The sequence below is a fragment of the Crassostrea angulata genome, chromosome 5 (assembly GCF_025612915.1).
Source record: "Crassostrea angulata isolate pt1a10 chromosome 5, ASM2561291v2, whole genome shotgun sequence".
Lineage (NCBI taxonomy): Eukaryota > Metazoa > Mollusca > Bivalvia > Ostreida > Ostreidae > Magallana > Magallana angulata.
The window spans coordinates 57394524-57676390 of NC_069115.1; the positions used below are offsets into that span (position 1 = coordinate 57394524).

At 33.4% G+C, this 281867-nt stretch overlaps 18 protein-coding genes, 2 long non-coding RNA genes, 4 other non-coding genes and 4 pseudogenes across 49 annotated transcripts; 20 read left to right on the top strand and 8 right to left on the bottom strand.

The window, feature by feature from the left end:
• Nucleotides 1-5739: 5739 nt before the first annotated feature.
• Nucleotides 5740-18044, top strand: LOC128186160 (alcohol dehydrogenase [acceptor]-like). Of its 2 annotated transcripts, XM_052855906.1 has the most exons (13): nt 5740-5819; nt 6383-6440; nt 7356-7480; nt 7846-8054; nt 8490-8679; nt 9275-9406; nt 9698-9819; nt 9919-10086; nt 10784-10922; nt 11535-11683; nt 12040-12232; nt 13514-13745; nt 14157-18044. In XM_052855906.1, coding segments are annotated over exons 2-13 (1827 nt in total). In that variant the 5' UTR covers nt 5740-5819; nt 6383-6438; the 3' UTR covers nt 14323-18044. The 2 variants fall into 2 exon arrangements, with proteins under 2 accessions (XP_052711866.1, XP_052711867.1); XM_052855907.1 differs by lacking the exon at nt 6383-6440 and having other exon boundaries at nt 5745-5819.
• Nucleotides 18045-18930: 886 nt separating this feature from the next.
• LOC128184816 (alcohol dehydrogenase [acceptor]-like) lies at nt 18931-95082 on the top strand. Of its 5 annotated transcripts, none has more exons than XM_052854417.1 (12): nt 18931-19045; nt 88291-88415; nt 88740-88948; nt 89401-89590; nt 90173-90304; nt 90674-90795; nt 90997-91164; nt 91828-91966; nt 92748-92896; nt 93134-93326; nt 93717-93948; nt 94195-95082. In XM_052854417.1, exons 2-12 carry the CDS (start codon nt 88292-88294, stop codon nt 94358-94360), a joined length of 1824 nt encoding a protein of 607 aa, XP_052710377.1. In that variant the 5' UTR covers nt 18931-19045; nt 88291; the 3' UTR covers nt 94361-95082. The 5 variants fall into 5 exon arrangements, with proteins under 5 accessions (XP_052710377.1, XP_052710375.1, XP_052710374.1 ...); XM_052854415.1 differs by lacking the exon at nt 18931-19045 and adding an exon at nt 73207-73252; XM_052854414.1 differs by lacking the exon at nt 18931-19045 and adding an exon at nt 85723-85791 and having other exon boundaries at nt 94195-95081.
• Nucleotides 28788-40512, top strand: LOC128184817 (L-sorbose 1-dehydrogenase-like). 3 transcript variants are annotated; one of them, XM_052854419.1, is made up of 12 exons: nt 28788-28865; nt 31004-31128; nt 31449-31657; nt 32117-32306; nt 33304-33420; nt 34129-34250; nt 34346-34513; nt 35191-35329; nt 36329-36477; nt 36710-36902; nt 37291-37522; nt 37769-40512. In XM_052854419.1, the coding sequence occupies exons 2-12, from the start codon at nt 31005-31007 to the stop codon at nt 37932-37934; spliced, it is 1809 nt and encodes a 602-aa protein (XP_052710379.1). In that variant the 5' UTR covers nt 28788-28865; nt 31004; the 3' UTR covers nt 37935-40512. The 3 variants fall into 3 exon arrangements, with proteins under 3 accessions (XP_052710379.1, XP_052710378.1, XP_052710380.1); XM_052854418.1 differs by having other exon boundaries at nt 28789-28865; nt 33289-33420; XM_052854420.1 differs by having other exon boundaries at nt 28789-28865; nt 33289-33420; nt 34129-34223.
• On the top strand, nt 42635-59198 carry LOC128184824 (alcohol dehydrogenase [acceptor]-like). The gene is made up of 11 exons (XM_052854427.1): nt 42635-42847; nt 43084-43292; nt 49681-49870; nt 50132-50263; nt 50398-50519; nt 51608-51775; nt 52408-52546; nt 52711-52859; nt 53619-53811; nt 58502-58735; nt 58852-59198. The coding sequence occupies exons 1-11, from the start codon at nt 42721-42723 to the stop codon at nt 59013-59015; spliced, it is 1827 nt and encodes a 608-aa protein (XP_052710387.1). The 5' UTR covers nt 42635-42720; the 3' UTR covers nt 59016-59198.
• On the top strand, nt 61921-64716 carry LOC128184822 (uncharacterized; annotated as a pseudogene).
• LOC128185526 (uncharacterized) lies at nt 65403-68384 on the top strand. Its single transcript, XM_052855104.1, has 7 exons — nt 65403-65646; nt 65952-66067; nt 66283-66448; nt 66582-66865; nt 67205-67400; nt 67665-68008; nt 68253-68384. The coding sequence occupies exons 1-7, from the start codon at nt 65403-65405 to the stop codon at nt 68382-68384; spliced, it is 1482 nt and encodes a 493-aa protein (XP_052711064.1).
• Nucleotides 75327-76745, top strand: LOC128185527 (ATP-dependent DNA helicase RecQ-like). Its single transcript, XM_052855105.1, has 2 exons — nt 75327-75809; nt 76373-76745. Exons 1-2 carry the CDS (start codon nt 75361-75363, stop codon nt 76743-76745), a joined length of 822 nt encoding a protein of 273 aa, XP_052711065.1. The 5' UTR covers nt 75327-75360.
• On the bottom strand, nt 78718-80229 carry LOC128184821 (uncharacterized; annotated as a pseudogene).
• On the bottom strand, nt 81921-83319 carry LOC128185528 (uncharacterized; annotated as a pseudogene).
• Nucleotides 95083-96454: 1372 nt separating the features above from the next.
• Nucleotides 96455-115149, top strand: LOC128184813 (L-sorbose 1-dehydrogenase-like). 3 transcript variants are annotated; one of them, XM_052854405.1, is made up of 12 exons: nt 96455-96540; nt 101483-101611; nt 101776-101984; nt 102446-102635; nt 102895-103026; nt 103164-103285; nt 106305-106472; nt 107049-107187; nt 107352-107500; nt 109380-109572; nt 113583-113824; nt 113938-115149. In XM_052854405.1, exons 2-12 carry the CDS (start codon nt 101485-101487, stop codon nt 114139-114141), a joined length of 1875 nt encoding a protein of 624 aa, XP_052710365.1. In that variant the 5' UTR covers nt 96455-96540; nt 101483-101484; the 3' UTR covers nt 114142-115149. The 3 variants fall into 3 exon arrangements, with proteins under 3 accessions (XP_052710365.1, XP_052710364.1, XP_052710366.1); XM_052854404.1 differs by lacking the exon at nt 96455-96540 and adding an exon at nt 98809-98908; XM_052854406.1 differs by lacking the exon at nt 96455-96540 and adding an exon at nt 98810-98908 and having other exon boundaries at nt 113583-113814.
• A 743-nt stretch (nt 115150-115892) lies between these two features.
• LOC128184823 (oxygen-dependent choline dehydrogenase-like) lies at nt 115893-117382 on the top strand (annotated as a pseudogene).
• A 4870-nt stretch (nt 117383-122252) lies between these two features.
• Nucleotides 122253-140086, top strand: LOC128184814 (alcohol dehydrogenase [acceptor]-like). Of its 2 annotated transcripts, XM_052854407.1 has the most exons (13): nt 122253-122490; nt 122596-122651; nt 123476-123604; nt 124708-124916; nt 125027-125216; nt 125656-125787; nt 125969-126090; nt 126218-126385; nt 135449-135587; nt 136016-136164; nt 138079-138271; nt 138394-138625; nt 138717-140086. In XM_052854407.1, the coding sequence occupies exons 2-13, from the start codon at nt 122624-122626 to the stop codon at nt 138880-138882; spliced, it is 1857 nt and encodes a 618-aa protein (XP_052710367.1). In that variant the 5' UTR covers nt 122253-122490; nt 122596-122623; the 3' UTR covers nt 138883-140086. The 2 variants fall into 2 exon arrangements, with proteins under 2 accessions (XP_052710367.1, XP_052710368.1); XM_052854408.1 differs by lacking the exon at nt 122596-122651 and having other exon boundaries at nt 122254-122490.
• Nucleotides 140087-143263: 3177 nt separating this feature from the next.
• LOC128184815 (alcohol dehydrogenase [acceptor]-like) lies at nt 143264-155778 on the top strand. Of its 3 annotated transcripts, XM_052854411.1 has the most exons (12): nt 143264-143442; nt 143616-143883; nt 148533-148741; nt 149086-149275; nt 149523-149654; nt 149795-149916; nt 150980-151147; nt 151630-151768; nt 151951-152099; nt 153411-153603; nt 155039-155270; nt 155412-155778. In XM_052854411.1, the coding sequence occupies exons 3-12, from the start codon at nt 148640-148642 to the stop codon at nt 155575-155577; spliced, it is 1593 nt and encodes a 530-aa protein (XP_052710371.1). In that variant the 5' UTR covers nt 143264-143442; nt 143616-143883; nt 148533-148639; the 3' UTR covers nt 155578-155778. The 3 variants fall into 3 exon arrangements, with proteins under 3 accessions (XP_052710371.1, XP_052710372.1, XP_052710369.1); XM_052854412.1 differs by lacking the exon at nt 143264-143442 and having other exon boundaries at nt 143535-143883; XM_052854409.1 differs by lacking the exons at nt 143264-143442; nt 143616-143883 and adding an exon at nt 147559-147685.
• Nucleotides 155779-171134: 15356 nt separating this feature from the next.
• LOC128184820 (glucose dehydrogenase [FAD, quinone]-like) lies at nt 171135-176015 on the top strand. The gene is made up of 10 exons (XM_052854426.1): nt 171135-171275; nt 171606-171795; nt 172385-172516; nt 172658-172779; nt 172872-173039; nt 173163-173301; nt 173442-173590; nt 174340-174532; nt 174899-175130; nt 175404-176015. Exons 1-10 carry the CDS (start codon nt 171258-171260, stop codon nt 175567-175569), a joined length of 1509 nt encoding a protein of 502 aa, XP_052710386.1. The 5' UTR covers nt 171135-171257; the 3' UTR covers nt 175570-176015.
• Nucleotides 176016-177241: 1226 nt separating this feature from the next.
• LOC128184819 (glucose dehydrogenase [FAD, quinone]-like) lies at nt 177242-182974 on the top strand. Of its 4 annotated transcripts, none has more exons than XM_052854423.1 (11): nt 177242-177399; nt 177686-177815; nt 178327-178535; nt 178745-178934; nt 179035-179163; nt 179464-179585; nt 180901-181068; nt 181776-181920; nt 182139-182287; nt 182466-182658; nt 182847-182974. In XM_052854423.1, exons 2-11 carry the CDS (start codon nt 177689-177691, stop codon nt 182972-182974), a joined length of 1560 nt encoding a protein of 519 aa, XP_052710383.1. In that variant the 5' UTR covers nt 177242-177399; nt 177686-177688. The 4 variants fall into 4 exon arrangements, with proteins under 4 accessions (XP_052710383.1, XP_052710382.1, XP_052710385.1 ...); XM_052854422.1 differs by having other exon boundaries at nt 177246-177399; nt 177664-177815; XM_052854425.1 differs by having other exon boundaries at nt 177246-177399; nt 177664-177815; nt 182533-182658; nt 182847-182969.
• Nucleotides 182975-197244: 14270 nt separating this feature from the next.
• On the top strand, nt 197245-204729 carry LOC128185873 (alcohol dehydrogenase [acceptor]-like). Of its 3 annotated transcripts, none has more exons than XM_052855550.1 (12): nt 197245-197402; nt 197689-197818; nt 198330-198538; nt 198748-198937; nt 199038-199166; nt 199467-199588; nt 200904-201071; nt 201779-201923; nt 202142-202290; nt 202469-202661; nt 202850-203081; nt 203463-204729. In XM_052855550.1, exons 2-12 carry the CDS (start codon nt 197692-197694, stop codon nt 203626-203628), a joined length of 1830 nt encoding a protein of 609 aa, XP_052711510.1. In that variant the 5' UTR covers nt 197245-197402; nt 197689-197691; the 3' UTR covers nt 203629-204729. The 3 variants fall into 3 exon arrangements, with proteins under 3 accessions (XP_052711510.1, XP_052711509.1, XP_052711508.1); XM_052855549.1 differs by having other exon boundaries at nt 197250-197402; nt 197667-197818; XM_052855548.1 differs by lacking the exon at nt 197245-197402 and having other exon boundaries at nt 197656-197818.
• A 2875-nt stretch (nt 204730-207604) lies between these two features.
• On the bottom strand, nt 207605-207676 carry Trnad-guc (transfer RNA aspartic acid (anticodon GUC)). The gene has a single exon. It is a non-coding gene; the product is annotated as a tRNA-Asp (tRNA).
• Nucleotides 207677-208604: 928 nt separating this feature from the next.
• Trnad-guc (transfer RNA aspartic acid (anticodon GUC)) lies at nt 208605-208676 on the bottom strand. The gene has a single exon. It is a non-coding gene; the product is annotated as a tRNA-Asp (tRNA).
• A 6321-nt stretch (nt 208677-214997) lies between these two features.
• LOC128186010 (uncharacterized) lies at nt 214998-215468 on the top strand. Its single transcript, XR_008243875.1, has 2 exons — nt 214998-215177; nt 215401-215468. It is a non-coding gene; the product is annotated as an uncharacterized LOC128186010 (long non-coding RNA).
• Nucleotides 215469-223201: 7733 nt separating this feature from the next.
• LOC128183019 (uncharacterized) lies at nt 223202-223672 on the top strand. The gene is made up of 2 exons (XR_008243514.1): nt 223202-223381; nt 223605-223672. It is a non-coding gene; the product is annotated as an uncharacterized LOC128183019 (long non-coding RNA).
• A 726-nt stretch (nt 223673-224398) lies between these two features.
• On the bottom strand, nt 224399-224470 carry Trnad-guc (transfer RNA aspartic acid (anticodon GUC)). The gene has a single exon. It is a non-coding gene; the product is annotated as a tRNA-Asp (tRNA).
• A 3909-nt stretch (nt 224471-228379) lies between these two features.
• LOC128184317 (uncharacterized) lies at nt 228380-230069 on the top strand. Its single transcript, XM_052853753.1, has 3 exons — nt 228380-228529; nt 228750-229023; nt 229182-230069. The coding sequence occupies exons 1-3, from the start codon at nt 228467-228469 to the stop codon at nt 229424-229426; spliced, it is 582 nt and encodes a 193-aa protein (XP_052709713.1). The 5' UTR covers nt 228380-228466; the 3' UTR covers nt 229427-230069.
• A 4663-nt stretch (nt 230070-234732) lies between these two features.
• LOC128182799 (uncharacterized) lies at nt 234733-235758 on the top strand. The gene is made up of 3 exons (XM_052851549.1): nt 234733-235080; nt 235251-235488; nt 235619-235758. Exons 1-3 carry the CDS (start codon nt 235027-235029, stop codon nt 235693-235695), a joined length of 369 nt encoding a protein of 122 aa, XP_052707509.1. The 5' UTR covers nt 234733-235026; the 3' UTR covers nt 235696-235758.
• Nucleotides 235759-238948: 3190 nt separating this feature from the next.
• On the top strand, nt 238949-239993 carry LOC128182798 (uncharacterized). The gene is made up of 2 exons (XM_052851548.1): nt 238949-239142; nt 239259-239993. The coding sequence occupies exons 1-2, from the start codon at nt 239092-239094 to the stop codon at nt 239634-239636; spliced, it is 429 nt and encodes a 142-aa protein (XP_052707508.1). The 5' UTR covers nt 238949-239091; the 3' UTR covers nt 239637-239993.
• Nucleotides 239994-242088: 2095 nt separating this feature from the next.
• On the bottom strand, nt 242089-242160 carry Trnad-guc (transfer RNA aspartic acid (anticodon GUC)). The gene has a single exon. It is a non-coding gene; the product is annotated as a tRNA-Asp (tRNA).
• Nucleotides 242161-243084: 924 nt separating this feature from the next.
• LOC128183489 (paired box protein Pax-6-like) lies at nt 243085-246175 on the bottom strand. Of its 2 annotated transcripts, XM_052852502.1 has the most exons (3): nt 245983-246175; nt 245816-245896; nt 243085-245631 (listed from the first exon to the last, which is right to left on the bottom strand). In XM_052852502.1, the coding sequence occupies exons 1-3, from the start codon at nt 246005-246007 to the stop codon at nt 244004-244006; spliced, it is 1734 nt and encodes a 577-aa protein (XP_052708462.1). In that variant the 5' UTR covers nt 246008-246175; the 3' UTR covers nt 243085-244003. The 2 variants fall into 2 exon arrangements, with proteins under 2 accessions (XP_052708462.1, XP_052708461.1); XM_052852501.1 differs by having other exon boundaries at nt 245816-246175.
• Nucleotides 246176-246632: 457 nt separating this feature from the next.
• Nucleotides 246633-258819, top strand: LOC128183490 (uncharacterized). 6 transcript variants are annotated; one of them, XM_052852503.1, is made up of 17 exons: nt 246646-246776; nt 246924-246950; nt 247689-247850; nt 248602-248700; nt 249182-249205; nt 250860-251030; nt 251594-251677; nt 252279-252411; nt 252817-252983; nt 253153-253224; nt 254628-254693; nt 255077-255186; nt 255429-255489; nt 256004-256051; nt 257091-257323; nt 257633-257741; nt 257869-258819. In XM_052852503.1, exons 1-17 carry the CDS (start codon nt 246693-246695, stop codon nt 257929-257931), a joined length of 1713 nt encoding a protein of 570 aa, XP_052708463.1. In that variant the 5' UTR covers nt 246646-246692; the 3' UTR covers nt 257932-258819. The 6 variants fall into 6 exon arrangements, with proteins under 6 accessions (XP_052708466.1, XP_052708463.1, XP_052708464.1 ...); XM_052852504.1 differs by lacking the exon at nt 256004-256051 and adding an exon at nt 256491-256520; XM_052852506.1 differs by lacking the exon at nt 246924-246950 and having other exon boundaries at nt 246633-246776.
• LOC128183488 (testis-expressed protein 11-like) lies at nt 258744-276992 on the bottom strand. Of its 3 annotated transcripts, none has more exons than XM_052852497.1 (29): nt 276889-276992; nt 276610-276746; nt 276365-276449; nt 275574-275653; nt 274811-274841; nt 274458-274507; nt 274162-274290; nt 273799-273879; nt 272939-273076; nt 272558-272653; nt 272341-272422; nt 272102-272183; nt 271805-271956; nt 270640-270725; nt 270027-270167; nt 269798-269900; nt 269594-269703; nt 269009-269145; nt 268725-268762; nt 267316-267402; nt 267036-267106; nt 266791-266913; nt 265312-265405; nt 263155-263304; nt 261809-261917; nt 261293-261407; nt 260250-260320; nt 260053-260149; nt 258744-259000 (listed from the first exon to the last, which is right to left on the bottom strand). In XM_052852497.1, the coding sequence occupies exons 1-29, from the start codon at nt 276920-276922 to the stop codon at nt 258920-258922; spliced, it is 2790 nt and encodes a 929-aa protein (XP_052708457.1). In that variant the 5' UTR covers nt 276923-276992; the 3' UTR covers nt 258744-258919. The 3 variants fall into 3 exon arrangements, with proteins under 3 accessions (XP_052708457.1, XP_052708458.1, XP_052708460.1); XM_052852498.1 differs by having other exon boundaries at nt 276832-276945; XM_052852500.1 differs by lacking the exons at nt 276365-276449; nt 276889-276992 and having other exon boundaries at nt 276610-276685.
• Between the last annotated feature and the right edge of the window lie 4875 nt (nt 276993-281867).

A 281867-nucleotide genomic window follows, 5' to 3' on the forward strand; every position in this document is an offset into this window, starting at 1 on the left:
TTAACTTACCCTTAGGATAAGATAGGAATTTTAAGGTATGAATCACATTTGCAGACAAGGCAAGAAGTTAAAAAATGTAAATATAAGCATTAAATTATGATTTTTTGAAGTATAAACTCTCATAACTGCAGCGGTGTGTGCAAACACATTTTCAAAACGCGCTTACGCGCGTTACACAATTTGTATGCACACATCGCTGCAGTTATGAGAGTGTATATTTCAAAAAATCATGATTCAATGCTATATTAAAACTATGATTGCTGTATTCAACGCTATTTTGCGATGTAAAAAAACGTACTAATAGTTTGTAAGTAGGATGAGTTGAGCAAAAGAAAACCTTTTGACAAATGCAGGCATGACAGCAATTTTTAGAGACAAAATTAAGAGCTATTAAAACATTTATGACGTTGACAACATAATTGATTCCCTCAGAACTTTCTCTAATGAATAAATGTTAACAATTTCAATGTATAAACATTAAAAACATTACCCTTTCGAGGGCCCTTTAAATCAACATCCGTTTTTATCAGCGTCTCTTCTTTTATAGTCTCCAATGCATTAGCCCACTACCAGACCACCCAGACCTAGCTGTGTTAATTATCTGCAAATAAAGTTGAGTAAAATAAAAAGTAATTATTCGTACCATGACAAAAATTATCAATTGATATCAACAAATTTTCCCAAAAACCGTACAGTTTGGGGTATTAGAAATAATATGCAATAAACATTTTCAAAGTTTTAAATAAACCTTTTTAAATGTCTTGAGTTTCGTAGCTCTACTCTTCATAGTCATAACATCAGTTGTTCAAGGTTCAAGTGAGCTTGGTTATTACATGATGCCAGTCGACTCTCCGCATGTCTGTTTGTCTGTACTTTTTCATATTTTTGACTTCTAAAGAACCCCTGGGACAAATTCACCTAAATTTGGTAAAAGGCATCTCTACGGGAGAAAATTTTGAACTGTTTAAATAAAGGAAAATTTAAGAAAAATCCCTAAAAATGTTACACTTTGATTGAGATTTTCTTAATTGTGAAAATGATACAAATTGCTTAACTCTTTTAAAAACGAAATACAGTTTATGAATGGCAGTGACACTAAACAGACACAGTTCAGTTCAGTTCTTAATTAACTTTAAGCTATATAGCTTATCTGTACAATGAATATAAACAATATACACGTACAGATAAGTTAACAGGAGAATGTAGCAGAAGTGTACATATGGTATCAACATCTAATTTGCATTAAGTAAATCTTGTCTTATTTTCAAACTAAAGTGAATAAATTTACCCAGATAACATAGTTCTTTTATATTTTCAACATTAAAAAGCATTAAGTTTTCATTCCCAATTTTTATAAATATTCCAGTTCGAATTTCCTCTATCAGTTTTCAAATTCCTACCCTTTTTTATTCAATTTAACAAAAAACTGAATGATGATAATACTAAAACATTTATAACATTAACTGGGTATATTAACCTTACTCCGCAGGTATAAAACTTACATGAAGTCAATGATCAAAATTTTGAGATATGGTGTCTTTTATCGTTTTTAAGCATTTTTCAATATTTCCATAGTGTGACGATTCTCTAAGCAAAAAATTCATAAAAAAACCCAACATAAAATATGCAAAATTATGTTGACTAACATATAAAATCTTAACTTTGAATATTACAGTACTACCAATAATTTTTCAGTGAAAAACGAAATCTGAAAATTTTAGCCTGAATTTCCTCTGCTTTGCTAAAAGTCCAACTTTGTTTGAGCCTAATTGCATAATGTAGTAAAAATATATAATGGTATGTCAATAAATATTCATTTCATAAATACTTAAGTGTTTGGAACAAATTTTACTCATGACATTGAACTTTATAACAATCCGAATTTGAGAACTCCAACCCTGAGTAAACAATATCTTTAAGACCACTGCATCAGATATGCAAATTTCTATACTGCTATATTAAAATAATAGACTCAAATTTTTGGGATTTAATACCGATAAATCGGAAGAGTAACGTCTTTTGTTTTATATATTTTAAACATCATTGGTACGTGAAGATTACCAATTTGTTTTTAATTTTTCTCAATCAAGCTTCGCTAATTAATAATCAACGAAAATTCATTAAAAAAAATCCGGAAATCATCTGATTTTTTTGGATTTTACAATCTTGCGCATGCGCATTACATTCACGCTAAATCAAGGGAGGCTCTTTATTTTATGTTTCCACAATATCACATTGGATAAACTCAGAAACGATAAAACAAATGCGTATAAATTTTCATTGGAAATTGTTTTGTGTTCATCAAAGAAAATACGGGAGATAACTCTTACACAGTGCATTTACAAAAAAAAAAAAATCCCGAGAGTTTCGAATGTCAACATGGTGTGTAAAAACGTTGTTGAAAAAATGTTGAATTCTGCAATTATAGAATTAAACTTTTCGAAGAAAGGTATTTACAGCTTCAACGTGGTTTGTTGAACATTTTGACTGTTATTTTCAATGCAACTTTATTTATGTTCTCCAAAATCGTTTTGGAGCGATTCTGCAATTTTCTGCTACATTATTAATATGGGACGCATTTTATCTGTGGTGAAGGCCTTTCCCGAGACACAGTTAGATTATTCCAACTCAGCAGAGTGTAGTGAAATTAATAGCATTATTGTAGGCTTAAAGCTTGGTTATACAAAATGTCAACAATATACGGTTTGCCGATGTATCTTTTTCATAAATGTCCGATATGCAATGCCAACCCGTGCACGCACGGGTCAAAGTCTAGTTTATACCAAAGCCTGTAAGCAGAGTGAAAATTCTAAATTCTTGTTAATACAATGACACCAATCAAATACTGGGGCTTGGACACGATTTGAGATTTTTAAAAAAAATCATTTATATGTATAAAATGGTTTGCTGGTGCATTTTAAATGATTGACCAAAATATTGAATGTTAAAGTCAAGTTACAGGCGAGATACAGAGGTAAGAATTATTGATTGTTATGTAAACAAAGGTCGAGTCTTATAGTTTACAAAAAATGTAATGTAGAGAATTGCCATTTCTTAGAAAAAATGACATGTAAAAACAATTTAAACTAATTCAATACGTTCATAAATACTATTATCAGCAAAAAAAAAGATACATTTGATTGAAACTTACACCAACATACGATATGTAAAAAATGACAATATTCGAGCTTTGTTTACAAAACAAAGAATTATGAACTCTGTATCTTGCTTATAACTTGATATTTGACTTTCAAATTTTGACATAACATTATAATCTTCTTTATTTATCAGTATAAACATTGCAAAGGGAAAATAAAATTTGAAAATTTTATGTCAAATCGTGTCCAAGTCCCTTGAATATTCAACATAAAGCTATATAGGGAATTTGTATAAAAATCTTCTCAAGAACTAAAGTGCTACACTCTATGACATTACACTGCAAGCATCTTCAGATAGATTCTGATTTTTTAAAACAATGACCTCAAGACCAATACTGGGTCCATAAGAGGGGCCCAAAGTTTAACATGGAAATATTTGTGGGAAATGTTTTAATCTTCTTCTCAAGAACTACAAAGCTACAGTTTGTGAAATTTCTATGCAAGCACCCTCAAATGGTGTAAATTCTTAATTGTTAAAACAATGGCCCTTGGACAAATACTTGGGCCCCAACATAGGTTCAAATTTCAACATAGATGTACACGTATATAAAATAGATAGTGTAGCTTCTAAATTACCCGGTATTAAAGCCATTGTTCAGGTGAGCGATGTGGTCCATGAGCATCTTGCTTTTAAGAAACATAGAGTTATATCATTTCTGTATTCTTTGTGGATTTGAGGAAAGGCCGGAAGTTTAGGGCAATCGTAAAAATTGGGACAGGTATATACTGCAGTTCCTCAACACCAACTATAACGTGTTCGATGCTTGGTAGGAATACAGTTATTATTTAAAATAACAAAGTAAGAACGATTCCATTTTGGTGTAAATTAATGAATTCCCAGAATTCTAAATTATCTTCAAACCTTTTTCGGGTACTCAAAAAATATAAGAATCCATGGTGTGAATCTGTAAAGAATATTTTAGATGATTGTGGATTGTCCTATTTATGGCATGAACATTCTATAAATATTCCTTGGTTAAAAATGAAAGTTCGCAACATATTAATAGATCATTTCAAACAATCATGGTACAGTTGTGTACAAAATTCACCAAATAGTATGAATTACAGACTGTTTAAAAATTCATTGGCTTTCGGAAAGTATGTTTTGAATTTGCCAACAGAACCATGGAAAAATGTTGTTTTCTTTTAGAACTGGTAATGCAAAATTACCTATTGAGACAGGAAGATACTTCAATATTTCAAGAGAGAATAGAATTTGTAAATTATGTTTTTGTAATGATTCCACTATTTTTTTAACTGCTCTGATATAACAACATCTTCCCAAGTCAAGGGTTTCCGATCCGCATCGCTTCTCATAAACAGTTTGTGAGAGGCGATGCAGATCAGAAACCCTTGACTTGGGAAGATGATATAACAGATGCTAAAAACATGTACTTACCAAAATGTTATATATCAACCCATATGTTTTAAAATTTGAAGCATTGTTTAATGTATCAAACAAAACCAACTTTAAGTTACCAAGATTTGTAAATTTATAAATAAAAGTATTGAGAGAGTTAGTTTTCTTGGTTAATGCACTAATCCTTCTTTACAAGGTACAATTTGTATATATTTTTTCTACACTGTAACCACAGTGTGACCACAACTTATTGAGTTCACTGTCATGTACTGCAGTCTGTAGGGAGGCAGATTTTACGCAAGGACCATAAGTATAGTTTTGGTGTTTGCATTTGCAAAATTAACTCAGTTAACAACATTTTCCCCTTTTATATGCACATAAAACCAAAGTAACAAAAATGTCTTTTTACCGGAAAGTTTGTGGAAAATGTTATCGGCGAAAGGTTATGTCAATTTCTAAGTGGATTTACTGCAGTGAACCATTGTTTACCCCAGTTTTTCTCCCATGGGAGAAACTTTTTTTTATCAGGGTCTGCTGTCAACAGAAGGTTACAATCCAGTCATATTTAAGACTGCAGTGATGCTCTGCGTAAAAAAGCTACAGCATTACTGAATGAAATAACAAGAACACGTGTAGAAGGTGTGTTGAAATTTATTCCCACTTGTGTCCAAGGTAAGGAACACTGTGTGGGTTTGGATACCTTGATCTTACTAACTTTAAATCACACTCGGGCATTACTTGGCGTTGATGGTATACAATATTTGGTCGTCCTTCTCCAAGTCTTTCCTTTTTTCTCTCAAATATTGTTCTACGTCACAGCCTCCAAGATTACTTATGCACTTTATGTAAATCATCAAGTAGTGCACGAACCGTGTCTATATTATCATGTTTATTTTCCTTCGCACTAATAAGTCTACTGTATGCAACACATACACACCTTTCCCTAGGTGCAGGCGTTCAATTCAGGACTTTGACAAGATTCACGTTTATTCTATGTGTACTCAATGCGTGTCATGAGCATTCATATGTAACATTTGTATAAATTAGCTTTGTTTGTAAATAGAAGAAAACACTTTCAGGGCTCAAAATAGCAAATCTCAAGACAAATTTAACCGTCTAACCCCTTTTTTAATACATAACAACATGCAAATGTAATATGTTTCGCTGTACGAATCTCTGCACACGAAGTATAACATATATATAAATAATACGTTGCAGGTTATCAACAAATACGTCGTCGTGCAGACACGAGGGGGACTGTTTTTCTCAATACTTTCAGGCAGCTAGTAGAAAAACAAAAGGTAAATTTTTTTTGTCTATTATTATCAGTTAAGTAAGATCAATAAATATGCTTTTGAAATATGCAATACTTATTATATGAAATAAACAACCTATTTATTGAAGTAAATCAATATATTGCCAAATACTTCTTGCATGGATAATTTACAAGAGGCGACCCTATGATGTATCTTAATGGAAGTATCATGCTGTTAATGTTGCGTGGTTGCAATCCTCGGATATGTTTGGCGGCAGCACTTATAACAGCTGTTGTATTTTTGTTCATATATTTATTATGAACGAGTCTGAAATAAATATGATATCTCGCGAACACATAGACAGATTTGAACCTTATCTTGTTATACATAAAGGTACACTTGCACACAAATTTGTTTATAAGTTTGAAAAAGTGTAATGACCCTTAAAGTAGTGCACCGTGTCCCTCTTGGAAAACCCGACCGTTTATTTTTCATCGTAATATTTTTGTGTCAATGTCCTACATCAGCTATTGTTTACAAACGCTTCAAGGTCTTACTAATAGTATATTGACTTTACTCAGCTGAATGACAAATTATCTGTTGTTTAGATACATAAGACTTGGACACAGATCTCTTCCTAGGACCGAGGACCAGGGGTAGATCTATGTGAGTTCCTCTCATTATACACCTGTGACGTTATACCATTTTTGTAAAGCTGTAAATGACTGTATCATATGTAATTATGTATTCTCACAAACTTTAATTTCAAGACATATTATAAGAATGCAGTTTTTTGCTTATAAAAATCGTGAGTCTTGCTCATCTTGCCGCCCTTGTACAGTAGTATATATTTGCTGGGCGTGGGGAGGGGAAAGGTTCGTTGTTATCATGTTCCTTGCATTAATATATAAACTTGGAGATCGTGAAGAGAAAAAAAGGCGCCGTGGATGAAAAGAATTAAATGTGTCGAAACCTTAATCGCTTGTTTCATACAGGAGGTGACGGTCTATTAACCATGTGTATAAGTTTATGGACCTACTTTATAACCAACAGGCCGACTTTTACTGCAAGAGGCACCGGACAAAATGTGACTAGAAATTTAAAAATAAAAATGAAAACCATATAAATTATTTGGACAATTTGATTAACACACATTCCAAAACTATACAAAATGATTTCAAAGTGATCTAGATTATGAACACCAAGTTATTTTGTTCCATCTGGCTAAGTTTATGTAAACTACACAGGCATTACACTGTATTCAAATTACGTAAATTATTCTAAAGATGATTGAATTAAAAACGATGAAGATTTGATAAAATTGACAAACCTTTTTAATTCATTGAAAAACTCAGTTCATTAATATGTTTGGTGCAGTATTTGCTTTAAAAGCCGAATTAATCTTCATATTCTGTTAGGTCAAAGATAGAATTTTCCGTCTTCATGCGATTATTATTAACAAAAGCGTAAAATCATACGAGTCTTACAAATATGTAGGTGGTCGACTCGTAGCAAAGTCGTTATATAGTCGTCATCTTGGTATCATTTAGCGCTTAGTTAGTTATTTTCTGTATTTTTCAGGATGGCCCAGTCATGGAGTTTGATCGTAGGCGTGATTGGTATATTGTTTTATTTCTACCATAATAAGAGCAAACAATCTGTAGAAGAGTCTATGGTTCTCAATGGAACATATGACTACATTATAGGTAACATATTATACTGTTTTCGTTAAGTACTAAATATTCTTATCTATAAGATATAAGTACTATAATGAAAATACTAAATGCAAAACGAGATAATGATTTGATAAAATTGTAGACATATAAGCATACACCCGAACATCATCGAGGACAAACACAGTCTTATATCGCCATGCCTCTAAAGGATGTTAAAAACAAATCGGGCGTAAAACATATCGACCTGCCAACACTGTTAAAGATATAAATATTGTAAAAAATATATGCCTAAAGAAAGAGAAAAACCTGAAATATTTCACCAACCACTTTTACAGAAAAATGTCCATTTGAAATAAAAAAAAAAAAAAAGATTGTTTCGTTCCTTTATTTAACAGTCGGAGCAGGATCAGCCGGATGTGTCCTTGCAAACCGACTTTCGGAAGATTTGACATCTACGGTGCTTATCGTAGAGGCCGGGGGTTCCGAAGAGGAAAATGAAGTGATGCACATTCCGGCTCTTCCTGGGTTACTACAGAACACAAAACAGGACTGGGCATTTAGAACTGTACCTCAAAAGAAATCATGCCAGGGATTAAAAGATCAGGTGAAATTCTTAACACCAAAAATGATACAGAAATATTTGTATCACTTTTTTATCACATGAAGTGGTCTTTCAGCTACCACATCAAAAGTGACAAAGTAATTGGGAAACGGGATTATATTTTTTCTAACCAAAATGGAAATTGCCTCTAGGATATATTTCAAATGTATAATACATGTGACGGGCTATGTTTTATAGCTATACATTCGGAACATAACTTATTTGAAATACAGAAATACACAAAAAAATAATAACACCCAATGAATATAATCGATGGTTAAAATCAAGAAAAAAAGTAATGGAAAATCACTGAAATATGCGATCATATGTGCACATTTTCTTGAGTAGATTGGTTGATGCTATTAACGAGATACCTATGAAAAGATTAGATTAAAATATTTAGGATCGCTTTTCGTAACTAATACAAATTCTTAATAGAGAAGCGCCTGGCCAAGAGGAAAGGTACTGGGTGGTTCTAGTTCTATCAACTATATGCACTACATTAGGGGGAATCGCTATGACTTTGATGGATGGGTCAAAGAGGGGTGTGAGGGATGGAGCTACAAAGACGTCCTACCCTACTTCATCAAATCGGAAGACAATCAGATTTCTAGGCTCAAGGATTCGGGTATATCTTTTTTCATTTCTTTTCAAAATAGATTTAAATTTATCGTAACATGTAAAATATCTTTTATTTCTTATTTTGTCGGAAAGTTTCGAAATTTTTTATTCAGTTTGATATTATACAGTTTCAATTATACTGTAAGCAATTTTTCCTCTCGCAAACCATCACACCTAAGCAGAGTCTAAATGTCTTGATCTGATATCAAAGGAAGTTTTTTCCACGCATCGGTGTTGCAAGAAATACAAATTAATGTTACAATGAAACAATTTTGAGGGTTTTAACAAAAATATTGAGGGTTTTAAAGTAACGCTTGTAAATCATTCAGAAAGTCTTAAGGACTATATCAATCAGTTATGAACCCTAACCTTAACCCTTAACAATCTTCAACTTTTAATTGACAAAAAAAAATGTTAAGGTAGCAACAAAAAATGGAAATATTCCCAACTTGCAATTAAATATTGTTTTCATGCAACTATAAAACTGTTAAACTATGAACAAATTCTGGCTTTAGTCTAGAAAAATTACATGACCAGAGGGCCTAGTTAACGAATTTAATAGTCAGAACCTATTGTTGTTATGCATGTTGTTTCCCTTTAAGCCTATCACGGAACAGGGGGTCCTCTTGTGGTCAGTGACGGCGTGTCATCGCCTATAAACGACAAAGTGTACAGACGAGGGATGGAGGAGCTGGGATACAAGACAGTGGACTGTAATGGGGAGTCTCAAACAGGTCTGTCAGGAAATTCAAATAAAAAGACTTCGGTCTGAATGACTTTCTTTACAAAATATCATAATTATACATTTTGTTTTAACGTTTTATACTTTATGATAATAACATCGTAACTACCTTTTTAAAAGTTCATGAAACATGAGAAATACTAGTAGATTAATTTATCTAACGGTTTTGGAGAAAAAAAACTTTGTATTTTACAAAATATCCAGAAGCACATTACCCCGACAGCTACCCATTTATTTGTGCTGATTAATTAATTTTCTTTAATATTTTCTATTATAAATGAAGGATTTTGCTTTGGTCAAGAAACGGTCAGAAACGGAGAGAGATGGAGTACGGCCAAAGCGTTTCTAAGACCTGCAATGAATCGTCCCAATCTCCACGTGTCTACAAACTCTCATGTTACAAAGGTATTATTTATATGATGTTGAATATTTGAAAATATTATTTTCTCACCATATACTCAAACACAAATAATTAGACTTACTTGATGTGATACATGATTTCAGATATTGATCGAAAAAGGAAAAGCAGTCGGTATATGGCTTGTAAAGGACAATGTAAAATATACCGTCAAAGCCCGTAAAGAGGTCATACTTTCTGCTGGTGCTGTAAACAGCCCTCAAATTCTGATGTTGTCAGGAATTGGACCAAAAGAGCACCTGTCTTCGTTAAAGGTCGGTCTGATATTGATGAAAACCTTCTATTGACCCGGCCTTCCGACCCTCCCCCCCCCCCCCAAAAAAAGGCAAAGAGTCAAAAAAAAAAAAAGAACAAAGAACAAACAAATCCAAATGAAAACCAAACCAAAAACAAAAAATATTACCATATTTACTTAAAACGTTCATTACCATAAGTTTTTTTGGATCTCCCTCACCATGCCTAGTTCAAGTACACAAAGTAAACTGAGTAAACTAGATCATAAATTTGAATGATGAACTCATTACTTTACTCTTGATAATGATGACCAGATAAAAAAAATGCAACTCTATTTTGTTTCTGTAGAAAAATATTAAGTTTTCGTGTAAATTACCAAAGAGATAATCGAAATAAACATGGTCTTTGATTCATTTTGCTAATAACTGATAAATTGTTGACTAAGGAAAAGTCATTCAACATGTATATTAAAATACTCAATCATTAATATCAATGGCAAAGAGCTCGTAAGTTGTCAGTTAGCTGCCTTGTCCAATTTTGTAATATATTTGGATAATAAAATATGTACAAAACAATCAAGTTGTCAGAACTTATGCCTAAAATCTTTTGTATTTTTTGAAATACAATAAGATATGTTAAAATCAAATTAATTGTTATCTAATGAATGATGTTTTGAACTGACAGCAAAAATAATTGCTTACATGGTTTTATCAACAGATTCCAGTCAAAGTTGATTTACCCGTAGGAAACAACTTGGAGGATCACTTGATGCTTTTCATGATATTTCGAGATAACACATCCTCGGGGTTCAACCCTTCTGATTGGGATGATTTGCAATATAAACTATTCAGATCAGGTATGTTAATTATTTGTTACATCCATAAACATGATTTCTTAAATTTCATACGGAAATTAATTGCAATTCAAAGCTCCATACATACCAAGAGGACTGAAATTAACACAATCCAGTTCTAACCAGTTTATCGATCGGTCTAAATCCTTAAAATCGAAGTAATAACCACGGACCGCAAGATGTGAGCATGATGATGTCAGAGTCAATTTCCAATATAAGACGACTTGGCTTTTTCCTTTATCTTACCACACTGATGTACATTAACACTTATATAGTTAGTTTTACTTACACTATAGACATCAGTTCATAAATTTGTTTTAAGAAAAATGTATATATGTATAAACAATAAATTGCTTTTGTTAATGAATTATGCGGGTTATGATGTAGCAGTTTCTCTACCTTCAAATTCAAGTGAAATCACAAAATTAAGCATATGATTGTTGAAGCATTCGTTCTTTATTTCTTTTTGTGTTCCTTATTTCTTTTTGTGTTCTTTATTTCTTTTTGTGTTATGGCAATACATTTTATGTTTATCTGGTACGTAATTTGATGCACAATTGTTTGCACTAAATAACAAGAAACAAAGGCAAAAGTTTTTTATTTTTCATCTGTAAGGTCCTTTTGGAAAAGTGCACTTGGAGGCTAGTGCATTTTTTGGTGATGACAAGAAAGTTCCTCCCTACTTTCAAGTTTTATTTTACACTATTCAAGCTCGCACAGAATATGCAAGGGAGTTTCAAGGAATGTATAACTATAATCCTCAGGTAGGTTTTCTTAATTATGAATCAATAATACTTTATCCGGTTCTGGTCCTCATGAACTGGCCCCGGGGCCATTAAAGTTAGAGGAGCTCACTTTTGATCTCGGTCTCACTTTTCCACTATATATTCCTTTTGTAAAAGTGAGATTGAGATCAAAAGTGAGCTCGTCTAACTTTTATGGCCCCGGGGCCAGATCTTTGAATTACAGGCAGAACTTTAGGCATTATGGAATTCTCTACGAATATTTAACCGCGTGTTTATTTCTGAAAATTGTTTGGTACTTACAAAGGGAAAACAAAATTAAAGTGGAACGCATCTCTACGGATACTTATGGTTTTGGTTTTACTTTTGTAATTTAGATAATAAAGGGGATGGCCAATTTCTATAAAAGTATATTAGAGAAAGATGAAGGAATGTTCCTGACATGCAATGGTCTTCTCCATCCTAAAAGTAGAGGAACAATTCGACTCCAGAGTGCAGACCCGTTTGATCCGCCTCTTATTGATCCAAACTATTTAGATCACCCGGATGATATAAAGGATTTCTTAAAAGGTGTCGTACTACTTTGATATTAAAATCAAGTTGATATAAAATACCCTTAACGCAAAAAATTGCATGGGAAAAAAGGATCTAGCCACATTTTTTGCCAAGAGTAATTATTGTTTCACATTAAAGGAAACATTTACATATATTCTGTATTTGTTTGATCCGCCCCTTATTGATCCCAACTATCTTGACCATCCAGACGATGTGAAGGATTTCTTAAAAGGTTATCGATTTACTTTGGTACAGAAATATTGAATAACGCTGTGCTATTCAGTCAACTGAAATATGACTGAAAGGTTACTGAAAGGTAACAGGATGGCAGTCAGCTTTATAGACCTGCCGATTGACATTCAGTTGACAAAGCTTCACCCTCTGATGCACTACGCTGAAATAAATATTTATAGTTTGAAATGTGGCAAAGAATTACAATTTGATTTAAAGAATTATGAAAAAGATGTAAAATCGCATAAAAAAGTATCATCTTTTCCTATCTTTGTGTACAGATTCTCGGTAACTTACCTGAATGTCCTTTATGTTTGTGCACCCCGTGTGTGTACAGATTCTCGGTAACTTACCTGAATGTCCTTTATGTTTGTGCACCCCGTGTGTGTACAGATTCTCGGTAACTTACCTGAATGTCCTCTATGTTAAACTTAACAATAAGCATAGGTAAACATTTCTGATCAAACATCTCTTTATGATAGTTGTTGTTGTTGTTGGCTCCCTCCTTTTCTCTTGCATCTATTTAATAGAAAACACAAAACAATTATTTAACAGAACCATAAAACTAACATTTTAAATCATGACATTGAGCATCATTTGATAAAGCGTATTTAGGCTTGTAAAAAATATAATTCATGGTTATTATATCTAGTAACAATAAAGTATTTAGAAGAAATGAAAAAAAATATGCTTAACTAAATTTTAAACATAAATCTTTTTAAGTAACTCATTTGTTATATTATGTAATTATTCAGAACACAAACCGGGATTAGAAATATCATTGAATTTTTTAAAAATGTTTTCTTATGAGTCTTTTTATTTGTTATAAAATTAACATCAATATGCTTTTCTTTGTATCAATATCAAATCAACACCATGCATGATGTGTTTCGTCCAAGAGAAAAAAATGAAAGGAGACGTGTTTCAGATTCCCGCTTTTACAACTTGCTTTTAAATCATATTTGTTTCCAATCTACGCATGTCACTTTTTGCTTTAAAACACTAAAAAGGTTTGTACATTTTCTTTTTACAGTGACGTAAATGTGCTTGTCAATACCTTTGCAGGGTTGAAAGAAATGCTACGATTAGCTAACACCACGGCGTTTAGATCTGTGGGTGCCTCGCCATCTGACCCTTACAAAGAGTACTATCCGCCCTGTAACTCCTTACCCTACCCTTCAGATGAGTACTTGACATGTAGACTAAGACATTATGTGTACACTATATACCACCCGACGTCAACGTGTAGGATGGGAAAAGATGGCGATGATACTGCTGTAGTCGATCTACAACTGAGGTATACTTTTTATGTAAACAATATTTTATTATGCATCACATAAACGGATGAAATAGCATGCATCGCCTGTATAAATCCTCCCTGGGGTGTTCTTGTCTTTGCATCTTTTATATGTGTTTTGAAGTTTATATTTATAATTCTTGATCATAAGATAAAAAAATGATTGCAATGATATATATATATATATATATATATATATATATATATATATATATATTTATATTAAACACCCAACCAATTGATATGGTACAACCATAGTAAATTTTTAGTGTTTTTGACTTTTTCCCAGTTTGATTAAAACGGTGATGCGAATTTGTTTTGAGTATCTTTTAAAGGATACAACATTTACAAGAATTTAAAATTTATTGATCTCGAAATTAATCTTTATAAGTTGTATGGTTACATTTACAGAGTTAAAGGTATCAGCAATCTCCGAGTAGTGGACGCTTCCGTCATGCGCCATGTCACTTCCGGAAATACCAACGCTCCTACCATTATGATAGCGGAAAAAGCGGCAGATATGATTCGAGGAATTGATAGTGTGAAAGATATCCGAAAAAAGACGGAGTTGTTGTAGAGCTTTGTACAGATATATTATTTTTATAGAGAATAATATGTTTTACGGTGCGACCGTTGGGGCGAGCGCAGCATGTGATCAAACAATGAATTATAATAAATTAATAAAATAAAATTAACTACGTGAAATTTGAATGCCAAAAAATAAAACATACCTATTTTTCAGTAAATTTTCATTATTCATAGTTTATAAGATTTGTTATAATTTATTTATTTATATGTAGAACAATAGTTTAATCTCAGATACAATGTTGTTAAATAATAAAGATTTTAATATATAAATATTCATTGCACTGCATCTCCTCTTTTAAGTGATTGTGATTATGATTGATTGATTGATTTCCCCCTTTTTTTTTGCAGTAGACATTTTTTCTTAAACTTATATATAAAACTTGACATATCATAGAGCTCCCCCCATGCGAAAATTTTTTTCATTTTTGTAAATTTATACATCGAAAATCGACTTACCATGGATTTGCCCCTCCACTTAAAAAAAAAATAATTAATGTTTCATTTCATTTTTAATTTACGCTTAAAAATATTTGCTTATCGTGTTAAAAGAATATGGTGTTGTCCCCCCCCCCCCCTCGCATGTAATAAATGGAAGTGAAAATAAAGAAACCATTGAACTGCTAAGAGCTGAAGGATTAGAATTTTCATGATTTATTGTTCTTTTTGCTTGCAAAGATTTTTTGGATGAGGCTGCCATCCACCCCCCCCCCCTTTAAAAAAAGGCGCTGCTACGTATAACGTTACGTTTCAGGAAATTACCGTAATTATAGTGAATAAAATATTTGTGAGCATTCATCCAAATTAGTGCAATTTACAACTGTTTCCTAGCTGTATCTGAAGAAATGTCCTTATTCGTCAGCTGTTCTTTATCTTAGCCTTTGCAAGATTTTAAGAGGATTTTGGTCATTTCAGCAGATTTACAATAACTTCAATTAGAGTAATTTCCCCTTATCAGTGCTTATTGTGACGTCAAAGCTGACGTTGGTTAAGTGTCGTCTTACTCTTTAAAACTCCCCTGAGAAATAAAAGTATGCGAAGTATACTGTTTTATTTACTTAAAAAGCATGATGTTCTTAAAATTACACATCTTATAAGCTTTTCAAAGGTTTTACTTTGATTCTCGGGAGAACGTGATGTTGGAACGTGAGGTTGGAAACCATTGGTACTATGAAATGTGGGTCAAAATTTACTGACTCCGAAAAAATATATCGGATCAATGTGTAAACGTTTGTGACGTCACACGATTATTTTTGATTGAAAGTGTACTGAGGTGAACTTTAGAGGTAACAATGACTGTATGTCGCTTACATCGTTATTGTTTTTACTGTCTAAATTTGTCTTGCTGATTCTCGTGAGAGTGTGAAGTGATAAAAATTGCCATGATTACAGGGAACTACTGGGACGATTAAAACGATGCATTACTGGTCCGATTTACTGACGCCAAAAAAATCCGTTGAATGAATGTGCAACTAGCCCGAATTTTCTATTCACACACGCCTTGCCGGTAGAGCTCGCTTCGCGCCGGCGCTGCGCGCCGGCGAGCTGCGCTCGCTATTAAATCCTTCTATAGATATGTATTTTTTGGTTCAACATATTCATAAGGTTATTTCAATACTTTAGTTTTCTCAAATTACTCGTTGTACAATTTATATTAAATGAAAAGCAAAACGATACCAAATTGTACATGTATAATGTTTTTTCTTTATATCTATATTATTATCTCCTTATAGAATCAAAAAGGCGAAATGTTATCAAATTATTATGCGTTTTATCATCTCCTTGTATTATCATGCGTATGATAATACTGCATGTACCCTTACTTGATTTATATTTTTACAATATTGATAAACGACTTTTGTCCGTTGTCTGTCGTCGTTAGCGTTGGCGGCGTTGTTGTTTTTGTTGACTTTCTAAATTTTCATCTTCTTCTCCAGAACCACTGGGCAGATTTCAACCAAATTTAACAGAAAGCGTCACTGGATAAAGCTTATTCAAGTTTGTTCAAATGAAGGGCCATGCCCTCTTTAAAGGGGAGATAATTTCGAATTATTGAAAATTTGTTCACTTGGTACTTTTAAAAAATCTTCTTCTCAAAAACTTATTGGCCAGAGAAGCTGTAACTTGTATGGAAGCATCCTCAGGTAGTGTAGATTTAAGTTTGTTCAAATCATGGTCCCCGGGGGTTGGGTGGGTCCACAAAGGGGTGGGGGTCAAGTTTTACATAGGAATATATAGAGTAAATCTTTAAAAATCTTCTTCTCAAAAACTTTTTGGCCAGGAAAGCCCAAGTTTGAGTGGAATCATCGTCAGGTAGTGTAGATTCAAGTTTGTTCAAATCATGGTCTGCAGGGGTAGGGCGGAGCCACAATGGGGGAATGGATTTTTACATCGGAATATATACAGAAAATCTTTAAAAATCTTCATCTCAAATCCGATAAGGCCAGGAAAGCTCAAATTTGGGTGGCAGCATCTTCAGATAGTATGGGTTCAAATTTGTTTAAATCATGGTCTCCGGGGGTAGGGTGAGGCCAACGTGGGGAATGAGTTTTTACATAGGATTATACAGAGAAAATCTTTAAAAATCTTCTTTTTTAAAACTATTCGGTCAGAAAAACTCAAACTTGTGTGGAGGCATCCTCAGGTAGTGTAAATTCAAGTTTGCTAAATCCTATCCCTGGGGGTAGGACGGGGCCGCAATGGCGGGATGAAATTTTACATAATAATATATAGAGAAAATCTTTAAAAATATTCTGGTAAAGTTTTTAGTCCAAAAAGCAGTAACTTGTGTGAAAGCACAGGTTGTGCAGATCAAAGTTTGATGAAACCATGATTCCCTAGAGAAAAGTGGGGCCACAAAATGGGGGGTGGGGTATATAGGAAAAGAGAAAAATCTTCTCACAGGTACAACAACAAAAGGGTCTTGGTATTTACCAAAAAAAATATGTGGATAAAAATTGGCAGATTTTAATTTTTTTAGCCAGATCTACCGTACTTAGTTGTCAAGACATTTTAATTTTGATAATGTAATGTTAATTTGATCAGAGTTAAGGCAATTGTTGCTCAGGTGAACGATTTGGCCCCTGGGTCTCTTGCTTTTACGCACGTTTGTAAGTAAGATGTATTGAAAGTTCAGGTGAGCAAGGATGCCTGTACAAAAAATAGTTCATGATTAATAGGTCAAATGCTTTAGGATATAATAGCAAGAGTTAATTGATCATGCACATAAAAATTCACTTTGATTTTCAATATTTTTTTTTAAAATGATATACATGTATATGTTTTAACGATTTCTATTTTTATAACTACTGTATTTATAGTGTTTTCAACAACCATTACATTTGTATAACTACTATACCTCAGCTGACCCTTCCTAACCCGCCTTTGTTGTTTTAATTTGTGATTGATTGACTTGTGTTTTGATAACGAGTAGATATTGATAACGCTAAAGTTAAGTTTGAGTTATACATTTATATTTACATTCAGTGTATATTTCCCCTTATGTTGGCATTGGAACTGTGCGACGTTCAATTTCCTATGAATGCACTTTGCTTATGCGCCATGAGCACAAATATAAACGTCATCATGTGTTTTGAGTATATTTATTTTTGTAAGATTAAATGAAACTTTCAATCTTACATGACCAATTTGATATGTACTTTTGAAAAATAATCATTAAATCATATCTACTCCTTAATAAAAAAGTTCTCTCTACACAGTTTCTCGCACTATATTTTCAGTCGTTGAAGCGAACTAAACAACATGTTAATATGGCTGTTCCATGTATGTTTCAAATCCCTGACTAAGAGCGTAAATAATGGCTTAATCAGACAATATGTTTTATTATATTTTCACGTTAGATACTGAAATCTGATTGGTTTAGACGCAGTTGATAATCCGTTCTATTACCCTCAGCGTTAGCAACACACTTAGCAACGGGTAACACAACGAATTTTTACATGCGCGTAAATCATGCGCGTACGGTTCGCCGTAGAATTCATGTCATTTCTATATAAAAGTAGTAAAAAAATCTCTAAAATTAAGACATTCAGTATAATAAAATAAATAGTGCCTGTTTGGGAGGGTAACAGTTGAAATTGACACCCATCGAAAACCATTGTAAACCGCCACTTCGCGTCGGTTGATAACGGTTTCTTCGGGGTGTCATTGGATCCTCCTTTTTTAGGAATTAATCACATGATATTGAAATTATTAAATTGATTTGCACTTCAATACACCTAACTAATGTACGTGTTACCATTGAAACATGTACATTTGTTATTTCTTCCGTCACTTTTTATGATATTTAATTAAAATATACATACTTGTCAATAAACAATAAAGTACAGTTCATATCGATAAAGGAGAAAAAAGATTTCTTCATTGATACATCATATGTTTATGCACCGGAAAACAAGCATCATAAGCCAATTCAGAATAGGACATGCTTACATCTTTTCTCCATTTAGACGTATTCGGGACACCGCTCAAGTTTTAACGTTATCATCCGTGTTTTTAAAAAATGTTTTTTTTACAATGCAGAAAGCCAATATATTTTTAATTATTGGTTGTGCAATGAAACCTGAATTGGTTGTGGGGCGTTTTAGAACAGACGATCTGGGACTTGATTCATCCCAATGAATGGACGTAGTTTGTATTTTAAGAAGGTATTTTTAATTATCGAAGTGGCGGAGCAGTACTTGGAACAAAGTAAAGTGAGTCATTTTTTTTTTATTTCTTCAAACACCGATAATGTAAGAATATTTTTCAGATTGTCACGTTTATTCTCGATCACGTTCTTGTTTTTGTTTTGAGCAACTAATGTACACCTTTTATTTATACGTGCGTATTGTCAAAGAGGAACATTAAAAAATATGACATACTTACGTTATCAGAACAAAGCATCAATATTAATTGTTACATGCCAGAACCATAAAAAATACATTTGCAAATAAAATATACGCCGTTTCAAGGTAAATCTTGTTAAATAGTCATTTAAAAAAAGGTGTCCCCAAAAAGTGTGCCACATTATTCACTAAAGGTTTATTCGCTAAAGGTTTATTAGCGTATGTTAAATGGTTACTTTTATATAGGTTACTGATGACATACAAAAGAGTCCACTAATACACTTTCATAAGTTTAATAATTAAACAAGACAGATATAACGCTTCACCATTTGATTTTAAACGGTAGCTCACACCCGAACAGAATTAACCCTATCCCGTTTTCCCTTGTTGCTTGTTTTTGGGTTTTTTCCCTTCTTCGTTATTTATTTAAAAAAAAAATAAAGAAGAAGGCTTGTTTTTTAATACGGTTTGAATATTAACTAATTTAAAACTGTTTAGTTCATTGACTTAAGGCTGCAAGTACATAAATTTTGTCAATCACTATTTTGACAATTTACCTTTCCTATCATTTATGCGAAGTTTTCAATCTCTTTAATTAATTTTTAATTCAAAGTCAGCATCAATTGTTACCTTGATGTTAAAATTGGGATTTTTCTGACATTTATTGAAAAAAAAAAACTTTGTGACAAAAACGATGAATTTTCATTGGTAATAAGGTAATACTGGTTCAATTTAAAAAAGAAATGATAATTTGAATGTTTACATGAATAGGTGACAGCAATTTTTAAGAACTGAATTAAATGAAATGAGAAAGCTTTTATGACGTTGGCAAAATAATTGATTTCTTAAAAAAATGTCCATTCTTTTGAAAAAACGTAATAACAATATCAATATATGAACACACGAAAACCATTTTCACGCCTAACGAAACAATAAACAAAATAAAAACGTCAGTCCCTTGTGTTGGCCTTTAAAGAACTATATATGTGATATAAGTTAAATAAGGCCCCAATAATTTGGCATTTTTTCAAGTGTTTCGGGTACAATAAAATCTTATGTTATTTTTTAGAAGAGTTGATATAAAATATATTTTTTACCTATTTATTCGATTTATTTGCACTCACTGGCAGTATATGACGTCAGAAGTCACGTTATTTCTATATTTCAATCGAAATCAGTAAAAATTGACATTTTTCTTATCTTTTTACGAATGGAAAATAGAGAGCGCATGCCTAAACAAGGAAATTTTTTTTGTCACTTATTAGTCCTGTTTAGATACATCTCTGATTAAAATATTTTGTTTGTTCACAAATGCGCTCTATGTTTTCTGAAAGAAAAACTGCATGAAAACAAGCTGTTTTATGCTAAAAATGCAAAAACGGCGGGAAAAGGTTGTTTTTACGATGTCATATATCTAAATTGTGGTCACTTGAATCAGTTTGTAAAAACATCGCATATATATCTGTACAAACAAAACAAAGAATTACAGTAAAATGACGATGTTCATTTTAGGGGGCCATTTGAGGCCCATATCAGATATAGTCCTTTCACGGTTCTTTTATTTTGGGTTTTTTTTTCTTTCGTCTCCGATGCTTTAGCCAACTACTAACATGCTGATCACACTTTCGCGACGCCATCTTGTTCACATGCCGATACACCGTTCGACATCATGTGACCATGAATATTTTAAATTGGGACCTTTACTGCAATGCTTTAAAATTTTTCTAGACAAAATTACATAATTTGTAAAAAGTTCTAACTTATATAGAACGACACTTGTTTAAATAGTTGCAAATGGATTTATTGTAATTTATTTTATCCATTTATGCGGTTTTTCGTATCAAATTGCACCAATGTGATGCGCATAATTTTTGTTTTATCACAAAAATACGAATAATTATCCTATATCGGTCTTCTCAGAGAACAAAAGGTATAATATACATTTTTTAAGAGGATATATCAAAATAAAAGCTTAAATTTATGCAATGGCTCGATTGGTTTGCAGAAGATGTATTTCACGGGTGTTAAGTGAGACCGTAAAAATGGGCAAGGTTCAATCGCAACTCCTCAGACCTGTACGACAAGCAAAAAAGCCCCGAATGATTTACAAGGCAATCATGACAGCCAGCTTGTTATAAGAAACTGTATATATTCATATGTTCAACTGTCTTTGTCTGTGGTAACATAAGGAATCAATTTTGAAGCCTATAAGCCAATAATTTCATAAAAAGCTGAGCGACACTAAATGGGCGTGTGTTATAGCAGAACCGAAACACGATATTGGCTGCGCCGCGTAGTAATACATACTAGCATGTGCTACATGTAAAAAATAATGGTTTTAAAATGTTGTTTTAAACTATAGTTATTGGAAATAATATAAATATTAGTAATAAGAAACCATTCTAATTTCTAGCTGCAATAATTTTTTTTTCGGGGGGGGGGGGGGAGGGGGGAGAGGGCTACTACTCCATAGGATCTCCGTAATGGTGCCAGTGCGGAAGTGATTGACTCCCGCAACGATATCGGTTCAAATCGTATGTAAATGACAAAAACATTTGCATTTCTTAAATTAAATACCTGAACTCAAATATTTTAGTTGCGTATGACATAAATTATTCCAAAAATATCAGGTATAGTCCATATATCGGTTATTTTTCGTTAATGTTAAAAACGCAAGTTGAATTGTCCGCCATGTTTACTGGCCTTGATCGGTTTTATTTTGAGACAGCCAATGAGAATGCAGGAGCTGATCTTGGATCGCATATAGGAATTCCCCTTTTTAAAAAATAATTAACGCGGTAAATATGAATTTTCCATTATATACCTTAAATGATGTTTGATTGATAGAACGAGGTAAGATCGCTTATTTACACTGACATTCACGTAATCAAGCCGTTCTGAATTCACAACTCCAAGCGAAAATCTCATAAAATCACGCAAGAGCTGTCATGGCTACTGAAAATGACGACTAGTATGCTGATGTGTTTTATCTGGTTTTGATTTTTTATACGATTAGTTTTTTCAACCTGAATTAAAAAATCATGTTATCGTAAGTAAGTCAATAATAAATACGATCTTTTCAGACCGAAGTCAGCCGCATGAAAAAATTAATTGTGCACCATTTCAGAGATCCTATGGAATAGTACTAGCCCTTTCCAGTAAACATCAGATATAAAAAAATCGGAGAGGGTTACATTATCGCAGCTAATTATTTCGGTCGGAGCGTGGTCAAGTCTATCATAAAGCCCTTCGGGCTTTTTTTTATATGACCGTGCCCCGACCAAAATTATCACCTCATAATACTAAAACAATGATTTCTTATTCCTTAAATAACTACAGAACATTTTTTTAACTGATGACTTAGACTGATGAGTTAGACTTCCCTGAATTCACTGATTCATCATAAAATATTTATCAGAAAATGCACATAAAGCTGTCTAGCTGATACTTAAATTGACTTCATTTTGTGTAAAATCCTACCAACTGTTGATGTTTATACATTCAATGGTTTTTTCCCCGAGCTCTGCCGGTGTAACGAAGAATGTTGACCCGGGTTGAAAATTGACCCGGGGTTCATTTTTCCACGTTGAATATTGAGACCAAAGTTGTTGAATAAAGACCCTAAACCGTTGAAAATTGACCTGCAACGTGGAATTTTGATCATGAAACCGGTTCAAAATTCAACAGCAAAGAAAGCACAAATTAACGAATCAATATTTATAACTTGAGTTTATTTAATTAAAAATTATCAGTTTTTACATATTTATTCTGTAGATTTACATGTTTACATCATTCAACTGGGGGGGGGGGGGTGTTAAATGACACTTAAATGATTATTTTTTGAATTTACAATTAATCCCTATAAATATATAACAACTATTTTATTCATAATAAACTTTTCGCATATAATGTCTGTTTTGAGTGATATCTATATATTTTATAAAAATACATGTTTTTAAAAAATATTTGTATTGTAACTTTTTAAATTATTTATATGTGTACACTTCTCCAGTGAATTTAAAAAAAGGAGTTTTTTTTCTGAATTGAATAATTTAACGTGTAACCATACACGTTAAATTATTCAATTCAGAAAAAAAACTCCTTTTTTAAATTCACTGGAGAAGTGTACACATATAAATAATCTAAAAAGTTACAATACGTCATATTGTTTAATTTTGGTTTACATTCACCCAATAAATTGAAACTTTGATATTGTTCATTGTTTATTTTCTGGGTGGGTGAAAATACAAAATTAACAGTATATCATGTTGAGATTTTTGTGTTTGCACCCACTCAGTTTGTTAAAATTTTGTATTCACACCCACCCAGCCAATAACAGTTTACAAAATGATGATACGCTAACATGTACTCTTTCGTGAACAATCCTGTAGTAACTATATATCTTGATAGCCGATATTTTTTAGTGTTTTATTTGTTCCGTTAGGATAACTTCTGATGTAATTCAAATCGCTAATTTTTCTAAGCATAAACAATTCTGCTTCATGGAATCTGTAGCAAGTTAGCAACCTAATTTTTGTCTCTTTAATTGTTTCTAAATTGCTTTGATCACAAATATTTAAAATAAATTTACTAACAGTAATTGTTTTCGTCAATAAATAGGTAAATTACATTTTTTGAATAGAAATATTTTGTACAAGATCATACAACAGTGTTGGAGTAGATGGTTGACTTTCTTATCACAGGCACCTACATTGTTAATTTAAACGTATTTTATTGAACGGAATGTTCAAATTATTAAATGGATTGGATTACAGATAAGCCTATGTTAACCCTTTCAAACATACAAAGTCAAAAAGAAATTATCTATGGGCATAAGAATATGTTATTACAAATTTAAAGAATATCATTGATATTATGTGTATAAAAGACAGGGGATACTTGAATTTTAAATAATTATCTGAACATTTACCATATATGATTGTAAGACATATTGTTGATAGACATGTTCGCTCACACCTACATTAACAAACCTATCACCTTCATTTATAATTGCAAATAAACAAACCTAAGAATGAGATTTTCATGATCAAGCCCATTTGAAAAGAACAGTAAATAAAAGGGAACTATATAATAAGTAAATATACATGTAAAATCCTTAAATAAGTTTAAGAAGTGTAACTTAAGAGAACCAAACACTCTTGGGAGCTCCAATATAATTAAAAACATGGGAAACAATTTTACAATTTTATTTATATGAAAAATCAGAACTACCATAAAGTATATAGATCATATGAAAAGGTACACTAATGCCAATAAGTTGTAAAAAGGTTCGCCTCTTTGTTGAGTGTATCTTGGACATCCAGGGGGAAAAAATCTCACTTTCCCTCAGATTCAGACTCACAGTATAAATATCGACTTTCATCAATTAAAAAACCCCTAGATAAGTAAGCTTTACTAGCTTAATTCCGTAATTGACGTAAAATAATATTTCCTTTTTCCTTACTGAAGTGTTTGTAAGCTCTGGGTATATTTTGTTTTTTTAAGTTTCGACTTTAAGATAGATAAAGTTGATGAATTTTTTTTTTCTGCATGAAGATTATTCCATAATTTACATGTAGACGGAACAAAGCTATTGTAATAAGTAGTCCAATATATTGGAAGACAGTAAACAAGAGGCCCATGGGCAACATCGCTCACCTGAGAAGTAATAGGTATGATAAAATTAGCCTAACAGAGACATAATTCAAACTATCTTGGCAATGTAGAATATTACATGTAGATCTTGTATAAGTACGAGTCCATTTTTTCCCCTGGATATTCTTATGTTTATAATCAAGTCCCTTTTCTAAAAGGATGATTTTATAGTCATACGTGTATCACCTGTTGACATTGCAGTTCTCAAAGAGATCCTAAACAATTGTTTCTATAAAGGATGTAAACCTACATCAAACTGTGAAACCCCTGTGTGGCCAAAGAATCGCCCAGGGGCCAAAGTCTAAATAATTTGAAGGAATAGGCAATACTGTAAACTAACATTTATTTGCAGCGACTATATTTCGCGATTTACTTCCAATAAATTGGTTCGCGACGACTAATATTCGCGACCAAGCCTTATCCAAACCCGTATTTTGTTATAACAACCATACGATAAACACTGGTTAGCGGCGAGAAATATTCGCGACGATGAAGCTCTCGCAAACCTCGCGAAAATTTCTAGCACGTAAGTAAAAGTTGGTTTACAGTATGTTGCATATAAGTAATTTAAAAACCATATATCATAGCATTTCATTTTTTGTGAATAATTAAATATTTTCATTTGTAAAATTGGAATCCAAATGTGGCCCAATCCTACTTCTCAAGATTTTGATTTAAAGAATTTAAATCTATATTATTTAAGGTTGTTTTCAGTAAATTTACAGCTTTTCTGGGCAAATGTAGTTTGGAAAAAGATATTTTAATCTTTTTCTGTTAATAGTCCTATCTAAATTTTTGTCATGATTTTCACAAATGTGTATGTACACAACATAAGGATGCTTTTTCTGGCTGATTAGTTTCCGAGAAGGAGATTTTAAAACTTAAAAGATTTACACAATGTATTCCTATGTTAACCTTCGACCCCCATTGTGGCCCCACCTTACCCCCGGGTACAATGATTTGAACGAACATAATATTACACTATCTGAGGATGCTTTCAATCAAATTTCAGCTTTTCTGGCCAAATGGTTTCTGAAAAGAAGATTTTTTAAAAATATCATCAAAATTTCAATAAATCCTAATTATCTCCCCTTGAAAGAGAGCACGGCCCTTCATTAAACGAACTTGAATCCCCTTATCCTAATGACGCTTTGTGCCAAGTTAAGTTGTTAATGGCAGAATGGTTCTGGGGATTATAAAGTCGAAAATGTAAAATGTTTACAAACAGACAGACGGACGGACGGACACCGTACAAAAAGCTCACTTGAGCTTTAAGCTCAGGTGAGCTAAAAGCTAATTCGACCAAAGATTATTTCAGTTGGAAAATATGATTGAAATAAATCTAACATATCTTGTGGTGCTAAACCATTTATAATCGTGTAGAATATAATTAGCTTATAATGTTTATCTCTTCGAGATTGTAAGGTTTCCAAATTAAGATCACTATATAAAACGATTTTAGAAGAATTAACTTTGATCCCTGTCACTGTCCTGGTTGCTTCAATTTGTACATGTTTAAGCAATTCGGAGTTTTTTGATACAGCTGCTCAACACAACATCGCCACATTCCAATCTAGGTCTGATAAAAGCCGAATTTTAACAAGTTTTTATCTATTAATTGTATTCTTGAGTAATCTTAATATATTCAACTTTTGCATGCCTTTACATATATATCATTAATATAACTAGATCAACTATCCTCCGACTGTATATATAGATGCAAACCTATTTTTTTAAATTGTTTAACATTTTTGCTGTAGAGGGTATATGTTTTTAATTTTGAGAAAATATATTACGTCAGTTGCCCGTGTTTCTAATTTAAAAGGTAAATATTGGAATTAAAAACTCAAAATAATAGAAATGAATTGCTTTGTTCAAAAAGAACTATGACTCTGCATATGCAGAAAATTGGTGCTTCAATAGAGTTAATCTGGCAAGTTTATGGAAAATTATTGTTAAGTCGTAAAAAAAATTAAACACATGTGTAAATATGTTTATGATGTATATATATATATATATATATATATATATATATATATATATATATATATATATATATATATATATATATATATATATATATAAAGGATAAAAAAAAACCACATGTACCTGAAGTTATATCTTAATATAAATACATATATACCCTTTACCCAATAAAACAGTATAGAGGTTAACAATTTTCAATTATTATAAAAATATACAACCTCAGGTGCCTGTCGAATTGAGCTCTGTTGAATTGCTTGAAAAGTAGCGATAAGTCCATCATTAAAAATATCTGTGTTTCACCTAACCCAACCCTAAATGTAGGTAGGTAGGTAGGTAGGTAGGTAGGTAGGTAGGTAGGTAGGTAGGTAGGCAGGTAGGTAGGTAGGTATTTTTTTTCCGGCAGGGCACAATATAAAATACATTATTATTTAAAAATAAATAAATAAATCAGTTTTTTTAATTGATTACGAAACTAAAAGAATATAACCAGTTATAAAACAAATTGTTATACTTGTACTGATGGAATGTAAAACAAATTTAATGTCAAATTCACAATTTGATATTGTTCATCTTAAATTTAAACATGTCTGATTCAATGACTACATGTGCATGAATACATTCATTATCATTTGTATGCTGATGTATATGTAAGCCTATATTTAAATATCATTTTAATGATCATGATGTATCTACTTTAAATTACCGATTCATTTTTTTCAAAATTTGGTTTATAAAATGTCTAAAAGTATATTAAAACAATAATTTGATAGACTTAAGGCAGTGTAATAAATGTATTTGTGAAGTCATATTTAATGATTCTGCAATAATACATTACAAAAATTCACTACACTTGCAGAAAATGTCAAAAATTATTTTTGCCCGACTCGCCTGTTTCATTCCGAAGCAAACGGTCTTCTTCTTAGCTTTATTTCCATAGTATTGTAATAATAAATGGATATTACATTTTCCGTCTCAAAATTAAATGATAAATCGGACATATCAACCTAAAAAGAAATCAGCCACGTCCGCATACGTATCGGAGTGTATGAAAATTTTAAAATTGAAACTTTCAAATATGTGCAAGATTGTACATTCAAACCGTGTAGAGTAAGTTGTTCAGATCAAAACTCTGAGGTTGGGGTCAATTCTCAACAGGATCAATTTTTAACGTGTCGTGGTCATCAGAGTTTAGAAAAATCTTTCTCATAACGTTGAAAAATGACCCCGGGTATAAATTTCACAATTTTGGTCTCAATTTTCAACGTTGAAAAATGACCCCCCCCCCCCGGGTCAATATTCAATACTCAACGTTGAAAAATGACCCCCGGGTCAATATTCTTCGTTACACCGGCAAAACCCGAGAAGTAAATGCATGTTTATAGGCAGGCAGATATTGCTATTTACGCAAGTGAGTATGCATATACGTATATATACGGTCTTGATGTCTGTTGTAGAACAATGACTTCAACTTATTATGTTCTATGGACACAAAAATATCATTTTCTTTTGACAGAAACTGTTGAATTATTATCAGTGAATGGCTATGCTGTTCAAAATTTGTTTTACCGCTGTGAACCCACCATTTTCTGTCTAATCTATGTATGTCGAGGAGTGCACGTACTGGTCTCACACATGTTACAATATGCAGGAATTTTTAAGTAGTGTTTTGATGGTGCATTTTAAATCATTGACACTGAGAGAAATGCATCATCTACCGTGCAATGAACCGAACTTTGAATTTATGAGTAGTTATTGCACATTCATGGCTTGTTGTTGCGTTTGTATAATCTGTGTATAAACACTGAGTTGAAACAATCAAACAAATAAAACCTTATTAAATAAATTTCAAAACGACTTCAACACCAAACTATATTTTATTTCAATCTCTAACACCTATTAAGTATGCGTTTCAGACCAATAGCGTCAAACAAATTTCTGCACAAAAAGCGTAACTTATGCTGAATGCGTTTCTATCAGGTATCAAAAAATAGGTCATCGTACAGAACTGTGTATTAAGATTAGGAGGCAGGAAATACTAATGTCTAAGGTAAACTTTTATATATTTTGTCTAAATTTCCTTCGATGAATGATCAAAGACTAAGTGCAGGCGTTCAATTTGACAATTCTGAATAAAGTTTGCCCGGTACATTTTCAAATTAAATGTGATGAATGCAACCGATCTTGATGTAAAAAATAAACCAAGAGATAATCAATAATTTTTCGCCGGTCAAAAGTTTACAAGAGTCATCCCCCAAAAAGGTATCATCCGTATTTCTTGCACGAATGCAATGTTCGAACAAGGTTGGGCAGCAGCTAGGATAATTCTGAACCATTTGTCATGTAATGATTAAAGGGTCTTAAAGGGATTTGGACACGATTTGACTTGAAATTTTCAAATTTTATTTTTCCATTTTCAATGTTTGTAATGACAAATATTGAAGTTTATAATGCTATGTCATTATTTGGAAGTCAAATATCAAGTTATAAGCAAGACACAGAGTTCACAATTCTTTGTTTTGTAAACAAAACTCGAATATTGTCAGTTTTACATATGTGTATTATTGGTGTAAGTTTCAATCAAATGTAACTTTCTTTGGTTGATAACAGTGTTTATGAAGATATAGAATTAGATTAAATTTGTTTTTTACATGACATTTTGTGTTAAAGTGATAATCATCTACATTACACTTTTTGTAAACAACTGTAAGACTCGAGCTTTGTTTACATAACAATCAATTCTTACTTCTATATCGCGCTTGTAGGTTGACTTTAACATTCAATATCTTTGTAAATCATTTAAAATGCACTAGTAAACCATTTCATGCATAAAAAATAAAAATAAAATTTTTGATGTCAAATCGTGTCTAAGTCCCTTTAAAATTGCATATGATATTGTGCCCTCAAGTAAATAGCAAATAAAACAAAAGTTTAGACTATATTTTGTTATACAAAAAAGGGCATCTGAATAGGTGCGTGCATGTGCAGATCATGTTTAGAGATTAGCATAGTAACCAAGTAAATGGTGTGTCCTTCAGAGATCTGAATGTAATAGTCCACGGTAATTGTGGCCCCTCTCTTTCGCAGGGCAACTTGACAAGATCGGATGAGCTATGACTGAACGGCAAATGTTTTATTCATAAAGGACGTATTCTAAAAAAATAACGCAGATGATAACAAATCAAAGTAAAGCATTAATAGTCGTTCATTGAACAAAAAGTGACATAAAAATCTTATGAGCTAAAGGTGCATCAGGAAAAAAGCTCAAATAATGAGATTTTATACTGTACATGCATGAAATTACATTTTAACACACAAAACTAAAGATACATACATATACGTACATGTGTATATACACTTAAACATATTACGTTCCACGTGGTTAAGTAAGGAGGTTGATCCAAAAGTAGTGTCACAAATGCAATAAAATTATGGAGATTCTGAGAAAATTGACAAAAAGTCGTTTTTTAAAACTTACCTGTTCTTATTTTTTAAAATCTTCAGTATATTTGTTTATATTGTGTAAAATGTAAGGGAAAGGAAGCCGCAAAAAGGTGCTTATTCAAGGATTCATGATGTTTTGTTTGATTAGAAACATTCTACTGCTATGTTACCTTCAACCTTGACAGTTTTTGATGGACATACTAGTCATTAACACTCTCTTATACGCCTCATTCAATTTCGACATTGAGCGATCAGTTGTAAACTCGATATCAAAACTATTTTGGATACAGTTTATCTAAAATTAATAACAGTCATTAAACTTTATTTGCTGACATTATGTCTGCCGGTAATATTTTTCTTAAATGAGACTAATAAAATCATTCATTATTACGAGTGTGGGACAGTGAAATTCTTTTTTAAATAAATGATGATCAAAATTTGATAAATAGTAATAAAGTAAGCAAAACAATTACTTAATGGAAAATCTCGACCCACCATCCTGCATTTCTCTACAGCAGGCGTTTTAAGCGGCGTAGTAATATACAGTGTAAGACAGAAAAATCTCACATTGCTCTCTTACTCAGGACAAACCGCTCTCACACCGGTCATGATGCTAGAATATCATTAGGAAAACATGTACGCTAGCTCTCCTGTTTAGTTGCATGATATTTTAGAACAATATCTGGACTAGTGGTATAGCCAAACAACAGCTAAAGATTTGCTATTTCTAAATTTTTTTCTTAGGATGGCCCAATCAGGGAGTTTGATCGTAGGCGTGATTGGTATATTGTTTTATTTCTACCATAATAAGAGCCAACAATCTGTAGAAGAGTCTGTTGTTCTCAATGGAATATATGACTACATTATAGGTAACGAGTACTTTTTGTGTTATGTGCAAAGTATTCTTATCTGTAATAACTATCAAAATATTTATGTAAAATGACAGGTAATGATACATATAAAACTGCATGCATACTAGAGTACATCGCGGAAAACACTGTCTTATGTTTATGTCTCTGATGAATATTAAAAGCAAATTATGTGTAAACAAATCTGGATTAATTTATACAGTATGGAATAAGGAGAAAAAGAGAAAAACAAAAGGAGCAATTATATATATTACAAATCCCTTTAAATTATACAGGTAATACCCATTTCAATTCCAACAAATTGTTGCTTCTTTTGATAGTTGGAGCCGGATCAGCCGGATGTGTCCTTGCAAACCGACTTTCGGAAGATTTGACATCTACGGTGCTTATCGTAGAGGCCGGGGGTTCCGAGGAGGAAAATGAAGTGATGCACATTCCGGCTCTTCCTGGGTTACCACAGAACACAAAACAGGACTGGGCATTTAGAACTATACCTCAAAAGAAATCATGCCAGGGATTAAAAGATCAGGTGAAATTCTTAACACTTAAAATCATATAGGACTATTTGTATCACTTTTCTATCGCATGAAGTGGTCTTAAATTAACATCTACCACAGCAAAAATGACAAAGTAATTAGAAGAAAACCAGCGTAAATTGCATTTGAAAATATTTTTATTATGATATATTGTACTGCTTTTTTATGATCAATCGAAATGCAAATGGTTGGCAATATATTAAGGTAAATGTTTGATGCTAGATATTTGGAATGTAACATCATTGAAATAAATGAAGTAAATTTAAAGGTAAAAATTAAAAACATAACTGCTAGTCGTAGATTATGAGTAAGAAAAAAAATAATAGCAGTCTTTACTGAAACGCGATAATACGCCAACAAATTCTGGATTTGATTAATGTTGAAGTCGAGATCGTAAGGAAATTACTTAATTGAAAATATTTAGAGTTGTAACTAATACAAATTCTTAATAGAGAAGCGCCTGGCCAAGAGGAAAGGTACTTGGTGGTTCTAGTTCAATCAACTATATGCATTACATTAGAGGAAGTCGCCATGACTTTGACGGATGGGCCAAAGAGGGGTGTGAGGGATGGAGCTTCAAAGACGTTCTTCCTTACTTCATCAAATCAGAAGACAATCGGATACCTAGGCTAAAGAACTCTGGTATATCACACTTCACTTCTATTTCACTTAAATTCACAAACCATCGTAACTTCATCATACCTAGGCTAAAGAACTCGGGTATATCCAACTTTCTATCTACTAGTAGAATCATTTTAACAAGATCTTGGACTTTCAGTAGGACGTAGCTATATATCTCTTGCGTAAAAACAAGTTAAAAATGACGTGGTTTCAAGCGAAATATGCATCGATTGCGTAGGTTTAGCTCAAACGCCAGACAAATATTGTTGATTTCAAAGAGACATGGCTTAGTGGCTAGCAATGAAATAGACAGGCCTGCGTCACAGTGCGGTTTAGCAAAACTACCCAAAGTCCAAGCTCATGTTAAAATGGTTCTATTTCACTTAGATTCACAAAACTTCATCATAACTAGGCTAAAGAACTTGGGTATATCCCACTTCACTTTTATCTATTTCAATTAGTTTCACATAATATCGTAACTTGACGAAAAATATCTTCGTCTTCCCTTTTTAGGCGTAGAGAGTCTTCTAATTTAAGTAAAATAGGTAGCCTTGCAATTTTATAGATACACCTGATTCACAGATGGTTATTTTATAGAGTTCGTTGTTTTGATAAAGTAGCAACGATTTCAAACTTTGATTTTTTGCATTCGTTCATGCCTTAGCAGAAATGAATATCTTGATTAAAGATTAAAACAACAAAAACAGACAATGAAAAATATAGAATTAGTCGCTTCCAAAAAATTATTAATCATAGATAAAAATAGAAATGTTCGGTGAGCGATATGATGGGAATACATTCCCGCATTACAATTTGAATTTTGTTTAAACCCCACCCCCCCCCCCCCGCCAAAAAAAAAATAAAACAAACAAACAAACAACCAAAACACAACAAAAAGCTGTTTAACCGTGTACACACTTGACTCTAGTTGAAGACATCTACATGATCAACAAATGTCATACTTTTAACCTTATTGATTAAATGTATGCTGCTTCCCTGTAAGCTTATCACGGAACAGGGGGTCCTCTTGTGGTCAGTGACAGCATGGCAACGCCTTTACCTGACAGGGTGTACAGGTGGGGAATGGAGGAGCTGGGATACAAGACAGTGGACTGTAATGGGGAGTCTCAAACAGGTATATTATAAAACTTAGAGAATGCAATATATCAGTGACAGGGTGTACAGACGGGGTAAGGAGGGTCTGCGATACAAGACAGTGGACTTTAATGGGGAGTCTCAAACAGGTATATTATAAAACTTAGAGAATGCAATATATCAGTGACAGGGTGTACAGGCGGGGTAGGAGGGTCTGCGATACAAGACAGTGGACTGTAATGGGGAGTCTCAAACAGGTATATTATAAAACTCAGAGAATGCAATATATCAGTGGCAGGGTGAACAGGCGGGGTAAGGAGGATCTGAGATACAAGACAGTGGACTGTAATGGGGAGTCTCAAACAGGTATATTATAAAACTTCCAATATTTCAGCGACAGGGTGTACAGGCGGGGTATGGAGGAGCCATATTTCTTTACATAACAAAATATATTCATTGTTGGTATTTATAGTCCTTTTTCTGTCTTAATATCTTTAAGAACATCATATATAATGTTTAATTTTTGTTTTTAGATTTTATAGGAATGACACTGATTTAGTTAATACCATTCCTCTTGGTTTACAAAACATGTGAAGTAGTATTATATATTGTACATCAATAAATCAAAAGACCTGAGTGTATACAGATGCGCAATACCCTTAACATCGCCTTGAATAGAAATTTTTAAAAAAGCCCATAAAATGTATTTTTATTTTACTTTATGATTTATTTTCTATCATAAATAAAGGTTTCTGCTTTGGTCAAGAAACCGTCCGTAACGGAGAAAGATGGAGTACAGCCAAAGCTTTTCTAAGACCCGCCATGATTCGTCCCAATCTCCACGTATCTACAAACTCTTATGTTACAAAAGTATTATTTCTTTAAAATAATTTTAAAATAGTATTCTCTCATCAAATTATCAAACACCAATAATAAAACTTATTTGATGTGATACATGATTTCAGATATTGATCGAAAAAGGAAAAGCAGTCGGTATATGGCTTGTAAAGGACAGTGTTAAATATACCATCAAAGCCCGTAAAGAGGTCATACTTTCTGCTGGTGCTGTAAACAGCCCTCAAATTCTGATGTTGTCAGGAATTGGACCAAAAGAGCACCTGTCTTCGTTAAAGGTCGGTCTGATGTTGATGAAAACCTACTTTATTATGAAGTACGTCTTCAAGATAAAAAAAATAAAAATGCAAACATTAAAAACAAATCAAAACAAGCCAAAAAAATGAAAGAAATATTATAAAGTCAAAATCTAAACAAACGCATACTGCAAATCAACTAACGCGAAAAAATCTATTATAGCAACTATGTACATACACAAATGCTTATTTAAAATGTTCATGTAAAATAACTGACCGCCTCAAGACAACTAAAAACAAGATATAAGGATTTTCGATACTATTCCTCCAAATAAAATATACCATTAAGCAATGCAATGATTATGTTACATTCTTTATGATGTTAAACAGAACTGACATATCTACCGTGTTCATTTTTCAGGATAATGCAGAAAAAAAATAATTGTTGCCATTTTTCCTTTGCCAAATTCATACAAATTTTATGTAAAAAAAAACATAGAATTACTTTTCAACATGGATTAATTTCTTAACTGAAAAAAAATAATTGGATGAATATAGCTTGATGTTTCATTTTTTTGCAATGTTACTACATGTTTTGATCTGGCATAAAAAATAACATCTTCGCTAGCCAAGGGTTTTCGGTCACCTGGAGCAAAGTGGACCGAAAACCCTTGGCTAGCGAGGATGCAAAAATAATTGCTTACATGGTTTATCAACAGATTCCAGTCAAAGTTGATTTACCCGTAGGAAACAACTTGGAGGATCACTTGATGCTTTTAATGATATTTCGAGATAACACATCCTCGGGGTTCAACCCTTCTGATTGGGCTGATTTGCAGTATAAACTATTCAGATCAGGTATGTTAATGATATGTTACATCCATAAACATGATTTCTTAAATTTCATACGGAAATTAATTGCAATTCAAAGCTCAATATACACCAAGAGGACTGAAATCAACACGATCCATTTCTAACCAGTTTATTGATTGGTCTAAGTCTTTAAAATCGAAGTAATAATCACGGACCGCACGATGTGAGCATGATGATGTCAGAGTCAATTTCCAATATAAGACGACTTGGCTTTTTCAATTATCTTACCGCACGGATGTACATTAACACTTATATAGTTAGTTTTATTACACTATACACATCAGTTCATAACTTTGTTAAAGAAAAATGTATAAATATAAACAATAAATTGCTTTTATTAATGATTTATGCAGGTTATGATGGTAGCAGTTTCTCTACCTTCAAATTCAACTGAAATCACAAAATAAAGCATATGATTGTTGAAGCATTTCTTTAGGATTTGGTCCCTCTGGTTGGGACACGTTACAATACAAATTATTTAGATCAGGTATATTAATAATATATACATACTATGTAAGTAAGCAGTAAACAGGTCACTATAAAATATTTGCTTGCATCATGTTTTTTCATATTAGGACAATTCTCTTATCTTTCGAAGAGGTTTGTTTGAAGGCGTATCGGACACCTCCATATTGTGACGTACTTCCCATCGATAAAAACATTTAAGATAGAGTATAATTTTGTTTCTTGTATCTTTATCAAAGGTGTTACCTAAAACCAAGCGCAATAAGTTTTTCGTTATCTACAAATATGCGCATATATGTGAGTCACGTGTCAGGTCCCGCATGAATGTTTATTGGGTACCTTTTCAAAATCATTTAAAATATATTTGACTTGAAATGTACTATTAAGAAACTGAAGTAAATTAAATTAATTATAATTAACTCATATCCAAATTAATATCGACCTGTGCCGCATACCATCTTAGAGGCTGCAGGAACAAAATTGTTAAACAATTTTCATTTTTATTTGTTGATTTGTCAGGTCCATTTGGAAAAGTACACTTGGAAGCTAGTGCGTTTCATGGTGATGACAAGAAAGCTCCACCCTACTTTCAAAATCAATTCTACATCCTGAAGGCTAACACACGTTTGGCAAAGGACTTTGAAAATAATTTTAACCTTAATCCTCAAGTAGGTTTCCAATTATGAATCGAGACTGCTTAATCATCTTTTTTTATTTTTCATTATATATTTAAAATTAATCATCAATCAATTAAATTTGAAATTACTTCTTTCTTTTTTTTTTGGAAAAGAATTTTGTTCTAAATTCTTTTAATTTGGAAGAATTGTTATGTTAATATAAATGAAAGTGGCATGAACCTATTACTTAAAGCTAATTGTCTTGTTGTTGTTGTTTCTTTAGATAACAGAGGGTGTATTCAAATTCTATAAAAATATGGTAGAGAAAAATGAAGGAGTGATTACAGCAAGCAATGTTCTTCTCCATCCTAAAAGTAAAGGGACTATTCGACTTCGGAGTGCAGACCCGTTTGATCCGCCTCTTATTGATCCAAACTATTTAGATCACCCAGATGATGTAAAGGATTTCTTAAAAGGTGTCGTACTACTTTGATATTAAAATCAATTTGATATAAAATCCCCTTAACTCAATAAATCGCATCGGAAAACAAGGATCAAGCCACATTTTTTTTTGCCAAGAGTAATTATTGTTTCGCATTAAAGGAAACATTTACATATATTCAAGAGTGTGCTAAGATTTTTTTTCTGTATTTCTTCATATCTAATTTTTAACTCATCTAATTCATACGATCACATATGGAGAAAAATATCAATTCTAAAAAAGGTTGTTTTGTTTATCTGATAAAGAATATAACAAGCGTTAAAACTTTATGGTACCATAATTTAGCTGAGAAGACAATTGAATTGTCTGTAAACTTAACCATTGAAAAGCTGTTGTCTTTATCTACGTTGATATTATTACAGGAATGCAAGAAATGCTTCGGTTATCCAACACCACCGCTTTCAGATCTATTGGTGCGTCACCTTCTGACCCTTACCTAGAGTACTGCCCACCCTGTAACTCACTACCCTACCCTTCTGATGAGTACTGGAAATGTAGATTACGGCACTATGCGGTAACAGTATACCACCCGACGTCAACATGTAGAATGGGAAATGACAACGATGACACTGCGGTAGTCGACCCACAACTAAAGTACACACTTCTTCTATCTTTCATTAGGTTTAATATAAACTCTTGATCATAATTAATATTATCTACTAATCAATATATCCAATGATATCAAGATAAAGTTTACAAAAATTGTTTAATCAAAAATGTTACGGATAGGACTAAAATGTTTTCTTAATCATACCAGAAGTTAAATAATTTTTAATATAGCCGTACGTTACATTCGTTAACCTATATTTGAACTAAAAAAGAATTACTGTTATTTTACAGGGTAAAAGGAATCAGCAATCTACGAGTAGTGGACGCTTCCGTTATGCGCCATGTAACTTCCGGAAATACCAATGCTCCCACTATTATGATAGCAGAAAAAGCGGCAGATGTGATTCGAGGAATTGATAGTGTGAAAGATATTCGCAAGATGACGGAACATTTGTAGAAAGATTTATGTTTTTTAAGTATGTGTTTAAGATTTGCTGTCAATTGAATAGATGTTTTTCATGCGAGTATTAATTTGTCATATAGGGACATAAAAGTTTTGTAGAATGGTCCACTTTTTAATTAGAGTTCTCAAATTCTCCATATAACTAATATGTTTGACTTAACCTACAATTATAACCTCCTCTCTGCTAAATCCTCAAATCATTTCGTAATTTATTGGACGTTGGATTGACTGGTTCTAAAACTGTTATCCTTTGACCACTTCCTTTGAGTCAAAGTAATGAATAATTTGAAATTAGGTCAAACTGCGCGCATTGTGAAGGAAGATAAGTAGAATATGAATGATAATTTTAGACTATAAAATAATATCAGAAATAAGCCAATGTATGTCATACGATTCGTGAGTGATAAGAATGTTTATTTAATCTAAGGTCTGTTTTGTTTTAAATGGTCACCTATAGGTAGATTAGAGATGTCACAAAAAGCGGGCCATTTAGTAACGTAAGTTTTAATCTTGCGTAAGTTAAGGTAGAATAACACATCTCAAAAATGGCTGACCTCTGAGCGAAACGATATTTCGTTTCATTGAAAGAATTTTATGGACGGCAACATGTTACTTTCTCTACAGCCGAGGTTATAAAGTGTCGGGCTTGTTATCCGTGCATGCCCAGTTTGAATCCCATAGGAGCGTTTGTTGATACTCACTCAATTGATTTTTAGACAGTCATTTTTTTTATCATCCCCAAACTGCAAATTGTTCGCTTATTACACATATATACAGTTCCTTATCATTATATCTTTCATAATCAAATAATTTGCTGTTAATTTGAGTGCCTTTATCCAGGTGTATTATTCAACCTTACGAGCAGGCTTTTTTTAGCGGTCATAGTTTTTTTTATATTCTCTTGCTGCAGTATCTGCAACGATAGTTTTCACAAGATTAACGATAGGATAGGAATCACGCACGATAGGATAGTGTTGATAAGCGACAAGGAAGGATACACGATCTTCACGATTTAACTCATAATTGCAGAATTTAGTAATGAACACGTACATTCAAGATGAACGCAGAATGTCTTGTTATTAACAAATGCCGAGTTACTTATAATTGCTGCATCATATATAGAATTAACAAAAGAATTTAGTTGAAATTAATTGACTTAAATCATGAGCTTAAATGATCTATATATTTTTATTGTTAACATTGATTTTTACTTCCAAACGCTCCAGCCGATCGCCGCGAATATTTCAGCCAACATCAAATCAAAAGGAAAAGAACGGATTTAATTACAGTTTAATTCATATTCTCATAATCCTGATAGGTTTAACGCACGATATGATAGGATTAATGCACAATAGAACAGGGCTGCGTTCAAGATCGTATACGTAGCAGCTAGCCTAGCCGCTAGGTCATAGATATCTAGGTCTATTGAACGGACCGCTAGGTTAGCCGCTAGGTGTCAGATTTGTAGCTGGAAATATTCAACTAAAGACTTATTACATCGACATTATTTGTTAATTTCAAGCGGAAATAATCATGTTTAATTTCATTATAACTTAAAGGACGAATAAAATATCACTAAAAAAGTAGATTTCATAAGATTATCAACTAAGGTGGCCATCTTGAATATGATGCTTAGCATAAAATATTTAGGCTACGAATATCTACGTAGTGGCTCGGCTAGCTTACCGTTCAACTACGTAGCCCTACGTAGCAGCTACGATCTTGAACGCAGCCTAGTAAACACACATGATACAAAAGAATTGATACACGATTCGAAAGGATAAGAATGTGAAAAATAACGTTGCGGGTACTGTACAGCCAATATGTCATTAAAAAAAACCAACATAATAGTTAAAATAGTATGTTTAATTTTTAGATGTGTATAGCTAGCGTATTGTAGTCAGTGTTGTTCTCTATGTATGATTTGAAAAAAGTTAATATAGTTCATCTAAAGACTGTTCTGTAAACTACCTTGTAGTATAGATATACCTGTACGCTTATTGTCATAAGGACAGGATCTTCAATCCACCTTGATTGCACACCCTAATTGTAAATGAAAATTAACCTTTTTATCATTAACATTACGGGAATCCATCATACTCCTGATAATCAGTGAGGGTATGTCAACGCCTTTAAACATATGCTTTACAGACTTGGAATATAGAATCAAACTTAAACAGCTAACTCTGTCAGCGGACACCCTATAAGCTTAATAATATAATGTATAAATAATGTATAAATATCTACTCAAAGTAAAAAATGCATTGCTTTATCAGACTGTGTCAATGACTGCTTCTGTTAATGTAACGCATTGTGATTTTGGACGTTTTTTAAAAAAAAATCGTTATTAATGATTCAAACATCAAGAACAAATCCATTGTACACAACTGGACATGGATGCAATTTTTTTCATTTACATGTATTCATTTATTTAATAACGTTGATATTTTTTGCGCCAATAGGTTTAGAGAATATAATTATAGAAGTAAGACGTACGAGAAAAACTAATTACTTTCGAGATATACAAATATTTCAAATTCTTTTGATTTTTCAAATAAAAGTAAACATAATATTTTTATTATTCTTTATTCATTGAGCTCAGCTTTTTGTTATGCTCAAATGATGGCTTGCAAACGTGGCATTATTAAAGAACGGTTTAAGGAAATGAACACGGACTCAGTCTTTATTCTAAAGACAAACGATTAAAGTTCGTAAGTGGTCACTTGTGAATTGAAATAACACAGATAAATCTTTACATGAGTAATATTTATAAGTATTCCCCGAATATTTACAGCACAAGTCAAACAAACATATACAACCTAGTCTCGTTTAACCAGACGCTCGGCTGTCTACGTAAATCTCCCGACAGCTTGTCGGAGATATACGGAGACAGCCGAGCGTCTGTTTGAACGAGACATATATATATATATATATATATATATATATATATATATATATATATATATATATATATATATATATATATATATACAGGTGGGATTGGAACAAAAAAACCGAAAGTATGCTATTTTTTAAGCTTATGGCATTAATCATGGAAGTAGTAATAGCTAAGATATCAAAATACAAATTTTACTTTCTATTTGAAACTATAAAGACTTTGTAAATTATGAACTGCTCAATGTAAACAGCAAAGAGGTCACCATTATGTAGGTCGATTTTATTGCTTCCTTTTTTTTAGGTACAAAACTCGATGTACAATGTACACTTGTACAACCGGTTAAAACGTCTCTGTTTATTCGATTTTTTAATTGTTATTGTTATGTTTAGATCTAACCCAAGATTGTTTTTATAGCATGAATTATGGCCAACTTAATTACCACCAGCTATATTAAATTAATAACCATACGTTGTGAACGTTCTTAGTTAACGGGGTTCCATTCATACTTACTAATAGTAATTTGGTTTTTTTAATTCCCTGTGTTATAGTTTGTAGAGATAGTTAATATATTGCATTGGATCTACCAACATGTTTTATCGTTGTTAAACTCTAAACAAAATTATTATAATGTTATAAAAAAATTAAAAAGCAATTGTTTATTTTAAAATCATTCCACTGTACGTAAGATAAAGTACCAGGAAAAATCTTGCAGTTTAAATTAGTCGTTTTCTTACTCATTTAGACCACACATAATTGAGAATTTTTTTTATCGTTTCCATAATAATTTAATAATTAGCAAACTTAAATCAATTTGAAACTTTGGACAATATTACAGAAAAAAGGTGACTAAAGAAAGTTTTACAAAAGACATTAATAAAGCATGCAGTGGATCAAAAACTCGATTTATAATTAGCAAAGTGATTAATATTTTGAAAAAGAATGACATAATTACAGAATGAAAATTATCAATGAAGGGAAATTATATACAAACAACAATAAAGCATACAATGGATTCAAAACTCGATTATTTGCAACTAAGGGCTTGTAATCTATGACGTTCATCTATCTTAATGATGATTAATACTACCAAATTAATAAAAACTCTTAGATATTCTATATGCAGTCGACTTGTACATTATTATAAAAATTACACCTTATACAATATTACAATTTACACTTACTTTTTTGTTTTCATTTTAAAACAAACCATAAATACATATATATGGAAGCCACTTAGTGTCAAATAAGATATTTGATTTTTTTTTTTTTATATATACCAAAATCTCGATGAATGGATAAAACGACACATATTTAAACTGTAAACGTGTTCGTTGCAAAGAAATAAACCATATCGACATATAAAAAGGGAGCACCAGGTAACAATAAAAAAACACTGTGTGGATCTATCAAACTGTATTGTATATATGTAAACAGATCTGTGAAATAAAAAAAAAAAGTTCATATTAAATCGTACTTGTAAGATTGTTCTAGTATTTTTCATGCTTTAAAATGATGTTGCCATGAAATTACTGTATCTGTTTTTAAACAGTGTTTTAGCAATCACAATGATTTGATGAATAATTGATAATTGATATTTGTTTTGTAAGAACCAATGTCTATTGTACTGTGCATTTCTACTGCCTCATGTTAAAAAAAACAAAAAAAAAACAAACAAAAAAACATTTTGTATTTTTTCCAATACCAAATCTATTATGTCATTCTGTTGCCGTTTAATATTTGAAAAAAAAAGAAATGAATTACAAAAATTATATGTTATTAATTAATAAACAATCTGGAGCTTCAATGCACGCAAGTTATAGGAAAAGAATATTTGGTAACTGTAAAATGTAAAGACTTACCAAATTTAATAATTTTGCAGACATGGCGCCTTTAGGGGCTTCGCTAGCTGCTGTTTTGGGGATTTTGTTTTATTTCTATGTAAATCAGCAAAGATTGGTCAGTGAAGAAGATAACTTTGTTTTAAATGAAACCTACGACTTTATTATAGGTAAGAGTATTCTATTATATATATATATATATATATATATATATATATATATATATATATATATATATATATATATATATATATATATATATATATAAATAATTCATTTCTACATTTTTAACAATTAAAATCAATTGGATTCGTAGCTTGGGTATCTGGTAATATAAAATAGCATTGCTTTTATTGCTCTGTCTTTTAGAAAATACTTTAGATTGTAAATGTTTTTGTCTCAACAGTAGGGGCAGGGTCAGCCGGATGTGTCCTTGCCAACAGACTTTCGGAAGACGTGCTTTCTACTGTGCTTATCGTGGAAGCCGGAGGTTCCGAAGAAGAAAATGAAGCTATGCATATACCTGTTGCTTTAGCGGAATTAATAAATTCAAAACAGGATTGGGCATTTAAAACCATACCCCAGGAAAAATCCTCAATAGGATTAAAAGAACAGGTACATATATAGACAAACAACTTGTAATTTACTAAAGCAGACGCATATAAATCAAAAATGAAATGTTGGCTCAATATTATTAGCTAAATCAAATGGTTCGCAGTTCGATGCAGCAGTTGACCACCTTGGATTAGTCGAAATATACATTGTTAGTATCACTGGATGAAATATCTGGTTTCAGCACTGCGGAAACCCTTTGGAAACTCTGCGGAAACTTAAGGTTACTTTAAGTTTCCGACAGGTTTCAGCACGGAAACTTCAAGTTTCATTAAGTTTCCGCAGTGCTGAAACTTAAGCTGTCCATGAATCCAAATGGTTTCTGCAACGGAAACTTACTGAAACTTGAAGCTTCCGCATAGTTTCAATCTCCATATACGTTTGGGATACATATTGTTTACAAATGGTTTCCGCGACGGAAACTTACTGAAACTTGAAGTTTCTGCATAGTTTCAACCTCCATATACAATTGGGAAACATATTGTTTACAAAGGGTTTTCGCAACTGAAACTTACTGAAACTTTTTATATTTTTGCTTTCACAAAAGCTGAGCAAGGTTTCTACGTTATGTAAAAACAAAACAATTTCAAACAGTTCCAAATTTATTTTGTTCAAAAATCTGAAATTGTTTCCAATAATAAATAAAATACAGCCAATATACAATAATGAAGAAACATCCATATGGCAATTCCCTTATTAGGGACTTTTATTTAAAAAATGATAAAATTGCACAAGAAAAAAAACTCCCATAGAAATCTTTACATTTGTATTTTTTTTCATCTCGATTAAATGCCTATCAAATCTCCCTTTAAAAATGCAACAAAGATCTTACTTTTTTAAAAATATGAATGCAATTTACAAAATAACTGCACGTACATGAATAAACATAGAAAACTTCACTGTTACATGAACATGATACACTTGTCTCAATTTGTTTTGAACTACAATGAATATGTACACCATAAAATATTTTTGAAAAGTCTAAAGTATCCATCTTTAAAAAAAAATACACTACAAGATAGTAGTTGACTATAGAGGTATGACCCAGATTTGATTTGAATATGTCAATAAATTCCAAAATGAGGTCAAAGCGACCCACTTACAAGTTGGGATAAACCTTTTCTTTGTCAGTAATATAAGCTAATGTTTTACAATAGAACAAGATTTGATATCATTTTTTTGATAATCCATTAAGTCCAAAGTGAACTTTTCATTTCCACTCATGATGTACCAACTGATCAGATTTTAATATCATAAGCCTGTCAGTATTTTTAAAATAGATGACCCAGAGGAAGATATGAAAAGCTTGTCGGCCAATAAAAAGCTAACAATGGAGTAGTCTGTCAAATCATGTGCAAAAATATGATGTACACATTTAATTAATTATGCTGATTGCAACACACTTCATTCCTGATGAATATTCTTCTTTACACACGGTTTACCTTCCTACATTTAACTACTTTACCTACATTAATATTTTTAAATCCAAGCCATGAAGTAAAATATACATTGTTAATATGACAAGTATTATTACATGTACATGTACTTGCTTTTTGTAGGATGAATGTATAAAATACAAAGTATCACACAGATCATTCACCTTACACTTCTCATCAATACCAGCATTTTACTTATGATATAAAAGCTAATTCCAATTATATATTAGTTACATAACACAGATTAAAATAAAACCCACATGGAAATAACTTTCCATCCAAGTAATTTTGCTATATAAAAATTGTAATACATGGGGTATATGTTGTCTTTATATTTTTTCATATACGACATAATTGAATATTGTTTGGTGTATTTTATCATTTCTATGACCCATGCATTCATCTCCTAATGCAGTGTTTTTACATTTAAGATTGGTTTCTTAATGTTTCAAATATTACTGCAAATAAAAACTAATTTATCAATAAATGTTTAAACAAAGAAAATGGAAAAAAAAGTAGTTAACACTTATCAACTTCGAGGTGTGAGGATATATGTTACATGGAGTCTAATATTTTATGCAATATTTGCAAATATAACTTACAAATTATTTAAGAAAATGAAAGTTAATATCTGCAAGGTCTAATCAATCATTTAATAAGTCAAAACCATGTGATTTTCTAAGATTCTAGCTTACAGACAGACATTGTAATATACTGGTATTTGATCATATAAAAAAAGAACTTTTATAGTTTATAGGTTTTTTGAAATGAGAATACTTTACAGTTAAAAAGTCTTGTTCTGCAGAGGTTTAGTCGGGTTGTAGAGATGTGTCCATTCGAATCAATAAGGAGTGTCCTTGGCTGTTGTTGATGTAACCCGAGTCGTAGTTTATGGAACTAGGCCTTTTTGGGGGACTTTCGAGCATTGTCCAGACCGGTGAAGCACTCATATGATCACATCATGGCTACAGCAGACTTAGTAGTTCTGGACAGTGGTAGCATTAAAATTCTTCTTCTTGCGATGAACTTGTTCCTTTCACTGGGCTGTACTTTGTCTGTTCTATTTATCTTAAACATGAATAATAAAGTTTCATTTAGATTTTTAAACAATTAACATAAGTCATTCAGCCTAACATGTAATAAAAGCATTCTGAATAAAATTCTGAATACAGAAGCTACTATGCAGTTGCCAGTTGCTGTTTAAACTATGTCATATAATGACTACAGTAGTATCTGGTCTAAAATGTTTCATTTTATGTTTGGAGCTATGTTATTTTCATTTTGATTCAATTATTGTTTGTTGAACAATGGAAAAACTTATCAACAATAAGTGTGTTTCACCCCCCCCCCCCCCTCATCAACCTCCTTTTCAAGAACTTAGACCTGGATTTCCCAAAAATTACTACAGTAAATTATAAACATCCAACACATGTATAAGTTAATGGTGAAAATAATCAATTTCAAAGCAATACCTTGCGTTCACATCGTCCAGCTGGTCAAAACATTCACCCGAATCACCGAAACATTGACTTTGTATGCTGTCAATGCTGAAAAAGAAAAACGTGAAAGATTTCATTTTCCGGATTTAATTAATAATTTTTTTTCGTTACATTTAGAGTTTGTATTGTATAATGTGCGAAAGAATCATTGTTCGTCTTGTTTACCAACCAAGCATTCATATATTAGGGACGTTTATATAATTATATATGTGTATACCCTGGATAATCTTGATATTCATGCATAATGATAAAGTTGGTTAATGGTTAACTTGGTCAAAACGTATATTTAAAAGAATTACGGTAATAAAAATTAAAACGCCGAACCAAGTTTGAAAAAATGACGCCATCTTGATTTGATGGCGCGAGATCTCGTTTACAAATGAGAGATAAATTAGAGCCTTGAAAATGTTATTGGGAGTATCTATATTGTGAATTAAGTTACTTTGACATGAGTTCTTCGTTCCTGCATCATCTCCTTGTTGTAGAGGCTATTAATGCTTCTCAATTCTCCATTTTACAACAGCACCTTCTTGTCCATTTTAACCTTCGCTCGGAATCATAAAGTGCGCCAATACTGACCAATCAGAACCCGCTAAATCTTGGAAAAGTGCATCTTGGGATAGTTTAAAATGAATAATGTTTAATCAAAATTATCATTTTTTACCGAATAGTATACTTTTTTCATGTATATTTATTTTAAATAAGAACTGTCGGGGTCAGTATTTCCTGGTTAAATACGACAAAGTATTGGCGTGTGTTTGTTACAATTGTATTTGTAACACGTGATTAACCAAAAAAAAAAATGGCCGACCGTTTGTTTACAAATGTCTAATGAAATCAAACAAGTTTTAATGAGACATATGTATCAGATTTTGTCTTTAACTATATTTTATTTACATGTATTGATGATTTTGCCAAACTAAATATGATAGAGCCATATATAGTTTACTGACAAGTTAGTCTTGACTTGTCCAATTTTCACCGCGATTCTAAGCACGGTCATATTCTTATTCAAAACATAGAGGTGTGAAAAAATTATGTTCATCACAGAGCAGGTTCTGCATGAACACACAGAAATCACAAATATAATTAGATGCCGATCAGTTAACGGGGTCCGGTTAACAGCGTTCACCCGTACGGTGAATTTACAACTACAATGAATTGATGGCAATCATTTTACAGTTACACATGTGCACTGATTGGTCATGCGATGAACAGTACGTTAAGAATACTTATGAAATTAAAATACAAACGCGTTAAACAAGCCGGGAAGTAAGACGTACACGTCGGACTGATATATAAACAAAATATAATTTTAATTATTTGGTATACTTTCTACATCAAATGTATACGAATGTATAATCAAATTTTATAAAATGGGATTAAAATCACGTGCACCACATGGCTAGTGCTGGATTTTAAACTGATTTTGTAATATAACGTATAACGTCAGTAAAATTATAAATAATGCTTATTATATCTTATAACAGAAACATGTGCATGTTTCATAAACATGTATCAATATCTGTGTTTACAGTACAGAAAGTATTTTTATACAAAGTATGGAAATGCACGAATCACATAGGGGTCGAACCCGGGGGGGGGGGGGGGGCTTAGTGCAAAGTTAGACTTAACCAATAGGCATATAGCCCCCCCCCCCCCTTTTTCTCGCCGGAATTGTAATTGTTCCTAAATTTACCTTGAAAGATTGAGAAGTTGGAGTAATTTAGGCATACTAGCCCCCCCCCCCCCCCCCCCCGGCACGGATTAGGAATTTCATGATTCTGGTAAAAAAAATTTGGGTAGGGAAATTTATTTTCGGAAGTATATAGTATAGGTATACCCCCCCCCCCCCCCCCCCCACGGATTAGGATTTTCATGATTTTGGGAATTAGGGTTTTTTCTGATTATTTCTGAGGATTAGTCTAGCCCCCCCCCCCCACTTTCAATTTGCTTCCGACGCCAGTGAATCATGATACAGTCATACATGCAGTAAAGTCTGAAATGCATGTAAATAATTAAACAATTATTATGTTAGACTCAAACTCCAAGTGGGTTTTACTTGTTATTATCAACTGTAGAATAAAACATGTTTTGGCGTGGTATTAAAAAAGAAATGAATTAGCTCTAAACTTCAGGTTGTACGAATATTTGGTACGATTTGTAAAAATTTACAACGACTTTACCTTAATTTGTTTGCTTAATTAGTTACTGTACCTCAAGGTTCTTTCAAATGATAACTAAATGATTTAAGAAGGAGTCTTACAAAATAGGTATATTAATTTATTTTACTAAATAATTATAATTTACTTATCAGTTTTCTAACTCAGGTACACACAAATTGAAAAAAAAAAATTCCCGCCGGGCTCCAGTTATAAACTCACGCTTCGTACTGTGTATATGTTATGTAACAGTCTTTTGTTCACTCCTGACAGAAAAAAACATGCAATCCACACAGAATATACAGGAAAATCACAGAGGAGGTCACCTGGACAAAGAATGTATACACATGTATACACGTGCCCGAGTACCTAAGATTAATGATTTCATCATATGCATTAAACAAGATCAGACATCAGTTTTTCTTTTCAAATTCAATTAATTACTTAGTAAGGTTCTTAATCGCCTTATTTGCCACATTTGAAGATAGTTACAAGTATACATATAGTTTCAGTCACGCTGAAACCTTACTATACATTTTAGTATGTACGGATTCATTATCATTAGGCTAGAATTAAACTTAAACCTGTTGAAAATAAATGATATCACTATTAAACTCAAATCAATTTTAGTAATAGTTTCAGCAATGCGTAAACCATCAGGAATCTTAACTTAAAGTCTCAGCATACTGAAACCTAGCAGAAATGTTCTGAAACTGATTGATATTTCCATAATAATTTACACAACTTTTCACATGATTCAAATTTAGTTTCCGCATTGCGTAAACCATCAGGAATCTTAACTTAAAGTTTCAGCATACTGAAACCTAGCGGAAATGTTCTGAAACTGATTGATATTTCCATAAAAATTTACACAACTATTCACACGATTCAAATTTAGTTTCCGCATTGCGGAAACCATCAGGAATCTTAGACTAAAGTTTCTGCTGACTGAAACCTAACGGATACTTGCTGAATCGATATAATGGTTTCCGCATTGCGGAAACTATACATGAAACTTCAACTTCAAGTTTCAGCAAGGTTTCCATATAGTTTCAGTTTTGCTGAAACTTGATTTTTCATCCAGTGGATCTTAATATGCATTAACACGGATTTTTTTTCTTCTGCATTTTTATTAAAATGAATGTTTATTATATTTAGTTGATTAATTACATTAAATTTTTTAGTTTGCGTTTCTGGTTACAATACTTAGAATATTTTTTCCATTATCATTGTTGGTCAGTTTTTCTTTTGTCACGAGAAAATCTATAAACTATAAGTTTATTTGTGATGACAGAAAAGTGCCTGGCCCAGAGGAAAGGTACTTGGAGGATCTAGCTCCATAAACCACCTGCATTACATGAGGGGAAGCCGCCATGACTTTGATGGATGGGCCAAAGAGGGATGTCAGGGATGGAGCTACAAAGACGTCCTGCCTTACTTTATCAAATCAGAGGACATTCAAATACCTTACCTGACTAATTCAATTATTCGAGTTTTTCTAATAATATAAAACCCAGCAGTTTGTTATAATTCGTTGATGAAGAATATATAGATATTTTTCAACAATTTAACACTCTTTCACTTATAACTTACAGGGTTTTGACTAGAACCATTGACAATACATTAATTATTGTAATTCTTACAACATATCAGACTGATGAAAGACACAGGGGGACAATTAAAATTGAATTCTTTGACTCCATATCGTTTGGTCTTGATGTATTGCATATGCTTTTTGTTTCTATGTTACCATGGACGGGGTGGGCCTCTTGTCGTGAGTTCTGGGGTAGCGACTTCTCTCAGTGACCGGGTGTACAAACGGGGTATGGAAGAGCTAGGATATAAGACTGTGGACTGTAATGGAGAGTCACAAACAGGTATTATACCTACATAAGTATCTCCAATATACCTCAACAGTATAATACACTTACTCTTGAAACCATCTTTATAAATTCATGTTAATAATTAAATATACATTTATTTAACCAGATTTTTTAAAACATTCATTCAGGTTTTTGTTTTGGTCAAGAAACTGTCAAAAAGGGTGAGAGATGGAGTACAGCAAAAGCGTTTCTACGACCTGCAATGAATCGCCCAAATCTCCACGTGACAACAAAATCTTATGTTACAAAGGTATCTCGTGATATCTTTATACTTAAAACATTGGTGTATAAGGATAACTTAACAATGCCGAGTACAGTTCGAGTACACACGCTTTCGCGCAGCGTTTCATCTGCATTGTGACGTCATCTTTTTGCTCGTTTGGTGCCATGGCGTTATGGGTTCAACGGCAGATATTCAGCGAAATTTATCGAAAGTAGATCATTTGTGGCGTAAAATTGATCTTATATTGTATAATAGACATAAATGCCTTGAAGAATATAAGCTTTACTTAGGCTCGAGTCAAAAACGTGAAAAGGGTTCAGGAAGCGTAGCCCTCTGTCACGTTTCTTACCCCGCCTAAACATAGCTTAAAACATGTATTTCAAGACAGTAGCCACGTATTCTATATCTATGACCCTTAATATGTTTATTACTTAAATATTTCCGAATGTTTTTATATAACTATAAAGATCATCATTTCCACCTTTGTCAAAAAAAAAAAATAACCATTTTCTGACAATTCTCGGAAATCGGGCAAAAAAAAAAAAAATTGATGAGACCCCAAAAACAAATCAGAAGGTAAAAAGGTTTTTTATTTGATCATTTGATGCCTTTTAGCAATAACTTTCATATGTAGAACAGAATATAAAATCCCTAGGGCAGAGGTTTGAAAAATGTAAAAAAAACAAAAAACAAAACAAACGTCCTAAATTGATAAACAAATGACAATAACAGACCGTCAACCATTTCAAAAATCCATATTACGAAATACAGATTCAAAGCAGTGCAACAGGGACATCTAAAAAGATGGAGGCAGGATCGGGTGTCTAGGAGGCATTTCAAGCAAAATCTCATATAGGGTCCTATGTTGAAAGTTAACAAACTTTGAGATGACCCTCTAAACGATTGATGTGGTAAATCTCTGATTTTGTTATCTTAAAAAAATAATTATATCAGTAGAAATTCACGTAGAAATTTTTATTAAAAAATCTAGAACAAATTAGACCCGGCCTCGTTAATTCAGTCACCGATGTTTACAAATATATTATATATATATATATATTCTGGTTGATGTTATTTGTGTTATATATAAAAATGTTACCTACACAATAATTCAGATCCTGATAGAGAACAAAAAGGCAGTAGGAATTACCTTTATAAAAGATAATGTTAAACACCTGATTAAGGCCAAGAAAGAGGTGATTATTTCTGGTGGTGCCGTTAATAGTTCTCAGATTCTTATGCTATCAGGAATCGGACCAAAGGAACATCTTTCAGCTTTAAAGGTAGATTTGAATTAAGGAATGAGAAAATATTTTTTTTAGTATTATGAGGTGATCATTATGGTCGAAACATAATCAAATACAATGAAACCAGAATGGCTTTATGATTGATTTGATCAGGTTCCGACCATAGTTATCGCCTCATGATATGATTGATTTTTTTTATACTGATGAATGTTTATTATATAAGCAACCGTAGAGTTAAATATTAAACTTTTAGCATTTTTACATTATTTTCATTTAATAAAGTTATGCACAGTAGGAAATTTGCGTCAATGATGTTTTTACGCTACAAATTTGATTTGTAGTGTAATAACAAACAAATACATTGAAAAATGTAAATATTACGATAACACTTTTTGCAACGCTATTTTATATCATTAAAACCCTTCAAATCGATTATTGCCATTCAATTGTATTATGATACATTTCAATATATCGGTCAGCTGTGCTGTTTTCACAATTATTACGAAAGAGAAGATTCCATCTTTATATCAATATTTTCAAAGAATTCATATAGAATTGTAAGAAAACAAATTGAAAAAAGAGTGTCAAATACATTTGTATGTTTATCAGGTAAAAATTACTTTACAATACTTATTTTGTTGCTACTTTTGCCAAAACTACAATATCAGATTCCAGTGGAAGCAGACTTACCTGTAGGTAATAACTTAGAGGACCATACAATGCTCTTCTTGTTGTTCCGAGACAACTCTTCCTCTGGTCTTAATCCATGGATCTGGTCCTTCTTGCAGTACCAACTGTTCAGGTCAGGTATTATTCACATTAATTCTTATACATTTTCTCTTGATATTTCTTTGACATAATACGATATGGCTATTTTATACCTGTAAGGAAGAACATGTTTTACACTCCGTGTATGATATACCTATTCATTGATACTTCCTTATTAAGCACTATATTACTCATTGACACAGGTCCCTTAGCAAAAACACATCTAGAGGCAGATGCGTTTTTTGGAGACGACAAACAGGCACCCCCTTACTTCCAAGTTTCATTTTATAGTGTCCCGGCTACACCATCCTTCGCAAATGAGTTTGCTAAATTGTCAAACTTGAATCCAAAGGTATTATTATTTACACTCTTCAGAATACAAGTATACTGCTAAAATAATTATGACCTGATAATTTTCATTACTTGATTTTGTTCTGTCACTCAGACTGTCAGGAGTTCTTCTTTTAGTTAAAGACCTACACAGTTAGTGTTAAAAACGTTGCATTAATTGTTCACCTGGTCAATCCGTTTGTCAATCATTCCGTATACAGTAAAACACGGTTATAGCGAACACGCTTCTAATGAATTGACGCTTACAGCGAAGTGAATTTCAATCCCTAAGTCTCTATTTCATGTTGTAAACTTGACGGATATAACGAATTACGCTAATAACGAAGTTAACTTACCCGTCCCTGGGACTTCGTTATAAAACTGTTTTACTGTAATCCCAATGCATCATCGGCAAAACTTACATACTTCTGTGTACAATGAAATATATGCAATTTGCCCATTATGTGCTCTCGCTAAAATTTGTTAAATTGGGTTAAAATGCTCATTAAGAAAAAAGACTGATTATAACCTGCAAATACATATATAATGGTCATGAGAAAATGTTAGGAAACCATTCTCGTCGCCGGTGATTTGAAAAAAAATATCTGTGAAAATAAATAACACTTTTTTGTATGTCGACATGATTCTGCATTTGATAGAGTAACAAAAGATAGCTTCTTAAGTATCGATTGTTCATTTTAGATTCAATAAAGAATGATAGCCATTGATCTGTTTTGTAACAGCAATGTTTAATATCTATGTATTTTTTTTTTTGGTTAAGATAGCAGATGGTTTTCAAAGTTCCTTAAAAAGAATATTAGAAGAGTCTGGAGGAACATTCTTTGCAACAAACATATTTCTCCGACCAAAGAGTAGAGGGACAATTCGACTCCAGAGCACAGACCCTTTTGATCCGCCTCTCATAGATCCTAACTATCTAGATCACCCGGATGATATAAATAATTTCATGAAAGGTATGTATTCTTTTTTAAAAGTATATTCATAGACAACAGGAAGTTGTTTGTTCTGAGGAGACTATAAGGATTTCTTATAGAAACACCACACGTTTATTATTTTGAGAGGACACGAATAAATGTAGTATCTTCCTTATATACCAGTGTTGTCATTTGTTTTATTTGATATTTGCTGAATTCGCGTGTAGGTTAAGGCTACTCCGAATTTAATGACCGTCAATATAATGATCAATTGAAAAATTCTTTATTTCTAAAGAAACCTGTGCTGAATATTAAAACCAAGTGAATGTGTTCGCCATGATATTATTTTTCTACTTCGGAATAGGGTCGATCTTTGAATCATGGCCGTGCCATGGTATAACGTGACAGTTAAAAAAAGTCATTTTTATACCTTAACAAAAAATCAGAAAGTGTAAGACTACCCCGAAGTTCATTTGTATGCATGATACAATAATTCGATCGGCAATTAGGTCATGTTTATTAGTATTACTACTAGAATCCTATTGTTAATCGCATTCAATAAATATTGTCATTAATAATCGGAAACCCCCTCGACCTTTTTAATTTCATTGAAAATACTATGTATTTTTTACTTACAACAACGAAGCCCAGGATTTTAGCAGCACTTTTGAAGTAGTTTAGGTCATATGCTTTTGATATATGCCAAATTCAACTTTCATAATATTCGGGGTAGTGTTAAACTTTTGCCTTTTTGTACACACTGACATAGGTCAAGCCAACTAAATGTATCTCTACTTACCTTAAAACACTCGCTTATAAAAAAAAACACATATCCATGCCCGTATTATCCTGTTTATATCAAAACTGACATTCCTCTAAATCTTGTGTATCAGTATGAAATAAGACTTATTTCGATATTGTTTACATTGCATTCCGATGATTTGTCTACCGACATGATCTCCTCTATTAAACATGCATGTGACTTCATCAATGATAATTAAGGTATGAGTTCAATATTTATTTGTTTTATACGATATAAAATGGTTTTGGGCAGCTGACGCTTTATAAACAGCGGTTTATAAAAAAGCGTAAACTGTCCCGAATTATTTCATATCGTATAAAACTAATATATATCGAATTCATTGCTTATAATTTAATTTTTTGCAATTAATTGTAGATGTAAACAGTCATTTGATCTTTAAAATAACAACAAATTGTACAAAATTTAAAAGTAATGTCAGGCAGATTAATACGTTTTTGACTTTAGTCTTACTATGACGTAGGCAACATACTTTATACGATATACAATATTTTTTTAGCCAATCAGAAAGCGCGTTACAACCGGAATTAAATTGTATTCAGTTAGACTTTCTAGTGACATTTTACGCCTGTATTTTTTATAATTTAGACCAGAGATAAGGTAAAAATTGACATGTTTCTGATTAAAATATGCATCATACTGCTTATTGTGACGTCATATCGATCACAGGAATTTTTACTCAATCGATCGTTTAGAGTTGCCTTTATTAATTCGCGTTGTTTGTATCATATTGTCAAAATAAAACGACAGATATTGCAATAAATTACTATCATACGGTTAAACTAAGTCTTATATTCTTAAAAAAAAGTTTTATGAACAATGTCCACCATATAATTCATAGAAAAATATTGTTGAAATCTACATTCTCATGATTTGGCGAATTAACATTATTTACAGACGTTTTTGTCACGTCAATTTATTATTACAAACCCTACACTTGAACTAAATCCAATGTGTGTAACTGTTTGCTATTTTTACACACAAGGCATGATAACCGTTATATTCTAATAAATCCAAGATTTAAGTCATGATCTTATAACATTTTTATAGATAATTTCACATTTAATAATTAAAAATACCATCGAATATTAGAGGGTTATTTTCTAAATTATAATTTCAATAATGAAAATGGTCTGGCGTGTATAATCAAAGTACTGATGTACTGACGGGAGGTGATTTTATCGATTTTTATTTATCTTAAAATCAACGATGTTATTTTCCTTGGCAAGTAGTCTATAATCTCTATTTGAATTACGCATATTTTTATAATATGGATTCTCGGACTTTTCCGACAAGAATTTCGAGAAAACCTCATATGAATCATGTTGTGTAATATTAAAAAATAGAATTGATTTCATCAAACTATGTATCAGTATTCAAAATATTTCAAAAAGTGTATGGATCCAACCAAAAATGAACTCTAGTCTCGTTGAACTAGATGCTCTGCTGTCTCCGTTAATCTCCGACAAGTAAGAGATACCAGGTCACGTGATAGCTTGATGATGCGACCTCTAAATATAGACTGACTCTCTGCTTGTTGGAGATGTATGGAGACAGCCGATGGTTGAACGAGACTATATTGAACTCTGGCGTAAGAATATATACGACTGCATAAAATTCCTAAATTGTTCGTACTATTTAAAATCTGACTATTTCTAGGTATTTATAAAAACAAATCCTTAAAAAAATACTTCAGCGTACATTACATCGAATTTATCGATTATTTTCAAGAATTAACTCTTGTCAGCGGTGATGATTTGTGCTTAGGTCAAAACACTGTTTCAGTTTCGGTTTGCCAGAGTAACTGCATAGGAGAGTTGATTAAAATCAACTCCCAAAAAGCTATTTTGTGTGGAACTGTTGACTACAAAATTCCGTTTGTAACGTAATATTTCTAATATGAGGAATAAATCAAACGTTTTGATTTATTTTATATAGAGAAGACAATTTTTTTTTACTTTAATCGAAATGATTATATCTCGTTAAAGAGATGAATGTGATTGTTTTAGATTTCGATAAAAAAAATCTTCGTTGAAATCGGTGATTTAGTAGCAGCCGTTACCACCCCTGCGAATGTTATTGTCATTTAAATTTTAGATCAAGTGGTTTTATTTGACACTTTCAGTTTCAATCGTGCCTCGTGTTTATAGTCTATTTTAGAGAATCTAGGTACTTGTAGTCAAATATGAATTCTAGAGGTTTATTGATTTTAAACTCTATATTCATTAATTGTTGGATAAAATGTGTTCTAGAAATAAATGTAACCATACAAAAAAGGGTTTTTTTTCTGCTGTTGCGACAATTAACATGCGTAATAAAGATCCCCCTAAGAATCAATTTTCGATCCGCGCCTGACCTAGTAATAACATCAATAGTGAAACAGACTGTACTATTTTATGCAGAATGTTCCTTGAAAATGGCTCGATATACTAAGTTTTTATGCAAAACATTCACCAATTTAAAAAAACAACATAGTATTGCACACCACAAGCATCAAACATGGCTATGATTTTATTAAAGGCCGAACATTTTACAAACGCCCCCTTTTTTACCTGTACAAACTTCAAAATAATGCCGCTTGTCAATCAAGTTTGAAACAATAGCACCCAGTTTGATTGACGTGATCGTCCGAGCGTGATCTTGCCAGGTCCGCGGTTTTCTGTTTACTAGCAATTAACAACGTGATCTTTGATATCTTCCGTAATGTATTAAAAAGGGGGGGGATGAAAATTGATTTTCAAACATTACCAGTATTAAAATTGATTATGAAAAATAATTATTCAGTGATTGAAAATACGCACAGTTTATATTTGAATTATGTTGAATGTGTGTGACCTTATAAATTCCACGAAAATGCATGGACAGCTCCAAAACATGTAAAATTTTCTTTTTTACAACAAACGTACAATGTGCTACTAAAGCTATATTTACTGGTAATTCACTAAGTTGGAAGTTGGTGCATGTAAACGTCACTCCATGGAAAACGAACTCCATTAATTGTCGATGTATAATGGCTGTCTTTACATTCCACATTCTTACTGATCGTATGGTTTTCTTATACTATTATAATTGTTAAAATTAACTTTTTAAACAATTTCAAGTGCTAAACACAATGTACTGAGTTATACTTTTATAGCAGAATTAATTTACTGCATTTTTCCAATTGTGCTTTACACACGTGTGCTTAGAGAAAATTCGGACGACAATACCATTTCCGTATGAAATCGCTTCATATGGTCATTAGAGCAGTAAGATATTTAAACTAAGACCAATTCTGACTAATACTTTATTTCCTGTGTATTAATTTGCCTCCTGTGGATAGTAATTAGCAGCGTTCACGACCACGGTAGACTGCAAGCCCCGGAGGCTTTCACACCTCTAATAATTAAGACCCGCCCTCACCTGAGATTTACCACCCGGTAAAAATGTTCGGACTTTAAGCAACCGAATGTTTATATTATCAACCACTCTTCACGTGGTTTAAACGAACAATAACTCTGTTCTAAATATCATCGTTTAATTTAAAAAACCGCTAGATGGTGAAATAAGACATACATCTTAAAAGATGTTGATGTTTTAGCATAAATCCAAGTAGGATATGATAGGAAAATCGACCAGTACTAACGTATTTTGAGAATTTATCCGAACACTTATACTTCCGCTCGAAATTTCACAGGAACTGAACAAATCTCGTTGAAGTCTCGTAAACTTTCATTCGAGCACCTCTAGATTTATTACATACTTAGCAACGATATAAAAACCATTCCAAACACATTCGCAGGGGTGGTTACGTACAGGAACCAAGTATACCTCCTTTTTAATCAAAAATGCCTTAACAAAAATTTCTTTCTAGATGTTAATTTTTTCAAATAATCATATGTGTAACTATTTAATATCCCCTTTTTTCAGGAATACAGGAAATGATGCGATTAGCTTACACCACGGCGTTTAGATCCGTGGGTGCCTCACCTTCTGACCCTTACAAAGAGTACTACCCACCCTGTAACTCCCTGCCCTACCCTTCTGATGAGTACTGGATATGTAGACTAAGACATTATATGAACACTCTCTTCCATCCGACTTCTACGTGCAGAATGGGAAATTACAACGACGACGCTGCCGTAGTCGACCCACAACTTAGATGTTTTTCTGTATTTATCCTTATCAAAAACTGACTGCTACACGTTTATATTTTAATGACAATACTTTAAGTATGATTTTTGTATTGATTTTAATTAAAAACAAACTTTTTTTTAGAGTGAAAGGTATCAGCAACTTACGAGTATTAGATGCATCCGTCATGCGCCATGTCACTTCCGGAAATACCAACGCTCCCACCATTATGATAGCAGAAAAAGCGGCAGATTTGATTCGAGGAATAGACAGTGTTAAGGATATTCGAAACAATACCGAATATTTATAGCAAAGATACTTGACCCAGGTTCGGTTCCTGCAAGAGAAAATCTTAACTTTTAAGTTTTTACGAAAGTCTAGAAATGGGTAAAATCAGAGATTTTTTCGAAATTGTTTTTACCTGCATGCATGTATTTAAAAATTTTTTTTTGTACTCATGATATGATATCAGATTTTTAACATATACTATTTTAATAAATTGTGTACTATATTATGCTCTTTCCCAGCTTTTTACTTCCACCACTTTTAATAATCCTCCTAATTAGTACATATACTGGTCAATTAAAAAGTATTGAAATAAAAATATGGAAAAGTTTTCTTTTAAACAAATCCACTATAAGCGGATATTTTCACAGCAGTGAAACTTCAATTAAATATCATGAATGAGATTTTATTCAGTACCAAAAAGAAGTTATGCAAATGAATATGGATGAAATAATAATATATGAATTATAATGTTATCTAATGCTAAAACATTTGACGAACCATACGTTTCTAATATTCTAAATGTTTAACAGATATCGGAATACCACTCAAGCCAATCATCAATGAAATTAAAAAAATTATAAATTCATCATAGTATTGTAAAATGGTAGCAGGCGCCATACATTATAAAACGTTTCTCTATATCATTCTGACCTTAATAAAGTTCAAACAATCACTTAGGTGTTATTCAAAGTAAATAATTTATCGCAGACTAAAATTATTCTTAGATCTAAAATCCATGGCTGCAGTTAGTAATAACTAAAGAAGATATTTTTAAAAAATTAAAATAATGTTGAAAGAAAGTGCCTGGCTCATAGAATAAGCTGTTTCCAGCTTAGTCAGTTCTCGGCACTACTTGAGAGAAGTTGCCATGACTTTGATAACTGTACATGTCATCATGGTGTGTAAATTCGAAGCGAGTAAAATACGTTGGTTAAAAAGTTTTGAATTCTTCATTCAAATGAATTAAATTTTTAGATGAAAGGTATTTACTGCCTCAAATTGTTTTGTTATGAAAAATTTAACTATTATTTTCAATGCAGCTTCATTGGTTTTTTCCAAAATCGTTTCGGAGCGATTCTGAATTTTTTTGCTACATTACGGGTATTGCGGAGGCATTTTAACTGTGGCAAATGCCTGTCCTGAGACACAGTTTGATTACTCTAACTAAGCAAAGAGTGAAATTTATATCATTATAGTAGGCTTAAAAGGGCATGTTCACGATTTTGATCAAATTCAATTTTTCTGTTTTTATTATTTACAATACTTTAGGAATGCATTTCTAATTATCAAATGAAATTTGAGAGTTATTCGTAGAGTTATAAGCAAGATACAGGGCTCACAATTCTTTGTCGTGTAAACAAGGCCCGTGTCCTGTTTTTGTTTAAATAATTATGTTCAATATATCAGTAAAAGTCCTTTTCAAGCTGATTTGTATATCTTTTTATTCATTTTAAGCATGAATAAACAGTTCCTAATGTTTAACACATTCATTTCAGGTCTAAAACTGGAATTTTTACTTCAACATTCAAAATGTAAAAAACGCTTTGTTTTTCAAGCTCTGTAACTCTCGCTTATATCTCAACGAATGACACTCAAATTATGGTTGCCTATTAAAATGCCTTAATGAAGCATTGCAAATATTAAAATCAGATAAATAATTTTTGACCAAAATCGTGACATTGCCCCTTTAAAGCTTGGTTATGTAAATGTCAATGATACGGTGTGTTGATGTATCTATTTCGTAAATGTATAATGTTTTTTCTTTATATCTATATTATTATCTCCTTATGAATCAAAAAGGCAAAATGTTATCAAATGATTTATATGCATTTTATCATCTCCTTGTAGAATCATGTGTATGATAATGCTGCATGTACACTTACCATTGTTTACATATTAATGTTTATAATTTTACAATATTAATAAAAGAGAAAAAACATATTTATCAGGTAATTTAAGTTTTTGTAAATGAACAATTAACTAAGAGAATCTCTTGGTCATGGATGTACATCTAATGATGAAATCCCCTTCTTTGTTTACATGCATGCATCATTTTGAAATCCTCTTTGTAGCTCACCTGAGCTGAAGCTCAAGTGTGCTTTTCTAATCAAAATTTGTCCGTTGTCTGTCTTTGTTGGCGTTGGCGTTGGCGGCGTTGTCGTTGTTGTAAACTTTTCACTGAGTAAAGGTCATTCAAGTTTGTTCAAATGAAGGGCCACGCCCTCTTTAAAGGGGAGATAATTTAGAATTATTGAAAATTTTTTGGTATTTCTAATAAATCTTCTTCTCAAAAACTCTTAGGCCAGAAAAGCTGTAACTTGTATGGAACGTCCTCAGGAAGTGTAGATTCAAATTTGTTCAAATCATGGTCCCCGGGGGTTGGGTAGGTCCACAAGGGGGGGGGGGTCAAGTTTTAAATAGGAATATATAGAGTAATAGAGTAAATCTTTAAGTACCAGTCCATATAAAAACCAGACAAACTTTAAAAAATGTGATACATGGTATATCATGAAATAAACTTTTACAGTGTAATTTGGGTTGGACTTTATTAAAAAATGATATGTTTAAAATTTCAAGGAATTTGCTTCAGTGGTTTAGTAAAGAGAGCATTTTAAAGTATGCTGACTTTTTTCTGCAATGCCTATTATTTCTATAGTATACATAGTAGCTTTGGGTTTAATTTTTTACAAAGACCAGATACATGCTAACAAGATATGTGTGTAATATATTCATTTAAATGATAAACTATCTATTTCATATTAAAATTCCGTGGGCTCTATTACTAAAAGATTTTTACAACTGTCTAAACAATAGGAGTTTAATCCTTAAGATTATCTCCCTTTGTGGAACTCTTCTAAATTAGAAACAAGATTCCGTCCATTAAAAATGGCAGACGACTGTGATCCAAATTATGCATTTAAAAAAACAAATGCAGTTTTTCTGCATTTTCGAACATCACATGCGGATTATCAGCGTTTTTCCCATCTGAAAGGGAATTTGTTCAAATTTCTGACTGTGCAAAAGATGTAAGCGGGCATCTTAGGTCTTTAAAACTTGGACAGGACAGCATTCCATCTGAGGGACATTTACTTCTGCTCAGAATTGGATTATTTTCACCTGTTCTGAATAATTTTAATATATGCCCTAATCATCGTGCAAAACTCGGTGTAAAATGGAAAAGACATAGTGTGAAGTGTTCATATCCAGACCATTCTCACAATGGAAAGATGGAACGGCCAGTGACACCACAAATGTCTAGATTCATCCTTGAGCACAAAGGAGAGTTAGTGCCTGTTGGATCAGGTTAGTTTCAGGATAATTCACTCTCAATTTTTAAAAAAAAAAGTGATGGTCTTTTAATATTACCAGGATCAAATCCCCCAGGGGGTCTATTTTTTTTAAACTATCAACACTGTTCAAGATAAAATATTAATTTTAAAAATTGTTTTCACTAAATTAAATGAAGGGCTTTCAAGATTAATTTGTGCAGATTGTGTTAAGATTAATTATATTAGATGTATAGTGTTATGTAAATATTGTTGTTATTTCAGAAAATGCTGTAATATGCTCTCAATATATTTACTTATAATATCTTTTTAAATTTTTTTTAACCTTTAATTTAATAAGCAAATCTTGCCATTAAATTAACTTCAAAGTCTTCTTTTACTGTCCAGGCATTTGTCGGAGATGTAGATTTGAATTGTACAAGGAGATGGAAAATTCGAACAAGATTGAGAATGAAGTAAGATATGAAAAGTTGACACAGTAATATAAGAGGAATGGATATATATATATATATATATATATATATATATATATATATATATATATATATATATATATATATATATATATATATATATGCAATTATTTCATTTATAGTTTGAATGTGGTTAAATTAGATTAAATTGCTTTGGATACATTAAGTTTTACATGTAGTTGTTAATTATTATATTTTAGTTACCACCAAAGTGTACACATCCAGATGTATTGACACCAATAAAGATTGAGGACACTAAGGAAGTTAATGTAGATATGGTACACATGGATATTTTTATTTTAAAATCATCAATGATGATTTATTTTATCCGATATCACTGTATGTGTAATTTGGTTAAATCACTGACAATCAAGAATATGCATATAAAGATAATCAGCTTTCCTTATTTTTGATTATGTATTTCATGATTTTAATTAGAACCTGATTGATAAAATAATTGTGCATTTTAATTGAAAGTTTTATTTTTATACAGGAAGAAAAAGATGAAATTTGGAAAATTGATGATCACCTGGAGATATTTTCTGATGAAGATTCAGTGGGTGTAAGTATCTGTGATGACTATACTTGAACTGATTACAACTTTGGTCGTGGTGTACTTATAAAGCATTGCAAAATCAACTCATCATTTAATTAACGTTTACTATCAAAACCCTGATAATTTATCATATGAATAAAATGTACGACATAAATTACTTGTTTAATTTTTATTGGGCAATATTCACTTGACATGTACTAACAACATATTTATGATAAAACCTACCAGGTAAATGGATGTTAGTTTAAATCAAGTTAATATATATGTATGCAACTGTTTAAAATTTGTTAACAATGTTGACCAAATTACACTTATTCAGTAGTTGTAGTAAAAATATAGCTCTAGTTTAGATTTTTGGTTGTAAAACTGATTTTCTTAATTTTGACAGCTTTTTGGTTCTCAACCATCATCACAATCCTCATCTTGGAGTGAAGAAAATAACAACACTCTAGATATTTTCAATAAGGCTGTAACTTTGCTTGGACATGGGGAGATGAGCCCACTTAAATTCAAAGTACATCAGAGGCTGGACAGCCTTAAGCCCTCCACTACAAGATTGCTTAAGAGAAAAGCCACAGAAGCAGTCAATTTAGTTCTTGAGAGTATGTTTTATTTCTTTTTTGTAACACAGTTAGTTATATAATGCTCTATTAAGACTTTCTCTCTCCCCCCTCTCTCTCTCTATCTCTCTCTCTCTTGCAGACTCTAATAGGACTATCTCTCTCTCTCATTGACTCATACTGTTTGTCTTTCTCTTATTGGCTCAGACACTCTCTCTCTCTCTCTCTCTCTCTCTCACTCTCTCTCTCTCTCTCATATATTTTAACTTTGAACTGATTTATATAATATCTCTGTGAATCAAGATTCTCTCTCTCATATTTATTTTAACTGATTCATATAATATCCTATCTCTCTGTGAATCAAGATTCATTCTCTCTCTCTCTCTCTCTCTCTCTCTCTCTGAAATAGTAGTAGTATCTCTCTATCTTATGGTGACTTTAGATCTGTCTTTCTTTGTCTCTTTTTCTTTCTCTCAAAAATTGTATTCATTTATATATAAAATCCATACTAGTAGTAGTACATGTATATCTATATTTTACAATGACTCGATATTTGTCTCTCTGTTTCTCTTTGTCTCTCATATATTATATTTGTGCTCCATATTTACAGTTTTTTTTTTTATTTTAGGTATAGCTCCAGGACAGGGAAATGAATTGTTAAAGCTCATTCACGAGCCAGAGCAGCAGCAAGAAACAAGCTCTAGCAAACTTGATCAACTTGTTGTTAAACTGTACTTTGAAAGCACAGACAAGGCTGTTAAGAAACGACTGTTGTCCATGATTGCTTGCTCTCATACAAAAAAACAGCTTCAGCAGATCATTCCCTCAGTCACAATGCATGCTATAAATGAGGCAAGGAAACATGCTGTTGAACATTCTGAAGGTATAATAATTCACTTTCATCACTTTATGACTTGCACATGTATTGAATGTGTGTGTTATATTAATGCCAATGTGTGCTTTAAGAACATTATAAGTGTAATTCATTATTAGCTAGAATAATGATAAATATTTCTAGATTTTTTAATTCCTTAATTTGATTGCTTCATTTTGTGCCCAAATTACTTGTGAGTAAAAACATGTTGAGAATTAGCTTTGTTAATTACATTTAATCCATTTATTACAGGTGCTGAGGTTCCTAAACAGAAACCAGTATTTCATAAGAAAATTGATCTCATGAAATTGGACCATGCACTGGATTTTATCTTCAATCCAGCATTTCATCAGGTTAATTGTTTTGTATGTATCATGCAGTTCTTTGCAATTATGTACCTCAATGTAATGATCAATCTGTATCAGGTCATGCAAATTAAGGTTTCACTCATGATTTCACTTTGTGTTTACAGTAATTAAACAATAAAACATGTGCAATTGTAATTTTTGCAATTTCATTTATGCATGAACTCATAATACTTTAAATTGTGTAATTAAATATTGATATTACCGTACATGTGTAGCAGAGCAAAAAAGTGCAAGACCTAACTAGTATATATAACTTATATTAAACAGGTTTCCTCCGTTGGTACTAAAGAGATGAGACTAGAGGATGGCAGCATTGTGTCCATTCCAGAGGTGGTCAGAACAGTCTGGCACTCAACTCTGATCAAACTCTATCTGGCATATTGTGAGGAGACAGAGTTTATTCCTCTGTCTAGGTCTACATTGTTCCATATTCTTCGAGTTTGTCCCGCTTCAAGGCGCACAAATCTGAAGGGTCTGGACAATATAACAGCAGATGGAGAGAGCTCATATGATGTGCTTCTATCAGTAGTTGCAGGTTTGTAAAGTTTATTTTTCATGAAAGACAATACGTGTATATAGATTAAATTGCTAAATTCTCCTCAGCTCCCTGTAGAATTTATACCATAGTTCTTTGATATTGACTTTTTACACTTACGGTATGTGATGGAAATGTCACCAATCAAGGGAATGCTAAATGCACATGTATCTGTAACAAATTCTCATAACCAAAAGCGTGTTTCAAACTGTAAAGACATTCATATCCTCTACTCTTACGGTGGTTGTCGGTAATATAATTACATTACAACATGTATTATGACTTCATTATGTACTGTATTGTAGATGTGGAAAAGTACATAACAGATGGATTATTGCTAATGGAACTGAAGGAATGCAAAGAATCCTTGGCATCCAGTAGAATTTATATGAAAACAGATTTTAAAATGCATTTGAAACAGGTATTTAATTGCAATGTATTAAAATAAATGTTTTATTGCTGTCATATTCAATATGACTGTTACACTTTATCAATGTAAAATTGAGTGGCAAGTTTAAATGGGAGTTTTTTAAATAAAATATAATATCAGATTTGATCCATTTTTGTTATTCATAATGGACTTGCTTTACTGAGGTAATTTAATTTAAATCAATTATTTTTTCTCTTTCAATGCAGACTGACCACTGCAGTGATCATTGCATTAACCATGCTCTAAGTGATCCGCTTGACATTCAGTTCCAGCAAGCATGTACTGACCACCAACATGATGTTGGTTGTGACCGCTGCCAATTACTTCCAAAAGCAGTTTTAAATTTGAAGGAAATCCTGAGCAATCTCGCAGGTAATTTGCTATTAATGAATAATTCTTATCAATTTGATAAGATTTGAAAGTGAAACATGGCACTGAGTGTATACTAAAAATATTGAATTTTTTTCGATTGAGTTTGATTTTAAAATAATGATTAATTTGACAGATCTTTCCCCCAACACCAGAGAAGAATTGTTTATGGATATTGATGCAGCGGTAACAAAGATTCTTCAATGGAAAAGCCACATAATTAGAACTATCAATCAGGATACTGCTAGGACACACACACTGAAAGATCTCCAGCCTGGTGATATTCTTATTATTATGGACTGGGCCATGAAATTCTTACCAATTACATTTAGAGAAAAACAGAGCGACTGGTATGGCCAGAAGGGCATAAATTGGCACGTGTCTGTGTGCATTTACAAGGATGAAAACTCAAATTTAAAGGTGAGATTAGTGAGAACAATTTAATGTGGTAATTCTATGGCTATAGGATCTCTCATAATTTTTGATGGATTAAATGATATTGTTTGACAATAAGTTGTATTTTTACTTTCCAAGCAGCCTTGCCAATGGGTTAATAAGCATGCACACACAATCAGTTCAATCTGAATAAAAGTCAAGTACAATGTACATTTGCAAATCAATATAAAATGACTTACAATGTAGTGATGCATTATGAAATCATGCATGCAGCATAAAAATACACATTGTTATATAAAGAATTTTAGGTCTACTTAATCTTTTAATGCATTACAAACTCATGTTAAGTTTTTTGTATTTTAGCATAGAACATTCGCTCACATGTTGGATGGAGTGCGTCAAGACTGGTTAGCGGTTGCCTGTCTTTTGGAAGACACACTTCATCATGTGAAACTGCAACTTCCCAGTACAACAAGGGCATTTATTCGGAGTGATAATGCCGGGTGCTACCATTGCGGCAATCTATGGCTTGCCATACCAGGCATCAGTAGGCGCACTGGTAAATAATTTTTATTTATCCTCCAAGTCATATATTAAAAATATATATGCATTTGTAACCTAATAACTGACACAGCAAATGGATTAAGTATAGTAAATGCTTTGTAGATGAATTAATTTTATGAGTAAGACAGGCAGAAAGAGAGAGAGAGAGAGAGAGAGAGATAACTTTATTGAAGCAAGGCATCATGCAGTCAAAAGTTTACTTTCTTTACCATGAATACTATATATATATATATTTATATGTATATATAATTCATTTCAGGAGTGTTCATAGACCGCTACGATTACAGTGAGGCCCAAAGTGGGAAGTCCTACTGTGATGCTAAAATAGCCCACATGAGAGGGAAGTTTAGCAAAGTTGTTGCATCAGGATATAACATCCTTACAGCAGCCAACATGAAGTCTGCCATAGACCTGTATGAAGGAACAACTGGATGTCAAGCAGCACATGTTAAGCTCCAGGGATGTCCTCCTTCTACAGCCAAGTGCCCAATAAAGGGCATAACCAAGATTTCAAATGTCAAGTTTGAACCAAAGCATCTAACAACTTGGAGGGCCTTCAATATTGGCATAGGCAAGCAGTTGCCTATTGAACATGAAAACAATGTAAGTGTAACAATGTATGTGCAGCACTAAGCACACAGATTGTTTTATTACAGTACACTGAAATGTTTATTATGACATCAAGCTTTAGAAGTCAAACCAGTTCAACTACTCTTACAGTTTTAATTAATGCAATTCAAACATTAAGGAAATCTTTCAAATACATGACTAACCACTGCATGTTTTAATTATAGGACCTGGCAAAATTAGAAATTATATCTGATTTTGTTTTTGAAATCTGGATCAGTTGGGCACATTCAAAACCCCAAAGAGAGCAATGATGTTGTTGATTCTTCAGATGATCATGCTTTTAATTGTCCTGAAGCAGGATGTACCCAGATCTTCACAAGATACAGTGAGATGCAAAACCATTGCTTAATCGGCAATCACACTTACCAGCTCCAAGCAAGGTCATCTTATGATGATATAAAAATGAGATGGATGGATGCATGTTGTACACTATCAGAAGATACTCTGAAATACTCTAAAACCGGAGAAGGGGTCACTGAGCAAGTGTGTGTGCAGTCTGATATGGGTTGGGCTTTGAAAAAAGAGAGAAAAAGTGCTAGATTCTCAGATGACTTGAAATCATATCTTAGTGATATATTCTTGCAAGGAGAGAGTAGTGGAGCAAAGGTACATCCATCAATTGTCGCTAAAAACATGAGAGTTGCTAAAAATGAAAATGGAGAAAAAAGATTCAGTGCAAACCAATATCTGGCTGTTGGTCAAATCTCATCTTTTTTTTCAAGACTTTCTGCATTGAAAAAAACATCATCCACAGATATCAGTGATGATGATTTGGATGCAGTTCTTTTGAACATTGCTAAGGCCGAAACAGCTGCAGAATTTCGGTAGGATGGACATAATTGACTGAGATAGAAACATTACTCATTTTGTGACAAGGACTGAAATTGTTTGATTCATACATGTATATAACTTATGCAAAGTGTTTTTATTGTGACAATATCTGTAGATTTTAAAAGAAAGCTGGGTGGTTAACACATTACTCATCAGCTCTTAATAACCTTTAATTTTTAGATATGACGTGCTAAGCTAAAGAAAATCATTAAATTTAAGCTGGTGAACGTCAGTATTTTCTTTGTATCTTTATAAAGAGCTCTGCCCTTTAAGAGTACCAGTGAATACTATCTTACAATGACCTCAACCATCCAGCCCTGTTAATTCATTCTTGTTTTATGATAACATGGTATCATTTCAATTGAATTGATGTACAAGATTGTGTGTAATGGGATGAGGGGTGAGCAAAACTCCATTTTTAACGAATAATCTACATGAACAGTCTCTTCAGATATTATGTACGATAATAAGTACAATTATTGTCTGATAATGATTGCATCGGTTGACCAATACACCACTGGGTAGTAATTTAAATACAATGTACATGTAAAATTAATACATAATTGATACTTTGACCAAAAACCATGCTGATATGTTGAACCCCATGTATTTTCATATGAATATCATCCTCATAGTTCCTACTTGCTGAAATTCTCCTGAAGAACAATTAAATATGGAAGCTCAATTTAATTTGTTTTTCATATTTTCTTTAATAGGATTAAATAGCTCAATCACAGGTATAATAATATAATTAAATTCATGTCAAACAAAAAATGTACATAGGTTATTAAAAAAAAATACTGTGCCTAATGGATTAGATAAGTTTTTCTCCTTAATTGCAAATTATTTCAAGAAATATTTAAAAATGAACTGAAAATCTTGGTAAGACAATTGCTCTGCATGATTTAGTGATCGATGTGTTCAAAATTTTAATATTTGGCTCATGATTGAAAGCGCCCAAATGTAAGGTATTGAACAGATATCACATTCTTACCATCACTTGCATATCAATTACCTTTTGGTCTATTCAGGTGTGCTAAGTTAAACAAATTGTTCAAATGTCAAAAAACAGACAGTAAATGGTCTGACAAACCACTGGTAGTTAAAGAAAATGAAAAAAAGGGCAATTTAGCAAAATTCACATTTTCGCGATTCTATTATATCATGATATTAGAGGTATTGTGACATAGTACTGATACATTTCCCTAAGAAAATATTATGCATAGTTTAAAACAAATGACCTTGAACTTGCCTAAATGACCCTGGGTCAAGATGATGACACACATTCAGATCTTTTGCAATCTTTGACAAATTGTATGAAGTGAAAACTCCCCCAGTTTCTATTCACTGGACACAAATAATGCACTTTTTCTTCAAGTGACTTTGAACTTATCTAAATGACCTTGAGTCAAGGTCTTGTCACACCTCGGGCCATCAACAGTTTTTGTGTGATATAGAAATTCCTAATCATCATGTTACTCCAAAAGAAATATATGGATCAGACACTTTTTATTTAAGTGACCTTGAACTTGTCCACATGACCTTGAGTCAAGGACACAACACAACCTTGTTTCCTACAAATATTATAATTGGTGGAAAAAAAATCTTTTTATAACATTTATCTGATTTATGCAGTAAAACTTCTAAAATTTGTGTTCTTAGAGGGATTTGTTTGTATTTTCAGTATAAAAACAACCATTTTTTGTTGCCTAGCAACGGGCATATAAAAGAAAGAGCCCATGGAAATAAAAGTAGATATAATTATTTCATCTCCTATATATTCATTTTGAATATACTTACTATGCATATTTATCTGACTTTTTTTGCTTTACTAAATTAAAATTGACTAAAAACTGCTTAAAACGCTGATTCAGCAAAATTTGAAAATGACCTATCTTTTGAGGATCGGTAGAAATAAATTCCTTTATCTATTTAATCTATTTTGGAGATGATTATAGTATATAATATAATGTCTTTAAGATATCAGATTTTGTTTAATCAAATTGATTCTTAAAGATTACATTTTAACATCTGAAATGGTGATAGTATACCAAAACCATAGAGCAAATTCAGCTCCGTTGCTAAGGGAACTATCTTTAACTGATTTCCATAGTAACGTTTCATGAATTTAATTTTTATTTTACATACACTATATTTGGACCATAAAAAACCAGTATGTGAAATATCATCATAATCTGAGAACCTACATGTATCACCTTTTGTCTGAATTTAATATGGACTGGTACTTAAATATTATTCTCAAAAACGTTTGAATCATAGTCAGGTAGTGTAGATTCAAGTTTGATCAAATTATGGTCCGCAGGGGTAGGGCGGAGCCACAATAGGGGAATGGATTTTTACATAGGAATAGATAGTGAAAATCTTTTAAAAATCTTCATCTCAAAGCCTAAAAGGCCAGTAAAGCTCAAATTTGGGTGGGAGCATCCTCAGATAGTACAGATTCAAATTTGTTTAAATCATGGTCCCCGGGGGGAAGGGGTGGGGCCACAGTGTGGGATGAGTTTTCAGTCCAAAAAGCAGTAACTTGTGTGAAAGCACAGGTTGTGCAAAATTTCATGAAACCATGATTCCCTCAAAATAGGGGGGGGGGGGGGGTTTATAGGAAAAGAGAAAAATCGTCTTACAGGGTCAACAACAAAAGGGGCTTTGTATTTACCCCCCAAAAAATATGTGGATAAAAATTGGCAGATTTTAATTTTTTTAGCCGGATCTACTGTACTTAATTGTCAAGATATTTTAATTTTGATAATGTAATGTTAATTTGATCAGAGTTAAGGCAATTGTTGCTCAGGTGAGCGATGTGGCCCCTGGGTCTCTTGCTTTTACGTACGTTTGTAAGTAAGATTAATAGAAAGTTTAGGTGAGCAAAGATGCCTGTACAAAAAAATAGTTCATGATTTATAGGTCAAATGCTGTAGGATATAATGGCAAGACTTAATTGATCATGCACATAAAAATTTACTTTGATTTTCAATATTTTCAAAAAATGATATATATGTTTTAACGATTTTTATTTTTAAAACTTCTGTATTTATAGTGTTCTCAACAAGCATTATAATTCCTATCTCTCAGCTGACCCTTTCTTACCCGCCTTTGTTGTTTTAATTTGTGATTGACTGACTTGTGTTTTGATAACGAATAGATATTGATAACGCTAAAGTTAGTTTGAGTTATACATTTTATTTACCTTCAGTGTATTTTTACCCTTATGTTTGCATTGGAACTGTGCGACGTTCAATTTCCTATGAATGATCTTTGCTTATGTGCCATGAGCACAAATATAAACGTAATCATGTGTTTTGAGTATATTTATTTTTGTAAGATTAAATAAAACTTTCAATCTTACATAACCAATTTGATATGTCCTTTTGAAAAATAATCATTGAATCATATCTACTCCTTAATAAAAAGGTTTTCTCTATACAGTTGCTGTCACTATACTTTTAGTCGTTGAAGCGAACTAAATAACATGTTAATATGGCTGTTCCGTGTATGTTTCATATTTCTAACTAAAAGCGTAAATAATGACTTAATCAGACAATATGTTTTATTATACTTTCATGTTAAATACTGAAATCTGATTGGTTTAGACGCAGTTGATAATCCGTTCTATTACCCTCAGCGTTAGCAACACACTTAGCAACGGGTAACACAACGAATTGTTACATGCGCGTAAATTATGCGCATACGGTTCACCATAGAATTCACTCATTTCTATATAAAAGCAGTAAAAATAGTCTCTAAAATTAAGACATTCAGTATAATAAAATAAATAGTGCCTGTTTGGGAGGATAACAGTTGAAATAGACACCCCTCGAAACCCATTTTCAACCTCCGCTTCGAGTCGGTTGACAATGGTTTCCTCGGGGTGTCAATACCATAGTAACATGTACATTAGTTAATTCTTCCGTCATTTTTTTTATGATATTTGATTAAAATTTACATACCTGTCAAAAAACAATAAAGTACAGTTCATATCGATAAAGGAGAAAAAAAGATTTCTTCATTGATACAACATCTGTTTATGCAACGGAAAATTTCACATAAACAAAATCAAACATCGTAAGACAATTCAGAATAGGACATGCTTACATCTTTTCTCCATTTAGACGCACTCGGAACACCGCCTACAGTTTTATCGTTATCATCCGGTTTTTTAAAATGTTTTTTCCAATGCAGAAAGCCAATATATTTTTAACTGTTGGTTGTGCATTAAAACCTGAAGTGGTTGTGGGGCGTTTTAGAACAGACGATCTGGGACTTCATTCATCCCAATGAAGCACGTAGTTTGTATTTTTAGAAAGTATTTTTAATTATTGAAATAATACACAGAAAGTGGCGGAGCAGTACTTGGAACAAAGTAAAGTGAGTTAGTTTTTGATTTCATCAAACACCGATAATGTGTTTAAGAATATTTTTCAGATTGTCACGGATTAGTTCTTGTTTTTGTTTTGAGCAACTTATATACACCTTTGATTGATACGTGCGTATTGTCAAAGAGAAACCAATGAAAAATATGTAATACTTATATAATCAGAACAATGCATCAATATTAATTGTGACATGCCAGAACCATAAAAATACATACGCAAATAAAATGTAAACCGTTTCAAGGTGAATCTTGTTAAATGGTCGTTTAAAAATAGGGTACCTAAAAAGTGCGCCATATTATTCGCGAAAGGTTTATTCGCTAAAGGTTTATTAGCGTATGTTAAATGGTTACTTTTATATAGGTTACTGATGACATACAGAAGAGTCCAATAATACATTTTCATAAGTGGTAAAATTAAACAAGACAGATATAACGCTTCACCATTTGATTTTAAACAGTAGCTCACACCCAAACAGAATAAACCCGATCCCGTTTTGCCCTTGCTGCTTGATTTTAATACAGTTTGAATATAAGCTAATTTAAAACTGTTTAATTCATTGACTTTACGACTGCAAGTACATAAAGTTTGTCAATCACTATTTTGACAATTAATTTGTGCAAAGTTGTCAAACTCTTTAATTAATTTTTAATTCAAAATCCACATTAATTGTTACCTTGATGTTTAAAACTGTGATTTTCTGACATTTATTAAAAAAATATTTGTGAAAAATGCAAAGAATAGTCATTGCTAATAAGGTAATACTGGGTAGTTAAATATAAAAAAGAAATGATAATTTGAATGCTTACATGAATGCGTGACAGCAATTTTTAAGAACTGAATTAAGTGAAATGAGAAAGCTTTCATGCGAAATAAAATTATTGAATTCGTCAAAAATGTCCATCATTATGAAAAAACCTAATAACAATATCAATATATGAACACACAAAAACCATTTCCACTAACGAAACAATAAACAAAATAAAAACGTCAGTCCCTTTTGTTGGCCTTTAAATATCACGATTCTTTTATTTATTTTTTCTTTCGTCTCCGATGCTTTAGACAACTACAAACACACTGACCACACTTTCGCGACGCCATTTTGTTCACATGCCGATACACTGTTTGACATCATGTGACGATGAATATTTTAAATTGGGGCCTTTGCTGACACATCGAACAAAAAATGTTTAAAACAGAACTGCAATGCTTTAAAAATTCTCTAGACTGAATTACATAATTTGCAAAAAGTTCTAACTTATATATAAAGACACTTATTTAAATAAATGCAAATGAATTAATTGTAATTCATTTTAGCCATTTATGCGGTTTGTCGGATCAAAATTCACCAATTTGATGCGCATAAGTTTTGTTTTATCACAAAAATACGAATAATTGTCCTATATCGGTCTTTTCTTCTCCGAGAAAAAATATATAATATACATTTTTAAAGAGGATATATCAAAATAAAAGCTTAAATTTATGCAAATGCTCTGATGATTTCAGAAGCTGTATTTCAGGGGTGTTAAAAATCGCAAATCGTAAAAAAATGGGCAAGGTGCAATCGTAACTTCTCAGACCTGTACGACAAGCAAGAAAGCCTTGAATACAAGGCAATCAAGACAGTCAGCTTGTTATGAGAAACTGTATATATTTACATTTTCAACTGTCTTTGTCTGTGATAACATTAGGAATCAATTTTGAAGCCTATAAGCCAATACTTTCATAAAAAGCTTGGCGACACTGAATGGGCGTGTCCTATAGCATAACCGAAACACAGTATTGGCTGCACCGCGTAGTACTACATAGCATGTGCTACATGTAAAAAATAGTGGTTTTAAAATGTTGTTTTAAACTATAGTAATTAGAAATAATATAAATATAAGTAAGATGAAACCATTCTTTAAATATTATGCATCTTCGCTAGCCAAGGGTTTACGATCCGCTTCTCTCCTACACAACCCTTGGCGGATTTAGTTCTCATTTCGTAGCTTAGAGAAGCGCCTACTAGCGGATAATAAGATAACACCAGTTTCCATTACATCATTAAACCATTAAGATTGCGCGTATCGAACGTAGTTTGGATTTAGAGAAAAAACAAAAATGGCCGCGCCCAGTATGCATTGTATTTTCGACGAGATTTGCAAAACTTTCAAAATCAGCGAAATTACAGACAACCAGCGAAAAGCCATCGTAGCAGTGATGAATGGTCACGATGTTTTTGTGGGAACAAGAACAGGGAGCGGCAAATCTTTGACATACGAGTGTTTACCCATAGTAAGACCGAAATCTATAACACTTGTGATAGCCCCACTTGTCACCATTATGTCGGAGCAGTGCAGTAAACTGGAGCGTCTAGGATTCCGGGCTACGTATATTGGTAAAGATCATTCAGAAACGGAAAACATCAAACGTGGAATGTATGATTTTGTGTTTGGTAGCCCGGAGATTTTAGTAGGCGATGTCACATGGCTAGAGGTTTTGAAGACCCAAGTATACCAAGAAAAGCTTAAACTCATTGTTGTTGACAAGGCACATACAGTACTACTGTGGTGAGTGGTAAAGTAAACTGTAGTTAAACTATGTAAAACATCCTTTCGTACAAAACATGTTGTGCCTTGGGGAATCAAAAACGCCAAGGATGGTCAGATGTAGATAAAAAAACACAGAGGCTTGGTTGTCACATAGTGCAGTTCTTTATAATTATTTTATTAGTTGTTCCCAAAGACAAAATGATTAAAATTGTAAATTATATATTTTTGTGCACCCAGCATGCACCCCTACTAAAATTGTCAAATTTAACGTAAAATGAAAGAAATACTATAAAAGTGTACTGAGTAAAAACTACATTTAACCCTGCAAAAATCTCTAGAATCCAGGAGCTTCTGGGGTTTCGCCACCTGGACTACCATCAAGGCTTTGCCCTGGACCCATTGGAGGCCTCAAAGTAACCGCAGACCCCCTGCCTAATTTAGCGCTACCTCTAACTTTATATCCTGGATCTGCCCCTGTAAGCAATTCTTGTTTAGGGCCAGTTAATATAATAAACTTTACAATGCCAATTTTCTATGAATTTTCAAAGTACTTGTATAATGTAGTGCACTATTTTTTTCAGGGGAGAAAGTGATGGTGAAGATGATCCTTTTCGAGTATGGTTTTCTAAGATAGGAGAGCTTAGATCCCTCTGTCCTTCGGCATCGATAGCAGCTTTGACAGCAACATCTGGGCCAGTGCAGAGAAGAAAAATTATGAAACTTTTGTGTTTTCAAGCCAACAGTACCATTATCTTAGACTCACCATCTAGGAAAAATATTAAAATCTCATCACAGTGTATCCCAAACAATGAAAATTTACAGAAAGTGTTTCACTGGTTGATAGAGGACCTGAAAATAAAAAAAGACAAGCTTCCAAGACATATTATTTTCTGTGAAAGAAATCAAGATGTCTCCAAAATTTACACATTATTTGTAAAAAATCTTTGGAAATAACTGCCATTTATTTGACATGTTTCACAGTAAGACAAGTGAGAAGGTAAAAGACAAAATAAGAAAAAACATGAACACTGATGGGACAATAAGAATTCTTGTGTGTACCAATACTGCAGGGATGGGGGTCAATTTCCATGGTGTGAACAATATTATTCACTTTAATTCACCCAGACAAATGTATACCTTTGTTCAGCAGATGGGAAGGGCTGGCAGAGATGGTGGACATTCACACAACCTAATTCTCTACAAGACACATAAAGGACACTTGAAAAGAGTTGATCCTGTTTTAGTCAGACTAGCAAAAGATAAAAGCAAATGTCGGCATGAATTGCTATGTGAAGCATACTTAGTAGCTCATAGCACTATATCCCCTCTTCATAACCGCTGTGATGTCTGTGACAAAAAATGTGAATGTAAACAAAGTGAGTGTCCATATACTCATAGATCTTTTTTAAAGGATGAATGTGAATCTGAATCATCTGATGATGAAGAAATTTGTAGACAAGTTTCAGACAATGACAGAAAGATTTTGAACCAAAAAATTATTTCATATAAACATTCTATGTCATTTTCTGCTTGTGGAGGTATTGTTGATATTATACATGGTGTAACTGATGAGCTTGTAACTCTTATAGTGCAAAAGTGTGACAAAATATTTACTCCTGATGATGTTCTTAAAAATATTCCTATATGGTATTTCCAAACAGCTTTTGAAATATGCACTATTGTTTCAGAGGTTTTTGGAGATACAGAAATGTATAATCTGCTTAAAAAAACTGAAGAGGAAGAATTTTAATGTTTCTTTCCTTTCATTAAAATTTCCTTGATTTATTGACGAGTGTTATAACCATTTTTATGAAAACAACCAAACCTTAGCATTTTGAAATGATGTTAAGGTGCCTCACTATACCTTGAAATAGTTTCTCAAATCAACAGAAAATTACTTGATTATGATAGAAAGCATGATGGATAAGAAATATATATGTCAAATAGGCGAAAAAATGTGTAATTTTAGATAAAAATGATATTTTCAAAAATTTCATTTAGTAAACATGAACAAAAGCCCCAGGCAGATTCGAACTCATGATCTGCGGTTCACAAGCCTGATACTTTAACCACTGAGCTCTGACAATATACATCTGAATCCATTGATACAGTTTATCAAAACATTTAAATTGCCATCTTGTGACGTAGTGTCGTAAAAAGTATAAGTCTTGGTGTAGTGAAGTACCTTAATTGGTTAATAAGAAAAAAAAATCCTTATTTCAAATTGATGACAAGAATTGCAATAAATATTGCTATGAATACCAGGTATTTAATTTGTAAGTTATAAATAATAATGATTGGTGCATTTTTTTTGTAATTTCGCACTTTCATAATGTTACGTTGTAGTACTTCAAATTCTTAATAAGCCTGTGGGACACACTAAATACGCATCATGAGGCCACCCTTACAAATATTTCTGTTTAATGTACAACGTGCATCCTTTCATCTTCTTTTTTTTTTTTTTTAGAAAGAACTGAAAATTAAAAAAAATCCTTTACTTAGTCCATGAATATATATTTTGGGGTGATATATTGGATGGTCAAAGTACATCAAACAAAATATCATTTTTATTGGCGCTAGAAACAGAAATAACTTATACATGTACCGGTAGTTACTGGGTATTCAGCGTGCTGTTTGCTTAAGGAGGTTGGGTGGTTAACAAATTGCCCATCAGATCTACCTAAAGATTATATGGATTTTTTTTGCCATAAACTTTTGAATAATTCCCTACATCTTAATACAAAGCTCTCTATCTAAAAGAAATTTCTGGTAAAATATTCTACAAATGACCAAGACCACCCAGCCTTCTAAAAGAAAGAAAATCATATATGCACAGTAAACAAAAAAATTGAAATTTAAAAAAAAATCATTTGGTTACTTGTATGTTTATTAAGTTAAGCTTAAGTGAGCTTTGTCGTATGAAAAATGGCAAATAACTTTTGAAATGTCTCAAGTCAAAAAGTTGACTGATAACAAGTGTTGAAGTTTTGTGAAATATTTACAGCTTTCATAAAACATATCAACCAATTTTGGTATGTTTGGAGTAAAAGAAATTGCATTCTTCTTTTCAATTGAAAAGTTTTTCAAAAAATTACAATGTCTCATAAGAAAGTCTCTCTTTATTGTCTGTTAACCATTTATGTAGGTCTGTAACTTTGACCCGAGAGAAGACTTCAGAAAATCACGGAAATGTACTAAACTCGCGCCCTGGTATGTAGTCAAATATTTCAGCAGACTGCAGCTCCTTGACCATAGCAGTGATATCATTAACTTTTGATGGTTCTGGTCTTCTTGTTCCTCCTCTCCCTTTCTTACATTCTTCTTGCATATTTTTTGTGATTTCTTCTTGGATTTGTAATGCAAGAGCAGCAGATCGAACACTTTCATAGGTGGCATTAGCTCCCTGAGCACGAACTTTCTTCTTAACTGCCTGCACTAGCAATTCTACAAGGTTATCATTTGGTATATTGTGTCCTAAATTACTGTGCAGGTTTGCAGTGCAATTCCAAATGTATTCATACGCCATTCTTGGTGTCAGTAAGGAAAAGCAGTATGCCATAAACCGAAACAACCAGAGTTGATACTTAACATGGTTGCCAATGCAGGATAAAAGCATTTGGAACTTTGAATCTCTTAGAATTCTCTCCATCACCCATCTTGTATGCGTCATTTGTGTCCCGCAAAAGCAGAGAACATTTCATGAACGAGGCCCGGTATAGTGCAATGTGATCCTTCTTGGATGAACTGTTTGTGACTTCCCCCATAAAAACCCAATCATGTTCTTTCCTTAGATGTCTTTGAAAGCCTCCAATTGTTTTGAATTTCTTGGTGCATGCTTCACATAAATATTTCTGTTGCCTAGTATCATACATGTCTTGTAATTGTCTGGTCTGTGTGTCTAATGCTGCAGTTCTTTCTGAAATGAACAGGACTTCTGCAAAAAAGGAAAAACATTTGATATATACATGTACGAATAAAGTTTCAATATAACTTGTTTAAATCATGACTGAAGTATAATAACATTTACTGAAAATGCAAGATATTAAAGTAAATTAACTTCAAATTACCATCAGTAATCTTTATGTATTTGTCTAAAATATCTTTGGTAATTTTGGCAATGTAATTCAATTGCTGTTCTTCAGGAAGAATATTGAAAAGAGGTTGATAACTGCTGGGTATTGCGTCAATGTCCGGCAAATCTAAAAGATGCATGCAAGCTCCAACAATATAGGAATCCAGGCAATCCTCCATGAAAGAGTAATGGGCTCTGAATTAATATGAATTTATATGTCTTGGGTAAATCACAAATAGAGATTTAGATATTTTTTGTATAGATTAACTCTTTTTTACGGTTAATTACCTGTACTTCAGAATTACTTCTTCAGATCCGTGGACATCAATTCTACCGACAAAATTTCTGAGGTGACAAAGACTTCCTTTATCATGCGCAGATGTAGTTTTGTAAAATGTCTGATATATGAACTGCAAAAAAAAAGTGTAAGGACTATTAAAATTAGAAGTTGGCAAAAATTTCTTGACCTTACTATGATCAATATGGGTCAATTCTTGACCATGAAGAAAAAATATGCACTTTAAGGATTGTCTATGCAATTGAATAAAAACTTCCTATTGATAAATATCATAGAACAGAATCAATTCATTTTACAACATTAATAATCCTTGGGCCATCATTAATAAAAATCTTTGTTTCCCGTAACTGGATCCTAAATTTTAAAGTTGGATAGCCAGGAAGGTAATTTATTCTGGTATATGATTAGAAATAATATTAAACCACCATATTGTGCCCATCAATTTGGAAAACATTTCCCAATCAAAAAATATATATTCCGATAAATTAACCAAACACTATTTTCAGTCAGCCAGAATTAATTACTGTGGAATCATTTAAATTCATGGGGGCCAATTTTCAAGGATCATGTCACTTTTAATATCATTTGTGGGGATTTAATTTCATGGATGCGTTGGTTACTGTTTCAGTAACAAAAATAACTTTTCCTAAAATTGTTTTCGTTGAAGATTTAAATTAGTGGGGGAGGGGTACCCACGAATACCACAAAAATTCAGCCACCACAAATTCTAATGATTCCACAGTATGTCACAGGAAACAGAATTTTCACTTTTGACCTTTGCAAATTCAAATTCGAATACATTTCATTATCTATCTATCTATCTATCTATCTATCTATCTATCTATCTATCTATCTATCTATCTATCTATCTATCAGTATCTATTTATCTATCTAGATAGATAGATAGATGTATAGATAGATACAACTCTAAAGCAAAAATAAAAATATATAACTGTTTGCCATACATGCAAGAATTGTTTAAAATAATGTTGAACTTAATAAGTTGGAAATTTTTAAACAAATAAACAACAACTGCAACAACAACAAGTAACAACATGACTCCTAAAAACTGTAAACAAGGAACTTCAAACAACAACAACTAACGACATGCCTTCTGAAAACTGTCAACAAGGAACTTCAACTTCTCAATGAAATACCAAGAGCAGGTTCATCATTCGATGCAAGCCCTCTGGTCTGTGGACAGCTCCAGCAAGTCTCTCAAAATCTGTCTGGCCATTAAACATGGCAAGCTGTGCCGAATGTGCTCTTTCATTTGTTAACACATCACCACCAAAAACTTTTTTTTTAATAACTGATGGATTATCATCCTCTGTTCTTGGTATGTAATTAGTATTGATATTCTCTAAGATGCTTATCATATCTTCAGCTTTGTTCTCACTTTTATCCAAAAGGTCAAGTATGGCAAAGTCTGATCCTGGATAATTCTTCCAAATGAAGATGTGATATAAACTTGGGCAAACAGTTCTTATATTTTCCAAGCAACCAATATAATTTACCAGGACATGCATGATGTGGAAAATGAAATTCCTATCCAATGTGTTACAGTCATTGATATTCGGAACAAATGTACTGTTCTCTACTGAACTGATCTCAGCTATTGGTTGCGAATCATCTAGTTCTGGGTTTAAAACTCGTTTTTTCAAACAAGCAAAAACCAATGCCAGCTTTTCCTCTGCCTGTCTTTACTCATTTGTGAAGGAATTCTACTTATGTCGATGTTGTCCCCAATAATATCACTTCACTGCACATGAGACATACCTGTTTTTTATAATTCAAGCTTTTCTCTCAGCATCAAACTTTCGATATTTTCCGCTTGTCGCTCAAGTAGTTGTTGCTTGTGTTTGGATGCTGCAGAAGAGGAAACGCACAGGCCCATCTTGCCTAATGTATCTATTGTCTGCAATTAAATAATTGTATGTACAATGGTGATACTGTTTAAATGAACACAACATGAAATATAAAGCTTAAACAACACATATTAGAAAATTTGGACAGGTGACTGGCCACAAATTATCAGAGAAGCTCACTTGCACCTTCAATGTAGGTGAGCTAATTTATACATGTACATTTTATCTTCTTTAAAGCTGCTTGGTTTTTTGGCTATTTACAGTACCAAATAATTTTCTAAACAAACAATCTATCTAAACAACTTATAGACGTTCACCTATTTACACCAGCAGAATCGTCCTCTTTTTCAAATCTAAGAATATTTGAATAAAATTGCTGTACACTTAAAATGCATTATGGGCTTGTTAAGAAAAGGGAACCATTTGATTTAGCCCCCGATTGACTGGGTTTATATTTATCCGCATATTATGCATTGCTTCAAAGTTTAAACACAACAACCTTTGGAAAGATTAGTGAAAGACGTTCAATGATTTATTCTTGATTTGCAAAAATACGTTTGAAGTATTATTTCCTTTAATTAGAGCGAATGTAAAGTTCGTGATACAAGCATACCCGCCTCGACATTGTGGGGCGAGTCTTAATAAGGGGCGAAATCATATAACACCCTTTTATATAAAGTTTGATTTGTAAACAAACTTTGTATATCATTTTGCCATTGAAATATGGTAAACTATTTTGATGCTTACTATTTTTCACCTATTTAACAAAAAAATCATTTAAAAGCGTATGTAAAATTTGATATGAAATCAGACCAAGCAGATTTAACTGTTATGGATAATGAAGAATACCTCACCTGTTGCACCACCATGGTCCAAAATCTGTGCTACTACATGGTGAAAAGCAGATAAATGCTTGTTGCGGAACTTCAATGCGATGGCACCTGTAACAACTGTTCCCAAATCAGATCCTTTGACGACATGCTGTAAAATCCCATGAAGAAGTGGTGCTCTCTTCTGAATTTCAACATTCAAAGTGCTTGCTGAAAATGTAGCGAGATTTTCACTACTGCAGTTTCTTAGCATGGAAATATCCTTCCTGGAGCACAGGTTCATACACTCTTTGTTAACTTCGTTATATACACATTTATTCACTGAATCTTCCAGTGAAGATTTGAAGATAAGTCTGCCTATTCTGTCTTTTGATGAATGCTGTGACACACTTTTTACTATTCTCTGAAAATCTCCTCGTGGAATAACTCTGCTTTTGATTTTATTGGCAGACATATACATCACCTATAAAAACATTAACAGTTGATCAGTTTATAATTATTTTGACAAAAAACCCTTCTTTAGAATATTTCATTAAACAGATCTGACCACTAGCTCTATTCATTCAGGCCCTGAGGTCTGTAAATATTTTAGTCAATCATAATGTTTATTCAGGCAAGTAGCATCATTTATGAAAGTGGGAAAAGGTGGGGGGAACTCGTCCGAAACCTTGACAAGCTATAAAAAAAATCTTATTTGCCAATTGTCAAAATCCATTATAGTGCTTTTTTGTTTTTTTTCCCATACCATTTTTTGGAAACAGTCCTTAAAAGTTGGGGGTGGGGGGGGGGGGGGGTGGCAAGTGCCTCCAAATTTATATATGTATATTTAAAAAAATCTTTGTTGCCCAAAAAGTGGGGGGTTAGCCCCCTACCCCCGATGTTACGTGCCTGATATTTACATATCTATAATCACTTAAAATATTCCTTAAAATAACAACTAGCATATTCATTAGTTAAAAGGAAAAATAATCTTGAATAAGTAAACTATGAATACATGTATATTATATGGATATACCTTGACTTAACTTGGCGAGAACAATTTCACATTCACTCGCTTTGGTTGGGGGTCTGCAGTTTTATTTTCTTCTGTTACAGTTCTTTTTGGCAGAATTGTTCGTTCAGTCGTTTTCTTGGGTGTAAACAACAAAGGTTTCTTGCATTTCCGTGGTGTAGGGGAATGGTAAGTTATGCGCTTCCCGGAGTCTAGGAGTTTAGGGATCTTCGGAGCCGACTCTGAAGTAACGAACTGTTGACGTCGCGGGGACTTTATTGCAGCATTGGAAGATAAATAGGTGTCCCGTAAACTCTTCAGTAGCGACGACTCTTCGACATTCAATGTCTGCACTTTGTATTTCAAGTCAAATTCGATCTTTGACAATTTGTTCAATTTACAAAAACAAAACCCACAAACGTACTTTGATAAGCCATCATCATCTCGTGGAGTATAACCTAAAACTTCTGTAAGTTGAGATGAGACCCCGAATGTAGGAGTAAAAATTGTTCTGCGGTTTTTCACAGGCTAAACCTCATGACAAAGCCTGCACACCGCCATTGTTGTACACAATTCTCAATCGTCAAGACTCTTTTTTCGAACATAAATATAAGAGTTCAGAAGATTTAGACTAGCTGTTTACACATTCTCTCTTCTCGCACGTGGTCGAACGTAAAACAATTTTTGATTGGATGCAGGGGTTAGCCACTGCGTCCAATCAAATGTAGATAAGTGAAGCTACGAAATGAGAACTAATCCGCCAAGGGTTGTAGAGGAGAGAAGCGGATCGTAAACCCTTGGCTAGCGAAGATGAATATTATGAGGTGATAATGTAACTCTCTCCCTTTTTTTTGGAGGGAGGGGGAGTAATTCACTCCCGCAACGATTTCGGTTTAAATCTTATGTAAATGACAATAACATTTGCATTTTACTTGAACTTAAACATTGTAGTTGTGTATTGCATAAATTATTCCAAAAATATCAGGTATAGTCCATATATCGGTTATTTTCGTTAATGTTAAAAACGCAAATTGAATTTGTCCGCCATGTTAACTGACCTTGATCGGTTTTATTTTGGTGCAGCCAATGAGAATTCAGGAGCTTATTTTGAACGGAATATAGGAAATCCCCTATTTTAATGTAATTGACGCGGTAAATATGTAATTTCCATTATATACTTTTTCCTAAAATGATGTTTGATAGAACGAGGTGAGATAGCTTATTTACACTGACATTTACGTTAACAAGCCCTTCAAAACTTCAAGCGAAAATCTCATAAAATCACGCAAGAACTGTCATGGCTGCTGGGAATGACGACTGTTAAACACGCTGATGTGTTTTATCTGGTTTTTGATTTATATACGATTAGTTTTTTTTTTCAACCTGAATTAAAAAATCATTTTATCTTAAGTACGTCAAATGTAAAAACAATCTTTTTAGACCAAAGTCAGCCGCATGAAAAATTTAATTTTCCACCATTATGGAGATCATGTGATATTGTGGCCCTCTCCAGTGAACAATAGATATAAAAAAAAAAGATCGGAGAGCGCTACATTATTGCAGCTAATAATTTCAGTCGGAGCGTGGTCAAATCTATGATAAAGCCCTTCGGGCTTTTTTTTATATGACCGCCCCCGACCAAACTTATCACCTTATAATACTAAAAGAATGATTTCCTACTGATTTCCTTAAATAAAAACAGAACGTTTTTTTAACTGTTGACTTATGAGTTAGACTTCATTGAATTCAATGATACATCCGAAAATATATATCAGAAAATGCACATAAAGCTGTCTAGCCGATACGTAAATTGACTTAAATTCATTTTGTACCAACTCTTGATGGTTATACATTCAATGGGTGTTTTTCTCCGAGCTCTGCCGGAAAAACCCGAGAAGTAAATGCATGTTTATAGGGAGGCGGATATTGCTATTTACGCAAGTAAGTATGCATATATGTATATATACAGTTTTGATGTCTGTTGTAGAACAATGAGTTCAACTTATTATGTTCTAAGCACACATAAATATCATTTTCTTTTGACAGAAACTGTTGAATTATTATCAGTGAATGACTATGCTGTTCAAAAGTGGTTTTACCACTGCGAACCCACCATTTTCCCCTTGCTGCTCTGTCTAATCTATATATGTCGAGTAGTGCACGTACTGCTCTCACACATGTTACAATATGCAGGAGTTTTTAAATATTGTTTTGACGGTGCATTTTTAAATCATTGCCACTGAGAGAAATGCATCATCTACCGTGTAATGAACCGAACTTTGAATTTATGAGTAGTTAATGCACATTCATGACTTGTTGTTGCGTTTGCATAATTTAACACTGGGTTGAACTTGCTAAAATCAAACAACCAAACAAATAAAAACCTAATTAAATAATCAAAACGACTTCAACACCAAACTATATTTTATTTCAATCTCTAACACCTATCAATTATGCGTTTCAGACCAATAGCGTCAAACAAATTTCTGCACAAAAAGCGTAACTAATTCTGGATGCGTTTCTATCAGGTATCAAAAATAGGTCATCGTACAGAACTGTGTATTAAGATTAAGAGGCAGAAAATACAAATGTCTAAGGTAAACTTTTATATATTTTGTCTAACTTTCCTTCGATGAATGATCAATGACTAGGTGCAGGCGTTCAATTTGACATTTCTGAATAATGTTTGCACGGTACATATTTTAACTTTGTCAATGAGAGAAAAATAAAGTCCATCGTTTTTAAACGAGTAGTCATGTGCGTTGTGCACGATCAACACTTTTTGCAACGGTTTCTAAAATTAACAGCAGTTATCAACCAATAGGCCATCGTACAGGGTTTACGAGGTATGTTATGCACATGTCACAAGTATGTTAACTATCTTTTTTCTCAATTATTAACGATTTTTGGAGATCAATGACTTTGAAACTATATGCAAATTAAATGTGATGAGTGCAACCGATCTTGATGTAAAAAATAAATAGATAAATAAATAATCAATAAATTTTTGCCGGTGTAAAGTTCAGAAGAGTCATCCCAAAAAAGTATTATCCGAACAAGGTTGGGCAGCCGCCAGTATAATTCTGAACCATTTGTCATGTAATGATGAAAGGGTCTTAAGATTGCATATGATATTGTGCCCTCATGTAAATAGAAAATAAAACAAATGTTTACACTATATTTTGTTATCCAAAAAAGTACATCTGAATACGTGCGTGTGTGTGCAGATCATGTTTAGATTAGCATAGTAACCAAGTAAGTGATTTGTCCTTCAGAGATCTGAATGTAATAGTCCACGGTAATTGTGGCCTCTCTCTTTCGCAGGGCAACTTGACAAGATTTGATGAGCTATGACTGAACGGAAAATGTTGATGCTACGTCTTTTATTCATACAAGACGTATTTCAAAAAATAACGACAAATGATAACAAATCTGCTCTAGCAAAGTGAAGCATTAATAGTTATACATTGAACAAAAGGTGACATAAAAATCTCGTGAGTTAAAAGTGCATCAGGAACAAAACTCAAATAATTAGATTTTATAATGTACATGCATGAAATTACATTTTAACACACAAAACTAAAAATACATATTCATATGTATATACACTTAAACATATTACGTTCCACGTGGTTTAGTACAGAGGTTGATCCAAAAGTAGTGTCACAAATGCAATAGAATTATGGAGATTCAGAAAAATTGACAAAAAGTCGTTTTTTTTAAACTTACTTAATCTCATTTTTTGAAATCTTCAGTATAGTTGTTTAAATTGTGTAAAATGTGAGGGAAAGGAAGCCGCAAAAAAGGTGCTTTTTCAAGGATTCACGATGTTTTGTTTGATTAAAAAATATTTTACTGCGACGTTACCTTCAACCTTGACAGTTTTTGATAGATAAACTAGTCATAAACATTTTCTTATACGCCTTATTCAATTTCGATATTGAGCGATCCCATGTAAACTCGAAATCTAACATATTTTGGATACAGTTTATCTAACATTAAAAACAGTCATTAAACTTTATTTTCTGACATTATGTCTGCCGGTAATATTTTTCATAAATGAGACTAACAAAATCATTCATTGTTACGAGTGTGGGACAGTGAAATTCTTCTCAAAATAAATGATGATGAAAATTTAATAAATAGTAATAAATTACGCAAAACAATTACTTAATGGAAAATCTCGACCCATCATCTTGCATTTCTCTACAGCGGGCGTTTTAACGTGGCATAGTGATACACAGTGTAAGACAGAAAAATCTCACACTGCTGTCTCAGACCGGACAAATCAATCCCACACCGGTCATGATGCCAAAATATCATTAGAAAAACATGTACGCTAGCTCTCTTGTTAAGTTGCATTGTATTTTAGAACGCTATCTGGACTAGTGGTATAGCCAAACAACTGCTTAAAAAGATTTGCTATTTCTTTTTTTTCAGGATGGCCCAATCATGGAGTTTGATCGTAGGCGTGATTGGTATATTATTTTATATCTACCGCAATAAGAGCCAACAATCTGTAGAAGAGTCTGTTGTTCTCAATGGAACATATGACTACATTATAGGTAACGAGCAATTTTTGGTGTTATGTGCAAAGTATTCTTATCTATAATAACTATCAAAAAATTATGTAAAATGACAGGTAATGATAAATATAAAACTACATGCATACTAGAGTGAACCACGGATAAACACTGTCTTATATGTTTATGTCTCTGATGAATTTTAAAAGCAAATTATGTGTAAACAAATCTGGATTAATTTATACAGTATGAGATAAGGAGAAATGAGAGAAAAACAAAAGGAGCAATTCAATACATTACAAATCCCTCAAAATTATACAGGTAATGCCCATTTCAATTCAAACAAATTGTCGCTTCTTTTGATAGTTGGAGCCGGATCAGCCGGATGTGTCCTTGCAAACCGACTTTCGGAAGATTTGACATCTACGGTGCTTATCGTAGAGGCCGGGGGTTCCGAGGAGGAAAATGAAGTGATGCACATTCCGGCTCTTCCTGGGTTACTACAGAACACCAAACAGGACTGGGCATTTAGAACTGTACCTCAAAAGAAATCATGCCAGGGATTAAAAGATCAGGTGAAATTCTTAACACTTAAAATCATATAGGACCATTTGTATCACTTTTCTATCACATGAAGTGGTCTTTCATCTACCACAGGAAAAGTGTCAAAGTAATTAGAAAAAAACCCCGCGTAAAATGGATTTGAAAAAACTGTTTTTATGATATATTGTACTGTTTTTATGATCAATCAAAATGAAAATGGTTGGCAATATTTTAAGATAAATGTTTGATATTAGTTATTTGGAATGGAACAATGTTGAAATGAATGAAGAATATTTCAAGGAAAAAAATAAAGACATAATAATTGTTAGTCCTAGATTAGAAAAAAAGTAATAGCAATTTTATTGAATACGCGATAATACGCCAACAATTTCTGGATTAGATTGATTAATGTTGAAATCGTGATCGTATGGAAATAACTTTATTGAAAATATTTAGAGTTGTAACTAATACAAATTCCAAATAGAGAAGTGCCTGGCCAAGAGGAAAGGTACTTGGTGGTTCTAGTTCTATCAACTATATGCACTACATAAGAGGAAGTCGCCATGACTTTGATGGATGGGCCAGAGAGGGGTGTGAGGGATGGAGCTACAAAGACGTTCTTCCTTACTTCATCAAATCAGAAGACAATCGGATACCTAGGCTAAAGAACTCTGGTATAGCACACTTCACTTCTATTTCACTTAGATTCACAAACCATCGTAACTTTACGAAAAATATCTTTGTCTTTCTTTTTTGGGCGAAGAGAGTCTTCTAATTTAAGTACAAAAGGTAGACTTGCAATTCTATAGATACACCTGATTCACAGATGGTTATTTTATACAGTTCGTTGTTTAAATAATGTAGCAGACTGTATGCAACTATTTCAAATGCACATACTTTGGTTTTTTGTATTCGTTCATGCCTTAGCAGAAGTGAATATCTTGAATAAAGATTAAAACAACAAAAACCGACTGAAAAATATAGAATTTTTCGTTTCCAAAAATCATTAATCATAGATAAAAAAAAAAAAAGAAATATAAGGTGAGCGATATGATATTAATATATTCCCGAATTACAATTTGAATTTTGTTTAAATGCATCCCACACTTAAAAAAAAAAGACAAAACAGAACAAAACAAACCAAAAAAAAAATATTTAACTGTGTACACACTTGACTTTAGTTTAAGACATCTACATGATCAACAAATGTCATACTTTTAACCGTATTGATTGAATGAATATTGTATCCCTCTAAGCCTATCACGGAACAGGGGGCCCTCTTGTGGTCAGTGACAGCATGGCAACGCCTTTACCTGACAGGGTGTACAGGCGGGGAATGGAGGAGCTGGGATACAAGACAGTGGACTGTAATGGGGAGTCTCAAACAGGTATTTTATAAAACTTCCAATATTTCAGCGACAGGGTGTACAGGCGGGTTAAGGAGGAGCCATATTTCTTTACACAACAAAATATATTCATTATTGGCATTTATAGTTCTTTTTCTGTCGAAACATCATACATAATGTTTAATTTTTGATTTTAGATTCTAGAGGAATGACACTGACTTAGTTAATACCATTCCTATTAGTTAACAGAACATGTGAAGTAGTATTACATATTGTACATCAATAAATCAAAAGACCTGATTGTATACAGATGCGCACTACTCTAAACATTGCGTTAAATAGAAATTAAAAAAAAACACATAAACTGTCTTTTTATTTTACTTTATGTTTTATTTTTTATCATAAATGAAGGTTTCTGCTTTGGTCAAGAAACCGTCGGTAACGGAGAAAGATGGAGTACGACCAAAGCGTTCCTAAGACCCGCCATGATTCGTCCCAATCTCCACGTATCTACAAACTCTTATGTTACAAAGGTATTATTTCTTTAAAATAATTTTAAAAAATTATTCTCTCATCAAATTATCAATCACCAATAATAAAACTTATTTGATGTGATACATGATTACGTTACAAAGGTATTATTTATATGATGTTGAATATTTGAAAATAATATTTTCTCACCATATACTCAAACACAAATAATTAAACTTACTTGATGTGATACATGATTTCAGATACTGATCGAAAAAGGAAAAGCAATCGGTATATGGCTTGTAAAGGACAATGTTAAATATACCGTCAAAGCCCGTAAAGAGGTCATACTTTCTGCTGGTGCTGTAAACAGCCCTCAGATTCTGATGTTGTCAGGAATTGGACCAAAAGAGCACCTGTCTTCGTTGAAGGTCGGTCTGATATTGATGAAAGCCTACTTTATTATGAAATACGTCTTCAAGATTAAAGAAATAAAAATGCAAAAATTAAAAACAAATCAAAACAAGCCCCAAAAAATGAAAGAAATATTATAAAGTCAAAATCTAAACAAACACATACTGCAAATCAACTAACGCGAAAAAATCTATAATAGCAACTGTGTACATACACAAATTCTTATTTAAAATGTTCATGTCCGCCTCACGACAACCAATAACAAGAGATAAGGATTTTCGATACAATTCCTCCAAATAAAATATACCTTTAAGCAATGCAATTATCATTTTACATTTCTTATAATGTTAAACAGAACTGGAATATCTACTGTGTTCATTTTTCAGGATAATGCAGAAAAAAAGTTGCCATTTTTTTCTTTGCCAAATTCATAAAAATTTTATGTAAAAAAAAAACATAGAATTTCTTCAACATGGATCAATTTGCTAACAACTGAAAAAAAATAATTGGATGAATTTCGTTTGATGTTTCATTTTTTGCAATGTTACTACATGTTTTGATCTGGCATAAAAAATAACATTTTCGCTAGCCAAGGGTTTTCGGTCCACTGGAGCAAAGTGGACCAAAAACCCTTGGCTAGCGAGGATGCAAAAATAATTGCTTACATGGTTTATCAACAGATTCCAGTCAAAGTTGATTTACCCGTAGGAAACAACTTGGAGGATCACTTGATGCTTCTAATGATATTTCGAGATAATACGTCTTCAGGATTTGGTCCCTCTGGTTGGGACACGTTACAATACAAATTATTTAGATCAGGTATATTAATAATATATATTTACATTTCCCATTGTCTTTGCCTGTGATAACACTACGTATCGATTTAGAACTATATAACCCATAATACAAAATGACGCCAAATTGAGGCGCCATCGGGGTTTGGTAAATGTTTAATCATACGATGGCAAAAAATTATATGAATATAAATAATAAGGAATCATTCTTTGAATAATATGAGGTTTTATTGGATTTGATCACGCCCCAACCAAAATTATCACCTCATAATACTCAAAGAATGATTTCTTATTCCTTATATACATATTATTTAAGTAAGCAGTAAACAGGTCACTATAAAAGATATTTGCTTGCATTATCTTTTTCATGTTAGGACAATTCTCTTATCTTTCGAAGAGGTTGGTTTAGAGCAAAGTGTTTTAAGGCGTATCGGACACCTCCATTTTGTGACGTACTTCCCATCGATAAAAACATTTAAGATCGAGTATAATTTTGTTTCTTGTATTTTATCAAAGGTGTTACCTAACACCAAGCGCAATAAGTTTTTCGTTATCTACAGATATGCGCATATATGTGAGTCAGGAGTCAGGTCCCGCATGAATGTTTATTGGGTACCTTTTCAAAATCATTTAAAATATATTTGAGTTGAAATGTTGTACAATTTAAAAACCGAGGAATGTATTTTAATCATAATTAACTTATATCCAAATTAATATCGACCTGTGCCGCATACCATCTTAGAGGTTGCAGGAACAAAATTATATCATTGTTAAACAATTTTTATTTTTATTTTTTGATTTGTCAGGTCCATTTGGAAAAGTACACTTGGAAGCTAGTGCGTTTCATGGTGATGACAAGAAAGCCCCACCCTACTTTCAAAATCAATTCTACATCCTTAAGGCTAACACACGTTTGGCAAAGGACTTTGAAAATAATTTCAACCTTAATCCTCAAGTAGGTTTCCAATTATGAATCGAGACTGCTTAATCATCTTTTCTTTATTTTTCATTATATTTTTTAAAATTAATCATCAATCGATTAAATTTGAAATTACTTCTTTCTTCTTTTTTTGGAAAAGAATTTTTTTCTAAATTCTTTTTATTTGGAAGAACTGTTATGTTAATATAAATGAAAGTGGCATGAACCGATTACTGAAAGCTAATTTTCTTGTTGTTATTGTTTATTTTTTAGATAACAGAGGATGTGTCCAATTTCTATAAAAATATGGTAGAGAAAAATGAAGGAATGATTTTAGCGAGCAATATTCTTCTCCATCCTAAAAGTAATGGGACTATTCGACTTCGGAGTGCAGACCCGTTTGATCCTCCCCTCATTGATCCCAACTATTTCGATCACCCGGATGATGTAAAGGATTTCTTAAAAGGTGTCGTACTACTTTGATATTAAAATCAATTTGATATAAAATCCCCTAAACTCAATAAATCGCATGGGAAAACAAGGATCAAGCCAAATTTTATTTTGCCAAGAGTAATTATTGTTTCGCATTAGAGGAAAAATTTACATATATTCAAAAGTGTGCTAAGATTTTTTTTCTGCATTTGTTCATATCTAATTTTTAACTCATCTAATTCATACGATCACATATGGAGAAAAATATCAATTCTAAAAAAGGTTGTTTCGTTTATCTGATAAAGAATATAACAAGCGTTAAAACTTTATGGTACCATAATTTAGCTGAGAAGACAATTGAATTGTCTGTAAATTTAACTATTGAAAAGCTGTTGCCTTTATCTTATCGTTGATATCATTACAGGAATGCAAGAAATGCTTCGGTTATCCAACACCACCGCTTTCAGATCTATTGGTGCGTCACCTTCTGACCCTTACCTAGAGTACTGCCCGCCCTGTAACTCCCTACCCTACCTTAATGATGAGTACTGGAAATGTAGATTACGGCACTATGCGGTAACAGTATACCACCCGACGTCAACATGTAGAATGGGAAATGACAATGATGACACTGCGGTAGTCGACCCACAACTTAAGTACACGCTTCTTCTATCTTTCATTAGGTTTCATATAAACTCTACATCATAATTAATATTATCTGCTAATCATTATATCCAATGATAACAAGAAAATGTTTACAAAAATTGTTTAATCAAAAATGTGACGGATAGGACTAAAATGTTTTCTTAATCATACCAGAAGTTAAATAATTTTTATTACAGCCGAACGTTACATTCGTTAACCTTTATTTGAACTAAAAAAGAATTACTGTTATTTTACAGGGTAAAAGGAATCAGCAATCTACGAGTAGTGGATGCTTCCGTTATGCGCCATGTAACTTCCGGAAATACCAATGCTCCCACTATTATGATAGCAGAAAAAGCGGCAGATATGATTCGAGGAATTGATAGTGTAAAAGATATTCGCAAGAAGACGGAACATTTGTAGAAAGATTTATGGTTTTTAAATATGTGTTTAAGATTTGCTTCAATTGAATAGATGTTTTCATGCGAGTATTAATTTGTCATATAGGGACATAAAAATTTTCTAGAATGGTCCACTTTTTAATTATAGTTCTCAAATTCTCCATATAGCTAGGATGTTTGTCTTAACCTACAATTATAACCTCCTCTCTGATAAATCCCCAAATCATTTCGTAATTTATTGGACGTTGGATTGACTGGTTATAAAACTGTTATCCTTTGACCACTTACTTTGAGTCAAAGTAAGGAATAATTTGAAATGAGGTCAAACTGCGCACATTGTCAACGTTGATAAGTGTAATATGAATGATAATTTTAGACTAAAAAATAAAATCAGAAATAAGCCAATGATGTCACCAAAAAGTGTGTCATACGATTCGTGAGTGATAAGAATGTTTATTCAATCTAAGGTCTGTTTTGCTTTAAATGGTCATCTATAGGTAGATTAGAGATGTCACAAAAAGTGGGCCATTTAGTAACGTAGGTTTTAATCTTGCGTAAGTTAAGGTAGAATAACACATCTCAAAAATGGCTGACCTCTGAGCGAAACGATATTTCGTTTCATTGAAAGAAATTTATGGACGGCAACATGTTACTTTCTCTGAGTCTATAAAGCGTCGGGCTTGTTATTCGTTCATGCCCAGTTTGAATCCCATAGGAGCGTTTGTTGTTACTCACTCAATTGATTTTTTAGAGAGTCATTTTTTTTATCCCCAAACTGCAAATTGTTCCCTGGAAGTTATTACACATATGTACAGTTTATTTATCATTATATCTTTCATAATCAAATAATTTACTGTTAATTTGAGTGCCTTTATCCAGGTGTGTTATTCCACCTTACGAGCAGGCTTTTTTAAGCGGCCATAGTTTTTTTAATATTCTCTTGCTACAGTATCGGCAACGATAGTTTTTACAAGATTAACGATAGGATGGGAATCACGCACGATAGGAAAGTGTTGATAAACGATAAGGAAGGATACACGATCTTCACGATTACTCTCATAATTGCAGAATTTAGTAAAGGAAACGTACAAATCAAGATAAACGCAGAATTTCTTGTTATTAACAAATGCCAAGTTTCTTATTATTGCTGCATCATATATAGAATAAACAAAAAAATAGTTGAAATTAATTATCTTTAGTCATGAACTAAAATGATGAATAGATTATTTTTATTGTAAACGTTGATTTTTACTTCCAAACACTCCAGCCGATCGCCGCGAATATTTCAGCCAACATCAAATCAAAAGGAAAAGAACGGATTTAATTAAAGTTTAATTCATATTCTCATAATCCTGATAGGTTTAACGCACGATATGATAGGATTAATGCACAATAGAACAGGGCTGCGTTCAAGATCGTAAATATCTAGGTCTATAGAACGGACCGCTAGGTTAGCCGCTAGGTGTCAGTTTAGTAGCTGGAAATATGCAACTTAAGACTTATTACATCGACATAATTTGTTAATTTCAAGCGGAAATAATCATGTTTAAATTCATTATAACTTAAAGGATGAATAAAATATTACTAAATAAGTAGATTTCATGTTTGTTACAAAGTGGTAACTAAGGTGGCCATCTTGAATATGATGCTTAGCATGAAATATTTAGGCTACGAATATCTACGTAGTGGCTCGGCTAGCTTACCGTTCAACTACGTAGCCATACGTAGCAGCTACGATCATGAACGTAGCCTAGTAAACACACACGATACAGAACAATTGATACACGATTCGAAAGGACAAAAAACGTGAAAAATAATTATCATTCTTTATTTATGGAGCTCAGCTTTTTGTTATGCTCCAGTAATGGCTTGAAAATGTGGCATTATTAATGAACGGTTTAAGGAAATGAACACAGACTCAGTCTCTTTATTCTAAAGACAAACGATTAAAGTTCGTAAGTGGTCACTTGTGAATTGAAATAACACAGATAAATCTTTACATGAGTAATATTTATAAGTATTCCCCGAATATTTATAGCACAAGTCAAACAAACATATACAACCTAGTCTCGTTTAACCAGACGCTCGGCTGTCTACGTAAATCTCCCGACAGCTTGTCGGAGATATACGGACACAGCCGAGCTTCTGTTTGAACGAGACATATATACATATATACAGGCGGGATTGGATCAAAAAACGAAAGTATGCTATGTTTTAAGCTAATGGCATTATACATGGAAGTAGTTATAGCTAAGATATCAAAATTCAAATTTTACGTTCTATTTGAAACTATTAAGATTTTGTAAATTATGAATTGCCCAATGTAAACAGCAAAGAGGTCACCATTATGTAGGTCGATTTTATTGCTTCCTTTTTTCTAATGAAGATAATCAATTCCCTAGGTAATGATTAAAGCAATTTACTCTAGGTACAAAAATCGATGTACGCTTGTACAACCGGGTAAAACGTCTCTGTTTATTCGATTTTTGAATTGTTATTGTTATGTTTAGATCTAACCCAAGATTGTTTTTATAGCATGAATTATGGCCAACTTAAATACCACAAGCTATATCAAATTTACTAACCATACGATGTTAACGTTCAAAGTTAACGGGGTTACATTATACTTACTTATAGTAATTTGATTTATTTAATTCCCTGTGTTATAGTTTGTAGAGTAAGTTAATATATTGCATTAGATCTACCAACATCTTTTATCGTTGTTAAACTCTAAAAAAAAATAATTATAATGTTATAAAAACAATTAAAAAGCAATTGTTCATTTTAAAATCATTCCACTGTACGTAAGATAAAGTACCAGGAAAAATCTTGCAGTTTAAATTAGTCGTTTTCTTACTCATTTAGACCACACATAATCGAGAATTTTTTTTTATCGTATCCATAATAATTTAATAATTAGCAAACTTAAATTAATTTGAAAATTTGGACATAATTACAGAAAAAAGGTGACTAAAGAAAGTTTTATCAAAAGACATTAATAAAGCATGCAGTGGATCCAAAACTCGATTTATAATTTGCAAAGTGATTAATATTTTGAAAAAGAATGATATAATTACAGAATGAAGAATTATCAATGAAGGGAAATTATATACAAACAACAATAAAGGATACAATAGATTCAAAACTCGATTATATGCAACTAAAGGGTTGCAGTCCCTGACGTTCCTCTATCTTAATGATGATTAATACTACCAAATTAATAAAAACTCTACTTAGATATTCTATATGCAGTCGACGTGTACATTATTACAAATATTACACCTTTTACAATATTACAATTTCTTAATATTTCTTGAATATGAAGCTTAGCATAAAATATTTAGGCTACGAATATCTACGTAGTGGCTATGCTAGCTTACCGTTCAACTACGTAGATATTCGTAGCAGCTACGATCTTGAACGCAGCCTAGTAAACACACACGATACAAAAGAATTGTTACACGATTCGAAAGGATAAGAATGTGAAAAATAACGCTGCGGGTACTGTACAGCCAATATGTCATTAAAAAAACAACATAATAGTTAAAATAGTCTGTTTTATTTTTAGATGAATATAGCTAGCGTATTGTAGTCAGTGTTGTTTTCTATGTATGATTTGAAAAAAAGTTAATATAATATAGTTCATCTAAAGACTGTTCTATAAACTATCTTGTTGTATGAATATACCTGTACGCTTATTGTCATAAGGGCAGGATCTTCAATCCATTTTGATTGCACACCCTAATTGCAAATGAAAATTAACCTTTTTATCATTAACATTACGGGAATCCATCATACTCCTGATAATCAGTCAGGGGATGTCAACGCCTTTAAACATATGCTTTACAGACTTGGAATATAGAATCAAACTTAAACAGCTAACTCTGTCAGCGGACACCCTATAAGCTTAATAATATGATGTATAAATATGTACTCAAAGTAAAAAATGCATTGCTTTATCAGACTGTGTCAAAGACTGCTTCTGTTAACGTTGATGTAACGCATTGTGGTTTTGGACGTTTTATAAAAAAAATATCTTAATGATTCAAACAACAAAGGACAAATCAATTGAACACAACTTGTCACGGATGTTATTTTGTCATTTACATGTATCTATTAATTTAATTACGTTAATAATTTTGACACCAATAGATTAAGAGAATATAACTATAGAAGTAAGACGTACGAGAAAAACTCATTATTTTCGAGATATACAAATATTTCTAATTCTTTTGATTTATCAAATAAAAAGTAAACATATTATTCTTATTATCGTTTATTCATTGAGCTCAGCATTTCCTTATGCTCAAGTAATGGCTTGAAAACGTGGCATTATTAAGTTTCAGGAACGGTTGAAGGAAGAGAACATGGACTCAGTCTTTATTCTTAAGACAAACGATTAAAGTTCGAAAGTGGTCATATACAACCTAGTCTCGTTTAACCAGACGCTCGGCTGTCTACGTAAATCTCCCAACAGCTTGTCGGATATTTACGGAGACAGCCGAGCGTCTGTTTGAACGAGACATATATATATATATATATACAGGCGGGATTGGAACAAAAAACGAAAGTATGCTATGTTTTAAGCTTATGGCATTATACATGGAAGTAGTTATAACTATCAAAGTACAAATTTTACGTTCTATTTGAAACTATAAAGATTTTGTAAATTATGAATTGCCCAATGTAAACAGCAAAGAGGTCACTATTATGTAGGTCGATTTTATTGCTTCCTTTTTTTCTAATGAAGATAATCAATTGCCTAGGTAATGATTAAAGCAATAAACTCAAGGTACAAAAATCGATGTACACTTGTACAACCGGGTTAAACGTCTCTGTTTATTCGATTTTAAAATTGTTATTTTTATGTTTAGATCTAACCAAAGATTGTTTTTATAGCATAAATTATGGCCAACTTAAATACCACCAGCTATATTAAATTTACTAACCATAGATGTTAATTTTCTAAGTTAACGGGGTTCCATTCATACTTACTTATGCTTAATTATAGTAATTTGTTTTTTTCCCTGTGGTATAGTTTGTAGAGTATGTTTATTTATTGCATTAGATCTACCAATATGCTTTCTGTTTTATCGTTGTTTAACCCCTAAAAAATAATTATAATGTTATAGAAAATTAAAATGCAATTGTTTATTTTAAAATTATTCAACTCTACATGTACGTAAGATTTAGTACACGGCAAAATCTTGCAGTTTAAATAAGTCGTGTAATGTCGTTTTCTTCATTCGTTTTCGTCATTTTGTATTTCGTTTTTCGTATCGTATCCATAAATAATTAACAAACTGATATATGTAAATTGATTTGAAACATTGGACATAATTACAGAATAAAGAGTTGACCAAAGAAAGTAATTTTCAAAAGACATTTTTATTCAAATAAGAATACAGTAGATCCAAAACTCGATTTATAATTAGCAAAGTGATAAAATATTTGAAAGAATGACTTAATTACAAAAAGAAAAGTTATCAATGAAAGAAAATTATGTACAAAACAACAATTAAGCATATAATGGATTCAAAACTCGATCATATTCAACTATAGGCCAGTGGTCACTGGCGTTGCCCTATCTTAATGATTGATACTACCTATACTACCTAATTTATAACAATTGCAAACTGTACTTTGATAGTCCATATGCAGGCCACTTGCACAATATTACAACTACTTGCAATTTGCACTGACTTTTTTTGTTTTCATTTTAAAACAAACCATAAAAAACATATATATATGGAAGCCACTTAGTGCAAAAAAAAAATATCTGAAAAGAAAACACTATATACCAAAAACTCAGTGTATTGATAAAACATCACATATTTAAACCATAAACGAGTTTGTTGAAAAGAAATAAACCAAAGCATTTAAAACTGAGTACCAGGTTACAATAAAATAAACTTTATGCATCCATCAAACTAAATTGTACAATTATTTAAACAGATCTGTGATATAAAAAAACGATATAAAAAAACGAAAATGGTTAATTTTAGTTCATATTAAATCGTACTCGTATCATTGTGCTAGTAATTTTTATGCTTTAAAATGATGCCATTAAGTGCCTATATTTAAACAGTATATTAGCAATCACAATGTTTTGATGATTAATTGAAAGAACTATATTTGATAAGAGTTAAATTTGGCCCCCATAATTCGCCATTTTTTAAGTGTTTCGGGTACAATAAAATGTTAAATAATTTTTTAGAAGAGTTGATATAAAATATATTTTTCATCTATTTATTTGATTTATTTGCACTCACTGGCAGTATATGACGTCAGAAGTGACGCCATTTCTATAATTCAATCAAAATCAGCCAAAAATTGACATTTTTTTTATCTATTTACGAATGGGAAATATAGAGCGCATGCTTGAACAAGGAACATTTTTTGTCACTTATTAGTCTTGGCTAGATACATCTCTGATTAAAATATTTTATTTGTTCAAGAATGCGCTCTATGTTTTCGGAAGGAAAAACTACTTGAAAACAAGCTGTTTTACGCTAAAAATGCAAAAATGGCGGGAAAAGGTTGTCTTTACAATGTCATATTTCTAAATTGTGGACACTTGAACCAAATTGAATATTATGTAAAGACATCACATACATATCTGTACTAAGAAAACAAAGAATGATAGTAAAATGATGATGTTCATTTTAGGGGGTCATTTTAGGCCCTTGTCATATATAGTCTTTTGTTTGGTAAGAACTAATGTCTATTTAGTTGTACATTTATACCGCCTTATGTTAAAAAAAATTCAAGAGTTACTTAAAAATTGTTAAAAAAAAAATAAATAGATAAATAAACAAAAATGAAACTTTAAAGAAAATAGCGACATTTACATTTTTGCATTTCTTAATCACTTTTTTTTTTTTTTTTTTACATATTTCCTAATTAATTCGTGTTTTTTCCAAGGCCATATCTTTTATACCATTCCGTTCTCGTTAAATATATGAAATAAAAAATAAAATAAAATAATATTCCACTTATATGTGTTTAATTTATAAAGCATCAGGAGCCTTGCAGGCAATTTTAAAGAAAAGAATATTCGGTAACTGTTAAATATAAAGATTTTGAAAGTATTCTTACCAAATTTCGCTTGTTTAAATTCATATGTACTTTGATAATTTTGCAGACATGGCAGTTTTAGGGACTTTGTTAGCTGCTGTTTGGGGGATTTTGCTTTATTTCTATCTAAATCAACAAAAATTGGTCAGTGAAGAAAATATGATTGTTTTAAATGAAACCTACGACTTTATTATAGGTAAGAATATTCTATTATGTAATTAAATAATTATTTCTACATTTTCAACCATGAATCAATTGGACTCATAGCAGGGGTATCTGGTAATATCAAAAAAAGTATTGCTTTTCTTGATCTGTCGTTTAGACAGTACTTTGGATTGTGATTTGTTTTTGTCTCAACAGTCGGAGCAGGGTCGGCTGGATGTGTCCTTGCCAACAGACTTTCGGAAGACTTGCTTTCTACGGTGCTTATCTTGGAAGCCGGAGGTTCCGAAGGAGAAAATGTATTTATGCATATACCTGTTGCTTTACCGGAATTAATAAATTCAAAACAAGATTGGGCATTTAAAACCGTGCCTCAGAAAAAATCCTCAATAGGATTAAAGGAGCAGGTACATATACAGGAAACACGACTTCTAATTTGTTAACACAGAGGCAGATAGATTAATGATAAAATTTTGAGAAAGCATTGGTGACTACATCGAATGGTTCGTAGTTATTTATACAGGTAAAAAACTTGTTATTTACTAACACAGAGGCATATAAATCAAAAATAAAATGTTGGTTATATATTGGTAACTAAATCAAATGGTTCGCAGTTCGATGCAGCGGTTGACCACCTAGAGTTAGTCGGAATATACATCAATAGTATTTTGATATGAATTGACACGGATTTTTTCTCCTGTAGTTTTATTAAAATGACTATATAATATATGTTAATTCATTCCATAAAATTTTTAGTTTGCGTTACTGTTTACAACACTTAGAATACTTTTTCCCATTATAATAACTTGTCACCTTTTTTTTATTTCACGAGAAAATCAATACATTTTAAGTTTATTTTTCATGAAAGAAAAGTGCCTGGCCCAGAGGAAAGGTACTTGGAGGATCTAGCTCCATTAACCACATGCATTACATGAGGGGAAGCCGCCATGACTTTGACGGATGGGCCAAAGAGGGATGTCAGGGATGGAGCTACAAAGACGTCCTACCCTACTTTGTCAAATCAGAGGACATTCAAATACCTGATCTTACTAATTCAAGTATTCTTGTATATTTAGTAATATAAAGCCTAGCAGTTAGTTCCAATTCGTTGATGAGGAATATATAGATATTATTTCAACAATTTAACACTTTTTGACTTATAACTTACAGGGTTTTGACTAAAACCATTGAGTATACATTAAGCATTATTCTTACAACATATCACACTTATGAAAGACACAGGGGAACATTTAACATTGAATCTTTTGACTGCATTCCGTTTGTTCTTGATATTTTACACATGCCTTTTGTTTCTAGGTTACCATGGACGGGGTGGGCCTCTTGTCGTGAGTTCTGGGGTAGCGACTTCTCTAAGAGATCGGGTGTACAGACGGGGTATGGAAGAGCTAGGATACAATACTGTGGACTGTAATGGGGAGTCTCAAACAGGTATTATACCTACATATATATATCTCCAATATACCTCAACAGTATAATACACTTACACCTGAAACCATCTTTATATAAATTCATGTTAATAATTAAATATACATTTACCTAACCATATTTTTAAAACATTCATTCAGGTTTTTGTTATGGTCAAGAAACTGTCAAAAAGGGTGAGAGATGGAGTACAGCCAAAGCTTTTCTAAGACCTGCAATGAATCGTCCGAATCTCCATGTGACAACACAATCTTATGTTACAAAGGTATCTCGTGATATATTTATTTTAAATAACATTGGTGTATAAGGATAACTTAACAAGCCCGAGTACAGTTCGAGTACGCACGCTTTCGCGCAGCGTTTCATCTGCATTGTGACGTCATCTTTTTGCTTGGTTGATTCCATGGCGTTAAGGTTTCACAATAGATATTCAGCGAAATTTGTCAAAAATAGATTAGTGTAGCGGCTTAGGTCAATATTTCAGCAAGATATTTCACTCGTGGAGACAAGCACCAAATTTTGCATGAAGGTTCCTTGAATATTACTTGATATTTCGGTTTCACACGGGACATCCCTACCATCAATTGCGGCTTCATGTTAAGAACTACTAAAATGTTGATGTAATATTAGTTGTTCTGGGGAATGCAAATGTTTCAAGTCCGAATTATTTTACACTGCTCTTTGCAGTGCAACTGCTTAGACAATTAGATCATGTACATTCAAAAATGAGCTGCAGCATACGAGGGTTGTTCCGAAATTGTTGAGACATTTTCTCTTATTCTTTTAGTAAAAAAGATAAACTCTTGAAATTTTACCAAAACGTAAATCAGGATAGAGTTTATCAATGTGAAAAGTTTCTTGTTCATGGCATGAATAGATCATTCCTAGCAAGCTGACCAACGTGCCTTCGTCCTGTAACCCGGCGCAACCGGAAACTTTTCGCAACGTCATTTTAACGCTTCTTATTGCTCCCGTGTTTAAAACACCTTACAGACGAACTGAAATAAGAATTATTCTTTATTTCTCATCTTTTCTTTTAATTTCAAGATGTCGTAATTGACTTTTTCTCTCATTCTTGTTTTTTTTAGAGAAAAAATCGAGTTATTTTTACCCGAAAGTCTAATTACTGTGAATGTCTCCTGCAGTCGTTTTTTTTTTTTTTTTTTTTTTTTTTTTTACATATTTTAGAACTGTTGACAACAGTTAGTGTGTCAAAAGTTGTTTATTAATCCCTTTGGCCTAATTCTAGTTAAACAATCAGTGAAAAAAATATGATGAACTGAAGTTCTATACCCTGTCTTGTCATCGTATAGTTTTTTACGCAACTGCGTGGCTTTAAAAGGTCTTCTTCTGAGATTTCCACCAGTTTAATGGTTTTCGTTGCGCCGCCTTGACGTCAAAATTCAATGTAAAGTCGTTGTCAAATTTTTATTGTTTGGTAAATATATGTGTACCATATCCGTATTTCAACTCGAACATCAGTGAAACTTAGTCAACAGTTAGTCGCAAAGAATAGCAAAATGAACATATTTAATTTGATTTCTTTTATCATTAACTGTAATTCTATGGACACTTATAAAGTAGATGTATAAGTGTATTTAATCTCCGAGTTCAAGGCTGCGCCGGGTACCCCGACCACCGACTTGTTTATCTAATGTCGTAAACAAAATATTAAATATTCTTTTAATATTACTTTGTTTTCTTATTTGTTGGTGTTTCATCAGTGTCTATGCCAATTTTCACCAAAATTCGCCACATAGAAAAGAAAATAATCGATTTGTCTCAATAATTTCCGAACAACCCTCGTATGTTTAAACGCATGCACAGAGTTTTCATATATGAAATAAACATCAAATTATATCATAAAACAAATTCTTCTTCATACTTTCACAGAAAATAAAAACATTACCCAGAAATATTTAAAATATCATGAAAACATTATGAAAAAAGACGCCAATTTAAAATAAGAGGCGGCCATCTTGAAAATTAGCAAAACTTGAATGGCCAACGATATTTTTTGATGAAGTAATATTCAAGGAACCTTCATGCAAAATTTGGTGCTTGTCTCCACAAATGAAATGTTTCATCCACTATCCGCTACACTAGATCGCTTGTGGCGTAAAATCGATCTTATATTATATAATAGAGATAAATGTCTTGAAGAATATAAGCTATATTTTGGCTCGGGACGAAAACGTGAAAAGGATTCAGGAAGCATAGCCATCTGTCACGTTTTCTTACCCTGCCTAGATATAGCTTAATATATGTATTTCAAGACAGTAGCCAAGTATTCTATATTTATGACCCTTAATATGTTTCGAATGTTTTGACAATACTATAAAGATCACCATTTCCACCTTTGTGAAATAAAATATAGCAATTTTCTAACAATTCTCGAAAATTGGCCAAACCAAAAAAATTGATGAGACCCCTGAAAGAAACCAGGAGGTAAAAGTTTTCTTAATTTGATTCTTTGATGCCTTTTAAATATAACTTTCATATGTAGAACAGACTATAAAATCCCTAGAGCAGAGGTTTAAAAAATTCAAAAACAAATGCCCTAAATTGATGAAAAAATGACAATAACAAACCGTTAACCATCTAAAAAATCCTTAAAACGAAATTCAGATTCAAAGCAGAGCAAATAGGACCTCTAAAAAGATAGAGGTAGGATTAGGTGTTTAGGAGGGGTGAGAATCCTCTTCTGACCGGTCGCACCCACCGCGTGATCCTTGTCACATTTGGGCATGTTATACTCGAGGTAAATGTCAAAATTGGGAAAATGTCATAAAAAGGAAAAACAAAAACGTTGTTTTTGTTTGTTTGTGATAGTCAAAATGCAAACCCTGAGCTAACAAAGACCTTCATTACATTGAAAAATTTCAAGCTAATCTCATATAAAGTCCTATGTTGAAAGTTAACAAACTTCGAGATGACCCTCCAAACAAACGATGTGATGATTATAGATGTCTGAATTTGTTATCTTAAAATAATAATTATATCAGTAGAAATTCATGTAAAAATTTTTATTAAAAAATCTAGGGCAGAACAAATTAGTCCCGGCCTCGTTCATTCAGTCATCGATGTTTACAAATATTTGTTGTATATATATATATATATATATATATATATATATATATATATATATATATATATATATATATATATATATATATATATATATATAATACAAAAAAACCAAAATTTTAAAACATGAAAACATTGATTTTCCGGTTAATTGTATTTGCGTTATATATAAAAACATTACCTACATAATAATTCAGATCCTGATAGAAAACAAAAAGGCAGTAGGAATTACCTTTATAAAAGACAATGTAAAACACGTGGTCAAGGCCAACAAAGAGGTGATTATTTCTGGTGGTGCCGTGAACAGCCCTCAGCTTCTTATGCTGTCAGGAATCGGGCCAAAGGAACATCTTTCAGCTTTAAAGGTAGATTTGAAATAGTAATAGTTTAAGAATACATTTTTGAGCATTATGAGGTGATCATTATGGTCGAGACATGATCAAATACAATGAAGCCCGAATGGCTTTATGATTGGTTTGATCACGTTTTGACCTTAGTTATTGCCTCAAGATATGCAAATATTGATTTTTGTATACTAATGAATATACATTATTTTCAGCAACTTTAGAATTTAATATTAAACTTTTAATATTTTTACATTTTTTTCATTTCATAAACTTATGCAACAGTAGGTAATTTACGTCAATGATGAACTGTATTGAATTTTACAATACAAATTTGATTTGCAGTGTAATAACAAACAAATACGTTGAAAAATGTAAATATTACGAAAAAAAAAATTTTTGCAACGCTATTTTATATCATTAATACCCTTCAAATCGATTATTGCCATTCACTTGTAATATGATGCATTTTAATATCTCAGTCAGCTGTGCTGTTTTGACAATACTTACGAAAGAGAAGATTCCATCTTTAGATCAAAATTTTCAGAAAATTTATATCGAATTGTAAGATAACAATTTCAAAAACTACAATATCAGATACCAGTGGAAGCAGATTTACCTGTAGGTAATAACTTAGAGGACCATACAATGCTCTTCTTGTTGTTCCGAGACAACTCTTCCTCCAGTCTTAGTCCATCAATGTGGTCCCACTTACAGTACCAACTGTTCAGATCAGGTATTATTAAAATTAGTTCTTATACAATTTTTCTGGCACATTTCTTACAACATTACGATATTGATATTTTATACCTGTAAGGAAGAACATGTTTTACACTCCGTGTATGATATACCTATTCACTGATACTTCCTTATTAAGTACTATTTTACTCTTTTACACAGGTCCCTTAGCAAAAACACATCTAGAGGCAGATGCGTTTTTTGGAGACGACAAACAGGCACCCCCTTACTTCCAAGTTTCATTTTTTAGCGTCCCGGCTACACCATCCTTAGCAAATGTGTATGCTAAATTGGCAAACTTGAATCCAAAGGTATTAATACTTACACTTTTCATAATACAAGTATACTGCTAAAACAATTATGACATGATAATTTTTATTACTTAATTTTGTTCTGTCACTGTCAAGCATTCTTCTTATAATATAAGGACTATAAAGCTAGTTTTTAATAACGTTGCATTAATTTTGCACCTTGTCAATCCGTTTGTCAATTATTTCGTATAATCCAAATGCATCATCGGCAAAACTTACATACTTCTGTGTACAATAATACTCTGTAGATGTGGAAGCAAGCCTTCAGACTATAAACCGAGAATATATTTAAGTCAATTATATTTTTGATTAAGAAAGGTCATCTCTTTGTTTTAAGTTAAGCCGTGGTCGTTGGATATTGTTCAATAGTTATATCGAATAAAAAACTATGACATCATATTATTCTGAGGTTATGGTGCAGGCAAGGGCTTTGGTTATTATATTCATTAACAGAGGTATGTTAAGAGGCAAATATGGCGTGTAAGTAATTGTATGAAAAATGACAATAACAAACTGTCAACCATTTCAAAAATCCATAAACCAAATATGAATTTACAACAGAGCAACACGGACCTATAAAAAGATAAAGGTAGGATCAAGTGCTTAGGAGGAGTAAGCATCCTCTGCAAATGTCATATCGGTAAAAATGTCATTATAGGGAAAAATGTCGTAATTTGGGGAAAATATCATTGGGAAAAACGAAGAAAAATCCGGGGACAATGGGGTATTCAATCAATAGACCAGAGCAGAGCAACCACGGACCTCAAAAAATCTCAGAGGCAGGATCAGGTGCCAAGGGGAGTGAGCATCCTCTGCTGACCAGTCACACCCGCCGTGTGCACCTTGTCGTAATCGGGGGAAAACTGGAAAAGTCCGTAGACAGTTAGAAGTTTAATTATGGTCTAACAATTAGTATGGAAAACGTCAGTCAGCATGCGACTCAGTTGAAGATTGTATTTGCTGACAAGGTCGTTGTATCGAAAAGATGACTTCAAAAGAGTCCTGTTTTATCTACTTGTTTGTCCGTAGCTTGCCTCGCCTAAGAAACTGTTCATACGAAGAGCATGTCCTTCGGTATCGAATTAACTGACAGACAAAAACATCATGTGCAGGTGATGAAGGTATATTGCTACATAAGAAAGGAAAGTTGATAATATAAAAATTGGAGTCATCGCGTTTATCAAAGTTTTGTTATTAGGTTACCATCAATGTCCATTTCCAGTAAAATATCCAAATATGAAACAGATGACGAAGACTCTTTGGTATATTTTATATGTATATAGACTCATTTCACATTTAATTATCTACAATCTTACTTTCTAATGATCTGACCAGATCTGTTGCAATAATTGTTGAAACGATATTAATGAATAATATACAATTTGCTCATTTCCAGTAAAATATCCAAATATGAAACAGATGACGCAGACTCTTTGGTATTTTTTATATGTATATAGACTCATTTCAAATTTAATTATCTACAATCTTACTTTCTAATGATCTGACCAGATCTGTTGCAATGATTGTTGAAACAATATTAATGAATAATATACAATTTGCTCATTATGTGCTCTCGCTAAAATGTGTTAAATTGGGTTAAAATGCTCATAAAGAAAGAAACTGATTATAACTTGCAGATACATATAAATGGTCATTAGAAAATGTTAGGAAAAAATTCTCGTTGACGGTGATTTGAAAAAATTATTTGTGAAAGTAAAACTTTTTTGCATGTCGACATGATTCTGCATTTGATGGAGTAAGAAAAGGTAGCTTCTTAAGTATCGATTGTTCATTTTACATTCAATAAAGAATGATAGCCATTGATCTGTTTTGTAACAGCAGTGTTAAATATTTATTTATCTATCTCTTTTTGGTTAAGATAGTAGATGGTATTCAAAGTTCCTTAAAAAGAATATTGGAAGAGTCTGGAGGAACATTCTTTGCAACAAACATTTTTCTCCGACCAAAAAGTAGAGGGACAATTCGACTCCAGAGTACAGACCCTTTTGATCCTCCTCTCATAGATCCTAACTATCTAGATCACCCAGATGATATAACCAACTTCATGAAAGGTAGGTATTCTTTTTTTTAAGTATAATTATAGACAACAGGAAGTTGTTTTGTTCTGGGGAGACTAAGGATTTCTTATTAATAAACCACACGTTTATTATTTTGATAAAACACGAATAAATGTAATATCTTCCTTATATACCAGTGTTGTCATTTGTTTTATTTAAATAATTGCTGAATTCGCGGGTAAGTTAAGGCAACTCCGAGTTTAATGACCGTCGAAATTATAATCAAATTAAAAAAAAAAAATTTTATGCAACTAGTGCTGAATATAAACACCAAGTGAATGTGTTCGCCATGATATTATTTTTCTACTGCGGAATCGGGTAGATCTTTGAAGCTGCCATGCCATGGTATCACGTGACAGTTAAAAATAGATCATTTTTTACCTGAACAAAAAATCAAAAAGTGTAACACTACCCCGAACTATATTTGTATGTATGATGCAATAATTCGATCAACAATTAGTTCATGTTTATAAGTATTACTGCTAGAATCCTATGTTAATCGCATAGAATAAATATTGTCATTAATTATCGGAACCCCGCTCGACTTTTTCAATTTTATCAAAAATACTACGTATTTTTATTTACAACAACGAAACACAGGATTCTAGCAGCACTTATCAAATAGTTTAGGTCATATGCTTTTGATATATCCCAAATTCAACATTCATAATATGCGGAGTAGTGTTACACTTTTACCTTTTTGTACACACTGACAGAGGAAAGGCCGGTCAAGCAACAAAAATGTCTCTCTACTTACCTTATAACACTCGCTTATAAAACAAAATATCCATGCCCGTATTATCCTGATTATATCCAAACTGACATTCATCTAAATCTTGTGTATCAGTATGAAATAAGTCTTATTTTGGCATTGTTTACATTGCATTCCGATGATTTGTCTCCCGACATGATCTCCTCTATTTAACATACATGTGACGTCATCAATGATAATTAAGGAATGAATTCAATATTTATTTGTTTTATACGATAGAAGGTGGTTTGTGGCAGTTTACGCTTTATAAAAGGTAAAGGTCCATACCCCACTTGATAAATAAAATGCGTACAGATTTTTTTCATATTTTTCAAACATGTATATGAGCATATGTTCTTATCAAATTTTACTCAGTTGGCTGGTCCATCGGTATCATTAAAGCTATGGCCGTGGCTAAAAATAGAACCGATTGCGGAAAACGGCGCTTTTTTCATACATAATGAATCTAAGCCTAAGCCTGAAATTTTACTTTCACAAAATCATTTTTTGACTTGTATCCTATGTAAAATGAAGGAATTATCATTTCAAAACAAATAATTTTTTGTTCACTTGCTTATTTATTAAAATATAGATAAATCTGCTAACAAATGAGATAAAATGAAATAAATTTTCAAAGCGAATTTAAGCTCTTGTAATTTTATTTACGTACAGAATTCTCTGAAATATTGATATTATTTACCCCTTAACGTCCTTAATCAATTGGAAATAAAATTACCCAAAGGACCGGCCTTTTCAGGATCACAATGGGCGTATTTTTGGTAAAAAACATTAAAATATATATTTTGAAAAAAGATCCGTAAAAATAAAATTGTGCATAGGTTTATTATTTCATCACTCTAAAAAAATATTTTTAGTTTATTGTTAAATAGAAAACATGATTTAAACAAAATGTTGATTAATCTGTATTATTTAAATCGCAAAAGATGGTTTCTTTTGGAATCTTTAAGTATTAAGAAATGAAGATAATAATTTTTCTATTGATCGACGTATCAAAGAAAAAATTGACCGGAAAACTTCATCAATGCGCGTAGCGCATTGATGAAAAAGTTTTCCGGTCAATTTTTTCTTTGATACGTCGATCAATAGAAAAATTATTATCTTCATTTCTTATCATTTAATAAAACATTTTCAAATAAAAAAATGTGAAGTGTCATTGATCAAAAATGTAAATAATGTAAATGAAGCGGCGCGTATGAATACAAAACAACAACAGCAACAATATTCAAAATGGATTCGCCTTCAGCTGATGCAGAGCTACTGGGCTGAATTTAATGGATTAAACACAAATAGTGAAGTAAAATCTGAACCGGCTGAATTGAAAACGAAAGGAAAATACATGCGATAGCTTGTGGTATCATTCACTGTGCAGAAAAACTCGTAATAAAACTAGTTTTCATGTGAGATCGCTTGAATATGCAACTGGACATAACTATCCAAGGAAAAGCGATCGTGGACGAAAATAACTGATATGTCGACAAAGAATAGTATGTATAAGCAACTTTTGTAAACTTTGTGGTAACTAGATTGCCAGTGATGTACTTAAATGGTATATCTGCCGCTTGGAATGCGCCGAAGGAGTTGATGCATTACTCATAGCTTTTCTTTACGACGCTTATTTTGATGACCGATCATCTACGTGTGTAATTTTAAAAATTATCGTTGCCAAATTTGAACAGCAGTGTTACCGTGAAAGTTTATATGCCTATATGTTCATTATAATATTGAAATCCTTAAAAGGAACAGCCAGCCTCGCTGTAAATGTTGATTGATCTCAAGCAGACGAAATCGCGAGAAGACGCTTAATTTTCTATTTCGTGAATCAAACAAAGTTTTTTGTTTATTTTTTAAGGTTAAACTTTCAAGTTTTTATATTCACAAGTTTGCATTTTGTTTGCTGACAATAAAACAGACACAACTTTACATTTTGTTGACAGTGTTTATCTTGGAAATTCCCGTTCTATAAATAGTGTTAGATCAGAGCAGTTGAGAAAAGTAGATCCGGCTAAAATTTTATTGATGCAGGTATCAAAGAAATTTTTCAACCAATCAGAAGCGCCGATATCTCATCAAACGAATAAATATTAAATGATTAATGGATCGAGATCGGTATTTAGAAATTTCGCTGATTAATAGGCCTAATTGATTGCAGTTGTCAGTATTTTGAATAGCTTTGTTTTGAATCAATTTCTAGGTCAGCTTGATTTCAGAGCAAATTAGACCCGGCCTCGTTAAATTACACCTTTTAACGCTAGCTCTCAATTAGATCGGGCACGGACAAGACGTAATAACGCGTGAATTACGTCAGACGTTGTTTTGTGACGTATGGATAATTACCTTATAAACCGCGAGGAGATAAAGTAAAAATTGACATGTTTCTGAATAAAATATGACATCACACTGCTTATTGTGACGTCATTTCGATCAGAGGAATTTTTATTCAATCGATCGTTGAGAGTTGCCTTTATCAAACCCGCGTTGTTTGTAGCATGTTTTCACAATAAACGACAGATATTGCAATAAATTACTATCATTAGGTTAAACTTAAGATCTTAAAATACAAAGGTTTTATGAACAATGTCCACAATATATTTCATAAAAAATATTGTTGAAATCTACAATCTCATAATTCGGCGAATTGACATTATTTACTGACGTTTTTGTCACGTCAGTTTATAACTACAAACCCTCCAACTGATCAAAATCAAATGTATGTAACTGTTTTCCATTCTATCACACAAGACATGGTAACCGTTATATTCGAATAAATCCAAGATTTAAGTCACGATCTTATACATTTTTTCAAGATAATTTCACATTTAATAATTAAAAATACCATCAGATGTTAGAGGGTTATTTTCTAAATTATGATTTCAATAATGAAAATGGTCTAGCGTGTATAAAAAGCTATTTGGGTGGAACTGTTGACTTTAAAATTTCGTTTGTAACGTAATATTTCTAATGTAATAAATTATTCAAACGTTTTGATTTATTTTATATAGAGTAGACAATTTTTTTTTACCTAAATGAAAATGATTATGTCTCGTATGAATAGATGTTTTAGGTTTCGTTAAATAAAACTTCGTTGAAATTGGTGATTTAGTTGCAGCCGTTACGTACAGGAACAAAGTATTTTTCTTTTTAATCAAAAATGCATATACAATAGTTTTGTTTCTAGATGTTTATTTTTTTAAAATTATCATATGTGTAACTATAAAATATCCCCTATTTTCAGGAATACAGGAAATGATGCGATTAGCCAACACCACGGCTTTTAGATCCGTGGGTGCAACACCTTCTGACCCTTACCAAGAGTACTACCCACCCTGTAACTCCCTGCTCTACCCTTCTGATGAGTACTGGATATGTAGACTAAGACATTATATGAACACTCTCTACCATCCGACTTCTACGTGCAGAATGGGAAATAACAACGACGACACTGCCGTAGTCGATCCACAACTAAGGTGGTTTTCTGTATTTATTCTTATCCAAAAAAAAAAAATGACTGCTACACGTTTATATTTTAATGAAAATACTTTGAGTGTGATGTTTGGATTGATTTTAATTAAAAACAAACTTTTTTTTAGAGTGAAAGGTGTCAGCAACTTACGAGTAGTAGATGCATCCGTCATGCGCCATGTCACTTCCGGAAATACCAACGCTCCCACCATTATGATAGCGGAAAAAGCGGCAGATTTGATTCGTGGAATAGACAGTGTGATAGACATCAGGAAAAAGACGTTAAACTTATAAAGAGAAAAACATGTAACGTTATTTGCACTTTGAAGTAGCAAAAATAGTTAAGTACCGAATATTTATAGAAAAATACTGGACACTAGGTTTGGTATCAGCAAAAGAAAACCTTGACTTTAAAATTATGCCAGAGGCTGTGAAGTGAACGAGTACAATCAAAAAAATTTCCGAAATTGTTTTTATAAGCATGCATGTTTCTTAAAAATACGTTTTGTAGTCAAGATAAGATATCAGTATGTTAACATATACCTTTACTAATCAATTGTGTTTGTTATATTCAGTAGTATCTCCTAACTATATAACTTTCTATAGACGTATAGTCAATAATTGTTATATAAGCTCATCCAAAAAATATCAAGAGAGAGAGAGAGAGAGGGAGAGAGAGAGAGATACAGGTATTGTAAACATGTATAAGCCATACTATACTGAATTGAGGACATTTGAAATAATATGAAGGTTCCTCAGAAATAAAACCAAAAACAAGTTGACCTAATCTAGGTAATTACAATTTTCACAGATATTCTGCCAGTGGCTTTCATATTCTTTATATCAATTTTTTTCAACAGCAAATATTTTTCAGTTAACAGTCTTTCTGTTAAGGTCAGACGACACATTCCCCAATTTTAGATAACTTTTTCCAGGAATTTGTTAATGGTTTACTACTACTTTGACAAGTTTTGTTGCAAAACATTAGGGTACCTTACCAGGCATTTCTGCAAAATACTAGAGTATGCAATTTCCTATATAATCTTCTTGAAAATACTCTTGAATTGCTGATATAAAAATAAATACATCTACAGCACAGCGAAATTCACTAAATTAGAACTATATCTCCGCCGGGGCGGGGCTTTGAACTTACGACCTCTAGAACCTATACGCTTCTGGCAGTGAGTGGCCACGGTTCTAACCACTCGACCATGTACACATATAACCAAATTCAAGTAAATTTTCATCATTTTTAAAGTAATGATAAAATTAATATTTTCTATTGGAACTCTTTATTACGAGGAGATTCAAAAAAAAGTTCTCGAGGAACGTGTCGTCTGACCTTAAATCATTTTTCAATGCATGTATATTAGGTAATGGATTATTTTTATATTTACATTAAAAAATATATTGCTTCAAAATAAAAGTTATCAAGTTAATAAAATAAGATCATAACTTTTTTATTTTTCAAAAAGAACTGATTGTATATCAAATGTAATTGAGATTTCAAACTGTGTCAAAATCCACTCTTCAACATCACACCACAATTCTTTTACAATATTACATTCATAATATAAGCGATTGATACTCTCTTTATTAGTTGTACAAAAAAGGTGCATACATCAGACTCTGCTTTTATATAAAAACAAGATGATATCCCGCGCAAGCGTAAGCGCGAGAATTAACACTTTACTGTCTGTCTGTCTGTCTGTCTGGATTGAAAATAAAAATTATTCTTCGTCGAAAAATGACCCTGGTCATATTCTACGGGGGTCATTATTCTATTTTACATCTGTGCAGTATACTTGTCGGCCGTGTGCGATATAATCCTGGGTACATTATAATTGTGACAATATGATAACTGGCGGTGTAAAACCAAGCCAGAGTGTCATAAAAATGTGTGACAATACTAGTTTTCAACTTACTTTAATGACGTGTTTGTCAGTTAGATACCTTTCCTAATTCTGCGCCAGAAAAAAATCCACATAGTTTCAGTAATATTTCGTATTTGGAAGGCTGGGATATTTTCTATTGGTTTTGGGAGTTTTAAGGTATGTCACTCATAACTGTTAAAACTCATATGATCTGTGTATCTAAAATAAGTAATATTGTTCTTACTTAATTAGCACAAAATATAATTTTGTTGCTACACGGATATAATGCAAAAATCAATATAAAATCATTGTTCATAATGTAACCAGCGGAAAGATAATAAACAACATGTAATTTGTGATTTTATTGATACAGTGGATTTGACCTTGGCATTTAAGCTCTTATTTTGTTGTGGTATGTTTGCTACATATTATGTAGATCCTGTTCAACATGAAGGACGGAGATTAGAGAGACTAAATGTTTTATTTTTTTTAATGCATTGTTAATATTGATACACTGTATGATAATCATAATCATTTACCTATAGACTATCAAGGTGTAGGCGGTTCTCTTACCGTTAGTGACGGAGCGTCGACCTCGCTAGTTGACAGAGTGTACATAGGGGTATGGAGGAACTAGGATACCAGGCAGTGGACTGAAATGGGGACTCTCAAACAGGTGTATTATAAAACTTAGTAAATCCAATATATCTACATCATATAATAATAATCAGGGAGTCTCAAACAGGTCAATCACGAAATCAGAGAGCATTTCAAAATATGGAAATAAAACTTTTATTACCATTGAGCCAAAATACAAAAAAATTGCTGATGTACTAATTGTTTCGCTAGGTTTTTGCTATGGAAAAGAGATGGTCAGAAATGGTGAAAGGTGGAGCACAGCTAAAGCTTTTCAAAGACCCACCATGAATCGTCCAAATCTCCATGTGTCTACAAACTCTTATGTTACAAAGGTGCACGTGATTCTTTGAAAATATATCATTATTCTAACATTTTCTTCCATCTCTTCATTAAGTGGTAAAGTCACTGAAAATTAATTGTTACTTCAGATCCTGACAGAAAACCGAAAGGCAGTTGGAATTGCCTTCATAAGAGACAATATTAAACACGTGATCAAGGCCAATAAAGAGGTGATTATATCTGCCGTGAACAGCCCTCAGCTTCTTATGCTGTCAGGAATCGGACCTTGGGAATATTTGTCTTCAATAAAGGTGGCATAATTCTCTTACATTGCAATATGATTCTAGGTTTTTGTTTTTGATTTTAATGTTTTTTACGGGGAGGGAGGGGGGCTATGGTTTGTACCAAAGACGTCGTAATGAATTACAGTTATTTTTTTTTTTGTTATTACGTTTTAAATGATTGTTTTGTAGCATCATTTTATAAACTCTTAACATAATAAATATATGTCAATGTTATTTTCATGTTATGTGTTATTTTTTGAAAATCTCTCTTAGAAATATTTTTGTAAATTTGATATTTAAACAGATCCCTATCAGAGCAGATTTACAAGTTGGAAACAATTTACCATACAAGGGCTGTTTTGATTTTTTGAGACAATTCATCTTCTGCGTTAAATCCATCACTATTGTCGTACTTGCAGTATAAGCTATTTTAATCAGTTAACAAAATTTTATTTTTAATTGATTAAGCTAAAAATTTTTTTTAATGATTATTCATTTCTCTAAAATTTACAACATTAAGATTTCGTTAGTGTAGCAAAGGATTTACGTTAACTAAAGTGAGCTGATTTAAAAAAAAAAAAACCAATAGACCTAATTATAAGAGGTTGGTTTTCTTACACCTGTTAGATCTGTACTAAAGTCTGTCCCAAGATATTTATGCAGCACATTTGGACGATTTTTAATGAAAATACACATACCTGTGAAAGAAGTGTAATTGAAATAGTTTAAAGAGACAATTTCCAAGATAATTTCATTGACACATTATCATCTTTCACTCAAAAAAATTCACAGCAACGAAAACAGATCCCTACGGAGATTTATAATGAGGAATGTTTACATCTTTTTTCCATTCGGATTAAACTCGGAATACATCGCACAATTTTTCAACGTTATCATCCGGGCTAGCTGCGATAAAAATCCCAATAGACATCACATTTTTAGCATAGTATTGTAACCTGATAAGCTAACAGGGGCGTTTCGACTGAGAAATTTTGGAAATGTTTCATACTTTTGAATGAAAATCGTTTGAACCCTGAGGTATTTATGAATATCAAGCAATTAAGGCAAATGTGATTCCAGGATATCTTGGGACAGAGTATAGACATTTTTTGTGATATATCGTAATCACATTATGTGTTTATATCTTTGTATGTCTGACCAACATCCGGTTGAGCAACATAATAAAAATACATGCATGTCATCTTATAAAATATAGTTAATAAAAAAACAATTTTTCTTCGTCGAACTATAGACATATCAAAGTTCTAGTGTTTAATATTATTTTGAAGTATATTTCACCTATATTTCAGGTCCATTTCGAAAAGTACAGTTAGAGGCAAATGCTTTTTCCGGAGACGATAAGAATGACCCCCCCCCCCCCCATTCACAAGTTCAATTTTACAGTGTTCAAGTTTCACCATCTTTAGCTTTTAATTTAGCAAGAAATATGAACTGGGAACCAAAGGCAAGATATTTTGATAACATATGTAAACATGACTGACGTTTGCCAATATATATTTTTTATGTTTCTTTAATATTCAAATTACTATTCAAAGGCATTAATTGAATACATGAACTCGAAAAAGAAATTCTTCCTATGTTTCACGACCAAATTTTGTTGAAATTATATCTCATGCGTTTGATCGTATCACATATATCTGTCTAAAAAGATAACTGCACTGGAACGATGCAAGACTAAAACATATGATGGCATATTGCTGCCCCTTGTGTGCAAGTGATTTTTCTCATATATGAGTATGTCGACATGCAAGATGAATATGTCGACATGCAACATGTCTATGCTAGAAAATTGCATTCAGTTCAGAATTGTAAAAATATCAAATATTGTCTACAAGTGACTTCCAAAAGGCTTGATGCTACATATCTGTGTCGACATGCAATTGATCTATAAGGACATGGGAGATGTAGTGAGTTGAAATCCGACTTATATATGTCAATACGTAACTTATTTATGTTGCTATAATATTAAAGAAAAAGTATATGCGCCGTTCTCAAATATGAATTAAATCAAACTAAATCATAAACAATATGAAAAAGCTTTACCTGTTTAACCTATTCTACTTAGATGACGGAGAGCGTGTATAACTTTTACAGTCGCGTCTCAAAAGAGGCTAGTGGATCATTCTTCGCCATAATCACACTTCTCCACCCAAAGAGTAGAGGGACGATTCGACTCCAGAGCAACGATCCATTTGATCCGCCTCTTATAGATCCTAACTATATAGATCACCCGAATGATATTAAAAATAACATGAAATGTAGTTAGAAAATAAAGAATTCAATGGTTAAAATGCATTTCAACACTGGAAATTCTTTTATCAATTACATTTTAAAGCTGACATGAATTCATAAATATGCATTATTTCCCTTTTATCTCCGACTACCGACTTATTAGTTGTCGATTTCTATTGTTCTGCTCATCGCTGAACACCCCGTATATAAGGCCGAATGCGTTATTCATGCTTCACCGCATTCAGGTATTTCATACACCCGAACAGGTTACCTTGGACGAAACCCGTTTTGAACAAAAAAGTTATGACAACCACTGCCGTGGCAAGGGATATCCAATGAACGACAAAACAAAGCATACTAAAATCCAGGCATATATAATTCAAATAATCCCCGATATTGTAGATATTTTTCCTGTGTATGTTATAACATCGCACATGCGCAAACCACACACTGTGGTAGATCGAGCAATGTTGCATGGATTTTAGAAACGGAACGTTTTTGTATAAAGCGATGGAAATGATGCTTAGTTGTTACTTTCTTTGGTTTATTATCATTTAGCTACTGTGTTGGATGTAGTGCCGCTGCGGTTTTCAAAAAAGATTCAGCCGCTATGCACTCTGTATGAGCAATACACGTGTTCGATGTGCATGCAAAGTACCGGTAACATAGCACTATGAGCAACACACGTGTTCGATGTGCATGGAAAGTACCGGTAAGATAGCACTATCTGTGCAAAATTATACGGGTACCTTGGAAATTCTCTCTACAAAAAAACATATTTTGAGTTTTATTGATTCTTGTTTCCTTTATTCTCGATTACAAACATTTCACTTCAATGTGTAGTTCATGCATTTAGAAGTCCGTGCAACCTGAATGCCTCGATCGGAAAGCAACCGACCGTAACTTTCTCAACCGGTATATATACCCCAGTGGCAGTAGAGGAGCGATCGAAACTAATATGGCGACCAAATGCTTTTATGAATTCATGTCAGCTTTAAGCTTACGTTTTTTTAGCTGAAAAATACATCAAGCACAATCCTTCTCACTATTGTCATGGTAAATGATACATAGATTCACTATTGAATAAGTATTTATTAATAAATATATTGTCATCGGGAATATTTTTGCACTTTTTCTTTATCCACAGTTAAATCAATATTAGCATCATTTCTGGAGTAAAATTGGATGTAAATTAATTATGCATATAAGGTCAAAAAAGTCAAATTGACATTTCAACAATTAAGCAACCAGTCTTACAAACAAATAGATGCACTTATAAACATGTTGTTTTATGGAGATCAAAGAGACCGTGATATAGAGCAGTTTGTGTTTGACTGGAATAATTAATGTGACTATGCATGTAACTGATATATTTAATTGACCGAGGTCTTTGTACTACGTCATCAGCTTCAAAGAAATACTGAATGTTGAAACATTCACACATTGTTGGTCCAAATAGTGGACATCAGAATTTATTTTTTGTTATTAACCATCTACCTCTTTAAAAAATGATGATGTGTGTTTTCGGGAATTCATGAGACATTACGTTTGGCGAATACTACGGCATATCGATCTGTGGATGCGTCACCATCAAATGAGTACTGGGTCTGTAGCCTAAGCTACTCATGTAAATCTTCAATTGTCTTCTAATTAAGAGGGTGGATGTGAACAGTTTTAGACTATATGAATTTCCTTGAGAAAAGAAGGCTCTGTCAATAAATATTCGATAACATCGGGCGACTCAAGATAAAATATCTGATTACTCCAAATAAAAAATAGATAAGACATAAGGCATAAGAAATTGTTGATAGGTCTGGTTGTTGCTTTGGTGACCACCCATGTAATATATAAAGCATTAAATTTTATAAGATTATTTTCCACATATATATGACATATCATAGGGTTAAAGGAGGGAGCAATCGACGTGTCGTGGATGCTTCTGTCACGTGCCATGTCACTTCCGGGAATATAAACGCTCCAACCATAATGATAGCTGAAAAACAGCAGATTTGATTTGGAGGATAGATAGTGTGAAAAATATTCGTCAAAAGACAGACCGCTTGTAGAAAAAACAACGGGACTATAATAAGGACATACTAAGTATTTTATAATGAAATGAATTGATGTTATAATTCAGGCCAATATTTTTCTCCGGGAGAGCATTTACAGGGCACTTTTATAGCAATATCAAAATCACTGCATAAGCTATTTTTAATCACGTATATGATGGTATTAAATTGTTAACATTACTGGAGGTAAAATGGGCATCAATTGAAAATTCAAAGAAAGAAGCATGTTTTATAAAACGCAGGAACGTACATCAATAAACTCTGTTGATATAGATACATATCTAAGGTTTAATAATGTTTAGAAATGCATGGCATTGTAATATTTGTTGTTGTTAATTTTAAATTGAATCATTGTAGAAAGTATCAACTGGCACTTAATAAAATAAACATTCTTTTCAAAAATATTTTAATTTAACAAAATTTAAACGAGGACTAGAATATAGAAATTTTTTTTAGCATGCGAATTAATGCGTCTTAATATTTAAAAAAAATTATTTTATATTGATACTGTTGTTTGTTTGTTTGTGTATATCAATATTTTTATGTATCCATATGTAATTCCTTCTTCATAAATTATTTTTGCAGTACACTCGAAAGGAAATGAACAGTTTTAGAATATATAGTATAAATTAAAAAGGTACATTGAAATTGCAGGTGTAGCATTATTCAATATTAACCCTACTGTCAAATAATTTATGACGAAAATGAATTTTGGCAGCGACAGTTTCCTGTCCTGTTTCGCAAATAATGCCAATTTCCCTTCATATTTTTAGATCCAAGGTATCGACTGTATCAAATTAAAGAAAATATCCAACCGTTATATGATAAACAAATCAAAATCAAGTCGGTGAAGGAGTTGTGCTAAATACTTTATATTAGTATGGATTATGTGGATCATTGATTTTTTTTTTTTTGAAAATACAAGCAATGATTTGACTACCACACACACACACACACACACACACACACACACACACACACACACGTGCCATGTGTTAATCAAACCATTGCTAATGTATTTTTTTAAAAACCATGATCCACCCATCGCTTGTCAAAGTATGTGATATAGGTCATGCAGATGTGTGCCAATTTGATTGAAAGACACACGGATATTTTGAAATGTTTAACAAGCGACGAATACGCAGTATTTTTTGCTTGACGAATTGTGTCAAAGTCTTGTTACAGTGGATAGACATGTTCCGTTTCTTTACCTTCATGTGACATCGTACAATCAACAGGAAGACCTGGACATATACTCGTCTTTATTTTGCAGAACGAAAGTGGTGAGCAAAGATAATTGTTGTGACGCTGCTTGTTGTGGGTTTTAAAAACTATGTCAGGCCTAGGCCTAGTTGTATTACAGTATTTAGAATAATTTATGGTTGTAGGCAGAAGCATTTTCTACATTCAGGAGGGATGAAAACTGCAACTGAGTTGTTAGAGAGTGAGATGAAGATCTTTTATTAAAATGAGAAAGAGAAAGTGCAGTGTTTTTTTTAATGCTAAAATAAAAAGATTTAAAGTTAAAAATGTAGAGTTTCTAGAATACTTGTCAATGGAAATATATTTTTTCTGCATTAAAGCTGAACACCGCTCATAAAAAGGCACTGTTTGCCATAATTCTCTTTCATCGCCGCTTTTCCTACAACCCCTATTAAAGTGTTTCGCTGACGAGGTCTCACCTGTGTGAATGTACATCTTGCCTCATCGTGTTACCCGGTTGCGATGAAATTATCAAGTTTTACGCACTTTTATTAAGCCAGAAGAATACAAACAACAAATAAACATGTCAATGCATTATTTACGAAATGTATATTCACATAAAGAAGAAATAATTGCATAAAATCAAAACACCACAAAATAAATACTACACGTCGGCCTCGAGTCTCATGCGTGCAATCGGGTGAAAGAAAATCGAAGGTTTTATTTACCAGGTACCTCCGTGCCTGTGCCTATTTACGAGCGGTGTTCATCTTAAAAGAAGTAATCGTGTCACAAAAGAATCTCAAATGCGTTAGTGAATCATAATTTGCAAAGCTAAACATGTATACCTCAGTTAGAAAAAAATGCATGTGTATATAGTTAATTTGCATAACAATGTCGGGTCAACGGCCTTTCAAATTCATATGACCTTATGGTATATTCATTATTTGAGAATTTGCATACTGCTACTTAAAGGATAATAATAATCATTTTACTATTTAACATTTTTTCACTTACTATTATTCATTCTTCTCATTAATGTCAATACTTTCTGAAAATTTGCAGGCATGGCGCAGTCATGGGCTTTGTTAGTAGCTGTGGTTGGAATTCTGACGTATTTTTCTTTTAATCAGAAGAAGTCGGCAAATGAAAAACAATACAATGTTCTCAACGCAACATATGATTACATTATCGGTAAGTGTAATCAATCAAACATGTAGAGGGGAGCTATCATTATCTTCGAGAGTTTGTATCAAATTCATCCTTAAGGTAATCAGTTTTCAAAGGGTTTATTATATAACCAGTCGTTATTTACATCTAGAAAACCCTGTATTAAAGGGGCATGGTCAACAATTATTTTTTCGATTTCAATATCCACAATGCTTCAATAAGGCATTTTTAATAAGCAACCAAAATTTGAGTGTCATTCGTTGAGTTATAAGCGAGTTACAGAGCTTTTGTTTACATTTTGAATGTTGAAGTGAAATTTCCAGTTTTAGACCTAAAGGGAATGTGTTAACCGTTAGGAACTGTTTATTTATGCTTAGAATGAATAAGAAGATAGACAAATCAGCTTGACAGATTTTTTAATGGTAAATTGAACCTATGTAAACAAAAACAGGACACGAACCTTGTTTACATGACATAGAACTGTGAGCCCTGCATCTTGCTTATTATTCAATGACTGACTCTCATATTTCATTTTATCATTAGAAATGCATTCCTGAAGCATTGTAAAGTAAAACAGAAAAATGAAATTTGACCAAAATCGTGACCATTCTCCTTTAAAAGGGCATGTTTAAGATTTTAGCCAATTCTTTTTTTTTTTAAATTTCATAGTTTACAATGCTTTTCTAAGCATCAGCCAAAATTTGAGTGTCAGTCGGAATGTTATAAGCAAGATACAGAGTTTGCAATCATTTTTATGGAAACAAGGTTCGATCAATTTTTTTTGTTTACATGATATTGTTTAATTTACTGATAAAATTTCTTTATAAGCTGATTATTTAATCTACTGAATCAGGTTCGTTTTGATATATAAATTAACAGTTGCCACATTCATTTTGGGTCTAAACATGTAATATTCGAAATGGAAACAAAATATCATCAATCCTTGTTTACATGACAGAAGATTTTGAGCTATGTATCTCGTTTATATCTCCAGGATTGATCAGACAATATAACACGCTTACTTTTTTTAGGCTATAATCAAATATTCATAAGAAATATCCGTGCAAGATATAATTAATAAAGTCCGCTGAAAATCAACTTTTTTTTAATCATTGCTTTTATAACAGTCGGAGCAGGATCAGCCGGATGTGTGCTTGCAAACAGACTTTCGGAAGACTTGTTGTCTACGGTACTTATCGTAGAAGCCGGGGGTTCCGAGGAGGAAAATGAAAATATGCATATCCCTGCTCTACCGGGGCTTCTACAGAACACAAAGACAGACTGGGCATATAAAACTGTGCCGCAGAAGAAAGCGTGCATGGCGTTAAAAGACCAGGTTTTCATGAACACACTGTTTGATATTCAAATGCATGTCATTCGGCACGACTGTGGTGAATAACTGCAAAATTTACATTAATAATTATATATATTTGAAAATAATTACAGAAAAGTGCTTGGCCAAGAGGAAAGGTACTGGGAGGTTCTAGCTCAATCAACTATATGCACTACATAAGAGGAAGTCGTCATGACTTTGATGGATGGGCTAAAGAGGGGTGTCAGGGTTGGAGCTACAAAGATGTCCTACCTTACTTTATTAAATCAGAGGATATCCAAATACCAAGCCTTAAAACTTCAGGTATAGATATGATGCAAATATAATGCATAATTTATAAATAATAATATCAGATTGATAACTTCTTAAAACACATAAAATCATAAATTTAAAATAATAATCAACGATTTTCGTTAAAAATCAAGATTTGATTATTGAATCGCAGGGTGTTTTATGGTGTCAGATTCATTATGAATTTATTACATATTTGAAAGTAAATCTCTAGTAATTTACCACTTAAACAAATTATGTTGAAATTAAACTATGTGTTTTTTACTTTCTATTTGACATTAAATCAAAAGTACGTAATCTAAATATAAATATTTAAAAAAAAAATTAGAAATAAAATATCAACTACCATTTTCGAAACTGTAGACATTAATGATAGCTTATACATAGGTTTTACACATTAATGCAGATTATTTTACGTCATATATAAGTTCTATTTTCATTTTACCTATAGACTATCACGGAGTAGGCGGCCCTCTTACCGTCAGTGACGGAGCGTCGACCTCGCTAGTTGACGGAGTGTACAGACGGGGTATGGAGGAACTAGGATACCAGGCAGTGGACTGTAATGGGGAGTCACAAACAGGTATATTATATAACTTAGAAAATCAAATATGTCATATATCATTAATGGGGAATCTCAAACAGGTGTTTAAAAAACTTAGAAAATCCAATATATCTATATCCTTTGACAATCGATTATTTTGTATATCATGGCAAATCAAAGCCTTTTTTTATCTATCAGATTATCTTTTCTTGGTGATCAGGTTTCTGCTTTTGTCAAGAAACTGTAAAAGGTGGAGAAAGATGGAGTACAGCCAAAGCTTTTCTAAGACCCGCCATGAATCGTCCCAATCTCCACGTGTCCACAAACTCTTATGTTACAAAGGTGCTGAATTTTTTCAATCCAATTCTTGCATTAAACAAACTATTATCATTCTTTTTAGTTTTTCTCTCCTGCAAACTTAAACGATTTTGTAAAAATAATATTTCTTCTTATAAAATAACTAATTCAGATACTGATAGAAAACAAAAAAGCAGTCGGGATTTCTTTCATAAGAGACAATGTAAAACACGTGGTCAAGGCAAAAAAAGAGGTCATTATTTCTGGTGGTGCCGTGAATAGCCCTCAGCTTCTTATGCTGTCAGGAATCGGACCAAAGGAACACCTGTCATCCATGAAGGTAGGACCGTAATATATGCGATTATTTGTTGCTTTACCAACAGTTCACTGGGAAAATTTCATTTCTTTTATTCCTTTTTACTGGGCGTTTAATGGGTTAAAATTTCTTAAAAGAATAAGAATGGATCATTCAATTTGTTATATAAGTATCTAATATTCTGACCAAACATTAAAATCAAATATAGTTAAATTGGCTGATAGGTAAAAAAAAAATTGCTTATCACAGTATGATGCATGAATAATATAAACAGATAGCCATGCTATGACGTTGAATTGCTAGTATTACATAATGGTCACTATGATATTTATGTGTACCTAGATGCTGCGCACTGAATGGTGTTAATGATAATTGACAGAATGAACTCTGTGACTCTTGTAGCAATGCGTAGTATTCCTAAATGATGTTATGAAACCAGGTGCATAATACGGGCATAATAATATCCAAATTGAGAGTTTAACAACAAGTGACATATTTGGCGATTCTGTGTCTGCAACGATAGCTCTGGTACTCTATATTGAGTCATGTATTGTGTATTATATATATTAACCTTTGTAAGCTTTTATGCTATGTATGAATGAACGTATTATGAGTAAGTGATGCCTCATTCTAGGTGGGGGACTCCGAGACTCAGGATTCGGAGACTCAAATCCTGCCTCCAGACTCTTTGATTGGCAGTTTTGACGGTTTTGTTACTTTATTTAGAAATAAAATATTAATCTTAATTTTGAACACTAATTGTTCACTCATGATCGTCGTAAATGGGCCGAACTAGTCAGAACTGTCCATCATAAGTAAAATGTTATATATATCCATGTAAAATGCTGTTGAACAGATTAAGAGAGATTGAGATTTAGATTTAGAGATTCCGCTTATAGAGATAGATTCTGAGACTCCTGATTTGGGCTGCTATTAGCTGATGTAATTGTAACTATACGATCACGCTTAATAAAACCGCTTGAGAAAGAAATACTGGACTTGTCATCACTAAGCTTGAGCTGACCCTCAATAGGATCCGTAAGACGGAAGGCTTACATGAACTTTCTTGGTGCCGTGACCAGGATTTAGCGAAGTTCAAAACAGAATAAGGTAAGAACCATTTCTATATGTCTCTTATAGCTATCTCGAAGTAAACAACTTTGTCTATGCAACCAATATGGCGACAGGTGATGGGTTTGATAAAAAAGAATTTAAAAATCAAATGGAGCAATTAGAAAAACAATTCGCGGGGTTGGGTCAGAACAAAGAATATAATGGGCAAGAAACAGATCAAAAGTCCCCAGAAAAAGAGCAGATTAAACAAAATACTTTTGAAACATATCATGATGCTAGGCCGTATGAAACTCGTGAACCTCGACACCGCGTCCCAGATCAGAATAATGATAAAGATTTTTTCATTGGTCAAGTTAAAGCTATAACAGCCGCACTCTCAGTGCCCCTATCTTCTGTGATAACTCCTTTTGAGGGAGATGCTCAAAAATTTAAAAAGTGGATAAAGGAAGTTGAAAAGAACAGTGTTATGTCTGGGAAATAAGGTCATGAGATCCCCATGCTTGCATACATAACGAGTAAGGGTTCAGTGGGGGATTATATTAAAAAGTATTTAGATGAAACAGATGCGTCTGAAGAAATCCCATCTTGGAACGATCTTAAGGAATCCCTTAAAAATAGATTTGCAGAAATAACAGACCCCCAACACGCGTTAGCAGTAATGCGTAAGACTCGACAAAATTCAAATGAAAGTGTTCAGTTGTTCGCCGAGAGACTATTACAAATCGCGGAAGACGCCTACAGTAATGACAGACTAAAAGATCCTTTGATACAACAACAGTTAGTAGATATCTTTTGTGACGGGTTGACATTCGACTACCTCAGAATGAAAATTTTGCGAGAAAACCCTAAAGATTTAGAATCCGCAATTCAAATAGCAATGCGAGAACAAATCAGAGACAGAGGCTAGCGATAAGAGGGTCAAATATGACAGAAATTGTACAAAGTAATGACAACAGACGAACTCTTTCAAATTTTGATACTACTCTACCCTTATTAAAGGATAGAGCAGATAATCTTACCTCAGTAGAAACAAGGCATGTAGAACCAATGGAAATTGACCATACGCGAAATAGTAGGTGTTTTAAATGCAAACAGACGGGTCATAGGGCTCGATTTTGTCCTCAAAATAAACCCCAAGTTAGGTGTCAGTCCTCAAAATAAACCCCAAGTTAGGTCTCAGCCTCAAATGAATAAACGACTCAGTCAAAACAAACCCGTCCATAATATAGAGCAGAGACCCCGTTCACCTGTGGAATGTTGGAATTGTGGTAAAGTAGGTCATGTGCGTGCAGATTGTTGGAGATCGCATATGTATCAAAGAGCGCAGCAAAATCGGGGCAGACCATCAAATCGTCAAGGCCGAACATATGAATTTAGCGACCAAATAAATAAGGGACCGTCTCAAAATTTCAAATCGCGCTCTTATTTTGACAAACAAAAACAGGAAAACTAAGACGTTCTTCCTTCGTTGAAGCCCGAAGAAAGAACTTTAAACAAAGACCTACATATGAAGTTAATTTTACTAACAACCCCAGTAGCTGTTTATTAAAAGTAGGTAAAAATAAATTTAGAGCTTTGGTAGATACAGGTTCAGCCGTATCTCTAATTAGTAAGAAAATGTATGATAATCTATTTCCCCGCCCCAAGTTGTTTAATAATGACATCCCCTCTCTACAAGCAGCAAATGGCAATTCTTTAATTGCGATAGGGTATGTAGATATTTCCTTTAAGATTTCAGGGTTAACTTTAGACCACAAACTTTATGTGACAAAGGGACTCAACCAAAACATGATTCTCGGTCGTGATTGGCTCAAGAAAAACAATGTTCGTTTATACTTTGATCTTGGACTCATGCGTATTGATGGCAAAGTATACGCGGAACTTAAAGAAGATTTACACATCTCAACTATTGTTAGAACTCCTAAGAAACTTATTATGAGACCAAACACGGTGACTGTATTCTATGGAAAAATAAATAACAATTTTCCTCTGGAAAAAATGACTTGGTTGAAGTGAACAGCATAGACAATAACTGCATTATGGAAGACCCAGGACTATATTTAAAAGACGCCGTTTGTATAGTTGAGAAAGATAAGAAAGTTCCAATGATCTTCGTTAACCAAACTAACAAAAATTATAAAATTCCAAAAGGCTACATAGTAGGACGAATTACCGCATTAAAACAGAAGGAAATCTCAGAAATACAGACTACTCAAGACACAAAAGAAGAAATTGATGTACCTAAAAGATTTGAACACTCAATCAAAAGACTTGAGAGCAAAAACAATGATTTATTTGCAAAGAAAGACAGTGACCTTGGAGTGACTGATACCTTTAAAATGAAGATAGAAACTGGAGATCACCACCCAATAAAGAACAGACCCTACCGTGTACCCTTAAATAAAAGACAGATAATTGACAAGGCCATACTGGAAATGATGGACGCAAAGATTATTGAGAGATCACAATCGCCTTGGTCATTTCCCTTAGTAGTGGTGAAGAAAAAGGACGGATCAGACCGGATGTGCGTTGACTTTAGAAGCTTGAATAAGATAGTGAAACCCGTATCATTCCCGCTACCGTTGATTGATGACATCCTATGTTTACTAGGTAAGGCAAAATATTTCACTGCACTAGACTTAAAGAGTGGATATTGGCAAGTGAAATTAGAAGATTCAAGTAAAGAAAAAACGGCCTTTGCATGTCACAAAGGACTATTCCAATTCAACCGGATGCCATTTGGGTTGAGTAATGCACCGGCAGTCTTTCAAGAGCTGATGAACATAGTTCTTCAAGGACAAGAGGAGTTTGCCATCGCATACCTGGATGACATTCTTATATTCTCAGAGACACCGGAAGATCATCTTCGGCATATTCAAGACGTTTTCAACCGCCTAAGGAAGCATGGACTTAAAATGAAGCTAAAGAAATGTAGTTTCTTCAAGGAACAGACAGAATATCTTGGTTTCATCATTGATGAACATGGCGTTACACCTGATCCAAAGAAAGTCGAAGCTATAAGAAAGTTACCAGCGCCCACTACAGTCCGAGAAGTTCGTGGCTTTATAGGTATGTGTAGTTATTATAAGAGATTTATACCGAACTTCTCTAAGATTGCAGAACCATTGATTGACTTAACCAGAAAATATGCAAGGTTCAAATGGACACCATGTTGCCAAAAGGCGTTTGACTTTAATAAAGAAAGTTTAACGGTAGTGCCTTTACTAGCATATCCAGATACTAATAAGCCGTACATCCTGTACACTGATGCCAGCGACAATTGTATTGGAGCGTGCCTTACTCAAAAGACAGATGAGGGAGAAGATAAGCCAATATATTACTTATCCCACAAGCTGAGTAAAACTCAAGAAAAGTGGTCAACCATAGAAAAGGAGGCATTTGCAATCCATTACGCCCTTCAGAAGTTAGACCATTATTTACACGGTGCTCAGTTTACTATAAGAACAGACCATAAGCCGCTCAAGTATATCTTAGAATCTCCAATGCAAAATAAGAAAATTCAACTATGGGCATTAAGTATCGCAGGATATAACTGTAAGGTAGAGTACATAGAAGGAAGATTTAACTGCTGTGCAGATCTCTTATCCAGATTACCGACAGTCAACCTCGAGTGTGAAGAGGAAGAACAATCAGAGCATGATGAACCAGATGTTAAGGACAATTTCTTTGAAGTGAACGTACTTAACTCCAATGCCTTTTCGCCTAAGAGATTGGCCAGATGTGAAGTTAAACAACACGACGAATTGGTCAAACCCTTTATTGATCTACCAGAGGATATCAACATCAAAGAAAGTCAACAACACGACGAGCAGATCAAGGAACTGAAGAATCGGTTAAGTAAAGGAACAGCAACAACAACCGAAGAAAAGAAGTTTCTGGAAATTGATGGTTTAATGTACTATCTTTCAGATGGAGACTCAGAAGGCCCAAAACTTCGCCTGTATGTACCACGTGAGTTAGAACTTTTAGTAGTGCAGCAATATCATGACGGACTTGGACATATGGGAGTGGACAAAACATATGACGTAATCAGACAAAAGTACTACATACCAAATTTGTACAAAAGGTTATACTCTTATATAGAAGGATGTGTAGTATGCCAAACGAGGAGCAATAAGAAAAATCAACCTCCACTTCAAGAGACAGATATACCACCTTTTCCAATGGCTAAAGTAGGACTTGATCTATCAGGACCATATCCAACAACCTTGTCGGGAAACAAGTACATAGTTTCTTTTATAGACATTTACTCTGGTTGGCCAGAAGCTTTTCCCGTCCCTGATAAGTCAGCTGACAACATAGTACATCTTATCTTAGAAGAAATATATCCAAGATATGGCTGTCCTCTTCAAATCCTCACAGACAACGGAACAGAAAATGTGAATAAGAAAGTGGAAGAAACTTTAAAAGAATTGAATATCAACCATATCAAACCATCTTATTACAGCCCTCAAGGTAATGGTAAAGTAGAACGATTTCATAGAACTCTACATGACGTGATGGCTAAGAAAACAACAGACAACGCTCAAACATGGGATATTCATCTTAATCAGACGTTGGCAGCCATTCGTTTCCATCTTAACGATTCGTCAAAGTTTTCCCCATATTACCTTATGTACAACAGAGATGTCGTATTACCACTTGATACGTTAATGAAACCTCGAAGGAGATATGCGGGAGAAGATCAACACAAGATCGCCCTTCAAGAACAACATAAAGCTTTCCTGCTGGTACATCGTAATATGAAGGAAGCCAAGAAGAAACAGAAAGCTCAGGCCGATAAGAAAAGCAAAGACGATAATTTTCAGGTAGGTGACCCTGTCTACCTTAAGAACAACAGGAGACAAAATAAATTAGATAAAAAGTGGCTACCATATTATCGAATCATTGAGCAGAAAGGACCAGTTAGTTTCGTGGTGAGAGACCAATTGACTGGATTAACCACCTAATGCCATGCGCGACAAATAAGACTGGCAGATATTTCGCACTGGCCCCTTTCACAAACTACTGAAGATGGTGGAAGAACTCTAAGAAAAACTAACTATGTGGTACCACCAGAAGCTGAATCGTCGTCAGAAAATGAAGACATGCAACCAGAACCATTGGAAAGAGCTATACAGTCCAAACAATGGGAAAGAGAAGGATCTTCAGACGAAGAGGATATTCCCCTAGCAGAACTTCAAAGACGTATAAGAGCGAAGAAGATCATGGATGATCAGCAGTATAAACACGAGAATGATCAGACCGTAGATTCAGAATCGGATGAGACCCATGAGTCAAAACAATGTGATGAAAATAGTGGTCAAGACTATGAAATACCCTTAATTAACCCAAATGTACCCTTAGATGAAAATATGGAAATAGATGAAATAGTTCCTAAAGTAGGTCTAGGCTTCAGACCAATCCCTTAACCGCGTAAATTAATCCCTAAGCCCCGTAGGGAAAATAGCAAACAAAAGTTTGCTGTAGATCGTTTAGCTATTATGAAGGAATTAGCCAAAATAATAAATTAGATAAGTTATATTATTGTATATTGTAGATGTAAATAATCTTGAATAAGCTCAGCTTTGTATATATTGCACGCTTTTAATAAGATATGACAGGCTGACCCCCTGTGACATAAAACATGTATTAAGATACGCCGACTAGCAAACGCAGACTCAGCACCTCGGTTATTTGTATGTATATGTGGAGTTAAAGAGATTTAACATATACTCGAAATACATGAGACAGCGAATAAGTAAAGAAACTGTAAGACTAATTTTTGTACGAAATTTAGGATTATTGGTAAAAAAACAATCAAATTTTGCGATCGACATCTTGAGTATGGGACAAGGTTGCTCAGATTTTCATGCTTTAATGTCTTAAAACTAAATGATATTAAAATTTTCCCTAAGAATGCACTAATGGCGGAATTGCCAGTAACTAATTTGCAACCTATAAAATCCTCGTCTTGGGTGGGAAGCCCATGGTTTTATGTATGTTTAAATTTGGCAGTAACAATAACGATAGGACTTTGTATTAAGAAACGCAAAACTATTAAAAAGGTGGGGCGGTATATGCTTTGGTGGTTGCTGGACAGGTTGTCGAAAAAGGGGTAGTGACGGAGATAAGAAAGGTTCTTCCAAAGACACTGTATTTTGTTGTGTGAATCCAGAGAAAAGGACCTCTAGTGACATTATTGAACTTATACCAATCCCGAAAGACACTATGATCCAAGAGAAACCCCGACGAAGCGGAAGAATCGCAACTCGCAAATTGACCAGTAACACGGGGACAATTTCGACTAAACTAGCACAATAATTTCTTGGAGAGGAGGAAAATGAAGACTATCCATGGACCAAATACTATCGACCGGACCCAGAGCTGGCATGTAAATACCTGGAAGAGAAGGCTGCGATGTCTACGCAACAGAGGAATGCAGGAGACGCTCCGCGAGAAGTCGCCTCGCCATCCGCGCCGACCCTCTATCCACGGGTGCCGATGATGGATGAATAATTAAGCTACAGCCGCGAAGAAGTTGTGTATTCCTTATGAAAGGATTTTGAAATTTAGCGAAAATTAAAAATTGTGAAATGTGTTGAAGTAGAAATGTGCGTTATCTTGTGCTAATATAAATCTTGTATTTGGTGATTCACTCTAGAGAACTTCAGGAAGAAACCGATGGACTCCGAACCTATGACGCAAACCTCACCCCTAAGAAGGAAGAGATATTTTGTGAACTTACAAGCATGCACTTTGTATATATATGTGACATCAAGCTTAACCATACTTAGTATTACTTTGATGATGAATTACGATTATTTTCATCTTGATCATTATTGTCATACTTTATTCATTATTGTTTTCATGGTCGTAATGCGATATAATCAAACAACTATATATGGTTTTATGTATACATCCTGGTTATAGATTTTGTTTTGGTAGATGAATGATGTTCCAAGCCGGAGGTGGAAACATGTCACTTGTTACTATCCCTTAACATAGATGTTCTGACTGGTATGTCACTAGGAAGTTCGTCTGATCAAGGGTAGATCAAGGACGCTTTCCTTTTCCGGGCGCCAGGCATGAGAAATCTCCCTTCGGGATATTTCTTTTGTTTGGGTGACGTATGTAAACAGATAGTCATGCTATGACCTTGAATTGCTAGTATAACATAATGGTCACTATGATATTTATGTGTACCTAGATGCTGCGCACTGAATGGTGTTAATGATAATTGACAGAATGAACTCTGTGACTCTTGTAGCAATGCGTAGTATTCCTAAATGATGTTATGAAACCAGGTGCAAAATACGGGCATAATAATATCCAACTTGAGAGTTTAACAAAAAGTGACATATTTGGCGATTCTGTGTCTGCAACGATAGCTCTGGTACTCTATATTGAGTCATGTATTGTGTATTATATATATTAACCTTTGTAACCTTTTATGCTATGTATGAATGAACGTATTATGAGTAAGTGATGCCTCATTCTAGGTGGGGGACTCCGAGACTTAGGATTCGGAGACTCAAATCCTGCATCCAGACTCTTTGATTGGCAGTTTTGACGGTTTTGTTACTTTATTTAGAAATAAAATATTAATCTTAATTTTGAACACTAAATGTTCACTCATGATCGTCGTAAATGGGCCGAACTAGTCAGAACTGTCCATCATAAGTAAAATGTTATATATATAACCATGTAAAATGATGTTGAACAGATTAAGAGAGATTGAGATTTAGATTTAGAGATTCCGCTTATAGAGATAGATTCTGAGACTCCTGATTTGGGCTGCTATTAGCTGATGTAATTGTAACTATACGATCACGCTTAATAAAACCGCTTGAGAAAGAAATACTGGACTTGTCATCACTAAGCTTGAGCTGACCCTCAATAGGATCCGTAAAACGGAAGGCTTACAATAATCTATTTTAGTTTCACCATCGATTATCAAATATTAGTTGATTTAGATTTGATAATACATTTTGAATTTGATATCGTTATCAGATTCCCCTAGTGGCTGATTTACCGGTCGGAAACAACCTAGAAGACCATCTCATGATAATGATGGTATTCATGGACAACTCCTCCGCTGCTTTCAACCCATCAACATGGTCCTTCTTGCAGTATCAGTTATTTAGATCGGGTAAATATGCAAGGATAAAATGTCTCAGTTCAAAGTGAACGATGGTCAGCTGGATGGTACTCCTTTAAATACATAAGGTTTTCAATGTCAAAATATATAGTTTTGGAATAATTGCATCTTCCTCAAGTTCACATGCATTCTTGAGCAATAGAGTTGTCCATCTAAGAGTACTCTATGTTTGATTTATATATTGCTGTTTCTTTACTTTGTTTCTGTCTATCAATTATAAACATGAAACATTTAGTTAGTAGTATATTTAAGAAAAACTAACTAATAATAAGACCATTATATCTGTTTAACAGTTTCTATCTTAAATGTTTAACAAATTGAAATAACCATTTCGCTAATTTTGTTCTTGCATTTTACTAACAGATGGCTGACACGTTTGAAATCACAAATTATACTTATTTTATTATTTTATTTCATAGGTCCATTTAGTAAAGTTCATCTCGAGGGAGATGCATTTTTACAAGACGATGCAAGAGCACCTCCATATTTGCAATTCACATTTTATAGCATTCAAGTTCCACCTTTTATGTTAGAGCCCATGGCAGAAATGGTTAATTTGGATCCAAAGGTAAAATCAAGAAAAAATCATTAGTTCACAGTGCCATTCTACATGTAACAATGCAAATATTTCTGAGCAATCACATGTTTCTGGTATTCTTCAGTTGATTCTGTACTATTAGATTGGTATATATCGCTTTTGAAGTTTAAACTTTGTACTTCGTGTTATAAATATATACACATTTGTTTTCCCTTGGACTGAAATGTCACACTTTCATTGGTTTAAACATAGCACGTGATTGCCTCATATATCTCTATATTTGTTCGGTGAGAAATAATATTAGGTAATGTGGCCGTCATTAGCTACGCTTCGCTTAGTCATTTCGACATTTCATAGGATGTAATACATAAACTGCATGCCGTAAGTTCTTTAAGTATTTGGAGTAGTTGCCCTTTGAAATTCTTTAAAATTAGACTAGTTGCCCTTAGAATATTGACGTCACATTGTTTTGTCTGGAGCAGAACAAAAAGGCAGCGTCGAAATTTGCTCAAATTTCTGCAGAGAAAGGGAGAAAACATTTAAAATTGAATAGCAACAAAACATTGTAAGTAAACATATGTGAAGGAAAGATTTTTAAAGAGTATTTGAAAGGTGAGATTGAAAATTTTGAAGAGTTTAAATGAGTTAAATTGGACGAGATGTTAGGCATCTTGTACATGGCTTTGCGTAGATCATCGCTATTTGTGAATAAATATGTCGCTTGATAGTCCTCAGGAAAACAAAACAATTATTAGGTTAGTTACTGACTCACTACGGAAATATATTGGGTTGATCAATCTCAAAGACGGCTCGGCTTCGCAACGCCATCTATTAGATTGATCAACCCAATAAAATTCCGTAGTGAGTCAGTAACTAACATATAAGTAATAGTATATATATATATATATATATACCATTTTTGAATAAGTTTTCTCGTTATGTCACAAATGAGATAATTTTATTACTATGCCCCAAAAATTGCTGAATCACACCGGAAACAGTTATATTGCCCTCCCGGAAACGGTTATATTTCACAGGAAATAGTTATATTGCCCTCCCGAAACTGTAATATCACCATCGCGTGCAAGAATTCTGCATATTAATTACGTCGGGTTCGAAATTCAACGAGCCAGTTGCTAAGCAAACGTAAACAGATCCGCGAATTTTAAACATGTCAGGCCAACGTCTGCGGTTTGTTCATCTAAATTCAGATGAACTCGATAGTTTAATTGATGAAAAAAATTCGGTAAATACGACAAAAGTGATAAACTCAAGCGTGAGTGTTTTAAAAATATTTGCCTCTGCCTTGTGAATTAAATAAATATGTTCATAACCCGACTTTGATTTGTTTAAAAATGTTATATAACATATATTACATGTCTTCTCGGGCGACAATACCAGAATATTTGTCTCTCGGTGACAGGAAAGCCCTGGAGTGTTATCACTCCAGGGCTTTCCTGCCACCTCGGGGCAAATATTATGGTATGTCGCCCTCGATGCCATGTTATATATATATATATATATATATATATATATATATATATATATATATATATATATATATATATATATATATTACATGGCATCGAGGGCGACATACCAGAATTATTGCCCCGAGGTGGCAGGAAAGCCCTGGAGTGTTAACACTCCAGGGCTTTCCTGTCACCGAGGGACAAATATTCTGGTATTGTCGCCCGAGAAGACATGTAATATATGTTACATAACATTTTTAAACAAATCAAAGTCGGGTTATGAACATATTTATTTAATTCACAAGGCAGAGGCAAATATTTTTAAAACATAGTACAAATAATTCAATCGTATAATACAAATGAAGTTATGATTTGTTTCCTTTTACGTTTCTTGTAGGATTTTTTACTGAATTTGGTGAAATCGGTTTAAGATTGTTTATTAAAGTTTGTCCTTTTTGGTTTCAATATTTAGATTGCAAAAGGAACATATGATTTTTATAAACGCATATCAGAGGAAGTGGGAGGGTCATTCTTTGTAGAAAATAGTCTTCTCCACCCAAAGAGTAGAGGCACCATTCGACTTCAAAGTACAGATCCTTTTGATCCACCTCTCATTGATCCAAACTATTTAGATCACCCAGATGACATTAAAAATTTATTAAAAGGTAATTTGTTTTTTCCTTGTTATAGTATATCAAACTTCATAAATAGTTTACAATCATAGTTCATAGTTCAGCTGAAGGATGAAATGGAAATTATATTTATAGAAATACTTTGGATCTTTCAGGGATTCATGAGACACTTCAGTTAGCAAATACCACGGCATTTCGGGCTGTAGGGGCCTCTCCATCAGATCCTTATGAAGAGTACTCGCCACCCTGTAACTCTTTGTCCCACCCATCAGATGAATACTGGATTTGTAGGATAAGACATTATACGTACCATTATTATCACCCGACTTCTACATGCAGAATGGGGGACACTGATGACGTAACAGCTGTCGTCGACCCACAACTCAGGTTAGCCTATTTATGGGAAAAAAGTTTTTATGCGGAATATTTTGAGTATTTACATTGAAAAATTTGAAAATGTATGTTAATTGCTTTTTAGGGTGAAAGGTGTAAAAAATTTGCGTGTAGTGGACGCTTCCGTCATGCGCCATGTAACTTCCGGAAATACCAACGCTCCCACTATTATGATAGCGGAAAAGGCTGCAGATTTGATTCGAGGAATAGATAGTGTGCAAGATGTACGAAATAAAGTGGAGCATTTGTAAAGATAAAATTTAAAAATTGTCTTATTGAAGGCACATGTTAAAGACTCTATGATTAGAAAACATGCATCGAATGAGATGAAATATACATGTATGTGTATGCGTTAGTATTTTCTTTTTAGATTTTTTCAATTGAAATTCAAATATTAAGATGTTTCATCAAAGATTGTTAGTCCTTAAAAGAAATAGTTATTAGTGGCTGTGTTTGGAATATTGAATTATAAAATTTAATGGATGTTTTTTACTATCAAATAAGACCAGGTATATAAAAGATGGTCGCTGAACGAGAGAGTTTTTTTTCCCAAATCATATTGTGCTATATTATAGTAGTATCGTAACATATAATGAAATAGATTAACAATATAGAAAGGGTTGTGCTTGTATGAGTCTTATTTTAAAACTAAAACGCGAGAAGACACGTATTTACAAAGCATATTTGTAGATATTTACTTAATTGGATGAAAATTGAGCATTGTTGAACAGTTTAAAGCAGATCACACTCTAGCATAAGACCTTTGTTCATGTTTGAGACTTTATCCATGCAACTCGCACTAGTGATTCGGTTTTGCAGGCAAGTAGCTTTTCATTTCGGGACAGATTTATCCGAAATATACTGACAAGGAAAAACAGGTGGGAAAAGAGTGACAGCCCCCATCCAACCACTCTCGCTGCTTTTGCCTCTTTCGGAGATGTTTGTGTAAATTGGTATTGTGGTTTTTATGCATACACCACTAGAACCCTGCTTCAAACCAGACAAAACACCTATTTGCTTTAGAATATACAAACATGAAAGCTATATATATGCTTCGGTCTCGTTGAGGAACTTTATATTGGTCTCGCCACATAGAATGGTGACGGAATATGCAAAGGCATTGGAATGATTTGGATGCAGCTGAACTATTATAGCAGCAAAAAGACATACGTTTAGAACACGAGGAAAATTGTTATTTCATTTAACAACTTCAACAACTTCAAGAAAACAGTCAAGAAATTACTGACAGTGTATCTAACAACGAAAGTTATTCTGAGAATTTACAGTTTGCAAAGAAAATGAATTAGGAACACTCTGTGATATACGCCCTAATAATTACTCCACTGATGAAACTGATGATAATCCAGACATTAAAAAACTAATACAATTGAAGAAGATTTGCGTAAATGGACTTTTATGTATTGTATGATAATATTATATAATTATAATATCATATTACATTTTTTGATTGCTTTAGGAGACCTCTTAGATAGATTTTGTAAAGTTGTTAAAGATCTACCGAACGATCCTCGTAAAGATATGGGTACTCCCAAACAATACCAAGTGTCAACGAATTCTGATGGAGACTATTATCATTTTAGAATCATGGAGGTAGATCAAAAACAGATTAAACATTTTAGTGATGATTTATCGGAGAAGTTTTGATTAGATTTAGAGCCAAATATGAATAGTCTCCCATTAACTTAAAGCACTTTACACCAGTTTGCCCTATTTTGGGCAAAATATGTAACACTAGTAAAAAAATCGAATTGTTATTTACTTATTTTTATAAATAATGAACCGATTTATTTTATAGATAAGAATAGTTATTTTAGAATATCTTCAGCAAGTTGTTGATGAAATAAATCATCTAAAGATCAATGGTTCCAATCAAAACACTGGAACATAAAAATTCATTCTAAAAATGTATTCTTGTAAAATTTGTTAGTCTTTCTGTGAGTATAATATTTGTGACAGATATGAGCAAATTGGAAGATGATAAGGCAAGATGACCCACCCTGAAACAAAAACATACGAACTGATACTTCATTCAACAAAAAAATAGGATCATACATGAGATTTTCCCTTCACTGATACACAATTAGGAATAATTAGTCAGGTTTCCATCGATTACATGCACAAGGTTGGTCTAGGTGTAGCGAGAAGAATCCTAATAATGTGGATAAAAAGACCATTATGTAACAGAGATAGACCATATGTTATTGAGAGCATAATCGAAGCATTAATAGCCCTAAATAAAAATGTTCCTTTTGAATTTGCCAAAACCTACATCAATCTCTCTCTCTCTCTCTCTCTCTCTCTCTCTCTCTCTCTCTCTCTCTCACATAAACCGTTGGAAGGCTACATAATACAGACAATTATTACTTTACACTGGCCCAGTTGTTCTAAAACATACCAATCATTCTAACCTATACAAACATATCTTTTTTTTTTTAGTTATAATACACTTCCTACTTAATGAAAATGTGTGCAGAACATACAACCAGTATGTCAACAAATTGTTAGAAACATTCCTCCAAAATATTTATAAACTGTATGGTTTCCTAATCATTCTCTTCAGTTTGGTAGCTGAGATAACATACCCTTATGAAAATTATTTTCAGAAGGTAAAACGGCTTGCGCAAAGATCGGAATTTCCCCAGTAACTAGAAGAACAGACAAACTACGATACAAATTGCTTAAAATGTTGAACCATATTTTTTTGGTTCATTTTTTGTATATACTTTGTCCGATTTTCCCTTTTAACGTATTCTTTAAAATTGAAATTTAAAAAAAAACTGCATCATTGGATATTTAGATGAGCGGGCAGGAATGAAAAATCTAAACTGAAATGAATGATAGATACATATTCGTGGCTTTAATTCTGTTAGTTGCAGCTGACTGAAAAAAATAAACTTTTTTTATTGTGTTCATTTCAAACCAGTAAATTGGATATAGTGTATTTCAGTAAAATTTCTTCTATTACTGTCCCAAATAAGTAATTCAGATAAAAGACTGTTTTGAAAAACAATGTAAAGAGACGGGGCACCCCCATTAAACTTCCCTGTTTAATGCATACATCATTTATACATATAGACGTAGTTTATTTAAATAATGTTTGCAAACTAATGTCTAAGTTTTACTACCAATCTGTCGTGGTATTAAAATCTATGAAATTAAAACACGCTAGATTATGCATATTTATTTGCATAATTTAAACCAAAGTTGTCAGATTCAAAGTATCTGCCCGATGGTTAACTTGTTCTACACTTACTGCCATGATGTCAATTACTCAACCCGTTTTTTGGCAACCTGTTCTGAAAAGTTCTTTCCATCAATACTAAAATAGCACTAATTGATCCATTTAACTTATTAATTTTTTTGTATTAATGATGAACTTATCCTACACTTTTCGTTAATTAGTTAATCTGCGTTCTTGGTTACCCCGTTCTGGAAAGTTCTCTCCCATTCTCTCACCAGAGCTCGTGCTTCGCAAGCAAATGAGTATCAAAACTAAAATCATCCACTGAAGGAACGAATCGACTCATTTTATTCATTCAACATTTGTAAAATCTTACTTTCTATGTTTTTTCCTAAATAGGCTCACAGCAAATATATTCACTCTTTACGTATTTATTCAATATTTTTTCATTGCAAGTATATATTTTGATCGAAACTACGCGTACGCCTGACTTGGATGCGCCATGGCGTGTCCACTACCTTACTCTCATTTTTGCTATTCCGGGCTTGTTTATCGAAAATGAAAGTAGGTTTTTGATTAATTTCACAATTATAACTTATCAGTTAAAATTCCATTATACCTTACGGACATCATCTCATATGTGTTGAAATACCAAAGGTGTAAGCAGTTACTCAGGCGTTTTGTAGTTTATTTGCAAAATGCCTTAATTTAAAAGTATAGATTAGAAATCAAAATCCTAATAATATGCACACCTCTGATATATGTACAATTGATCTGCAAAAGAACAACTTCCTATCTTGAAAACTGTAGGAGGAGTTATCCGTACAATGAGGGTACCCTTCATGCAATATTTTGCCAAAAAATGACTCGGTATAAAAGCTGGTATTTTTTTCATTAATTATCAGAATTCAAAATCCTAGCAATATGCACACCTCTAATATATGTATAATTGATCTGCAAAAGAAAAACTTTCTGTCTTAAAAACTGTTAAAGGAGTTATCCGTACAATGAGGGTACCTTTTGGCAGCCGCCCGCCCGCCATTTTCACCATTTTAATAACTGGATTTTTCCGTTGAAAAACCCGGTTAAAAAGTCAAGACATGAAATTTACAAAAAGCCCGAATAAAAAAGGATCCATGTGTGCAAATTGGACGGAATAATACAGAGAAAAGAGTGTTTTTTAAGTCACATAATTTTCCATGACTCTTGGAATAAAAAAAATATGTCAGCTATTTGAAGCATTTAAATGATGCCAAGTAAGAAGACATTGAGACCAAATGTTATTTGATACTATATCTAAGTGACCACAAAGTGGTCTTCCCATAAACTTTCATGATTGAATGTGATTCATTTATTTACATTTAATTCTTTTTTTTTTTTTTACAAACTATTCAATGAAATGCTTTTAATTTTCAAAGGAGACTATGAAATCGTTGAATTTACAGACACCAACGAGGTGGAGCTTGTCCCCGTGTCGCGGTTAGTGATGTACGGGAGTGCTTCTAGAATAATTTCAGATCTACTTCAAAGGAAAAAGGCAGTTTTGGTAGGATATGCTGCTGAGCTTTACGAAGTAAGACATTTTTTTTGAGAATTATGTACCAAACCAGTAAGTTAAACTAGTATATTTATGAAATGATTAAATAAAATTAATTATCAATAATAAAATAAGTGCATTTTTTTAGGATTGCTTAATCATTATCAGCTTTTGTATATTATATATGTTTAATATTAACTGTTTTTCTTTGTACTTTTTTTTTACTTCAAATTCCAAATCCCAAGTATGATGATACTGACACAGAGAATGAAAGTGATTTTGCATTGCACCCATGATCACTAAAGAAAAAATCCCGAAAACTTTGCAAACAGTACCCTGCTGCCCATAAAGTGTCTCAAGATTTCATATCCTCCGGAAATTCCAAGGCCATCCACCAGCAGTCCAGGATGAAGATGGGGACCAAGCTGCCTCTCAAGCCTGCCAAATACAGTATTGAAGCAGGTTAATGAAGAAAACGAGGCAATGAAAACTGATGAAATCAGAATCCGCATGGTGAGTTTTCAAAATTTTTGATAATAGTTCTAAAAAACAAAAATATAATTTTTAAAAAACGTTCATCATTTAATGTCTATCAGAAAACTGTTAATAAACAATGAATTGAAGATTGCTACTGTGTTAACATTAAGCATAACGTAAAGCAATGTGCGGGAAAGTGAAGGCTGCTATTTTGAACAACAAAAAATAAATTGGCGAGGGAGAAGAAATGTTTACAATGCTTCAGTAAGGCATTTTTAATAGGCAACTAAAATTTGAGTATCATCCGTTGAGTTTTAATCGAGTTACAGAGCTTACAATTCTTTGCTATGTAAACAAAGCTTTTGTTAACATTTTATGTTGAAGTGAAAAATTCCAGTTTTAGACCTGAAAAGATTTTGTTTAATATTAGAAACTGTTTACTTATGCTTAAAATGAAAAAGAATATAGACAAATCAGCTTGAAAAAGATATTCATACTCGTTTATAGCAGTTTCTAAAAGTAGAAACGACAGCTGTTATATTACCCTTCTTTGAAAAAAATCCAGTTTTCATAAACGACATTTGAATCTAGTTATAAATACATTCATATCCCTGCATAACTTTAAATTTCCTTGGAATTTCCATATTAGGGTCCCAGGCATTCATACTCGTTTAAAGCAGTTTCTAAAAGTAGAAACAACAGCTGTTTTTAAGTACCAATCTCGGAAAAGTGATATTTTCACCGAGTGTTAGTAAATTATACCATCTATTGAATTATGTTCGTTGTTAGATAAAAAACGACGTCATAATCAACGTGTTGCATTCTGCATGCAGAGAGTTGGGAAGGAGGGTCCTTCACAGTAGTGTATTGTACTTGACAGTTCGTTACTGATCTGATTAGTTATAAAGTTTATTTGCGATAAAATGCATCTGTCAGGTAAACAGCATTCGACAATGCAGTCAATTGTATGACCCCGCCTTGTTATTTTATAATCAATCTGTTATCAAAGACTGAGAAGAGCAATTTAGCTTAAAATTTTCGAACCAAAAGTTATAAAGAAAATTTCATAACCCATCCCCCAAACCCCGCATTACGATTTTTAAAACTTTCTGAAAAAATGTTTTCCTTGGGTTTTTTCTTTTTGCTTGTTATGATTTCGTATAAGTCTGTCCCTTACTAGTATTTATAAAAAGGATATGCATGCCTGCACCTAACTACACAACTTTATTCAGCATATATTAATTTAATGGCGACGATGCAGAGTTTGAAGGTAAAGTTATCAGACAGTGTGTGTTAGCGCAATCGTGATAAATCCAAAGTTTAGAAATTACTCGCAAATTGCTGTCTTATCAGAAAGCTGAGGTAGTTGTACCCGTACATACGTTTGTTAGTGTGACGATGTTTAATTTGGTTTTCAGACATTCACTGTGGCTAAATAGATCAGATACTGAATTATCCGGTTTATTCGTCAAGCTTTCTGTGGTGTTTTTTTTTCTAAAAATCAGCAACACTTAGTCATTACTTAGGTTTGTTCACAAAATCATCTACTAAAATAGTGAGGCCTATTCAGCAAAGCGGGTGTAATGCGAAAAATGGAGCGCAAAGGAGCTTATCATCATAACTGTATGTATCTTTAGGGGGACGACACAACCATAAAAAGGGGAAGGGGTTCCACAAGGCAAGAAGTACTTCAAAATAAACAGACATCGCTGACATCTAATATCATAAGTACCCATTAGTCGAATTTTTATTATAATTATCTGATCTATTTATTTGCATACAATTAATAGATTATGATATATTAATATAATAAAATAAAACCATGATAAAAACTGCCAATTCGGTAATATCGATCTTTTCTGTCTTAATAGCTTCAAGGTCGTGATATAAATTTCTTATTGGGTTTTTTTTTTATTTGCATGAAATTACTTCACGTAAAACTCGCGCGAAAGTTTATAAGATTTTTATTCAATTTTCACACCACTACTTTTTAACTAGAAATTCACATGAAATGGTTAATGTGAATTTTTCGTTAAATTTCCGAGTTGTGTTTTTACTTAAGTAATGCTTGTGTTTTTGGGAAATTAATAATTTTTTATGATTAGTTATGGATTTAAAAGAACCAAATATCTTTCAACGATTATCGTTACATGTTTAATTAAAACTAAAATGCATAGAATTACCAATGAATTACCAATACGGATAGAGAATCTAGAGCCCTGAGGCAAGATTAACGCGGTAAATAACTACTTATTTCTTATAAAAATTGTAAATAAAAAAGTAAAGCTTACCTTAATAGCTTGGTCCCAAAGTAACTTCACAACAAAACATACACATTCCATCCTCTGCTTCAACCTGTGACATAAAAATTTAACAATGTGATCACGTCAACATTTATCCGCAAAAAATAGGCTTGAACATCGGCTGTGTCGGTGATTTACACTTGATATTATTTTGTATTAAACATATCTGTAATTGCATGTCGACAACGTTACTTGAATAAGCAACCGAGACAAAATAACAAAACTTTTCTTAAATTAAGTGTGTGAAATACTTTTTGGAAATAAATTAAAATCGGTTGGCTCTGTCAATGCAAAAAGCATAAAATTCTCATAATTTGTTGTCAATTTGTTGAGTTCAGCTGTTTGTTACGCTAACGTCATTGCTTAAAAACGTGGCAAGATTACGTTTTTGGAACGGTTTGAGAAAATGAACATGAATTCAATCTTAAGTCTTAAAACAAGTGACTAACGTTTGTAAGTATTCTTGAATTCACTTGTTATTTAAAACACCTCATCCGCCAATGCTATACCAAGTCATTACGTGCGTAATTTTGCAATGTCCTTAAACAATATTGATTGCAAATACGTTTTTGAAAGATGTTCATATCTTATTATGAAGCAAACCGAAATAGAAGTGTTAACCAAATGGATCGAATATGATAGACTCTACAACTCATACAAAATTACATATTCTGGTCTCATTCGTCTAGACGCTCGGTGGTTTGTGGGGAATTTACAGAGACAGCCGGTATAGTATTTTAAGCCAATGATATATAAGATGTATATATATCTAAGCTATATGATATATATAAGTAGTTATTTAGTAGCGTATTTTAATAAAAGCTAAATAGCTAAGATACCAAAACAACACGCATTTAACTTCTGTTTGAAATCTTGAGGACTTTGTAATTAATCATTTGTTCCATCGTTCATATAAACAGTAAAAAGGAGACTATTAAGTAAGTCGAATTTGATTCCAACTTTTAGTTTTCTATAGGAGATAATTTTTGTCTTTAATAGAATTTGATAAAAAGAAATTAAACTTTTAAAGCGCCAGAGCAATTTTCAAGTGCGTTCAATACTTTCATACCTTGCTAAACCTAATGTGTGTTTTTAAAGGCAAACATTACCATGCCTTTCAATTGTGGTTAAATATTTGTTTTTTAAAAAGTTAGAAAATATTTCAACAATTGTATGTTTTTAATTTAAGAAGCCTTTATAACTTTGCATGTAATTTACGACAAAGAATGCTCTGGAACTGTGAACGTTTAAGATTGTGAATGTTATCTTTCCGAAATTCAATTGTCCAAAATCATTTCCATTTCAATAGTTTTGCAGACATGGCACTTTTAAGGGCTGTCTTAGCTGCTGTTTATCTTTCCGAAATTCAATTGTCCAAAATCATTTCCATTTCAATAGTTTTGCAGACATGGCACTTTTAAGGGCTGTCTTAGCTGCTGTTTTGGGGATTTTGCTTTATTTTTATCTATATCAACTCAAATTGGCCAGTAAAGATGATAACATGGTTTTAAATGAAACCTACGACTTTATTATAGGTAAGAATATTCTACGTTATTAAATAATTTATTTCTACATTATAAACAAAGAACCATTTTAATTCGTAGCTAACTGAAAGAAGAAGGGGCTAACTTGGGGTATCTACCAATATTTAAATCAAAGTACTGACGGGAGTTTATTTCATCGATTATTTTTTATCTTAAAATCAACGATATGTTATTTTGCTTGGCAAGTAGTTTATAATCTCTATTTGAATTACGCACATTTTTATAATATGGATCCTCGGACTTTTCCGACAAGAAAACCTCTTATGAATCATGTGTAAAATAGAATTGATTTCATCAAATTATGTATCATTATTCGAAATATTTCAAAAAGTGTATGGATCCAACCAATAATGAACTCTAGTCTCGTTCAACCAGATGCTCGGCTGTCTCTGTTAATCTCCGACAAGTAAGAGATACCAGGTCACGTGATGGCTTGATGATGCGACCTCTAAATATAGACGGACTCTCTGCTTGTCGGAGATGTACGGAGACAGACGATGGTTGAACGAGACTATATTGAACTCTGGCTTAGGAATACATACGAATGCAAAAAACTTCTAAATTGTTCGTACTATTTAAAATCTAACTATTTCTTAGGTATTTATAAATAAGTTTCCTGTTTAAAAAAAATTCTTCAGCGTACATTACATCGAATGTATCGATTATTTTCAAGAACTAACTCTTGTCAGCGGTGACGATTTGTGCTTAGGTCCAAACACTGTTTCAGTTTCAGTTTGCCAGAGTAACTGCATAGGAGAGTTGATTAAAATCAACTCCCAAAAAGTATACATTTTATTGCTCTGTCTTGTGAATATAAGGGTTGTTTTTGTCCTGACAGTTGGGGCAGGATCAGCTGGATGTGTCCTAGCCAACAGACTTTCAGAAGACTTGGTTTCTAGAGTGCTTATTGTAGAAGCCGGGGGTTCCGAAGAAGAAAATGCAGTTATGCATATACCTGTTGCTATATGGAAATTAATAAATTCAAAACAAGATTGGGCATTTAAAACCGTGCCCCAGAAAAAATCCTCAATGGGATTAAAAGAACAGGTTCGTATATAGGAAAAACAACTTGTAATTTGATAACACAAAGGCAGATAGATAAAAGATAAAATGTTGAGAAAATATTGGTAACTAAATCGATGGTTCATAGTTTCATGCAACGGACTGTGTAAGTTTGAATATACATTGTAAGTATCTTGATATCCATTTCAACGAATTTTCCTCTTGCATTTGTTTTTATCAGAATGAATGTATATCACTTACTTCATTCCATAAAAAAGTTCAGTTCGCGTTATTGGTTACAATACATAGAATATTTTTGTCAATTATCAAAACTGTTTTTCTTTTTTGACGAGGAGATCAATGAGCTATAAGTTAAATTCTGATCACAGAGAAGTATCTGGCCCAGAGGAAAGGTACTTGGTGGTACAAGCTCCATCAGCCATCTGCACTACATTAGGGGGAGTCGCCATGACTTTGACGGATGGGCAAAAGAGGGGTGTCAGGGGTGGAGCTACAAAGATGTCCTACCTTACTTTATCAAATCAGAGGACATACAAATATCAGACCTTTCCAGCTCAAGTATTCTAGTCTATCTTGCAATTCATTAAAATTCGTTGACAAAAACAACGACATTTTCTATCTAGCACTCGTTACGCAATTTGTTATATATAGGGAATTGTTTTATTGTTAAATAAAACATAGGCTAGATGTTCTTAAATTCTCAAACAAAATATCAAACTTATGCTAGATGCAAATGAAGAATCATTTTATCTTTTGACTCCCTATTGTTTGGTCTTGATATATTACACATGCTTTTTGTTTCTAGGTTACCATGGACGAGGTGGGCCTGTTGTCGTGAGTTCTGGGGTAGCGACTTCTCTCAGTGACCGAGTGTTCAAACGGGGTATGGAGGAGCTAGGATACCAGACTCTGGACTGTAATGGGGAGTCTCAAACAGGTATTATACATAAATAGGTAACTATATACTATACATGTACCTCAACAGTAAAATACACATATCTGAAACCGTCTTTATATTGTTTCTGTGTATTATTAAATATTCACCTAATTTATCTTATTGTTTTGAAAATTAATTAGGTTTCTGTTATGGCCAGGAAACGGTCAGTAAGGGTGAGAGATGGAGTACAGCCAAAGCTTTTCTAAGACCCGCCATGAATCGTCCTAATCTCCACGTGTCTACAGACTCTTATGTTACAAAGGTACATGTATCTTGTGGTATATTGAAATTTAAAAATATTCGTATATTTTTAATAAGAGTAATTTAAATCAGTTCACGGGGTTCTTGCAAATTATCCATTGACCACAGCAGGTATACACGATAAAACAATTTTGACTTAATGTGAAAAAATATATACTACTATATATATTGAAAAAAAGGCTCAAATTTTCAGTTTTTAATACCGACATATTGGAAGAATACAGTCCTTTAAACATTATTGGTACTTGAAGATTACCAATTTGTTCTTATTTTTTCTCAATCAAGCTTCGCTTACTAAAAATTATTGAAAATTTCTCAAAAAATTCAGGATATCATCTGGAATTTTTGAATTTTAGAATTTTGCGCATGCTCATTACCGCTAAATACCGAGAGAAATAGTTTACGTTTCCACAATAACACATGTGCATGGATAAACTAAGAAACGATAATACAAATACGTGTAAATCTTTATTGCAAATTTGCAAAAGTTGTATATTTTCTTAATTGAAGAAAACACGGAAGATAACTCTAACAAAGTGCATTTACAAAAAAAAAAATCCCGAAAGTTCCAAATTTTTAGATGAATTTTTATTTGAAAATGGACTGTTATTATTAATTTGACTGTTATTTTCAACCCAACTCCATTAATTTTCTCAAAATCGTTTCTGAGCAATTCTGCAATTTTCTGCTTCATTACGGGTATTATGGGAGGCATTTTATCTATGGTGAAGGTCTGTCCCAAGACACAGATTATTCTAAGGAGAGTGTAGTGAAATCAATAGTATTATTGTGGGCTTTGTTATATAAATGTCAACAATACGGTGTGTCGATGTATCTATTTCGTAAATGTCCGATATCATATATAGAGTCAACCCGTGCTCGCAGGGGTCAAATTCTAGTTTATTTAAAAAAAATGTTTTTTAAAAACGTGTTTGGTATGCAAATATTTTTACAAATACACTGATTTATACAAACAAAATTGTTAATTGAAATTTCCAAACTTAAATTTTCTGGTAAATGTTATTTGTGCTTTGTATAACAATATTACCTGCACAATGCTTTAGATCCTGAGAGAAAACAAAAAAGCTGCTGGGATTTCTTTCATTAAAGACAATGTTAAACACGTGGTCAAGGCCAACAAAGAAGTCATCATTTCTGGTGGTGCCGTTAACAGTCCCCAGCTTCTTATGCTGTCAGGAATCGGGCCAAAAGAACATCTTTCAGCTTTAAAGGTAAATTTGAATGAAGAAAAAAGGAATCATTTTTTAATATAATTAGTTGATCACTATGGTTGGGACCTGAAAATGATAAAGAATCCTATTTAAATGTTATGAGTTGATATAGGACCGAAGAAATATATTTTTTATAAAGATTTTAACACGCTCCGACCATGAATACCGCCTCATAAAATGCAAAACATTATACAGAATTGTAAAGTAAACGATTTGAAAAAAAAATGTCATATATATAAATTACAGATATATAACATGTTATAACATTGCTGTAAGTGATAATGAAAAATGTTTACAGAAAAAAATTGAGGTTGAACAAGAGGCGTGGTAAAGCATGTGATTAAAAGGATTTCTCATGATTTGTGATGGTATATGAATTTCTTCCAACTCGTTGTGTGTTTTCTATCCCCTTGCCAAGGCGCAATGATAGAAAAAAAAACACAGCGAGTTGAATACAAATCATGCAAAACTACAAATAACAGATTCCAGTAGAAGCAGACTTACCTGTAGGTAATAACTTAGAGGACCATACAATGCTCTTCTTGTTGTTCCGAGACAACTCTTCCTCTGGTTCCAGTCCATCAATGTGGTCCCACTTGCAGTACCAACTATTCAGATCTGGTATTATTTGTATTATTTGCACTTACTCTGATACATTAATTCTGATACATTTCTTACACATATTAGGAAAATTGCGATTTTATACCCGTACGGAAAATACATTTTAAAATTCAATGTATGATATATCTATTTGATGATACCAGCACTTCCCTATAAAATACTTAATCATTTCATTTACTCAGGACCCTTTGCAAAGACACATTTAGAGGCAGATGCATTTTTTGGAAATGACAAGATTGAACCTCCTTACTTCCAAGTTACATTTTATAGTGTCCCTGTTGTATCATTTTTCGCACACGAGTTTCCTAAAATGGAAAACTTGAATCCAAAGGTAATATATGCATGTACATACACTCTTTAGAATACAAGTATATTGTTGAACAGTTATGGCCGTTTCACTTTCATTATTGATTTTGTTCTATTATCTAGACTGTTAAGCGATCTTTTTTATGATCTATACATGACTTAATAGCAAGTGTTGTATGTTTCATTAGTTCTGCACTTCGTCCATACATTTGTTAATCATTTCAGTTAAGCCACAAATGACACTTTATTAGATCGTTGATATTTGTTCAATAGGTAGACATGGTGTTTTAATAATTGTTGAGAAAATCATTCCAGGTATAATTATCTAGAATCATTCTCTCTAATAGCATGACCGTTTTAATTTATTTTTGGGGGGGAGGGGGGGGGGTGTTGTTGCTTTGCTATTAATGAATTCAATACAGTTGCTCAGTTTGTTAAATTGGAAAACATTCAAGTTAAAGGTAATTTAAAATGATTGTGCATGAGTTTGAGGAAAAATATGAAAGTAAACTGTTGTGCATGTTGACATGACTTTGCATTGATAAAGTACATGTAACAAAAGTTAACTTCTTGAGTATCAATTATTCATTTTTGATCCAAGAACGAATGTTGACCAATGACCTGTTTTGTGAAAACAATGGTATTTGAACACTGTGCTGGATAATTATGCCAGTGCCAAGGTGGCATTTTTGCACCCGCTTAAGCTGCATATATCGAAAAATTCAAATATGCAATATGATAGACCATTGCTTAAAGAGTTAACATCCACTTTTGTTATCATTGTACCTCACATGTCAGGTGAGATATTTACCTTTCAAAAATAAGTTCCTATTGGAAAATAATTTTTCCCATAGGAAAAACAATATTCCTCTAGGTAATTTTAAATTTCCCATCGGAATACAAGAACTTCCTATCGGAATTTCAATTCCGATAGGATTTGATAAAATCCGATAGGAAAACTTAATATCCTATAGGAAAAACACATGTCTGAAGCAAATTCCTACAGGAAATACCATTCTCCTATAGGAAATATAATTTTTATAGGACTCTTTAAATATCCTGTAGGATTGTTAATATTTCCTGTAGGAGAATCAATTCTCCGATGGGAATTATCATTTTCCTATGGGATATTAATTCTAAAAGGTAAATATCTCACCTGTCAGGTGAAACACACTGAAAACAAAAGTGGCTATATACTCTCTAGAGAATGGTCTACCATTTGGTATACATGGATTTTCCCGAAACTGCATCTTAAGCGGGTGCAAAAATGCCACCTTGGCACTGGCATAATTATCCGTCAAGTGTTCTTATTTCTTTTCTATTTTTGTCGGTTAAGATAAGAGATGGTGTTCAAAGTTCTTTAAAAAGAATATTAGAAGAATCCGGAGGAATATTCTTTACTACAAACATACTTCTTCAGCCAAAAAGTAGAGGAACAATCCGACTCCAGAGTACAGACCCTTTTGATCCGCCTCTCATAGATCCTAACTATCTGGATCACCCGGATGATATAACTAATTTCTTAAAAGGTAATTAGTCATTGCTTTAAATTATTACAAATAAGTTTACCAAAAGAAAACAGGAAGATTCTTTAAGGATACTATTGATTGTTGGTAAATCATTCATCAAACGCCACAATTGTTTTTTTGAGAGAACATGAAAAATGTGTTTTTTAAGGCACTGTTTTCATCTGTTTTTAACGTAATTGTTTAATTATATACAACATATTTTTTTACAATAAAACGACAGATATTGCAAAAAATCTGTAGCATTTGGTTTATCTTCAGTTCTATAATACAAAAGTTTTTAAACAATGTGCACCAAATATTTCATAGAAAGATATTGTTTAAATCCCCATTCTCATGATCTTGACAGTTTTTACGGCACTTCAGTTTAAAACTACAAACCCGCCCATGAATCTATACCCGATATTCGCAACTGTTTACCATTCTACCACACGGGATAGGGTTAAACTTTAATAAATCCAAAAGTTATAATCTTATCATTTTTTTAAAGTATATTAGACCTTAAAAAGAATACCATCAGAAATATATCCAGCAAGATTGTTGAACGGTTATTTTCCCGATTACATTTCGTCAAGTGAAAACAGTCTGACGTGTATAATAAGGCTATTTTGGTTTAAAGGGGCATGGTCACGATGTTGCTTAAATTTCATTTTTCTATTTTTAGTGTTTATAGTGCTCTACAAATGCATTTCTAATGATCAACCAAAATTTGAGCGTCAGTCGTAGAGTTATAAGCAAGATACATAGCTCACAATTCTCTGTCGTGTAAATAAGACTCGTGCCCATTTTTTGTTAACATTGGTTCAATTTCTTTCACAAGCTTATTTCCCTCTGTTTCAATTTGTTTTCAGCAAAAATAAATAGTTCCTAGCGTTTATTACATTCATTTCGGGTCCAAAGCTTGACTTTTTACTTCAACATTCAAAAGGTCAACAAAGCTTTGTTTACATGACAAAGAATTTTGACCTCTCTATCTCTCTTTTAATGAGACAACTGACACTAAAATTTTAGTTGACAAATAGAAATGCCTCACACAAAAAAATGATGTAAATGATAAAAATGGAAAAATAATTATTTGACCAAAATCGTGACCATGCCCTTTTAAACTGTTTACCTATACTTCCCGTTTGTAACGTTATAAATAATATCTGATGTAATAAATTACAATAATGAAACGTTTTATTATATCCTAAACAAAGTTGACATTTGCATTATTTTTATTGATAAGACGATGTCTCGTAAAGGCGGAAGTTTAATTTGTTTCAGATTTCAATAAGAATGTCATTTAAATGAGGCGATGATTTAAAGGGAGTTATTATGTACAATATCATCGTTAAATGATTGGTAGTAATTATATTCACAACAGTGTTTTACTGGATATTCAATTTAAAAAGATAAATTATTAGAGGAAAAACTAAGAAACACTCCTTATTTTCAGGAATACAGAAAATGATGCGATTAGCCAACACCACGGCGTTTAGATCCGTGGGTGCCTCGCCATCTGACCCTTACCAAGAGTACTACCCACCCTGTAACTCCCTGCCCTACCCTTCTGATGAGTACTGGATATGTAGATTAAGACATTATATGAACACTCTCTACCATCCGACTTCTACGTGCAGAATGGGAAATAACAACGACGACACTGCCGTAGTCGATCCACAACTTAGGTGTTTTTCTGTATTTATCCTTATTGGAAACAAACAACAAATCACACAAAACTGACATATACATGTTTATATTTTAATGAAAATATTGAAAGTGCGACGTTTTATTTATTTAAATTTAGAACACTGTTGATATTTTTTTAGAGTGAAAGGTATCAGCAATCTACGAGTTGTAGACGCATCCGTTATGCGCCATGTCACTTCCGGAAATACCAATGCCCCCACCATTATGATAGCAGAAAAAGCGGCAGATTTGATTCGGGGAATAGACAGTGTTAAGGATATTCGAAACAATACCGAATATTTATAGCAAAGATACTTGACCCAGGTTCGGTTCCTGCAAGAGAATATCTTAACTTTTAAATTTTTACGAAAGTCTGGAAATTGGTAAAATCAGAGATTTTTTCGAAATTGTTTTTACCTGCATGCATGTATTTAAAAAATGTCTTTTGTACTCATGATATGATATCAGATTTTTAACATATACCATATTAATAAATTGCGTACTATATTATGCTCTTTCCCAGGTTTTTACTTCCACCACTTTTATTAATCCTCCTAATTAGTACATATACTGGTCAATTAAAAAGTATTGAAATAAATATATGGAAAAGTTTTCTTTTCAACAAATCCACTGTAATCGGATATTTTCACAGCAGTGAAACTACAATTAAATATCATGAATGAGATTTTATTCAGCACGAAAAAGAAGTTATGCAAATGAATATGGATGAAATAATAATAAATGAATTATAATGTTATCTAATGCTAAAAAATTTGATGAACCATACGTTTCTAATTTTAAATGTTTAACAGATATCGGAATACCACTCAAGCCAATCATCAATGAAATTAAAAAAAATTATAAATTCATCATAATATTGTAAAATGGTAGCAGGCGCCATACATTATAAAACGCTTCTCTATATTATTCTGACCTTAATATAGTTCAAACAATCACTTAGGTGTTATTCAAAGTAAATAATTCATCGCAGACTAAAATTAAATCCATGGCTGCAGTTAGTAATAACTAAAGAAGATATTTTTAAAAAAATCAAAATAATGTTGAAAGAAAGTGCCTGGCTCATAGAATAAGCTGTTTCCAGCTTAGTCAGTTATCGGCACTACATGAGAGGAAGTTGCCATGACTTTGATGTGTGGGCAATAAAGGGATGTCAGGGATGGAACGATAAAGACGCCCTTCCTTGCTTTGTTAATCGGAAGAACCCAAATTCCAGACTCGAAGGGATCTAGACAACAGGGTTTGCGATCAATTTTGTTTTTGAATTTTGATGATTAAAATGGTTTACTTGTGCATTTAAAATGATTTTCATGAGAAATCATGATACAAGCGAGATGCCGAGGTAGGAATTCGTTGTAATGTAAACAAAACTCGTGTCTTATATTTGGTTACAAATAATGTAATGTAATAAACTACCATACCATACCATCGTGACCATCCCCTATAAAACAAAACGTATAGGCCTTCAATTAAATCACAGAATGTGTTTATGTCTTTATATGTCATTAGCACTCTATTCATAACAATTCAAGGTTCAAAACAGTTGTAATAACACCGGAGAAGGCAGTGGTGTTTTTCAAAGGAAAAAGATTTCTTTTTCGTTCACATCTGCTGATATAAACCACAACAACATACACTATATCTTCATGTTGATGTAAGGACCTTTGGCCTTGTGTGATAAGATCCGTACAAACCGACCAGAGTGTCAAAAATATGTGGGACTCGTTCTTCTCTTACTTCAAAGAAGTGCTTATTCGGTTGGAAAAAAAATGTTCGTAATTTTTCGCTAGCCTTACTTTACTGGTATATCTACACATTTGATAAATAAAAAGGAACGCTTCTTTCATTTTTTTAAAATCAAAGTTAAATGCGTTCACAAAACGCTTAGTTGTGAATTCTGAAATTCAAAATAAAAGTAAAATGTGAATGCATTAAATTGGTAAGTATTTTACATGAAATAGTTGTTTGTATTTGCATTAATATATATATATATATATATATATATATATATATATATATATATATATATATATATATATATATATATATATATATATTGGCATTAGTGGATTTAAGATATGGTCACTTAACTTTTTAAAACCCATAGCTCATATGATTAGTGTAAAAGTCTAAAATAAATGATATTGTACTCACTTATTCAGCACAAAAAACCAATTGTTTGTTGTACGGGTTCAATGATGAAGTCAATTTTGAATCATTTTATTATGTAACATCGTTTGGAAGGTATGAAAAGAGAAAAAAGAAGACAAATATGTCTAAATGAAATAAAAATAAAATAAATATAATAAAATAGAAATTAAAAAAAATATATGAAATTTATAATATTACCGAAACAGTTGACTTGACTTTCTAATTTAAGCATTTGTTTCTTGTGGCATGTTTGTAACATAATAGATAATTATTATTATCCCAAAATCAGTATGCATAATCTATTTTAGTTGATAAAAAAAAAACAACAAAAAACAACCATTTTCTTTTTCGATCTCCATTGAAGCTAAAACTATCAAATGATGAATAATATTTCAAGGCCATATAAATAAAAAAGGCTATTTCTTTAAATAGCTTTTTTGCACTTTTTTTCATTATTTCAATAACTTATCGTTTTGCCTCCACATTCTTTTCTCTCAAAATCCTATCGCAGATCTCATCCCTCCTTAATATAGAAACCGCTGCTGCCTTCGACGTATAAATTATTCTAAATAATGTAATACAACTAGGCCTAGACCTGACATAGTTTTCAAAACCCACGATATGCAGCGTCACAACAATTAACTTTGCTCACCACTTTTTATTCGTTCTGCAAAATAAAGCAGAGTGTATGTCCAGGCCTATCTGATGATTGTACGATGTCACATGGAGGCAAAGACACGGAACAAGTCAATCCACTGTAACAAGACTTTGACATAATTCGTCAACCAGAGCAGATTGCATATTCGTTGCTTGCTAAACATGTAAAGATATCCGTGTGTCTCTCAAGTCAATCGGCACATTTTCGCATGACCCATATCCTATTTTTTGACAAGCAATGTGCGGATCATGGTTTTAGAAAAAACACATAAATTGTTTGATTAACACACGACACGCTCGAGTGCGCGCGCGTGCGTGTGTGTGTGTGTGGTAGTCAAATCATTGCTTGCATTTTCAAAATTCATATCATCATTGATCTGTACTTATATAAAGAATTCAGCTCAATTCCTTCAAAAACTTAATTTTGATTTGTTTATTTTAACGGTTGCACCTCGGAGCCAAAAATAGGAAGGGAAATTGACACAATTCGTAAAACTAACCTGTGACAACCAAAGTTCATTTTCCTTTTGAATTAACCGATTATAGTGTCAATATCAAATGATGCTATAACTGCATTTCTTTATTTATACTATGTATTTTAAAATTGTCCATTACCTTTTGCAACGTGTATTGCAAATATAAGGTAATTTGTAACATGTTACATATGGAAACACTAAATATTGATTTTCACTAACAAACAAAAAATCGTATCAATAAAATACATTCATTCATAAATATAAGAAGGCATCTGTTTGCATGCTAACAGAAGTTTCAATATTTCAGTCCTCATTCAAATTCAGTTAAATTTAACTATATTTGAAAAAAAAAGCGTTATTTTATTGAGTTGCAGAATAATTCTTCATACAATATATCAATTAAAAATTAAAATTAACAACAACAAATATTACAATGTGATGCATTTCTTAACATTGTTAACAACTTATTTTACCCTCTTAAATATACTTCTATTCTTCAAATTTTCAGTTGATACATATTTAATCTCAAGTAATATATGCAATTGAAGAGACTCTAAAGATGTCAGATCCCTTTCAATTTTGCACCTGAGAATTCCCAATCAACTGTAACCAAATCCCTAAAATTCTGTCCCCAAGCTCCCAATATTTCCTTAGCTATTGAGGATTTATCTCCCTTACAGAAGAAAATAGCACAGATGAAACACATTTGGAGCCTCACACCATGCACGACCTGAAGCCAATTTCTATCCTTAAAACAACAAGATACAAAATCATCTTGGTACCAAATCAGAGCATATACATTTTTCTTTACATCGAAATAAAAATATTCCATTAGAGTCACTTCATTATGCAATCATTGCATAACAAAGAAGAAATTTACCCCTATTGTTCACACATTTCATAACTATATTATGAATTATCAGGTCAAAAATGAAATCTGTATCTGGTTAATTTATATATCAGGTAAAGCCTGTTTACTTGTCTACACACTGCCATACTCACTTTTATCTAAAAGCAGCATGGTAACACAGGACAGCCCAAATGATATCAGCATATAATGGAGCTCAGATCTGCTCTGACAACCATAAATCTTGCTTTGATGATAAGAAATGTAAAAGAAACAACTGGGATGCAACTTCATTCTGTGATTTATGTAACATTCTATCCGTAGAGCAAAAGTAGCCATGAAATTTCAATTGGACACACTTAATTATACTCCTCATCAGGCCATCCCTATAGAATTTGAAGAGAATTACTGATCAATGATGATTGACACATGATAGATAATTTACAGCAAGAGCAATAAGCATATACATGGAGTAATTCAATAAGGCAATGCATTTCGGATGCATATTTACAAGAGAAATCACATAAGTGCATGCCATATCACAATACTAAAAAAAGAATCATACCAACCCCCATAGTTGTGGATATGGGTGGGGCATCTATATTGTACCCATACATGTTACATGATATGATTTCATTCAAATTTTGATTTTCATTACTTAGAATAGGACAGGTGTGCTGAGATTACCATATAAAAATAGTAATATCTCCTTCTTAACATTTTAACGATGACTAATGTTTCAATACCTTAGGTCATTCAAACATAAATATCAGTATTTGTATTTTGTAAATAAGGAACTCCCTTTAAAATGTGGGAAGAAACTGATTTTTTGGCTATAATGCATAAAAACATTTTCTGGTAAACTGAAATTCATCAGTTTTTAAGGATGAAAACCATGAAAAGCTCCTAGATTCAATCATGATGATATTATATATACTTGACTCATAATGACCTTCTCAACTAAATGCACGAGACCTCTTTTCTACACAAAATATGCATCTGTGTGATCTTGTAAATGGTGTAAAAGCATGTTTTTGCCTTAAATTATTACAAATGGATAATTCAATGTAAAATAGACATACACATAGCACATATTTGTCCAAATCCTCTCATTCCAAAATTGAATCATGACTATGTAGGCAATGAAATGAAGTCTCACATAAGGTGAGCAGAAATCAAAAAAAAAATTGTCAAAATAATCCTTCGTTAGAGTGTTCATGTTCTTCTCCGCAATGTTTCGGACTTGTCGCTTAATTCTGTAACTTGTTCGTAAACCTAAAAATTGGTCATTCGATGAAAAACTAGTCGCTGCGTACTCTTACGACAAAGTCTGGGGGCACCATATATGACTGCGACAACTGATCTGCACACTTTTACAGCATCTAGAACACAGAAACCAATATTCTAAGCTCCAGTGACTTCATATCATCCATTTCAAAAGGTTTTTATTATCATATATCGAAAATTAAATGTTTTCCACACAAAAAATCATCACATGCATTTTTACAGTTTAACACACAGCCCTTCAAGGTATCACACCGGTAATTGTTTTCACTATATAGCACTGCAGAGGGGAAAAAATTCTTAAAAATCAGTTTGTATTCCTCATGACAAAATATTCGGAGGAAATGTTATTTGTTACCTATCTCATCAGCTAACACCATAAAAGGGCAAGCGATACTGCATTTTCTCAAAATATCTAGCTTCAAACAGGTCTACCCTCAAAACCACGTGTTTTTCATTTGTATGTAAACAGACTGCACACTCCCCAGGAAGCTGCTGCATGTGCCCTGAAAGAAGTAGTCCCTGTGAAAAAAGATCATCACCTAACAAAATACATGAAATATCCTACTCAGTGGTACAAAAAATCTCAAAACTGAGTAATTATATAAAGGAAAATGTAAAAATGCAGTCAAGAAAAAAAATTTAAGTTCATTTTGATTGGCCGATTACCGGTGTGATACCTTTAATATTATTATCTACGTGTTAACTACATTAAGATAGATAATGTATCGATTTTAACACTGCTTTAAAAGTGCATAGTTTAAGTTTTCCTGAACAAAATCAATTTATTTCATTATAAAATACATAGTACATCCTTATTCTAACAAGTTCTGTTTTTTTTTCCACAAGAGGCCTGTCTTTTAACGAATATCTTTTTCACTATCTAATCCTCGAATTTAATATTCTGCCTTCTCAGCTATCAAAATGGTGGTAGCGTTTGTGATTCCAAAATTGACATCGCGCATGACAAAAACATCCACGACACGAAGATTGTTCACTCCTTTAACCCTAAAATAAATCATATATTTAAAAAAAAAATCTTATAAATTCAAAATCAAATGCTTTGTATATCACATGGATTGCCAACAAACCATCAACCATATATATCAACAATTTCTTAATCCATAGTCATTTTTTTTGAAACTGACAAAAATCCAGATATTTTATCTTAAGTCGCTGATGTTTTCCAATATCTTTTTACAGAGCCTATTTTTTTCTCAAGAAAATTCATATAGTCTAAAACTGTTCACAGCCGCCCTCTTAATTAGAAGATAAAACAGATTTACCTGAGTTGAGGATCGACCAAGGTAGTTTTGTTATCACGGTCCCCCATTCTGCATGTCGACGTTGGATGATAATACCCAGCCGTATAATATCTTAATATAATAATTTTTTATAATTAAAGTGGTAGATTTGAGTTGTTTGATTACAAAATAAGTATGCTGTATAGAAACCTCTAATGTTATAGTGTCCACTAATGATATAAAGATGCATAAGTGGTCAGAATTCTGACCGTTACTGGTATGATTTTATCATTAACGAAGTACCTTACCGTCAATCAATGATACAAATTCAAAATGTTATCATTAAGGGTCAAACTTCACGTCCACTAATGATATAAACCCACAAGAAAGTGATACTTTCTGACATGTTTAACAATTTAATCACTCAGATTTATCTATAATCTATATGAATTATTCGCAAAAATACAGCAAAATAAATATTATGTTGAGATGAATAGCTGTAAAATACACCTCAATAATTATTTTGATTTAAAATGTTTGCAGAAAAGAGTTTGGCCAAGAGGATGGAGGGTCTAGCTCCATCAATATTCATGACGTTGATGGATGGGCTATCCCAAGAGGAATGTAAAAGGTGGAGTAACAAAGATGTCCTACCTTACTTTATGAAATTAGACGATATCTAAATACCAAGCCTGATAACTTCAGGTATGTATGTGATACAAATAAGATGCATTATACTCTATAAATTAAAAATCAGATCGAGAACTTTTTAAAGCAACCTTATCGTTAGCACCAAATAATAATCAACGATTTTCGTTAGGGTCAAGATTAAGATATTGAATCTTCGAAATATTATGTAGAAATTAATGTTCATCTTTTTTTTATTTTAAATTAAATTATTGTTATCTTGATAACGGTCTTTAATTGAAAAAATAAAATGTAGAATAAATATATACAAATTATATATATAGCAATTACCATTTCCAAGAAACTGTAGACATTCGTGATATATTTACTACTTGTCAGATACAGACAAAATCCCTTAAAATTTCATTATAAAGAAAAAATGAAAACAATTTTTGAGTGTGTTCACATACAGGATTAAGGCCTGTTTTACACCTGTTTGTCGTTTCCTTTATGTAATGTGTATGGGTCTGTGCAATCGTATAGGAAAGTGCATTAACAGTTAAAAATCATAATTCGTAGTTACCCTAAAAGATTAAAGCTATACACACTATGATTTGCGTCAATTATAAATGACGGTGAAAACGCATGGTTTTTTTTTATTTATAAAAGATTACTTTTATCAAATTAAATCTTTAATCTATAAATTACAATGGTTAATTAAATTTCGTTATAAAGATGTATAATTTTAATTGTTTATTTTCATGCCAGGGCTGCCTTTTACAAAAGAACTTACGACTTACGACCAAATTAATGAGTGCTAATTAATCACAAACTAATCGATGTTTATTCTCATGGCTGTAGAATATTATTACGGACATCATATCTAGAGTAGTTGTATAAATAAAGTTCTAAGTTTTGTTCTTTATATATCATTTCATGTGACTGAAAATATTTATGACTTTTGTAAAACGCAGCCCAGCAAAGTAATCATTATGTCTTTTCATGAATATTGATAAAAGAAGAGCAAAACCGATTGCGCATGTCCGCGGACAATCAGATGACCGGTATTGTTGATTTGAAGTATATTCATGTTATGAGTGTAATACTTTTGTTTAAAAAAAGGAGAATACTCACGCAGAAAAAACTAGCCCTTTGGGGAAAACAAAATTGTCATTGTTCCAGGGAAGTATATAAATATGCTCATACGCTTGTGTTTTTGTTTTCTGTTGTTCGGAGGTCCAAATTCAGTTCAAATATTAAGATGTCTCATCTAAGCTAGATTTTGGGTCCTTACAAGAGAAATAAAACAGTGTTTGTATTGGAGCATTTCATTATAATATCCTTAACGCAAGGACTGGTTTTTTTAACATTATGTTGTATTCAGCAGAGATAACGTTATGGGAAGTTTCGTTATCGCAAAATAAATCTGTATTAAAGAGTTATTATCCTCTCAGGTCACTGAAGTAAAATTTATCTCATCTTTATTTTCTTGTCCATGGAAGCTCGTTAGTGACAAGTTAAAAAAAACCAGTTGTATGACGGCCGCCAGATAATCAATCAAAGTACTGATAGTACTGAAAAGCGCTAACCCAGCTTCTGTTTGTAAAAGATATATGTATATAACATTTTATTTTCTGTATACGCAATATATTTCCTCATCACTGCGTGGCAGCCCCTGTAATGATGTATGTAAGCCCTGTACATCAAATTCACAGTAGCCCGTACTAGCCCGTGCAGCTCCTGAAACTGGTTCCCTCACCAGTTTAAATGATGTAAACTTCTGCTCATAGGGGGCGGTTATTCCTTGCACCGGAAGTAGAAGTCTAACGACAATAAAGCGCTGAGCTATGCTTAGCGCTTTAAAAATGGAGGAAGCCAGATATTCTGGAAGCCGTTAGATAAAACTTCTGGCGTCCGCTAGGTAAAATTATGGTAGTTTTAGGTGCATGTGTATGCGTAAAATGTGAGCGTCAATGACTAATTAGTTGCTGCGTCTCAACTAATACGAACTAACGAAAACTTTTTATAATATATACAATACATGATATTATCATAGTTATTTCCCCTTTTTTCCTTTTTTTATTCCTAAGAAAATTGTTCGGCGGGTCTTTCATTATCATGAAGATAAATTCAAAAGATATGTATTGAAGCACTGAATGCCTATTTTTGAATGTCGTCGGTCCTATTACACACTAGGCCATGCAGACAAATTGAATGCCGTACGTTAGCAACCTACCTAAATAGTTGATGATATAGTACGAAACTGTCTTAGCCTGTGGTTGTAACCAATCGCCAAAATGAGATATAAATTTATATTGCAAAAGAGAAGATGAACATTTTCATTTGGGCATTTTTTCTATAAACCCGCATCAATGTATATCAAATGCAACAACCTCTGGTTAGCAAGTTTTTTAAGCCGTTAGTTCGTAAGATTGATCCTAAAGAAGTTTGGATATACTGAGGGGTGAATCCCCTCAATAGTACGGTTAAAGAAAAAGTTGTTACATTTCATCTGTTCTATTGCAGATTTACAATATTTAAGCAAAATAAGAATTTTATTTCTTGCACTTAAAATGTATATCATATTTGGGATATATAACGGACGCCAAAAAAATATTTTCACATTTTTCACCAAAGGGCTTCTGTATTTTACCATCAGTGGTTTTCCAGTTGAATAAATAGATGGTATGCTATACGTGTATTCATAATAAAAAGAATATAGATGCATCCGAGAGGAATGTCATTTAGCAGATTCAGGTACATTTTTCGAGTTTGACCGATTTCCCATTTTAAAAGATTACAGGTATTTGATAGTTTTATTTCATGTATACATTTAAATTAATTTCTCTTTTGTGTTTGGATTTTACATGTTGGAAGCACACGGTAGGGGATATTGACATGGAATATTTAAAATAAACATAAATATATATATTTTTCACTCATACTACCCAGTCTTTGACTTTGAAAACACCAATTAATTGTAAAGTTAAGTCCAATGCATTGTGTCAATGACTTTTCTAATATTTCATCGTATAATTATCATTACTTGATTACTTGATTGTTATATAAGGAATAAGGAATCATTCTTCGAGTATTATGAGGTGATAATTTCGGTCGGGGCGTGATCAAATCCAATAAAGCCCGAAGGGCTTTATGATAGATTTGATCACGCCCCGACCGAAATTATAACGCCTCAATTTGGCGTCATTTGTATTATGGGTTATATAGTACAAAATCGATACGTAGTGCTATCACATGCAAAGACACTAGAAAATGTAAATATATCTGTTTCAAAATACATGTATTGTGTTGTTTGGGTCTTTTTTCAAAGAGCTAGAGCCACGAAGCATCAAAAATTGCCCTATCATTAAAAATTATCAAATTTTGGTAAAATATAGGGTAGAATCTTAGCTTTTCGTAACTGTTTTTCTTTTTTCGATATCTATCATACTTTTTTATAAATGGAGTTTACAATATGGCATTGTTTTGATGAAAAATGTAGAACAGACGTCATTTTTGTTAAGTAACGTCATGAAATGATAAAACTACGTATGACTTGAATCTAATAAAATAAACGAAAAAACATAAATAAAATTATCATGTAGACATAATAATAAATTTATGAAAATAAATTTATTGATGAAAATAGCATGAAAAGCTTATTTACAATATAGTTTAAAACATATTACAGGGACCAGTGCTGAAGGTCAATATAACGGCGGTACATTTATATATGTCAGTGTCTTAAAAGTTCTTTTTTGTGCAATTTGAAACTGCATGAAGTAATGCTGATGATGCGCAATGTATAACTTAGGATTAATCATTGAATTCTACCAATGTAATCACAAATTATTAAAAATAAATATATAAATATGTCAGAGATACGGTAATTTAATCTAATAGAGATATATGTAATCTCGAATTTTGATGCATTACTGTAACAGTCTGTGTACATTATTCTACATGATTATTTTACTTGTTTCAAGGCTTCGATATTTTCACCCAATCCTGGCGCTTTACAGCAGTTAGATGCTAGGGTTCAGTTCTTTGAAATGTTTAATTTTCCAAGTTTCCCGTGGGCTCACCGTGCGTTCATGTGCGCTCTCCGCTCCGCTCCGTTCCCGCTCATCGTGCACAAATCGCCCACCGTGCGTTCACAAAGATTTCGCCTTGCATGCGCTCACTGCGTTCGTTCAGTGTTCACTTATTATTTAGTCAGATAATATTATATTTAGGCTTATAACAATACAAACATGTAGTTTATTGTTATTATTTCCTGATTACCAACGAAACACAATGTAACAATACCGCCCGGGGCACTCCGAATAAATCGTTCATCTTGCGTTCACATAGAGTACATATATCGTTCAACGTTCACTTTGCGCTCTGCGTTCGCTCTCAGTTCACCGTTCATAAGCGCTATCCAAATTCGGCTCAGCGTGCACTCGCCGTTCGTTTAGAGCACAATCACTGTGCGCTCACCGTTCACGAACTGTTCAAGTGAAAAATAAAACCTTTTAGCGACTCTGTTTATGTAATGGATGTACTAGTATGCCGAAAGCAGTTCTGTATGAAATAATATAAAACAGTTTCGCGGCCCGTTATAGGGCCAAGAACAGTGATATTTTTTTCGTACAGAAGTGTTTGAGGCATATATAGCCTAGAATATCATTGTTGATTCTTTAGACAGCCTGATTTTAAAGAATAACAGTGTTGTAACCACTGATAATGATCTGATATCAAGAAGCTCTCTAATATATCGGACTGTCACAAGTAAAATTTTTGACTGCTGGAACAAAGGAATGACATTACAGCAGTGTTTTAATTTTTATTAATTAAATGAAAAAAGAATATCGATTTCTTTAAAAATATTCTTATGAGTTAATTATTCCTTATAAATGCCATAATGTCTATTCATTTCCATTTCATTTTTTCTAGTGATATGCATGTCCTTTGAGAATTGTTGCAAGTGATAAGCTATCCGTAAATGTCTTGAGAATTAAGATCATATTTCAGAGAGAGAGAGAGAGAGAGAGAGAGAGAGAGAGAGAGAGAGAGAGGAGAGAGAGAGAGAGAGAGAGAGAAAGAGAGAGAGAGAGAGAGAGAGAGAGAGAGAGAGAGAGAGAGAGAGAGAGAGAGAGAGAGAATGTGGGTTTACTATTTCGGAGCGAAGATAGGTTAAAATGAACATTTTTATTTAAAACATCAAGCAGTAGCACATAAATAATGTTGTAAAATTGTCTTGAAAAGTCGAGTTCATAGCAAGCCTGTAGAATTTGTGTTGTCATATCTATAGATTTGTAGTGAACTCGGCCGTAAATCGATTTTTTCAGAGGGTAGGAAAGGGGGGGGGGGGGGGGTTGAATGGAAACAAATACTGTTTTAAATCTCTCTGTACTCATCGTTGGTTTTTTTTTAAAGAAAGGGCCCGGCAATCTGATTTTTTTCTATATTCCATACAAGAAAAACTTTAATTAGATTTAATACGCATTAAATAATCAAAGATGATTTCAATCGAGAATTTTATAGGCAAAAGTAAGTCACCGATGTACACATATTTAGGGTGAATTTTTATTTTATTGGACAAATTATCAACAAAGACATCGCAATTAGGATTAGACTTCTATATAAAGCACATGCTGATACTGTATTCTAAGCTGTGTATACCAAAAGCCGTCTTCATCGAAATGGACACAATCGATCTTTTAAGAAAGGAGTGTAACTGCATGTAACGGTTCACCGGAAATACATCGACCACGCGACAAATCAACACTGATCAACAGGTGGCTGATAAAGAAAAGACGTATGCATTTGCAAAAATTTTTTATGCAAGGGACGATTGGCTTAATATTCAATTACAGCTGTACTTAGGAATTAAATAATCAAGTTTTTTGACGGAATAAATTAAGTTTATCATATATGTACATGTTTTCATGTGATGTCGACTGTCTTTCTCCCGCGGTATTCAGGAACACGTACTTGTGTGAAAAAAATCCCTTGCATCTTTCCTTTCGTTTAATGCATTTCACCGTTTGACAAAAAACCCACAACTAGCTACGTATACATGCTATCGCTTATTCTACATAAAGGTACAGGTATATATATTTACTTACGTACGTACAAAGTTAACTTTGCCAATTAATTTTTTTTCTGTTTATAGCAATGTTCATGTATCTCATATTCTACTGCAATTGAATAATACCGTGGTACATAGAAATAATGCTTTTAAAAATGCATACTTTACTGGTCAATTCTATTGGCAAAATACTGAAAGAACTCAAGATTCCATGTACAGATTCAACTGACGTCGCAAACGTCAAACTATGACGTCATTGATGATGCACGATGTAAGCATGAATACACAGTATAAAATTACTTGATAAAACATGTTAAAGTTCAGATTATCTGCATTTCTTCCTCAAATATTTAATAAAATGATGATTTTGTAAATAATCACAAATAATTCTTTATCATCATTAATTTAATTCTGCTATTTCAATACAAAGGAAGCAAATAATTACCCTAAAATAGAGTGGTCAGTGTTATTTTCTGTTATTAAAATTTTCAAAAATTGTAAAATACACATTGGCCACACTTGAGTACCTCTACGAAATTTTGCAGGCGGAAGCATTTATGCAATATCTCTCAGTTTTAAAAGTTTCAAAGAGGTACTCAAGTGTGGCCACATTCAAATTTGGGAAATACTGCAGTAAAATCTACAATTTTCAGCTATTTTTAACGATCATAGTATGTTTGATGATGCGCATATGCTAAACGGTGGGGCCGAAGTGAAAAAAATTCATATGCATAGAAGCAGAATATTGTGCCCTACATTATAAGTAATTACAATTTGTATTGTTTCAAACTTGAGTTTTGTGAAAATTTTAAGGCACATTTTGATGCTTCGTGGCTCTAGCTCTTTTGAAGCATGTAATTTATACACAAATACAAACCTTAAAAAAGACGTAAATCCATGACGCGGCAATGTCAGGTATATATCATGCTATAAACATCAATATCTTGTTAAGTTTTTAACGAAATTTAATTAAAATTTTACTTCATATTAGAATATTGATAAGGAAAATTTGATGCATCATTTTATACAGTACAGCGCCAATGTGACCCGCGTCGCATAGTGTGACACTACTTTTGGATCAACCCTTGTACATTATGACCTACTTTGACTCACAGATATTTTAATATTTGAAAATGATCTTTCGTGTAGAGGAAAGTAAAGGTTTTTAATAGATTATTGATATAAATATATATTGTTTCTTTATCATAAAGGTTCCTGGTACAAAAAAAATTACTTCGAAACTGCAAGTTACAGACGGGGGAGATAAAAGTAGGTGGATGGGACATAGTAAAATATACAACGGTATTTTCTGACATGTGATGGTGCGGCCTGTGCACAGTACGGAAGATCAACCCTTTGTAGGGTATTAGCTTGGGGAGGTCTAAAAACTGCAAAAATCATTAAAAATATAATATTGGTGAAATATAAAAGATTTTTAAAAATCTTTAAAAAAGACTAATATGTAGAAACATTTTCACGTTCTGACCAGTAATTTCCCCCTGATATTGGTGATTGGCCTGATAAGGAGTGAAGTGAAGATTATATTTTATGCTGAATGGGAACTGAGGAAATTCTGGTTGCAGAATTCCGAAAAAAAACACATCCCCTAGCTTCAGTGAATTCTATTAAAAAATGTCCTCTGCCACTATATGCACCGCTTTAGTTACATTACATGTGTATTTACTTTTTTATGAATAGCATTTTATAATTTGAGAATGTTTAATTATATGATAAATAAATTTAGGATGGTATGGACCAACTCCATATTGTGACGTATTTCCGATCGAAATAAACAATAAAATCAAGTATTATTTTATATTTTTTTTCTTTCCCGTAATCTTTACCTAACAAAGGAGCGCAATGGGTTAAAGCGCTACCTACAGATCTACAAGTCTTGAATTCGAATCTCTTTGGGGCTTTAATGATTTATTCCCTTACCACCTTTATATCTATTCTTTTGATCGAAGTAGCAAAGGAAAAAATTATCGAAATTTTTTTTTATCTCACAATGACATACATGCATTGATGAAGTTTTCCGGCCAACATTTCCTTTCAGATGTCGATCAAAAAAAAAGTATTAAATTTATTTTTTAAATAATTTGAATATTTAAAATATTTGCAGAAATGACACATACATGGAGTGTGTTAGTACCAGTATTTGGCATACTGATGTTGTACAATCTGCATAAAAACTTATCAACATCTCAAAAAGACGCCATTGTCCTAAATAAAACATACGACTACATCATAGGTACGTGACACTCAGGAAAAGATATTAGTATGTATGGATATCAATTACCAATAAATCAGCGGTATGCTAAGACATCAAATCAGGATTAAGGGGAACGAGATTCAGACATTTTGTAGTTTATATATCGATAAATTAAATTCCATAAGCTGTGTTTGATTTGACAGTAGGAGCCGGATCTGCCGGATGTGTCCTTGCCAACAGGCTTTCGGAAGATTTAACATCTACGGTGCTCATCGTAGAGGCTGGAGGTTCCGAAGATGAACTTGAAATGATGCGCGTTCCAGTTGCCTCTACAGCACTTCAAAATACAAATTAAGATTGGGCATTTAGAACTGTGCCACAAAAAAATTCATGCATGGGATTAAAAGATAAGGTTTAAACCTGCAATACACAATGTTCGTTTTGAATAAGCTATAAATCAGATATATCAAAAAGAAAAAGTTGAGGTTCATGATCTATTGAGAAATGCCAAATTACGTGATTTTTATTTTAAGTAAATCTGTTTATTTTATCTAATTTTGTAGGCATATTCTTTTTGGTGGTTTTTTTTTAAAAAATGCAATATTTCATTGAAAGCGAATCTTACATAATGAAGTTTTTCACTAATTTTTAAGATGCTGCTGAAATAAATTCAGACATATATAATGACGCATTCTAATAGAATTTTTCAACTTATTTTTGCCAGTTGTTCACTATGTTTTAGAGAAGTGCCTGGCCAAAAGGAAAGGTACTTGGTGGTTCTAGTTCTATCAACTATATGCATTACATGAGGGGGAGTCGCCATGACTTTGATGGATGGGCCAAAGAGGGATGCCAGGGGTGGAGCTACAAAGATGTCCTACCTTTCTTTATCAAATCAGAGGACATTCAAATATCTGATTTTCAGAAATCTGGTATTTATTTCACCATTCTATTCGAGGTTCAAATTTGAAATTGAAAAGTTATGAATCTTTACAGCTCTTGTTTAGGATGTTTCTCTCATAGAAACAAAATATCTATCCATCTATCTATCTATCTATCTATCTATCTATCTATCTATCTATCTATCTATCTATCTATCTATCTATCTATCTATCTATCTATCTATCTATCTATCTATAAAGCACAGGGAAATTCACTTTTGTTGGATCTCCACCTCCGCCCAGACCTCTTGCCTAGATGGCCGAGTGGGTAGCGCGGTGGCCGCTCACTGCTAGGAGAATGGGTTCCAGAGGTCGTGAGTTCAACCTCGGTCGGGGCGGAGGTGGAGCTCCAACAAAAGCGAATTTCCCTGTGCTTTATATATATACCTATATCATTCAATATGGGCTGGTATATGTCAATTTGAGAGTTATTGCACTGTTTGTGCTTTTATATATATATATATATATATATATATATATATATATATATATATATATATATATATATATATATATATATGAGTCATTTTATGGTACACCTCACGAACACCACACGCACTTGTTAACAATATGTCTCTAGACTACCACGGACGGGGTGGTCCATTGACCGTTAGTGACGGGGTGACGTCTCCTCTTAGCCATAGAGTGTACAGACGAGGGATGGAGGAGCTAGGTTACCAGACTGTGGACTGTAATGGGGAGTCTCAAACAGGTGTTTTATATCAGTTGGCTTTGATTGCTTTTATTCCTGAGTAGGTATAGTATTTGGCATTTGGTAAAACGATTCATTTTTTTTAATAAACCGTGATATTTATCAAGGTAACTTTCTTAATGCTTATGCTATTGTCATAAGGTTTCTGCTTTGGTCAAGAGACGGTTAAAAACGGAGAGAGATGGAGTACGGCTAGAGCGTTTCTAAGACCCGCCATGAATCGTCCCAATCTCCACGTGTCTACAAACTCTCATGTTACAAAGGTGTGTTCAGTTCAATCAATTTTTAATTTTTCGTAAACTTTTGTTTTGAGCCTCTTGTCTATGCAGTTACCACTTTCACTATGCAAACACAGATCCTGATAGAAAACAAAAAAGCAGTTGGTATTTCCTTTATAAGAGACAACGTGAAACACGTAATTAACGCGAGAAAAGAGGTTATTATTTCCGGTGGCGTAGTCAACAGCCCGCAAATTCTGATGCTGTCTGGAATCGGGCCAAAAGAACATCTTTCAAAGTTAAAGGTAAGATAATCTAGTTTAAAGGAAAATAAATATTTTCCTTGAATATTGATTCTGACACGATAAAGGAAGTTTCACAAATAAATCTCTACAACCCCTTCTTATATTATTTTGCAATATTTTCAGATTCCCGTTGTGGCAGATTTACCTGTCGGAAACAACTTGGAAGACCATGTCTTTGCACTTATGTTATTCCCAGATAACTCCTCTTCCGCCTTTAGTCCTTCACTGTGGTCGCTGTTACAGTATCAGATCTTCCATTCAGGTAGCTCCTGGACACACTTCGTTAGTCGTACATATTACACTTTCTTGCCTTGAATTTCACAATCGTCAAAATGTATAATGCAGTTTGTTAATAACAGGACAGGGTAGTTGATAATTGATTTCCAAACTTTGTTTTATTAGGTCCGTTCGGAAAAGTGCAGTTGGAGGCAGATGCCTTTTTTGGGGACGATAAGAATGCACCCCCTTCTACACAAGTCGCATTTTATAGTATTCAAGCCACGCCTTCTTTTGCATACGACTTGGAAAAGTTAGTGAACTGGAATCCAGAGGTAATAACACTCCCTTTCAGAGCATAGCATTTTACATTTGACGTTTAACAAAATTACTTTTGCAATCAAAGTTTGCTTCAACAATTAGTGTGTTGGTTAGATTAACTATTTGAATAAAAGACAAGTACAGATCTAGAGGCACTCAACGTAGTTTCAGAAATGGCAGAGTAGTTGACCTTTTTAATGAATTAAGGAGTGAATGCAATATTTGTTTGTTTTATACGATATAAAATGGTTTAGGGCGGTTTACGCTTTATAAACCGCAACTTTCACATTTTAAATCGTATAAAACTAATGAATATTGAATTCATTGCTTATAATTTAATTTTATACTCTTCATTGTAGATAAAAACGGTCATTTGACCTTTAAAAATACGTAAAATTGAACAAAATTCAAACGTAACGTCAGGCGTATTAATACGTTATTGACGTTAGTCTTACTATGACGTAGGCAACATTCTTTATACGATATAAAATAATTTTTTAACCAATTAGAAAGCGCGTTACAACCAGAATTAAATTATTTATGATATCATTTACGGTCGCGTTTGTGATGTGTGTAATGGCTTTATCTGCAGCGAAACATGCTTAATAGTAGCTTCCTTACTATTATTAGGGTTATTGGAAGAATTATACTTCTTGTTTTTATTTTCTTATATGCTTACTGTGTATTCGAACCAGAAGCTATTTTGAAATCAATAAATTATACCGGTTTCCACTTTTTTCAATTATTGTTTTGTTATTATTAGATTATAGATGGCGTTTATAGTTATTTTAAACGTATCTCAGAAGAGGTTGGAGGGTCATTCTTTGTAGAAAGTATTCTACTCCACCCAAAGAGTAGAGGGACAATCCGACTCCAGAGTACAGACCCATTTGATCCGCCTCTCATAGATCCTAACTATCTAGATCACCCGGATGACGTTAAAGATTTACTAAAAGGTGTATTGAACTATTTCTTTATGGTTATGAAATAAACAAGTAATATTTGTTTGATGCCCTTTAAGATGATTCATCTAATGTTCGAAAATTTCTTATTTGTAGCGGTCTATGTAATTTTACATGAAATTAATAACTTCACACGTTAGAGACCTGATAAAAATTGGATTTTGAATCTGATATATAGACTTGGACATCTATGCATTTAATCCTTGTGATTTGATTCTACAATTTTAAAAAATCCTCTCAGACAAAAGATCGAGCTTTCTGATCTTCGTCATCGTTTCAGAGATTGCCACATAATTTAAAGATACCGCTATGAAACTCAAATTGACATAAGATACAACTATAACGATTCTTTATATTTAGGAATATATCAAGTTTTAGAATTAGCGAATACCACGGCTTTTAGATCCGTGGGTGCGTCACCTTCTGACCCTTACCAAGAGTACTGCCCACCCTGTAACTCCCTACCCTACCCCTCAGAAGAGTACTGGATATGTAGATTACGACATTATACTTCTGGTGTATATCACCCAACGTCAACATGCAGGATGGGTGGTTATGATGACGTCACGGCCGTTGTCGATCCTCAGCTAAGGTTAACTGTTACATTTTTTTTTATTTTTTAGCAAATGATGAACTAATAAGGATTTCTAGCAAATATTTTATTTAAACCTTTTTTTTGTAAATCTATTTATCATTCAATTTTTGTCTTTAATTTTGTTTTTGGCTGTATCTGTCCAATATAATGTGATTTGCATTACTATAAGATGTCCATTTTTAAAATAAATTGTTCGTGTCAATTGGTTGCAGTTTCTTGTAATAATACTATTTCTTATCGTTATTCATGCATCTGTTTGTTTATTTCTAGGGTCAAAGGAATAGGTAATCTTCGAGTAGTGGATGCTTCCGTCATGCGTCACGTAACTTCCGGAAATACCAATGCTCCTACCATTATGATTGCAGAAAAAGCGGCAGATTTGATTCGAGGATTAGACAGTGTTAAGGATATTCGAAAGAAAACGGAACATTTGTAGAAAAGAATGTGTGCTCATACTGTATGATGTTCTTTTTTCTTCTAAAAACTATTTTGAAAAGCGTTCCATTTTTACATGTACTTTTTGCTAACCTTGTCCACATAAAAAAAAACGAAAAGGAACAAGAGATGTCGCTTGAATCTGATCTGTAAGTTCTGTAAAATCTGATTTTTTCACTACTGTAAACCGACTTATATTCGCGACCATCTTATTTCGCGACTTACTGGAGATAAATTACATGAAGTTCGCGACGACCATGCTTTATCCACACTCGTTTTGATATAAAATATATACTGCAAAGTCTAGAGTGTGTAAAGAAATATTCGCGACAAAGAGGCTCTTGCGATTCTCGTGAATATTCCTCGCACGCAAATAAAACTTGGTTTACAGTTTTTTTCTCCTAGTGAAAATAGTTTGTGGATTAGAATGAATTTGTGGTTTTTTGTTTTTTTTGTGGTTTTTTTTTTTTTTTTTTTTTTTTTTTTGCTAGAGCATTTGCAACACATCCGCTGTTTAATTAAATATATAAATAGTTTTCAATAACACGACAAGTTCTGATAAAAAGGTTTAAGTAGAGTTCTCATCAATTTTACAATAATCGTATGGGTCATACAAAAATCACCCTAAGGAGTATAAAGTCACTCCATTATCTGACATTGAACTATGAATAATGATAAACAGTTCTACTTATTGTATGACCTGTCGGATATAGTATGGTAAAGATTTATCTAATGTGAATGTACTGTCACAAGTTTACCCGTAGTAATCAGGGGCAACACCTACGGTTATCTGTAGTACCCTTGTCCGTTTGTTCGACTGTCCTCGAAATGTATCTTACACAAGTCAATACATATAAGTACTAGTTTTCTGCAGCAATCAGGGTCTTCTTTCTTTATTACAGAAGGCACCCTGTCCATTATAATGCAGAATTCAGTGTTTCATTGCTCATATATATTATTTCATTCGTTGATTTTAATTTTCTAGGCGTGTTGCAAATAAAAAGTTCTCAAAGTAACCGCAATTGATTACTGAAAATTCTACAAGTATCGTGTTTCTAATATTCATAATCATGAAAAATGATGACATCGTTAATCCCTATGTAGATGAAGTAAAGAGATGAATAAATGATTGACGTATTATTCTGAGAAAAATTCATTTCAGATACAAAATGAACAAAAAAAAAACATAAGTAAAAGTATGTAATATTTCTTTACATAACATTACAACAAGGAAATTGACTGTAGTTACATGTAGTTGTGTTTCACTTATGAGAGATGGTCTTTGTACATGTAGATCTCTGTGGGAGATAGCTTAATGAGTAATCCTATAATGTTTATATACATGATAAAATATCACAGGATTAAAATAAAGATATATTTTCTCTTCGGTCTTGTAAGAGAGATTTAATATATCTAATATCTGAGAAGGAATTGATAATGTTTCCTCATAAATAATCAAACACAAAAAATGTGGTATTTTTGTTTTTAAAGTAGTGCGTAATATTTTGAATTGCGGAAAAGTTTAATTTCTTTTGATTCACAAAATTTATGATTTTTATGATGACATATCGCTCTTAACCCTTTAAGTAGTCAAATAAATCATTCCTATGCGTTTTATTTCCCTAACGGTAAGCCATACTCCATAAAAACTATTGAACTATCAACATTTAACAAATGTAAATTGAAGAACACTTAGAGCAATCTTTCCTCTTCCTGTCTTGTGTCCGTGTTATATCAATTTATAATCGTCAATATACAGAGCTTATTCATTTTTAAGCCAAATCGAAAGTAGAGTCTATTTGTTGGTATTTAGGACATTTTAGCATTAAAGGTGGGTATGACTTCCATTGCTTTGTGAGATTTTAAATGTTTAATCTGATTAGACGATAAAATTGTTTTTTCAAACGTTTATGTTTCTTCTGCTCGTCATTGTAAAAGGTCATTAAGGATTTAAATAAACTGAGTAAGTCAATTACATATAGTACTACAAGAATAATGAATGACTGAATATGACTCAATGACTATTCCAGTACATGTAACCAAATGCTTCGAATTTATTTATCAACCATAACTTTGACTGAGACATGCGTTACAGAATGGACGATGTTCTCTTCCAGACCATGGGTTGGCGGTGGCCTGTATTGACTGTTTCCTGTGCTGTTTTTGTATATTACTACATATACAGCCGCAGTGATCCACGTGTATCTGGCCACGTGTCAGCAAACAGCTCCTACGACTATATAATTGGTTGGTAATTGAATAATCTTAAGTGTTGTGACAGCGCTGATGAAACCTTTGGTCAACATTTGTTGCCGGTTATCAGCTTATCGTAATATTTCTTGTATATAACGGTGTGATTTGAACCCTGTAATACCTGCGATTTTAATATATGCTACTGTACCCGGAAATTATTCACCTTGCATGGTTGAATTACTCATGCTCAAAAGCAAACGAAATTCTTTATCCAAACCTATTTCTGCAATGCTCAACTGGTTAATACTAATATATAGTCTAGTTGAAGAAATTAACAAAAAATCTCAAGCTCGGATCAAAATAAAATTTAAGAACTCTAAAGACTAAATGCTAATTACAACATTTTCACGTTATTGCATATGGTTCATAATTCGACTAATATCGACATCTAAAGCTACATTGTATTATAATATTTTTTTCCTCGGTAAATTCCCTAGGCTTGTTATCATTAAAAACTTTTTCCTTGTTAACACAAATATTCGAAATAAAATATGTTAATATATAGTGGGAGCAGGGACGGCGGGTTGTGTTCTCGCCACCAGACTGTCCGAGCACCCGGATATTTCAGTCTTGCTCCTGGAGGCGGGCGGGTCAGAGGAAGATAACCCCGTCATCCGGGTACCTTTTGCGGCTCTAGAACTTCAGAATAGTGAGGTAGACTGGGCGTATAGAACTGAGCCCCAGCAGAAGGCGTGCCTTGGCATGGACAAACAGGTCAGGATACTAGCCTTCGTCCTTTATTATCCTTTACTATATCTATAGATGTTGAGTAAGCCTGAGTTGATTTCAAACAAAAAGGAATAAACACCGCAACTTTCACATTAAATGGAGATTTTCAATAGAATAGGTATCAACGTACTTGAAAATTGCAATTTGTCACGATTTAATTTTTTGATAAACAGTTAAGTACAAATTTAATGTAGAGATGTGCATGGCCCAGGGGGAAGGTTCTGGGAGGGTCAGGATCTATAAACAATCTAATTTACGTCCGAGGAAATCGCCATGACTATGATGGCTGGGCGAGGGAAGGCTGCGATGGTTGGAGCTACAAGGAGGTACTACCGTACTTCATCAAATCCGAGGACATTCAAATACCGGAATTTAGAAACTCAGGTACTGGTTCTCATACCTTTTGATTTGTTTTGTTTTTAATATAACTATCTATGTCTCTACTGCTGACTGTTATATGATACCCCTGGTTTTGACTTTATAGCTTACCGCGGTAAAGGGGGACCACTCCCTGTTAAGGATGGCACCGTCACTCCCCTTGCTGACATATACAGACAGGCAATGGAGGAATTAGGGTACACAGACACAGACTGCAACGGCAGAACCCAGACAGGTAAACAAGTTTCTGGATAACTTCGAGATAAGTTAATTAATTAGAAAGTAATTCTTATTTAAAAAATAATTATTACTATACCTCGGTCCAATACTACAACCGTACCAGAAAACTAGAGTCTTTGTAATTTTCTTGTAAAATTGTTGGTTTTCTATAGTTGTCTTGACTGAGATTTTATGTTTAAAACAGTTTTCTTGAAACACCAAACTATATTTAAATGTAGTTAAAAGTTTCCTTTGAAAATCAATCAGAAATCTATCTTTTCCTGTAATATACAGTTTGACTTGCTTTACTGCTTAGGGTACTGTCCCACACAGGAGAACGTCATGGGAGGGGAGAGATGGAGCACAGCTCGAGCCTTCCTCCGGCCCGCCATGAATCGCCCCAACCTCCACGTCATAATGAACGCCCACGTCACCAAGGTAAGTTCTGTTTTACCGGAAGTACATATGTATGAAGGAAAAGGTTGATAGTAAGGTGGAAGTATCCTCGTTTTAAGGAAGGAAATGATCAAGCTTACTTTTATAACTGTGTCTGAGAATATTGTAAATATGATACTTTGAACGATCTTATCATTTTCTATCAAGTTTAACTATAAACTATAGAAAATAATTTATTTAATTAAGGTATCCCATTCCTCAATGTTGTTGTATCAAGATTTTCTTGAGAAGTATATCATTGAAATCGGTAGACAGAACATACTTAAAAAATACAAAGATAATGGGGGTCAGTATCCATCCCTCTGAGTTATGGCCTATTTAATTTGACCTTTTCGCACCTAAAATGCAATTTCATCCTGATTAGGATTTGTTGTCAGTATTTTTGATGAAGCAAACTTATTTCTTCAAATATTGTTTTTAATTATGCACAATGGTCACACTGGATAGAGGGATTACGCAAAAAATCTGTACGAAGCTGCATAAATTTTTGTGTGACCTTTTTGCACTTAAAATAGACAATTTCTATAATAGTTACAATTTGATTTGAAATAAAAACTTTTTGAATATCAAGAATTTTATAAGATTAATCCAGTTTGCCTAGATATGTATTCAGTATCATTTTTACATAATATAACATGGGGGTCAGTGATGTCAAAGTTTGGATATAGGGCTTTAAAGGTGAAATTCTCGCAAAATTTGGCTTAAAAAAATTCAGACATGTTCTATATATTTGCATGATTTTATGCTAAACGGCTATCACATTCTTAAGATTTGATTTTGTACATGTCACACAGAACCTATAAAATATGTTACAAACCTATCAAATGTTAAAAATGTGAATAATGAATAAAGTATAATAAAAAGAAAAGTATATTGAAAATTCATAAAATTGCTTGTTTCTGTCATTTTCGTCTATAAAAACCTTCCGCACGAAAAAATAGTTCCCCAAAAAAGTTGTTTGTTTCTTGATTTCAAATGGATTTTCTTTATGAATGTTGTGTAATTATGAAATAATAATCTATCTGTGATGATTAAATAAATAAAATCAAACTCATTTCAAATATAATGATTATCTGCGCAATGAAATCAAAACATGAGGAGTGAGATACCTTAAGAATCGTTGAGTGCATGCGTGGGTTTAGCAGCTGCTTAGCTTATACTGCCTTCTCCATAAGCGTATGCAGTGATCTAGGCGTAGCATGTTAAAACTACTCATAATCAAACCGCATGTTGCGTTATATTTTTAAGAATGAATAACATATGAATGATCGTTTATGGTGAAAAAAATTGTTTTCAGATTTTGACAGATGAAAAGACGGTGACAGGTGTGTCCTTCATCAAAGACAACATAAAACACACCGTAAGGGCCACAAAGGAGGTCGTGTTGACAGCCGGCGCCATTAACAACCCCCAGCTACTTATGCTGTCCGGCATAGGGCCAAAGAAACATTTACAGCAAATGAATGTAGGTCCCTAAGTATTTTTATTCAAAGTGAAGAGACAATTTGTGTACAATTTAATCAAACTATTTAATTTTTTTTATATATTGGAGTGGATCAAACGAATTCTGTTTGGTGAAATATTTGTTTATATTTACATCTACCAAGTATTATTCCCTCTATTTCATACGGAAACTTATAGTTAATCCATAGCTCTATAGAAACAGCCAGACTGAAATATACACGCCCCGTTTATCGATTGGTCGAAATTTACAACGGTTGAAAATGACAAGAAACTGACAGGACTGAAATTGACACGCCCCGTTTATCAAGTGGTTAAAACCTACAGTGACCTAAGAAAAATCACAAACTCCACAAAATAATCATGATGATGTCCAAAGTCTCACAGGAGACGATCTGACTGTTTCTTTTAGCTACTGTACTTATGTACATTAACAGTAATTTAATGAATTTTACTTCTTTTCATTAATCAATTTATTAATTAGCTTAATAAAAGATGTTAATATGAACAATCAAATGCTTTCTTTGGTGTTTCATAGTGTTATGAAGGTAGCGATCATTGCAGTAAAAATTTACATAACCCGCTAACTGAACAAATGAACACAGTTGACTTTAGAAGATGATCAGTGCCTACACGTACATAAGAAATTAGTTCGCGAAAATCATTATAAGTCATTATAATCTCTTAATTTTCGGCATGTCGTACCTGCAGATTCCGGTTATGGCCGACCTTCCGGTTGGAGACAATCTACAGGATCACATCTTGATGGGGGTCACCTTCAATGACCGGACCAATAGCGCGGGGGCGGCGCTGCCCTCACTGGCCACCATGTTACAGTACCTCATCTTTCGGTCAGGTCAGTGGCTGATTGATTTTTGTTGATTGTTTGCATTGTTGTTTGATTCTTAATAAAATGATTAATAAGATATGTTATAATTATTTAATCTCTAAAAAAAGAAATAATTATAATAATGAAGTAAAATTTAGTTCCATTATCAAGCTGCCTAAATAGCCCCCCATTTTTAAAACCGAAAGGTGTTTATTCATACTTTGATGAACTATGTTGTTTATCAGGCACACTCAGCGAACCACATTTAGAAGCCAGTGTATTCATTAAAGACGACGACAGCCAATTTCCTTCAACACAATTTACGTTTTATAGCATCCAGAACCATCCAGAACTTATCGACAAATTCATTAAGCTGACGAATCTTGATCCAAAGGTAGGTTCTAGCACTGTTGATTTACTAGACACGGTAACATATAACAAATGTACCACTGCGTATTGAGGAGATGCCGTTTATTAGTTAATAAGTTTATATTTTGTGTTGGACTCGGATACAATATGCATGACAGCCTTTCTGGGTTCATTGAGATTTATGTGTGTCTATTTTGTATAAGATAAGAGATGGGATGCGAGAGAGATTCCAAAAAAGCATCAACACAGAAATAGGGACGTTTTTTGTAGAAAATATACTTCTCCACCCAAAAAGTCGTGGAACTATTCGACTTCAAAGTGCAGACCCGTTTGATCCTCCGCTCATTGATCCCAACTATTTAGATCACCCGGATGATGCAAAGGTCCTCCTTAAAGGTAACGTAAGGGACCAATCAAGTGGCTCGACACTCCCTATCTCTGGAGAACCCTTTATGAAATACCGATAAAATCTTGTGAATTTTATATGAATTATTGTAAATTTTTTTCAAAGAAACTATGTTGATATTATTTTATCCTTTATTGTATTTTAGAGGTGGATTATACTATATGATGTAATTATACAGGTATAGATACGATGATGAAAATAGCCAATACAACCGCGTTCAGGTCTATTGGCGCCTCACCTAACGACCCCTCGGACGAGTACCTGCCCCCATGTAATGAACTGCCTTTCCCCTCTAAGGAGTATTGAAAAAAGACGACATCAATCAACCAAACTTGTTGTAAATTTATTAAGACCCGACACTCTAGACCACATTATGAGTACACGTTATACACTGATATTGTTATTATGGATGCATAGAGTGTTTCGGCGGTTTTTGTAAGAGTTATGGTTTTAACTCTTAAGGCCCGCCTCATCAGGGGTCTACCTATTATGATTTTCACATTTTTGTAATCGTGATTGAATTATCATTTCGCCGATATTCTTGTGTTTACTGTAGGCGATTATAGGTTCATTGGTAAATAGTTCTTTGCATATTTCATCATTTTTAAGGACATTCCAGTATTTCAGGATGCGCTTTTTGAGACCCTTCAAGTGTGGGTTGTACTTGGTTATCATGACATTTGGTGGTCGTTGTTTGCATTTTATATCTGTTTTCACCAAGTATTTTTTTTCTATTTGTGTTTTCCATTGTACGCACAATGGGATCTATTTCCTTATCAGAGTAACCTCTCTTTGAAAGGTGTGTCTTGAAATCCGTTAGAATTGTAGATAGAATGCAAGGATTACTGGTATTCCTTGTATGTCTGATGCATTCGCCTTTTATGAACCCTTTAAAGACAGAAGGGCTGTGAGTGCTTTTTCTGTGTAGATATTGAAAATTGTTTGTTGGTTTTATATATGATTTAATATCAAGTATGTTATTTTCCTGAAACCGCACGCCTTTGTATATAGTAGTGTCCAGAAAATTGACGCTTTTTTCTGAGATTTCATACGTGAATTTCAGGTGTTCGTGACATGTATTGCCGATGTCAAAAAATTCTAGAATTTCATTTTGTGTGCCGTTAAAGGCTATAAAACCATCGTCTCTAAATCGCCCGTGGTAAAGAACTTGATTGGCGAGTTTGAATTTTGACATTATATAGTTGGTGATTTGATACATTCTTGTATCTGAAATTTCTGGAGATGGTATTGCACCCATACTGCATCCTATAATTTGTTTAAAGTATTTTCCATTGAACTCAAAGTAATTGTTTTCCAAGACGCATTTCAATAAGAAGATAAGATCTTCGCTCTCTGGATAAGGAATGTCGATTTGTGGTTTGTTTGCGTTTTTGTAAGTTTCATTGACGGCGCTGAGTAATTCGCCGAATTCCATGTTGGTATACATACTATTTACATCATATGTAATTAGTAACACCTCTGCTGGAAGTTCGAGAGTCTCAATTTTATTGATAAAATCGGCGGTGTCCTTAATATAAGTTGATTGATTTTGTACTATGGGAATGAGAAAGTAATCGCAATATGCGCCGATTTTCCGTGTTGGCGTATCACACTGTGAAATAATCGGGCGGCCAGGTGGTAATTGTCTGATGCTGCATAGGCCGTTTTGAAGGGCATATCGGACTTCATCTTTGATTTTGTGTATTTTAGGGAGCAAGTATAAATGACCGCATTTAAGCGATGGTTTGTTATCGCAGAGATAACGATACGTTTCCTTATCTATTGAGCCCTTAGAGTACATTTGCGTTACTCTATTTTGTATGATATGATGCAAGTTCTGTAGATCTGGTTTATCAACTTGCATGTAATGTTTTGATTTGAGTTGGCGCATGGCCTCTGCAATATATTGGTCTTTGTCCATAATAACAATTGTATTGCTTTTGTCCGCTTTTTTGATAACAATATTGTTATTGTTTCTCAGAGACGTCAGTGCTTCTCTTTCAAGCTTAGACGTATTATTTTGAATTTTCTTGATTGGAATAGATGACAATTCTAATTTAGTTTTGTCGATGTAATCCTCTAATGCGTAACATGTGAATGAGGGGTTGTAACCAGAGGGTTTTCTGAATGGGTGAATTGGAAGATTTTCCCCTTTGTCAAAATGATACTTGCATCGGAGTTTTCTAGCAAACTCGTCAAAGTCGTTCAAGATGACTTTTTTAGTGTTGCTGTTTTGTGGAGTGGGTATAAATTTTAAACCTTTACTGAGCACAGAATACTCGTGTTGGTTGACTTTGTACTTAGATAGATTGAGTACATACTTCTGAGAGTTGTTCTCGTTATTTTTGTATGTATTTTTAAATTGCATTAGATTAGATTGGGATCTACGGTAGTTTTTTCTGGTTTTGTTCCGTTTATTAAAACGTCTTGCCATTTTAATAAAAAATACCCAAAAATGTAGTAGATCTTTGTTACTTATGAGAATCAAAGGTTCCGTCTACTAAACGACTGGTCGATGTAGTAGAGGAAAGTAACTGGTTTGTTAAAATCCTTGGGAAGACATCAGAGAAGATAGCACGTGGCTTCAAACTACGCCCCGTTTGAAACTGAGGCTAATACACCTAAATAACCACAACCCAAGTTGTGTAAACAATCAAAAGATAATGAATAAAAACAAATAATGCAAGTATAATGGTATATTCTGGTATCACACGATATATAAATAATACAGTAGTATTATAATCTTTAACTAACAAAGTTAGTTATTAATTTTATGCATGTTCTTGATTATGAGGGTTTAAAATTTCCAATCATAGAATATTGTGCATCACATTGTCACAAAAACGCTATATTCATTTCGGGTAGAGTGTTTCCAGAAATTTTGATGTGAACACCCCGTTGGTCCGAACATTATAAGTGTCAATATGGCCTGCCTCTTAGTTGTTGTCTGCGTGGTCCAGGTCTACGGATGGGTCTTCCGCGTGGTCTTTTAGACTGGTCCCGCGTTTGGGAGTTAGATTGGGTTGCTGTTGCTAACCTGCTCCTGAATTCCTGGATTTCCGATATCTGTTCTTGGTTGATTTTGGTAATGTTTTCGTCAAAGTGACGCTTTTCAATTTCAAAATCAACAGACTGGCGCCTTACTGCTTGGAGAGTTTGATTACGGATTTGGTTACTCTCCATTTCCTTGGTTTTGATTTCGGCCTCCACATAGTCAAGGACTAATTGGGCTGTTTGTTTATTCTGGGATTCGGCCAAGTCTCGCCAGAATTTTTCAAACTTCTCATTTCCTTCGCCGTCCAAGTTTAACGCACAGTAAGACCGGGTATGAAACCAAGTCGGAAATTTTCCTGTCTGGATGCCATAGCGTAAGCTTTCTTTCCTCTTTGCCAGGGTCAGGCGGTTTTGTAGTGTTTTGCGAATTTCTCCCAGTCCTTCAGAAATTATAGTAGATGAATTATCACTTCCCTCTGGAAGGTTGATCGTCAGATCAAGGTCTGGGATTGCGAATAAGGCTTCCTGGTTTGATGGAACCAAATCATCATCCATTTTGCTTTCATAACTGTTCTGCATATTACTAGTATTAGACTGTTTCTTAAGAGAGAGTCTGTTGAATCTGTGGAACATATTATAGGAATGAGATCGTGAAGTTGGTACACTGCCTTATAGTTTGTCGTAAGGAACATATTTTATTGGTGATGACCACTGTAAGGTGTGAAATATCTTTGAAGTAACGTTCATTTGAATAGATGAGCGGATGTGACAATTGTTAGAGAGATGCAAATCGAAGTTTTTGAGTTTGCGGATCTTCAGCACTCAAGGTGGTCTGAGGGAGAGACCCTAATAAATCGTAACAAGCTGATCGCTGTCACTGGTAGGCGATACACGGGATGATGCCGGTGGGACATTGTCCCTGATCACAAGTTTTGAAAAAAGACGACATCAATCAACCAAACTTGTTGTAAATTTATTAAGACCCGACACTCTAGACCACATTTTGAGTACACGTTATACACTGATATTGTTATTATGGATGCATAGAGTGTTTCGGCGGTTTTTGTAAGAGTTATGGTTTTAACTCTTAAGGCCCGCCTCATCAGGGGTCTACCTATTATGATTTTCACATTTTTGTAATCGTGATTGAATTATCATTTCGCCGATATTCTTGTGTTTACTGTAGGCGATTATAGGTTCATTGGTAAATAGTTCTTTGCATATTTCATCATTTTTAAGGACATTCCAGTATTTCAGGATGCGCTTTTTGAGACCCTTCAAGTGTGGGTTGTACTTGGTTATCATGACATTTGGTGGTCGTTGTTTGCATTTTATATCTGTTTTCACCAAGTATTTTTTTCTATTTGTGTTTTCCATTGTACGCACAATGGGATCTATTTCCTTATCAGAGTAACCTCTCTTTGAAAGGTGTGTCTTGAAATCCGTTAGAATTGTAGATAGAATGCAAGGATTACTGGTATTCCTTGTATGTCTGATGCATTCGCCTTTTATGAACCCTTTAAAGACAGAAGGGCTGTGAGTGCTTTTTCTGTGTAGATATTGAAAATTGTTTGTTGGTTTTATATATGATTTAATATCAAGTATGTTATTTTCCTGAAACCGCACGCCTTTGTATATAGTAGTGTCCAGAAAATTGACGCTTTTTTCTGAGATTTCATACGTGAATTTCAGGTGTTCGTGACATGTATTGCCGATGTCAAAAAATTCTAGAATTTCATTTTGTGTGCCGTTAAAGGCTATAAAACCATCGTCTCTAAATCGCCCGTGGTAAAGAACTTGATTGGCGAGTTTGAATTTTGACATTATATAGTTGGTGATTTGATACATTCTTGTATCTGAAATTTCTGGAGATGGTATTGCACCCATACTGCATCCTATAATTTGTTTAAAGTATTTTCCATTGAACTCAAAGTAATTGTTTTCCAAGACGCATTTCAATAAGAAGATAAGATCTTCGCTCTCTGGATAAGGAATGTCGATTTGTGGTTTGTTTGCGTTTTTGTAAGTTTCATTGACGGCGCTGAGTAATTCGCCGAATTCCATGTTGGTATACATACTAGTTACATCATATGTAATTAGTAACACCTCTGCTGGAAGTTCGAGAGTCTCAATTTTATTGATAAAATCGGCGGTGTCCTTAATATAAGTTGATTGATTTTGTACTATGGGAATGAGAAAGTAATCGCAATATGCGCCGATTTTCCGTGTTGGCGTATCACACTGTGAAATAATCGGGCGGCCAGGTGGTAATTGTCTGATGCTGCATAGGCCGTTTTGAAGGGCATATCGGACTTCATCTTTGATTTTGTGTATTTTAGGGAGCAAGTATAAATGACCGCATTTAAGCGATGGTTTGTTATCGCAGAGATAACGATACGTTTCCTTATCTATTGAGCCCTTAGAGTACATTTGCGTTACTCTATTTTGTATGATATGATGCAAGTTCTGTAGATCTGGTTTATCAACTTGCATGTAATGTTTTGATTTGAGTTGGCGCATGGCCTCTGCAATATATTGGTCTTTGTCCATAATAACAATTGTATTGCTTTTGTCCGCTTTTTTGATAACAATATTGTTATTGTTTCTCAGAGACGTCAGTGCTTCTCTTTCAAGCTTAGACGTATTATTTTGAATTTTCTTGATTGGAATAGATGACAATTCTAATTTAGTTTTGTCGATGTAATCCTCTAATGCATAACATGTGAATGAGGGGTTGTAACCAGAGGGTTTTCTGAATGGGTGAATTGGAAGATTTTCCCCTTTGTCAAAATGATACTTGCATCGGAGTTTTCTAGCAAACTCGTCAAAGTCGTTCAAGATGACTTTTTTAGTGTTGCTGTTTTGTGGAGTGGGTATAAATTTTAAACCTTTACTGAGCACAGAATACTCGTGTTGGTTGACTTTGTACTTAGATAGATTGAGTACATACTTCTGAGAGTTGTTCTCGTTATTTTTGTATGTATTTTTAAATTGCATTAGATTAGATTGGGATCTACGGTAGTTTTTTCTGGTTTTGTTCCGTTTATTAAAACGTCTTGCCATTTTAATAAAAAATACCCAGAAATGTAGTAGATCTTTGTTACTTATGAGAATCAAAGGTTCCGTCTACTAAACGACTGGTCGATGTAGTAGAGGAAAGTAACTGGTTTGTTAAAATCCTTGGGAGGACATCAGAGAAGATAGCACGTGGCTTCAAACTACGCCCCGTTTGAAACTGAGGCTAATACACCTAAATAACCACAACCCAAGTTGTGTAAACAATCAAAAGATAATGAATAAAAACAAATAATGCAAGTATAATGGTATATTCTGGTATCACACGATATATAAATAATACAGTAGTATTATAATCTTTAACTAACAAAGTTAGTTATTAATTTTATGCATGTTCTTGATTATGAGGGTTTAAAATTTCCAATCATAGAATATTGTGCATCACATTGTCACAAAAACGCTATATTCATTTCGGGTAGAGTGTTTCCAGAAATTTTGATGTGAACACCCCGTTGGTCCGAACATTATAAGTGTCAATATGGCCTGCCTCTTAGTTGTTGTCTGCGTGGTCCAGGTCTACGGATGGGTCTTCCGCGTGGTCTTTTAGACTGGTCCCGCGTTTGGGAGTTAGATTGGGTTGCTGTTGCTAACCTGCTCCTGAATTCCTGGATTTCCGATATCTGTTCTTGGTTGATTTTGGTAATGTTTTCGTCAAAGTGACGCTTTTCAATTTCAAAATCAACAGACTGGCGCCTTACTGCTTGGAGAGTTTGATTACGGATTTGGTTACTCTCCATTTCCTTGGTTTTGATTTCGGCCTCCACATAGTCAAGGACTAATTGGGCTGTTTGTTTATTCTGGGATTCGGCCAAGTCTCGCCAGAATTTTTCAAACTTCTCATTTCCTTCGCCGTCCAAGTTTAACGCACAGTAAGACCGGGTATGAAACCAAGTCGGAAATTTTCCTGTCTGGATGCCATAGCGTAAGCTTTCTTTCCTCTTTGCCAGGGTCAGGCGGTTTTGTAGTGTTTTGCGAATTTCTCCCAGTCCTTCAGAAATTATAGTAGATGAATTATCACTTCCCTCTGGAAGGTTGATCGTCAGATCAAGGTCTGGGATTGCGAATAAGGCTTCCTGGTTTGATGGAACCAAATCATCATCCATTTTGCTTTCATAACTGTTCTGCATATTACTAGTATTAGACTGTTTCTTAAGAGAGAGTCTGTTGAATCTGTGGAACATATTATAGGAATGAGATCGTGAAGTTGGTACACTGCCTTATAGTTTGTCGTAAGGAACATATTTTATTGGTGATGACCACTGTAAGGTGTGAAATATCTTTGAAGTAACGTTCATTTGAATAGATGAGCGGATGTGACAATTGTTAGAGAGATGCAAATCGAAGTTTTTGAGTTTGCGGATCTTCAGCACTCAAGGTGGTCTGAGGGAGAGACCCTAATAAATCGTAACAAGCTGATCGCTGTCACTGGTAGGCGATACACGGGATGATGCCGGTGGGACATTGTCCCTGATCACAAGTTTTGAAAAAAGACGACATCAATCAACCAAACTTGTTGTAAATTTATTAAGACCCGACACTCTAGACCACATTATGAGTACACGTTATACACTGATATTGTTATTATGGATGCATAGAGTGTTTCGGCGGTTTTTGTAAGAGTTATGGTTTTAACTCTTAAGGCCCGCCTCATCAGGGGTCTACCTATTATGATTTTCACATTTTTGTAATCGTGATTGAATTATCATTTCGCCGATATTCTTGTGTTTACTGTAGGCGATTATAGGTTCATTGGTAAATAGTTCTTTGCATATTTCATCATTTTTAAGGACATTCCAGTATTTCAGGATGCGCTTTTTGAGACCCTTCAAGTGTGGGTTGTACTTGGTTATCATGACATTTGGTGGTCGTTGTTTGCATTTTATATCTGTTTTCACCAAGTATTTTTTTCTATTTGTGTTTTCCATTGTACGCACAATGAGGCGGGCCTTAAGAGTTAAAACCATAACTCTTACAAAAACCGCCGAAACACTCTATGCATCCATAATAACAATATCAGTGTATAACGTGTACTCATAATGTGGTCTAGAGTGTCGGGTCTTAATAAATTTACAACAAGTTTGGTTGATTGATGTCGTCTTTTTTCAAAACAAACCATCGCTTAAATGCGATCATTTATACTTGCTCCCTAAAATACACAAAATCAAAGATGAAGTCCGATATGCCCTTCAAAACGGCCTATGCAGCATCAGACAATTACCACCTGGCCGCCCGATTATTTCACAGTGTGATACGCCAACACGGAAAATCGGCGCATATTGCGATTACTTTCTCATTCCCATAGTACAAAATCAATCAACTTATATTAAGGACACCGCCGATTTTATCAATAAAATTGAGACTCTCGAACTTCCAGCAGAGGTGTTACTAATTACATATGATGTAACTAGTATGTATACCAACATGGAATTCGGCGAATTACTCAGCGCCGTCAATGAAACTTACAAAAACGCAAACAAACTACAAATCGACATTCCTTATCCAGAGAGCGAAGATCTTATCTTCTTATTGAAATGCGTCTTGGAAAACAATTACTTTGAGTTCAATGGAAAATACTTTAAACAAATTATAGGATGCAGTATGGGTGCAATACCATCTCCAGAAATTTCAGATACAAGAATGTATCAAATCACCAACTATATAATGTCAAAATTCAAACTCGCCAATCAAGTTCTTTACCACGGGCGATTTAGAGACGATGGTTTTATAGCCTTTAACGGCACACAAAATGAAATTCTAGAATTTTTTGACATCGGCAATACATGTCACGAACACCTGAAATTCACGTATGAAATCTCAGAAAAAAGCGTCAATTTTCTGGACACTACTATATACAAAGGCGTGCGGTTTCAGGAAAATAACATACTTGATATTAAATCATATATAAAATCAACAAACAATTTTCAATATCTACACAGAAAAAGCACTCACAGCCCTTCTGTCTTTAAAGGGTTCATAAAAGGCGAATGCATCAGACATACAAGGAATACCAGTAATCCTTGCATTCTATCTACAATTCTAACGGATTTCAAGACACACCTTTCAAAGAGAGGTTACTCTGATAAGGAAATAGATCCCATTGTGCGTACAATGGAAAACACAAATAGAAAAAAATACTTGGTGAAAACAGATATAAAATGCAAACAACGACCACCAAATGTCATGATAACCAAGTACAACCCACACTTGAAGGGTCTCAAAAAGCGCATCCTGAAATACTGGAATGTCCTTAAAAATGATGAAATATGCAAAGAACTATTTACCAATGAACCTATAATCGCCTACAGTAAACACAAGAATATCGGCGAAATGATAATTCAATCACGATTACAAAAATGTGAAAATCATAATAGGTAGACCCCTGATGAGGCGGGCCTTAAGAGTTAAAACCATAACTCTTACAAAAACCGCCGAAACACTCTATGCATCCATAATAACAATATCAGTGTATAACGTGTACTCATAATGTGGTCTAGAGTGTCGGGTCTTAATAAATTTACAACAAGTTTGGTTGATTGATGTCGTCTTTTTTCAAAAAGAAAGGCAACTCTTACTGAGTAAAACAGAGGAAAAAATTAAACTCAAGCATCCACACGTCATGGTTACACAATTCAACCCCCGCGTCAAAGGATTAAAAAAACGTTTATTAAAGTACTGGAACATTTTGAAGACGGACTCAACTTGCAAACAGTTATTTGACACGGAACCTATCATTGCATACAGCAAACACAAAAATATCGGAGATCTTTTGATAAAATCTCGCTTGCAGTAGATACATTAAATCTGGACCCCTGATGAGGCTTACTTAACCGCCGAAACACTCTACAACTACCATTATAACTACATGTATTTTTTCAATATTATCATGATGCAACAATCAGGTGTGGTTTAGAGTGTCGGGTCCTAATAATTCAATATCAAGTCTGGTTGATTGATGTTGTTTATTTTAAACATTTGATCTAGGAACAATGTTCCACCGACATCATCCCGCGTATCGCATATCGATGACAGCGATCGGCTTGGTCGATTTATTGGGGCTCTCCTCTGACCACCCTGAAACATCAGTTTACACTTCGTTAACAAAAATCGCATCCGCTGGACTCCAACAAACTTGTCACATCTAAGAAATTTGGTCTCACCCAGTATAACTGCACAATAAATCGCTACCGATATACTACAAGTACAATACTCAATTCTCACCACAACTCACTTGAATCTAGAATATGCTCAATCGCTTCAACAGACTTTCGCTGAAAAAAATGGAACAACAACCTATTGATCTTGATGACGACATTCAAGGGAATCAGGAAGCAGTATCCAAAATACCGGACCTGGACATATCAATCAATTTGCCTGAGGATACAAGCGTCAATTCGCATTGGAATCCTCCCCAGGAGTTGAACGAAATTATGGAGGCGTTGGAGAAGCGCTTAATTCTATCAAAACGAAAAGAAAGCATAAACCATGGCTTACGCACAGGACGATACCCCTCATGGTTTTCGGCATGGTTAACGTGTACAAAAAACCTTGGACAAGAAGATAATGAAAAGTTTGAAGCCCTCTTCAAACAGATAGCTTCAAATAAAACAAGGGAAACTGCTCAGGCAGTAGTGAACTTTATTGATGATGAAATTAGAGAGAAGGAGGGAGTAATTCACAATCTAAGAGTATCAGCTCTAAAACGGATTAAGAATACGTCCTTTAACTTTAACCGCGAGCAGAAAAACTTTGACGAGATCATTTTGAACACAAACACCAAGCACCTGAAGGATCTGCAGGACTTTCGGGACAGACTACATTCCATTCCAACTGCAACTGACAAACCACGGGAACAGGACGGTTACCGGCCATCCCAAGGAAAACCCGGACAGCACAGACAAAACTATCAGCGCCGCCATTACTCGGTAAATTACAAAGGCCATCGTTATCAGACACAGCGCAACAAACCATATTAACTATTGGACATTTACAGTACATAAAGTGAGATTGAAAATTGTGCTGTTATAGTTTAATTTATTAAATATATTGCAACTTAACTTTTCTTGTATACCCTCTTTTTTGCTGATTTATTTATTTAATGTCACACTTGGAAGGCGTGTCATTGATCACGTGACACTCCATTTTATTATATAAAATTTGTGTAGCTTCGTGCTTAAGTAAAACTATCAAAACCCTCTAACTTATCACATTCTGATACTTAGACGGGTTGTTTCACTTAATCACGGACAGTCCTCTATTACAACGTTAAACGTGTGATAGGCGGAACTTAAGTTACAGCTTCAATATTATTACGAACTCGGCAGTGAACTCCTCTATTAAAATGGCAAGACGTTTTAATAGGCGGAAAAAAGAATCTAAATCAAAACAACGAATCAAGCCTTACGCTGCAAACCTCAAAATTGACAAATCATGTCAAGATTTAGCAGAGGCACGCAAATTTGTCTTAAACCTATCCAGACATAAGCTCAATGACAACGAATACTCATTACTTGCCAAAGGGCTCAAATTTATTCCATCACCAAAACAGAAGAATATAAAGAGGCGTATTTTGAAAGATTTTGATGAGTTTGCAAGAAAATTAAGATGCAAATATCACTTTGATACCGGTGCGGTTTCAAAACTTCACCCATTTAGAAAATCGTCGGGGTATCAACCCCCTACAACTTGTAATGAGCTCGAACAATACATTGACAAAACGAAATTAGAATTGTCGTCTATCACAACCAAAACACTCAGAGATAATCTGGTAAATAGTGAAAGAAACGCACTCTCTTCGCTAAATAACAATTCCAATATTGTCATAAAAAAAGCTGACAAAAGTAATACTATAGTTATAATGGACAGAGATCAGTATATCTCTGAGGCGGAGCGTCAATTACTTTCAAAACATTACATGCAAGTAGAAAAACCTGACTTACAACACTTGCACGACCTAATTCAAAAGAGAATTATTGAAATGCACGCAAGGGGCTCCATAGATAAAGATACTCTACGATTTCTTAAGGAACAAAAGCCGCTGCTTGAATGCGGTAATTTCTACCTGCTCCCTAAAATACACAAAATTCAGGACAACGTCCGAAATGCCCTCCTTAATGACCTATGTAGCATCAGACGGCTACCCCCCGGACGGCCAATTATTGCTCAATGCAATACACCAACAAGAAAAATTGGGGCATATTGTGATTACTTTCTTATCCCAATTGTACAAAAACAATCAACCTATATCAAGGATACAACTGATTTTATCAATAAGATCGAATCTTTACAACTCCCTACTGATGCGCTACTGATCACTTATGATGTAACCAGTATGTATACAAACATGGAATTTGAAGAACTACTTAACGCTGTTAAACATGCGTACACCAACGCTAATAAGAGCAATTTAGACATACAGCATCCAGATGTCGGAGATTTAATTTTCCTGCTCAGATGCGTATTAGAAAACAATTACTTCGAATTTGACGGGAAATACTACAAGCAAATTATAGGATGTAGCATGGGTGCAATACCTTCGCCAGAAATTTCGGATATGAGAATGTACGAAATTACTCGATACATAGAATCTCAATTTCAGTATTCTAACAAAATACTATTTCACGGAAGATTTAGAGATGATGGATTTATCATTTTTGATGGATCGAAAGAAGAAATCCTTAAGTTTTTTGACATCAGTAACAACTGTCACAGGCATCTTAAATTCACATTTGAAATTTCTCAAACATCCGTGGATTTTCTTGATACAACGGTCTACAAAGGCCTAAGATTTAGCAAATGTCAAAAACTGGATATCAAATCCTTTATCAAACCAACGAATAATTTTCAATACCTTCATAGAAATAGCGCTCACAACGCATCAGTATTTAAAGGTTTCATCAAAGGAGAATGTATCAGGCATTCAAGAAACACAAACGATCCATCCACCCTCAATATAACTTTAGAGGACTTCAAAGGGCACTTATTAAAGAGGGGTTACTCTGAAAAGGAAATAAATCCGATCATTGACGAAATCTCAGGAAAAGAAAGGCAACTCTTACTGAGTAAAACAGAGGAAAAAATTAAACTCAAGCATCCACACGTCATGGTTACACAATTCAACCCCCGCGTCAAAGGATTAAAAAAACGTTTATTAAAGTACTGGAACATTTTGAAGACGGACTCAACTTGCAAACAGTTATTTGACACGGAACCTATCATTGCATACAGCAAACACAAAAATATCGGAGATCTTTTGATAAAATCTCGCTTGCAGTAGATACATTAAATCTGGACCCCTGATGAGGCTTACTTAACCGCCGAAACACTCTACAACTACCATTATAACTACATGTATTTTTTCAATATTATCATGATGCAACAATCAGGTGTGGTTTAGAGTGTCGGGTCCTAATAATTCAATATCAAGTCTGGTTGATTGATGTTGTTTATTTTAAACATCACCCTAAGGAGTATAAAGTCACTCCATTATCTGACATTGAACTATGAATAATGATAAACAGTTCTACTTATTGTATGACCTGTCGGATATAGTATGGTAAAGATTTATCTAATGTGAATGTACTGTCACAAGTTTACCCGTAGTAATCAGGGGCAACACCTACGGTTATCTGTAGTACCCTTGTCCGTTTGTTCGACTGTCCTCGAAATGTATCTTACACAAGTCAATACATATAAGTACTAGTTTTCTGCAGCAATCAGGGTCTTCTTTCTTTATTACAGAAGGCACCCTGTCCATTATAATGCAGAATTCAGTGTTTCATTGCTCATATATATTATTTCATTCGTTGATTTTAATTTTCTAGGCGTGTTGCAAATAAAAAGTTCTCAAAGTAACCGCAATTGATTACTGAAAATTCTACAAGTATCGTGTTTCTAATATTCATAATCATGAAAAATGATGACATCGTTAATCCCTATGTAGATGAAGTAAAGAGATGAATAAATGATTGACGTATTATTCTGAGAAAAATTCATTTCAGATACAAAATGAACAAAAAAAAACATAAGTAAAAGTATGTAATATTTCTTTACATAACATTACAACAAGGAAATTGACTGTAGTTACATGTAGTTGTGTTTCACTTATGAGAGATGGTCTTTGTACATGTAGATCTCTGTGGGAGATAGCTTAATGAGTAATCCTATAATGTTTATATACATGATAAAATATCACAGGATTAAAATAAAGATATATTTTCTCTTCGGTCTTGTAAGAGAGATTTAATATATCTAATATCTGAGAAGGAATTGATAATGTTTCCTCATAAATAATCAAACACAAAAAATGTGGTATTTTTGTTTTTAAAGTAGTGCGTAATATTTTGAATTGCGGAAAAGTTTAATTTCTTTTGATTCACAAAATTTATGATTTTTATGATGACATATCGCTCTTAACCCTTTAAGTAGTCAAATAAATCATTCCTATGCGTTTTATTTCCCTAACGGTAAGCCATACTCCATAAAAACTATTGAACTATCAACATTTAACAAATGTAAATTGAAGAACACTTAGAGCAATCTTTCCTCTTCCTGTCTTGTGTCCGTGTTATATCAATTTATAATCGTCAATATACAGAGCTTATTCATTTTTAAGCCAAATCGAAAGTAGAGTCTATTTGTTGGTATTTAGGACATTTTAGCATTAAAGGTGGGTATGACTTCCATTGCTTTGTGAGATTTTAAATGTTTAATCTGATTAGACGATAAAATTGTTTTTTCAAACGTTTATGTTTCTTCTGCTCGTCATTGTAAAAGGTCATTAAGGATTTAAATAAACTGAGTAAGTCAATTACATATAGTACTACAAGAATAATGAATGACTGAATATGACTCAATGACTATTCCAGTACATGTAACCAAATGCTTCGAATTTATTTATCAACCATAACTTTGACTGAGACATGCGTTACAGAATGGACGATGTTCTCTTCCAGACCATGGGTTGGCGGTGGCCTGTATTGACTGTTTCCTGTGCTGTTTTTGTATATTACTACATATACAGCCGCAGTGATCCACGTGTATCTGGCCACGTGTCAGCAAACAGCTCCTACGACTATATAATTGGTTGGTAATTGAATAATCTTAAGTGTTGTGACAGCGCTGATGAAACCTTTGGTCAACATTTGTTGCCGGTTATCAGCTTATCGTAATATTTCTTGTATATAACGGTGTGATTTGAACCCTGTAATACCTGCGATTTTAATATATGCTACTGTACCCGGAAATTATTCACCTTGCATGGTTGAATTACTCATGCTCAAAAGCAAACGAAATTCTTTATCCAAACCTATTTCTGCAATGCTCAACTGGTTAATACTAATATATAGTCTAGTTGAAGAAATTAACAAAAAATCTCAAGCTCGGATCAAAATAAAATTTAAGAACTCTAAAGACTAAATGCTAATTACAACATTTTCACGTTATTGCATATGGTTCATAATTCGACTAATATCGACATCTAAAGCTACATTGTATTATAATATTTTTTTCCTCGGTAAATTCCCTAGGCTTGTTATCATTAAAAACTTTTTCCTTGTTAACACAAATATTCGAAATAAAATATGTTAATATATAGTGGGAGCAGGGACGGCGGGTTGTGTTCTCGCCACCAGACTGTCCGAGCACCCGGATATTTCAGTCTTGCTCCTGGAGGCGGGCGGGTCAGAGGAAGATAACCCCGTCATCCGGGTACCTTTTGCGGCTCTAGAACTTCAGAATAGTGAGGTAGACTGGGCGTATAGAACTGAGCCCCAGCAGAAGGCGTGCCTTGGCATGGACAAACAGGTCAGGATACTAGCCTTCGTCCTTTATTATCCTTTACTATATCTATAGATGTTGAGTAAGCCTGAGTTGATTTCAAACAAAAAGGAATAAACACCGCAACTTTCACATTAAATGGAGATTTTCAATAGAATAGGTATCAACGTACTTGAAAATTGCAATTTGTCACGATTTAATTTTTTGATAAACAGTTAAGTACAAATTTAATGTAGAGATGTGCATGGCCCAGGGGGAAGGTTCTGGGAGGGTCAGGATCTATAAACAATCTAATTTACGTCCGAGGAAATCGCCATGACTATGATGGCTGGGCGAGGGAAGGCTGCGATGGTTGGAGCTACAAGGAGGTACTACCGTACTTCATCAAATCCGAGGACATTCAAATACCGGAATTTAGAAACTCAGGTACTGGTTCTCATACCTTTTGATTTGTTTTGTTTTTAATATAACTATCTATGTCTCTACTGCTGACTGTTATATGATACCCCTGGTTTTGACTTTATAGCTTACCGCGGTAAAGGGGGACCACTCCCTGTTAAGGATGGCACCGTCACTCCCCTTGCTGACATATACAGACAGGCAATGGAGGAATTAGGGTACACAGACACAGACTGCAACGGCAGAACCCAGACAGGTAAACAAGTTTCTGGATAACTTCGAGATAAGTTAATTAATTAGAAAGTAATTCTTATTTAAAAAATAATTATTACTATACCTCGGTCCAATACTACAACCGTACCAGAAAACTAGAGTCTTTGTAATTTTCTTGTAAAATTGTTGGTTTTCTATAGTTGTCTTGACTGAGATTTTATGTTTAAAACAGTTTTCTTGAAACACCAAACTATATTTAAATGTAGTTAAAAGTTTCCTTTGAAAATCAATCAGAAATCTATCTTTTCCTGTAATATACAGTTTGACTTGCTTTACTGCTTAGGGTACTGTCCCACACAGGAGAACGTCATGGGAGGGGAGAGATGGAGCACAGCTCGAGCCTTCCTCCGGCCCGCCATGAATCGCCCCAACCTCCACGTCATAATGAACGCCCACGTCACCAAGGTAAGTTCTGTTTTACCGGAAGTACATATGTATGAAGGAAAAGGTTGATAGTAAGGTGGAAGTATCCTCGTTTTAAGGAAGGAAATGATCAAGCTTACTTTTATAACTGTGTCTGAGAATATTGTAAATATGATACTTTGAACGATCTTATCATTTTCTATCAAGTTTAACTATAAACTATAGAAAATAATTTATTTAATTAAGGTATCCCATTCCTCAATGTTGTTGTATCAAGATTTTCTTGAGAAGTATATCATTGAAATCGGTAGACAGAACATACTTAAAAAATACAAAGATAATGGGGGTCAGTATCCATCCCTCTGAGTTATGGCCTATTTAATTTGACCTTTTCGCACCTAAAATGCAATTTCATCCTGATTAGGATTTGTTGTCAGTATTTTTGATGAAGCAAACTTATTTCTTCAAATATTGTTTTTAATTATGCACAATGGTCACACTGGATAGAGGGATTACGCAAAAAATCTGTACGAAGCTGCATAAATTTTTGTGTGACCTTTTTGCACTTAAAATAGACAATTTCTATAATAGTTACAATTTGATTTGAAATAAAAACTTTTTGAATATCAAGAATTTTATAAGATTAATCCAGTTTGCCTAGATATGTATTCAGTATCATTTTTACATAATATAACATGGGGGTCAGTGATGTCAAAGTTTGGATATAGGGCTTTAAAGGTAAAATTCTCGCAAAATTTGGCTTAAAAAAATTCAGACATGTTCTATATATTTGCATGATTTTATGCTAAACGGCTATCACATTCTTAAGATTTGATTTTGTACATGTCACACAGAACCTATAAAATATGTTACAAACCTATCAAATGTTAAAAATGTGAATAATGAATAAAGTATAATAAAAAGAAAAGTATATTGAAAATTCATAAAATTGCTTGTTTCTGTCATTTTCGTCTATAAAAACCTTCCGCACGAAAAAATAGTTCCCCAAAAAAGTTGTTTGTTTCTTGATTTCAAATGGATTTTCTTTATGAATGTTGTGTAATTATGAAATAATAATCTATCTGTGATGATTAAATAAATAAAATCAAACTCATTTCAAATATAATGATTATCTGCGCAATGAAATCAAAACATGAGGAGTGAGATACCTTAAGAATCGTTGAGTGCATGCGTGGGTTTAGCAGCTGCTTAGCTTATACTGCCTTCTCCATAAGCGTATGCAGTGATCTAGGCGTAGCATGTTAAAACTACTCATAATCAAACCGCATGTTGCGTTATATTTTTAAGAATGAATAACATATGAATGATCGTTTATGGTGAAAAAAATTGTTTTCAGATTTTGACAGATGAAAAGACGGTGACAGGTGTGTCCTTCATCAAAGACAACATAAAACACACCGTAAGGGCCACAAAGGAGGTCGTGTTGACAGCCGGCGCCATTAACAACCCCCAGCTACTTATGCTGTCCGGCATAGGGCCAAAGAAACATTTACAGCAAATGAATGTAGGTCCCTAAGTATTTTTATTCAAAGTGAAGAGACAATTTGTGTACAATTTAATCAAACTATTTAATTTTTTTTATATATTGGAGTGGATCAAACGAATTCTGTTTGGTGAAATATTTGTTTATATTTACATCTACCAAGTATTATTCCCTCTATTTCATACGGAAACTTATAGTTAATCCATAGCTCTATAGAAACAGCCAGACTGAAATATACACGCCCCGTTTATCGATTGGTCGAAATTTACAACGGTTGAAAATGACAAGAAACTGACAGGACTGAAATTGACACGCCCCGTTTATCAAGTGGTTAAAACCTACAGTGACCTAAGAAAAATCACAAACTCCACAAAATAATCATGATGATGTCCAAAGTCTCACAGGAGACGATCTGACTGTTTCTTTTAGCTACTGTACTTATGTACATTAACAGTAATTTAATGAATTTTACTTCTTTTCATTAATCAATTTATTAATTAGCTTAATAAAAGATGTTAATATGAACAATCAAATGCTTTCTTTGGTGTTTCATAGTGTTATGAAGGTAGCGATCATTGCAGTAAAAATTTACATAACCCGCTAACTGAACAAATGAACACAGTTGACTTTAGAAGATGATCAGTGCCTACACGTACATAAGAAATTAGTTCGCGAAAATCATTATAAGTCATTATAATCTCTTAATTTTCGGCATGTCGTACCTGCAGATTCCGGTTATGGCCGACCTTCCGGTTGGAGACAATCTACAGGATCACATCTTGATGGGGGTCACCTTCAATGACCGGACCAATAGCGCGGGGGCGGCGCTGCCCTCACTGGCCACCATGTTACAGTACCTCATCTTTCGGTCAGGTCAGTGGCTGATTGATTTTTGTTGATTGTTTGCATTGTTGTTTGATTCTTAATAAAATGATTAATAAGATATGTTATAATTATTTAATCTCTAAAAAAAGAAATAATTATAATAATGAAGTAAAATTTAGTTCCATTATCAAGCTGCCTAAATAGCCCCCCATTTTTAAAACCGAAAGGTGTTTATTCATACTTTGATGAACTATGTTGTTTATCAGGCACACTCAGCGAACCACATTTAGAAGCCAGTGTATTCATTAAAGACGACGACAGCCAATTTCCTTCAACACAATTTACGTTTTATAGCATCCAGAACCATCCAGAACTTATCGACAAATTCATTAAGCTGACGAATCTTGATCCAAAGGTAGGTTCTAGCACTGTTGATTTACTAGACACGGTAACATATAACAAATGTACCACTGCGTATTGAGGAGATGCCGTTTATTAGTTAATAAGTTTATATTTTGTGTTGGACTCGGATACAATATGCATGACAGCCTTTCTGGGTTCATTGAGATTTATGTGTGTCTATTTTGTATAAGATAAGAGATGGGATGCGAGAGAGATTCCAAAAAAGCATCAACACAGAAATAGGGACGTTTTTTGTAGAAAATATACTTCTCCACCCAAAAAGTCGTGGAACTATTCGACTTCAAAGTGCAGACCCGTTTGATCCTCCGCTCATTGATCCCAACTATTTAGATCACCCGGATGATGCAAAGGTCCTCCTTAAAGGTAACGTAAGGGACCAATCAAGTGGCTCGACACTCCCTATCTCTGGAGAACCCTTTATGAAATACCGATAAAATCTTGTGAATTTTATATGAATTATTGTAAATTTTTTTCAAAGAAACTATGTTGATATTATTTTATCCTTTATTGTATTTTAGAGGTGGATTATACTATATGATGTAATTATACAGGTATAGATACGATGATGAAAATAGCCAATACAACCGCGTTCAGGTCTATTGGCGCCTCACCTAACGACCCCTCGGACGAGTACCTGCCCCCATGTAATGAACTGCCTTTCCCCTCTAAGGAGTACTGGGTCTGTAGGATGACCCACTATGCCTATACAGTGTACCACCCCACGTCTACCTGTAAAATGGGGGCGGCGAATGACGTCACTGCAGTGGTAGATCCACAACTCAGGTATACATACAGCTTACCTGTACATATATACAATAATGCTTTTACATGACACCAAGTAAAATGAGAGATTAACCTTTGTTTGCATGGCTGAGATGAGAGCGTTTGCAATGTGTAAGGTTTGTAAATGTTGACTGAAGGACTTTTTTAATTGCATTAAATAAATTTTTAATAGCTAATTGGTATGACACTGAAATATTATTTAACAAAAGTAGGAAGGAGAGATGATTGTGATACAATGATCAAAATGTTCACCCTTGAAACATACGATAGAAAAAAAACACCCATTAATCGTCATTGCATTATTTTTATATCATCAAAATTTACGAGATTTTTTATATTATGTCTATACAATATACATTGATTGTTTGGGGGAAATTGTAGGGTAATTGGAATAAAGAATCTCCGAGTAGCGGACGCTTCCGTCATGCGCAATATACCATCAGGAAACACAAACGCTCCAACGATAATGATTGCAGAGAAAGCAGCAGACTTGATCCTAGGGATAGACAGTGTTAAACATATCAGGAAGGTGACAGAAAACTTATGACGAACATGAAATTAGGGAAATCTATATAAAAGAATGAGGAAGTGTGTTCATTATAGACCGGAAGTGTTTCACTAAACATTAACACTTGAAATCCAGTTTTTCGAAATCCACCGATAACAATATAGGTATTAAATTATGTCTTTTTAAGATTATCTTATGTAACCTTGACTCATTCATTGTTAATGTTTTCTCTCAAATCTATGAAAATTAAGCAGATTAAAAGAAATATAAACTCCATACTAAGGCAGTGCTCATCGGTAACCGGATTTAATCAAACTTTCGTGCCTAGGTTTTTATTCAGTTTAGGTAGACATGAGGATCGGTGTGTGTTTCAAACGACACGTTCCTCAATTTTATGTAACTTTTTCCAGGAATTTGTTATTGATTTACTACTTCTTTGACAAGCTTTCTTGCAAAATATTAGGATACCTTACCAGGCATTTCTGCAAAATACCATAGTATGCAATCTCCTATATAATCTTTTTGAAAATACACTTGAATTTCTGGTATAAAAATTAAAAAAAAATATACAGCACAGGAAAATTCACTATATTGGAACTTCACTGGGGCCGGTGCTTGAACTCACGACCTATGAAACCTGCGCTCCTAGCAGGGAGAGGCCACCGCTCTAACCACTTGGCCATCAAGGCATATAACTATATTTAAATAAAATTTCAATCAAATTAAAAATGATTTTAAATAATAATAATTTTAGTGGAACTCTTTATCACGAGGATATACAAAAAAAAGATGCTTGAGGAACGTGTCATCTGAACTTAAAAAAACCATAGAGCATGAATCAGGTAACTAAATAAGACTGGTAACGAGAACTGTTTCTTTTTATTATGCTTGTTTTTCTCAGAAACCAATCATGTATGTATTGTATCATGTATCATATCAAGAAAATGAAAGAAGAATAACTCATGTGAGTGTTTAAAGGGAGAAAGTTTTTTTAATGTTGCATACCTGAATGAGTAATTGCCGAGTAAATCCGATGAACTACCTGTATCTATATGTCACTGTGTATGATGGTAACTTGTTTTGCATGATGGAACTGTGTGGCTTGTACACGTGAGTGAAATAATAAAAACATATATCTTGTGTGCAGTTTCTCTACTTATATGTTAGAATATATTTTAAAAACAAATTACATAAGTACGGGTCATTTTGACATGACGATGCATGGGTTTTTGGGTCAGAATCAGTTTCAATTTGTATTTAAGAATATATTACATCAAAAGTATAATTTCATTTTTCTTGTACACCTACAGAGTATTACGGATATAGAGAGTCCCATAGTCTCGGTTCACTACCACTGTCTATCATTCGTCCTCATTTGTATGATTGATACTGATGAAGTAGATCAATCAAGCCACAGATCCGGCCTCTCAAGCATGGTGAATGTTAGTCATTATAGCTCTCTATCACAAAGCATCACACAAAGTCTACACCACACGTGTTACATTTCATATGACCAAAACCACCAAAACAAAGCCTTGTTGTAATCCGACAGTAACACTGTAGTTATTGTACATGTACTATTAATCATTAACCAAAACATGAACTGCAGTTTTTAGTGGAGGAGTCAATGATAGAAATAACTATTATCCATTGCTACATAACTTGGTTAACTGTTTTAACTTTGTCAATTCTAAAAACTGGAAACTAGCCTGTTTTCATATTCATGTCAAATCGGTTTGTATATCGAAAGTCCATCTAGATACAGCGTATAAACTTTATCTATTTGTCACCTGTATAAATCTATACATTTAGATTGTTGAAAACAAAATATAGCTTGCATTATTTGGCTGTTGTAAAATAAAATTGAATATAAACTTGAAAAGTACATACATGTAGTTATCAAATAAAGTGAAGTGTTTAAATATGACACACTTTTCACTAATTTAAAAGCATGCATGTACATGTACTACAAAATTTTGAAAATGATTTACAAAAATGTAATTGTTTTGCTAAAGGTACTGTCATGTATAAGAACGTGAAAGTATTATAAACGCACAGAAAACTACGTGTAAATAAATAAGTACAGTAAATTTGACAAATTAGAGGTTGAGTGGACATTGCAGATAAAAACTACAACCAGTTATCAAGGAAAATACATAAAAAATTTAATAAGGATAAAAAGAAATCGAAGGAAATCCCGTAGGCACAAGAAAGCAAACTTGTGCTAAATAAAGTGACTAAATGACACAAATGTTACATGTATATTTACTGCAATGTATAAACATAGAAAGAAGAAGAGAATATTGGAGTAAAATTGAAAAAAAAGAGTCGAAGCTTCAATATGAATTAATGGGTGGAAAGATGGCGTCAACTTCTCGGTATCAAAAATCCACAAGGACAACTACAATAAAGAGAAAACATAACTTCAATATACAACTGCACCAAAGCTGTGTTAGATATTTTTATAATGTTCATAAATACAGGTAGCGTTGTAACAACCTCTAGTGATACAGAAATTTTACAGAATAAGGTTTCACATTGGTAAAACCACAAACATCAATTTAGGCAACTTCAATGAGACCAGAGTAAAGCAACAGAGTGAAAACATTTTTTTTTACAAAATGGATGATAACCTTCTGATAAGACAAACATAAGGAAGCCAAATGTTCCTCTACTTGTTGTAGGAACATTGCATATAAATACTTTTAACTACAACGATAGCAGCGATGTAAAACACCAAAGGAAACAGCTTGCATTTTGTTGTTAAATGAAAGCAATATCACCTTTCATTATATTAATTAAAATTAGATGTTAGATGTGAAGCGAGTAAGCGAGCGGATCAAACATCTAATTTTAATTAGACTGTAATTAACTTTCCTTTCATTAACGGATGGTATTAAATAATTCAAATTCCAATTTGATGCATTTGACAAAAGATGATTTCACTTATTAAAAATAGGTTGGAAATGTTCCGTAACACCATTATTACCGGGGTATAAATATTTTTTTCACGACACTTTCGAGGTTAAGATATTTGAAAGGCAAGGATAAATTTAGAAACACAACGCTTACACAGAATTTCGAAAAAGAACTTATTGGTATTTTGATAAAAGCAGTGTAGCAAAGGAAGCAATGAATTCCCATGAAGTGACTATTTTAGTGAAGGAAAAGATAATTATCTAACAACAAATAAAACGGCTATCATTATTGAAATAGTATATATAACTAATATACAATATTGTCAACCAAAATGGTTACGAAAGAAATATCATTACTTTGCTATAAAGATAAATACACTGTAAAATATCTGTTTGGCAACTTAAGTACATATAAATACAAAATGTGAATAGGGAAAAAACTCAGGGAAAGTAATTATGGGTTCTGATTTATTATATTACAAAAGAAAACTTTACAACTAAAAACATAGGTTTCATGATGAATATAAAATATCTAGATTCTAAAACAAGTGCATTGAAGAACTAAAAACGTTGGCTATGAATTTGGGAAAAAAATATAGTCAAAGAATTCTTTCAGACAGCAAGAAATGATAATATTGTAACCTTTAAAGTAAAAAATGAAATTCACTTTTTTATTTACTAATGGTTCATTGCAAATTAAATTGAAAAAAGAAGTAACCTCTTGTACGATACTTAAACGATAAAAGAAAATTACATGTCACTTTACAAATAAAGACTTAATCATATGATTAATGATCATTTGATAGTATGACTTATCAGAAGATTTCAAAAAGTATTTTGCTAGCTATGAAAAATGCAAAAAGCAACTAGATTTTTTTCAAAATATGGATAGTTAAGCCAAATAAATGGCTCATCAGATACAAAAATAATATAAATACAATAAAAGAAATGATATTAGCAATACATGTGTTAGATGCATCACAGTTTTATCTATACATCTATTACACATTTCTGAGTGATTCTGTGTAGTATATATATAAAACTTTTCTTACCCCACTATTGTAATATAATTTATTTTCTGTTTTAAAAGTTCACTCCTCCCCGGCGGGGAATCGAACCCCGGTCTCCCGCGTGACAGGCGGGGATACTTACCACTATACTACCGAGGAGTTACCACTCATATTAGTGTACAGAATATAAGAGTTGGTGCATCCACATGTATACATTTACATAGCGTATGGTATAATTTGACAGTAATATTAATAGCATACAAACCTTACACACAAATAATTAAATAAATACGTTTTTTATTATCAAATAGTATATTAACTTAATGCGGCTTAAGTTTTATCACCTTGGTGAAATTAGTTTTAAGGCAGAAAAATGAAACTGATACTGATACATGTACTAGTAAATCAACAATAAAAAACATATAACAGTGCGACATTTAAGTCCGGACACGACACAGTCCGGACTTTTAGCTACATCCCATCTACAATCCCACTAAAATCCCATGGGAGAAAAAGTACTGTTGGATAAATTGTCCCATGTGGGAAGAAAAATTCCACCATTGTTAAAAGATTACTTCAAATATTATGATGGTCAAATATATACATGTATTTTTCGAAATATGAAAACGGTAATTTAAGGTTCAAATTTTATATACATTTTCCATATAAACACCCCGAGGTGTACCAAACCATTTAAGGTGGAATAACACCTGGAAATAGTCACTCAAATTATCAGGAAAGTTTTTGGTAATGAAAGATATAATGATAAACTGTACAACTGTCAAATAAGCGAAAAATTTGCAGTTTGGGGGAAAAAATGAATATCTAAAATAATTATTCCAGTTAAGTAACAACAAAAGCCCATGCGTGATTCGAACTCGGGATGTATGGATCACAAGTCCGACACTTTATCCATACGGCTATGGACTAAGTTACATTTTTCAGTCCATAAAATCCTTTTAATAAAACGAAATGTCGTTTCGATCAGCGGTCAGCCATTTTGTAATGATGTGTTATTCCACCTTTAACAAATACAGCACGTCTTAAGTTAAATACATGTAAGAAAGGTACATGAAAAAATGTGCTCCTCCCCGGCGGGGAATCGAACCCCGGTCTCCCGCGTGACAGGCGGGGATACTCACCACTATACTACCGAGGAGTTATCGCTAATATGTATATTGTATTATTATAACTTGTAAAATTAAACACCTTTATAATAAATAATGTTTGCTAACGACAAAAATTTAAATGTGATACAAAGATTTCCATACATTAACATCTTATTAACATGAGTTTCAAAGGATAAAAAAACCAATAATGACACGTCTAAGCTAAAATAAAGACATTTAGCGAGGGTGTATTTAAAAATTGATTAGGTATTAGAAAAAACATATGCGCTTATAATCATTCAAATCATAAATGATGTTTCACTTAGGTAGTTTTAACGCAAATACAAAAATTTTAAAAAGGACCAGTGTGTGTTTGATTTGCTTTGCTTTTGCATATACGTGTTTGTTAGTACTCGTAAATATCATGATGCATGACGCACTTTATGATATTTTGTAAATGTAAGGTGAATTAAATATAAATAATAAGTCATATAAAAGTAAACAAAAACATTGTCTAGCTGATGTAATCGTAAAGAAACATATTTATTCTAAAAAGCACAATCCCTTTAATACTTATTCTACTACAGTTATTGCCAAGATCAAAGAGATGCCGCGGACATTATTCTCCAATATACCACGAACGTCATCAGTAAATTATCAGATCAGAAATACCTATTTGTCTCGCACTGATCATGAAAGTACAACTTCAAACCGTAAAAAGTTTTAAAACCATGTCAATTTCACGTGTTAGTTCCAGTCAAAATGATGTGTATTGCCTCAAATGTTTATTTTTAAATGATCAACGCGGCTGTTCTTAGGACCTCTCCAGCACACTTTCACTGCGTGATTTTACATAAAATATATAGCCTAACGTGTAGTAGTAATAATCGTATTAAATTGCCCTTAAAATATTAGGAATATAACTCAAATATATTTAATTAATAAGTGAAGAGTATTAAAAATCCAAAGAAAAATTCTGTTGTCCGTATGTGATTCCTTTGATCGATACACATGTAAACATTACTAACAAAACCGTTGGGGCTACACTGAACAGCCGTCAAAATGACCTAGATCGTCTCTCTATAGGAGAAACAAACTGTAGAAATACTGGGCTGTAAGTAGAATAGAAATAAAGTTCTTGTTTTCGTGAATGTTGCAGGATAACCTCCTCGGTCTCAAAATGTTGTTTGAAATATAAAAGCCTCGGCTAACGCCTCGGCTTTCATATTTCAAAACAACATTTCTTAACCTTGGAGGTTATTCTGCAACATTCACGATAACTCGTACTTTATTTCTTAAGTATTCTCATATTCTCAGTATTGCCTCTTAGTATTATCAACGTTAAAGAGGCATGATCACGATTTCGTTCAGTGTGGTTAAAACAATACCCCTGACACTCGTCAGGGTCTGACAGGTATTGATGGGAGGTCATCTTCACGCGACCTTTGGTTTTTGCTGCTTTGGAAAATAGAATGGAACTCGTCAAAAGGAGATAAAAAGTTAACTCATACTTGTTTCTATGTTTCCAGTATTGAAGAGTTACATCTCTCCAGAAACAGAAAAAGAATGTCATTGGTTGGGGTATATGTAAATTAAAATTATGCAGAGGTCGTTTGAAGATTAATTCCTTGTTATCTCAACAGAGCTCAGGGCATGTTTTTGTTTTGTTTACATTTTGAATGTTGAAAAGAGCGTTCAATGTTTAGAATTAAAATGAATTTTACAAACGCTAGGAGCTGTTTATTTATGTTGAAAACCAATAATCAGATAGAGAAAAATCGGCTAGAAAATACTCTACTGGTATATTGAAACAAGGAAAACAAAGCAAGCCTTGTTTACATAAAATGGGAGCTCTGCATCTTGCTTATAACTCTAAGACATACACCGAAATTTTTGTTGATCATTAGAAACGCATTACGAAAGCATTGTAAATAATAAGATTAGCCACATAAGATAAAATAAAAATCGTTACCATGCCCCTTATATGATAAGAGATTTCAAGTTTTTTTAATTTAAAGTTTAAAGTCTAATGATGATATCGGATATATCCTGGAATTGCAAATTATCTTTAAAAGATATATTTTTGATTTCGAAAGTTATAGAAAGAAAGGATGACCAGAAAAGTTGTCTTTGATTAACATATAAAAAAAATCCATCACCATGCTTTCATAAAAGAATTTACATGTTTCTTCAAACAATACAAAAACTATTTAACAAACAATTAGTGTTACTGAAAAGGGTTCAAACACATCCATAAGGTTTAAAATATACAAATTATTTACTGTGATAAAATTGTTGTATTTAATATTATAATACTAGTATCAAATAGCGGTAGCATTGACGGATTTATTTTTTTTTTTAAGTAAATTTCAATCAAATAAGGTTCGTGCTGAATTGAAGCTACCACAAATGTACAAAAATCTATGTCGATACAGATGTCTTTTTACATATTGTTAAATGTGAAATCAAAAGAACCTTTTGAAAGCTGTCTGGTATAAGCTGGATGCTAGCTCATTTCTTTATAAAAACAAAAGACAATTTGTACAATTACAACTGTAACATATTCTATATTTCTTATGTATTTTTATACATTATATTTCTGTTTTCCGTGTGATCTTTTTGTGTATATCAACATAATATTAAAACATGCTTGGTATAATGATGTGTGAACAAAACAAAATTGAGTTATCCTTCTTATATTATTTGGTAATGATGATTTAATTAGAAAAAAAAACCTATTAAAACCAGAAAAGTTTATATTATATAATTCGTATTCAATACAAATTATAAATCTAAGTTTTGTTTTTAAAAAAGGAGAGAGAAAATGCTTCAAATATATTTGGCAATTATTTGTGTTCCTTTATACGGTATGAATAGTTTATTCCAGTTGAAATAAAGAAATTCAACACATCATAACATAACTACATTGCCCTTTAATATCGCATTTCTTTTTTATGTCTAAAACAAGCTTATTCAAAGTCAAATTTAATTTTAAAATTTTTCATTTAAATTTTGTGTTCAATTAAAGTGTCATTTTCTTTATTGCAGCAGATAATAACGTTCACATGTATAAAAAAAAAAAAAAAAAAAAAAAAAAAAAAAAAAAAAAAATGTCTACATTCAAAACACAGAGAATTATCTGTCTACTTGTAATTTAATCGTGTCTAGATGCAAATTACGATTTTGCAGAGAATTGTATTCGAAGATGAGTAAATTTATTCACTTATGCCAGTATCTGACATCAAATATGCAAAATGCAGCCAAATAATTTTGACTTGCATCTTATTTTATGTCAACATGTGAGTTATTCATGTTAAAGTGCAACTTATATTCGTCAATTTGCCAGTAGTTAAATTATGCCTTATCCCAAAATACTGCCTTTGAACATATTAAAGTTATATCGGATGGAGTTGTCATTAGGTTGCATATTTACATAATGTTCTTGCATTTGAACATACATATCTTGCATTTTGACATAATTTACTTGCATGTCTTCATAAATAAGTCGCATGTTGACAGAATGAAGTCGCATCCCAACATAAGTATGTTATATCTTGCATGTGTGAGGTACAATATCATTGGCGTAAGTAAGTAAATAAAACAATTTTGAACAGAGTGTCTAAATTGATCAGTAAATTGTATGTCAGCAAAATTTTCATGCATGTTCAAGTTCAAGTTCAAGTTCAGTTTATTCGCTCAAACCAAATAATTTAATACAAGAGGAACATATATATAATACACACAAGTACAAATCGTCAGAAGTACATACAAACAGGTATATTTTCATACAGGGAAAACATATAAATAAAAAAGGACAGACTATAGAATCACTACTTATGAAAGATTTTGGTATAAAGGATCATAATAGGAAAACAACTAAGAGGAGCAGACAGCATCAAAAATATTTGAAATAAATACACACAATTTTCTTAGCGATTTACAATTGCAATTAGTCATGAGTTCAGAAAATTAAAAAAAAAATTTGGTCTTTTCCAATATTTTGTGTTTAGGTATTTTTTCCTTATTTCTTCTAGTGCCGAACATTCTAAAATATAATGAAATTCATCACCAATGAGACCTTTATTACACAAAAGACATAACCTCTCATTCAAAGGAATGTTATACCATCTGCCTGTCTCTACAGGAAAACGATGGTTTGATGTACGAAATTTAATGAATTTTTTTCTTAGTTTTACAGGTGAAATATCAAGATACTGTGCATGTTGACATTATCCTCTTGAGTGTGGACATTAATTAAACTTGGCAGTAATATGCCACTATTCTTTTTATATTGTTCGATGTGTAAATACAGAGTGTTTTATGAGGATTGTACCATTGTATCGCTGAGCACCAAATATGCATCTTGAATCGTTTTCTCTTGTGGGAGGTTTTCCCGTAAAAATATTTTTAAAAGTGATGAGAAAATCGACGGTAAGTACTTTCAAAAGGGAATAACCAAATGAGTTTTTAACAGCTGTATGCATTTTAATGACGATCTGTGATTGATTCGCTTTTGTCTGGGTGTCTAAAGTCATTGAAAATAGAAGTTAAAGTATGTTGAACTGGACACAGAACACTGTTCAAAATAGTAAATGTACGGATACTTTTGATACTCTTAATTATTATTAAAAAGAAGTACAAAAACGTTATAAGAAATCAAAGTACTGAAGTACTGACGGGAGTTGATTTTATCGATTGTTATTTATTTTGAAATCAACGCTATGTTATTTTGCATGGCAAGTAAATTCCTCTAAGTATTTGAATTACGCACATTTTTATAATATGAATCCTACAGGAATTTCGTGAAAATCCAATATCAATCATGTTGTGTAATATTCAAAAAATTATTCCATCAAACTACGTATTAGTAATCAAAATATTTATAAGAAATTGTATGGATCCAAGCAAAATTGAACTCTACTCTCGTTCAACCAGACTCTCAGCTGTATCCGTAAATCTCCAACAAGCAAGAGAGACTCTATGAGATTTACAGAGACACCCGAGCGTCTGGTTGAACGAGACTATATTGAACGCTGGCGTAGGAATACATGAAATGTACGACTTCAATAAATATCAAATTGTTCGCAACATTTAAAATCTGACTATTTTCAATTTTTTATTTGAAAGTCTAGAATGCATAAATTGGTATTTTTAACGCCTCGTCAGTATTCAATGGTCAAATATCGAGTTACATGCAAGTGTAAGATACAGAGTTTAAAATTCTTTGTTGTAAACAAATCTATATAGTCTTGTAACTGTTTACGTACGTGTTAATTGGTATGAATTTCAATAAAATGTTGCTTTTTTGTTAATAATAGTTATTACATGTATGAACACATTGAATCCGTTTATCTTGTTTTTCATCAGCCACTTTAGCAAAGAAATGGATATTTCTTTAGGTTATTCATGACAAATATAAGACTCGAGCTTTGTTTACAAAACAATGAATTCTTACCTCTGTATCTCTCTTATGACTTGATTTCTAACAATCTAATTAAAATTTGACTTTTCATCTCGCCCTCTGTTATGTATGGTTATCGCGATAACAATGTATAATAGAGAGTGAGATGGAAGGTCTAATTTTAATTAGAATGCATTTCTAACATCATTGTTTAAAATACACAAGTAAACCATTTTAAACATAAAAAATAAGAATAAAAGTTTGATCTCAAATCATGTCTAGGTCCGTTTAAAAACCGCCTAAAAGTGTATTATAATTTTAAATATTTTGCAGAATACTAATATTATTAATACGTATATCGAGCATAGTCAAACACATAGTAAAAAGAAACATAATGTAAGAGTATGAAAATTGTTGATTTGAATAAATAAATAAAGTTATTGTATTATAAATAAATAAAGTCATTGTAATTAATACATCTAAACAGTACACGTATAAAAAGTTAGATCCACCCTTTCTTTTAATTCATACACATGTACATATACCCTTAGGGCAGTACTTGATCATGAGTTGGTCAGTGGATATTTGTGATCTTGGTTTTTATTGGTTGTTTGTGTCAGGTTGAATTTGGTTGGTTTTTATATTTTGCTTTATGTGTTTTACCGCCAAGTTTGACAATCTTTGTCTGGACATTGACCAGAACAGACTATATATTTATATAGAGAAGTAATTTAATTTTGGACCAGACCTTACTCTTTTTCTGGTAAGTTATACTAAGTATACTAATATCCTATAACACTTACTATTAATAAATTGATTATCCTATAAATTGCAGAAAACATTAATTAAGTCCATGATCACAAACTAATGAGAATGAAAAGATATTTTTTATATGGAATACAGTGTTGATTATAAAGATCAATATTTGGTTTATTTATTATAGTATTAATTGATTCTCAAATCAATTGTATATAAGAATTTTATGATGATCAGATATTTGATTAAATTGGTCTTTTATAAGATCAATTAGATTATATTTCAGTAATAAATATTTTTAGAATTATTTTGTTCGAATTACAGAATCAGTCAATGTCAATTTAATCTCACCACGCAATCGGTGTACGTATTATGAGCCTGTTCCCATAGAATGGTGAGAAAGTGTTTTCGAATATTTTTTTAATCTGATTAATATATTTTATGACTTATTTTGGAGAAATGTAATTCATGTACATTATAAGAGTTACCTCCCGCTAAATGTTTAAAGTACAATTATAGTAAGATAATGTAAAAATATTATCTTGATGGAAATACATATATATTGTACTAATGTTATATTTTGATATAAATTATATTATTGTTTTATGATATTTCAGGGCTTAAATATACATTGCAAATTTTAAAGTCACTGTGTCCGGATACGAATAAACGAACCATACAGATATCTTTGTTGTCAGTTATTATAAACAAAGACTGTAACATTTTGGCGCCCACGTTGGGACACAGTGACTTTATATGTAATTGGAGCTGGAAAGACTTCACCAACCCTATACCCAGTGAACTGTGAACCATGACGACCACTGCCAGTGTATTCCTATTGAACCATGACTAGTGTTCCGCGCCTGTGTTCCTAAATTGACTGGGATCCGCGCATCTATTGTTATTCCTAGGATCAGCTGTTCAACCCACGGACAGAGTACAACACGTGCAAACAAACTGTGTATCTCACCTGGTGAGTCGTATCGATATAAGACTTTGGTGCACCATATTGACATTAATAATTTGTGTGCGCGCATGTATGCACACTTTACCTCAAGGTAGACAAGTCTTGATTTATCATAATTCATTAAACTGTTGAAAGAATTGGTATACCACAAAGCATGTAAATCTGTGATTTCTTTAGTTTGACAGTGCACTTTAGTATAAGTTATCCGGATTTAAATACCTGTGTAATATTGAATGAGACAGGGTTGCGTTTGGCCACAATCCTTAAACCATTTTTTTGTTGAGATATATTTTTGCCCTTTATTGTGTATTGATCATTTGAATTTGAAATTAAGAACAACAATAGCAAGAAAGGAAGTGTGGGTACACTGCAGTGTAAGTGAAAACATTAACAATTTGCGCACAACCCATATTGTTTTCCCTTGTATTTCCAAATATACTAATTAACGTTATAAAAGCTAATTAGAAAACTATTTGCTGTATACTTTCAAGACTTGACAGTTTATTGACGAGACTGACGTGAGATTTGGACTACTTTGTCGGTTGATTGAGTTGGTTTTGCATCATTGTTTATTTTGAGGACGAGTTCAGTGTTGAACAAGTTTTCTGTCGCAGAGTTGTAGTAGTATCAGTCTAAGTGGTTTCTGTGTTGTTTGATAGCTATACACAGTATTTAAAACACACATTTAAGTAATTTCCCCTTTAATTTAGTTTTAAGCTTGATCTCCACTGTTCATATTATTTCTACTCGTATCTAAATCATCGGGTTCGGTTTTCGCCGTTCAAAAATCATCGGGTTCGGTTTTTGCCGTTTAAAAAAAATCTAATCGGGCTCGATTTCCGTAATAATTGCGTTTCACCGGAAGTAAACAAAGTGTAATCGAGGAAATTCGCTGTTTCCATTCATCTCGGTATTTTTTCTCGTTTATTTCAATATAGAAAAGATTTATTGAATTCTTTCATCATTTGTTTATTGTCATCTTTATATTTGAACTGAATCTTATCTTTCAGGTAGAACTTATTTATTTCTTTGATTCATTTACTTAAAGAAACATTATCAGCTGTTGCTTGCAATAATTTATTGTGCCTTTTGCATACTGTCCAAATTATTTATGGTTCATTTTGAACTACCCTCCTGATTTAAAACAATTTACATTGCTGAATTTGCCATTTCTTGCAGAAAGTTATTCTGTGTGAAATTTAGTTACTCATTTGCTTATACCAACATCTACTTGGATACATGCATTGTATTATTGCATGAACTTGTGTGAATTTTCTTTGATATATTCAATATTACTTGTGTTAGCTACAATCATACAATTTAGCACCATGTCAGACACTGAGGAATCAATGTCAACAGAGGAGATAGCCAAAGTGGTATCTGCACTCAAGCAGCTAAAGATGAAACCAAAAGCTGATTCAGCTGAAGATTTTTTATCATGGATGTCATCTGCTGTTCAGGAGAAGAAGATCAAGGAAGAGGTTGTAAGTACTGATACTGCCTCTGCTTCTCCACGACCTGATAAATCTCTACCTCCTAGTCAGTTCCCTAAAATTCCATTTTTCTCCGGAGATTCTAAGAATGATGCCACATATGAAGTTTGGAGATATGAGGTGGAATGTCTCTATAATGAGTCTTATAGTCCAGATGTCATTCATCATGCTATACGACGCTCACTTAAGGGAGAAGCAAGTCGAGTGGTCATGCATCTTGGACCAGGAGCACGAATATCCTCAATTATACAGAAGCTAGACAGTATTTATGGCACAGTGGCTGAAAAAGAGGACATTCTGTCAGAGTTTTACAGTGCTAGACAGAGAGAGGATGAGGAATGTGCGAGATGGAGTTGTAGATTGGAGGATATTCTGAATAAGGCCATACAGAAAAACCTCATTGACCGTAGTCAGTTCGAGGAGATGCTAAGAACCATGTTCTTTAAGGGACTGCGACCTTCACTTAAAGATATATGTGGACATCTATATGATAAATGCAAATCATTCGATGAATTGAGAACATCTGTGAGAAAATTGGAGATTGAACATCATCCACAAACTACAGAAAAGAAATCAGCTACAGCAAAAGCTGCAATAGTGAAAGATCAGTCAGCTGACAGATTCGATAGCATAGAAGCTAAGATTAATCAGTTAACCACTGAGGTCAGAAGTATGAAGGAAAAAGAGTATTCTTATGCTCCTATGCCCCAGCCTTATAGGGCACCAAGACAACCATATCAGAGAGGCAGACAGGAAAGAGGATACAGAGGAGGATATAGGCAATATCCCAGATTTCCTCAGCCCCAAAGTACAGATGTTGCTAAGGAACCTCAGAGTTCCAGGGTAAGAGAACCCCCTACTTGTTATAGATGTGGACAGGTAGGCCATATCGCTGTGGGATGCAGAGTTTTAGTCAACCACAGGCGCCAGGCTTTAAACTACAACACGTCAGCACCTGGGGACAAGGGGTTGGCGAGAGGATCAAGAGTCCCAGAGAAAAACAACTAATTGGAAAACCAAATGAAATATCAGTGGCCATCAATGATGTACAATGTACAGCTCTTCTAGATACAGGAGCAACAGTATCCACTCTAAGCGAAGCATTTTATAATCAGTACCTTTCAGATGTAGAGCTTCATTCACTGGATGACGTTATCAATATAGAGTGTGCGGATGGTCAACTGATGCCCTATCTTGGCTATGTATGTGTTGATTTAACACCATTTGGTATTCCATCTTTGAACAAATTAAGTGATTGTCTGTTTTTAGTTGTTCCCAAGAGCAATTATAATGCACATGTACCAGTGCTTATAGGAACAAACATCTTACAGAACCTGATGGATGTGACAAAACAGGAGTTTGGCTCAAGATTTCTGCAGGATGCAGCCATTTACACACCATGGTATTTAGCATTCAGATGCATTGCATTGAGAGAGAGGGAGTTACACAGACATGGTTATGTATTAGGATTAGTAAAGAGTGCTGAGACAGATAGAGTTATCATCCCTCCGAACAGTCATGTGACCATTCTTGGATACTTGGATAAGAAGATTCCTTATCATCAAGTAACTGTCATGATGCAGCAATCTGAAAAATCCTGCATTCCATCTGATGTAGACATAGAAGCTACACTGCATCAGTATGTGTATGAAGAGTGTCAAACAATGCCTGTTACCATCAACAACATAACAACCAGGACTATTTCAATATCCCCAAAAGGAGTGATTTGCGAAATACAGCCTGTTGCTATTGAGGACACAACAGTTGAGAAACCCTCTTTGTCAAGCTCAGAGCAAATTGAGGATATTATATCCAAAATTCAACTCCCAGATGATATTGGAGAAGATGAAAAACAGGACTGTTTGAATTTGTTGAATTCTTACAGGGATATATTCTCAACAGGAGCAACAGACATAGGTACAACGGACAAAGTGAAGCACAGAATTGAACTCCTTGATGAGATACCTTTTAAGCAGAAGTACAGGAGAGTACCACCAGCATTGGTTGAGGAAGTCCGTACTCACATCAAGGATTTACTAGCTGCAGGCATTATCAGACCATCTCATTCTCCGTTTTCATCTAATGTAGTTTTAGTTAGAAAGCATGATGGATCCTTGCGGCTATGTATAGACTATAGGTATCTTAATTCTAGGACTATCAAAGATAATTATGCTCTGCCTAGAATAGAAGAGATTTTAGATTCTCTTTCAGGTAACACCTACTTCAGTGTATTAGACATGAAGTCCGGCTATCATCAGATAGAAATTGCAGAGGAGCATAAGGAGAGAACTGCCTTCACTGTTGGTCCACTTGGGTTTTATGAATTTAACCGCATGAGTTTCGGCCTTGCAAACGCCCCTGCAACCTATCAGCGTCTTCAAGAGCAATGTTTAGGCGACCTTCATCTAAAAATTTGTTTTATATATTTAGATGATTTAATCATATTTTCTAAATCTTTCAGGGAACATCTTAATCGCCTTCAGCAAGTTTTCCAGAGAATTAGAGATTATGGGCTTAAACTTTCTCCCAAAAAGTGTTCCTTACTTATGAAGAAGGTTAAATATGTAGGACACATTGTGTCCGAGCATGGGGTTGAGCCAGACCCTGATAAACTTGCTAAAGTTAAAAACTGGCCTATTTCACAGAATCCTGAAGAGGTAAGACAATTTTTAGGGTTTGCAGGATACTATAGAAAATTTATTCATGATTTCTCTAAAATTGCAAGACCTTTATTAGATATCATGGCCACAGGAAAAAAATCAAGAAGTAAGAAAGTTGATCCAAAGTGGAGGTGGGAGAAGGAACAGCAAACATCATTTGACCTCATTAAGCAGAAACTTACATCACCACCTGTCCTAGGTTACCCAGACTTCGACAAACCTTTTAAGCTCCATACCGATGCATGTCAGACAGGACTAGGCGCAGTGCTATATCAGGAGCAGGATGGAATGGATAGAGTTATAGCATATGCTAGTCGAGGATTGAGTAGATCTGAAAAGAATTATCCTACTCACAAACTGGAATTTTTGGCACTTAAATGGGCAGTCACAGAAAAATTTTCAGATTACCTTCAAGGCAAAGAATTTGTAGTATACACCGACAATAATCCCCTTACCTATGTTTTAACTTCAGCAAAATTGGATGCAACTGGACATCGATGGATTTCAGCATTAGCTTCATTTAATTTCAAGATCATCTACAAACCAGGGAAAACAAATATAGATGCAGATAGACTATCCAGATTAAAGGAAGTGGAAACAGTATCTAGTGACACAATTAAGGCAATTTGCCAGCTTGCAACTGGACAGCCATATGCAGAATCTCTTGCTATAGATGATGCTATTTGCAACCAAGTACAACCTTGTACAGATATTGGAAAGTATTTGGATATCATGGAAATCCAAAACACAGATCCTACTGTTAGTTTTTGGAAAAACAAGGTACAGGAATGTATTAGACCCAAACGAGAGACACTCATTACTGAAGATGATTTTGTTTACCACAGGAACTTTGCCAAACTTAGAGTAAAAGATGGTATTTTACTCAGAGAAGTCAAAGTAGATGACAATACTCATCAGCAATATGTAATTCCTGCATCAGTGTATCCCACTGTTTTGGAATACTTACATAACAAGATGGGTCATTTAGGGCGAGATAAGACTCTCTCCTTAATTAGGCAAAGATTTTACTGGCCAAAGATGCAGCGTGATGTTTCTGATTGGATCAACTCCTGTGAAAGATGCATTAAGAGCAAGACCAGCAATGAGAGAGCAGAATTGGTCAACATCAGAACATCAGAGCCACTAGAGCTTGTATGCATGGACTATCTCACTCTTGAACCATCGAAAGGAGGAATACAAAACATTTTAGTCATAACCGATCATTTCACACGATATTCAATTGCCGTGCCAACCAAGAACCAAACAGCCAAAACAACAGCAGAAGCTATTTATAACCATTTTATTGTTCATTACGGGATTCCAGCTAAACTTCATTCGGACCAAGGGACAAATTTCTGCAGCAACATCATTAAGGAATTATGCTCCATATTTGGCATCTCTAAATCCAGGACAACGCCATATCACCCTATGGGTAATGGTATTACAGAGCGATTCAATAGGACATTATTATCAATGCTAGGAACATTAGATAACGCTCAGAAAGCTAATTGGAAAAAGCATATTAACACACTGGTTCACGCATACAACTCTACTAGACACGATACAACTGGGTTCACACCATTCTATCTAATGTTTGGAAGAGAACCAGTTTTGCCAGTAGATGTGGTCTTTGGATTTTCCAGCAGCCATTCTGAGGATAAGTGTACAACTAAGTACATATCCGAGCTGAAACAAAGACTGCAAGATGCTTACAGACAGGCACAAACAGCAATAAAATCTTCTCAGCAGAACCAGAAATGCCGTTATGACATAAAAGCAAGAGCCATCACTTTAGAGGAAGGTGACAGAGTTCTCGTCAAGAAAGTGGCATACGATGGCAAACATAAAATTGCTGATAAATGGGAAGATGATATTTATGTCATTTTAGCGAAAGCAAATGATGACATTCCGGTTTATAAAGTCAGACGTGAGGATGGAGAAGGAAGAACTAGAGTTCTTCATAGAAATTTGCTTCTACCTATCGGAACAAAGCTTCCAAGAAGTACTTCTCCTCCTCCAGTTACTCCTAGAAAGAGAAGGAAGGCAGAACCAGTAAGCATTATTACTGAGAATGATTCTGATAGTGACAGTGAATTTTCTTATGTATATAACTCTGCATTTAAAAATGAAAATTCCAAAGTTACTCCCAGTTTAGATGATGACGATCAATCTACAACTGAGGAAGCTTCAGCAGCTGGTTCAGGGGAGGACGCTTCCCATCAGGATAGAGAGCCTGAGAATCAACCTGAAGAGATCATCAATGATGATGAACCAGAGGATGATGTCAACAATAATGATGATGATGAGAATATCATCCATGATGTTGATAGCACTGATGATGACATCAATGAATCTGATGATTCTGAAGATGAAATGCCTTCCAGAGAAAATGACGATACACCTACTCCAGCCCCAAGAAGATCTACCAGACAAAGAAAAATGCCAGCATGGACAAAGGAGTTTGTCATGATGAACCAGACACAACCAGATTGGCTACAAAGAGCAGTATTTGTGAAAGGGTTGATGAATGATGGTTCACTACGATACATTGACCAAAGTAGATGCCAGATGGCTTTACTTAACATTGTGTCTGCTTCTACATATTCTAATACATGATATTTTTTTAAATTGTAAATATATGTATTTTATGCCATGTTACTTTTCAGATATATGCAGCTTCCGAGTTGAATGACGTGGAAGTCATTCTGCGACCGGGGGGAGAGTGTAAGAGTATGAAAATTGTTGATTTGAATAAATAAATAAAGTTATTGTATTATAAATAAATAAAGTCATTGTAATTAATACATCTAAACAGTACACGTATAAAAAGTTAGATCCACCCTTTCTTTTAATTCATACACATGTACATATACCCTTAGGGCAGTACTTGATCATGAGTTGGTCAGTGGATATTTGTGATCTTGGTTTTTATTGGTTGTTTGTGTCAGGTTGAATTTGGTTGGTTTTTATATTTTGCTTTATGTGTTTTACCGCCAAGTTTGACAATCTTTGTCTGGACATTGACCAGAACAGACTATATATTTATATAGAGAAGTAATTTAATTTTGGACCAGACCTTACTCTTTTTCTGGTAAGTTATACTAAGTATACTAATATCCTATAACACTTACTATTAATAAATTGATTATCCTATAAATTGCAGAAAACATTAATTAAGTCCATGATCACAAACTAATGAGAATGAAAAGATATTTTTTATATGGAATACAGTGTTGATTATAAAGATCAATATTTGGTTTATTTATTATAGTATTAATTGATTCTCAAATCAATTGTATATAAGAATTTTATGATGATCAGATATTTGATTAAATTGGTCTTTTATAAGATCAATTAGATTATATTTCAGTAATAAATATTTTTAGAATTATTTTGTTCGAATTACAGAATCAGTCAATGTCAATTTAATCTCACCACGCAATCGGTGTACGTATTATGAGCCTGTTCCCATAGAATGGTGAGAAAGTGTTTTCGAATATTTTTTTAATCTGATTAATATATTTTATGACTTATTTTGGAGAAATGTAATTCATGTACATTATAAGAGTTACCTCCCGCTAAATGTTTAAAGTACAATTATAGTAAGATAATGTAAAAATATTATCTTGATGGAAATACATATATATTGTACTAATGTTATATTTTGATATAAATTATATTATTGTTTTATGATATTTCAGGGCTTAAATATACATTGCAAATTTTAAAGTCACTGTGTCCGGATACGAATAAACGAACCATACAGATATCTTTGTTGTCAGTTATTATAAACAAAGACTGTAACAATAACAAAAAACAAAAAAACTACCTTTATTAAAAACGTAGGAATAAGCTTTTCAATTATTCATATTTCTATGTGGGTTTTTTTTTATGGTACAAACGGTAAAAAAAATGCAATTCCAAATAAATTTATATTACAGAATTAGAGTAGATTCAACTTATCACACAATGACGTACAACTAAAATGCTGTAGAATATTGCTTTTATTTACTAAATTGATGCCTTTTTCAAAATCAAATATACCGTTATAACGTTATGTAAACTATGTATATATACCCCGGTATAAGTACATTGTGTTCATTATGTCATCAAATTCATGTTACATTTTGAATAAAATGTTTATTTTAAGTCATTTCAAATTTTGTCACCAACCATCATATAAACCCAAAATGCATCTTTAATAGTTCCCTCTTGGTGCCATATTTTCTTTTAACAATCTCTAAAATGTGATGTCATTTTGATAATGAATGTGATATCAATATGTACAGTGTGCGTAAAAGTATTTTTTTTTAAAAATCGTACATCAAATACAGAACATGCCAGTACCTTTTAGTATACATGTACATGTATTATTATGTGTATCAGCTTTCCCAACAATGAAAAATTGATAGAAATACGAAAAATGTGGAAACTTGTCATGTCCTTGTTATTATTATGAGAGAATGTAAAAATGGGAAATGAAAAAAATGTACTCCTCCCCGGCGGGGAATCGAACCCCGGTCTCCCGCGTGACAGGCGGGGATACTTACCACTATACTACCGAGGAGTTGTTATGTCACGCGTTAGTTTTGCGTCATAGTGGAGGAGGCGTTCCTACTTATGATAATAAGCTATGACACATGGACTTATCAAGTTAAAGTTCAAGAGAAGATAATCAGTGCCCATATTCGGGAGTTTAAAACTTACACCAATTTAAGAAAAGGAATAATGCACGGTGTCGGCCCTCGGGGAAAAGAGATCCATGTTAAGAAAATTAGTATGGCTTTAGGCCCTAACATCCTTCTTTAAACGTTAACGTTTGTTTATTTTTTCAAATTCTATACAATTTTATTCGATTTTTATGTTAATTGTTGACAGAGGAACGGGAAACGTAATGTTTAAGATCGTTTTCAACGGGCAAGAATTCGTAATATATACAATTAAATTGTATATATTTAACTGACTTTACTATTTACATATGTATTACAAAGTTTCTTTTTTTTAAGTCGATTATGCCATAAACAATTTGTTTTTCATTGTTAATTACAGTTGTAAAATAATTAAACAACAGCTTAAAATATTCAAAGAAACTGCTGTTCACTTTTTTTCTTAACACATTTCGGGGATTTTTTCTGAAGTTTTTTTTTAAGTTTAATGAAGTTAACTGCAGGTCTGTAGCTCCCGGTCTGAAAAAATTCGGAAGGACGACAAGGTCGTCCATCCGATTTTTTTTTTCTGTTTTTTTTTTTTTTTTTTTGACGGGGAGCTACATACCTGTAGTATTTAAGTTAAGGCTTAATCAAGTTCGTTGTATAAACTTGATGTATTTTAGTTAAATTAATTGTAACTAAGTAACGAAAACTTTTGCAAATAACTGTACAGTAATTTAGTTTTGATAACTTATTTTTTAGTAACCTTTATTGGTCAAACACTACAATTATAATACGAAAGTTTTGTGATACCGAAAATAATATGATCAGTAAAGATGACATTTATCAGAAAAAATGGATTATATAGATATAGGTGACTTTTTTTTATTCTTTAAATAAGTAAAGGATTGTGCCGAAAAATATTCCGGTTTTGAATTCTTCGATTCCCGTGTTATATCTAGGGTGCACGGACTTTTTGGGGATTTGTTGTTTAGTTTTTCTTGAACAATCCAGAAAGATTAACCAAACTAGGTCCTCTCCCCGCAGTCGACACAAACCCTTTCTTGTTTTGATAAAGATAAACAGAAATATCTTTTCAGCGATTCCTCGAGAAAATGATACTAATACGTGGATTTTCAGATATGTGTAACATTAATAGTCCTATCTGATAAACTTTAGACTTTTAATGTAAAATGTTTGTCTTTTTGTGCGTTGAACCAAATAACTTCGTATAAGTATCACTTCAATTAATCGAAAAGATACGTAAAAACTTTAATCTTTGATCTTCAGGTTTTTTTATTTGCCAATTTCATACTTTAAAAAATTTAAGTATCATTTTTTTCTAGGGGTATGCATGTATTTTCTATTTACCCTCTAAATTTTTACTTGCTACGTATTTCGATTGCAATCATAAAGTTAAAATAATGTCAGCCGAAATATCGCACGAATATTACTAGTGTCTTTTATTAAATCATTTTCAACTTTAGACTGAAAATTAATAAAAGACATTAGGCCTAAAATGCATGGACACGATGAACTGAAAAGTAATTATCGATTATGAAAATATGAATTAAGATCGGAGAATACCATCTAGCAAAGTATGACTCTTTTATACTTTATAAAATAACATTTCAACTATGAAAATAGTATTCTCTAAACCAGTTTTAAACTTTTGAATTAGCAAAATACATAAATATATCACTATCATGAAAATATTAACCTCGCGTCCTCCAAACCCCTTATTCAACTTGAGCGAAATATTTTTGTTTACTTATCTACAATACAATTTAAAACTTCATAAATCAAACTCGGGAGTTACCAAGGTCCCGGGAGTCTGGGACACAATGAGTACTTTGTTCCACAGAGCACCGACCTACCTGGACAATTTATAATATGTCAGAGTCAATAAACAGGTGCCCGGTCAGAGAGAGAGAGAGAGAAAACAAGTGCTCGGCCTCACAGACAGTTCCAGTCCACGGCTGATTCCAATGTCCTTCAGGTTGGGTCGACACAAACATCTTCTGGGGGAGCGAGAAATTAATACACCGAGGGCAATGACACAAACACAAATAAAACCGGTACTTAGAAACTTGTCAATTCAACATTTGTTTTTGTAAGTAAACTCTCCATTACTGTGTCTATGACAGTTGCTATTCACATAGACTTTTATTCGTATCGGAATGGTTATAGTTTTGCAGTAAGGTGTTGTTATAAAAAAATGTTTTTAATTCTCATTTCTCCTGTGTTATTTCTGCGTGTTCTGTTTTATTTGAATAAAATTGGTATTGCAATAAAAAGAATAAAATCAAATCAAGAAGACTAAAGAAGAATTCAAATTGATTGTAACCGCTGAGAAATGGCCAAATTTTCCTGATGTTCTAAGGGTCCTACATGTTTTGTAGAGAGTGCCATGAAGAACTTAAGATCCCGTTAGATGATTTGTAAACAGGAAAGGAGATATCAGACTGTGTTGACAATGAGATAGGATGCTCTCTTAAAGTGATTTTGATGTGTTAAGTGACGTCGGTCATTCGGTCAGATCATCACAAGAGACTGATAGATTAGCTCATGTCACAAGGTGCATGCCGTCCTCTACACGGTGTTTCTTCCAGTTTTCAAAACTGAATCCCCCACCACGGAAACTCTGTATTAAATTCGTAATTATTATAATTAAAGTCTACATTGATTGTATTACTAGTAAGTACAATTTTCATGCACTGCATGTGTATATACAGTATGGTGTGTATTAGCATTGAAATCTCTGCTGGGTTATTGCAATAGTCTTGGCAGCTTTCGCTCTCAGTTTCATAATATCCGAAACAGCAAAACAAAGATTGATTGTTTACCTTCTGCTTAAATGGTACAACACATATATTTACATTTCCATTAATGCTTCCTATGTCTTCTTATTAAGGCGATGCACCGAAGCAATACAGTGACTAGCTCAGCAACAGAACAATGGGCACCGAGGAATTAGTCACCTTATTCTCATCGTTATCAATTTGTACCTGTCTAGCTCTGAGTAACAAAAGTTGTAAAATTATGAATTTGTAATGAGGCTTTAAAGTCATCTTCATAAGAAATGGAGTCGTGCGTCATCTATTCATTCATAAAGAGATCTTTATTTTATGTAAATAAGTCTTGCTCGGTGTCTCCCTGTCAACAGATGTGTACTGGAGGCTTGTCAAATCGGAAAACCAAGAAATTAATAAAACCAAGGTTAATTTGTTGGGATACGGCTCGCTTACAAATACAGTATTTGCATTTGTTGTTGTAATATGTGCATATTTTATTGAAGATTGTGTGCGTCTATTGCAGGCAAAGTCAGAACATTTGTCATCAAGAAAAATAATATTGTTTTCTGTATCTTTAATCTGCATTTATCTTTACCACGCATTTGAATATTTGCTCTTTAATTTAAAAAGAAACAATATACCAAAATTTAGAAAAAGATTTCTAGATAAGTTAAGAACTTCCAAAGAGGTTTATTTGAAAACCATGATATATAGACAACATTTAAATCAAATGAATGTGCTTGCAGATTTCGCCTACATCTTATATAGGAACCGACAAAGTACAAAATAGCGTCAATATTTTCCCAATTTTAGCACACCATTCTATGCTTAAAGAGAAATTTTTTCATATTTGTTCAGCTTAAGAGCCTTGTTTGTTTTCGAAATTTAAAAAAATGACGTTTTTTATGTAAATGTCTGTGTTGTGATGGCTGTCAACGCAAGTAAAATCCAATGTAGGCAGACGTTGTCACGTGATCTAGATAACAGGTAGGAAGCACCTGTCAATCACCGGACGTGTCGAGAGACCTTTATATATAAAGCTTTACAGGTAATCCAAATCACATTGATGAATTTTAACTCCAGTAAAATCAAACCGTCTCGATAACTAAATAGTTTATAATGGAAGACAAATCTTCTATAGACAGAATAACTGAGGCTCTGTCCCTACTCAAATCCGATCTGGTGAGTATACATTATACAGTCTTCCATCAAGTTGTGATTGAAAAACGTCCAAAATATCTTACACTGCCAACATTTGAACTATGACACGTGTTTTTTTTCCTTACTTTTTTCGTATTAATTTCAATTGTGTATCTGGACTTTTATTAAAACTTTTGAACTATTCCTTATTTATGGCGTAAGCCAAACAGAGATCGTCTTCACTGTTGTTGTTGTCTTGTAGATGGAAATGAGGAGCCAAGATGTCAAACTGATGCGACAACTAATCTCTATCAACACCACAATAGGTAGGATCACCAACAAGGGGCCCCGGGTCGCAGGCGCCGTCACCAGGAGTGCAAGCTTCGGCTCCATGAAGCGCCCTACCCTAGACCGGATGCAGGGCAAGAAAACGACGGACATCGTTTGTAACCTGAAGAACCCACTGGTCAGACACAGGAGCGCCCCACTGGTGGTGGAACTCCGCAGGAGCGAGGCCTTCGACCACAGCTTTGATGGTAAATAATTGACTATTCAACTATTCAGCTTCTTGATTAACTAACTACTGTTTGTTAACATTGTCTTGTTCAATATTGTTTCCATGTTGTTTTGTTGATTTCAAATTGCTGTGAATTGTTGAATAAAATAGTAACCTTAACGTTCATTTTGGTTGCAGAATCTGAGGAGGAGTTAGCAGGTTCCCCCTTTGAGTCTGAGAGTGACCTGGAATCTCTGGGTGGGTCAACTTCCTCACTGTCCCCGGAAACCCCTAGAAAGTGCCCCCTATCCTACATGAGGCCCCTCCCCGAGGAGGAGGACGTGGACGAGAAGAAGTACTACGGGATTCTGATGAAGAACATTAAGTTATGGAAGTACTCCCAGGAATCGGTCAGTAGCTCGTGTGGCTCTGACAGTTCATGATATTACTTAGAGGGGAGAATGGGAAACTGAATGCTTCTTGTGAAGGGACTAATTGAAATCCTGTGCCGCAAATTAAACATCTCCTCCACAACGCAAAATGTTTATAATGAAGTTATTAACATGATTTTGTTCTAAACGAAATCTATATCGGAGGACTGGTTTGTTTACCGGGGAAATAATTTCATAAAATATCCTTCATACTTGTTATTAGGATATTGTTCCATCTAAATATATACCGGAGAACTACTTGATTTTTACGGAGGAAATTATGTGATAGAATATGATTTTTTTTACAAATATCACTGCCATTTCATAGTCATGTAAAGCAGTCCGTGTAGTGAGGAAATTGTCTCTCTGGTTTTTTTTTAGTTACACTAATTAACACCAGGTTGTAATTTGCCAGATGACATAAATTAGCATTTAGAGTGGGATGTGACGTGAATCCTGTCCATCTATTGAGAGAAGAAACATTTGCATTGAATTTGAAAGTCCGTGTGTCATAATTGTGCGTCAGTTGAATTTGTGTTTAAATGGCGGTGCTCCTTTTTTTATATTATATTTATTCATTTTATGTACTGTTTTACAATTGTTGATGTTTATACAACTTGTTATGAAGAAAAATAAATCTCTTTAAATCTTCAAATGTATCTTTGATGTTGTCTTGATAAATGCAGGATGTATTGACAAATTCTGTAGTAGCTATGACAGACTGACAAATATCCCTGTATAAATTAATAAGAAGCTGCTGTTATGCCCCTATCACTGGGATACATAAGAATTGTTCCTTTAATTATAGAAAAAGCACATCCTGATTTTCTGGTGAGGGGAAATTATCAGAATTACCGCATACTTTTCTTGCTGCGGTCGGCAGGGTATTTGGAAAGTTATATACTTTCATTTACAGCGCATCATATCGCAAAAAAAGTTGGGCCTTGGAATAAAAATTGAGTCATTACATTGCATCATCATACGATTACATAGACATTACATAGACATTACATAGACATTACATAGACATTACATAGCCATTCCATAGACATTACATAGCCATTACATAGACATTACATAGACATTACATAGACATTACATAGACATTATAGGAATAAGCTGAGAGATCGATTACATAGACATTATAGGAATAAGCTGAGAGATCTGAATGAGGTGTAGAACGTTTATCATTAAACTCTTCTAATCGACTCCCCCCATTGTACGCAATTCATACCCACTCTTCACTCTCTTTTGAGGGGTTATGTCACAAATACCCATAATTTCGGGGCACGTTTGTCCGTAAACACTTCAAGTAGCTAAATAGCGGATAAGGTTAGCGGGGAAGGTCCCTGTAGATAGGGCGGATGCATTGACGACATGTAATTGGTGTTTCCAGGTCCCGGACCGTGTTACAACAGAGTGTGAATCACGCCCATGTCACCTGTCCCTCAGCAAGGTCAAGGGTCAACAGGTGCGCTCAGGTCGACTTCCATTCCAAACACGAGTGTAGCTTTTTTTAGGTTGGTACATCCTTAATCGTAACAATCTTAATTTAGGGCAACGGGCTATATCCGTTGTTCGCCGAATTTTTGTGTTTGATTTAGATAGATTCGATTTGAAAAAATAACTTTTATGGAATATATTTGTTTTATTTCATTTCCATAATGTACAGGTAATTTTTTTTTTTGAAAATCAACGTTAAGAATATGATAAACTTAGATTAGTTCTTTGATTTTATTTAGCCAACCTTCTTTTTCCAAAATAAAATGCTTTTAGGCGATCTTTACCGCTAAGTATTCAAATATTCTTAATATCAAAATGAACTTGTTTTAAGTAATGGATAAAACAACAAAAAATATTTCAAACATCAGAAGTAAGTTAAACCAATGTCAAACAGCTACTAGAACATCTAAAAGGCACTCAATACAAATTACTCATGTTCATCCTCTCATTACATTGACTAATTACAAAAATCAAAAGATTGATATTTTTTGAAATCCATTAAATTTTTTATCGATGCATTTAATCATCATCAAGGTAACCGCACACCACGAGACTTTTACCTGAATCTTTCATGTTACCTGTATGGGAAGTAATTACAGGTGTGTATATATCCAGGTAAAATCTCTGGTCTACGCCAGGTAACCAGCCGACGACCGGCCTCGATTTGTTGGCCATTTCTCTTGACGAACAAGGGCCTGCTATTGACGTAACTCATATTCATGCGTATATCATTTTTCAAATATGAAACATTTTAAAAAAATGAAAATATGATTGATGCATTTTGAAAATATACAAAGATAAAATATGAGTGGTTATTTATGGTTAAAGTGCATTGCTTATGATTAATATTTAATCTCCTTTTAAAGATGTAATTCTTTGTCTTGTATTATCATCAATCATCTTAAAATATCCCGCATAAAACACAGAATATGATCAGAAATCATATTTAAATCTTTAATACATGTACCACGTTTCTTAACAACAACCCCCACCACAAAAAAGAAAAAAAATTACACGATATAAAAATTGAAAGCATGTATCAAATGATAAAAAATGCATTTACGTACAGCCTGATACAGTATTCAAATAGAGAGCATGCCATTTATTTATCTTTCCAAGGGCCTTATGCTATATGCAGGACTCATTTAATTCTCTACAGTAACCTTTATTTATGGAATTTTTGTAAGCATGAAGTACGTTCTTTTCGTATGATAATTTCCATATTTTACTGTCTTAAATTCTTCACATTTAAATGTGCATCATTTTGTTCTCTGTGAAGAAGTGAAAAGAACGAAAAGAGTGAAGAAACACGTTTGCAAATGCATGCCTCCGTACACTTCGCCGTGATTTAGCTGTTCTGTTATGATGTGGACCAGGTCCCCTCTCCCTCAGGTAGACAGGTACAAACAGGTGAGGAACACTCCTGTCCTTGCTAGCGTTTTTAAATAGATACCCATTCGATACAATCAAATTTATCAAAAAAAATGTAACCCCATTTAAATATTTCAAACATTCCCATCATATTCCATAAAGTTCGTATTAAAAAACCATTCATCATTTTATACGTACGATGATAAAGCGCAAATTAATTGTCATATACATCTAAACTTACCGAAACTAAATCCCGAATCATTCTGTGCTGTGTTAATAATTGTCTACTCAGGTAATTCATATCTTTAATCCATAAATAAGATTTAAATCTCTGATTTGATTTTGTAATCAAAATAGATCATATACCTTGACACGTTATTCGGGTGTAAGGGGCCTGGGTCCTAGGTCAGGTCGGTACGGACCATACACCTGGACAGGAACAATGCAACAGGTCGCGTGCTGAAACATTGACCTCCGACCTCGGCCTCGGGTCACACTAAACAATCTACAATTCTTCATTTAGACTAAAAATCACATTCAACTTATTTACTAAACACGTAAAATTTTATGTTTGAAATATATGTATTTCGCCTTGTTTAACATTACTGTGTGATAAAATATATGGAAATGACATTGCAATAAAGTTAAAACTTAAGAGGTTACTCTGTATCATGAAATTGTATACATTTGTTTATATGATTTAATCACTCAACAGTTGTGTTTGTGATGTCAGGGTATTTCTACAACCGTCTAAAGTGAAAAAATCTCTTTTTTGGTACCTGTTTAATTTTATAAAAATTAAGGCATTACCTGTATGAATATATCAAACTTCAACCTTAGAGATCAGTCACCTTAATTAGTTTTTACTCTGAGCATAAGGTTACATACACCAGTGTTAGGTTATAGGTTATTTAGGTTATGTGTTATCTTTCTTGTTCAAAAGAATGTAAAAAATTGGTAGAGGCGTTAAGAATACGATTAATCACTAAAACCTACATGGTACTCAATATATAAATTTTAATTTAAATTAAACTTCAATTTTAAAAGATATAGACAAATAAAGCGTTTATTTAAAAAGACTTTGAAAGATAAGTTTAAATCGTCAACATTCCTACCGACATATTTCAATAACCTTATTAACCTCTTTATCTCTTTTCAACAAATATATTTCAATTTTTCATGAGTAAATAAAAAGCGAGTTTCGGTTCGATCGATTTCAACAATTAATCGATAAATGCAGACATTAACCGCCTATCACCGAGTGTGTCACACTTTGTTGCTCTCTCCTATGTAACCTATGGGGTAGGAAGTAAAAAAACACACTCGGAGAACACTAAACCAAATAAAAAATCGTTTAAAACCACGAAATAGGTCGGAATAACTTTATTTGATATTTAATCCTCGGGGCACTCACCCCTTTTTTTTAATATAACCACAGAAATTGTCGGGTGATAACCAAAGCCTTTTACCCAAAGTATATTACATTATATTATCACGATGAAGAAATAAAAATAGATATGCGTAAAAAATAAATGTGCATCAGAAAGAACAGTGATTCAATTTAGGAACGGAAAGAGCTTTTAACTTTGTTTACTCCATTTGAGTATTTTGTAAACTTGATAATACACACAATCACCGGTTTAAAGTTGGGGTAGTAATTTCTGAATTGAGCAAGATTTGTTTTCGCAAAATAAAAAAAAAGATTTTTCTTTTTGTCAGTGTCAGAGTGCCACGCTGCGAACAAAAGCCACAAGTTTACCTAGAATTTACAAATTTAGAATAGGTGAGAGTACATGTTTCAAAACATGAACGTCAGGATTCCATAATAGATTGATACACTGCACACAATGAAGTGGTAGAAATAACGCCGAATGAGAAAGGGATAAACTTGCATTAAATTTTGTCTAAATTTAAAATTTGTCAATTTATATTTGCTTTAAATATTTTCACGTCAAGACACACTTAACGAACGGTTCAGAACACCCTCTGTTTCACAAACTGATTGACGATGAAACCTGTAATACATCATGAAAACAAATTTTTCTGAAATCTCATCTTCGCTAGCCAAGGGTTTCTGATCCGCACCGCTTCTCAGAAACTCTTGGCTAGCGAAGATGCTGAAATCTCTGTATTGTTCAATTAAATATAATTTCAAATATTGTTTCACAGATTGAATGATTGATTCAATGTTGATTTAAATTCGCGGCGAAAATATTCCATTATAAAACGATTACGTCAAAATGTCTGTTGACTTGAATGTACCTCTTGCAAGTATACTATAGATTATATTCAGAACGACATTTGTCCATTCATAGTCATGCTCTGTACCATATTTTTCTCACTTGAAACGACATGCATAATAGCAATTATTTAACAATCAAATTGCAACTGTATGATAATTCGGACTGAGTACCAAAAGAACCCCTTCAATACTTATGGTCCGATGTGGCGGGAATTCAATCCCCGACAAACAGTTTGGGCTCCCCGTCGCCTCCTGTCACACAAATAACAATGGTGGACGGTCATTCGATACTGGTGTGTGCAGAAAATCAAAGGAACCACCAGTGGGGGTGCATACTGCGACAACATTTTGTTGTTTTTCACTCTCAATCATGCGTTTCACTCAATATTTATAAATACTAATCTGGTCCGTTATGTAAACTATAACAATATTGTATCATACAGAGTTGACATTTATCAGCCAAGGATAAGTATACTACCCCCGGTAAAGCATCAAAATGGATTACACGTCGAAGGATTTGAGCAAATTCGAAGTCATAAAACATGAGCTGGTGAGAACTTTTTATTTTGCAACAATCAAGATAAGCTTATGTATCTTTAGTGACTACAGAACCAATAACAAATGTAAACTCAGACTGAAATTTAAACAATTTTAGTGCGCTTTTGCAGTTTAGAGATAAAGACATGTACTAGTAATTTTTATTTGATTCCAAACGAATAGGACAGCATCAAAGAGCAGGAGGAGCACCTCATGGAAAACTTCCTACAGATTAGCAGGCGCATTCAGAGAGCGGCATCGTCCCCACTTCCGGTCCCTCGACTACTTCCGGATCAGGCCTTTATCTGTAGACATGGTCACATCAACTGTCTGGGGTTGTACGGAAATAAGGAGGACTCAATGAATTGGAGACTTGCTACACCAACAGAGATATTGTCAAAATCCTTGAAAAATCTCGAAGGTACGAAAAAAATATCATATCTACTTAAGTAGATTTAAATTTCAAATGAATGGAAGATATGCTCCTTTTGCTTAAACCTGATGGAAGACATATGTTTACCTCCTTTAAAAACTATTATCTTTTATTCCAGAAATCATAAGCTCCCTTGAAGACATGAGTATTAGAGAGTCTTCAGACGTTTCTTGCTTAGGCCACGACTCTGACTGAATTCACTCTGTTTCTAAACAAAAGTTCCTTGTAACTTAACCAAAGGTCCAATATGTTCATCTCAAACAAAGACGACGAAAGATGTGCGTTGCTATTGGAGACACGTATTCCTTTTCGATTACTGGACAGTGTTGCATTCGACAAGGTGTTGCCAAAACAGGATTTGTATGGTGTCTGTAATTCAACGTGTAGCTTCTTAATCCGTAATAATATATTTTGTAGTTTATCAAACACATGCTTTATTATTAAAGTTAACCAGCTTTATCGGCCAGACTGAGCGTTTGATTTCAGACATCAAACAGCATTAGTTTTAGCGTTGCCATTGTTAGATCTTGTACCTAACCGATTTCCGGCTCAGCGCCATCTGTGAGGAATTATGACTGGTAGAACTATATAGTCAACTTTTTTAAAGATTGAATGGTACAGCTGTATTACCTATACCTAAATTCTGATAATAAATTGGTTAAAAGAAATAAATCGCTGTATAAATTACAATGAAATTTTAACACGGGTTGTGCACACACAAATTAAATAAACAGTACTTAACGCATGTGGATTGTCAGTACATGGAAAATGTACATGGTCAGTGATTAATACCCCTATGATAAACAAATAAATTGCATATATTTTACTTTCACAACATAATCAAACAATCGAAAGGTATATTGTCTATGTTGGTCAAATACATAAATGTTGCATGTTGTTTTAATTTGGCAGTCTTAGATACTGCACCGATTTGACATGATCCGGAAAGAGCAAGTTGTTTGTATATTGCAGGTTGCTCATATAAAACATTGCATGTTGCGAGCTGTAATGTATTTAATAAAGAAACCTAATGGTCAGATGCGAATGAAATATAAAAACTCAAGAAAAGGAACAGTGATTTAGGTACGTGGTCCACAAACATCAGTTCAAAGCAATATTTGATGAATACAGGCCATGTGTTTTTGTTAAATCATTCATTATCATTCATTCAATATAGACCGTGTGTTTATGTTCAACCATTCATTTTCTTCATGAAACGTTTTCACGTGAACTTTCAGTGTCCATTGTTACATAATTTCTACGTGCAGATCACGTGGTACCGTTTGATCGTGCCCCGCACCACTGAGTGCCCGGGAGGAATGCTGGGGGACCCTGTCTGTGTCAGAGAGTACTTTTGAGGGGGGATTGTACTTATCTTAGTCGTCAAAACACTTAACACAGTCTGGGGTCGTGTTTCATAACACTTTTACTTAGATGTCACCCCCTACTGGTTGGTAAAACAAAAGAGATTTAGAGTCTACTGTGACGTCATTGCCAACAAAATGGCTGATTGCGACTCAAGATAACGGGGCTATTTTGTCCTGAAAGTCCATCAGGGGAACATAGATTTTGGAGATTAAGTCAAATAAATTTATTTCAAAACAAAGGCATGTTTTTTCCTGAGACTTAAGTAGTGTTTTTTCGTGCAACTCTAATTCCCTTCATGAGGAAAGGAAAAGAAAAGAAAGACATTTATATTTGAAATATATTGCAGGGGATCGAGATGTCTTTGTGCAGTTCAGTGACTAATACTGAACAATTCAAAAACGATGCTACATATTAAATGGAGGGATACTCATTATATGTATACTTACCAATCATTTACGATTGTTAAAAACATTCTTAGGGTAACACGTATTTGATTATGAAGAGGAGTGAACAATTTTCCTGTTTTAATTTATCAGATTTAATTTTCGTGTTTATACGACATAAAAATACACAGATGTAAACAAAGATCAGAATTTAATGGAGCTACGTTGCAGATAAAGTCACTCAATATCCTTTTAACCTTTCCTAATCACTCATCACTCCCTGTTTTTTAATAGATTTACTTTATTTCAAAACGAAAACATTAAACCATGGATGTACATTTGTAAGTGGAATTGAAAAAGGAAATTGAATGTTATTGATTCTAAAAAGTTCATTGCGTACCTTTTAAAAACAGTTTAATTGAAAACACTTATTTTTTGTCGAGCATAAATTTGTAACAAATTGAAGTTGGTTAAGCAGAACTTTTAAAAACAAATCGATTTAAATTTAAATTTACACTACACCTTACATACAAGTATGTGCAGCATATTGCATACTTGTTTCAATACACAAAAATACATTAAAAAATATTAAATGCAATGTTATTCCTAGCTATAACAATTTCCAAAAACTTACTTTTTTACGCCTGTAACACTATCTTTAATTTTAAATAATGGTATATGTTGTATTATATTAGAAGAATGGATAAAACCATGTCGGTGTCTGTATACAGGTGAATCTGAATTGTTCAGTAATTGCGCAAAGTAATATCATTTGTCTTTTGATTGCAAATATTTTTCCTGAATCAAATACACTAAATTTTTGGAAATTTTATTTTGGTTGACAAATACTCTTAACAATATTGTTGCGCTTTTTCATAAAGTTGTGTTCGTGTATAAAGTTAATTGAATTGAAAATGAACTGGCTTCAATATTATGACACGAAGAAATCAATCCATCGATATCAGAAGTTTGCATTTTTTTCGTTCGCTAAAAAAATGAAAATGTTTAAGATGCGTATTTTTACAATTGTTCCTTGTTGTTTTCAAAACATTGCAAAAAGTTATATGACATGCAATCTTTTTTCAAGAAAAAAATTCTTGTAATACGATATTTCCCCGTAATCTTATTGCGTCATTATTTCTCCGGCTGTTTGTGATACCCGGATTTATAGACCATCATACTTGCACTATTCAGCTCCCCTCATTGTTTTACGATTGTGTTTTGTAATTGGCAAATGTTGGATTTTAATAAAACTTAAGGAGGCACTCTCGTCTGAAGTTGACACCCGTGTTCTATTGTGATTTTCATTATCGCGGGAAGCTTACATAACCATAGCAACAGGTTTTTACCCCTAATTCCCGTCTTACTCCCCCAATTGACAAGGTGCAACTCGTTCAATAAATTGGACCCTTCGAAGCAATAAGGAATTAGGTCTGACATTGATGGCGTTTTAAATTTGCAATAAAATTTCGATACATTGTCACATCTTAATTAGAATTTATTCAATATTGAACATAAAACACTATTGAGGAGCGTTTTATCAGGTGCCTGGGTTTACTTGGCAGCCCTACTGGGACTTGTGTATTGTTATGCCACGGACTGTCACGAACAATACCAGGAGAAAGTTGATCTCCCCCTGGTGGCGAGGCTTGCACCCGCAGAGATTGCGCTCCGTGTGGGGACCCAGTGGACCGAGATAATGCGCGCATACCTGCACACCAGCCCGGTGGAGACTATAAATACAGGGACGATCCGGTACTGTCTCATTCAGAGTTTGGCTCGTGATCTGAGAACTTGGAACCTAATTGATTGTTACAAAACGCAATAGGAAAACTATAAAATGGCTTCTGAAAGAATCGATGGCGCTTTGGCTTTGCTTAAGAAAGAATTGGTGAGTTGATGATTTGTCTCTGATAAGTACAGGTACTGTTCTTTTTTTTTCTTGATAAATAAAAAATTGTTATTGTCTGTACCTGGTACTAACTGTTCTTGTTTATTTAATTACAGAGAGAAATGAGAAACCAGGACGTTGTCATTATGAAACAGTTGATTGGCCTAACCAATACGCTGAAAGCAATGAATGGGTCCTCGGCGAAATCCAGCCTCAGCAGAAATCCCAGTCGATGTTCCCTGACTTCCAGGAAATCCAGCATGGACTCGCTCCTGTCGGCCTCCAGCGACAGTCTCCATTCAGCAATCTCAGAAGGGGAGAGCAGTGTCTCCTCCAGGGGCCTTCCGTCGGTTGCCACGACTCTACCGGAAGCTGAACTCACGGAGAGTCAGTACCGCGGGATCCTGATGACAAACGTCAAACTATGGAAGTACTCTCAGGCAGATGAGGCCTCTATCTCGTCCGATTTCTCAGACCAGGAGGACGATGTATGAAAGACCGATCAAACGGAGCTGTTCCCGACTCCTCTGGAGTTATCGATAGTAATTCCGGACTACTAAATAGTTTTAGTGAGAGTTTCCGGACGACGGACAATGTGGCGGACTTAACGCCGCACAGATAAAGCCGAGACAGACGATGTCCTCGGGTAGACGGTTGTATTGATGGCCGATACGTACATTGACAGTTATCACAGGTTTAGGAGCCTGTATCGGTTTTATACGATCAAAAAGAGACTGCAGTTTATACATAGTATACATTGTATAAATACTTGTAAGCACAATTGCTGTACAACAATGTGCTGTCTCATTTTCATGGTCATCAAGGAAAAATAAAGCTTTTGTATAAAGTGATTTCTTTGTGCGTTATCTTTATCACTCTAAAGTACATGTAAAAGGTTTGTTGTGTATACTAAGAAGCGACGAAGAGTTTCCTGCTAATATCGCTGACTTCTCCTGATTACATGTAGGTATACAGTATATATGTACATGTAGATACCAAGAAGCTGAACTTGTTCACTGTGATTTATAGATATTTTTCTGGATGTTTTGGTTGAAAGTAATTAGGAGAACCAAATGTACCTACCCCATATCATGGAAGTGTCTGTCCGTGACGGCGGCTCTGTTACACGGGGGTCTATAGGAAGTGCGTAAATTCAGGGTACAATGCTGGTCACGATTAAGGGTCATAATTCACCCCGGGGTGGCTATATGACGTGCTGAGGTAACGTCAAAATGTATTTTTAAACCGCGAAGTCAGAAATAGCCCAATAACGTCGGCTATCTGTCGAATCGGTGCCGTCTCGGCGCCTTCCCCACTCCCAAAGTGGATAAGTTTTCACTTTTACTACCCCTAAGGTTAAAGTGCGAAGCTATTTGAAACTGAATCTGTTTACAAACTCAATGGGTTCAGTAATATGAGAAAAGGGTTGAATTTTTAATAGATTTTGTTGACACAGTGTACTGTCTGTTTTCATTGTCTCTAGGATAATTATAGCTCTTTGTAGGGTTTTTTCTTTGCACCTTTTAAACATTGTTTCGTAAAAGATAAAATGCTTATTGCATCGATTATAGCTACCGAATATTTATTTTATTATTTTGACTAGCCCTATGTTTTGAATCTACAAGTTTGTCTTGCAGGTAAACCGATATTGGTGGGTTGATTTACTTTAACACCCCCCCCCCCAAAAAAAAAAATAAAATAAACCTCGGACCCCCCCCCCCCCCCCCGCAGAAAAAATTCTGAATCCACGCATGTAATGGACACACATAGCCATTAAATTATCTGCCATGTTATCGTTGGCCATGAAAATAACAACTATAACTTGAATGTCTGCTATCAGGTGAATTCATCATATCGACAATTGTGAATTGTTTGTACTTAAAAAATTACCCAGATATACCACGGTATGTACGTTTTTTACCCTTGTGTATACATAATCATAGAAATTAACATAGTACACAGCAACATCTTTTAATTATAGAAATTAACGTAGTAAACATCAATTTCTAAAGATTTACGCCCCGCTGTGATTTTCTGGTATTTTACATGCACTTCAAATTATCAAATGATTATAACTGTCTTAAACACCGTGACATATTTCTCTGAAGAGAACCATCTGTCTGTGGAATGTGGTACTGAATGCATTGTAATTATCCTGATCACCTCCGCCGGACTTACCGTGTGTATGCAGGTATCCCTCGGTGACAGCTGCATGCATAGGGCCCTTCTATGAATAATAATCTTGTTTTGAACTTCTAAATTCCTTTCGTTCACTGAATTCCTCGTGGCACAGGGACTAATTTGTACGATTTAGAATTGCTTTTTTTTTTGGAAGTTACAATATCTTAAGTTCAGTTAATGCTTGTGCGATATACCCGAAGTTTTCCTGTTTTTTAAAACAATTTTGATATTTTACTTGCCGGGTCGTTTTCCTAGCAACGTCGTTCCTAGCAAGTAAATTATCAAAATCATTAAAAAAAGCCAAGAAAACGTCAGATGTTTCAGACTAAGTTAATGCATAATAAACGTACCTGTCACGAATTTTTAAAACGTAAAATAATAGGTTGTACTTTTTGTTCTTTTAATTACATGTTGCTTTGAATTATTACTTACTCAGTCTTCCAATGTCAAAAAATATGCTCCCCATTCTTAAAATTTTGAGTACATGTTTACAAATTTTATTTCCATAAAACAGTAATGCAGACTTGTTTTTTTTCAATAGATATATAAAAAGTTAACAACATGATATTTTTTTAAATGTCTAATTAATTAATTTCCAAGATGACAGTTTCAAATCATTTTCATAAGGAAATGCAATTTACAGATATTGATAAGGTCAGGAAAAACAAAAATTAATCACAAAATAAAATGTTAGCTAATCAGCGCACTCGATTCTTATAGAAATTAAAGAATAACACGTAAAAGAGATAAGAAAAAAATGTACTCCTCCCCGGCGGGGAATCGAACCCCGGTCTCCCGCGTGACAGGCGGGGATACTTACCACTATACTACCGAGGAGTTGTTGTTACTGAGGTTTAAATCGAAAGTGGTTGACCTGTAATATTTTATAAACGTCACTAGACCATAAACAACACAAATTGTTGTTATTCGTATCTAGACCGACTGCGTGTTGACTTTGACCTCACGACACTCAGCCTCTCATGTCTGGTTTAATCCCAATCAGAAAGATCTGGAGGGGGGGGTGGGTGGGTAGAAAGACAGTTCTCCCCCGGCCCCCTTTCTCCAGATCATACTGGGGGGGGGGGGGGGGGGGGCAGAACTGTCTGTCTGAAACCCAACCCCCCCCCCCGACCATTGGTATTGTAGAAATATTGTATGTTAGGAATTACAGTTTCTGCTTAAAAACAGGATTCAATTTAATCATTTTTTCCCACGCTTTTTATATAGCTTAATGCATATATCTATCCTTAAAAAATATATATATGCACTTTCATTACATTACTGTACAATCCCAAAATCGGCCTAATATAAATTTTTAAAGAAAATTTATACAATATTTCATCAATTGTAAATATAATAGTCATAATACACACGAGCATTTTCAACGAAGAACCCATTTTAACACCCCCCCCCCCCCCCCGTAACGTTTATAATTAATGGCTACGATTTTCATCATTGAAGTATTTTCTTCTCTATTTCTTAAAAAAAACTGGCCGTGATTTATCAGCTCTATACTGAGAAACTGACAGGTCTAAATTCTACAAGATCCAGTTCTATTCAATTTATCGATCGGTCGAAACCTAAGAAAAACCATTGACTGCATGCAGGCAATGTAACGTTACTTGTGTTACATTAAAGTTTTGTAATTCAAAGAATTCAAAACTATCTATAACAATCTATGTAACCATGATAATATCGGACTAAAATTCCCATGTAAGACAGCTTGGCTTATTCTTTTATATAAACGGTACTGGAGTTCATAAACAATAATTTAGTTTTTTATGATCAATTCATTAGCTATGTAAATATAAACAAGAAAATGCTTTCTCCTTTGAAGATTCACGCGGGTTATGAAGGTATAGCAGAAAAAATTACATAACCCGCTAAACGCGAATTTTTTTCATTGTTTTTGAAATCACCCAAGGAAATATTTTAATGTTTTTAAAGATGTACGCCTTGTTCATCATTTGTGTCATTTACAGATCTGTAGTGGCTGTACTAAAGTTCTTATAACACTTAGCATATCAAATAAATATATCTTTATTGGACAACCATTGGTTCATCAATACATGGAAAATAACTCTGACATTGGTCTAAAATTGTAACATTGATCGAGGCACATGTATGGTAAAAACAACATTGGGTCTAGGCAGACGGGAGATAACTCTAGCATAGTGAAAGCGTACGGTAAATAACTGATAGCTGTCAATGCACATGGAAAATAACTGTAACATTGATCTTACCGGTAAATAAATGTAACATTGATCTTACCACACGGTAAATAACTGTAACATTGATCTTACCAGTAAATAACTGTAACATTGATCTTAACGGTAAATAACTGTAACATTGATCTTACCGGTAAATAACTGTAACATTGATCTTACCGGTAAATAACTGTAACATTGATCTTACCACTGACATGGTCAATACCTGTAACATTGATCTAAACACACGGTAAATAACTAAAATACAGGGAATGACAACAATTAATCAAGCATACTCTGAATAATTCTTTCATTGGAATAATAACGGTCTCAGCACAAAGGAAATAACTCTGACATTGGTGTTATGACACGAAATGACGGTCGTACATGTAACACAAGAAAATAACCGTCTTAGCACACGAAAAATAACTATGTCGTTTGTTTTAGCAAACGGGATAACTATGGAATTGGTTTCAGCACACTGGGAATAACTGTTTTCTGTGGATCTGGGCTTGTTCGCTGTATTGCCCTGCAATGTTTGGGGGAGACTGATAGAAAGAATCCAGAATGGAGTCGTGATCACTGGATAGGTCGGAGTCAGAGGTCGAGCTGAAGTCGACAGACAGAACATCCAGGTCTCTCTGGAAGGACGCGTCTATGGAGTAGGACTTCTCCTCACAGACGGCCGAGGAACACTGCTCTGTACCCATGGAACAGTTCAGCTGTTGTAAAAATGAAGTGCTTTCGTAAATTTGCGCAGGAGACATTTTCTCTCCTCCACCATTTGTGTTAATGACTTCCTGTTCTCTGACAGTACATTGGGATCTGTTCACGTTGTTATCGAGAAAATCTTTGCTGACTTGCAGAACGGAGTCACTACTATGGTGTTGTTTCGTTAGTCCTAAAAAAGACAGCATTTCTGGTGGTGCCTGTGAAACGTGGATTAATCCGAACGTAGGATCAACGAAGGAGAAAGGCTGGAAGACCTCAGACCGACCCTCTGTGGCTGTAGAGGTGGCGGTTTTCTCTGTGGTATGGAGAGGAGTAGCAGCGAAAGATGGAGCAGCCAAAGGTTCAGTGCATGCAACAAGTGGAGTTTGCAGACATGAAGACATCGTGTTGCTCACTGGTACTGGTGAAGATGTAGAATTTGAAATCAGAGGAGCAACGGGATGATTTGTAACCGTGGTTTTCAACTGTTGCCCCGGAATGGTGACTGTGTTTTGTAAAATAGGCTGTGTCTCTTGTAATTTCTGTGGAACGAATTTGCTATTCTGTACGAATGTAATCATTTGACCTGGCTTGAAATGATTGAATTCTGATGGAGAGTTTTGCTGGGGTTTTGACGGTCTTGGCTGTATTGGAACAAGACTATTCATTTGTGTTTTCACGTGTGGTTTCATTTGGGGACCCGTTTCTCCCGGAGAACATACTATATTTGGATTTGAAGCGTTCAGAGGTAGATGACTATACTGGTTGATTTTCTGCATCTTCGCGGCTTGTTCTGTGTCCTCGTCCTCGTGCTTCCTCTTCAAGGACCGAATGGATTGGTCAGTTCCTGCTTGTTGTGGTGATTGGACACCCAAGTCTTGAACTTGGAATGTCGCAATTCTTTTGACAGTGATTTCGTTCCCTGTAAAGTTGTTCACTCCCGACAAGCTGCTAAATCTCTCCACCATATTGGATCCCATCGGTAGAGATTTTGTCCCCAAATCGTTTCGTCTTAAAATTCGATTTACAGAACTAACGCTGGGAACGTTTTGTTCTGAGCAGACGCCATTTTGGATGAGAAGTTGTCTAATTTCCCGCGCAAACATCTCAGGATTTTCCGTCTTGTATTTGACGACCATGTCTATGACGGCATCAGTGGAGACCTTCGGTTTGGATCCGCCGGCGATGGAGGGGGCGATAGATCCAGTGTTCTGGTATCGGTTTAACAGCTTGCTCACACAGCCGTGCGAGACTTTCGTGACACGGGAAATCTCGGACGACTTGACGCCATCATGATGCAGCTTCAGGATCATTTGACGGATACTCTCTGGCAGCGGTCGGCCGTTGATAAACGTCCCACCCAGCTGATTCACGCCACTAGCGGAGAACCCTAGAAATAGACGAGAAAAACAAAAGTTTTAGATATTTTGTATATATAAATTATTTTTCAAAGTCAGTCATAACTTTCAACACGCCGTTTTTCATTGATATTGATATTGATTGGACATGATATCATTTTGAGTGCATTTAATTTAGTGTCTGTGGTATCATTAATATTAAGCATATTTTTATACCTTTTATGTTTGTTGATTCATTTGTTTCTTCGGATGAATAATTTTGTTCGGGAATTTGTAAGCTGTTCTCTTCTAGTATGTCTGGAAAATTGAAAGTATTCTCCATCTTGTTTGAATGAAATTTGTTGATATGAAATTTTTCATACAACATTGTATATATATTAAACCTGAAGGACGGTTAACCAATCGCATCGGTCCATTCCGTGGCACGAGAATTGTCTCCCTCCGGAATTAATTATAACACGCTGCGGCTGCTAAGTGTTGGGGTCAGCTTACCGGGGCTGCAGTGGGCGCTAATTGTCCAGTCTGCGGGACAGGGCGCGTGCATGCTGCTGCTAATTGTTGCAATGACATTTTGGCTTTAGGAGGTATTTAAAATTATACAATGTATTTCATAATTTGATATTAATTTTAGCCCTGTAGATGATAAATAATTATGGTCAACGTAAAGTTAAATTGCAAGTTAAATAGTTAACGGTGTATTTATCATAATTAAGAATTTATTTAATTTTAAATCGTCATAAGAATCATTTTTGATACTCATTCGTTTATTTCAATTATCAAATTATAAATAACATGTGCGACACTCCCAACATTGGAGCCAAGCATAAAACTGATCAATAGAAGAAGAAAAATGTATTTATCCATTAATCAATAAAAGAATTAATTAATAAATTCATTTATTTATTTACTTACTTACACATTCATTTATTTAATCAATCTATCATTCACTTTAATCTTAATTTTCGCAATTACTGTTATATTTCAGGATCCAAAGTCTTGTACCTTATTCTGCTATATTACATCGGGTTCAATATACACCGTTTAAATATATCGGGAACGAGGCGGCGGCAACCAAGACGACAACAAACGCAGGATGGCGGTCGAGCCGTCGACGAAGAAACAAGTTACGATTACCACGCCTGATATAGAGCGAGAAATCCGAGATGAGAGTTCCGATGTATGTCAAAATTTATCATAGAATATGCTTTTATAGAGTTTGTTTGTAAGACCATTCCCAAATAGGTTTCACAGATCACTGTTTACTGTTCGAATTTTCTCGGTCATATTATGCTTGTATGTATTTATTGATATTTTTTGTGTATAGAAGGGAAAACTCAAACGAATTCGTAAGGTAAAAATTGAATAAAACAATCGTTTGTTGTCAGTTTTTGCAAACTCCTTTCCTTAGTCTACAAATTGGATTTTAAGAAAATGGAATTATTTTGACAATCATTAATGAACTAATTAAACTTTGATTTATCACATTTCAAGCATGCAGAAACTGATGACATTGAATTCAAAACAGTTTTGTGTGGATTTTGGTCTAAAGTATAAATGTCTATTTCTTGGAAGAGGTTGTATTATTAAAATTAAACTAACAGGACTTGGAGTAGATTCAGGATAATGAACCAAAGAGATAAGATTCTCATCAGGGACATATCTGGTTTTAAATGATTATTGTTCACTGATTTTCACAGATCTTCATAAATAATATGTATAAAATAAGATTGTATACTTTAATTTTTAATCCCTTTTGTAGGACATAAGTTTGTTTGTTTTTTCTAAAATATGCATTGTAATATTAATGCTTATTTAACTTTTGCGTGTATAAGCCAATACAATTTTGTTTTCTGACTTGTTTTGAAATATTTTTCATCTGGTAGTAGATGAATGAATAAATGTTTTGCCAGTTAATAATTAACACAATGCTTTTTTAGGCTAAATGTTTTTGGGTATAACCTTTGTTTGATTTTTTTCATGAAATATCAAGATAATGAAAATTTTTTGCAGTTTTTTTTTCTGCTGTTATTTATGTTTCTGAGACATGTTTTCTGAGACATAAATGATGGATCATTTAATTGTTGAGCAGGATGAGACAATTAAGGAGGATCGAGGGTCTGAGATCCCAACCACCTCGCAGTCTCAGCGGGTAGACATCTCACGGATTCAGAGCGCTTACTCGGACCGATGTCACTCCCGGTCCAACTTCCCTTTGGTGTTGGATGAATACGGAGAGGAGAAAGACCCTAGGGTCAGTATTAATAGGATATTTAGCTGAATATTATGTTTTCATTTTTGCTGTCAAAGGATATGTCAGCTTGACAAATGGAAAAGTTTATTGTCTTTTAATGACACTGACTCAACGTTCATGTTTATTAAAATCTTTAAGGTGGCTCACATATTTCTATAATGAATCATGGAGTAAATTTCCCTGTAGTTACAGTGTGTTTGGTAATAGCTGAATAAATAGGGACCCGATGAGGAGATTTAGTAATCTAATTAGTAAAAATGAGGTGAAGTAAAAACATGTACAGCCACAAATATAATCAGCATGTGGACTAAATACCTTTGGTGTGGACCACAAAGAATAGGCAATTCCTTGGATTAGTGAGATTAATAAAGTTGTGGTAAGAGGATTAAGAAGTTAATCCTATTTTTTTGCCAGCAGTGCATATCTTACTTATCGGTAGTTTTGAGTATTTTAATCACGTTGTTTCATCTCAGTCAATAAAAGAGTTAAAATCCTATGTAATGTACCAATGATCAAACTCTGAAATCTGTCAAGTAAATATTTTTGAGAAATCCAAAACCTTCAGTCACTATTCCCAATAACAATATGATCTAAAAATTTCAGAATTATGATAAAGGAGCCTTAAGAATTATCATGCATATTCCCGAAAAGAATTCCTTTAATAGCTGGTAGAAAAATTGTGTTGCAATCTTATATGACATCTATAGACTGATGATTTTCTGTTTATTTTCTGTTTATGATTTAATGATAGGATAAAGAAAACAAAAAGAAGAAGAGTTCAAAGAAGGCAACAAAATCAGAAACACATGATGATGAGGTGCAGGAGAAGAGGAGGAAGAAGCAAGAGGAGGTAACTGTCCATATCATGATTAAATATGCCATCATGTTTAGCCATATATATTACATCCCAAATCATGTATAGAAAAACCTACCACATTTACACTCCTAACTGAGATACACATGTACTTTTTTTGAAAATCAATATTTATACTGGTCATATAATTTTTCTATATATATATTTATATTTATTTTTATCCATCCTTTTTTTGCTTAATTACTTTGCTTCTATAATGATGGGATTCTTCTAGGCTTGAGGGCTTTGGTAGATATACATAATATATATGTATGTGTAATTTGGTTCAAGGGATAATACGCAGTTAAATATTGACTAACATTTTGGTTCAAAGTAATGATTGAAACAAATTTCAATTTGTTAATTTCATGTAATTTTATAAGGGAACTAAAATTAACCTTGGGGAATTGTAAAAGTATAGATTACATAGCTGTATGTATCAATTGTTGCTTAATGATGGCTGCCTTCTGTCGACTAGCTGGAATCTCGAACCGCCCATGAGGTAACTGGTCAGCTGTGTTGATTTTGTTGTGAAGTTAAGCAGATTTCTGGATATTCTGTGCAAGCTGATTTGTGTGTATTAAGAAAACAAACCCCTGTGCTTTGTTGGATTGCACCTTTTCTTGTGGATCAAAAAAAAAAGAATTTATAGCAAGCTTACAAGATTAAAATAATGTTGAAAAAACTTCTTAAATATAGAAAAGGCAATTGAATCTAGAGTGTACATTACTGTTATGTATTAGAAACTACATGAGCTATTCTAAGCCAACTTTAATCCATATGGATTAAGGTCTTGTCCAATCTGCTTAGCTCGCAAAGATGATCGAAGCAGACGCATGCCAATCAGATTAAAATAATCCAAAAGCTGAAGAGACGTGTGTAATATGATACTGACACCCTGCATGTTGTATGCAATAAGTAATCAGTAATGCTTTAGTTGTTTGAATAAATCCCCTTTAATGATTATTGTGTGCATGCTAACCTTAAATAAATCAAAAAACTGTTCTCATTAGACAATATTGATATATTTAATATTTAGCATGCTTAAGGAAAATTGATTGTCATTTGAGATATGAGTCACTCAATAGACTTGTATTGGATACATTTATAAAGTAGAATTATTGAGAATTTTGCAGAAATAACTTTTTCTTATGCCTGTTTTTTATTCAATATTTACAGAGTTTTAGAATTTACAAGGTGAAAAAGGCACCTACATGTAGCATGTAAATTATAAACATGTACATTAGTTTTGTATCTGCATGAGATTAGATAAGAGAATAATGCATAATTACATTACATAGAAACAGTAGAAAAGACACTTGACTACTTGGCTGATCAATTCAACTACCGGTATTGCCAATGATTGCCAATAATTTCATGGTTATGTTTTAAACAATTTATATTGTTGACACAATAGTGTATATAAAAGAAAAATGAACAACTTGTATAAATGTACCTTACAAATATCAAATTTTATCTGTGGCCTTGGTTTCCAGAAGTGTCTAACTTGCTTATAATGTTAGTAACATAATAATGTTTGAATAATTCATTTGCTAATATTTACAGAAATATCTCTCTTGTGTATTAAGGGAAGTTCATCATTGAGTTTTAAATTATAACTCGTGTCTTTTTATGTGACTGTAATAATTGCAATTATGATTCATTAATTATAAAAATAGTACTTAGTTAAATAAATTTTGTAATTCATGTCAGATAAAATATTAGACATATTTTTGTTGTTGCAAAAGTAATCTACAATGTACTATGTATGGACAATGAATTCATACAAGTGTGTGTATAAAATCTATAGAAATGGATTTAGAATCTGAACCAATCTGTGACATGTAATGACTTGGTTTTGAGTACAAGTTTTGTGCTCTGCTTTTATTCTGTTTTTGCTTTCCTCCCTGTGATATGCCGTCGGTGTATTAGGGCATTCCCTGACTGTTGAGTGTTGAATTTTGAGGTGGTGGGAATTATTCCATTAAGTTTGGTGGACTTTTTTTTTCAATAAAATACTTAATAATTAATAAGCTCTTATTTTTCATACTATGATTCTACTTAGCCACTAATTATTTATTATTCATTAACTACAGTTTTGTTTTGTAATTCTTGACATGTTTTTATCCTGTATTAACTTTTCTTGTAACCCTCAGAGGTACATGCAAGTGATGGACGATTTGAACAACAGACCAGTGGGCGATAGATTTTATTCCAAGAAAGTGGCCACCATTGCCACCTCAGTGGATAAGTTCCAGGACAGGAACTATAACTCTCCCCCTAAGTCTCCACGAGTAGAAATAATGGAAGTGGCAAAGGCCAACAAGGTATGAAAAGAAAACCAAGTTGTTTTATTATTAGCTCTATGTGCATGACTTTCAATTTATGCACATTGAAGTCCCAAAATACAATATGTAATTGTGAAAATTTATATGATATTACTACGATATGATGAATTTGAACTGTATTTTCAGAAAAAGAAGAAAGTAAGTTTTAGTTATACATGTAGCATGGCACAAGGCTTGCTTTTTTTCTATTTAGCCCATGTTGCATGCATATGATACATTGTACATCATTTGACCTAGAAGTTTAGATATTTTTCTTATTCAATGTTTTGCATGTCTTTTTGTGCCAAATCCAAAAATAGTGGCCAGTTTTGGGAAATTCCTAACCCTGTAAATAATTACTTCACAATGATTATTAAAATCCCTTCCATCACTGAAACTAGTGAAAGACTCCCTAGAATTGTAGTTAATTAGCAGGTATAAATACCCCTACATCTGCACTATTTACTCATTATTGTAACTTATGAATTCTAAGAACAGGCACATTCTAAATGAGTACTATAGTACCAACAATGTTCTTAAAAAATAAATGTTCAACTCTTCAGAAGGCTCACAAGAAAAAGGAGAAGTATGTCCTCACCACAAACAACGAACACATGAAGAATATCACGAAGACAGAAACAGCCAAGGTAGGGCAATGATGGGCAACAGAGGCAGGTACTCGTTATATCTACAGTGTGATGGATTGGGATAAGGGATATCATCAATAAAGCATTGGAATTAATAGATAATTATTATGTGGACAAAAACTGCCATGGTAAGGAATGTTGGGCAACAGAGGCAGGTAATATCTTGTCCTGTACTAAATTTATTAGGAATGTGAGATGAAGAAAGGTGTTTAATATATACCTGTACTATATAGGGACAGGTCAGCCAATGACAGGCAATCTACAGGTACATGTATTGTAATTGGGAAAAAGGGGCATGAAACAAGTGGAATCAATATACTTCTTGTACAATGTCCAATATCATAGGGGATTAAGGTACAACGTATGGAAGGACATACAACAGACACTGTTATATTTCATTTTGTAATGGGTGGGAAAGGGTGCTGAAAAGTAAAATGGAATACATATTAAATAGGGACAGAAAAAAAGTTAATTGTTAATGGTCAACATGAAGTCTGGGACAGGTATTTGGTAAATTGGTGCGGGGAAAAGTATTTGAATACCGTATATACCTCTCGTTGTTTGATCTTTTTTTATCTTAACCATTTTATGCTGTTCTCAGATTATAGAGATACAAGACAGACTTATCAGAGAGGGAAAGTTGAAGAGTCAGGGGGACATTGATAAGTTCAGGGAGGATGCCAAGGACCCCGTCGTCTTGAACTCCTACCTCTCAAAGTCCTCAACAAAGCAAGGTACAGCTTTACTGGGATTTCATGCAGTAATCTATTGTGTAGATTACTTGTGAAAATATTCCTAATGAAGAATCTTTCAAACTGTACTTTTGTCTGTTTGTACCAATGCCATGCCCTGGTATTTCATTGCACAAAATATCAACAGAAGGGATAAGACCTCAGGGTGGGAGACACCCTTATCAAAGGTCATATTATGAAGGTTAAGGTCATATAAGTTTAGTGTTCAACTTCTGATCCATGACTTTGTCAAAACATGTTTCATCTTAATAAGGCTGATGAGCTTGAATGCAAGTCACTTAAAAACAGCTTCTCTTACCTAATGATATCTTACATAGTAGAATCATCATAGGCTGAAGAAATTGATTTAAAAAGTATGATTTCAATGGACATGTTTTGACATTACAGATCTCAGTTTTACAAATATGAATGAGGTAAAGCCCGAGAGATCGAACCCCTACATGTCCATGTCAGAGTTACCCCCCAGGTCTCTGAGTTATATCTCGGAGCGATCATCTCGGCCTGAGACGCGACACGATTGGGCCATAACTCAACAGTTCAAACACAAGCATGAGGTAGCTACAGCTATAGCATAATAAATGTGCTCTTACTTTTTTTTTCTTTTTGTACAGGTTTCTTCCTCTTTTTTCAGCAGATGGTTATCATTTTGTATTTCTTTACAACTTATTTTATTATACAACATCAAAGATCTGTGTCGTTGATTATTGTTGTTGTGTTTTGTAGCAGAACAAAACCATGACGCCCCACCAGATCGCCAAACAGGCTGCACACGATTTGGAGAAGAGGTTTCCTAAGGTAAGAGACACAAACTCCATGTCATAAATGATCAGCTCTCTATCTACATTGTTGACAAAAAAATAGATATTAAATCTTCTCTCTATAGCTGATGAATATGTAGAGACCTCTATCTACCTGATACATCTATGACAAAGAATACATCTTTGCATACATAATTAATATGTAGACATCTTTGTAATTTGATCAAAAGATATAGACACTCTTGCTATGAGTGATATATTATATGACTGTTATTGTCACTAATCAGCAGCAGGCAGAGTTACCTCCCATAATGACCCAGTGGCAGGTAACGGTGGTATCAAACAGCCAATCACAACGTATATACTCAGTGACAGCTTGATAGATAATGTAGTGTTACTGATCTGGCTCGGGGACTCACAGATACTGATGTACATGTACATGTAGTTGATAACGCATGACTAAGAAAGGTGAAGGCCAATCCATATGTGATTTTTAACTCTATACAATACCATATACATACTGGAATACTGTATACCAACTTTTATTCGTGATGAACTTATTTCATGATTTACTTCATAAAAACTGGTTTTCAACGACTAATGTTCACGACCAAGCCTTATCCAGACCCATCTTGTATTAACAACCGTATAAGAATGACTGGTTCTCGCACGTGAAATATTCGCAATGACTTGGGCCCTGGCAAACATTTCTTTCCGGCGAATAAAAGTTGTTTTACAGTATACTGAATGTTATACTTGTCAATAAGACGGCCGTGTAATGGCAAGTGTTTAGATGTAACATATGCATGTGACTACCATACTAGTGAATGGTAATATCTATATATATATTTATTGTACATACGTATAGCAAGGCACTAACAGGGCAAGGCAGAGAGAGAGAGAGAGAGAGAGAGAGAGGTGTGAAATTTACAACAGAGGCAGAGAGAGAGATGTAATTCACATTAGAGGCAGAGAAAGAGAGAGAGAGGTGTAATTTACAATAGAGGTATAGAGAACTTGAGCAAAAAAGAGCTTAATTACTTTTCAAGATGCGGCTATTAAGATTAATAAAATGATATTATTACAGTTTGATAAATTTGAAATGATGAATCTCACCCTGTTTTATTTACGCCCAATTTGCTGCTTGATATCGAGGACCTCATTTATTATTTGTTTTTGTTTATTTTAAAACTAGATTAATTGAAAACTGTAAGTTACTTTTCTTATATGCAAACTGCTAGTGCAAAGATGGAAGACCTTTCACAACCATGATTGGGCAAAAATAATCCTGTAAACAAAGTCTTCTAATTTCAATTGTGAACAAAATAATATAAAGAGAAGGGAGTTAACTGTTCACAGTGTTTCGTCATAGAGGGGTTTAGTTAATAAATTTGGCAGCTTTGGTTTAACATTTTACTAACTGTTACATTAATTTTGTAGACACAGATGCCACCAATGAAGAGCTTCACAATAGATCTGGGAGAGAAACCACCAGACCCTGAGGAGGTAGGGAGCCTCTATCATTTGTCTCTGTCTACCAGAGATCAGATTGTTTGAATTGATAGTAACTTCACAAATCATTTCAGAAAACGTCCAAACAAAAATATCACACTGCACAATATTGTCATGTCCATAGTTCAGATTGATTGATACGATAGTAACACCTATTTTGTAAGACCTCTTCCTAATAAAAACATCATATAGGAAAATAGAAGCTTTAATTAGTGCAAAACACATTAATTATAAAATATTTGCGACTTTAAATGCATACTGCTTGCCCTAGTTGAGAATCAAGTTTTTTTGTTTTTAACTTTATTTTGAGAAACTGCATGAATGCATGAAAGAAATCATGTGAGTATTTCAGAGTTCATCCATATTAATGTTAATAGTTGCAGAGAGAGATAGATTTGAAGGTCCGGATCAAACAGAGAAAGAAGTTTCTGCGGAAGCTGAACAGAATGTACCAGTTGTCTATGGCTCACAATGCGGCCACCAGCAGGTAATGAGTTGGACACAAAAGATCCTAGCAAGAAATCTATTGCACCCAAAATTCTTTTCTCTTTCTTGTAAACTAGCATGTTTTCACATGTTGCTATTTTTATGAATCTTTTGGGGAATTTTTTTTGTAAGACTGTCTTTGTTACATTAATTTATACATAAAAACTCAGTAAACTGAGATTACATGTTTTTGAAATTAAGTTTCTCAAAACCTTATTGTTTTCCTGTATTCTATATTTTTAGAATACTAGAGAAACATGGAGAAATCAACAAAATACTGGAAGGAAACAGTCTACGAGATGTGGTAATATTTCTTTACACATTGTCTCCTGTTTAGCTTCCTCTCAAGGTTAATCAATTTCCATTGAGATATGTCACCAGGTTCATGTAAAGTCCTTTGAATTACTGGTAAACATATGTTTTCAATACTTTAAGGTGGCTCACTACACCTTGATATAAATCAGCATTACTTGATTATGATAGATAGTATGATGGATAACAGGTATGCGAGGCAAATGTGCGAAAAAATATGCTAATTTGGATAAAAAATTATGTTTTCAAAAATGTGAACAAAAGCCTTGAATCAAACTCAAGATCTGTGGTTCACAAGCCCAAAACTTAAACCACTGAGTTATGATGATATTCAACTAAATCAATATTGATACAGACAATTTAATAAAGCATCTAAATCTCCATCTTTTGATGTAGTGTCTTAAAAAGTATAAGTTTAGGTGTAGTGAGGTACCTTAAAACCTCGGTTTCTTAGTTATCACTTGTAAAAGAAAACTGTATTTTTGATATCCATTATTCAAAATTAGGTAGATGAGGAGTATGCCTGTTTGATGTCTGGGAGTTTCCTCCCGATGGTATCGTGACTGATATTTTTGTAGATATTGTGTTTTTCGTTTTCGTCACTTACTTTTGATAAATTTATTAGTTATAGAATTCTTACTTGCTAGTTCATTGACTGTGTGTGGCCCAAACAGAATTTGCAACAAATACCAATAGCATGCTAGCAGGAAATCAAAATATAATATACATGCATGAAAAATGTTTTGTTTTTAAAATGTTTTTATTTAAGCTGCTTTTATATACTCTTAGTGTCACTGCTTAATACCGCATGAGCACATTTTATTTTTTCCTTTGGATTAAGTTAAAGTGTTTTGTATGATATCAATAAGATCTTTGACAATATTTTGAAATGTTTGAGCGACCCCATCTAAAAAAATAACAATATGAACTTCTTAGTTAAAGCATTGCAGTATTTCTTTTTTTCTCACAATGAAATGTTTTCTATAATTTCAGCGACATTTGTATTGTGGGATTAAGAACTTTGTAGGTTCTTATTACAGTGTAATTTGGTTTCTTTTTTACACACCGAGAGAATTATTTCTGAATGTTTAACTCAAAATGTCTTACCTTCATTAAATCTTCACAAGTTGACAGAATTTTGGCACGAATGCAACTTTCTGTACAAGTTCTTGCCTGAAATGATTTTTCTCTGTTGCAAATCTCATCCATACCTACAAAAGTGGATTCCAATGTTCTAAACAAACTGATGTTGCATTTCTAAACCACATGAACACTCCCTTTATCTTGAAAAATCCATGTCTAACGTAATTTTTTTTTTGTGTTTGACAATCATATCTTATACTAAGTTACATTTATAAAAAAAAAAAAAATAATAATCAAGTAATTCAATAAACTCATACTAAATTAAAAGAATTCAAATAAACTTTTAATCAATTTTTATCAATCATATTTAAAATAGCTTTTCTGTTTACTTTGAAGCATATTTGTTGATAGGTAAATATACAAAAGATTACATAAACTGCTGGTTGTCATTGAGAGCAAGCAGTACAGACTGTACCTCAGCTTAATGGTTGTCATCATCCTCACCCACAGGTCGCTACCCTGCCCGCCCCAGAGGATGTGTACATCACAGAGGAGGATATCCGAGTCCCTGACCCTGGGGAAATATTCGGACCGTTGGTGGAGTCTGTGCCTGTGTCTCGAGCTAGTACTCGAACCAATCTTATATCACAGAAAGGAAGCAGAGAAAATCTGGCCTCTCAGAAAGGGAGCCGCGAAACTCTGCTCAGTAGAGGGTCCTCCAAAGCGGGCTCCAAAGTAGTCAGGTGGGTCCAACATCCGAGTCATTGTCGGGATCAACATTATAGCAGAAAATACAATTTAAAATATCAATTATTTTCAAATTTGTATGAGATTTATTAAAATAATCACATTTAAAGGGAGAAAACTCTTTATCACCTTAACATCTTCATTTCAATAAATAACTTATTGTCAAATTGTGCTTGGAATTACAGTGCAGTTAACACAATTTTTCTCTTTACAGTGCAGTTAACACAATTTTTCTCATAACCAGTGAATAAGTGAGTAACTAAACATTTACCTATCTTCACTATCAGTTCTTTGATTATTTGTAGGAGACAGACCTTCAGTGTAGGGGACATTCAGGAGGATAAAGTCCTTACCTTGCCCCCGGCTCCTTTACCACTCACTATGGATGAAATCCGAACCAAGGCCAAAATTGTGGTACGTATGCATTGCTTGGTTCTTTATAGTAGAAAATTGAACTACATTTACTATACATTTTCTATAAGTTAATGAGAATTTACAGGTAACTCATTCCCAGTTCTGAAATATTTTTTTGTACTTGTAGGAGGCCAAATGTTTAAGTTCTAACTGGATAAATTACATGAGAGCTGGTAAACCCACAGCATAATGATAGGCTGAATCTCTACTACTGTATGATGATGTAAAACCTGGAACTTTTCTCTGCTGCACTGGCTAGATTTATGTTGTAAGATCGAATTATTTCCATTTCATTTCATACAAAGGGGCATGTGTTCACATTCTGATTGGAAAGTTCTCCTAGTCAGAAATGTAACTATTAAATGATGTTTTATAGCCTCAAAGCTGATTTTATAAAGAGAAAATAAGGTGGTGCATGTTCATACATAAATTTGGCTAGAATACTTAAAGTTTGTTATCGAATTGGTACGTGTACATGTTGCAAAGAATGTAAGCATTCAAACTAGACACGGTTCTATTTTGTTTTTATTTGTCACATTCCATTGTTGGTCATTTCATATTGTACTAAATTTTTTTCTAATATAATCATTCAGATTTCCTGTGAAGGAAAGAATGTTGTGTTTGCTGTCTTATGCATTTTGTTTTTAAAATGCCCACACCTTGCTACTTATCAAGTACATCATTTTGGTGATTAAGTTATTTCTGTTTTCTTATTCTGTTTTTTCATCAATATTAGAGGGCTTTCATTTTTGTGGATTTTGTAAAATTTATTTTCGAGGATCTATACATATTAGACAGTGGTCCTTACAGCGTTATCTGCTGTCAGAGATCTTATTTCGATAAGAATTTGATTTCGAGGATACACTCAACATCAAAATCCATGAAAATTGTTGTTCAACAAATATTGATGAAACCAGATTACATGTATTTGTTTTAAGCTGTTGTTATTAGTGCATCATTTTATAGTTCTGATTTGTTGCCTGAGAAACAAATAACTTGAAGTTAAATTTGATGATATTTATTTGAAAAAGAAAAATCATGACCATGATTTCCAAAATAAAACATTTAAAACACTAAACCAAGTTCATGTTATATTCTAAGGTTGAGGCATACATCAAAGGAATTTTGAGGTCTATGACGAGGAGGTTGGAGGCAGTAAGCTTTTGTTCATAAAGCCCTTACTCCTCAAGGCCTTTCTTTGACTTTTTGATTTTCGTCTTGTCCATTTGATCCAAGATGTCAGCATATGTGTTTGTCATCTAAAAAATCAAGCAAATTTTATGCTTCCATAATCAAAGGCGTATATTTTGTTATTGGAACATCGGATGTCTATTTCTATCAAACTACATACTTAGTTACTACATCGTTTATATGTGAATAACTTGTAAAGCAATTCAACATAATATCAGCTAAAACAGTTGGTGAATTACATTTTGATTAAGAATGGCATTGTCAAAAAAGAAATGATTTACAATGAGGATGTAATGAGAGACTTACTACAAGAATTTAGGGCGAGGCTTGCTACAAGGATGTAAGGCAAGGCTTACAAAAAGGATGTAGTGCAAGGCCGACTGAAAGATGTAGGGCGAGGCTTATTACAAGGATGTAAGGCGAGGCTAACTATATAACATGTAGGGCGAGGCTTGCCACAAGGATGTCAGGCAATGCTTACTACAAGGATGTTAATTGAGGCTTACTACAAGAAGTAGGGCAGGGCTTACCACAAGGGTGTATGGCGAGGCCTACTACTTCCTACTACAAGTATGTAGGGTGAAGCTTATTACAAGGATCTAGAGTGAGGCTTACTACAAGGATGAAGAGTGAGGCTTACTACAAGGATTTAGAGTGAGGCTTACCACAAGGATGTAGGGAGAGGCTCACTACAAGGATGTAGAGTGAGGCTTACAACAAGGATGTAGGGAGAGGCTCACTACAAGGATGTAGAGTGAGGCTTACTACAAGGATGTAGAGTGAGGCTTACTACAAGGATGTGGAGTGAGGCTTACTACAAGGATTTAGAGTGAGGCCTACTACAAGGATGTAGTGCGAGGCTCACTACAAGGATGTAGAGTGAGGCCTACTACATGGATGTAGGGCGAGGCTCACTACAAGGATGTAAGGCGAGGCCTACTACCTGTACAAGGATGTAGGGTGAGGTTTGCTACAAGGATTTAGAGTAGGCTTACCACAAGGATGTAGGGCGAGGCTTACCACAAGGATATAGTGCAAGGGTTACTACAAGGATGTAGTGTGAGACTTACTACAAGAATGAAGGGTGAGGCTTACTACAAAGATGTAGGATGAGGCTTACCCTCTCGCTGTAATTACTCTGCATGCTGGGGGTCAGGTATTTCAGGAGGCTCATCCCTGTACTGCACCACTTCTCTGCTAGCTCATAACGCCCTGAGCTGTGGACAGGATTCAATATGTACACAAAAATCAAAACGTACAAAACTTCAGATAAATCTTTGTGGATGATGTGCTGTAGTTTAGTCTCTACAAACTTACCTGAAGAATGTGATCCCACAATTCCAGGCTTTCACCATCAGCCATTGTGTCTCTATCTCAGGGTAATCTTTCTTAAATTAGAATTGGATAACATTAAGTTTTGCCATTTTGCTCATGAATATAAGAACACAAAGGCTGAAGAATTTGTTGGCACCCACACCATATCTTAACTGTCATGCAGTCTGTTTTATTGACATACAAAAACAATTTGTTGATTACCGTACAGTAAATATTTTCCACTTTTCAACGTAGCAAACCTATAATACGTCTTAAGATGTCAATGCAGCATGTTTTCTTTATGTATTTGATGTTTACAAATACCTCAGGGTTAAACGATATTGCATATCTTTGAAAGAAACATGCAAGTTTATTTTCATTAACAATTGACAAAAAATAACAAAAACTTTAACTTGAGGACAGACTTTATTTTTTAATAAAGAACATTAGACTGAAATTTTGGTTTGACCTTTATTTCAGACTTAAAAACTTTAAAGGTCAATGCACATTCTTTATCCAACAACAGTCCATGAGTGTAGTACATGTATTATATTAAAAGTTGATTGGACCAAGGGGAGATAAAACAGTGTCAAGACAAGGATTTTCCATGAAGGTCTGCTAAGACTTTGACCTTTTGCATTGAAACTTGATTCATTGTCATCGCACATCCTTACCTCCAAGCAGTCTCTTGGTAAAGTGTGAACAAGATGGGGCCGAAGAGAATGAAATTATGATGCAGAGCTGGATTTCTCAGAGATCTGCTATAACCTTTTTCTTTGATCTTACAACTTTTTAAAAGTTACTGCACAATCCGGAGTAGGAGCCAGATAAGGCCAAAGGGAGAGGATACAGTATATGGTCTAGATAAGGATTTTTCACAGAGGTTTCATAGGACATTGACCTTTGACATAGAAACTTTCCATGGTCACTAAACACCCTTTACCTAAACACACTCTGTAGGTGAAGCATGAGTCAGATTATGCCATGGGGCAATAGGGGAATATCCTATGCTAGAACAACGTTAAATAGATAGATGTGTGTTCTACCTGAGCTTTTTTGTCAATGAGATCTACAACCTCCCCGTAGTAACCAAGGGCCTCCTGTTTGGTGTTGTCGGAGACAGAGTTCAAGGCCATCTGTATCAGGCTGTGGAACAGTGCACTGAAGAAAGAAATCGCTTATAAAACAAATCTACCGGTAAGTTTAACTCCGATTATCAAAGGGATTTTCATGTAAATGATTTTCAAATCATTCAGTGTTATATGTACATGTAATTATCTAGATGTACTGTAAACGAACATTTTATATCATGATTTATCATATTAACTATTTAATGAAAAACAGTTAACGAAGAGAATTAAAAGAACAGGTTTGTGGCAAGAAATATTCATAACGATGACATTATCTGTGTTCATGAAATTTTGTTGCATATAAATAAAAGTTAGTTAAGAGATTAATGCATGTAAAGAAGACAATCATAAATGGATGATTATGCAATCTAAGAAAGCACACTCATTAAGACAGCTAGCTTATGTGCTTTTTGATAAAATGAAGCACAACACCTGATTCTTTGGTAGTCCACTGTTGGCTGCTGTTGGTGTTTCCTGATGGCTATCTTCAAAGCGCGTACAGCAACGTTCTTGTGATGAGATGGAGGCTCTAGGGACAGAGCTAAAAGAAAGTTTAAAAAGTATTGCAACAAATTCATAATAAGAGGCCCAGGGGGTAGACCACTCACCTAGTGAGCAACAATTGTCACAACTCTGATCAAAAGAGATTTATGCTAAGATTAAACAGAGATGTTGAAAGATATTTCAATTACTGTAATGTATCGTGTGTAATACGCACTCTTGTATAATACGCACCCCCCAAAGTTGAAAAAAAATGGCGAAAAAACAGCAGGTCCTATGTATAACAGGCACCCAAAAAATGGCAAAATCAACAACGGCCGCCATTTCCCCAAACTATCGATGTTTCATGATAATTTTATAATCCATGCGCAATTTCTTTAATTTTGTAATCGGAACATAGCACAGTGATGAAAATAGACGGCCGCCATTTTTCCAAATAACTATTGATACAACAGCGGAGAAGTTGCATGAAGATCATCATACGTAGAGAAGAACGGCAACCGAGCTTAGTGCTTAAAAGTAATAATGTTTGATATAAACCAAAACAACATAAAAAGAAATGATTTAATTGATTTATTATAGTCAAACTCATTGATCGTTGTTAAATAAACATTCTGAAGAAACGTATGTGTGTCGTATATCGTCATTATCAAGTCGTACAAATGATCGATGTATTTTTAGCAGTGTCTATGTGAAGCAAAAACGTTTAACTGCATAACTGGACACAAAGTAATCAAGTTTAATAAAATCAGAATAATCGCTAATATTCATGCACTTGAAGTCCGACACAAGACAGATGCATGCTTCTGACACTGGAAATTGTTAAACAAACATTGTCCACGCGCCGAGTCAACAGGTGACTGCTTACGTAATGGCAAATACACTGGCGATATTTAAACTTGTTTGATGTAAGAAATAGTGTTGAGAGAGGATAAATATTTCAATACATGGAAGTAAAACTAAGAATAAGGTATTTCTGATGCAGTAAATTTAGTATACACTCATACATCTTGCATAACACGCTATATCGACAGTCACTACTCCCATGGTATCAAGAATCATGGCTTGAAAAAATGGGGTAAAATTTTAGTCCTATGTGCAACACGCACCCCCCACTTTTGATCAAATTTTGGCTGAAAAAAAAGTGTGTGTTATACATGCGACATTACGGGTAAATTATGTGGTCACAATATAATAACTTATTGGCTGGCAGAAGTAAGTTCACATAATTGAACATGGCAATTAAACAATGATTTTATATGATATGATCTACTAACCAGCGATTGTTTCAAATGGTTTGGGATCAGGATTAGGGATTTTGAGCAGAATCTCGATAACCTCTTCCACAGTTGGATCTTGGAGTTTACAGCGAGCTTCAAACTCGTACATCAACATCAAAATGTCTGCTTTATCCCTGCTTCTTGAATCTAAAGCAATACGACAAGGGATTAATTAATGTTAATGTACACCATTAAGCAGAATTGTATCTTGTACATAGGTTTATATCAACATTTGCATCTCTCAGTCTTGCACATGACAACACTTTTTTCCCATCTTCACTAACCAAGGGTTTTCGGTCCATTCTGCTCCTCCCCATTGGAGAGTGGAGTGGACCGATAACCCTTGGCTAGTGAAGATGCTTTTTCCCTCCTTATGGAAAGTACAAAATCATTTGAATGGTAATTTTAAATAGGTATCAACCTTTTTTTATTTAAATCAAATTGATTTAAATAAAAAAAGGTTGATACCTATCAGGCTTGGGGCGAATTACATTGTAGAGTAATGCATTGCATTACCATTACTTCATGAATTTGGGCATTAAATTACCATTACCATTACTTGATTTTCTTGAAGTAATGCATTACATTACCATTACATGAGTAAAGTAATGCATTACCATTACCATTACTTTGTTTTAAAGAAGTAAAGCTAATAAAGAGTTTTTGCAAATGTTTCAAATATAAAACACTCTTTAACATATCTACAGGTTCATGTTCAGTATCAGGTTCAAATTCAATGACTGTACATACAAGAGTCATTATTTATTTGCTCAATATATAATAATCTTGTGGCATTATGAACAACAAATTACATAAGTAAAAAGACATTTGGCATGATACAATGTCAGATATGATATAGAGACACTGAATTCGTGCATAATAGAAACAAATTATGGAATAATGTTGCGGTTATTAAAAAGCTAAATAGAGATATTTCCCCAGATAACACAAATCTTTATAATTTTGGACACTTACCGTAATTGTATTTATTTATAGACAGAGGGTTTTTCACAGTTATATTTCTTAATATATTTTAATCGAATTCCTTTATGCTGAGGACACTTTAAGACAAAAGATTGCTGTTGCACTTTATGATCAAAGTTTCAAAGGTTTCATCTTTTAACTGCATCCTATTAGTTTGAAAATCTTCCCAGCTATACTAAATAAACGTTATACAGGTGCAGTGGAAGCTGGGACTGAAAGATTGTTTGACAATCTTTATCTTAGGATAAATTAAGTGAAAAGATAGAAAAAATGCATGAATCTTGTATTTTCTGTCAGTCAAAACTAATGCACTTAATATACATGTACAACAGAGAGAGAGAGAGAGAGAGAGAGAGAGAGAGAGAGAGAGAAATTATTTTCAAATGTGTTATAATATTGAAAGTGATTTTGATTTGCAGTGGACAGTGCATTCATTTTGCCCTTAAAAGTGCATGTCTGTCCCCTATTCTATTGGGACATGGCATAGGGAAGGGGATTGGGGTGTTTAGCACTTCTTATAACAATAGATTGTTTTGATACTTAGGTTATCCCAGGGGCATAGTGTGTTGTTGACACATCTTTATTGAAGAGCAAACTTATTGGAGTAAATTGTTTAAATGATTTAAAACTCTTAAAAACAACACTCATAAAAATGTTATGAAAGTACTGTGTTGTTATATCTAATAATATAAACAATTAAAAAATGAAATTTTATTTTTAATTTTTATTTTAACTAAAACTTTTTTATTTCAAGAATTATTTCTTTCTTCTTTATAATAAAGTTATATAATCAAATTCAATTTCAGCTATTCATTCATTCATCACATTTTTTAAAGTGAACATGCATAAATAAGCATAGTAATGCAAAGTAATGCCATGTAATGCCAGCATTACACTAGATTTTTGAAAGTAATTCATTACATTACCATTACTTGTAATGCTAATTTTGTGGCATTACACATTACTAGCATTACTTTGAAAACATGTAATGCATTGCAATGCATTACCATTACATAATGCATTACCCCAAGCCTGATACCTATTTAAGATTACCAGTACTAATCAAATAGATCCATTTTAGGAACACTTGAATACTAAGAATTAATATTTGGTGAGATTCTGATGTTTAAAGTTTCAAAGAGAACCAATCAATTTGGCTCCATGATTTACCAAGCGAGGAATCCAGGTCCATCTCCTGTTGTATCTGTTGATTGATGACTTTACACTCATGGATCAGATGGATGGTCTCCTCCAGGAAGTTTTGCTGCAATTTTTATACAAAACAGGCCGTACAGATCAATTTTGATGCATGCAAGATCAAAAACACAAAATGGATTAATTTGTTTCATTGTGGATTTTTAAAAACTTCGTAATACGGGATCATAGGAAGTTTTTGGAAAAGAGGCACCTTTCTTTACATGACATTGAATTTTATAAAATTCCTTGCAGTATAGGGTATGGTGACATTTAATACATCAAAGTACTGAAGTACTGAGAGCCGGGCTCTTTTAGTGTGTCTTTATGCATATTGTGTAGTAAAGACTGAATCTCTCTCTCTCTCTCTCTCTCTCTCTCTCTCTCTCATGCTTATAATGTCGGCAAAGCACCAGAGAGCGACCAAATTTTGTAAGCGGCTATAAACAAAAAATATGTCTGTCTAGTAGAAGTTAAAAAGTTCAACAGTTGCAGCCTTGAGTTTTGCAACAAGCATAAGATATATTCAATCCCCATTTCTTCATCGCGCAGCAAAGTAGTTCATGGAAATTCATGCGCATTGTATGAGTTCAAAATGCATAGTAATGTTTTAAAAACACGTTATTAATAAGAAAACTAAAAAAAGATAGACAATTCATTCGAAATTTAAAAAAACCAGAAACAAAATGCCAATAATTTTGACAAAACGTGGCTCTTTTTGTAACTATTTGGTATAGCGGAAGCTTTACCTTGACGCTGTTTGGTTTTTTGTTTACTTGTGCTATTTATAGTAACATTGGCGATTTGCCTGCCTATAGCCAGGACTCTGCTTTCAGCAGAGCCCGGCTAATAATAACACTATAAATCTACCTGTAATATGGAATTACTCTACAAATATACCTGTAACAGGGAATTACACTAAAAATCTACCTGTAACATGGAAGTACACTACCAATCTACCTATTACATGGAATTAATCTACAAATCTAACTGTATTAAATCTACCTGTAATACGGAATTACACTACAAATCTAACTGTAATAAATCTACCTGTAATAAGGAATTACACTACAAATCTACCTGTAATACAAAATTACACTAATATAAAATTACACTACAAATCTATCTGTAACACGGAATTATATCACAAATCTACCTCTAATAAGGAATTACACTAAAAATCTACCTAACCCAGTTTTAGATCTTAATTGCTGCTGCTATCATCCTCCTTGCATTTTCTATATTCAACCTGACTCAAAATGGTTGTTTTATACCAAACAGGCATGCAAAATGATCAAAAAAGGAAAATTGAGATACCAATATGCAGCAAAAAGAATATCACCTCAAGGCTGATAATTGTCTGTCTTGGTGATAATAGGGAGTACTGTTTCACAGTCAAAGACACAAACCCTTAGAGAGCAGTACTATGCCTGTTGTTCTTCAGTGTGGGCATACCTTGATGACTCCCATCATTCCCTCAGTCCTGGCCTGCTGGAGACACGCTGCTGTAGCCATTAACAGACACGTCTTCTTCCTCATCAGTGTGTTCTCCTCATCGTCGGGACATAAACCGGAGTACTGATGATAGAAACATACATATACAATTATATATCTATTTGTACATAGAGGAGCTGTATTGGGATCTAGCAATTTAGCAATCTGCCATTATTTTATTATCAGGTAGCAGCAAAAGAACTGACCTGTGAACACAGGATAAACAAGTCTTTCATCAAGTCTGGCTTCTTCTCACACTTCAAGGCTAGGTTCCATGCTAAGAAAAATTGAGATAAATACAGGTAAATGTTGCACGGGATGAAAATAACTGAAATTCCTTTTTCAAAATAAAAAATTAAGTCATATCCTCAGAATTTGTATTTTATGGACTTGCCAGCACTTAGAATTTGCCTGTGATGTACATATCAATGAGAGAATATGTTTTTAAAGGACTCACCAGACTGAACCTGTCTCTGATTGACTTACCCACTCTCATAAACCAGCTAGCCTCCTCACTCTGTTTTTGAGACTTCTTGCCACCAATGTCTTGTGCTTGCAGAAGTTTGTTATAAGCTTAAAAAAAAAAAAAAAGAATACTGTATCCAGGGTTATTCTTTCCCTTCTACACTAACCTTGCAAAAATTTTGTTCCATCCAGAATTCGATTTCGTATTTAAAGAGATATAATATCAAAAATTTGAATTCACTCAGTCTTAAATTCGCCCCCTGACAACAAGGGCTAAAGGGGCAAAAATAAAACGGGTGAATATTTTTCTGTATACAGTATCCTGGTGTCCTATTTTGTGCCTTGTCTATGTTACATTTTAAAGAGTAAACATTGAAGGCTATTATCTGGCATAAATTAAGGGTTGCTTCTGATCCTATGTCAAGGTCAACTGACAAAAGTCAAGGTCACAAAATTAAAATATAATATAAAATAATAAATAAAAACCCATGTAGGCATTAGTTCCTCTAACACAGGAATAGTTGTTCTTTTTATTTTTTGGCCTTTGCTGTTCTGAAGCATTGAAGAATATTTAAATCAAGATGATAAACTGCTGATATTATTAACAGCCTTAAGATTTTTAAGACAATTAACATTAAGCAATGGTACGTTGCTATGACAACCCAATACATGTATCACTGATCATTAAAATACCATGTTATATCAAACCTTTTTATATATGACACTGATAAATTCTATCATTGTAATGATGCAAATATAGTACTCAAGATAGTTCTTTTGAGAATTCATTAAAGTAAGGGTCAAAAACCCAATAGACTAATTCACACTTTACAAAAGTTATAACTCTCTTGGTCACAATCTTTGAGGAAAAACCCAAAAATTTCTCTAAGTAGCCTTTTTTGTTTAGAGGTTTGTAACTTTGTAACTTTTTCAATTCACAATAAATATCCTTTTCTAGTGTAAATTTTAATTGCCCCATTAGAGGGTAACCCACACATTGAAAAATAAATTAAAATCAAAGAGATTTAGTCACAGGACACTCAAATATTTAGTACCGGGTACTGTGGTTTCATCAATATTCGTTGAATACCAATTTTCGTGGATTTCGTTGTTTAGTTGATCCACAAAATAAAATGTTCATTGAAGTGCAATTTTTATTAACATTTTGTATTGATATGGCCATTGGCCGCGAATTTACGTATCCTTGAAACTGTGATTTTCACTTTATCCACGAAAATTGATACCCTTGAATATTAATGAAACCACTGTAGTATAAAGAAGGGGGAAAGTTGGTTTTCTCCTATTGATATTTAGATAGATAGAAACAACTTTTGAAAAGTGTGGATTGATCTATAGATTAAAAGAGAAGCAAGAGAAATTTCAATAAAAATAAATCAAACTCAGAACTGAACATGGCAAAGTCAAAATACCCATTCGAATATCACGCAAGATTCCAATATCCTCCAAACTGAAATTATGACACATTGACATGTATGTTATGATTCATGTAAAGTTATTAAATGTGAGCTTAAAAGATTGAACTTAACAGATGATGCCTTAAACTAACAGTATGTTCTATAAGAAAAATGAGGAGTATTAGAAGACTGTGATGTGTTGGATACTAAGGCTTGAGTAGGATTGTTCCCCCTGATACCTGAGAGTATTAGAATGACTGTGATGTATTAGATACTAAGGCTGGAGTACCCCCTGATACCTGAGAGACTTGTCCTGGTCCACCTGTGACAGCTTGAGTCTGATCAGGCACCTGAGAGCGGTCAGTGTCTGAGACAAATCACTGCTACAATTGGCTAAACACTCCAACGCCAAGCTGGCTGTCGACTCCTTGTGGCTCTAAAAGCAAAATACGCAATTCATTGCCTCAACAGATGTACATGTATTTGCATCTAAAAACAACATATGCTAGTATATGAGAGACAATATTGAGCAATAATATCTTACAACCTATAATGAAATGGTGACCATCTCAAAGTGTTTCGCTTGTATTTGATAAGGACATAAGGATGAAAGGGACTAGCAAAAAATTGTGCTTTGACCTTCACTTTTAACTTAAAAACTGTGTTGAAACCCACTGTTCAAGATTACAGCACACTCTTTCACCAAAAAGTGATCTGCTAGTGAAGTTTTAGCCAGGTAAGGGCAGGAAAAGAGAAGAAATATTCCACACAAGTGATAGATGGACTGAAAACTTATGTGCACCAACAAATCAGGGCCAATTAAACCAAGAAGTTTTTGCAAAAGTTTAAATGAGAATTAGATAAAGACATCTTACAAGATGTACCTCATAAGCCATAAAAGCGGCCTGACAGATCAGTTTCTGAGCCTCACTCTCCTTGTCTGTATTCTCCAGCTTGGCTACCTCACTGCACATGTTCTGTAGGATGTCCTTTGCTGTGGTCAGAAAAAATTAGATTTCAGTGAGTACATGCAAAACATTTCCGACCAACCAATAGAGCAAGTACCATAAGGTACACTGTACACAGACCTTGTTCTACATTGGAGCCGGCGAGGGCAAGTTTGAACAACATGAACAGAGTATTGATGGAGGAGGGATCCAGCTTCTTGGCTTCATTCACTGCCTCAGTGGCCTGTGGAAGGAGTCAGATGTAAAATTACAATTTAGGGCAAAAATGTACATATAATAAAAAGTGATGATTATTCTCATAAGGTGATTAATTTACTAGCCAATCAAACTAAGACAATTAATGTAGCACCTTGTCCATCTGTCCTAGGTTGAGGTAACAGGTGGCGCGGTTCCGGTGGAGTCGGGCCAGGTTCTGATCCCCGGACTCCTCCCGACTATACAGACTCAGTGAGTAGTTGTACCAGTCCAATGCCTCCTGGTAGTTCTTCTCCTACATGTCAAAGTAATACTGTACACAGGCTTATTTTTGCTCACATGTAATGTCGTCCTATAACACTTGCAAACGGTTCCGTCCTGTCTTAAATTTACCCAGATGCAGTTGTGTAAACAGAGATATTTTTGGCAACATAAATTTGCCCATGAGGGCAAAAGGGATAAAAATAAAACAGGGCAAATATTTCCCTGTATACAGTATTCATCATTATCATCATTATTAAATCTTCCAAACATTTTGTACTCTTTTTATGAACAAATTTCATACATGTTCAATTCAAATTTGGTATTCAGCTTTAAATATGACTTTGGCTGAGTTATATATTAGACATGGTGAAATTGTTTTAATAGATCTGTGAGAATGCTGAATTTGATATATATTTGGCAGTCTAAATCTGTGTGAATGAGAGAGAATTTAATCCTTCTCTCGACAAAAAATGGTCTCACTAAAGTGAAGATTGTTTTATTACCTCATCTGCGGTGTAAGCCAAGGCCCAGAACTCTATGTGAAACCTGCTCTTGACAGCTGGCTCCATGGCTCTGTGTGTGTTGTTCTCTACAAGAGTTTGAGCTTTGAGCAACAACTCCAGCTACCTATTAAACAATACCTAACTTGTAATACTTTTATTTCTAGCTTTTTCATAAGAATTTTGGTTTCAGTAAAGTAATTAATTCCGTGTAACTATACTGTAGAATCCTAATTATATGCAAGGAATAAATATCCAGGTAAAATCCTGAGAACATCTCATGGATTGGATATTAAATTCTCAGTTTTATACTTCGGACAGATGTAAACTGAATGAAACTGACAAATTCTGTTAAAACATTTTTAGCACATATTTTCAGTTTATATTCTCACAATTTGATACAAAAAAATTGAATTGTGGAATTAATTGCATAAAATAGGGAACCTACAGTATTTAGACAATAAATAGCTTAACATCATTTTTGTTGCAAATAAAGAATGTAAGAATATGATTATATATTAAGACTTGCATAAAGGACTATGTGCGGTTTTATGCATTTTTTGCCCCCAAAATCAAAGTTTTAGAAAGAGCTTTAAAAAGAAGGTGAAAGATAGTTAAAATCATACTGGAAATAAAGGTGTAAAGGGTTATCACCACAGTGACGTCATAATGTAGAAATGACGTCATGAAGATTGCATTATTTTGATAAAATAATGTTTTGTAGCAAAATATGGGTGTTTTCCGATGGTTTTTCGACTGGGAAACATCGAGTGCAGGCTTGCTCAAGTACCATTTTTTAATATAATGTGTATAACTTTCTGACAAAAAACATATGTTTAAATCGCACTTGAGCAGACCTGCGCTCTATACTTCCGGATGCAAAATATGGAGCAAAAATGAGAATATTTTTATTTTTTTGCAAATTTGCGGGAATTAAGTCATTTAAGTGACGTCATAGATAAACAGCGAATGAACAATGATGACTAAAATCAAGATTAAAGTTATAGACATCCTCTTTACAATGATTTGTAAAGATTTTATTTTTATACAATACTATTTAAAATTTGGTTGAAATCGGGGGCAGATATTTGACCATACCGCACATAGTCCTTTCCTACATATTCATGTCAAAAGACCCTTAATTCATATTCATGAAAAAGACACTTACCAACAATACAGAACTCCACAAACTCCCTCAGAGACTGTCTGTCTCTTGCTGCCAGAAGAATGTCAAAGTTGGACATCAAGAGGTCCCCTACATTAGCAGAGTGTTCAAACTTCTTCAAAAGTTCTTTCATCAATCCCACAGCTAGGTCGTGTCTACAATTCAACAATCACAGGCATGTTTAATTTAACACAATAATGAATGCATATATCTTATTACCACTGTTGATTTCTTTAAAATGGAAACCATATAAAGTCAAAGAAGTATTAGATTGTGAGAAACGTGTACTAGCTTGCTAACCTTTCATTTTTTGACAAAAGCAATGCTGTGTTGATGCTAACATCTGGAGATATCCCTGGCTGCTGCATGATGTCCAGGATTGCTACAAGGAACATAAAACTACACAATTGAAGACAATATTGCAATTCCCTGTGCCACATTGATAAAACTAATAAAACAATCCCACTTAAACAAGCCTCTCAGCAAGTACTGGAACTTTTACAGATTATAAAAGTCAAATAATTATTTCATTCACCTACCTTTATTTATCACAGAGTTTGGCTCCTTCGCCTTCAGCAGAATACGCAGGTAGAGGAATAGGCCGGATGGATGGGGGTATTCCTTTACAAAAAAAATTACACCAAAACACTCCCATGTCTGTTAACCAAATACAGTAACTATGAAATGTAAAGATCATTGAAAAAAAACAAGACATGTTATATGTACATATATATAGTTTCCTCACAATCTACTCACATTGTTAGCTAAAGTAACAGCATTTAGTGCTTTCTGTAAGAGATCTTCTTGGTCCATCTCTAGGTAAACTGAGGCTAGAAGTCGAAGTGTTCTTGCCTGCAGACAAAAATATGGATCACATGACTAGACATTTTTAACCATTATAATTACGGTAAATAGCTTCAGAGAACAGAGAAATATGTATTGCTCAATGAATTACAAAGAATTTTTCTGCACAACAAATTTCAAAGAATTTTCAATAAATAATAAATTTTTCAAATGATCATTATAAATTTACACTTTTTTTCATTATCTGAATTTTAAAGCGGATATTTTGCATTCTAATTTTCTAGATCATCAATCAACTTGATCGAAATATTCTTTCAATTCTAAGAAACAGACCTGATTTCTTGCATACAGGTTGGTCTGGTGTTTGCCCATTTCAAAGCTTTCCTTGAGCCATGATACAGCCTCTTCCAACTTCTTCTTCTGGTAAAGTTCCACTCCAAAATTGTAGCACAGCATGGATAGGAATGCTCCCTGTTAATTTTAAATTTAAAAAAATGTTAGCTGACTACATTGCTACATAGACAGTCTAACTGGTACTTTAAGTATTGAAATATTATTTTACATAGAAGTTGATAAAGAGCATATCTATTCCATATAAAAAGTATGTTCTTTCTGAAAAAGCATTCATGTAACCCTTGTGTAGAGAAACCTTTTTACAACGACATATCAAAGAAATGTAGTTTTGAATTTTTAAAGTCTAGAAATGACATCTTAAAAGATGTCAACACGTCAATCTAATGAAGGTAAAGATTTTGAAGCATAACTATGATAAGAGAGAAAATTATTTTGGAATCTTAAATTCTTGGTAAGCTAGGTTATATCAGTGTCAGATACTCACCAATTTCTATAAAAGTCTATGTCACTTCAATAAATTGACATTGTAGATCTTTTACACCAATATTTTGTGTATGGTTCATAAAATTAGATATACTGATCAATTTTCAACAGATTAAGAATAATATCATAAAAAAGAAACCCACATGCATGGTCTCCTTTCCTTGGCTGCTTATGTCTTTCAACTTATTGACTTTTATATTCTGCTCTGATCTTAATTACCCACATAACATAAAGCAATAAATAAAAACACAGATGTACAGAATTAATCAATGACAAAAATCGAACGTCTACATCAAGTATCCGTTAAAAAGAACAAGAAACAAAAGTTGTGCATGAATTTGAAAAGCTCTGATCACCTCCTGTGGAAATCTGATCAACATTTCCTTTGCAATCTGTATCAGTTCCAAAGCAGTGGAGTTTTCACTTTGTGCTACACTCTATGAAAAGAATTTAATTCACAAACAAAACTTTGTTCTACTTTTATCATACGCATACTTCTACCTTATATTTGGTTATTTTCAATGATATCATTTTTTTGCTTTTTTAATCACAAATCATGATTAACGTTCCCAAATCCAAGAACATTTAAATTTTTTAACCCTGATGTAGTCATTAAGTTCTATCAAATATCTTTATCAAATTTCATTATTATGGAAATATTTTTGATGATTTTGTTGTCTTTCATGGAAAGCTACATGAAATTTTGAAAAATTTCTCACAGCTTCTGCCTTGTAGCAGAGGAGTTTGAATAGGTCTTGTTCCACATCTAACTTTTCTTTTTCTAGGGAGTCTGAAGCTCCTAATTTATTGATGTCTTCTATCACCAACTTCTGCAACTGTTTGATGAACTGAAAGAATGTGCGGGAGTAGTACATGCATTACTACTATCTAATAATATGTCTATATGTAAATAGTGTATTGGTAGGTTACATTGCAGATTTTTCAATAAATGTTTCTAAATAAAATTCAATTATTCATGCTGTTATGATTCAATTAATATTATACAAAGTCCTACCTGATCAGTAAGATCCAAAACTTTAATGGCCATTGGGATGTCTTTTGTGTCTGTTTGACAAAACCATATGATACATTATCAAGAGTTAAATTATTTAACAAACATATATCATAAAACAAACATTCAGCAACAAAATATACAATTCATATTATCATTGAGTTATAAAATGAAATTAAAGCTGAAGCTACCTACAAAATTATATATAGTTATATATTAAAGTAAAACATGCTTGAATTTTCTCGTAATTTAAGCAGAGTGTATCTCAATATATATATGTCTGTATGTATTTATAACTGTATGAATCAACTATATGACTTATCATTTATCAACATCATAAGTGTCTCATAACTTACCAAGCCACGCTCTGGCAGTTTTAAGTCCCATCTAAGAGGGAAAAAAAACACATTAATTTAAGTGGAATTATAGAGTTTATGAGATGGGAGAAATAATGAAGGACTAGATCAGGATTCAAACTTTCTTGGACCTTAAATTTAACCTTCAGTCAGACACTCTACTAAATGAGCTATCTGGCGCCTGTATTTGAACCGGTTGGATCGTCACATTCCTCCCCCTTACATGATCTGCACTCTAAAAGATCAGCATCGCCAAGCTCTAAAGTTCTTAACCTATCAGTTCCAGGGTTTAATGGCATGGCACCAAATGTAACAGGATATGAGAGAAAAAATGATGGACCAGACTGGGATTCAAACCCAGGCCCCCTATATCTTTATTCAGGTGCTCTACCAACTGAGCTATCTGGCGCCGGGTACTGTAAGTCGTTTTAATTCCACGATGTTAATATTTTACGATTTCTCAAAAAGTACCAATCGCGATAGATTTAATTTCATGCTCCAAGAAACCCAGTTTAATTATAAAGTATAAGCATTAACACGTTTTTAAAAAACTTATGTTAGTATTTTCGATGGGTTTAATTTCGCGGGGAAATGATAAATCAAGAACATAGTGAAATTAAAACCATCGTGATTATTTGCCAATCTACAGTATTTGAACCGGTATGAACGTCCCAAATGCAACAGATTGCAAAATATTACATGCTTTAATGCCTTAAATTCCCTATCAAAGATAAATATGCCTATAAATTATATTTATACTAACTGCAATTTTTCGTTTGATTTTCATTGTATCCTCTGTGGTTATTACTGTGGCTTCAACAATTTTCAAGCAAATGTGCCGTACTGTAACAGAAATACATAAATGTCTTTAAAGGGACTTGGACACGATTTGAGATCAAAAATTTTATTTTTATTTTTTATGTATAAAATGGATTACTTGAGCATTGTAAATGATTGATTAAAATATTGAATGTATAAGTCAAGTTACAAGCGAGATACAGCAGTAAGAATTGATTGTTATGTAAACAAAGCTCGAGTCTTATAGTTGTTTACAAAAAATGTAATGTACTAGAGAATTACCATGTCTTAGACAAAATGACATGTAAAAAACAATTTAAACTAACTAATTAAATATCTTCATAAATACTTATATCAACAAAAGAAAGATACATTTAATTGAAACTTACCATAATACAACACATATGTAAAAATGACAATATTCGAGCTTTGTTTACAAAACAAAGAATTATGAACTCTGTATCTTGCTTATAACTTGATATTTGACTTTCAAATATTTGACATAGCATTAAAAACTTCTATATTTATCAGTATAAACATTGAAAATGGAAAAATAAAATTTGAAAATTTTAAGTCAAATCGTGTCCAATCAAGTCCCTTTAAGGCAGCTCAAAATATATGGCAAGACTGCCTCAGTCCATATAACATACTAGGTTGCCTTGTGTCACAGCAGTAATTTATAGCAATGATTTTATTTCTTTAAATAAAGCATCTGGTTAACTGTATTATTTAAAAATAATTTTGAATGCAACTTACATTTAGCATTGGATAGCAGAGACAATCTTCGGCCAGTTTTTAGAGATACTGTAAAGTTCCAAAGATTTACAGCCACTGTCTCCAGCTTCAAATTAAAAGAAAAGAAATTGCTCTATGTCTAATATATTTAAACATTCAAGTTGAACAACAACTCGTTTTATGAAATCATCAAAGAACAATTATTTTGCCTGTAAAATTGACATATTAAAACTTTAACAGTGTTTTATAAGGAAAAGAGAACCAACTTGTTCCATTATGCCTTTGTTGGGGTTTTGTTGAATTTCTGTCATAACTTTATCGGAGAGTCTGAGGGCCTTCTCTACAAGATCACACCAGCTTCCATCTTCCTGACTTTCTCTACAACAGATGTCTCTGATCAGGGCTGTAAAACCAAGAACGTTCGATGAATAAAATGATGCTCAACTTCGTACGAAAAATATCGCAAATTCAGTTACAAACATGCATACGTATTGAACTTAAACGTAATCAAACAGTACAAAGACATCCGCTGGTACGTTAATTACATTTTAAGTCGTAAGTAACTTGATAACAATCCATTTCTAAACACTGGTGTCTTATCGTCTGTCAAAATAATAGAATGTCGAGACCGATTAATATTCCATCAATGTTCCATTGTGCTTTTTCAAAACTGATTGATTTGTTAATACTTTTAAAGTTTGTAAAAAAATTATTGATAATTTTTCTATATTGCTGAATAATTACTTTTTTACGTTGTTTATTTCATTTTATCATGAAAGGTTTATTAAATTACTCGGGATCAATTTAGTTTGATATCTTCAAAACGTTTATATAGGAAGGAATCGTATGCATGAACATTGACGTTTTAAAACGACCCAGATTTTACAAAGTTGTCAAAAATGTAACTTTCAAATGTACAGACGACAATAACGTCGGGCAATTCTAAAATGAACGATGATCATCAAATGAGATAAAGTTGTTCAATAACATCCAGTCTACTTGATTTTGCGGACACTTGGGAATTTTCTTCTTTCTACATCCTTTGTCACCTAAAGACGGATTAAGTCAAAAATGAATAGGTAGGACGTTATGTCAATGGAAGAGTTAATTCATATTTCAGGTTAAAAATTATCTTTTGATCACATCTTGCTTTAATCTTTGCATCCTTTTTTCAGTACAAATTACACAGAGACTTGCTTACCATCACCCAAGAAGAGATATTCACCCTACTTGTGTCGGCCAAGGTCCAATATTAAGACCCATCCGTATCCCACTAGTCTAATTAATCAAGAGGTATCTTTAGCATTGTAAAGAAAACCTTTCTCCTTCTTCTGTACATATTCTTTCAATTCTACATTCTAATTTGATTTAGAAACTTGCTAATTTGTCATTTTAAACTAAGAGCGTAAATTGATTTTTTTTGATTATTTATTTAATTGTATATTAAAATGTATTTGCAGACAGTTCAGTCCTCTTTAAACTCAGAGGATTCCTTACACAGCGCTGATGAAGCAGGGGACCGGAGTGCCTGGGTGGGGGGATGGGGGCAGGAGTTTGACCCTGATATTGGTTACTGCTCTCACAGCACCTCGAGTAGTTCACACAACATTGACCAGGCCACAGAGGTATCTCAGTGTCTTGGAAGTGTTCTTAAAATTAGTATGTGTGGCTAAGGAGATTTCAAAATGGGGTTATTCGCTGTTGGGGCTTAAATCTATTTTTAAAAATACCCCTTATTCTATACTTATACTAATTCAGTAGCATTTTTTCCTTCCATTCATGCTGATGATTATTTGGCATTTGCAAAGCTCTACAATTTTACATACTAAGTTTTAAAATTAACTTGATTTTCTTTGGATTTGTTTGAACAGTTGGAATACTGTCAGTCCTACCAGTTGGGTTGTTCTGAGGTTGGTGGAGATGGACAGGGACCAGACAAGGCAGAAGATGTTGTACAACAGTTTGGTATGAATCATTAGTCATTTGTTAAAAAAACGATGAATAAATTTGGTGTTTTTATATTTTCAAAGTAGGTAATTAATAGATTTGTTCATTGAAAGACGTTTCATCTATCATACATGCTTTGATAGACATTTAACTCCTTTGATTAATCATTGAATGATGGTGAGATTTTTTGGTAATCGCAATTCTATATAAGTTTTGATTTTGTTTTAAATAAACAATTGTAGGGAAATTCTTCCAAGGACAATTCCGTCAAGTGTTTCACCAGTTCCAATCTTCTATGCACTGTATGCTTGATGAGCAGCAAGATCATCTACGTCACATTATCAACTTCTTTACCAAGTTCAATCAGGTTTGATGAAAATACAGTAAAATACTGTTATAACGAAGCGCCAGGGATGGGCGATTTTGCTTCGTTATAAGTGTAATTCGCTATATCCCTCAATCACTTTGCTGTAAGCGTCAATTTATTAAAAGCGTATTCGCTATAACCATGTTTTACTGTAATAATAGTTTTAAAAGTATAAATTGACAAAGTGATGTATTAAAACAACTATGCAAGAAATTAATCAGTTTAAAATAACTGAAATTGAAAATGAAATTTTTTATTTACTCAAGGGTAGTTCTGAAGATCTTCGAGTTGAGCAGAGTTCTCTCCCTTGTCTTGAATCTACAAGAGAACAAAAGTCCTCCCTGACCACCGACGTAGGGTACAGTCTGGAGGAGATGGATGCATTGCCTCCCTTAGATGAGAGTGACTATCCTGAGTTTTACCTAGCACCTGATGCTCGACCATCAGGCACTTCTTCAGTGTATGCCCAGAACACATTTGGCTGTGGTGGGTCATTTGTTAATGTTAGCTTGATTTTACTGGCCATAAAATGCATACAATATGCAGGTGTTCAACAAAAGAAAAATCAACCGTGTTAATTATTTCAGATTTCTTACAAAGTGAACAACAGTCAGGCATACAGTGAGTAAAATTATTTTGTTGTATGGCTCTAATTTTTTGCTAATGTATTCAGAGACATAAATAACAGTTTGGCAACTGTGCCATTAGTGTGTTTTGTTGTTAAAAAATGTTACAGGACCAACCTTACTTTGAGAACTACATATTAGTAAACTGAGAAAATGATCTTAAACCAAAAGTATATTGTTTTTATGAAATATGACTTTTAATGTGCATAGGATTTAGACGTTTTTGAAACAAAAAATTGAAAAATAAGATTAATATATAGAAAATATACATAGGCCAGCTATAAAACATTGGTGAAATCTCAGAAGACGGGTATAAGCCAACTGCCTCCTAAAACTTCTCTTTTAATATTGTTTATAAGACATAAACTCATGACAATATAATATTTTGAATGTTTTGGTAATAGCTATTATTAATATTATTCGCTAAAGGTTTATTAGCGTATGTTAAATGGTTACTTTAATATAGGTTACTGATGACATACAGAAGAGCCCACTAATACATTCTCATAAGCGGTAAAATTAAACAAGACAGATATAACGCTTCACCATTTGATTTTAAACAGTAGCTCACACCCGAACAGAATTAACCCGATCCCGTTTTGCCCTTGTTGCTTGATTTTAATACGTTTGAATATAAGCTAATTTAAAACTCTTTAATTTATTGACTTAACGACTGCAAGTACATAAACATTGTCAATCACTATTTTGACAATTCATTTGTGCAAAGTTGTCAATCTCTTAATTAATTTTTAATTCAAAATTCACATTAATTGTTACCTTGATGTTTAAAACTTGGATTTTCTGACATTAATTAAAAAAAACTTTGTGAAAATATACAATGAATTTTCATTGGTAATAAGGTAATACTGGTTTAATTTAAAAAAGAAATGATAATTTGAATGTTTACATGAATGCGTGACAGCAATTTTTAAGAACTGAATTAAATGAAATGAGAAAGCTTTTATGACGTTGGCAAAATAAAATTATTGAATTCTTCAAAAATGTCCATACTTTTGAAAAAACGTAATAACAATATCAATATATGAACACACGAAAACCATTTTCACTAACGAAACAATAAACAAAATAAAAACGTCAGTCCCATTTGTTGGCCTTTAAATTTCACGATTCTTTTATTTTTGGGGGTTTTTTTTCTTTCGTTTCCGATGCTTTAGCCAACTACAAACACCTGAATTAAAAAATCATTTTATCTTAAGTAAGACAAATGTAAAAACGATCTTTTTCAGACCGAAGTCAGCCGCATGAAAAATTTTATTTTGCGTCATTACGGAGATTATGTGGAATTGTGGCCCTCTCAAGTAAACATCAGATATAAAAAAAAAATCGGAGAGCGCTACATTATTGCAGCTAATAATTTCGGTCGGAGCGTGGTCAAATCTATGATAAAGCCCCTCGGGCTTTTTTTTAAATGACCCCCCCCCCCCCCAACCAAAATTATCACCTCATGATACTAAAAGAATGATTTCTTATTGATTTCCTTAAATAACTACAGAACATTTTTTTAACTATGGACTTATGAGTTAGACTTCATTGAATTCAATGATACATCCTAAAATATATATCAGAAAATGCACATAAAGCTGTCTAGCCGATACTTAAATAGACTTCATTTTGTGTAAAATCCTACCAACTGTTGATGTTTATACATTCAATGGGGTTTTTTCCCCGAGCTCTGCCGGCAAAACCCGAGAAGTAAATGCATGTTTATAGGGAGGCGGATATTGCTATTTACGCAAGTGAGTATGCATATATATATGCATGTATTTCTCGCATTATCACCGGTGTGAGAGCGGTTTGTCAAGTGTGAGACAGCAGTGTGAGATTTTTCTGTCTTACACTGTGTATTACTACGCCGCTTTAAAACGTAAACAAACGTTGTCCGCTGTAGGGAAATGCAAAATGAACGATTTAGATTATTTATTAAGTAATTGTTTTGCTTAGTAAATTACAATTTATCCTATTTTTACTGTCGTGTGCTCTCATTTTGACTTGCACTATTTGAAGCACGCGGAGGGATAAACCGAAAGTAATCTTTTGAACGTCATAAAAGAAAGTTGTCAGACATGGTTTTTTAATGTAAAATAATGCGAGAAAAATAATCATTCATTATAAAGCCTCGTCCTAGACCGTGAATCTTGTCCCCTCGGTTGGAATTTCACTATCCCTCACTCGTAATAATGAATGATTCTATTAACCTACAGTCTTGATGTCTGTTGTAGAACAATGAATTCAACTTATTATGTTCTAAGCACACATAAATATCATTTTCTTTTGACAGAAACTGTTGAATTATTATCAGTGAATGGCTATGCTGTTCTAAAGTGGTTTTACCACTGTGAACCCACCCTTTTTCCCTTGCTGCTCTGTCTAATCTATGTATGTCGAGTAGTGCACGTACTGGTCTCACACATGTTACAATATGCAGGAGTTTTTAAATATTGTTTTGATGGTGCATTTTAAATCATTGACACTGAGAGAAATGCATCATCTACCGTGCAGTGAACCGAACTTTGAATTTATGAGTAGTTAATGCACATTCACGACTTGTTGTTGCGTTTGTATA

Bases quoted from the DNA above. Each gene is read 5' to 3' on its own strand.
- LOC128186160 (XM_052855906.1), top strand. The intron at 9,820-9,918 runs GTATTATTTATA...ACATGATTTCAG, and splicing joins CAAACTCTCATGTTACAAAG to ATATTGATCGAAAAAGGAAA. The intron at 10,087-10,783 runs GTCGGTCTGATA...TTTTATCAACAG, and splicing joins AGCACCTGTCTTCGTTAAAG to ATTCCAGTCAAAGTTGATTT.
- LOC128184817 (XM_052854418.1), top strand. From the start codon at position 31,005: ATGGCCCAATCAGGGAGTTTGATCGTAGGCGTGATTGGTATATTGTTT. The intron at 32,307-33,288 runs GTATATCACACT...CTTCCCTGTAAG, and splicing joins ACCTAGGCTAAAGAACTCTG to CTTATCACGGAACAGGGGGT. The intron at 34,251-34,345 runs GTATTATTTCTT...ACATGATTTCAG, and splicing joins CAAACTCTTATGTTACAAAA to ATATTGATCGAAAAAGGAAA.
- LOC128184824 (XM_052854427.1), top strand. From the start codon at position 42,721: ATGGCGCCTTTAGGGGCTTCGCTAGCTGCTGTTTTGGGGATTTTGTTT. The intron at 43,293-49,680 runs GTACATATATAG...TTGTGATGACAG, and splicing joins CAATAGGATTAAAAGAACAG to AAAAGTGCCTGGCCCAGAGG. The intron at 50,520-51,607 runs GTATCTCGTGAT...ACAATAATTCAG, and splicing joins CAAAATCTTATGTTACAAAG to ATCCTGATAGAGAACAAAAA.
- LOC128185526 (XM_052855104.1), top strand. From the start codon at position 65,403: ATGAGACTAGAGGATGGCAGCATTGTGTCCATTCCAGAGGTGGTCAGA. The intron at 66,068-66,282 runs GTATTTAATTGC...CTTTCAATGCAG, and splicing joins TTAAAATGCATTTGAAACAG to ACTGACCACTGCAGTGATCA. The intron at 66,449-66,581 runs GTAATTTGCTAT...TTAATTTGACAG, and splicing joins AATCCTGAGCAATCTCGCAG to ATCTTTCCCCCAACACCAGA.
- LOC128185527 (XM_052855105.1), top strand. From the start codon at position 75,361: ATGGCCGCGCCCAGTATGCATTGTATTTTCGACGAGATTTGCAAAACT. The intron at 75,810-76,372 runs GTGAGTGGTAAA...TATTTTTTTCAG, and splicing joins GCACATACAGTACTACTGTG to GGGAGAAAGTGATGGTGAAG.
- LOC128184816 (XM_052854417.1), top strand. From the start codon at position 88,292: ATGGCCCAATCATGGAGTTTGATCGTAGGCGTGATTGGTATATTATTT. The intron at 93,327-93,716 runs GTGTCGTACTAC...ATATCATTACAG, and splicing joins TGTAAAGGATTTCTTAAAAG to GAATGCAAGAAATGCTTCGG. The intron at 93,949-94,194 runs GTACACGCTTCT...GTTATTTTACAG, and splicing joins GTAGTCGACCCACAACTTAA to GGTAAAAGGAATCAGCAATC.
- LOC128184813 (XM_052854405.1), top strand. From the start codon at position 101,485: ATGGCAGTTTTAGGGACTTTGTTAGCTGCTGTTTGGGGGATTTTGCTT. The intron at 101,985-102,445 runs GTACATATACAG...TTTTCATGAAAG, and splicing joins CAATAGGATTAAAGGAGCAG to AAAAGTGCCTGGCCCAGAGG. The intron at 102,636-102,894 runs GTATTCTTGTAT...TTTTGTTTCTAG, and splicing joins ACCTGATCTTACTAATTCAA to GTTACCATGGACGGGGTGGG.
- LOC128184814 (XM_052854407.1), top strand. From the start codon at position 122,624: ATGAAAACTGCAACTGAGTTGTTAGAGA. The intron at 125,217-125,655 runs GTATAGATATGA...TTTTACCTATAG, and splicing joins ACCAAGCCTTAAAACTTCAG to ACTATCACGGAGTAGGCGGC. The intron at 136,165-138,078 runs GTAAAATCAAGA...TTCAATATTTAG, and splicing joins TGGTTAATTTGGATCCAAAG to ATTGCAAAAGGAACATATGA.
- LOC128184815 (XM_052854409.1), top strand. From the start codon at position 147,559: ATGGCACTTTTAAGGGCTGTCTTAGCTGCTGTTTTGGGGATTTTGCTT. The intron at 147,686-148,532 runs GTAAGAATATTC...TTGTCCTGACAG, and splicing joins AACCTACGACTTTATTATAG to TTGGGGCAGGATCAGCTGGA. The intron at 149,276-149,522 runs GTATTCTAGTCT...TTTTGTTTCTAG, and splicing joins ATCAGACCTTTCCAGCTCAA to GTTACCATGGACGAGGTGGG.
- LOC128184820 (XM_052854426.1), top strand. The intron at 172,517-172,657 runs GTGTTTTATATC...TATTGTCATAAG, and splicing joins TAATGGGGAGTCTCAAACAG to GTTTCTGCTTTGGTCAAGAG. The intron at 174,533-174,898 runs GTGTATTGAACT...CTTTATATTTAG, and splicing joins CGTTAAAGATTTACTAAAAG to GAATATATCAAGTTTTAGAA.
- LOC128184819 (XM_052854421.1), top strand. From the start codon at position 177,653: ATGCGTTACAGAATGGACGATGTTCTCTTCCAGACCATGGGTTGGCGG. The intron at 177,816-178,326 runs GTTGGTAATTGA...GTTAATATATAG, and splicing joins CTCCTACGACTATATAATTG to TGGGAGCAGGGACGGCGGGT. The intron at 179,164-179,463 runs GTAAACAAGTTT...TTTACTGCTTAG, and splicing joins CAACGGCAGAACCCAGACAG to GGTACTGTCCCACACAGGAG.
- LOC128185873 (XM_052855548.1), top strand. From the start codon at position 197,656: ATGCGTTACAGAATGGACGATGTTCTCTTCCAGACCATGGGTTGGCGG. The intron at 199,167-199,466 runs GTAAACAAGTTT...TTTACTGCTTAG, and splicing joins CAACGGCAGAACCCAGACAG to GGTACTGTCCCACACAGGAG. The intron at 202,291-202,468 runs GTAGGTTCTAGC...ATTTTGTATAAG, and splicing joins TGACGAATCTTGATCCAAAG to ATAAGAGATGGGATGCGAGA.
- LOC128184317 (XM_052853753.1), top strand. From the start codon at position 228,467: ATGGAAGACAAATCTTCTATAGACAGAATAACTGAGGCTCTGTCCCTA. The intron at 228,530-228,749 runs GTGAGTATACAT...GTTGTCTTGTAG, and splicing joins CCCTACTCAAATCCGATCTG to ATGGAAATGAGGAGCCAAGA. The intron at 229,024-229,181 runs GTAAATAATTGA...TTTTGGTTGCAG, and splicing joins CTTCGACCACAGCTTTGATG to AATCTGAGGAGGAGTTAGCA.
- LOC128182799 (XM_052851549.1), top strand. From the start codon at position 235,027: ATGGATTACACGTCGAAGGATTTGAGCAAATTCGAAGTCATAAAACAT. The intron at 235,081-235,250 runs GTGAGAACTTTT...CCAAACGAATAG, and splicing joins AAGTCATAAAACATGAGCTG to GACAGCATCAAAGAGCAGGA. The intron at 235,489-235,618 runs GTACGAAAAAAA...CTTTTATTCCAG, and splicing joins ATCCTTGAAAAATCTCGAAG to AAATCATAAGCTCCCTTGAA.
- LOC128182798 (XM_052851548.1), top strand. From the start codon at position 239,092: ATGGCTTCTGAAAGAATCGATGGCGCTTTGGCTTTGCTTAAGAAAGAA. The intron at 239,143-239,258 runs GTGAGTTGATGA...ATTTAATTACAG, and splicing joins CTTTGCTTAAGAAAGAATTG to AGAGAAATGAGAAACCAGGA.
- LOC128183489 (XM_052852501.1), bottom strand. From the start codon at position 245,966: ATGTTGTATGAAAAATTTCATATCAACAAATTTCATTCAAACAAGATG. The intron at 245,632-245,815 runs GTATAAAAATAT...GTCTATTTCTAG, and splicing joins TGAATCAACAAACATAAAAG to GGTTCTCCGCTAGTGGCGTG.
- LOC128183490 (XM_052852503.1), top strand. From the start codon at position 246,693: ATGGCGGTCGAGCCGTCGACGAAGAAACAAGTTACGATTACCACGCCT. The intron at 249,206-250,859 runs GTAACTGGTCAG...TGTAACCCTCAG, and splicing joins AATCTCGAACCGCCCATGAG to AGGTACATGCAAGTGATGGA. The intron at 252,984-253,152 runs GTAGCTACAGCT...TGTGTTTTGTAG, and splicing joins AGTTCAAACACAAGCATGAG to CAGAACAAAACCATGACGCC.
- LOC128183488 (XM_052852497.1), bottom strand. From the start codon at position 276,922: ATGGATTGTTATCAAGTTACTTACGACTTAAAAT. The intron at 267,403-268,724 runs GTATTTTGACTT...TTTTTTTTTAAG, and splicing joins CTTGCGTGATATTCGAATGG to CTTATAACAAACTTCTGCAA. The intron at 261,918-263,154 runs GTTAGTAGATCA...ACTTTCTTTTAG, and splicing joins ACCATTTGAAACAATCGCTG to CTCTGTCCCTAGAGCCTCCA.